We start from the raw sequence: 286,900 nt of genomic DNA on the forward strand, positions 1-286,900 counted from the left end.
AAAAAAAGTTCCCATTTACAGGCTCTGTTCCATGAGCTGCACTGGGTCATACATACTGCCAGTGTTGCAGTGTTTGCTTACAAAGCAGATGTTTGACAGGCACAGAGATAATTCCTTCAAGATCTCCAACAGCTGTGGCCAGCATTCAGATAAGAGGCCTTGTATTTTTACAGCCACCCAGCCAAGGCCTTATGCAACTTGGTTAAATTGCCCTTTGAGACGTTGCCTTGCCAGCTCGAGTAAGTGGCAGACACCTCTCTACGGGGGAAGAAAATCAGCCTTTTGTTAGACGTCAATTTGTATTTCCTTTGGGATAAAGTTTTGAAACACTCTATTTTTACTTTTATATATTTTTTTCGTAATGTGGAGTCTTCAAACATGGTCTGCTTCTCCCCCTGCCAGCCATCAGTGCTTTGGCATGGAGGCAGGTTAATTCCATCTCTGGAGGAATATAGAGCTTTCACAAGGTCCATAATATCAAGTGGCCATTTTCACCACCCTGCTCCTCATCCTCTCTGCCTGACGCTGTGATTTTTCTGTGCAGGGCACAGTCTGTTACTGATGTGTAGGACTTGGAATGGTCTCTTTCTGGGACAGAAATATTATTTAATGAACATTCATTAGGGAAGAGAGAAGACAAATCAGGCTGAACTCAGCAGAGCGATGGAGATAGCCCTAAAAAAGCAAAAGACCATCACAAGACATTCTTCCACCTAAAATGGGAAATATGAAAAAATGTAATTGCAGTACAGAGGTATTCAGGTCGTCTGGACACAGCCAAGCTACAGTAGCCTAACATAAGTTTGGTATTATATCCACTTGACAATCATCAAGCTTAGTGCCAGGCATTAGTGTCTTGGTCCAAATTCCACACTAATATGACCATTTTGCTTCCAGACTACCTGGTCTGGGGATCCTAGAAGTAATTGATCATGTGCAGAGGACATGGAATAGCTGTCATCCAAGCAAGTAGAACTGATTTGCTGGTCTTAATGTTAGGAAGGCCTTGGAAAAAACGTAGGTGGAAAGAAAGATTTCATGCTCTAGGAAGGATATGAAACCAAAACAGAGCTCCGTAAGTCCAGACATGAATTTCCTCAGGGTTGATTACTTTGGGAGTGGCCATCACAAAGGTAGATCTAGGAAAAAGAAAAGAACACATTCAAAACAACAGCACGTGACCACTCTTTGTAGAACACGAGTCATAAAGAGACAAAGAAACTAATAACACGTTGCCCTTGTACTGTGCCTCCCTTTGGAGGACTTCAGTGCACTTCACCAAAGAGGCATCACGCTCAGATGCCTGTACTCATGCTGAGTAGCACCTTGCCATATGAGTAACCCCATTTGATTTTACAGTGCGAATCAGTATACTGAGCACAAAGGGATCAGGCTCTAGCTCTAGCAAATAAAGTGTCAGTCACTTCAGGACTCTTTTTTTATGGAATTGTGAAAAAGCCACAGTTTTTTCATGTGGATGTCAAGTCAGAAATTGCTACCACTTTCTCTTGGCATAAGTCTTCATATACTGAAATCAGTATGTCATTGCTTACAAATACAGAAATCTCATGACTAAAAAAAATTATCAAGGAAAAATGGAAAACTATCTGAAATATTAAAATCTCTGTGCTTTCTCCCTTGCATATACAATATTATTTAATAATATAAAAGATATGAAGGGCTTTGGCCTATTCTTCCTCATCTGCTCGTAGAGATTAGGTTGCAGGATTCTCTTGGCTCTTCCTTGCATGCATGTGGGAAGTCACTGCAACCAGGCCCATTAAACTAGAGGTAAGCTGAGGCCGGAGACTGTGCAACGTTTTGCTTTTGTTGAAAAAAACGTCCCCTAGAATGGTGATTTCACAAGGGGTGAGGCTTAACAATTGTCATAGCATGACATTTTCCTGCTGTTGGTTTGGTGATCCTAGTAAAAGTATTCACAAGGCTTCTCTTAGTTGTAACAATCATTAAGAAGGATTTTCTCTTGCAGCGTACTTCCATTCACTGAAATGATAATTTGAGTAAGGAATGTTGTCCGTGCAGAAACAAGTGTCTTTCTCTGCAGGAAGTGAACAGTGACTCTGCAGGGAGTCAACATTTATTTTAGGTCAAAATGTCTTAGATGCCAACCTTGAACACAAAACATGGTGTTTTTATGGCTATTTCATAGTAACTAGAACTAGGTTAGATTTGATTGGATTAATTTTGTTCTGGGCTATATTCTGGGGAAGAACGCTTTGAAGAACCAATGATTTCCTGGGAGCTGTTTCACAGCACATATCTTCATTATAACATTGCTTCCTTAATCAACCATTTCCATTCCTGGTAGATTTTACTACCTGTTTTTTAGTTTACAGATGCTCATCAGAGTTGTTCGGTTCTTCTCTTCCCTTGTACAATTGCTCAATGTGGTCACAATTTTGAGACAAACTGTATTGGCTAAGGGCAGAATTTGGAGACTGTGGTGCCAGAATTTTACATTTGCAACATTTCTGCAAGCAGATTTCTCTGTTCCAATCCTCAGGTTGGACATCTAGATGATATATTTAGAAATGACTTTCCATGGATCCAGCTAAAAGGAATCTTAGTGTCCAGTGAGAGAATTATTGTTTGCGACTGATTGCACTCAGAGTTGCAACACAGGGGAGAATGGGGTTTCTACTTTTTCCCCCCTTGTTGCCTTTGGAAATTTCACAACCTTCAGTTAGCTAAACTCCAAGTTTGAGATGAGGATCTCGCAACCCTGGTTTATCAATGCCACTGAAAAACAAATCCCTAGAGCGTCATAGTTTCCATTGATCCACCAACTTGGATTCAAGCTGATAGCAGCTCAGACAAGATCTCTGGAAAAATCAGATTTGTTGATTCAAACTGACCTGGAACCACATTCTGGCAGCAGAAACATCTCCTGTTTAGCAATCAGACTGCACTGTCCATTTTTTTTCACTCAAGACCTGGCATAGGATCCATCAGGCATCTTCTGCGGTAGGGTTCTTCTGGTCCAAGACTTTCTCTTCAAAATCCAACTCGAGTCAGAGTAACCAAGACTCTAGGGACCAGACAAGGACATTCTGGGAGGAAACCAAGCACATCTCCACACTGCCTGATTGACACCAGGGCCTTGAACCTTAGCATATATTCATATGGTGTATTTGGGAGCATAGCACTTCACGTCTACCACTGATTTTCCCCCTGCAGCTCCACTGATGACCCTTACAATACTGACAGCCAGAGCAATGGGACTTTGTGTGGGTGGCCTGTGTAGTTGTGCGAGATGGTTACAGAAGCAGAGGATGCCTGGGGAATGCTTTAAGCCCTTGGCCTGCTGCACCTCTCCAGGCAGATGTATTTTACAGCAGATATGTGCACTAACAGAGTAGCATCAGAGTATGGTTCCAGCCTAGGGCTGAGAGTTTGAGCTTGGATCTGGGAAGGACTTTAAGCACGTGAGTCTCTTTGCAGTATTCTTGCAATTTAAAACTTAACCATGCATGCACATACTCTTACTGGAGTCAGACCAGGAAACTCAACATCTCAAAGCAGCAAAACCTGCAGCTCCAGGGCAAAAATCTAGACAGTGGGAATTTCTGCTGTTGACCACAGCGGCATTAGGACAAGATTCAGTATCTCTCATCACCTAGGGGTTCATGTAAGAATTTTAACCCAAAGCACATGTGGGTCTAGTCTGCTGTGATATCATTTGAGGAGAGACTGGTATCTGACATTACAAAATGATTTCCAGGCCAGACTAGACCTCAAGAATGGGGTGGATAAAGGAAAACATGCTTTTAGCCAGCAGAACCAGGGGAGGGCAATGGTCAGTAGAATGGGCAAAGGCATCGCATTTGGCCCCTTAGTACAGAGAAATTAAGTTGGAGAAGGACTAGAACACAGAGCAGAGATGAGGAGCCTAAGGAATCTCAACTCATTTCTCCTGCTGCTGCTAGAAAAGTCATGGCTGGAAACAGTGACTGCAGCCTCTAGGAGACACCAGAAGCAGTCAGGGTCCCTCACACGCATCCTTCGTGCAGAGCAGCGGCAGTGAGGGCACTCACCCATCATCAGACTGCCACCGTTGGCAGCTGCCCACTTTCCTGTACCAAGAGCCAACCCCATGAACACTGTTCTCCAGTCTTCCACTGGCCAGGAAATTAGGGGTTTCTGTTATGTTTTCCATCACATCCTCACACAATCTCTTCCATCCCCTCCTTCCTTGTTGAACATGACATATCAACACCAGGCTTCAGCCCTGCTCATCCTTCATATCATCCTTGGATCCCACCCGCAACTGGGAACACCTTGAGAGTGCCAGGAAGGGTGATCACAGCACCTGAAAAGGCAGAGTGCTGGAGAAGGCCAAAACGGCTCCATCACAAGGGGAAGGAGGCCAGGTGCATGAGGCATCCCATCCCATCCATCCAGATAATCCCAGGCAATCAAGATCCATTCTGCACTTGCACGACCAGAAGGAGCTGTAGGGTTATCTCTATGAATGGAGTGGACAGCCAAGGGGTGGCTGGTTTGTGTTTTCCTCTCTATTTATTTTCTATTACTATATTAATGTCCAATCCCCTACATGGCCCATAGCCTGGATATGTCCCACAGCATTGTTAGTGGCGTCACAGAGGGTTATGACCACTTGTGACTGTGCACACAAAAATAACTACTCAGAAGATAAGGAAAATATGATATCCCGGGAGGCATGAATCCCATTTATATGTGAAGCGTCCCACCTGAATAAAGAATTAAAGAGGAAAAAAAAAATGCGGACTGCAAAAAGATTGCATCAGTTCCTGGATTTTTCCTTTAGAGCTCAGCCTCAGCTTCATCAGGGAGACAAAAGATCAGAGACTTCACACCAGCTTTATCTCCTCCATCCTCTCTCCTCTTGACCGCAGCAAGTGCGCACGTGAGGACTGACCTTTCCTCAAACCTCTTCCGCTTTTCCTAGAAATAAGTCCTCAGTCACATGAGAGTGTTTTGCTGCTCTTTAGGAATTCCAGATTTGAATGAGGCAGATCGTAAACAAGGAAACCTGATACCTCAAGGGCAGAAGGAGAGAAAGAACAAGATGTCCACAGACACCCTGGAGTGTGTTCAAGCATTGCAATGTGCTTTGTGGTTTGTTTATATCTGTGCATGCCTCTGGGTGTACAAGCACACATATATATGCACTTGCAGACATACTATCATTTTTTATCCTGCATCGCTAAATGCTGCTCAGAGAAAGTTGTCAGCAGCAAATCAAGGTTCTCCAGGACAAGCCCTGCACTTTCACTCCTGCTTTGACCACAGTCCTTTCTTTATGTCTGCAGCTCTGTGGCTTCAAGCCCAGCTATTTTATGGCAGAAGGCAGTGACTACAGGACTTTGTGAGTGCAAAAGGCACATGAGCACCCACAAGTTGCCACACAAAACCAGCCACTCTTGCCTGGCTGTTTATTAAAATTCTGTCTGGCTTTTCAGGAACAGAGCTAACTTTGTGGCCAGAGGGAATGAAGCATGAGAGAGATGCTGGAGAGCAAAGGGAGGATTTTTTTGGACAAATGAGTAGTATGGTTAAGAGAAAGATGGAACAGATTCCTCAAAAAACACTGGGAGAAAAAAAACAAACTTGGAAAATCAGAGGTAGCAGCTGAACTGGTCAGTCAAAGGGAGAAAAAAAAGATACTTCTAAAAGAGATATGAAATGAGAAAATTCTCCTGGATTTTCAAATGGAAATTTAGAGAAAAAAACATCCCAGAGTTTCAAGAACTGCAGGGACTCGGTCAGATTCCTATATGATCATGACGGAAAAAGGGTGGTTGGAAAGCAGGGGATGTTAGGGACCCAGGCACTCAAGCAGCACATTTTGGGCTAATAGATCTAATGTTTCTGAGCTCTCTCATCTGATACGTCTGAAGTTAGACAGGGAGTTTGGAATAACCATCCTGCATCAGAAGGAAGAGCTGAAATGCATCAGGACAACTACCGGTGAGATGCCACCGCACAGGGAGCTTTTAAATGCACTCTCCAAATATGTTAAGTAGACGTTACGTGAACATGCAATCTGCAATTTTATGTTGTTCTCACTCCCACCAAACACAGGATCCAGCATTGCTCCACAGCACTAAGACCCTTCCCAAAGAGAAAAAGGTGAACACAGAGGAGGCCTGAACCTTTACCCTGGGGCAGCCTCCTCCTCCTGAGTCAAACTCAGCCTGCAACTCTCTGCCAAACTCTCACATAACACCGAAGAGCCTCTTAATCCCAAAACATTTTTGGTCTTAATATTAAACGTTTACCTTTTATCAGAAAGTTAGCCTCAACCCTAATACAGCTGGAACCTGTCCATAGGCAGGGTTCAAATATGTTTTTTTTCCTCACTCTGCTAACAATAGAAAACTTTTAAACAATTGGAGACAAACATTTTCTATCATTTTTTTTCCCTCATGGGTAAATCTGTTGCAATTTGCAGACTGTTGATCAAGGAGCCCTGTTTGCTTAGCTTCTTTTCAAAGGCATGGCCCCCAGTGGTGGTGTCAAAGGAGCATGCACAGCTCTAGCAACTAAGCCATTAATAAAGCATATAAAAAGCCTCTTGAAGTTACTGGAAGGATTCCCATTGATCCATTAGATTTTGGATAATGCTTGGAATATAGCAATTGAACTGTAAAGTTCATAGGGATGTCTTCCCTCCCTTGCAGAAATTTTCTTAATGTTGATATTTTCCTGTGTCCAGGGCCACTGGAATCAACAATCAAAATATATATCAGAAAGAAAAGGCAGTTTGGGTGGTCCCTGCAGCACTGGGACACTTTGCTGTGTCCCTAATGCTATGGTGTCTCCAAGGTCCTGAGATACCAACATGACTATGATTTAACAGCACTGCACAAAGGGCTGTGAGCACAGTTTTATGGAGTATGGAAGGGACCTCGCTGCAAATTCTGCTTTATCCCACTGAACCAGGCTACATGCTTCTGGTTGAGCTGGAGAGCCACCTCATTATCCAGTTTTGGTCATGATATTTAGCTAAATAATGTCTCATAACAAAACAGTAGTAAAGGACCTTATACTACTCAAACCTTTTTTATGCACCACATAAGGAGCCTCTGTCCTGAGCTAATCACAGGATGATTCCTTGATCCTTTTGTTACAGATAGTTTAGCCAAGAAAGCACCAAGACCAACACAATGGAGTGGCTGAAATATTGAAACTTTTGGAAAGCAGAAACCTCACTCAGCAACTATTGTAGTATAATTTCTCAGTTAGAGAGGTGCTGGAGACTCATTTTGTTCTAGCCCTGAACCAAGCACATATTAAGTCATTTGCTTATTGATGTATTACTTTCTGCAAAGTAGGATGTATTGTTATTACAATATATTGCTAATACTGCCAGTACCCATAGCAAGAGACCAGATATTTGAACATTAATGAAGTACTAGAAAAATCCTAAGGAAATGCACCATGTTGCAACATGGTATTAATGCTCGTTGCTTAAATGAAAGCTTCAGCTTCCTCCCCACCAAATCAGCAGATCAATGGGACTGTGACATTCCTGCCATTCCCTCCTGCTTGAGTACAGCTACACCAACAACTCACCACACTTGTGCCATCTGCAAGGAACTGCCCAGTATGTTGCTCCCACCCTTAAATAAATGTCCATGTGCTTCCTTGGCCATGGAAGCCTGGGAGGCTGCATCCTGCCCTCCACAGTGTGGAAGCGACCAGCTGGGCAGCAGTTCCTGGGCAGTGACAAACAAGCTAGAAGCCAGCTCTGACTTATCTCAGGTCACTTGTTCATGCAGGCACAGCCTGGAGATGCTACAAGACACTTCTGAACCCATGTTTCCATCTCTGGATTGTCCAGAGAGAGTTTGAAGAGGCTAAATCATCTCACAGGAAGATTAATAAAAACAGCTAACACTGGTATCCTTTGCCAATCAACTTTTTTTCTCCTAACAGTCCACCAATTTGTGGATGCAAGATGGTTTGTATCTCTACTTCCTCTCCTATCGCAAACAACTGTGAAATCTCTCATTAGTCACACCATACCATTTTCAGAACATTGTTTAATCCTCCTTCATCAAAAAGTCATTTAAACAAAGATTAGCCTATTTAAAATGTGGCTGCTGTCGTCACTTCCCTCTGTGCCATATTTATTCTCTGCTCTCTTCTTTCTTTGGGGTAGTCGTGCCAGGTAGCTTTTGATGAGTAACATATCGTTCATATGTTGCTGTCACGTAGCCAACAAAGCTCTAAAGACACCACCAGATGTATAAAAAAAGCCATTGCATACTGATACTGAAATAAGCTCTTCTAAATGAGAATATATGTTGTTCTGCGTCAGACAGCTCTTTTCCATATCATTCTCTAAACCCCTCTTTGGAATATGCCCTGCTCACTGGGACAAAAAAAATCCCCTATATCTTACTTGAAGGAAGCAAAATAACTGTCACTGGGTCATTTTATGAACTATTAAAAAATAATCACAGATTTAAGATGGTAGGGAGGAGGCAGAGTACTTGTGCTGTAGCTGAGGCCACTGTACAGAGGCAAAATGTCCTTAATCAAGTTAATGCGAGTCCATGCCCATTTCTTGGCTAAACAATCATGCTCACACAGTGGATGGTTGCAACCAAAAGTTGGTTTATAACATTGTAAACATATGCCTGCACAACTGTAAGTACTGAGCTTTGGAAATCTGACCTGTTGCCTTTCTATGTAGGCCTGGCCAGCCGATTGGACTCTAGGTGCCACACAGATATCATTTGGATCATTGCTCAATGCCCACAGGGCCAGGGTTAATAAAGCAAAAGGAAACAGAGCACCAAGACACTGTGATAACTGTACGAGCACCACAGACCATTTCATTGGCTTCTGAGCAGCTTTCTATCATCTAATTGCTCAATATTCAAATTAGTATTTGATACTGCTTATCCAGAGATCTACTGTTCCATCAGAAAAATAGAGAGACTGACAAAAAGGGCAGTGTTGGGAAAGACCCAGCAGGAATTGCAATGAAAAAGCAGGTAGCCAAGGAAAAAAAACTCTGTGATCAAAGGCTACAAGATAAAGATTGGTCTAGTATCTGTAATAGAACTTCTGTATATTCACTTCTGAGTGTTCTCAGCTTCGAGACCCCTCTTGGAACAGGCCTGGGTTGTGCAGAAGTTACTACCAGCAGATAAGGAAGACACCATCCCCTTGGCTCAGGACAGTAGCTCGCACATCCTTTGTGAGGACACCAGAAGAGGAAGCATTTGTGATAAGGGGAGGATTTAAAACGATAAAGCAGGGAAAGAGAGACTGAACACCTGCCCCGTTTTGCTTGTAGAAGAAATGGAGGAAACAGTGTAAGAGAACGCTTGGAGCTGAGGCAGGGGATGAAGACAAGACTGAAAGGAACAGAGCTGCTGAGGTAACATCAACCAACTCTGTGAAGGAGGCCATGATTCCCATATCATTTCCTGTGTCACGAGGACACCATTTCAGAGTCTAAATGAGAGAGGCAGAGGAAAGAGACATTTACAAAGCCAGATGCAGACAGCATGTCCCCCAGGACAGGAGCCGGCTCCAGGCAGGAGGGAACCTGGCTGATTCAGGACCCAGCTGTGATTTTTAACAACCAGTTGTCAGGATCAGTGCTCAACCTCAAAGGTTCAAAGCCCATATCTTTTTCTCCAACAACTAGGTGCCCTGACCCTTTTCTTGCCCCACATGACAATCTCCAGCATCATTTGACATCTTGGAGGCATGGAAGAACCAAGTCCAAGAACTTTGGGGTGGGATTACAGTCACCCTGATGTTGACAGGGGAGCAGTCTGAGTCTTTTACAAAAAGACACAGAATAGTGACTGTTTTCTGAAGTTTCCCACTCTCCCCTTTGTAAAGGGTTAAAGGGGGGGGTCTCACTAGCCATCCTGGCAAACTTCTCTGAGGGGAAGGCAGCAAAGGGAGGGAGAGGGCAGGGCCTGACACTGTTTTTCCACATGTTTCAGTCAGCAGAGTGACACTTCAGAGTACTCTTGTCCATGCCAGGAACAATCCTCCTACACACAGTTGTCAATGACATTAAACAGAGTGAGAAGGCGAGAAGACTCAGCCTCATATGGGCCAAAGCTGCTATTTACAGGGTCAGCCCTAGAGCCAGATTCTGACTCTGGAGAGGAGCTTCCTCTCAACTCAGCCAGGTAGAGCAAAGAGGCTCTGAGCTGAATGGGAGAAGGGCAGAGGGCAGCAACTCCCTCACAGAAGATGTGCTTGTTGATAAGATGTTGCAGATTGCATTTTTGCATGATTCCTTAAATGCATGAGTGTGCATGCTTCCTCTGATGACTTCACATTTAGTCTTCTCAGCTATGCTAGCTGTTTGTTCCAGTGCATCCCTATGAATTATAACATTAAGATAATGCTGAGCTTGGCCAACTGGGAGTTTTTAAATTAGCTCCCTTCACAGTCTCCACTTGTGCATACACATATATAAATACAGACGTATAGCACCCATGTTTGGGTCCAGGATTTGAAATTTTTTTCATATATATATAATATCAGTTATTAGATCTTTGCTGAACTCGTCTAGAGACCATGATGGCATCACCATCTCTTATAGGCGATGATATTACCATCATCTTGACATTGGATAAAGAAACATGAACCATAGGGGTTTAATTTGACCCATGGTGCCGCCAACAACCCAAGTGCCATGGTCTTCAGTGGGCAGTACGTGTGTCTGGGCATTGGTACTGTGGTGATCAGTGGCTAAAACTGCCACTGAAAAATCCATATTTTAGTTGAGACTTTAAACTCTTGGACAAAGAATTGCCTTTTTCAATATCTCTGCAGTAATGTGAAACTCTTGAGCTCTGTAATAAACCTATTACCATTGATAACAATTAAAGTGTTGCTTGGTAGCAAATTCCTCAGGGAACATGAAGGAAATATCTACAATCACCTCCGAAACAGTGGTAGGAAATCGCCCAGTTACAGCTAGCCACAGAGGTCTCCCATCATTTATCCCACTGAAAGCAAGAAAAACACTACAATAAAGCCAAAGGACCACAGTTCAGTTGGTCATTTCCAAGGACCTATATCCACTACAAAATCCTACAGAGATGGGCCAGAGTTTTAATGGAAAATAATGCAATGGGAAAAGAATTACACCCAGCAGCTTCCTCAGATGGCTGTGGTGAGTGCAAGGTTTCTCACCTGCAAGTGTAATCCTGCCCAAAGCAAGCACTTAAGACTGGACTGCAAATGATGCCCTTGTCTCACATGGGCCCATGATCAAATTGTAATTGCTCTGCTATTGCATCTGCTTGCATAACTTAAACCAGCTGTCACTTTGCTAACTTCCATCCAAGAAAGAGCTGCACAAATACATTTTTTTTTTTTACAGTTAATGTAATGAAATGTAATGTAAAGAACGATTTTGTGGCCTCTGCCCTAGCTGGACCTTCAAAAGCATCATTTGCTTTTTTATTCCTTCAAAGTTCACACAAAAACATAACTTTCCAAAAAATAATCAGTTCATATCCTTTCCTATTATCCAGCACAAGAGCTGAGAGGGTTCCCACTTATATGGATTTATTGCCTCTTAATTATAGTTCACAAAACCCATTCACAGTAAAATGTGTCCTGGAACTCCAACTTTTCCTGACAAACCAAATGTTTAACATCATGAGGGGTATAAAAAGATAAGCAATAGTGTTTGAGTCACTTTTAACACAACAGATTAACTTGCAGGGTCTGGCAGTGCTTATAGCATAAATCAGACTTTCGAGATGGGAAAAGACTCCTAGATTATCTGGTTCTGAGGTTTTTTTTTTTTTTTTTTTTTTTTTTTTTTTTTTTTCTTTCTTTCTTTCTTTCTCTCTCTCTCTCTCTCTCTCCTTTTCTTTTTTTTTTTTCCAGGAATCTATTCTCTGCTACCTTCATCCAAACCTAATTTGAGAAATGTCTCTGCGTATGAGATTTTCACCACTTCCCTGTGGGATTATCCAACAACTTGACAGAAAACACTGTTAGGAAATAAATTCTGACATTTAAACATACAGTTTCCATCACTCAGTCTAAGCCTTTTACTTTTAACACTCTAACTTTTGTCACCCGAAGTGAGTGTCCTATTCCTTTTCCTTCCTTAATCTCCAACTCAAGTGTCCTGTTGTTGTCACCACCTCTCCCAGCAACCCTGTTGACTGGTACAGATGAGGACACCTTTCCAGCCCTGCTCCCCTCCATGTCAGGGACCATTCTGGAGCTCTCAAACACAGTTTTGTAAGCAGCAAAAAAATAAGAGAAGATTGGTGAGGATAGGTCAGTGGCCAAGGCAAACAGCCACTCTCATACAGGGGATCTGTTTCCAGTATTTCAATGTTCAGACTTTTAATAGGTGTTTTTTCCCCTTTGGTAACGGTTCAATCACCTTTCCCTTAGCTGAACTGCTCCCCAGACAAGAAAACAGGAGCAACCAACCAAGACATGTTTGGAGCTAAAGTCTGTCACTGTTTACTCGTGCGTTGTGCTGTCTCACAGAGGTGCTCAGCTCCTTGTGGCTCTATCACTACGAGGAGTGAGGAGAGACCGTGTTCATGGGACAGGTAACCCACTGTGGCCAGACTTCGCAGCATCACCTTAATGCAGACTTTGGTGCCCTGACTTCCTCCTCGCAGGCCCCTTGCTTATCTTGCACTGGACACACACGAGCGCTCTCCTCTTGGCTCACTCGATGTCCTTGTTGGGGACATGGAAGGTGGAGTGATGACTCCTCTGAGGCCAGAGCTTCACTTTAAATGAGTGTTCTTCAGAAATGGTGAAGGATTAAAAAAAATGTGCCACATGAACGCACTGGTTAAAGTGAAAGACTTGCTAAGCAGATACAGGGTCCAAAAAGAGTTACAGAGGGTCAAGTTTCCAGCTCAGTGAGCCTTGTCAGCAGACTGAGAGCTGTGTCTTTCTCAGGAGGAGAGGACTGCCATCAATGCACACCAATGACAACTAAAGGGAGAGTTTTCCAAAGCTCAGGGCAGCAGAGACACAAGCTTGCTTATTCTTATGTCAGTTCCTACCAGGCCTCAGCCTAGGAGGCCACACATTCACCTCCAAGTTCATAGAAGTGAAGCTATCCAGATTGACAATGTCTGGCCTTGTCACGGCACCCAGGACAAATCTACTCAATGCACAGGATCCTGGGGGATCCTATGGATCCTGGCGGAGGTGCAAGGTCTGCTGAGATCAGCACACTGCTCTCCAGAGGACATTCATGGCTGCAGGAGAGGACACTGCTTTTGGTGGCCCATTTCTACACAAAGGAAGGAGGCATTGCTCACTCCTTGAGCAAGGCTGCCTTGCTCCATCTGGAGCATTATTTAACGCAGACAAAGCTTCAGCAAGGACATCAGGAAGGGACTGATATTATTGGAAAGAGATAAAGGAGAAACCGCAAAGCAAAGTGAAAATCTTTCCTCCTTCAGGCTCTCCAGTCCTTAAGGAGCTGGGTGCTAACATATCTGTAGCACTTGAATGTAAAAAACACAACTTTGGGTGCTTACAGAGCAGTCACCTGTGTTGTTCTGAACATAGAGAGTTATACTGCAGCAAGCAATCAACTACTTCATTGCCCAACAGTTTAACCACATTTTAAATGAATCTAGAACAATATATCTTCAAAAATGTTTGGACCAAGCACCTGAGCCAAATTAGAAAACCATCATGCCTCTTTTACTGAGTACAAAACTCTTGCAAACTGATCTCACAACATGCTGTAACCTGCAGCTGGGGGAAGAACAAACCTCTCCTGAAGAAATGTTTACAAAATGGTGTCCAAGAACAGCACTGACAGCAGCTCATCAGATAATAAAGGTTTGACCATTCCTGTACCCACTTTTTCTGCATCCAAATAGATCATACTGGATCAATAGAGGAGCACCTCAGCCCTTCCTGCAAATGCTGCTTCCTGAGGCAGCTCCCTTGGAGACGCAGGGCTCATCTCTGCTCCTCAGGGTCGAGGCCCAGGTGATGGCAGGGCAGAGGAAGCAGCACAAGTGCAGAGCGCTGCCAAGCAAACATTCAGCTGAGCTCCCACACCTACCCCTGCTGCTGACACCAAACAGAGCCATTTCCACCAGCACAAAGCCAACACGAGCACCGAAACACCACGGGTTGTATTATTAGACCTGGGCATATGCAGATCTAAAGGGGCAGTAGAGAACTTTAGTGGTGCAAACAAGCCAAGTACCCTCACATTACCTCTACCCCTAATGCATGCTGGTTACACTGAATATATACTGCAAAATGCTTTGGCATTGCTGGGATCCCCAAATTATCAGATGAAAAGGTCTTAAGACAGCAAATTCTAGGGTGTGAGTGATCATCAGTTCTGAATCCAGATCAGAATTCAGTACAAGGTCAGAGGAGCTGTTTCTTTCTCAGAACACCAGATCATGGCATTGCCTTTAGCATTAATATAGTGATAAAGAAGTCTGAAGCTTTCTGGCAATCAGAGTCCATTGCAATGGGCAGCTTTTTGCTGTGAAACTGCAGTGTGAAAATCTACAGTGTGTCCTGTCATCTCTGCAAGATATTTCATCAGTCACCAGGCTGTTCTGCAACGTGCTTAACAGGAAAATTGTGTAAGCACAGAGAAAGCGAAGGCAAAGAGCAACTTTGGCAATCCCTGCCCAGGACAGGGAAGGTGATGAAGGCTGGAAAGAGTTCAGCCATTCAGGCACATTATGGTTAGCGATTAGATGTTTGCAGAGAGCTCTGCATGTGTTTGCGATCCCCAGAAATGGAAACAAAGACCCTTTAAGGAGATATATGTGAGCATTGTTATTGTGCTGACCTGGCTCACTGAACGCAGAAAAGATTGCAAAGGTTCACGTCTGTGTTTTCTCCCTTTGCTGGAGCTGATAACACGAGATAAAACTGTGGTTTATAGTACCTTTATCAAAAAAGTGCTAATCAGCATTTACAGCAATCAATGCTCTTTTGCAAAAACAACAACTGAGCCTAAGAGAACAGATGCAGTCATCAGCTTCATTGATATTTAGCCTGAGCAGTCTAAGTAGAGATGGTCTCCCATCTCCTTTAATACAGCAAGCTCTCACCAACTCTTCACCAGAAAATCCCCAGACCACCGGTAAAGTAAGGACTGGTTCTTTCTTTAGCTCAGGAAGAAATAAGCATTTTCTTGCACTTCCACACAGCTTTCTCCCGCTCTGGAAGACACTGCAAGAACTGACAGTGGCTTTCTCAGGCACACAAGAAATGGTTTATTTTTGGCATCCCGTCCACAATATTGCAGTAAAAAGATGTCTCATGTTTCCCACTGAGCTCTCTGAAACAGGATGTGTGAAGTTATTTCATGGCAGAATCTGAGATGGAACCATCACATCCCTGATCTTCCTTTCATTCCCTCAACCCTGTATTTTTTTTCATGCTTTTCTTTGAGGGATATACACCAAAAGCCACCAAAAGTTTCTGTGAGCAGAGGCAGTGCATCTAGACAGGAACCACTATGTGCAAATAACCGGGGCAAAACACTCCCTGCCCCCTTATCTCCAATTGTAATCTTGAGATGCTTTTTACTATAACTGCACATGAAATTGGTTCACACATTGAACGCAAGTGAGCATAGTTCTGATGAAAGGTGCTGAAATGGCAGAGACTGAAGTCCTCTATTGATCTCCCAAACAGGCAACGGCAACGCAATGTGCCCTGGCCCTGACCTGTGTGACCAGCTGCAGGAAAATCCACTCCTGAGCCCTGGGCCTCTCTGTTGAAAAAGCCAGCACAGAGGGCAGTGACATGGCTGGTCTGATGGCAAGGAAAGGATGCCTGTCTACCTGTTACTTGCACTCACTCCCATCAGGTCATAGGTGTGTGTAACACTTCTAAACATCTGATTTAATTCTTTTTTATGGCTCATAAGATGGAATTACATCCTCTAGAGTAAATACACAGGGGTCCTTTTAGAAAAGGGGTAGTACTAGCTCTGTTTCTGATGATTCAAGCAGCGACAGGGATGCTGGAGAACACACCACCAGGTTGCTAGTCACAGGCAATGGCTCAGCTGGTCTACAGAAACCAGACCTCCAGGAGAGGTTACTGGAATTAAAAACTAGCTCAAAGATTCGGTAATAAGATAAAGTCTTTTCATTCTAGATAACTGCTAATTATAGAAGCTAATTACTTTTTTTTTTTTTTTAAACAATGCCATTGAAGAGTTATGACAGCTCAGGTGGTTCTCGGATAAAACAAGTCCAAGCCTTTTCAAACAAGACACAAGATTTTAGACAAAGAAATCACAGCAGAAGATCCCCTCAGCCACAAAGTCAAGGCTCAGCAGCCCCAAGACAAACCTCGCTTTCCAAGGTGGCTCTTGCCTGATGAGAAGTGAACCATGTTTCTATTCTCCTCCCATCAGCAGCGGTGGAAAAGGTGTTTAACAAGCAGAGATGGAGTCTAGAGCCCTGTAGTGAGAGCTTGCAGTCAAAACAAAAAGCCAGAAAAATAATAAAACACAGGAGAAGGAGGGGAAAAAGAGGAAGGAACTTAAAAGAAACCCTAGCATACTGATTGGGGTCCTTTGGGATGCTCTGCTGGACACATCCTGAGGATTGACAGATGATCCCAAGGCTTTGACTCCTACAAATTTTGCCAAAACCATCCTTTGGCCCCTGTAACATAATAATCAAACACCTTAAATGGAGCTGCTGGAGACATTTGGATTCCCTTAGGGCTAATTACAGATTTTAAAGCTGTGGAGGGAGCGGGTGTTTCCTCCATTGAAGAAAAAAAAAAAAAAGGAAAGAAAGAAAAAAGAAAAAAACAGAAAGATAATTATATAACTCCACACTCCCTTACTTTCTAATGCGACACACACTGGGGAATCTTGTACATCGACTACAAAGTGCGTATTGTTCTATGTCAGCAGATAAATAATTCACCATCTGAAGACTTGGAAGTTGTTCCTCGTAGTTCAGGATTATTGTTCCACTTGATGCATGAAGTTGGCTGCTTTCCTTCCTCCTTCTTCACAAGAGAATTGGATCACTGCAGGACTTGAACAGCTTCCAGGCTCATAGCTCACCAGGACTCTGTGTGTGCGAGCGCGCGTGCCTGTGGAAGAAGTTAGGTGGAGAGGTGATTTCATTTGTCTTTTGTTGTCATTTGTTTTTAATTATATAGATACTTAAAAAAAGGAAAGAAAGAAACAATGATGTTGCAACTATTGCCTCTTGAATTTCTTCCAGCCATGTCTAAAATTATGATGTTTTTTCAGCCAAAAATTTCAAGGGGGAAGGAAGGGCTGTGTTGCTGGTTTAGGGTTTGTTTTTGTTTCCTTTTTTTTTTTTTCTTCCTCTTAAATCACAGAATGAATTTGTGTTAACACATGTGTGAGCAGGATGTCTCTGTGTGGTTATGCTTGTCCTTTGCAGCAGGTTGTCCTTGCTAGACTATTTTCCAGCAATCGAGAAAACCAAACCAGTGTTGCACCTTATTTCTCCAAGCCCCTGTGAAGCCAACATTTTTGTGTGGCCCCTTGCTCTTTTTCATTAATGTAGACAATGACAGATACAGACCTCCATTGAGAGAGCAAGTTCCTAATGTGATTGTGTGTTTAGTCCAGTATTCTTAAAAGAAATTAAAATTCTCATGAAGCAAAGAAGAGTTTTTCACTGATTTCAGAAGGCTTTGGATAAAAAATATTCTAGGGGGTTTTAACAAAAATATTATTTTGACAGAAAATGCAGACTCACTGATATTGAAACAGTTCCTAGAAATAACAGTATTTCTACTGAAGTTGCCACTGCAAAATTTATCTCAAGACTTCTCAAAAAACAGCGGGAAGTGAAAACATGAAGTAGCAATTCATTATTGGCCCAGCTGTCCACTCCTGGTGCAGGAGAAATTAGATTCAGATATCCTTGATTAAGACTAAATTTGAACACATCTCCCCTTCCTCCAAGAAAACCCGAATTACCAGGGCATTAGCTAGTTTCAGTGGGCTGCTTCAGCTCTCCAGTTTTTTGGGGCTATCAGTCCATCCCTGCATAAAGCAAGACTATTTTAGACAGTTGCAAACATTCTGCAGGATAGGAAAAACTATTTCCTGCCAGCTGTACTTTAGATCAGGCCATGAAACTTTATGTTTTAAAACAATTGGGAAACATGACACAAACATCATGCCCTCAGGGCTGCACCAAAAATAACAGCAGCTTTGATGAGCACTAAGGTACAAATCTGTGGCTCTAAATCCCATTAAAATGTTGATACCTCTGAGAGGCACCTCTTCCTAGGAAGAAAAAATGTGTACTGCCTACATCCCATCCTGAACCTGTATTCCTATCAGAGATGGAGGTCCAATGGTCCTGGCACAGCAGTACAACACAAGAGTTGCCCTTCAAAATTAGGGGGAAGATAACTCAAAGCACATGTTAGATCAACATTTGGAGGAGAGGACAGAACCAAAGAGGTTCTTCCTGCTGAGGAACTAGCCAGCTCCTCATCTGGCTTTGAAAGGTGCAGCTGCAGGGACTCCGACCAGACAATACTGATCTACCCCAGCTGAGGAGCCATCTCTGCTACTGTTTGAACAAGAGACCAGCAAGCAGGGGAGATCTTGAATGCTTTAAATCTGGGAGAGGTCCAAAAGAAAGGACTTTCTGGCCAGAAGTTGTATGTGAAAGAAGAAGCTGACGTCTGCTGCGAGGCTGTGTACAAACACATGCTGGAGGAGGGAACACAGATGAGGACTGTACTTCCAAAAATTAGCTTATATCACACCTCCGACGTTCCAGCGGCTCACGGCACATTGGAGAGGGCAAACACATTCGTGGGCCAAAATTACATCGTGTACAATGATAACTCAGCAAGAAGAACAAACGAGTATGTTTGCTTTCTTAAAACAACACCACTGAATGGCTTAGCGCATGTCATGAGGAGGGCACGGATTTTTTTTTTTTTTTTTTTTTTTTAAGTGCGCAAGAGCCGATGGATCAGGATAGGGTTTCGCAAGGATTGCATTAAACTCTATGGTACATTTCCAAGCCTTGTTTGTCTGAACAATTGACTCAGAGCACAGACACTTGTCAATAGAAGCCTAAACAAATTTCAGAACTAACTTCATTTTATTTTTTTGCTGACTTGAACATCAAGGTCTTCCAGGGCTGCAGTTGCTGTAGCAACGGGAAGGAGCTCATTAAATGATCAACCCGAAGGCCAAAGCTATCAGAGTTGAAATGACCAAAAGTTAATATTTAACCTAAATCCCCTTATTTGTTTAAAAGCATGCAGCTCACTTTGTGTTAGTAGCTGCCTCATGAAGCTCCTTCAGAAATAGCTGTAGAACCACCAGACTACTGAAATTTTCATACATGTCCCAAATAATGTCCAGCTGCTCAGTGGTGAGGCTCCAAGATCTGCCAAAGCTCTCCTACCAGAAATCATGCAACAACATACTTATGCAAAGAGATTTCCCTCATCTTTTATGTCTGGCATATGCACCTAATGTGCATATGTCTAACTAAGATGTTGCTTTTAACAGTTTCCACAAACTAATAGCATTATTCATTATTTTATTTTAAGAGTGAAAGAGAATGAGTGTGATCCACTTGTAGTCTCACCAGATTTTGTGCTTTGGCAAAGAACCCCACAGGTTAATTATACTTTGCCTTGGGCCCAGCAGACAGAACCAGATGGAAATAGATTGTTGCAGCAAAATTAGGTGACCCATCCCCTGCTATTGCTTAAACATGTCTAGCTTTCCTCACTGCTGTCTCAAATGTCTGGCAGCTTTCCACAGCTTTCAATATTCACTGCTATTTTTCATCAATGAAATATCATCTGGGAACAGCCAAGACAGGCCTAGTAGATGTCCAGATGCCCAGTAGATGCTTGCCCACCAGTACAGAGGACATTAAGGAAGGCTGCATCTGAGATACCTAGTTTGGTTAGTTCCTAAAACAGCAGATCTCTTTCAATACAGGGATGCCAAAATATTTCAGGAAAACATTATTTTCAGCAAATTACCATAATTTGCAGCAATTTGACAGCAATCTGTCCAAACTAGTTCCTACATGTCTCTGATCATACCTACCCTAAATGAACACGAGAACACCTCTCTACTTCCTATTTTCAATCCTGGCTCAAAAGGATCTATCCACCCCCCAAAAATTCTTCTGCCTGCTTTTTTTCCAAAGCTTCTCTTTGAGAGATCCCGTTACAGATAGTAGCTGCTGACATAAAACATTTGGACACTATTTATTCAGACTATCCAAGGGTTTCAATACAAGGAAGGAATGGCGGTTCACTGCATCTTGTGATTCCGACTAAATATAGCGGATCCCAGGCAGAAAATGCAGGTCACTCCATCTGTCAGCCATACATGCGACTAAATCACAGCCCATTCTAGCACTTCTGATCCTCTTTTCCTCAAATACCAAACACAGAAAAAAAAAAAAAAGACCATAACAGTAGTTTAAACACTCAGATTTTGCTTATTAGTGTTAAGCCATTAGTGCTTATTTTATATGCAACCATATTAAATAAGACTGTGAAACATGATTGTGATGCTCAGTGGTTTCATAAAAGCAATTCTTATGGTCATGACTGATGGAGCAGGGGAGCAGCAGGACCCAAAGTTTTATAAATATGTTAGAGAAGTCAGGCCTAGGTATGACTAGATGTCATAGCTCAGAGCACACTTTAGCATGAACTTGACATCTCCTTTTCACGTGAAAGAAATGGCAAAAGAAAATGAGTCATCAGGATGGATATATCTGCTCATCCTTGTGTATCCCTGTCTCACAGCACGTGAACAACACAACCAGTCATTCCTGACCTTCCCTCTCCCAGGGTCTGTACCCTGGCCCTCACACACCCTAAACACACTTTTCCCCTAGCTTCCTCCATGCCTCCTTTATCCCTTAACAGCTTTGTCCTTTACCCTGTACAGCTTTGCCAGTCAGCGACCATGAATCCACCCAGGAAAGGTTCACTGCAAAACACCTCTGCCCTCTGTGCTCATGCGGGGCTGCAAATCAGCAGAGCGAACACAGGGCAGAGAGATTTCCGCACGGGTGAGGAAGGAGAGTGCTCTGAACAACCCCGAGGATGCAATCAACCCCAGCAAAACAAAACACCAAGGCTCAACTTCGCACCGTCTACTGGCTCTTTGCTGAAGCCAAGCTCCAAGGAGGAAGCGTGTGGAAGAACGCATGGTCTGCACGAAGAGGGGCTGGGAAGGATGCCTACAGGAACCGTCTTTCGTCTCTGCCCTCTACCATCTAACCGTGATCCAAAGACCTGTAGCCATTGGAAGCTCCTTCCAAGCTCAGCAACCAGAAGCTCTGCCAGCAAGCGGGAGCCGCTCGCCTCGCCTGCCTTCCTAAGGCAACACTTGCTCAGCAAACACAAATATATTTGCTGTGGAAACTTAGTACTTGCCTTACTGCACTCACTCTTTGCCAGGTGTTTTTATTTTTATGCCCACAGGAGACAGAGAGCCATGGTCTAATATAGAAATATAGGTTCATGTGCATATGTTTATTAACAAACAGGGGGGCAAATCTATTAGCTTACTGCCTGATTTGAGTGATTTATTTAGTTATTTTTAGACCTGCTAGACAGACAAACTCATGAAACAGCAACATGAGGGAATGGCTATTGTAATATACTCAGGCTATATCCACAGCCTGATTTTTCCAGAAAGTAGAATAGGATATTTAGGGCAACTAGCACCAGTCAGCCTTTTTCCTTTCAATGGTTTTAAACTCCTGTCCTCAGTGTTGTTGCCCTAAATTGCTGCAGGTAAATCAGATGGGAATTCAATGGCCAGGTAGACTGCGACCCCTGTGAGGGCTGCAGCAGAAAATTATGCCTACATATCCTGGTAGCATTCCATAGAGCAGCATATTTTTGGACAGCCTTTGCAGGAAAAAAATATATATATATATATATATTCACACACACACACCAGAAGTCATATTTTTATCTTCTGATAGAAGAGAAATTGACATACTGTGTGCACAGACCAAACCTCTACAGGAGAGGTTGGAAATGGACTATGTTGCCCTTGACTGAGGTTGATGATGCAGGAAGGGATGAGCAAATGGTACTGCTGGAAAAGGAGCTACAGCTTCCTTTTTACCCCATGAAAAAATGCACTCATGTTCAAACCACCTCTGCTCCCATTGGCATCTGGCTGTGCAGAGGTTCTCCCAGCCAAAATCACCTTGATCTCCAGTAATATTGTTTGCAAGTGAAGATAAAATACAATTTTTTTCTTCTTAAGAGGCTGCTGTCACTTCTGAAGGGTGCAGTCCTATCTGAGCATAAAGGATGAATGAGGACACAAGGAGAGCATGTGGAGAAGCAGAAGCAAATATGAGGCGGCTCAGGAGATGGGACAGCAAGAGCTCCTCAACCTTTAGAGGTCATTTGGGGTCTCCCAAAAGGTTTCCCTCTAACAAGGCAATTTCTGCCTCCCTTTAACCATTGCACAGGGCCTCCCTGAGGTGGCTGCCATGAGTTTCCTGCCCCCTCGGGATGAAGACCCAGCAGAAGAGGCTCTTTTGCTGTTCTTAGCATCCTCTTGCTACCCTGTTGCAATAAACAGGGCTGATTGTCATCTTCAGCCAAATAAGCAAGTATAAATGCCAGCAAAACAAAACATTGCATACATCCCTCATCTGGAAGTTATTTTTGTTTGTATTTATGTTCCTGCATGTTGTCAGGGTGATGTCTGGGCTCAGGCCCACATGTGGAAAAATCTGGACTGTGCCCCATACTAGGAAATGCTCTAGCTCAGAGGCCAAACTGTTCGCTCCTCCTCACCTTCCTCCCTGCCCAACAGCCCAAAGGTTTGCCTTTATGGTTCAGAGCACAGCCTACTTTATTCAGCAAAGAGAAATATGAAGGTCTAACATGAGGTTTGCTTTTACAGCTTGACACTGGAGCAGAAGAAAAACCCTGCTCTGGTGTGTGAGAAAAGGAGCAAGGGCCCAGAAAGGAGCACAAACACAAGCTACACAATGTGCCCTCACCCTAGGCCCTGCCATCTGACTGAACCAAGGACAGGCCTTACATGTCCCCTAGAGAGATCCAAAGCTGAGAGGATCTGGGGCTCAGACAGCTCAGTAGGCAGCACCTCAGCTTCCTTGCAGCTCATTGCTGTGTGGGCACAAACACCAGCAAACCCCCTGCACTCATCAGCCTCAACCCTTTCCCCCACCTCCAGAGACCCTATTTCCTCTTCCCACATGAAACAAACGACAACAAAACAAGAACAGAAGCCTAACAGGTTCAACCAAACCAGTCATAGCCTCCCTCAACCCAGCATCTACTCCAGGGTTCGTCACATCTGCCCACCCCTCCTCTGTTGCCTTTTCATTCGTTGTTCACACCCCGAGGGGTTCTCACCCAAATTACCTCCCAACTACCTCCAACTGTAGATAGCCCATTGCCATTCTCTCCATCTGAGCTGTTTCTCTGGGTGATCCCCTCAGCTGAGGCCTCTGATTAGCCTCAGAACCCAGTCAGTATTGCATGTGCCCTAGCACCAGCCCTAGCAAGCAAAGCCTGAGCAGGAAAGTTACTCAAGTACAAACTGAGGGTGAAACCAGAGCTCTGACAAATTCAGAACCAAGGCTGCCCCCGAGCAAGAGCCCTTTTCTCATTTTGGTCTCTGCACTCGGAGCCTGAATGGGACAGTCTACAAATCCACGTGCCGTTTATCAAGCTGGCAGCCGCAGGCTTGCAGATTAAACATGAGGCAGGACGTCAACAGTTGCACATCACGTTTCTACCTGTGTCAAGGAGGTCACCTCTGTCACCAATGCCCTGTCCCCATGACCATCTGAAAAGCAAGGCGAACTAATACCTTAGTGTTGCCTAAGCAATACATCTGATTGGCAAAAACTGTTGTGAAGAGTACACTTAGAAGCAGATGAGAATATGATCTTGAAGATATAAACCTCTTTTCTGAGTTTTCTCTTTTCTCTCTAAAGTTCTTTCCCCCTCCACCATGAAGGTGGCTAGCTAATAGCAACACTAATCAGATATATAATTCTGTTATGGCTTCCTCCACAGGAAGACCCTCGCTGATTCTTTCAATCCTCTTTAGTATGCTCTAATTCCCCAGAGTATGAAAATAGCTCTCAGATGGTCTTCATGGGTGAAGTCTGGGGGCTGACACCAAGGACAAGGAACAGCAAATGGCTTTCAGCATATGGTTGCATTTAGAGGTGACAGACATGGGACATTGAGGTGGAATTTTCTGAAGGCAAGCAGGAAAATGGCTTTCTCCCATGAAAAATGTCTACTAGCATTGACCCATTGAGCTTTAGATGCTTTGGTCATTAAAAAAAAAAAAACAGATTTCTTAAAGAACTGCTGAAGTTTGAACAAAACTAGTTCTTTTTGAAGATCTAACTGAAGTAGAGAGCAGAGGCAAATGTGTTATGGAGACTGGAGAGCCCTCCACCACACACACTAACCTTCACCCCTTGCAGGCTGAGGCCTCCTGTGTTAATGTAGACACGTATTTCACCTGTTGAGTGGCCTTTGAGGAAAAAAACACTGAGAGAAAAGGTGCTTTTGTGACCCAGAACCCTGAATGGATGCTCATGAAATCCATCTCCAAGTCCTGACATAGCTATATGACCACAATAAGACCAAGTATACAGCTGGGCTATGTATACCTAGTCACTATGAATAAAAATCTCTCAATACTCATCACCCTAGCTAGTAGCTAGTTATTTACTGAGCCAATAAAGTGCCTTGAAAATAATAATCAGAAGTGTCACAATTAAGGTTGGAGTTTATTAATCCCAATACAAGTTACCTAGTTGCAGAAACTGAATAAAAGATCATAATAACCAGCAGAGATTGATTTGGACAGCTCTGCTGTACTAACTCTCAAATCAGGAACACTTACACAATGTAAAATGTTTGTGTTAATAGATAACAGCTAGATAGATAGATAGCTCACAAAGAAAATGACAGACCATTGATTCACTCTATAAAACAAGTGTGTTTAAGAAGAGTCTTAGTCAGCAAAAAGTATTCAATTTCAGGAAGAAAAGATTTCAGAAAGATGAATAGGAGGGGATAGCAAGTTGGATTTTAGCCCAGGAAAACCTCAAAGGGTACTGACCAGTCTCCTTTTGATTGTGCATGAGAGTAAAGTCTTAAGCAGCCTAGAGGTGCTATATGGCATGATAAAACCAGCAGTAAAAAGAAATCAAGCTGAAGTTCTTCTCACCACTCACTACAGGAGCAAATGCAGTCTCCATCAGAAAATGAAGAGCATGAGAAAGGCACCCAGGCTGTTCCCTCCTGCCCCAGAGCCACCCTGCTGTGTGATGGTCCCCAGGCTCCTGCAAGGACCACAACATACCTCCTCCAGCTTCTCCTGCACTAAGCCCACACATCAGCAAAGTGACCACACTTATCATCTCTTGCATTTGCCCTCATGGCTATCAACAGTGCAAACCTCAGCCTTATCCAGAGGCTAAAAGGCTCACTCGCTTCTCATCATCCTTGATTAATTGCATCTGTCTTAAAATCACACAAAAGTGATTCTGGCTGTGAATCACTTGGTTAGTGAAAGTGTTGCACTTGGGTTTGCTCTACAGTTCTGCCACAAGCTCCCCAATAAATCTTGGTCAAATCAATTAAATCTTTTTGCTAGCTTTGCATAATAAAGTTGGCAGTTACTCTTCAGGAGGATTGCAAAGCTTAATTCCCTACTGAGAAGCATGCTGTGGTCCTCAGCTGGAAGATGATAAAGAAGTGCCAAATATTATTATTAATTTAGCACAGCTAATTTGTTCCACTAAAACCAGAGTGAAATTGCAGGAGCAAAGTGCAGAGGGTGGCTCCATCTCTCTCTGGATTCATGGTCCTCCATCCACTAGGGATTGCTCAGAGGGTATCAGGTATCTACCATAAAGTCATCAGGATGCATTCTAATTTGCTAATCATTTCTTGAAGCATGACAGGGATTGATTTGCATTAAACTTTCATGAGTGTCACTGATCTTGTCTGCAAGCCTGGATTATCTGCAAGGCTCTGACTAATACTGAGTAGGGGGCAAGTGCTCTAACAACCAGGCAGCTCTTGAGAAGGCTTATTAGCAAAAGAAAACCCACAACCTCTTGCAGGGAAATGTGTTACTAGTGTGTGTTTATCAGCTGTTGGAATACATTGTGAGGAGACAAAAGGTACCAGGAGGCAGGTAAATGAACAGCCTTCAGTTGTGCCATTAATTCCTAGGAAGCAAGAGCAAAGAGTTTACCAGCAAGTTTGCCAGCTGTGAATCACTAACTGAGCTTTCTGAGAGGGAACAGATCGCTCCTCACTCAGCCAGGGCAGTGACACCAACTTAATCATCCCCAATATCCTTTGCCACTTCCTCTCTGAAAGTCAGCCCCTTCCAGAAGAGACCAGCACCCGCCTTTCCCGTATCAGAAGGTGTTTTCACATCGGCCGTTTAGAGCCGCTGGATTCCCCGGAGCAGCTGTGCCCCGGGACACTCGCACCCACTTCTCAGCTCCATGGTGCCACCGTCAGACCCCCAGATTGGCACAGCAGAGCCGGTGCCCGTGCAGGCTCCGGGCCAGGAACCCTCCTGCTCTTGCACTCACCGCTGCAAGCGCCGCCCGGGGACTTTTCCAGCTGCCCTGGCTGCAGGGCGGCCCTTCTGACATAATGAAATTTCCAAGCCCTTTGTCTTCCCAACGCATTATCTGCCACTAGGGACACCCGGCCTGAATTAATCTAATTCCAGCCAGCTCTCTAAGGTCCAGGACATGCTGTCCATGGAAAAACAACACACGCCAGAGAAACAAAAAGTGAGAGACTACCTGGCTGCCTTTTATAGACTTCTCAGAAAAAGTTAGCAGACCTTAGCCAAACCTGAACGTTCACATCTCTCCTTCGCTTATGGAAGGCAAGTTTATTAAACGCCTGGATTCTTTTCAGCCCAATAGCCCAATCTCTGTATTTGCAACCATATTGCTGGAATAACTAGCAGGGCCCAAGCCAATGCCCACTGGAGTAAATAGGGGAAGCAGGTGCCAGAGGCTTTTTTAGATACAGAACAGTAATTCTTTGTGCCTTCTTTCTGCGGGTTGCTGGACTCCTTTTGGGACACCACCCTCAGCCACATGCAAAACAATTCCTGGATAGACATTTCCACCAAGGATCTCAGCATGCTTTCTAAATATTGAGCTTCCCAGTATCTGGGTCATATGGATAAATAAGATTTCTGTTTAGGGAAACCAAGGTGGGGGATGTGCTAAGAGTATTCAAGGCCTTTCCAAGAACGAGCTGGAGAAATAGGAAGAGAAAAGCAGTATCCTCAAACAAGGAAGGACCTGGGAGACCAACGGGAAGCATGTCCAGTGCTTTCTCTTTATGCCTGCCAACTACCCAAGGCACAAGCCTGGTGACTACCCTCTCCTGCCATAATGCTGCTATTGCCTCCTGGCACTGGACATGGGTGCTTTGACACTGACTGCTGGTGGAGATGACCCTTCTTCTGCCATATAGCACACATGAAGGAGCCCTATCGCTCTGTTTGTCCTGGAGAAGACAAAATAGTATCTGTTAAGCTGTGTAGTGCTTCGGTTTGTGTCCTCCTCCCTCTGCTCCTTTCCAGATGGCCACGTTCACCTTGGTTTTCTCTCCCTCTCATCACGGTTATGCCCAAGATGACCAGGAGAAGAGATGCTCGACATGCATTGGTGCAAGCAAGACGAGTGCACAGCCCTCCCGGCAGTTACTTGTCATTCATGCATTTCACTCCCATTTTACATAACGCCTTGGCCGGCGGCGCTCGGCAGCGACGCACGCTCTGCCCTCTGCTCCTGCTGGCTGGAGCCTTCTCGGGTGTTGCTCTAAACCACAGGCTGCTCAGATAGCAGGCCATGGCTCAGCAAAACGCAGGCCAAAGCACACATGCTCCTTGGGGCAGTGATGAAAGCTCTCCAGAGCGGCCTCCTCGGGGGGCCAAGCAGCTCATCCAGCCCTAGCCGTGGACAAGAGCAAGCACTTACACAGGCTTTGAGCCATTCTGACCACAAAACCATCAGAAACGCTTGGGTAGGGACTGCAGCAAGGAATGAAGGATCTGTTCTAGCTGCAGTTGGAGGAAGACCTGCAATGAGTTGGCAGCGCAGACCTGAGTGTGCACTGGTAAGATGCTGACCACCAGCTGATTACAAACCCTATGATATAGGAGCATCTGATAGGAAGAGTCATTAAGTCCCATCCTGTATCTGCACGCAAACACACACCAGATGTAAAGGCCAGGAGATTCTTTACAACATCTGTTTTCCTCACACACATATCTTCAAACAAATCTCCTCCCCAGCAGAAATTAAAAGCCACTACATAAAAGCCACAAAAACACTAAGGTCCCAGAAGCAACAGCAAGAGAAGCCAAGGACTTGCCAAGATCAGGGGTCCCTGCATTAGCTGTGATTTTTTTCCATGGATAACCCATGCCAGTCACAGTCCTTGGTTTGTCCTGGAGTCAGTGGGAGCTTAGAACAACCCATTCTTTAAAAGCAACATCTTTGAATAACAAGAAAACGAAGCATGGCAATTACTGAAGTGAGTGAATAACAAGTTTCATAGGTGCTGTCAGAAGGGGAGAAGGAAAATCCCAGCCTGCTCCAAACTGCTTTCTATGTGCGTTGGCAGGTTCTTGGTGTTTCTCCACGACAGAAAGGGCAGGTTCAAGCCAAGCGCCTGTGTTACAGAACGTCCAGGCTTACATAAGTGCAAGAGGCCCAGGGTAATTATTAACACTAGCTTATTGCCACTGGCTTTGTGCTGGAGTCACCTGGTTGTTTAGATTAAATGTACAGTGGTCATTTAGACAAGGAGAAGGCTTCCAGCACTGCGATCCAGTGGAAACAACCCCCTGGAGAGGACAGGAGACCGATGCAAATATTGCAGGGTCTGAAATTAAATGCTCCTCCAAGGAGCCAGGTTTGACAGCTTCCTAGCACCCCCTGCTCCAAAGGCCAGTTCGCCTTCCATGCGCTTCAGTCCCCTGAGTTCCCTACGAGTTGCCAGTGGAAAAAGCCTGGTGTGACACAGGGGTAGGGGGAGCAGAATCAGCTCCAGGCAGCTTTCCTGGGCGAGTCCCAAGTCAAGCAGACTGGCAGAAAACTCTCATTTCTGTCTCCTTGGCATCCTTTCCAAAGCTAGACGTTATCAGCGCAACCTGACTTTATCTCACATCCCGTCTTTACCTTTCTTTCCTTATCTGATGTCTCACTTAAATGTCCTATCACTCTTTGCCTTCTATAATCTGCCATGTGTTATTGATGTGTGGTCGGTGCCACTGTCTGGGGTAAAGGAGATTTGGGACTTCTTGGTTCTGTTCCCATTTTCTCTCTGCTCTGCTTTGTCATTTCGGACACATCAGTCCACTGGTCTCCACGTAACCATGAAGCCATGGTCACAGAAGCCATGTTTCCATGAAGAAAAATCACATTCCTCTTTTTCTCAGTGCTTAGTCCTTACCTCAGCCAATATACTCTTCCCATATGACAGCTCCTTACTTCCTATAATACTGTTTTTCACTATTAACACTGATGAATAGAGGCTTAAACAGCCAGAAATTACCAATAAAATCTTTGCAAAACACAACAGGAACAAATGCTATAAAGCAGCTCACAATCATCATGCAAAGGATGTAACACTACATATGTGTTCATTCACACTTCCAAAACCCAGTTATAGATATCTTAAGTCAATGAGACTCAAGCACGTTCATAATGATGCCACACTGGGTTTTGCCACACGGACTTGCTGAACCAGGGACATAATAAAGGACTCACAAATTCAGTTGTGGCATCAAAGCATCAAAAATTCTTTTGTCTTCAAGTGCTTAATCAGGCTTAAGGTAAGGCCACATTCGTACCATGAGTCAGCAAGACCTATAGCAAGGCCCAGGCAGGCAAGTTATTTTACAAAAACAAATACCAAAAATTTCATTTGAAAGTTTCTGTGTTTTTTGTGACAAATCTCTGAAAAAATGTCAGTTTTCACACAGAACTAATTCTCCTTTCACAACAAATACATCCCTAATAAAATATAGTCTTTTGACCAAAATACTGCAATGTTTATATAAACTTAAATTTCCTTGAAAATAAGTACTACTTAGCCAAAAAATACTCCACATGAATCACGCTCAGAAAGTGTACTTAAAACAGAAAAAAAAAGAGAAAAAAAAAAAAAGAGAGAGAGAGAAAGAAATGAGTGTTTCATGGAAAACATTCCAGGCTAAAACTTAGCTTAGATCTTAGATTTCTCTGCTGATGTGCTCCAGCAACAAACATTTTGGGTTGTTCCACCTCAACTCTAAGCATTGCCTCTTGCAGAGAAATAGTAACTTCTGCCCTACGTTTTTGTAGGGTGAATTTCACAACATTACAGCAATATCAGAACTCCAAATGAGATGGGGAGGAGAGTGAGACACTGGTTAAAATAAAGCAACTGGTTTAACGCAAAATGTCGATAGGGTGAGAACAGAAGGGAATTGGAGATCCTCTTGGTGCAGGTTTGCTAAGGGAAGCATGTGCACACCTAGCAGTTTAGCACTCTTAACTGTCCTTGGGTTTCTGATCTTCATGCTACATCTCATGAGGTAACAAGAACATGGAGTGAACAGAGCTTTCTCTGACATCTTCAACCTTCTTGACAGACTCATAGAGACTTCTTTAGAAAAAATAATCAAGGATTTAGAGCTAGTGGGTTTTTTTTGGTGGCTATGCGTCAGGGAACGACTTTTTGAATGCCTACATGCCCATTAGACTCATTCTTGCTGGGAGAAGATCTGGACCCTCTGCACCATTTCTTCAGTGGAGCTTCAGGAGGGATTTTAATGCCACTAACACTGCTGGATTCTTCTTCCAGTGGAGGCCAAGCAACCAAGTGCACAATGCCAGACTTGGCCCAGTTTGTGGATCCCAAGAGCATCATGTTCATGCTTGCATTCTTAGGGATGGGTGTTTGCAGGATATGATGCCTTCTCCCCCAGCCTGAAGCATCCTTCATACCACAGATCCCACGTGTCACTCTTTCAAACACAGGATTTACAGAAGAGCCACATGAAGCACCTTGGCACCGAGAACTCTGCCATACCGAGGCTTTATTTCACCATCTAATCCTCTGACTGCTATTGTTATCGCTTCCTTCTTCCATCCAGGGATTGCATAAATAAAATATTAAGCCCAATGATGTCCATGGTTTATGAGAAGAGGAACTGAGGCGCTAAGTGAACGAGTTCTCTGCCCTGGGTCACAACACGAGTCACAATCACAGCCCCAGCTTCTCAAAGCTTCCTTCCTCGCACTAACCACCAAAGCTTGAATCTCCTCAAAATCTCTTTGCACTGATTTGTTAACCACCGTTTTACTGTGGCTGCAGACCTGTTCCACAGCAGGCAGAAACCACAGAAGGCATTTGAGTCCCACAGCAGCTGCTGGGCACGGCCTGAGGACTCCCCCGAGGGGCAGCTGGACCATCGCACCTTCAGCACATCGCCACTTTGAGCCCCCTTCATGGGGACCATAGCAACTCTTCCTTAATGCAGGATCTCTCAAATGGAAAAGGTCTTTGGAGTCACCATTAGAACTGTTCCATCGTCTCCCTGTCACACAGCACCTGAAAGCTATGTCTAGGTGAATCAAAATTTCAAGCACTAATGTCTTGCTTAAAGAACTGGCTACAAAGGAAATTAATGAATAATAATTTCAAAAAGGGATTTAAAATTTCCATTTTCATTTTATTGTCAAAGTAAATATATTTTTATGAAGAACAAAAGAAAATATACAGAATTGTAACTTATGTACACTGGTTTTATAGGTATTTTTGTTTCCAATTTACACAAATTTTGATACGTTATTAAAAGATATTTTATATAGATATGCATCTATGTACAGTTTTATTTACATACATTCATAGGATGTGATATAAACCAGTCAATAGATGATAGTTCATTTATATTAATTTCTAGAGGACAAAAGGAATGCATTTGCTTTAGCTAGACCTACTGCTCTTACATACAACACGGTCTCCTGCACTACCTAGAGCTAGAATTGCAGTGTTCTATTTCCCATTTTGTCAACAAAAAGACACACAGATGTCATCTGCGAATGGAAAGGAAATGCAACATCCATTATAAAATCGTTTCTAATTACTGAACCCTAATTTTTTTTTCTAAAGCTTACAATCGCCAGAGTTCAAGAGGAGAAACAAAACAAGAAAAAACACAAACATTATCACTTGCCTGCTACCATCCGATTATTTGTTTAAATTCCCTTCTTAGCCAGCTACGGTGTCAATTTGTTTCTTTTGGCTACTGTTCTCACCCCTTCGCCCACCCCAGCTGCGTGGAGCTCTGACATGGCTGTTGGTAGGAAAAGAGAAACACGTAGCGCTTATGATCACCCTTTGACAGAAGATCTCCCAGTGCTGTCACACCAAGTTACGATATCTACCAACCTCCCCTGGGATCTGATATGTCTGGGGAGACCCTGGCAGATGGATGGGGACGCAGAGCCTGGTCTGGATCTCTGTCCCCGTCAGCGAGGCGCAAGCACCTTCGGCTCACATGGGCTGTAGGCACCCAGGGTGCCCACTGCTCGCTGAAGACCACCAAGGACCTCCAGGACGGAGCAGAAGAGGAGTTGAGTGGAGGCAGGAGTTGGGCCTCACGGTTCTGACAAAGGGCCTCTTGCGGCTTGTAGCGCTGGACAACAACCCTTCTGCTAAAGCAAGTGGACACCTCAAGCCAGCATCAAAGGAAAGCAGAGTTTCCTTCAACACATGGGCCTCTCTATACCCTCACCAGCAGCGTAGGACATGAAAAGTGTGCACAAAGCATCCACGGAGCCTCCCCAAAAGGCCTCCACTCCAGGCCAGTTAGCGCAGCCCAAGCTTCTGTGTTTGCTTGGAATGTGCCTTTGCTTAAAAATATATATATATATGTATGTATGCATATGCACATACACACATATATATGTATAGCCCTCACCAAGGAAGAGGTGAGTGTGAGCCAGAGAAACCCAAGGGCTGAGAGATGCACTCCAGTGCTCTCCATTCCTTGCCTCCCCCTGACTCCCACTGTTCCTCCTCCTGTTGCCGGCCCCTACAAATCCTTGGCTCGGGCAACCCAAAAACAAAGGGGTTGTTTTCATTTCAAAAGGAATTTGCTGTTTCCAAACTGGACAAATAGAGCAGCTTAATAAAAACTCACAATGAATGGCCTGTACATGAGCAAAGCCCTCAGGAATGCCAGGGCTATAATTAACTAGCAGCAAGCAACTCTTACATTTTCCTGTGCAGCAGAAAACAGCTAAAAATAAAACACTGTAATTTCCAAAAGAAGCAGCAGCAAAGGAGGAAAAGATAGAAGGAAAAGAAATTAACATATTAAAAAAAAAAAAGACAAATGGGAAGAAACACCCCCCTCCCCTGACCCAAGAGAACTTCATTCTCAAATCATGTTAGAAGGACATGGGACACAGACGTGGTGGTATCAAGTAACAGCATTGACTGTTCTGTGAAGACAAATAAATTATCACTAGAAATATAGTGAGAAAAGTGCTGTCATCATGTTCTAGGACGGCTGGGCGGGAAGGGGAAAGCGGGACCAATCAGTTCACAGAGCGGACGGAGCGGTTGCTTCGTGGGAACCGATGCACCTTGACGTGTTTGGACAAGTGGTCGCTTCGAGCAAACTTCTTCTCACAGACAGGACACTGATACGGTTTCACGCCCGAGTGGGAGCGTCTGTGCCTGGACAGCTCATCTGACCTGGAGAACCTGCAGGAAAAGAGAAGCACTTTCAAATAACTGGTGTTTTCCATAGCTAATTCTCTCACAGTCACATAACATCCCCTCAGGCCACTGGGAGACTTTGCTTGTAGCAAGGCCCAAACTCAAATGGAAGAGCAGAGGACACACAGCAGAGATCATCTGGTCCCAATCAGCAGACATCAGCAGCGATGGAAACGCACAACTAACAACCCCATCTCATGTAAATTCCGCACCAAGAGCGATGCATAGAGGCAACATTTGTGCCTCTTGTTCCAGCCCCCAATAATATGGATACAGCTAGAGTTGTATCCCCAGCAACAATGCTGGGGATCCTAAGCCTGTCCTGCAATCTCTTTCCTGCAAATCCAGCATAGATCTTGTCAAACAGAGATAACAATATCCCGCAGGTGAGGTCTGCTCCAAGCTCACACTGACACAAGTACAACAGCATATCCAGTAATTGCAGCTAATTTGAGATGGACCCCAGATAAGAGTCAGATATATTTACTCAGAAGCTATTTGCCTTATCAGATCCAACTCAAAACTGGCCTTTGCATGTTCTCTTGCTGGCTAAATAGAGTGATTAACATCTCAGTGTCAGAGACGCTAAATGTTATAACAGCTGAAATCCAGGCAGGCCCCTGTGGCCATTAAAACAGTTACTTCATGGGCAAATTAAAATCAAGACTGAGTCTTTAATTAACCAAATTGTCTCCCAGGAGTCTTCCCACCTTCAGTCTTCACAGAAACATCCCCAAAATAGCCATCACGAATCCCACAAGCTTTACTGAACACAAATAAACTCACTAATCCATTGGTCTTAGCAGCAGAGCTGGCTCTTTTTCTAGCTTGGACTTGACTGGAAGTCACAGGGTTAACGATGCCCTGCTAAGAAGGCCCTGTCCGAATGGTGCAAAAAATGTGCTGCTTGACTAAGGAGAGTTAAGTGTTTTCTTGCCAGAACAGTAACAACGAGCAGCACAGAAAGAGAGCTTGCAAGAAATGGTATCAGCTGTATATTTACCATAAATAAATGAAGTCATGGGCACTAGCTGAATAAATGGAGGAAAGAACACATAGAAAAATGTGCCCTTCTGGAGCAAAATATCACATCATCAACAGGGTGAATATGCTGTTTTTATGAAAGGGGAAAAACAGGACCACTTGGCTCCCATGAATAAGTCCTTTATGCCAGAAAAATAAAGTTTCCATATAAAGGTTTTAATTAGCATTGATCTTCCACCACCAGTTGAGGAACAGGATGGAGTCACTGGGAAAGCTGAGAATGGCTTTTTTGGTTCCCATAGGTCTTCAGAGTCGCGCCTGCTACACAGAGAGATCTGCTGCCAGTGCAAAGAGGCAAAACTTTGGGGAAGGTACGTATGGATCCAGCTTTCCCAGGAATATGTCTGGAGAAGATTCCTTTGCCCATTTTTCCTTGCTTTTCTACCTGGTCCTTGCTTTGGTTTCAACGTGGTAAAGAGAGCCAAATGGGCAGCATTGTGAGCAGCTCTCTATAAAGAGGTTGGGTTGTTGCCTGTGCTGACCAGCTCACCAGGATTTCCACATCCGAAGTGAACAAGAGTAGATCTGCTGCTAGGGGGGGCAGACACTTCCACAGGAAGAAGAGCTGGAGTGAGGAAAAAGCTCCTTTGCAAAAAGCCATTCCTATATTACATACAGACTTGTCTCTCAGAGAAAGACTAAAACCAGGTGTGGCCAGGTTGCCTTGTCCCATGTCCTTGGTTGTTAAGGTCCCCATCTGCAAAAAAAGTGCAGTAGCGCAGGGCTAACCTGGCACAAGAGCGCTGCAAATGCATTTTGATGGGAATCGCAGGGATGGTGGGAGAGAGAGCAGCACATATCAGGAATGAGCAGCTCTGCTCATCCCTGGGAGCTCGGATGAGTTCATCCGATAAAAATACACTCTGCCTCATAACCATGTCCTTAGCAGAAGAGGCAGGAATGTTGCAATACTGTTCCCCAGCAGTCACGGAAAGATCAACTTACGGAGCCCACAGAAATAAACCTCGAGCTGTCACTGTGTTTACAAAAAAACAACGCAAAGGTTAGGACAAGGAAGCCGGGGAGGATCTGGTGGCCTGGCTCTGCAGGGGGTGGCTAAATGATATTTGCGGCACGTTCTGGCACTGAAACCAACCCGAGAACATAATATCCTGCTGACTGCCAAATTCAAATGAAAATGAGGTACCCCCAATGAACATCCAACCAGCCAAACGCACTCCCATTTCCAGAAGGATGGAGGAATTGGGAAGCCCTAGAGCAAGAGGAAGAGTCTACTTCACCTCTCTGTCTGGTGGGACCTCATATGTATGTCCCTTGGAGACAAACACCCCAATGTACCAGGTTCTCAGCTATATGAGGACAGAGCTGTGTGGCTCAAAGGAGGAGAAAGTTGGTCACCTCAACCTCCTCCAACACAGCTGCCTCCCCTGCCGGGGCTGATGACAAGTGAGGTGGTAGCCCTCCATCCGTCCTGCCCTTCCACAAGGCAAGGATATAGCAAACCCGCCCGACCCTGCAGCACCAGCAAAAGGGCTCCCCAAGATCCCAGCACCATGTGCCTCACCACACACCTCAGCTCGCACCATCACCACAGCGCTTCACCGGTCCCACACCCTGCTGGCTGCAAGCGTGATAAGGCTTAAATCCTCCCTATCAAAGCAGGCAGAGCTCCTATCGGCCTGCGATGAACAACCTCTGCAGGTGGTTAAAGGGGAGATAGCGCCGGCCCCATTCACTCTTGCCCAGCAGAGAAGGGGCCATTCTGCCCAAGCGCTGTGAGGCCAAAACCCATCGTTGCCCACAGAGCACCTCACAGTGACCATTTAAACGCCATGGCCTAACCCGGTGCTGATATCAACTTCCCTGGCACACAGCCCGCGGGTGCCACATGCGAGGGGCCCAGGGCCCAGCCTGGCTTTGGTCCTGGCTGCCTCTGGGGCCGTCACGTGCCAGCATCATAACCCGCTGGCCACGGATCAGCACGCCGACCGGGACAGCGGGACTCTGCCCGTGACAGGCCGCTGGCCGCTCCTGAGCTCCTCACAGGCACTCAACCGAGCACAGCTCCTACATTGGGACGAGGAGAGACGCTTGCGCCGCTGCCCGTGGCCTGCTGCTCCCAAAGGCCTCCCTAGCGCACACTTGTACGCTTAAAGGACGGACCGTGACGTAGCTATTACTCCCCAACCAGAGAGCCTGCAACGCGTTAATCCCCACAACTCCGCTGCTTTCTCCTAGGCAACATTTTGTTTCTTAAATTACCATATTCCAAGAGCTCAAGTCTTAAGTGTTTTTGGTGAAAAATAGATACACAAACAAGCGCAAGAATGCAGGGGGGGAGGGGAGGTGGGAGCAGAGCCCAGCAGTGCTCTTGCACTTAAATTCATTTGAGATAGTATAAAACTGGGAGCAAATAGAAATTCCAGACGTATTTGACTTAGTCATGTGAGGTGGCAGCTCCCTCCAAGCACCCGGAGAAGGTAAACATGCTTTACTGACGACAGAGCACTGAGGAGCTCCGTGCTCAGCTGGAGGGGGCCTGGCCCCTTGCTGTGGCTGTGCAAAGCCCTGGGAACACGTGAGGACCTCGGTGGGTGCACCAGTGAGCCAAGCTCCTGCAATGATTCCTTCTCCCTCCACAGTGTCTGGAGGCGTTGGGGATAGAGGTACCAGTTTGGGCTATACAAATACAGCAAGAGAAGAAAAACAAGCCAAAATAACACTTCTTGCAGCTGCTTGCAGGCAAGGGTTATGTTCTTAGTGGCCAAGTTGGTTACTCTCTCATCCTGTTTGAGTTTCTCATCTTCAGAGCAGCGGCTGGCCAGGAGCAAAAGCCCAGGGCGCCCCGAACTTCTGGCTCTGCATGTGTCTAACCCTGCCGCGCACCCGTCCCGCTTCCTCCATGCTCTTCCTCCTAGTGCCAGGAGAAGGCAGGCAACCCCGGCCTACAAGCTCCATCCCTTACATCTTCATCTCCTTTCCTAAACCTTCCCCTTGGTTTTGCAGCCTGGAAAACACTGTCTCAGAAAGAAGGCAGAGCTGTACACCATCAACCAGCGGCAACACTTCAGACTCCTCATCTCAAACTACAGAAGTTACTGGGACCTTTAGCATAAGCCTCGGGGTGCAGCAGACAACCCTCATGTGCCATGCACATTTTTCACAAATACAAGGGCTTTGCTTGCATCCCAGCTCAGGGAAAGCCGACATGGCCCAGGCACAGTGGCAGGCAGAAGGCAAAGTTGTGTTTGCTGCCTGTGCCTATGCCAAGAGCCAAGGGAAAAGGACTGCATGCTTCAGCTATAGGGCAGGGACAAAACAGCCTGTGCCTTATGGGCCCAGTCAGCTAAATAACCTGGCTTTAATTGTCAGTCATCCTGAGCAAGGTTCATAAAAACACCTCCCGTAGCAAAATAATGGAAAGACCATCATAACCGGCTTGTAGAAGCCACCATAAACCAAAATGGGCAATAAATAAACAAATGGAGAAAATCAGCATTGATCCACTCTGTCCCTTCGATGAGGCCCAAACTCTGCTTTGGGAGTGGAGGCGTCAGCCCCATTCTGACCTTTTCCCTCAAACCAATTCAGGCATCTCTAATTGCCGCATGTCTCACATACTTGCATTTTCACTCAACCCTCTCCTGTTACTTTTTACCTCGTCCGTTCCCCATGATCACCACCCATTTCCTCATTAGACATTGCTCGCAGAAGCCTTGCAGGGTATTCTTTGAAAGAAGTCTAGTTTAATACAAGGGAGTACAGATTGTTTTGCTTTCCTCATAATTTGTGGTGCTCTTTGTTAACACTTGCCAGCAGGCAGGCTATTAGAACGGCTAATTGCAATGAGAGAGGCAGGATTCCAAAGTTTCCCACCAAAAAAAAAAAAAAAATCAACTTTCTGTTTTAAAAACTTTTACTTTTTAAATTTGTATTAAAAAAAAAAGAAGAAAGACTTTTTATGATGCATTCTGCTTTCTGCTCAAACCTGCAAACTTCCATTCGAGCAATGTTTCTGAGGATTAATTGCACCTCATCCTTATGGTTACGTCGTTATATCTGACAGCACTTTTGAGAGGGACCCATGTACCTTTCTGAACCACCGCAGAGGACAGAGCCTGCAGCACCCTGGAACGTCACCAACAACATTTCCAGAAGCAGTGGGATGGAGTATGTTCTCTATGAAACTACCTGAAATCCTGGATGTCTTAGTCCCATGCATTGCTGATCATACGCAGCCCCGTGCAGCTAGACCTGTGCACAACCACGATGTGCTGAGATTTGGCCCTCAACCAACACATTCATCTACAGGCCTCAGCTGGTACCAGCCCAGCATCTGCTGCAGCTGGTGTGTTGCAACGAGACCGTGTGACTGCAAGGCACTGCCTGCAGTGACAAGCTTAATCTGACCATCTTGAGATACTAAAGGATTTTTTTTTAAGACACTCGTACAATTGCTGCCAACAGGTGATGCTCTGTTATTCAGTTGATCAAAGCCCCTGTATCATCTAACAGGAAGAAAAAGGTCTTAGCTCTCAAACTAATTGAGCAAATTTGAGGCCCCAGAAATCCTTTTTCACCCAAACCTGTTGGCTCGAGTGAGCAGGGAGTGACGAGGGTTGAGCACTGTTGCGCCCCAATACTAACCTCCATCCGCAACCTGGCCATGTACATGCAAAAGGCTTTTCTCCTGTATGCCTCCTCAGGTGGGCTTTCAAGTGGCTGCTTTTCGTGTACATCTTGGTACAGCCAGGGAAAGAACATTTGTGCATTTTAATGAGTTCTGCTGCAGGGTTCTTTTGAAATTTCTGACCCATGATGAGTCCCGTCTGACCCTGGATCATGCCTCCTGGCCCAATTGGCTTGGCGGCGATGGGGACGGGAGCAATGCGGACAAATTTAGAGGACAAGTTCAAATTGGATGACTGAACTATTTGGGGCACAAGGGCAAACGTCTGTCCTTGGATGTTGACCAGGAGCTGTGCAATTTTAATATTCTCTTGCGCTGGTCCTTGAGAACTGGGGCTCGTGTTGGACTCCTGCTTGATCTGTACAGGCTGGATTTGGAGCATAACTGGAATACCATTCTCCAGAGACATTCCTCCATTTGAAGCCTGGCTACCTTCCGTTGAGCCGCTCAATTGTTCATTTTTACTCTCTTTTAAACTAGCGTTGGGTACCATATGGTCTTTTTGTTGTATAGAAGCAACAGAACCTTGGCTGCAAGCTCTCAAGTCCTTGGGCTCACTTTTAGGTCTTTCTCTGAGCTCCAGCTCCATGTTTTCCTCCAGAAATTCCTCAATTTCCTCAAGTGTTGGCTGAAATGGTCCAGAGTCTTCCATATCCACTGCAAATTCAGGCAACCTAAAATATTCCTCTTTCACTATTGGCTGAAGTCTCCTTTTGTCCCACCAAGATGCAGCAGTGTTCCCCAAAGATGCCTGGGACAATAAGTAGTCTAAGATGCTGTCCTGGCTTTCGGCACTAGATGTGCTCCCATAGCTGGAGCTGAGAACCTGGGAATCAGGGCTGGAACAAGAACAGAAGCTGGAAGAGTCACTGTCATCTTCTGAGAGGGGTGAGGGCAGCATTTGGTAGGACCTCACCCCTGCTGTCATGTCCCCAAAGTATCCAAGAGAAGATCTTGTGGTTGAAAAAGATTCATCAGTAGGTAGCAAGTGATCCACCATTCCTGTACGATCTCCTAGGAGTATCTCAACAGCATATACCACACGGCGAAAATACAAGCAAGAGCCTGAAGAGAGGAAACAAAACAGCAACAGTCAGAAGTCAGGTTTAATCATTTATCTTCGCAAGCTGAACTTTACAAAGCTCACAGGAACGTCCTAAGCATCCAGGCTCTCGGAGTACACATGCTGCTGCATGCTTTGATATGCCTGTACCACCCCCTAAGGACTGCGAGTGCCTAAGCATTTTCCAGGATTGCACCACGTATTTGCAAAAGAATTCTTTCAGAAATCATTTCACAACTGTGTGTGCTCTAGATTTACAGCTCCCTTCCAGAGCATTACTGGCAAGGGAAAATAAATTATGGGCTTTCACCTAACAGTGAAACCTAGAGCCAAAGAAGGGAATGGGGAAGGGAAAAAAAAAAAAGTGTTGAAATTTTTACCACCTAAAAAAACAAATAAAAATGAAGTTTATTGCTTGTGGCCATAAAATGCAAATCCCTTCCTTATCTTGTAGCTTTCCACTGACTTTATTTTTAACTTCCTCAGTTCCACAAATATAGGCTAATCAGCATAATGCACGGATCAATCTGTCAGGAGCCAAAAATATTTGCTGTGCTTCAGCATTTACTAGGCGGATTTTCCCCTCCAGATGTAATGAATCAGTGTGCCAACGTCATCGGCACCTGCACTGCCCTTAATCAGGCTGGCACGGTGCTGAGCTAATTACCACGTCCCGACGAGGCAGCGGGGTGCTGGGTTCACCTCCTCGCTGCGTGCGCCCGTCTCGTCGGGCGCGGGGACGATCCGAACCGGGACGCCCCGCGTCGGAGCGGCCCTGATCCCACAAACGCGTGCCCCTGTGAGCAATAGTCCCAGGGCAGCCACAGCAGAACGGCAAAATCTGCAGCCGCAGAAGTGCAAAATGCACCCGCTACAGCGCGGTTTGCCCTGAAAGACGTGCAAGTCCCGCGCTTCCTCAGCTCAGCAAATTTCCTAGAAAGGTTTCTGCAGCAGGGAAGGCAGGAGGGGTGGCTGCCCATTTGTTTTCTTTCCTTTCCTTCCTCCCCCAGAGGCAAAAAAAAAAAAAAAAAGAAAAAAAGAAATGCTCACGGGCTGGAGAACACGTCCCTTAGAGAGCGAACGCAGAGACCTCCGGCCGGAGCGAACACTGGCGCTCAGTCATTCGCTCAAGGTGACTGATTGAGAACAGAGCTGTATATGTGCATAATAAAACAACCCTTTCTGTGGAAGGTATGCGGGCTGCAGAGATAGAAGTCATTTGATCGGCCTGTGAGGCTGCGTGTGTGTGTGAGTGTGCGCGAGTGTGAATTGGGCGGCATGTGACCGGCGCGAAGGAAATGCCAGTCAAGCCTGTTACACGCTGTCATTTTCCACAGGCTCCGCCGCCGCGCTCGGACGTTTTGCCATGAATAGTCAATAGCGCCCAGTTTTGCGGAGGGAAGGGGATGGTTATTAGGACTGTTCCAAAGCATCCTTGCTGCCCGGTCTCCAAAGTTTGCCCCTATTTCTGCCTTCTCTGGAGAAAAAAAAGGGAAAAAAAAAGCCACCTCCGTGCTCGGCGCTGCAGCTCACATGGAGCGAGATGTTTTACACGGCACCCTTAAACGGCTCCATCCCCTTGGCAGCATCTATTAATATTTCATAGGAAATAGAGGCAAAAAAATATTTCTTAGAGCTTCCTGCTTTACGGGCACAGAGGAAGTAGGGGCAGGTTGGAAGGAGACTTAAAAGTAAAATGTCACATTTTCCTGCTTTGCCCGCCCTGTCAGTCAGCTGAACCGATAATGAAATACTCACATGTGCTGAATACGAGGAAGTTCAAGCAAAGGTTAGTGGCTCCGTTCTGTGCCCTTAGCCTATAATCATTTCTTATAGTAAAAGTGAAGAGCCAAAGTACTTGCGAGACACGTGCTACCTATTTTTTTTTTTTTTTTTTTAAATCTCGGTGTAGATGGAAAGTTACTCCAGCAGAGGTCATAGAGCTGAACTATTCCCGGTTTCGAAGCGTTAATCAGAACATGCTTGGGAGAATTTTTCATTGGCCTCCAATAAGGATTCACCCCAGCATCTTTTTCTTGCTTGCCCCAAAGTCTGGTGACCGCAGGGCACACAGGAGCCCTCCTGCATCTCCAGTGATCCCGAATCTGCGCTATTCCCACCTGAACTTGCATCCAGGTGCTGCGACTGCGACATCTGGAATGCAACACTTTTTTTTCCCTATAAAGTCCTGTCTGCTTGTTTGTGTTGATGGTAAAAATGAGTGTGCGTGGAGAAGGGTGAACCAAAAACAGTGTTTTTTTTTTAATCTTAAGTTTTTGAAATATCCAGGAAAAGTCATTTATTCAGGAAGCTATATATCAAAATATCCATGGATTTTAGTGGGAAAGGGACTAAACCTTAATTTGAGTAAAGGCTAAAGGGGAAAAAAAAAAGAGAAGAAAAAAAAAAGAAAGAAAAAGAAAGAAAGAAAGAAAAACTATCAAGTGCTACACAACATCTCTCAGCGGAAAACAACCAGCGCTCTTATTTCCCCGTCTCTTTTGACAAGAATCAATGTCACTTGCTGTAACTGGAGTCATTTTAGGAAGGCAGGGGACTGTCAGAGGCAAATAGATCCAGGCACATTACAGCCAGATCTGCTTTCTGTGCACTCTCAAAACTTGCACAGCAGCCAGGAAGATCATGGGGAATGCAAGGAATGCAGGATCGAGCCCAAGCTATATTTTATCCTAAAGGCCAGACTAACAACTAAAAGGCTTTCATCCGTACTTTGCCTGAAGACACAGCCAAAACCCAGAAGCTTCAAAAACAAAAATGGGCCAGGGATACGCAAGCTATTAAAACCAACGATGCCATTTACAGAAAGCATTCCACCCCTCGGAGCCCTGAAAACACGTTATGAAAGTGACAGCCTAGACACGGAGGGCAGTTCCTGGGGCACTGAAAAACGGGCACTAACAGAGCGAAATTCAGCAGCGCTTTAACAACACGGCGGCCTCCAACTTTAAAGAGCTCCCTGGGTTGCTCCGAAATCCCTTCTGCCAGAAACATGTTGTTCTGCTTAAAAACTGCCCGTCTAATCACGAGTTTAAAAGGAGCAAGGGAAAGCGAGGAAAGGCATATTCTGCCTCAGCGTAACAAATCCAGAGCTTGCTGGACAACACGGGGGTGTTTCCCAGCCTGTCATTTCAGGTGGTTGCTTTGAAACCCCAAGTCCAGCTCAAGCGCTTACCCCAGCGACATATGTTCGCATTTGGTGCGTGGATGCGCTGCTCCGCGGTTCCCACACATATTTGCTACAGCTCCTTCCACCTTAGGACTAATCTCTTTAGTATTTTTTTTCCCCTCCCTGTTTCCTTGAAGATTTTTTTAATCCGTTCGGACTAGCGGCTGTGTCCCATCCATTTCACGGGCAGTGCCGTAGAGCAGCCCGTCAACCGCTCCGTGGGACAAAAACAGCCTTTCTAAGAAATTTACGTGGAAATGCATTAAAAACAACAACAAAACTTGAAAAGAAAAAAGAAAAAGCGGAAACCCCTTTGCCCCCACAGACCTGCCAGCGTTTTGGGGGCGCAGGGACCGTGCCCCACGCGTGGAGGGGGGCGCCCCCCAGCAGCCTTTTGCCAGTGCCCCCCGCTCTGCAAAGCTGCGGAGACCTTTCCAAAGCCCTGTTTTGTGCAAGCTCTCCCCCACACACGCTCTTTGGCTCCTTAAAGAGGAGACACTTTATTTACAGCAGCCGCAGGCCGATAGCAGGGCCCCCCTACCCAGCCCCATTAAGCGGCAGCTGCCCCGGCGCTTCCCGGCATTTCCAGGCCTTTTTCCCGTGGGTGAAAGAACCCCCAAAGCGGCCGGGGGCAGCGACACCCCCCGGGCACGATGTCCCCGCGGCTGCGGAGCTGCCGGCTCTGTGTTTTTGCCCCCCGTTTCCCCCTTTTCCTTCTGCTCCTCCATCCCAACATCCCGACCCGGGCGGCTTCAGCCCCTCCGCGCCGGGATGACCGCGAGTAACCCCGGCGCGGCCATCCCCATGTCCCCTCCCCGCGGGCCTCCCCAGGCTGCGGGGACCCCCCCGCCCTTGCTACGAGGACGGGGCCGCACAGACACCCCCGGTCCCCCCCCGCCTCGCAAACCGCAGGACCCCCCCGCGCTGCGGCCTCACCTGAGCTCCTCCGTGCGGGGCGGGGAGGACGCGGCCAAAAGCAGCCGAAACCCGCAGGAAAGCGGTAAAAACCAAACGCGGGCGCCGCCGAGGAGCGCGGGACGGCGGCCGCTGCCGTAGTACTATATCCCCCTCACATGACGGGCGCCCGGCGGCGCCGGGGGAGGCCCGGGAGAGGCTCGGCCGCTGCCGCCGCCCCCATTGGCCCCGCGGCGCCGGGGGCCGGGCCGCCGCCGGCCTCAATGGAGCCGCGCTCCGCCCGCCCGGGACCCGGCGGGGACCCGGGTTCGGGGCTGCCCCCGCGCACGGGGCCGGGGGCGTCCGAGACACTGCGAGGGGGCCCGAGACACTGCGGGGGTCCGAGCTCTTGGGGAGGATCCGAGCTCTTGTGGGTGTCCAAGCACCTGGAGCTTGGCAAGTTTCTGGAGGTGTGCAAGCTCCTGGGGGTATCCAAGCCCCTGGAGATACCCAGGCCCCTGGAGGTGTGCAAGCTCCTGGAGCTGTGCAAGTTTCTGGAGGGTAAGCAAGCTCCTGTGCAAGCTCCTGGGGGTATCCAAGCCCCTGGAGATACCCAGGCCCCTGGAAATGTGCAAGCCCTGGAGTTGTCCAAGCCCTGAAGGTGTGCAAGCCCCTGGAGATATCCAAGCCTCTGGAGTTGCCTAAGCCCTGGAGGTGTCCAAGCTCCTGGAGCTGTGCAAGTTTCTGGAGGTGTGCAAGCTCCTGGGGGTATCCAAGCCCCTGGAGATACCCAGGCCCCTGGAGGTGTGCAAGCCCTGGAGTTGTCCAAGCCCTGAAGGTGTGCAAGCTCCCAGAGGTGTGCATATCCCTGGGAGTATCCAAGCCTCTCGAGATATCCAGGCCCCTGGAGTTGCCTAAGCCCTGGAGGTGTCCAAGCTCCTGGAAGTGTCCAAGTCCAGGGGAGTATCCAAGCCCTGGAGGTGTGCAAGTCCCCAGAGATGTCCAAGCACCCTCCGAGGTGTGCAGGCTCCAGGAGGTGTGCTGGAAATGTCCACGTTCCTGGAGTTGTGCAGGCTCCTAGAATCATAGAATCATTATGGTTGGAAAAGACCTTCAAGATCAACAAACCCCACTGTGAACCCACCACCACCATGCCTGTTAAACGATGTCCCCAAGTGCCTCATCTACACCTTTCTTGAACAGTCCAAGGAACAGTGACTCCACCACTTCCCTAGGCAGCCTCTTCCAATGCTTCATCACTCTTTTCATGTAGAAATTCTTCCTAATATCTAACCTGAACCTCCCCTGGTGCAACTGGAGGCCATTTCCTCTTGCCCTGTCAGTAGTTATTTTGGAGTAGAGATCGACTGCTGCCTCACCACAACCTCCTGGAGTTGTGCACAAGTCCCTTAGGACGTGCAAACCAGTGGAGATACACAAATCCCTGGACATAAGCATGTCCCTAAAAATGTGCAAGCCCCGGGTGGTATGCAAGGTCCTAAGCACATGCACACCGCTGGAGGAGTGCAAATTCCAGGAGATGTGCTAGAGCATGGAGGTGTGCACGCCAGTGGAGCTAGGCAAGAGCCTGGACATGTCCCTAGAGATGTGCAAGCCCCAAAGGTTTGCAAGTCCATGCCTTAGGGTGCAAGCCGTGGAGGTCCACACTCCTGGAGGTGCCCCACTCCAGGTGACACTCCTGGAGATGTGCCAGCTCCTGGGGATGAGCACATCTCCAGCAGCACATGAGCTGGCTTTAAATATTTTATCCCCATTTTTTTTTTTTTTTAGCAAACCTTGCTTTACTGTTTTCTATAAATTAAAACCTTTTGTTCCCTGAGTAGGTGAAGTTTCGTTTTATGCAATGCACAGGGCATGAGACACATATAGCTAAAATCCCAAGCATTCAAAATTGGGCTTAAATGGAATTTGAAAGACCAGCTGTACAAATAATCATGTTCTAGGTTAATTTTAATACCTGGAAAACAATCAAAAGTTACTCTTAATTTTAACATCGCTTATGAGATATACATGCATACATAAAGATTTCTAAATTTTTGTTTTTCTAATTGTATTTTCCAAAGACAAATTCTTTATATTCTGGATATAGCCGTTTCTAGCTTCCTTGAAATTGCTGCAGAGGTTCATAGGCATTTTGGCCTGCCCAGAGATGAGCAACTTCATCTAGGCTGCAGAACCCAGCAGAGCATCAGACCCGTGAACACAGAGCCCTAGGGATCACTGCAAGGTCACAGCCAAGTGTCACTAGGGCTTCCGTATTTCTGCCTGGGATTTCCTAGGAAAAATAAATTGTGTGCAGGCAGGAAGTGACTGCAAAGTGAGTCCAGAGCATCTGGGATGAACTCATGACCAGGACTTGCTCATACCCAAAGCAAGTTGCATCTCAATCCCCCTTGAAACACATGTGATATGCAAGCTGCCACGCTGAAAAGTTCCAGGAAAGCCCTTCTGCACATATGCAGTGCCCACACATTCGGGATTCCTGCATTCCCAGGCATCTTGGAGAAATTACTGCCCTGGCCACACTATTGGACATTAGGACATGCTGGACAAATGTGCAAAGTCTTTTCTGCCCTCCAAAATTCCTAGACAGAAACAAAGGACATGCTATAAATAAACAAACAGCACACAGGAAGGCACAAGTTCTGGTATTTTACTTCTATGTGAAGAGTTTCACTTCTACACCAGGTACAACAGAGAATTATGAGAAAAAAAAAAGTCACAGTTACTTTGAACCCAGTGTGGGGTCATTCTGGCTGGAAAAGACCAACGGTTTTATCTTCCGCAGCATCTTTTCTGAACAGGGATTTTGTTCAGGGAATTTTCTTTTCCAGGATGCTGCTGTTGTGCCAATGAATCTGTTACGAGTGCCTAGAACCACTAGAACCACAAGATACACTTGTGAGTTTAAGCCCAAAACTGAGAATTGCAATTGTCAGCCCAAGCCACCTTCTCCAGCCATCCAGGACACTTGAATCCATCCTAAAGCTCTGAACCGATTTACTGATTAACTCTTTGGAGCCCCATGGCAAAAAAAAAAAAACACATGGATGCACACCTAAGTTTTGTTCAGGGCTTCTGAAAACACTACGAGCTTTTCACTAACAGTGAATGAACTCATCTAGACAAAAATAATGGATTCTGCTCATTTTTTGGCCTACTCTTCCTGAGCCCCAGGAGGACAGTTGGGCATTTCGGGATAATATTTTGCACAGTCATTTTGCCGTTTAACTCACAGACTAAACTCTGTTGTCACCTCCATCCCTGGCTCCTGCTTGGGAATTTTCCATTCGCTCTTTCTCCCCCTTGCAGGAGAGAAATTCAGTCAAACTGGTTTCCCAACTCAGACAACCTTTTTAGCTTTCCTATTGCCCAGTCAAACACAGGGGCCAAAGTAAAGATACTTTTCCCTGCCTTTTGTCAGAGGGCTGCCTGCTAAAGGTCCAGCCAGGAATGGCAAATATATCTCAACACTTGCACATTTTAAAGTTTTCCTGGAGATTAGAATGGTGCTGCATTATCAAGTCAACAAGAAACTGTGGATTCAAGTAGGTCCCAAGTTATTGTGCCACGTAGCACAGCTCCATTAAAGGTGGGAAATGGAATAAACACTATTAATACCTAAGAACTCCTTGGCTCTGCCCATGCTTTACCTTGCCACTTGTGGCTGTACAGAGCCTGATCTTCTACTTGCCTCAGATCTTCCCATCTCCTGTTAACTCTTTATGCAGTTTTGTGTTAAAAGGCACTTTGCATTTTTGAGGAGACTAGAATAGAGCTTCACGGGTGGAAAAAAAAAGGGATTGTGTTGCACAAGGTAAGTGCTTTGCTGTCTTTAGAGTCACCTGCACCAGCCCCTGCTATTCCCCACTTACTGGAGCAGCAAACCAGTAATAAACGACTGAGCCAGGTGGCCACTTGGCAAAACAAGGGTTAGTCAGGCTAGAGTGATTACTTGCACATTTTCATGGAATTTAAGAATCAAGGCCGCTCTTTTCCATGACAGAAGCAAAACATAATAAAGCAAAGAAAAATAAAGAATTTGAGTTCTATTCTAGGATCTTTTGAATTAGCCTTCTGCAAGCAGCTTCCTTCCAAGTGCCACAGAATCAAAGGCTGTGTCCAGCCAAGGGCTGCGATTTTCAGCACCAGAACAGTTACACGGGCACAGAGGCAGTGAACAAGCCTGTCAAACACTCCTGCAATGTTATGATCACTTTAACTTAGCAGTCCTTGACATTCGCAGATAAGGACTGCAAGTTCTCCCAGTACTACAGAAATATTGACACAAAGAATATGTTTATCCCTGACTGTGGTTCTGCGGGACAAGGTGGAAACAGAAACAGCAGTCTCAGGACTTAATTTCTTTGGCCTCGCAAGGGCATCTGTGCTGCAAAGCCAACACTGTATTGATTTTTTTTCCCCCCTTAACTAGTTTGGAAATTGTGTTGTCTTTTCAAGTCAAAGTTATAGGCCTAGGGGGAGATAAGGTGGAATAAGCTCCTTTTAGGAATGCTTATGTTAATGTCCTTTGAAAGATTAAAGCCAGCGCCGAGCTAGGGTGTTTCTGAATCTCCCTCAGATTTTCTGTTCATTTAGATAGTGAGTGTGAAAACATCACCTGCCTATCTCGCTGCTGGTTTTTTCCAGATTGTCTTTAATCAAGTCTAGTTGCAAGCCCAGCTTTGCACAATCCTCACATCTTTACCTGTGCAAAATGAGCAGAAGACCCCAAGAATGGGCTGTCAATACCCCAAAGGGCCCGGGGAGGCGGTGAGGGGTAGAGCTGTGCTGAGCTGCCCCTGCGGAGCCTCCGCAGCCGATGGTGGGATGAAGCAGAACAGCCGCAGGGTCTCAATGCGAAGCCTCCAACGTGACAGACGAGGCTTGTTCCTAGAGGTCCAGGAGCCAGGAAATCTGCCTGGTCCAAGCGCTCCGACTCAGGGAGCGGCAGATCTGCAGGAGCAACAGAACCCACTGACTCACTCCGAGGAGATTCTGCACCTACCTCTGCTCACTGAGCAAAGCGGACTGCAGGGCGGACAGGAGAATACGGGACGGGACAACGCTTGGCTGCTGTTCAGGAGTGGATCTGCAATAAACTGTGTTCCCCTGCCCTCTCCTGGAAGGAATACGCCAGAGCGGGGTGCGTTGGTGCAGGATCCTGCTGCCAAGCGCGGCTGGAATGGCCCAAGGTGGTGAGAAGAGAGGCAGGGGCTGAAGAGCATGGTTGTGAGGACAATATTTACAGGAATGAGCAACCATGAGTACGCAGGATCCAGTGCGTGCTGCCGACACCGAGTTTGCAGGAACTGGCACACCTCTCAAGGGAATCTGAATGTTTTCAAGGAAGAGCTGCCTGCCTGTCTGGCTGCTTGCATTGAATTGAGAAACAGGATGATCCAACAGATGGAATCCAGGGCCTCTCCCTCACCTTAAATAGTAAACACAGAGCTCAAGCAAAAACACTGGTAACCTTTGCTCAGGTCATGGAGCGTCACCAGGTCAGAGGCAGACACATGGCACTCATGGTGTTCCCAGGAGGAGATGAAGGAACAGATGAGTGGGATCACATCACCTGGCCAGGGATATCATAGAATCATAATGGTTGGAAAAGACCTTTAAGATCGTTGACTCCAACCATAAATCCTTCAACACCATACCCGCTCAACCGTGTGCCTAAGTGCCTCATCTACACATTTCTTCAACCCTGCCAGGGAGGATGACTCCACTTGGGCAGCCTGTTCCAATGCTTCACCACTCTTTCTGTGGAGAAATTCTTCTAAATGTCTAACCTGAACCTCCCCTGGTGCAATTGGAGGCCATTTCCTCTTGTCCTGTCAGTAGTTATTTTGGAGAAGAGATTGACCCCCCACCTCACTACATCCTCCTTGCAGGTAGTTGTAGAGCACGATAAGGTCTCCCCTGAGCCTCCTCTTCTCCAAACACGGCAAGAGCAGGGAGTTTGGCTGCACAATCCCCTATCTCTTTGGAACCTGCAAAGTAGAGACAGTGACAAAGCACAAAGTCCTCCACACTGGGAGGGCCCAGGTCTGGCAGTCTGGTTCAGAGCCTTCAGCTCTCCATTCAACGACTGTGACCCAGTGTAGCCTCAGGTTTGAATAGATGTTTTTGTCAAGTCTGATTTCCTTGCAGAGTCACCTGAATTATGTTCTTTTCAAAGCACCAAACATCCAAAGCAATATGAGCACTGTTCTAGGAAGAGGGCTGATCAGCAGATTGCAGCTGGTACGGTAATAGTGGGAGCAATGAACCACAAAAGCTGAGTGTAGAAATTCTACAAATAAGTCAATAGTTGCAGTGTAGGACTATGAATCAGTGGCTCTGGAAGGACAGGACCAATCACATGTGCAATGTATAACCTGAAAGAAGTCTCACATGCTTTGACTTTTCTTTGAAGTTGTATTTCACCAAGTTGTCGTAAACCCTGCAAAGTGGCAGGCCAAGATTCCCCAACATGTCCTATAAGTGAATCACCTCCCTGCAGCTGATACGTTGGTCAATACAGAGCAAAATAGGAGCATGATTTGTGGGTGGACCATGAACAAACACTCATGCTGGGGAAGGAGGGTTATCTTCAGAAACCATCGCCAACTTCTGTGTCTTCATGATGGGGGGAATCGCTGAAGATCACAACAGAGAATACATAACATCTGAGCCAGCTCCGTAAGTGTGATTTTTTTCACAGCTCCACTCAAGTGCAAGTCACTCTTGATAGACTTGCAGTGTCTTCTGAGCATTTCTTTACTCTTCCCTTTCCCCTCTTATCAGAGAGATGAATTTCAATAAAACAGTTCCAGCTGCTTTAAAAAGAGAGAAAGTTCCGATTTCCTGTTTCAGTATAGAGGTTAAAAACAATATTTCTGTTCATCACAGAAATAAACATTAAATGAATGTTGAGTTATATCCCTCCTGTGACTAATGTTCTAGCTTGTTTTTTAAAGTTAATCCTTCATACACATTTTTTCCCCTCTTGTTCTGTCTTATATTTGTCCAGACTCTTGTGTTCCTAAGGGACTAATTACCCACTTAGCAGTTACTCTGAAGTCCAACTGTAGGAGTTGGCAAAACTCTGTTCTTCCATGCAAGCTTTCAAAATAATACTTCAGCTTGTTTCAAGCAGCACCACTTTCTGGAGCTTCTTAGCAGCTTGCTTTGTCCTGGACTGAGTTTTACTGTGCTGCTGTTGAGACCTGATTGCTTGTCACAGAGCAGATGTTCTCAGCAGAACAAACAAGACAAAAAACAAAGACATTGTTCATTTAAAAATGATCCATTGCAACGTCATGTTCTATTTTCTCATCTAATAAATCCTTAGTAGCCATGTAAGTAATGAAGAGAACACGATTTCAGACCTGGATTATACCTCCCCAAAATACAGACATGATCATACCAAGCGCTTTCATTCACACTAACCTTGGACTTGTCAGAAAATTTGGGGAAAGTTTAGTCATATACCTTGTGATCTAAAGATGCACTTTTTCGTATTCAATAGGTGTTTAGAGGCAAAATAGTCATCCCTTCCAGAGTCTTGAGAAATAACCGACTTCTCAGTTCAGACCATTGGCATATATACTTTTTTTTCCCCATAAACACTGCTTGGAAGGAATCCATTTCCTTTCCCACTTAGCTACTCTTTAATTGTCTATATGCCCAGAAGCAACTTACCTCATCTCCTTGCTCTTCAGTTTCTCCATCTGCTCACCAAGGATAGTAATGTGATGCTGTACACTATTGCACACACGTATGATGTTCATAAGATGCATTTAGGCTGACTGGTGAAAAATACGTAGACGAGGAGGAGATGGCAAAGTACTTTCTTCCAGGGAGCCTGAATCATGTCATTGGCGGAGGGAATTTGGCAGTTCCTGCAGCAAAAACCTGTAGCCACTGAGTGGGAAAGAATAGCACATCTTAATTGCATCACTCTTCCATAACCTCCACTTAATGACCATGCTAATTCAGCTTTGCCTAGGGAACGGGTAGCTCTAAACCTCTGCTCTCCAAAAGAGTATCAACAGTTGCCCAGGGTTTGACCAAGTAGACTTGGGATCTGTTACAGAGATGCAACATAGCACCAGCCTGTGGCTCTGAAGCCAACTTACCCCAATACTTGGGCAGCACTTAGACCCAGACTGTTTTTTGAGTTGAGTTTGTATCTAATTGGGAGTCCTCCATGGAATTAATGAGCACTTGAAGGGCTTCTCAGGGTAACACTACTGCTCCTGTCAATCAACAAGCATCAGCTCTGTTATTACAGGTAAGCATCAATCAGGCTAATTTGTCAGGTTTTGCTGAAGTTCATTATTGCAATTCTCTTGCAATGGCATTGTTGCCCTAATATCACAGCCCCTATGGCAAATATAGGCTAATTTCTGTCCCCTAAACAGCACAGCATTGCAGTGCCAGCCTTTTTCACAGCCTCGCTAGGATGACCAACCAGTCAAGAAAGCTAAGCTCTCCTTTCACCCCCAAAATAAGAGAGAACAGTTATCACTGGTCAGAGAAAATGCAAGGCCAGTGGTTCCAGGATGTCAACTTCTCGCTTTTAGCGTGCAAAATCAATTATAATCGCATGTGCAAGTTACTTACTGATGGGCTAGTCTCCATGGGCCCAGAGCAACACCAGCACTAACCAGGAATTTCACTGGCAGGCTCAGCAGAGGAGAAGAAATCAACTGCAAAGTCTGGATCTTTATCAGCATTGATCCGGTAATTAACTATTTACTTTGAGGGCGTGGCAGATTCCTATATCCAGCTCAAAGTTATACTTTTTGTAAAGATATTTTCCTTACCTATATTGCTACGTGTTAAAAACCCAATTCCCTCTCCATTTTTTAAACTCGTCATTTTTTCTGCTGTTTTATACATCTCATAGTTTCTTCACTTTGTTTTTTTCTCTCCATTTTTTGTATTTTGGACATCAAGGCCTCATAAACGTTCCTGCTTGCATTTCGGGTCATCTCTTGTGTACGTCCCAGGAGACTGCAGCGCCCTAGCCCAGCGCTCCTCGTGCAGCTGGACAGTGCTGATGTGCCTGAAGGAAGGACATTTCACACAGTCACACTGGAACTCCTCCTGCTGGATTTACAACTCGGAAAAAACACGTATATGCAAAATCTAAGCTTGGGAGCTGTTCTTAATCTGTCAGCACCTTTCTAAGAAGAGTCTAGGAAGCGCTGGGCATTCATATACAAATTAAAGCTGTCAAGCACCTTTTCCTTCCTTGCTTCTGACCTATGCACTGAGCTGTTGGAGCGGACTGCAGGTTGGAGCCACACGCAGCTGACCAGCCAACATCTCACTCCACCTGCCCAGGGCAGGAACCAGCCTGCTGCAAGCAGATGGCAAATGCACATTATCAGGGGCTAGGTCGGGTGAAGAGACAGCAAGGTTCAAGAAGTGCTTGCAACGATGCCAGGAGGTCCCAGTGCATCACGTCCCGCTGAGCTGCACGGCTCCTTTCTCGCCCCTGCGGTGCTGCCATACCTTTGGGGAGCACAGTCCTTGCTTCGGGGAACCTGTTCCCACTACCCCAACACTGGGTTTCCCTCTTCCTTCCTTTCAGCATCACGAAACCTTCCCCATTGCAAACAGTCACGGGTAGAGATGTATCTGCCACCTTTATTTCACCATCACCAGCAGGCTGCAAGCTGAGGCTGCTGCTTTAATTGTCACTACATTCAGCAGACCTCAGCAGCAAGCGTTCAAAATAGCTACTGGCAAATAGTGGGCTTTTTTTCTCTTAGCCAGTCCCAAGGAGATGAGCACCGAGCCAAAGCAAGGGATTTATTGGCACCCTCTGTTGTGCTGGCTGCTGCAGTTGCAAGATAAAACACATTTACATGTGCCAGCCTGAGCCCCAAGATCAAAAGGCTGCAAGTTTGCTAGAGTTTTATCTCGGCCGCTATCCTGCTCTCAGGTTGAAATTGGAAGATGCTCCCTTTAAAAGCAATTTCCATCCTTTTTCAGTCGTAGGTTTCATCATGACTGGAGCAGCTGGAATTCAAGGGAATGGGCAGGCACGTAAGCAAATATCCATGGTGCAGAGCAACAGGGGCCACCTGGGCTGCCATTCAGTGAGCTGCTACTTGGGCTGCTCAGTTGGAGCTAGCGGTGGCCAAGCGACTCCAGCTGCTGGAGAAAATTGCCAGGCCTGGCTTTGCCACTGCTGGGAACACAAACTCAGCTTCTGACACAGTACCAAAGGGGTGGACATTGCCCCCTTAGTGACACTGGGGGTCCCAAGAGCCACCCGCGGGTCTGAGATGTCTCAAGCGCTGATGTCTGTCCAGATCAGAGATTGCACACGATTCCCCCGGCGAGGCGACGGGTTGTGCAACACTGAAACAAACCTTACTGCAGAATCAGGCTTAACTGTGCCTCATAGCACATTGGCTCGGTGCGTCCAGGATCAGGCCTTCAGAGCTTTAAAAAAATAAAAATTAAAAAAAAAAAAAAGTAGTTTTGGCAAGTAAATAAAATTAGCGGGCGTCAGTTCAAAAAGCCATTTAACAATGTGCTTTTGGAGTTTCTGAAATGGAGGGGCCACAAGCAGGCAGCAGCAAAGCGATGAATGAAAAGACCCATTTGTCCTCTCAAGCTGGGCTGTTGGTGCAAGGCAGAAAAAGAGGGTTTCTAAACCCCTTGGAACCTCAGGACAGTCCCTAGCCCAAATGGGCTTGGACAAAAGAAATAAAAGTTACAAAAACCCCAGGCATTCCTCAGTCAGGAAAAGTGCATGAAAATACTAAGGTCTTTTCAGGAGTACGAGAATTGAGGAAGGTTCATGGGGAAGCCAAAAGAAGGCTGGAGTTGAGTTCAGAGCACATGCAGACAGGCTGCAAGGCAGCCAGCTGAGCTGGACCCCGACAGGAGCAAGCAAAGTCCTCAAGGGCTCTCCAGCATGTGGTAATGCATGGGGCAACACGTCAGCTCTGGTATCTGAGAGCAGGATGTCACCTTTGAGGTGAATATTTTTGCCAAAGCGAGAGGAAACGAGCACAGGAGGGGCAACCGGACTTAAAGATGGACCAAAGAACTGGAAGACAGAGGTGGGAGCTTGGCAAAAGGCAATGAGAGTCTGCACATCTCCTACAAAGGACTCAGACAAGTTGTAAGCAGAGCCACAGTCCGCTGGGGCTGGAGCTGGACTGTATCCAGGCATTCCGGGTGAGGCCCAGCTGTGGCACCACTTTTCTGGAAGGAAATGGAGGATCGGAAGGTGTCCCAGTCCCCAGAACCCAATGGGTGAGACAAATCCTCATAAAAACACAAGCCAGAGGGAAAACTGCAGCAACCCAGAGCAAGAGGTGCAGGAAGGAGTGAAAATGCTGAAAAATCACCTTGAGAAGAGGCTCCCAAGCCACTCTGGAAGGCAGCCTTCACCTGGGACAAGGCCAGGCAGAGAACTTGGCGCTTCTCGACCTTCTTTGGAGCTCACTGAGGTTCAGACAAATGATGACAAATTTTGACAGCTCAATTATTGCGGCCTCCTCATTCCTCACCTTCAAGAGGAAAATGGGCCAAGCGGTTTTCTGGCTGGCTTCAGCATTACAGTCCCCGTGTCTGCTGAGACCCACGTGGGCCACCGTGTTATCCTGATAAATGTTACCATTTGTCGATGGAGCTGCAGATTTTACCCTCTGAGAAAGAAGAGAGGGGACAGCACGGCAAGCGTTTCAGCCTGGTTTCTCTACCTGGATGCACTGCTAGAATTTGAACGGGAGGTTGCCAATCTGAGCCCAAACCAAAGCTGTTCCCAAAGCCGGTGATTTGCCTTGGGCATGGTGTTGCCAAAAGGGGGAGAAGCCATGGGCAGACAGATCCTGCTGAGCCAGGCAGTGCCCCAGGGTCTCACAGACCCGCTGATACTGGGATGAGTGCTCCTAAGACACAGGGTTCGATGGGTTTGCACCAACATGGGAGATGGGGTGAGAGGGAAAACCCATTTGAGTGGAAACCTGATTGCAGCTGGGCCTGTTCAGCAGCAGAAATGGCTCTTGTCCCCACGCCTGGTTCATCCTCCCAGTGTTGCAACATCCCTCCTCGTATCATATACAGGTTTCCAACTAGGAAGCAGTGTTGGAACAAGAACAGAAAAGCCATTCAAGGGTGATGGCTTAACCTGTCGCAAATCCATGTCCAGCAGAGTGAGATTACTGCTCTTCCCAAAAGAAACTTCTGGCAGAAGCTCTGAGCATTCCTGACACCTTTTGTCCCAGGGAAAAGGCTAGGGTCAGGATACACCTTACAACACTTAGGGTGGAAACTTTGCAGCAGCAGCAGCAAAGAACAACTGGGTAGGGGATCACAGACCTCCAGTGACACAGCCTGCAGTTCAAAGGCAGCAATGTGTTTCTCCAGCGAGCTCAACTGCTAATTCTGCTCTCAGGGAGGCAGACCAGGAGATTGCTGTTCCCGGGGAACAACACACTGAAAGAGAGGTGACTGCCCCACCAGAGCGGGGAATGGGGCTGCAGGGATGGAAGCCAGAGAAGTTGTAGTAGGAGGTCAATTCACCTCCTGTTAGATGTAAATAGGCAGAGTCTAAGCCAGATGACCACCGAGACTTAGATGAGAGTGAAACCGGGATAGAGATTGACAAGGAGAGGTGATGGTAGAACATGGGATCCAAATGTAAGGAGACAAACGTGAACAAGCTTCATCTCCTTACCTGTCTAACGCTCATAGCTCAGCATATGAGTTTCACTGCTGCTGCTCAGTAGACTGCAGACACCTCCAGAAGGAAGATGGGCATGGAGAGCACAACACAGCAAGAACTGAAGCCGTAGGAATGACTTACCTAGACCACCAACCCCAGGAGAGGCAGTCAACAGCTGAACCATGGGCAAAGGAGGACTTAGAGACTGAAGGATCCTTGGGAAACGGGATATCGTTTAGTTAGAGCAGCATTCCAAACTAGGAAGAGAAAGCAGCCAAAAACCAAAGCTACAGTGAGACTATTGTTGGCAGTGTCGCTTTGAGGGAAAGCTCTTTAAAGGAATGCTCTTTGGGAAGGATACTGGCTGCAAAGAAGCTTGGGACCATGAGTGTTTTGAGCATGATCCACTCAGCGCTGCAGGAAACAGCCTTTTCTTCCCTTGCAAAGAGGGCTGCCCCTCAGAGACAGCCAACCCTTCACTGATGCCTCCAACCAGAAACAGCCCATGAGCCCCATGCAGACTGCTTGGCTCGGACGGGCACCTCCATCCCACGCTGGGGTGGAAAGCTCTGTGTCCTGCCATGGGATACAGGAGGAGGTTAAACCCGGGGAACCAAGAGAGCCAATTGGCAGGTCCTGGGAGGTCATCGTACCTGAGAGCATTTTGCAGTTACCGCATGAGCACGTCTGCAGCTAGTTTTAAGGCAAGAGGCCTCTGAGTTGATGGCAGATACAGCCCGTGTCCTGCTGCGCTAAGTGAACTTTATTCCATTTGCAAAACAGCAGGAGCGGCGCGCGCTGCGCTCGGCTGTCTGCCGCCGCGTCGGACGGATCTGACTCACTTCTTGCATCAGACCTACAAGAAAATGAGTCAGAGATAATCTTAAATACCCCAGTCAGTTTCTTAAGCCTCCCTAGGTCTCCTGCCCAAATTCATCTCTATTTGGTGATTTCTTCAGGACTTGAGGCTCACTCAAAGTGTGTGGGGGAGTGGAAAATGACAATAATTATCAAAGAAGTTAGCAAAATAAAAAGCATTTGAGGGATACGTACCAAAAAGAGTGGAGGGGTTTGCACTGGGGATTGGTTGTTACCTTTGCGGCTCTTGGTCCATGGAAGCCCAAGTGTTTAGATGGGGAGTGCTGGTGCACGGGAGTGTCGCAGCACAAACCTCAGCAAGGACTGCCAGAGCCTGATGGACTTGGTGAGGCATCAGGAAATCGGGATCTGCCCTTAACAGAGAGACAGGAAATGGAAGGTGTGGGAAAGAAAGGAATAAAAGGAGCCTGGGGTGACTTATGTGCAAGGCAGGAGGCAAGGAAGGGGACTTGCCCTGAAGGAGATCGTGCCTGGGCCAAGGGACTGGCTGGGGACAGACGCAGGGAGAACAGGAAACAACACGAGTTTCATTACTCAGATGGCGCCTTTGCCTCGTCTCCTAGGGAGGAATCGGAGAGGAGGATGAGACTGAGGAGCTGCCAATCTGGAACAGACCAGCGGTGCCTGCAGTCGTGTACCCGGCTTCCAGCAGAGGCCAAATTTGGATGGTTTAGAGGAAAATCTTCGATAGCATCCCAGTTCCAGGAAGAGTGCAACACACTGACTGTTTGCTCATGTTGGGACAGCTACAGAACTGTAGCAGGGCAGACGTGCTATTTATAAGTGTATCAGATGTCGGATAAGCTCTTTGCACTTTCTGTAGATCATACATCAAGTCTAATGAGAAGGAACACAGGCTTGAGAGAAACAAATGAGCACAGGTTAAAGAAGAGGTGTCTCCTCAATACAACACATAGAGCAAAGAACAGTGGCTGGCCCCGTGCCCAGAGCTTCTCACAGGGCCTCTGAAAGCCAAGGAAGATCACTTTACTAACAACCCCATGAGAAGGAAGGGTTGAGAACGCTGGGTTTGATGGTTCTGCACTATTAGAGGATTGTTTGCTCCCGAAAAATGAATCCAAACCTCTTCATGGATATTTCATTATGCTCTCCTCCAAGAACGTGCTGTGCACAATGAAATAAGCCAGTTAAAGGGTTAAATCTCTTTTTTATACTCTCTCTCTAAACCTATTACAAGAAAGCTAGAATACAGATTTTAAACACAAAAGATGATAGTTGTTCCAATCAATGCTCCAGCTAGCAGCTGTTCTTTCTAATTAGTTGAAGTCTGTTTTTGTCTACACACAGAATTGCTGAGCAGAAGTGTGCTGGATTTCCTTTCTGCTTAGCCGGCTATTCTGATCTCTCTTGCTCTTTGGAAAGCTTTTCTCTGTTTCACAGAGGCAAAAGTTTATAGTGCAGTAATATTTGGTATATGCCCATCAACTGTGTGTATGGTCACTGCAACCAACTGCAAATCTGTGTTTCCCACTGTGGGGAAAACTGATAGGGAAGAGTTTTTACAGATACCCACCACGCACACATTTGTGCACCACTTCACTTGCTGGTGACTCAGTTTCATTCTGCAAACAGGCCTTTTTGTGGAGCAGACGCTGGCAGATGCAGGAGGGTTCTCCAGGATCCGATACCCTTCCTGGTGTGGTCCTTCACCCCACCCTTCGTAGGAAGACCTTGGAGGACCCGCGTGTTTCTGTTACACGCAATGAATAATTTACAAGGCACGGCTGGTGGAATAAACAAGCCTGCCTGCCCTGCCCAAGCGCTCAACTGCTTGTCTTAAATTTCCCTCACTTTGCTAAATCTCCAGCTCTCCAGAGCTTCTTCGGCCACATTCAAAGGCCTTTAAAGGAGAGGCCTGTAAGGGAGAGCAGGGTGGCATAGCCCAGCAGCAAACAGCACTCACAGCAAGAATTCCCCTTATCTCCGAGCAGGGCATTGACTCGTACAAACTCTAGGTAGGAAAGCCACTGGCAAAGCAATCTCGGATGTAATATTTACCCAAGAGGAGACATTTCACTGGAAAACAAGCCACAGGATCTGTTGACATCCTGATGTGGAGGACAGCGCTCATTCATGCAGGTGCAGGCAAAGGAATAGCAACAGAATGTGGAAACTTTCCAGCATTTCCAAGCAACAAAGCTGTGACTGCGCAGGAACGTGCTTGTGCTGGCCGTCACCAAGCAGCTATGAGAAGTGGATTTCAGGCTTGTCCTGACAGAGTCCTGCTGCATGGCACCAGCAGTCACTTAGCTTCTCAGCTCCATACGTAAAATAGGGCTGCAAATATACGGATCCTGTAGGAAACAGCCAATCTGGCAACAAACATTCCTGAGACAGTGCAATAAGTAGCCAGTGATGCCTCATTCTCTGGCAAGGGAAGGTGGATACCATGAGCTATCCTGTGAATACAAACCACAGTTTTGGATCCCCGGTAACAATTCCTGTAAAAGCTTCTCCGCCTTTTCTCCAGGCAGGGCTGAAACCAGTCAGGTGCAAAGTGAACACCAGGGTCCTTTTTATCTTTAACCCTTTGCCCATGAGCAGAAAGAGTTTGGAGCCGTAAAACATGTGCTCCCTTTTGCAGCTCCTAGAAATCAGCATGGCCCATGATTTCATTTTATGAAACGTTTTTGGTCAGATCTGTAAACTGCTATTGAAGGCAACGTGTGCAGAGCTTGCAGGACGCCCCTGTTTATCAACCATGAGGCTGCGGGTCAGTATCTCACTAAGATGATCCAAGCACAGGTTGTTACTAGGGGGGCAATTCCACCTTCCCCCACCTGTGTGGTGGCTTCTTCCTTCCTCAGGCCATCACTGTGACCGTGCTAAAAAGGATCTTTACTTCAGGCAGGGTAATTTCAGCTGGATGATCTTCCATTCAGTGACAGCAGCTGTAGCGCTGCCACAAAGCAAGGGCCAGGAAAAAATCCTGGAACTGTGCCGTTAAGAACTTGCTGTAAAATCACGTAGTTGCAAACTCTGGGTCATTTGTCTCTAGAAATAGTGTGAATTTATAGTCACAGTTAGGAAAGTCTCCTGGGCTTCAGCATGGTGGCTCTCTTTATAATATGCCAAATGCAAACTCCTGCACCTCAAATGTACACAGCTCTGAGGGAAGTCTGGAACTGGTTATGGCTTTTCAGTTTGGATCACATCTAAATGGTTATTCATAGCTGGCTGTGAAATTGCATCCATATCATATATTTATACCCGTACGGAAACAAGTCAGTGGGGCTACCTGGGGGCCCAGCCTCAGGCTCCCAGAGCCCCCTCCCTTGCCTGTACAGTCTGTACAATCATCCTTCGAGGTTTCCAAAACACACAAGGCAGGGCCTTGAGCAACCTGATCTCCCTTTGAAATGAGCAGGAAGTTATAGCAGAGACCTCCCAACCCGTATTACTCCATGATCATCATCCTCAGCTGCATTTTCATCAGGCTATGCTACACCCCTAAAAGTCACAGATCACCCATCTGTCCCTACCCTGACTAATCCAGCACAGAAGTCAGGGAATCTGTGTCAACTGCCTCTTCATGGCGTTGGCTGTGCTAGTTCAGGAGCAGGAGCACAGCAGGGAGCTGATCTGCCTCGTTACAGTCTCAGAGAAGAGCAGAGCTCGTGGTCATTGCAGGGAAGGCTCCTCAGCACACGGGAATGAGCTTTACGTTATCAAAGCAACTGGCCCAGTCTGGCGAGCGTCCCACCACAAAGGAGACACAGAGCATCTCCTCGTCACCACCACTGGATGAGCCAGGGTTTTTTGTTGTTGTTGCTCTTCGTGTCTGGAAACGTCATCCTTAAGGTAAAAGTGACACTGAAAAGCAAGAGAAGGGAATGTGGGTCATGGAGCCACATCCCAGGCTCTGGGAATACAAGGTTGCTGCCATCTCGTGGCTGGCTCTGGCTGCGCAAAGGTCCCAGAGGACACTTTCCAAGCAGGAAAATACATCAAGATAAAGCTCCTCTGGAATACATCAAGATAAATCTCCACTGAAGGGAACAGGGAGTAGACAGCTATGGGTGAGCAGGCACCACAAGGTCCTCCTTCCTCTGGGCTCTGCAGCCACAGTGTTCACCAGGGAAGAGAAGAGCGAGAGGCCCGGGGAAGAAAGAAACCTGCCAGGCCATTTGGTATTTCCAGGCCATTTTCTGATTACAATTAGGCTTTCCTCTTTCTGTGGTAAATATTGTGGCTCATTTTGCAAAAGCTGAAGCAAAATACATAAATGAGACCCCTCGAGAATACTTCAGGCAATGGGGACACGACTGCTGAGTGACCTGTGCAGTATCCTGGGTACACAGTGAGTTTCCTGTAAAGATAAGATTACAAAGGAGTACTTATTTATCTAGATACTTATTCAGCTTTCATCTCTAGCTGCGTTTCTCAATCAGCCATTTCAAAATGTTTTGCCAAAACTAGTTAACTCTCACAGCTCTTCTGCAGCAGGTATCAGTGTTCCCACATCACCCAAGGAGGGACCAAGGAGTGGAGACATCAAATAATCCCACCAAGAAAGAAATGGAGAGCGCTAAGAAATAAGAAATCACCAAGAAATCCCAATCCCACGTCCTAACTCAACTACTCTCCACAGGCACCTGAAACCACAACCATCTTTCTGCTGGAAGCACATGCGGTAATCTGTAAATCTTATCATGCAAGCTGCCTGCCTCAAATATGTACCAAGAAAACTGTCCAGACATTCAATAACCTCCACAAATTTGGTGCCCTGGAGCTACATTATACAAGGAAATCGCTTCCAAGCTGCGGCACTAGTCAGCCCCACAGCCAGTGCCACCCAGCAGACTTTCCCATGATGTGCAGGTGACAGCTATTCCATTCATTAACCAAGCCCATGGTGGCTAGGAATAGATCCCAGGAGTCCTCCTGGCCTTAAAAATTTCTTTGTCCTCAAGGAAACACAAAGCCCAAATGGCTTACGGTATGTGTGGGGTACAAACAGGGAACCAACGCATTGAAGAGCAGGTACATTCCCAATAATTCACAGATGACACCTCTGCACCTAAAATAAGCTTTGTTCTGGTTTCAGGAAGTGTGCAGTCAGAGTAGTGTAGACAGCACGATGTATCTATAACTGTGATGCCAGAGATCATGCCTAACAGTGCTACAGCTGTACAACTCTCTAGGTTTGTTATATATTTCCATGAGTGCTTCATGTTATCACTGCTTCAGATCTGCCATTCTGTAGTAAACCTCTATTTCTGAACAAAGACCACCTGAAGCTATGCCTTTAGAAAAATGCATCTCAAGCACAATTTATTCCTGATTTTTTCTTTTTTTTTTTTTTTGCAATCATTCTGTTGCCTTATTTTTGATACATATTCCCCAGTACGCTTGGGAAATTTCCCAAAACATACTAAAGATAGCACCATGTTTTTCTGCATCACTGCTAAAAGTTAAAGCATTCATGTGCAAAATAAAGAGAAATTTCTTCATAAGCATTTTGCCTTCTGCTGCTGAATCCAGTCTCTTGAGAATGTGCAATTATGGAAAAGAACTGTAACAATCAAATGGGAGTTTGCACTTAGGAAAATCATGCTACTTATTGTGTGACTTATTCAGACGAGAAAGCTGCTTGGAAATATATCAGAAAATGAAAGAAACTGCTATATCAGACAGCTCAAAATGCATTAATACAAAATCTAAAGAGCCTAAAGAAGAATATCATCCATTGGAAACTGTTTTTCCTCTTTTCAGAAACAAGATGGAGAGAATATGTGACTTAGAGATCTTTCCTTCCCTGGAAAATGAACTATTTTTTTCAGCTCATATTTTACCGAACCATCTGTAGAAATATATGTTACTACAGAACATAATATTTAGGTTTCCATAGCACAGTTCACATGGAGAACCTCCAGTAAATGGCAATTCATTCACCCGTATCACAGGCAGCCTCTAAACTCTAACTGCTCAGGTGTTGCAGACAGCAAAAAACAAGGCAGATGCTAAAAACTGAGAGCTCAAAATCACAGAGCGACTAAAAATGACAGTCAGTTTTTCAGTCCTCAGCTCCAGGTCTCATTTCCTCAACCCACTGCTTTGCTTGCAGAGATGCAACTAAATGCCTGAGGCCCAGGCCATGGGGTACAGTGGGTTAAAATAATGAAAAAAAAAGATCCCAGAAAGCTATGGAAATCCTTTAGCCCTCAACCTATGTTTCTTTTCCACATGGAGGGCTGGCTGTGGTCAGGACGTGTCCGCCCAGGACCTCCAGCAGCCCCTCCAGGGCAGGCAGGTGGTTTGGGATCACCTCCCACCGCAGCCGGGAGGATCCACCTCAGCTCCAAGGGGCTGAGCCCGGTTCTCTCCGGAGCACGAAGCCCTTCTCTGCTGTATGACGTCGGATGCCACCCGGCAACAGGAGAGGAGGTTTCCATGACAGCACAAACACGAGAAGGACAAAAGCGCCAATGGAGCCGGACGCACAGAGCGGCCATGGCCCCTCACCGAGCGGGCCGTGTCCCACCAAGGCGGGCAGCGGAGAGGAGCACGGGGAGGTCTCCTTTGGGTGAGAAGCCAAAACAAAATATAAAGGGATAAGGGAATACTGCAGCAATTTCTTTTCTGTTTTCAACACTGAACAGGACTTTTGATTAAGACAAGCGAGGAACTGATGTGTTTCACTAGGAAATCACACGCACTAATGATTTACTTCTCCATGTGTGAGCGTGCGTGTCTGGAAATCGGACACATCTGTCCCTAGAATAATTGCACCATAGATCAAAACTTGGAACGATTTCCTCGTGAGCGTAATGAGACTTCTCTGCAGATTATGGTACTGCTTAAATTATTTCAGTGTATAAAACATATGCTTGTTCAGTGCTCTGGGAACATGGAGATGGATTTTACTATATTATGCTAAGAATTGTTTGCATGTTTAGCTTTTTTTTTTTTTTCTGCACAGCAGCTTGATGCTAGCAAAAACATTGGATAAATATATCAGTAATTAAAACCATGAATGCCTTATCTATTCATTCACATACTACTGGCCATCAGCATGTAGCTACTGAGACATAAAAATGTCAGAAGCAGTGAAATATATACCAAATGATTCTAGCAAGAAGGCTATTTTTTATCTGCATTATAGCTATATATGCTATGTATACTTTATAGCTATAGTTAGCACAACAGGTGCATCTGTAGCTTTCAGCATTATATTCAAAAAGTGCAAACAAGCTATTAAAAACAAAATCTCAAACCAAAAATACCTTAACAAAAGACTCCTTTTCTAAGCTAGAACTCAGATATTCCCCAGTTTTGAAGATTTTTGTTATTAACCGCTCAGTGGTTAAGTTTCAGAAAGGCCACAGGCTGACCACTTCTGTAAAACCTACTGCATCACCTATTGGCAAGGCCCTAATTTAAACTGATTTGTTTATGGTTTTCTTTAGGGCAGGGCCAAAGACGTCATCACCTACCAAGTCAAGCTCTGAAAGCCTCTCTCCGCCTCCTGGAACCGCCGGTGAAACACAGCCTGTGCTGCCAGGTAACGTCCCGATGCTCGTGCAGCTCTTTGCTCTCAGTTCAAAGGGGAGGCCTCTGTTCATACTCCTCTGCCCCCGATCAGATGAGACAGTCCCCAAGAGTTTCCATACAACTTCTGCCTGAGGAAAACAGTGAATGAAGGCTTCAGTAAGTGAAGCTAGGGAAGGGGAAGAGATACTGTAAGAGAACACAAGTCTTGGGCCTGCCTTCAATGGCTTCTCAGAGCAGATGCTCACCACTGACTGACCAAAACTCCTAGCACGGCCAAGACTCCTTACCAAGTTTTCCTTGTTTTCTTGGGTGCCTAAGGTACCTCAGGCTTTGACAACTGATTCAGATTACTTACATTATTAAGAATGGATTGTGCGTTATACTTTTGTTATTGCCTCTCCTGAGAGCTAGATACCTACCAAGAGCTAGAGGAGGTCCAGACAGTTGACACCTGGTATATTGGGGCTTCTGCTGTTGGAGACTGAGTTTGTTAAATGTTACGAAAAGTCAGCAGTTAGCTGTCATGAACCAGACACATATTCAGCTTGAGTTAGCAGCAGGCTGTCAGTTTTTAGAAGCAATGCCTGCATAGTTAGGGGGCTGGAAGGGTATAGAAGAATAACAGCCATACATACCTACATATACCAGTTTAAACAGCTGCTGCCATATGGAAGATGAACAAGAAAACATTAAAGGCAGACAGCACCCTAGACAGAAAAAAATATCTTTTTGTGACCGAGTAAGAGCTAGGGAGCAATGACTATAGCATGACACTTTTGGAGGTGCTACAGGTCACAGCAGGATCTCATTTCCTCAAGGCATGGAGCGGTGGTTCTTAGCATCTAAAAGACAGACAGTATTGCTGCTCCTGAGAGACCAGTAATTAACCATGGTGTCATATTTTGTGTTCAAACCCACTATTTCAGGAGAGCCAACTTCCCTCTCTCCTCTCAGCTGAGACTTGCATGAGCAATAAAAGACAAACTACCTTATTGAACTTAACATGCAGAAGTCTCGACCTCAGAGTCCTCTGTTGTGGCTGCCTGGTGAGAGCTCTCTTGCCAGCACTCCAGCTGGTCCTAGATCCTTTTATATCCTGGACCTGTCCCTGGTAAAACAGCTCCAGACTGGTAACATCCCAGGTTAAAATCCTGAACTGACCATGGTCACGTAACATAAGCAATACAGAGCTCTAGGTTATAGAGAACTCCTAGCATTTCTATAAGCCCTCTCCAGCTCCCCAGTCCTGATTTAGTGTTGCTGGACACCCTCCAGGCATGACACTGAATGCAGCAGAATGAGGCTCCTTTGTGCTGGGTGCTAACCGTCTGCTTTGCAGCTTCTACATTTTCATGGATTTCTTGCAGAAAGTTCAGAAGAGGATGAAGAAAATTCCAAGAAAAATCCATTTACGCTCCCTTCAGATATTGATATTTTCTCAATAAGGGACAAGGAAAGAGAAAAAGCTAAGAAGGTATGTATACAAACTTTAGACTAAAAGATATTTCACAGATTTTTACCCAGTAAAGCAGCCAATATAAATATTATCAAAAATTACTGCACAACAGTACCTAACACATTCAGCTGAGAATCCCCTAACTCAGCTACAAATCCACTGAGGTCCATCATGGGGGATTAACTTTACCAAGAGGAGATTGGAGCACAGGCTTGCAAAATCTGCATTTTCACTGTATTTTTTTCTTCTTACTGAAAGGTAGATTTACCACACTCTCTGCAGGAGATGCCTGCGAGTGCTATTGTTATTTATAACCACAGGTGCTTTGGTGCAAGACCTCTTGCTCTCCAGTTCAGCAGAGTTGCCTTTCTGCTTGGAAAGCTGCAGTCTAACGATTGATGCCACCTTCTCCTGAACTACCAGCTACACAAATGCTTAGGAAGAAGGACTAAATCTGTTTCATGCCTTAGATATCTATTCCCAAGATATAGCAACCCACCAGACCAGAGAGCTGGGTCTGTGGAATATCTTTTTCTTCTTTATCCCCATAGAGGACTTTTCTTTGGGTGTGTGATGCAAAGGGCAGAGCACAGTTCTCTGAGCACTGAGGGGTCTGAGTACTGCACACAGCTGCAGAAGGCAGGCAGGAGCATGGAAGAGGCCTCCATTTCCAAATCACAAAGGCAAGGACTCCAAACACGCTCAGGAAAGCCTCCTCGCCTCACATACTGATGACTGATAGTCTGCTTGGGGTCAAAGTCACCAAAAGAGCACGAGGAAGAGCTCAGAAAGAAAGTGTGCTAAACACGACTGCTGAGCGATTTCCTCAGCCTACCCCATGGCCAAACTGTGGTGACTGGATGCAGAATAGCAACAAATGTGAACAAACACTAAGAAAAGAGAGGAAGTGTTTTGGTTGCAATGAGAGAAGGCATCACCAGGATTAGTCAGATAAAACCAAGCAAATAAGCTTTAGTGAGATACCAGAAGCTTGCACATTTCTAGACTCTGAATAAACTATTTGTGACATTCAAAACCACAGGAGATGAAGCATACAACCTACTCACATTACTGACATCTCTTCATAGGAACGTGAAAGGAGGAAGACCATGAAAATATATGAGAAAATGACCTACTCCACTCAGATAAATGTAAGACAAAATGTGTTCAGGAAAATGCTGCAGAAAGAGGAAGAAGAAGAGGATAGAAAACAGGCAACAGAAACAGACAGACTGAAAGCTTTTCAGGATAGTGTTTCTTGGAAGACAGCCCTTACTAAAGGTAGGGAACACTAACTATCTTTGTAGTGCTGCTTGACTGGAAGCTAGATATTCACCATCCAGATAGTTCTGGCCAACTTCATGGGGCCTCCTAGGCCTCCAAAGTAGCTGGGCTTTCATGGAGTTGGGTGTCAGCTGGGAGGCAGAACAGAAGTTGCCCTAGAGTTTGCAGGACTGTGTCATAGAGGTATTTACAATAAGCTGACCTAAAGTTGGATTTTAGCACACACAGGGCTAAAACCTCTGCCTTTGAAATGAGGAGAAACTTTACCAAAGCCCACGCAAAATTGATCCAAACCAGTGTCACAATGGTATAGCCTGCTTAGGACCACTGGCCCCAGTGTCAACCACATCCAAATTCATGAAGGCCTCCATATTCAATGTGTTTTGCTTTGACCATGTTTCTCTGAGCAACTTTATATTCTCATTACAGATCAGCATTTAGAAAGAGAGAGCTATCGTGACTACGTAAACAACAGGAGACAGATATTTTTGCTTGAGGTACTTGGCTTTCTTTAAGAGTGCTGCTTTCTGTTTAATTCTGTATTGCTTTGCTTCTTCACAACAGCTGTTGCCTAGAGGTTACACCAGGGAGGTCTCATGAAATCAGACCTCATGAGCTGGTGGTCCGAGTCCTGCATCAAAGAGCCTCATAGCCCATGGCCCACCAAAAAGAGGTGAAACTAAGTCATTTGCTACACCCGTAGCAGCCCTCCAACTATTTCCACTTCATTTGTGGGACCCGGAGAAATATTGACATCTTGGCCCTTACTTTCCCATATATAGATTATACCTGGAGTCATTCTGAAGCCAAAATAAGGGATCCCTCTTGGCATATCCCCATTATTGACCTCTATTGTAGCACTTTTGTGCTATAGCACAACTGAATCAACCATTATCCTTCAGGATTTAAGGCAGTGCTGGAATTCCTGGATTTTGTCTTTAGTTTCACTGCTAATTTCCTATATTACTTCAAAAATATCTCCTGGCCTCTACCTACCTACCATGTACCAAGATCCTGGTTTGAAATCTTCATACGCTCTGACAAAAACTATAACCAAGAACAAAGTTAAACCAGAATAACATTAGAACAAGTCAACCAACCAATGTGTCTGTCTTGCTTTTTGGATTCATTTCAGTATACCATGGCAGTAAAGAGAGATGAGATTCAGAGGCTGGAGAACTTAGCAAAGACAGAGGAAAGAAAACTGGAAAAGGCTGAAGACCACCTGGAAAAGGATGCTGTCATGTTTGATGAGTTCCTGAAGGAGAACGACAAAATATCTGTTCAAGCTCTGAAAATGTAATGGAAACTGAGGGAACCACTCGCATGTTCTTTTGAATTAGATTCTTTTTGCTCTCTCTCCCTGGAGGTTTAGTATTCACTCAGGAAAGCTCTGTATCCTGGCTTTTCCCTAGGGAGGCTGTGACTTGCAAGTGTCACTGGGACCTCACACCCTCTTTGCTAGCAGGGCCTTCACATAGGAGCCGGGTAGCATCTGTGGTGCATCTTCATGCATAAGACAGATTTCTGGAGTTCTTCCCACATCTTTCCCTCTATTTTACATGCATACTCTATTTTACACACAGTTCACTACTCAGCAACTGCTGGCTTATTTTATAGCTTATGTTTATGCCTTCTTCCCTAGTGCTGAAAAAGAAACGGCAGCAAAGACAGAGAAAATAATGGAGATCCAAGCGATTACTTCCCAAATAATGAACCTTGAAAGGTAATGTTTGCACACTGAATACTTTTACTACCTAACGTTTAGCAGTCTGTATAGCATTATGCTTGCATTTCTCAGTGGGAAAAAGAAATCCTAAAACAGTGTTCCAAAAATATTCCATTTTAAAAGCATCAGGATGTTTCAGCTTCTGTTTTCCAGATACTGGTTTTGTTTCTAAAATAACCTAATTTGTTAATTGCATTTTTAAAAAGTGCAACTAAACCAAGACCAAAATTAAACGTTTAGTTTCAGAGTAGAAGGCAAACAAAAATTAATTGTGCATTTTAATGACGACCTGAAACGTACATCCCTACTCCCAAAAAGCAATTCTTGTTGAAAGTAAAGTTGGAAAGATTTCTCAGTTCATGGTTGGCACTAAAGTCATGAAACATAGCTTGAGGTTTGATTCACTGACAGAAAAATGAATTTTTTCTGATGATACCATGACCATTCAGTAATAAAGTAGCTGTTTATTTTGTTAAAAGCTGCCACGCTCTTCCCTGCATACAGTGTGTGGGGAACAGATAGTCTTTCCTGAAGAGATGAATATGCACCTGAAAGAGTGACCACCTATCAGCTGAGATACAATAACTGATCACGTGCACATTCCTACCCCCTCTGAAGTAAAATGCAGTTGTTTAGCAAAGGAACTTGACATCCTTGATGTCTGCTCAGGCTGAGATCAGACACAGCGAGAGTCTGGTCATAGTGATGTGATCAAGCTCCTTCCATATCAGGGAGCACAGAAAGCAGGTGTAGGGCAGGTTCACGGTTGTCTTTGCACATCCATGTGGACACGTCCCTTCTTCAGGAGTCAGAGAGAGTCAGAAAGAACTTGCTCACGTTTTCCACCCCGTTAACAAACTTTGCATGGCTTGTCCACTTCTCTCACCTCAGTGATATATCCAAATTTGAGGATACTTTGCAGGAGTACAAGAGGTACAGGGACTTCCTCTATCAGCTGTCTCCAAAAGAGTGGCAGGAAGAATATGCAAAAAGGCACACAAAGGAACAAGAATTGAGAAAAACTTCCAGAAGTAAGGAAGAAAGTGCCTCTCGTCGCGCCACTGTGGAGAAGGGTAAGTGCCAGGGAAGAGATTCCCACTCCCTGCTTGGGCATTCCTGCGCTCTAAGTGCACGTCCCTTCTGTCCAGGCCAGGATCTGACCTTCAGGACAAAAGCTGCTGATCTATCCAAAACCAGCTATTTAGATGTGCAAAGCTCTCTGTCTTCTGGAAGTTCGGATTTCAGGTTATTATGTGAGGTCGGGTCAGAGTTCAAAGACATTCTGAAGCCTCTATCAACAGATAAATTGTAAGTACAAGACAAGGAGAACACAGGTACTATAGAGAGCACGTGGTTGAACAGGGGCCAGTATAGAGGAAACCTCCTCCTCACCTTCCTGGCAAGCTGTCTGCTGGTTTGCTGTGAGTGAAGGCCCAGGGTCACTGTAGACCAGCATTGCATTGATTCTCTGCTTTCAGTAACAGAGGCTTCAGCCATAAGCAGAGCCAGGCAGAGAGGTGGATGGGCAGGTGGGCGTATGAAGCAAGTGTTGCCAGCTCCAGCATTTTGAGGCTTAGCCAGCAATTGCCTGGAACAACAAAGTGTGGGTAGCAGATGATCATACATCTCCTAAGACCAAAATTCCATGGTTAACATGAGATTTTGAATTAAGCCATTGCTTGCAGGACCATTCCCTCTGCTCCTCTTTGGAGCCTTGTGGGCACAAGTGAGGCTGGAGCTAGGGTGGTGCGAGCAGAGAGTTTTCACCCTTCGGGGGACAGGAGGGCAACATGATGAGCAGTGTCTGGCCAGGCAGGTGCCTCTTCCCTTGCACCGGCACCGACTTGTCCCAGGGCTGAGCAGGGAAGAGGCTGCACTGCTGGTTAACACTAGCAGACAAGGCAGAGGAAGGGGCCATCAATCTTTTTTTCCACTATGTGGGGAAAGGCTGCAGACTGCCATGGTGGCCATAGCATGCCACGTAGGAGCAGTAACATATCCCATAGGGAGAGCAAGACTTTGCTCCTTCCAAGGAGAACCCAGACTTGCAAATATTCAAAGGATCATTCAGGAGCAAATGGCCAATGCACAACAGAAAGGGAGGCTGCTGCCTACCTGGAACTGAGTCTAGATGTTGCTTGCAGATGTCAGCCTGGCTCTTTGCTGTGTTTTAAATGCTCTAACAAGCTCTGCTTTGAGCTATCGTTTCTCTAAGGACCTGACACACAGAATGCCTTTTCAGAAGTTTAGTGGAGTATCAAGAGAGTGAAACCTGCTCGGACGAGGAGGATGAGGTCAGACATCTCATACTGAAATACTTACACGTTGTTTGTCCTCTCTTAGGCATTTATTGATATTACTAATTTATTTCACCTTCTAAAAATTCATTATGAGATTGAGGAGTTACTGTAGCCATTAGTTACAAATGTATGTTTAATCATATGCAGCCATAAATGTTTATGTTTTTAGCAGTATTATAAATATCTTGAATTAACTTACTTTCTCCACTTTCCAAAAACCTACCATCACCTCAAAGCTTGCAACCTTCCAACAAGATATGACATGACATAACAAGAGGTTTTACGATTTGTAAAGTTATCATCTTATGCCCAAAACTGAAGTTTTCCAAGAGCAACAGCATTCTTTTTTCATTTATAATACAAAAATGTCTTTTCTTGAGCTCTAAAAACAACATAAAACAACAACAACAAAAATTATTATAGGTGGTCTCTGTCATACTTCATCGAGTGTCAGTCCAACATAAACATCACAGGTTCCAGCTCAAAGCAATCAAAATGAAAGTGGAGCTGAGGGCAAATACTTATCTTAAATGCAGCAAACTGGATCGCAAAAATCCTAGTCCCCATCAGTATTCTAAAATAATTATTTTTAAACATTTTTTTCACCCAAGAGAGCCCACTTACCTCTATCCTTATTCAAACAAACATGAATTTAAAAATAAAATTTAAAAAATAATAATTTGAGAGATATTTAAAGCCAACATTTTCACATGCATCTTTTTTGCAACTCATGGAAATAGTTGATCTTGCACAAACAACCATCCAGCTATCAAATTAGCTATTTATGCTACTTTCTTAGTAGCAGATTTTTTTCTTTTCCAGTCTGTTACTTTCTTGGTCTCATCACAGCTGCTAACAACATGGGAGCAAAAAGATGTTTCGGGAAAAAGGGATGGATTGACCAAAGCTTCCCCTGAGGGAGGCTGGGAGCAAGAAACATGGAGAGCAGGCAGGTATGACAGGGTCCTACCAGGTCTGGTAACACTGCACGGACTTGGAGCCATCTCAGCTAATGCTTCATTTTTCTTGAGATATTTGACTGCTTCTTGACATCAATGCAGCAAAGACCAAGCAAAATAACAAGGTGCTGACTCTGCCCTGCCCGCCCTCAGCTTCCTCTCTTAACTCTACCCACCTGTAAGGGTTTCCCCCTCATTCCTCACACCGGCACCTCAGGGATGTTCTCTGATGGAGGACACCTGAACCCCAGTGCCCACTTCCCAGCTGCCTCTAACAGCACCAGGGTCTGAGCTTTCATCTACCTCCTCACAGCACCTTGTTCCGAAGCTGCTGGGGCTTTTCTCGAGCCTCCCAGGGCTTTCTGCCCCAAAAGTCAGCATCCCATGAATGTGCCTACCCAAAGGCTCAGCTCCAAATCCCAGCATTTGCACCGGTTTTTACTCCCTGAAAGGCATTTTACTGGTGCAGATACATCAAGCTATGCACTCTGCATGAAGTAGGGAGAGGGTTTTTACAGGGACAAGGACCACCAGGTACCCAAGAATCTGGGAGAACATTTGAATAACCAGGACTGATCTTGCTTCAGTTTCACCCCCATTCCAAACTATCTTTACTGACTTAAGGCAAAAGTCTCTGCTGTTTTAGCATCAGCTGAGTTTAAGTGGAAATCACCCTCTCAATTAAGCCAAACAATAAAACACACAGACTTTTTATGGGCATTGCCTCTCTTTTAGGGTAAGTCTTACCTCCTGCTTCTCTTAGATTTACCATAATGGCTGCAGACCACATAAAAAGTTGAGACTCAGAGACAGGCCTGCCCCTAGGAGAAAAAAAAAAAAAAAAAAATCACCTTTCTGTACCCAAGGCCGCTCCTCCCCACACTGCTGTAAGACACCAGAAAGCCATTCTGAGGAAGGATGATTTTTTCCAAAGACAAATGAGGAAAATTTCTCAACTTCTCAGTTCCTTGGAGCGAACCAGCCATACACAAACAGCACGATATTTAGGCAAGTCTGTGAAAAAAAAAATAACTTTTTCAAGGGGGTTGGAAAAAAACAAACAGGTGAGTTTGGACATCTTCAGATCTCAAATCAAGACATTAAAATCTGCACAAACTCAGGGCAATTCCTCTGAGTTTGCCAAGATATGTGAAACTAGATGATCAGAGAAAGCATAGTAAGTATCAGGACTGGAAGGGCCTTCCCTCCCTCGCATCCTTAGGGCAACACAGCTGCTACACCATATCTGTACTCACACAAGGATACAATGATCTACACCATCCATGCATAACTGGGATGCATAATTCTCCCGTTAGCCCATATAGTCCTTAGCCTTCCTCTCTTCCCCTTCTTAACCATCCTTTTCTGCTGAACCAAACCACATCTTTTCTTTACAGTGCGAGCTCTTTGGAATACATACAAATTCTCACCCTCATGCTGTCATTGCTATCATGAAGGCTATAAATTTAGTTTTTTTTTTTTAAAAAAAGAAAGCTATATATATGTGTATATATATAATGCACCAGCAGAAGATACCGGTGTAGACCAACCTCCATGTAGCTCACTAGATAAGAGGCTAGAACAGACTCATCACATGTTTTTCACTCCAGGAGCTGGAATTGTATTTTACTGACCCCCAGCAACTGCTGTCTATTTTCACGGAGCTGGAGGAACAGAACTTATCCCTCATTCAGAATTCCCAAGATGTTGAGGAAACTCTGGATGAGCTCCGACACACTTTAATCAGCACATGTAACAGGATGTAAGTCTGATTCTGCAATTCGGTAAGTGATGGAAAGGGGACCCTTGTGACAAATCCTTAGAACACAAGTGATCCCTCCTCAAGCTGCACGTCGCCATGGGGCTACGCTGCAGACCACGCATGATGGTCTGCTCAGTGTGGACTCTTCCTAGTGGAAGCCAGCAGGAAATCCCAATGCAATTGCAATATAGTTTTTCATACAGTATTTCAATAAAGTGCAGTTAAACTACTTGTGATTTTTTCTTAAGTATAATCTACCTTTTGCATTAGTTGAAAAAAATGTGAATACTATTTAGCTACACTGCTTCTAGCTCAGAAAAGTCAGAAGCTCCTTCTGCTCCAAGGCATAGGTGCGCGTTCCCAAAAGGGGCACGAGGTGCTACCTCCATCTGCCGGCAGCCAGAGGGACGGTCCCCGGCCGTACGGTAGCGAGGAGCCCTGTGTTTCAGGGATGCCCTTTCCAAATCCATGCCTGCCTTCTTCCCTGGGCTAGGGACCAGGAGATAGAGCAGCTGAAACAGCTTGCAGCCACCGTCAAATGCTCCATTGCCAAAGAGGAGGAGACCGCAGCAGATCTGAAGCTCCGAGTTCGCCTCTTTTCCTTCGGAGAATACCAAGCCGATGTCCAGGTAGGCCCTGCACAGCAGGGAAAGGGGTTGGTGCGGGAATAAAATGCCCTGTTCTTGTCCACCGGCCAAATCCAGCCTGGGAAGGGAGTGCACAGCCGGGTGCAGCATGAGGGTTGAGTCCTCCTGAGCACCAGGGAGGCAGCAAGGGCTGGTTAGAGGCGTTGCTAAAGTAGCAGGTTGGGACGAGCACGTCCAGTCCTCGCTGCTGCTGGGAGTAGGGTCTGCAGAGGATTGCAGCAGCCTGTCCATTCCCCACAGCTGTCTATTCCCAGCATCAGGGCTAAGCAAACCAGAAAACAAGCCTATCATCTCGTTGGAGGCGATGGAAATATATTAATCCTGTTTTCTTTTAGACAGACTGATTTTGGGCAGAACCCGGCTGGTACCTCCTGGTTCTGTCTCACTCTGCCTTCTCTTACCGTTAGGACAAAATGCTTGCGAACCTGAACAAAAAGGTGCTGGAAGTCTATCGCTGCTGCGTTGGAGAAAACGAGGCAAACCTAGGGACGCTGCAGATGCTAGCAGTGATAGAGAAACAGCTGGACGAGTTACTGGAGTGCCTAGAGAGAATCCCGCCAGCAAAGATAGAGCAGGCTGAGAAAGCGAAAGAAAAAGAACGGCGGATAAGGTGAGACCTCCTCCAGAAATGAGCATCACTTTTTTAAGTGTTGACACCTAAAGGCAAAGCCACCGAAGGGGACCCATTTGCCAGATCAAACCGGGAAATAGCAACAGAAATATGACAGCTCACGTGTAACCAATACATCCCATTTCGCTCCTGTAAGGGGTTCATATTCAGAGTACTTGTGTGTCCTGATGAGGAAGCAGCAGCCCACAGTTGTACTAAAAAAGACTGGAAAGGTACCTGTGTCTTAAATTGAAGGGCAAAATCTGGAAGGGAGATAAAGAAAGAAAAACAAACCTCTTGAACAAATTCAATAATGACAATTGTATTTTTAAGATGACAACTTGTAGTGACAATATTTAGCCTGATTAAGTAGAAAATTGCACCTGTATAATTATTTAACACATGAGCATCTGACACAGCCAGCTCTTCTGTCAGAAAAGACACTTGAAGGTATTTGTCAACAATAGCAGTTACTAAATGCTTGTTGCTATAGAACTCTGAAGTTTAACTTCTGCAATTAAATTTAAAAAGTAGCAAATGAATTCAAAAAATGGGGTTCTGTGGTCATACATTCCAGTTGGCTCAGTACATGAGAGTTCCCCATGCAAACAGTAAAGCTGCAACTGGACATCCCTAGCTGAATCAGGTCCATGTTGTGGAAAAAAAAAAATAGTAGCATGAGGTTTTGAGTCAGATCTGTGATATTTCTTCTACTTGCTCTCTTTCTCTGTGTCCTTCTTCATCTTTTAGTAATAGGGGTGTGATACCTCCTCCTGATGTTCCATGGGTGGTTTTCCATTCTAACTTACAAAAGCAGACAGATATTTACCCTACACTGGGGATGGAGGGGAAGAATCGGGGAAGGAATGCAACATAACAAAGAAAGTACTGTGAAAACAACTTAATTTTTTTCTGGAGATCACAAGATCATATTTGTTCTTCCTAAAAGGCTCAGAGAGGAAAAGAAAAGACAACAGAAGCTGCTACAGGAGGAAAGATTGCAACGGGCCCTGGCCAGAGCACAGGCGGATATAAAGAAAAAGGTAAGTTCAGCAGTCTCTGGACTAAACACCCCATCTGACAGCCCCTTGGGAGAAAATGGGGGTACTTAAACATCAACCATCTAAGGAAAGAGTGTCAGAGGGGCCTCCATTGTCAGGTGACACCCGTACTCAGGTGTCATCTGATTTACAAGACTGACTAAACTTAAGCAACTCCCTTACGGTGTTAATGCCAGTTCCTTCCTCTCCCTCATGGGGGTGTCTTGACCACATGGTCCTGCCCATTCCTTGCCAATCTTCTCATTAAGCTGATTTCAACTCGCTCATCTATCAGTATTGGAAGAAAATGCATGAAAATCTTCCAAAGGGGAATCAGCAGGAGACACTCCCTACAACGGCACCAAGCCACTAAACCAGTTCAGCTGTAGGATCAAAACGTGCCCTTTCCTGCATGCCCCATGTTACCCCAAACTGAGATGTGACCCCTGAGAGGTGCAGAGGGCCTCAGGCCACGGCTCCTGCTGCTAACTGAGCGGCTGATGCTTCACAGACCAACCTGATCAGGAGGGCGTCCAGCTCTCAGTGCTGCACTGAGCTGGTGACAGCCCGGGAGAGTGAGAACAGGCACCCTGAACCCAATCTCAAATAAAAGCCTTGCAGCTCCCTCAGATATTTTTCTAGCCTTTTTTAACTACCCTCCTCCTTTAGTGCAAACAAGGCTTTAGGCAGGGAACAGTTGCACGTAGCAGTACCTTGTAGAAACTGCAGCAGTGGCACATTCCAGCCTTCAGCCACTTGACACCTATTTAAGAGAAAAAAACAAGCTTAGCAGACACATGCAAACCTGCCTGGGAATCGGGGAGCCCCGACGCAGCTCACGCTGGTGCCTCTCGTTCATCTCTGCAGACGGGCAGGAGGCTGGTGTTCCGCTCGCACCCTCCCGCCAAGAAGGAGAAGCAGCAGCAGACCCAGGAGCAGATGGATGAAGAGAAGCAAGAGCAGCTCTATTACTTCACTTGACCGGCACAACACGGAGGGCTGAAAAGGTTTTAGAAAACTGTACTGCGTGAATGCATGGTCTGTTAAAGGTCTGAGTCATCTGCTCTGTTTGACTACGAGCTTCACAGCCCCACAACATTCCCTCCTCCTGCTCCAAAACCCCCGGGTAATCTTTTTTATTCTATTTTTCACTTAAGAAAATAAATTAAATTTTCCCTTCATTTTGCTTCTCAGGTCCCTGCTAGCAAAAAGGCTTTTCTCATTCAGCTTTTGAAGCAAATAGCAGTATCCCTACAAACCTGACTAGTAAGATTTAATCATACTCCCGAGTAACCGTCTTTCTTACAGCAAGACTAAGCTAAGCACCTGCCAGACAGTTATTATAAATGCCAAGCCAGTGAGTGATTATGAAGAAGAAACAGTGCCTTAATCCTAAGGAGTGGGAGGGATGGATTTCATTATAGAGACTACCTCACAACTGCTGAGGAACACACAAGCAATGGAAAGAAGAAAGAAAATAAGAAAAAAGACCACAAGCCCTGCAAAAAGCAAGCTGTTATTAGCTTTATGACAGCTGCATCCACACCAAAAACATTACCAGTAAGAAAGTAACCATAAAAAAAAAAGCTTTATTAACCCTTTTGCACCAGCAGTTCTTCAGGTATCCATTGCCAGCAACGGACTTCAAAGCCAAGTGATCCAATTTTCGGCCCCAAGAGGTTAGCACTTTACATTCATTTACAAAGTAAAGTGAGGTACATTTTCAGAAGTAGAAAGATTCAGTTGCAAGTCCCATAAAAAGATGGAGTGTTCCTTGGCCATTTTACAAGGTTAAGAACTGGTATGGTCCTTGAGAACAGAGTATTGCAGGCATTGGGAGCTCAACAGTCTCTGGTGCTCAGGAGATCATGGTGACCACTCAAGCAAGACCCAGTCATCCCGTCAACAAGATTCCTCCTTGGCCTTTCTACCTCTCAGGAGTGGTCTCCAGCCATCAGATAGAAGATCTCCAGTATAAATTAGTTTGGTTTGGAAACCCCTCCTGAGAGGGTAAAGAAATTCCCTGGACTTAAGCTGTAAATTCAGGACAAAAAGGACAGAGACCCTAATGCTCAGTTATTGAAGTTAAAGATAGAAAAATAAACTGGCTCAACCAGAGAATAAAATACTGCCTACAAATCAGGATCTGCAGTTGACTGTAACCTGTATACTTTTTATCAAGTCTTCAACAAAAGAATTGATCCGGACACATACATAGTTCAAAAGGCACAGGAAGTAAAAGCATTTCTGAATGACCTCGGGTGAATTCAACATCAGTATAACTGTAAAATAAATAAATATGTGCAAGATTAGAAAGATCACAATGTTCTTCTGCATGACATACCCTATTTTGTAAAAAATATACACATACGTGCATACACACACACCTCATTGAGAATAAAAACAGTACATACAGCCTCTTATCAAACTCCTATACATAATTTTATAGGCATTCAGTACATCACCATAAGAAACATTTAAATTACTACCTTAAAATGTAACCAAAGAGTTCTTTTCTCCTATATAACCCTATGCTTATTTAGGTCTGCAATCCAGGTAAGTACAGTACATACAACCTCCCCCCGACCTCCCCACTAGAAACTGCAGTTTCTCAATGGGGCAAATCTTCCTAGATAACAATTCTTTGCCCCTCCCAAAATAGTCTAAGAGCTGCATATTCTGTAAACCAGCCGGAAGCTCCATGTTCACATGATATTCTGGGATATCAATAAAGAACAAGCATTAACAGTGTTCAATCAAAATAATAATAATAATAATAAAAAACAATGGCCCATTTACAGGTAACTTGGCAGCAGTTTATGTATGAGTTATAATCAAGGTGCTTAAATTGAAGTGACTGTCAACATCCCTCCCAAAAAGGGAACACAAAGATAACTAACTTCCCTCAGGTGCTGTTGGACTCTTAGGTAATCACTTACAGTGAGTACAGTTCTATTGCAGTTTCCTTTTTCAAGTGTTGCTGGAAGAATTCAGCAGATTATTTGGGGCATAGGAGCAAAGAAAGGGAGAAACTCAACATGAGCTACAAACTGATTCCCAGCTAAGATAACATTTAGAATCTAGTTTTCTAAAACAAAGATTTAGGAGCATCTCATTTTCATGGCATTGGATGTTAATTTTGTTACGTCTTGTCTTGTATTTTATTCCAGTTTTCTGCCAACAAATGGGCTGAAACAACTTTTTGTGTGGAAACTAATTGCAAAATTTGTTCGTAAATCCTCAATGCCACTGGCCCCAACAGGAGACCAACAGAAGGAAAGTTTAAACTGTCAGGATTATAAATTTGTGTGTTAGCTGTAGAATACTTGCTTTCCTGTGAAAACAGTAAATATTACCTCAGTTTGAAGTTTAATACAGTACTTCTCCCTGAAACAACACTGTACAGCAGCCTGCCTCAGTCTCTCTGACCACCAGGCAGACAGAGTATCTTACACAGGCACATCAAGTAGAATTTACATGTTTTAAGAAAAAAGATCAGGTATAACTGCCCTTAGCAAATTGAAAAGAGTGCAACCATAATCCAGTACTCCTAGTTTTCATAGTTTCCTTGGAGAAAGACCCACATGGTTATGTCACTCTGCCGAAACATGATTGCCCAGTTCATGTTCAAGTAACTGTTCTTAGTAATGGTCATTCCAGGTCCTGTAAGTTTATTGTGCTTCCAGTGAACTGGGAGTTATCAGAACCTGCATCATCTTCAGTGGAATTGTGTGGCTCCTGTTAAGACAAACAGACAGCATGAAGAGTTCAGCGCTTTCACCTCTAGATGCTCTTAATACTCATCAGTCAGTCTTAATGCTAAGCAGTCATTACTTCGAAATTTATCGAAAATCACAGAAACCTTCTGAATTGCTTAGAGGAAGCCCAAAGCTTTCCTCCTTTGGGGACCCACTCAAACAGTGCTGCTTCAGTTTTCCTTTGTGCACTCCAGATGAATAGGAGATAAATTAACATCACTGACTGTTTGCTTTTCATCTGATAACTCTGTACCATGGGCAACTATTCTAGTACTCTTGTACTTGTAGATTTATTATAGTAAGGTACTTCTCTATATACAAGAGCATTATTTCCCATGCAAAAGAAGCACTGTTAGTGAGAATACTGCACTGCGGAGTCTATAAAACACAAACCCCCAAATGGCCAGTAGAAAAAGTGGTCTGGGTACATGCTAATCTCTCCTTGCTGCTTGTTCTCGGCCATTCATCCTCCCTGACACACCGTTTGCTGGAACAGCAGATAAGAGGCATTTACACAAGCAGCAAGGACAATGACTACCTCCATATATGAGACCTGGTATCCAAACAACTGAATCTCCTCTGATACTTGGTAGTTCCCAAAGCAAAAAGTTGAAACCAAGTATTTTAGACTTTTTGATTTTACTTCTTTTTCTATTTAGATCCCCAGTTGAAAAATGTATGCTCAAGAATTTATAGCGCACTTCCAATACTTCCCGCAGCCTGTTACGTATCAATTCTGATCCTCCTTCTGGACTTATTTAATGTTACCATATGGGATCAGAAAAACAAGAATAGGGCACTGCAGTAATGAATGAGTAACATTTCTTGGTCAGCACTTGGTATCAGAGGAAGAAAAACTACCATCTATGATGTGTCAAAGGTGGGTAACATATACAAGATACATCTAATCTTGGACTGCACTTCTCAGAGCTTACTGTAAGTGAAATTAAATTTCTAACCACAAACAGCATATCTCAATTAAGCAGAGCTCCACAGTGTTCACAGTGCACTATCTTCACTCTCAAGCCGGGCAATAAAGAGCAACAGCTCTGAAATGCTGTACCTGAAGTATGTGAACAGGTAAATCCACTGTAAGCTGAGAATGTGATGAGGAGGACTGAGAGCTCAGCTGAAAGGGCAAATCTCCCTCTCCTGGGGGATCATCCTGTGAAGGCAGAAACACAGTGCAATTATGAGACCCCCAAGCATCACAGTAAATTTCACTCAACCTCAGTGTTAACAAAAAGTCTGGTAAAGCTCTTACAGCTTACTGGTAAGGCCTAGATTCACAGAGGCATGCAGAAAGCTAACCACCAGTTATACCTCAGCCTAGGCCAGTGCACAACTTAATACCTACTGTAATCAACTCTGAAACATGGCAAGACCTGGGAAGAGAGAAATAGTTCATCTTCCACCAAGAATAACATTCTAAAACATGCTGAAGACCACAAGCTCACCATGCCTTGTGAAGCTGGTACTTTAGTATTAGGCTACAAATTCTAACACAAAAGGTTTTGAAGTAGAAATTGAGAACATCTGGCTGCTTCAAGAACCAGCAATGAAGACAGAGGAAGAACTTCATCCACTCATAGCTTGCTCCCTACCATATCCTGCCATTACGAATAAAGTGGAATAAAATTACCTTCTCTCTGTAAACTACAAAGATACACACGTGGCCAAAAGCTGCCATGTCCCACTGCCCAACCTACAGGGGCTACAAGGTATTTTTTAGAGAAAAAAAAAAAATCTTAAACTTTATTTTGATAATACTGAAATAATAGCTTAGACCGAAACTTTATTTTCCAGGACTTTTTTGAAGACAGTCTTATTTACCTTTTAAATGGGAGAGAGGTGGAGTAATACCAAGAATTTTGGGATCAGAGTAGTGGAGGGAAAAAAAAAAAAAGAAAGAAAGAAGAAAAACACACACAGAGGAAAAAGCTTATACAACTTATATAACCCCTTAGTTAATGCATGCTCACAGCCCTTTCTCTCAAGAGCACCCTTATCTCACACTTCAGGGCAGAAGGCAAAACCTGCTCTGCCTCTCTCCTAACAGCCTCAGGGATAATTATAATACTTGGATGTAGCACAATTTTGCCATGCAAAATAAAAGGTTGTTAAAACTTTGTTTTGCCCCAGGTCGCTTCCTACCCTAAGCACGCTCCAGCCTAAGGTGGTGGATGGGATGTTCCCCGTACTTATGGTGGCTGTATGTTCCAGGCTGGACTGAATACTAACACCAAAGGCAAATAAGAACTACAGGCAAATAAACATGTATCTGTTCTGCACCCAGCAGATGCATGATTAAGCAAGCTCTGTTTTCAGGCATTTCTAGACATCTCTAAAGCCAGTTTGCATATCGACTTTCACAGGAGATGCTGCCAGTGGGCAAAAGCCTTAGAGGACATAGTAGGACTGCCCATCTCAGCATCTCATGGCGGCAGCAGTACCTGGGTTCACAGGTAGTTAGATTCTTCTATAAACGCCAGCTTCAGCAAGTGACAGAGAAGATGAGCAGGTCTTTCTTTCTCAGTCCTTACCTGAAGGAGCTGAATTTGCACATACTGTGCTCCAGTGGCAGGGTCCCTTATTGTCAGCCCTCCGTTTGGCAGAACAACGTTGCCACCCAGTCGGCTGCCAGGAATGGATGATGAAAAGCTGGTAGGACTTACTTTACCGCCCTTGCTTTTCCTCTGACCAGAGCCAGATGCCCCTAAAAAGAGTAATTTTAATACTTAAATTGTCGGATGTTTGCTATGGTTTCTTGCTAGAATTTTTCAGCTTCGTGTCCTTATTTATACTGTACCACTAATTAACACTACAGAGCAAACGCTTGGAACAGTGCAATATAATTATGTACCATCTGATAACTAAACAGTTCCCCAGACAGCACCCAGCTCATGAACTCCAAATGCTGACTGAGCAGTTGTCCTTTGCAGTAATGGCATTCAAACCACATCACAAATTGCTGGGCTTAGGGCTCTCCCTTCTGGTAGCATCAAAGTACCAGCTTATTTGTAGAGTTAAAAGAAAGGAATTGGAAAACGAGATTGCATTTCCTATTTCTGATTTTGCAACTCATTTCCCAAGTAGTCACATGAATCACTTTTGCAAACTGTAAAATGAGCACTATGAAGCTCATCTATTTCCAGAAATATTTCAAAAACTACTAGAGGCTGCAAAAGTACAAAACCACTGTCACTCATGACCCTGGTGGCTAAACACATACAAAGCTTTAGAAGCAACTGCTGTTCTTTCAGCCACTTGCTTTTACTCCACATCAGCATCTGTCTTACTGAACAAACTCGGGAAGATGAGGGGGGTAAATCCCCTAAAAAAAATCCCAAAACAAATCTGGCCCTGGACCAGCAACTGCTGGACCCAGGCAGTTCAAACCAACCTATCCCTGAACTGGCAGGATATCCCCCAAACAAGAAAGTTTCAAACCGAACAATATGAGCATGATGAACGGCCATTTGTCAATTAAGTTTTGTTCTGAAATCTACCAGCAACTATTTACCCCCTCCTTTTTACAGTTTAAATTTAAATATTCCTAGTTTTAAACAGTTCCTTTCACCAACCTCAATACTGAGGCTGGATTATCCAAGAAACCCATAAGCAAACCCATCTTTTTAGTCAAAAACAAGACAAACCAGTCTCACATACTGGAAATGAGAAATATAACCAGAAAAAATGCAAGGTTGCAACAGCTTCAGTTGTTTCAGTAACCCACGTATACCACATGCACAGTTCTATTAATTCACAATAAACCAAAGAGGGCGTTTAGAAAACATGCTCTCACTCCTGCTTCCATTCTACTGCCAGAAACGCTAAATAACTGTATTTATCAAATTTTTGCAGAAGGAATGCTTCTCACCTGTGCTGCTCCCATTCCCTTTTTGTTTTCGTTTCTTGGCCAGCTGAATAGCTCTGTAGTCTGTTCTCGCAGAACCACCGCTTTCCTAGCAAAAACAAAAACCCACAGAAGTTAGGACAGGAAGGTTTTCAACGCAAGAACAAACTAGGACAATGACACCAGCATAGTGGGCTACCAGCTGTGGTTACCTTTCATATTACAAACACTGAATTCAGTTTTCTAACTTCTTTTTTTTCTGATTAAAGTTTTAGCAAATTCCATGCACGCACTTACAAAATTAGCTCCGTATCTGTAAGCATCCAAATTTTAATAGGGCAAGCACTGTGACAGAGCAAATGTTTTGCACTGTAAACAGAGAGCTACACGTCAACAGCATTGTAAAGCAGGAGGAATAGTATTGTAAAGCCAGAGAGAAGAGTATTTAAAAGAGTTCTGTGGGGATAAGGACTGAGATGAAAATGTTTCAGTTACTCTCATTAATACATAGGAGACAAACCATATATTCTTGTACTTGGGTTTTCTTTCATCCTCAGAGGGCTACACTTTACACATGATTTTTTAAAATTCCCTTACTTTGAAATGTGCTCCCTTCACTCTCCCCACCAAAATTCAGTTTCTTAAGTGATAACATATTCCTGATGACATACTCTTCAACAAAATGTTTTACATCCTTCATCAGTAAAGGCAGAATATATTATCAGTGAAATAACACACAGGTCTGCCCATGAGGTATATGCAGCAATGGATATTATCAAAGTTAGGGTATCTGAGTCATCTCTGGGTAATGAACAGAGTTACTGCATACCAAAAATGAGCTGCCAGTCACTGTGCTGAGATCCATTTCTTTCTGAGCACTGTAGCTTCCTGGAGCGTTGGAGAAAACAAACTGAGTCACTACTTTGGTGCCCTCTTGTTGACCAACAACGTCCGAGCTGGGGAGCAAGTTTCGTTCAGCTTTAGTTGGCGTTAGCAACTCAGGCACATTGGCACCACCGAGGCTACTAGAAGGAGTCAAAGTGGCCGTGTCAATCGTTAAATTATTGCTGGACGTCAACCCGTGCACATCCTGGCTGGAATTCCTCACCGACAGGGATGCCAGCGAACCCAAGGCTTCCGCGTTGACGGTCTGTACATCATCCAAGTTTAAAGTGCTTTGCTGCAGAACCGTCGCGCCGGTTCCCAGCAGGAGGGAGCTGTCCAGGCTCTGCGGCATGTCGCTGCTGGCCACCAAGATCAAGGGGTCGACCGCCTGGCTTAGAGAATTGGTGCTGACGGGCAGGTTTCCTCCGAGCGTCGAGCCCACGGAAGCAACATCTATCGTGACGATGCCAGAGTTCACGAGCGCCATGTCCGAGGCAATTCCAGAATTGTTACTAGACACGTTGGAGAAGAGGGATACGAGGTCTATGTTGCTGAGATCGCTCTGTGCTGGACTGGTGAGTTCACTGCTTGGTGTGAGGGAGCTGGTTGCTTCAAGCTGAGTTAAGAGATCTGGAAGGGAATATGGAAGAGGATAGATTTTCAACATCTTTAATCGCTAGGTCAGAGAGAATGCTACCACTTTTCAGGAGCAGGAATTCAGCTGTGGGGCTATAGAAACAGCCGATGGAAAATGGAAAAGCACTTGTCAAAAGGTAACACTAAAGCAGTCCAGACTACGTTAGGCTTTAGAGGAGTGGGAAGGGAACTGCGTTTGGTCTTTCCTTCTGTTTTACACGTGGCAAGGAGAATGACAAGGTCCACTTCATCCAAAAAAATTGTAATTTCTGAATCAACTTAGGTCAAGCTCAAGTCTCACTTTCTGACAGTTTCAGACCCCACTGAACATTTTGGTGGAGAAAAATAACTCTAGTCTTGAAGATTTTGCCATTCATATCAGTGGTGCTAAGACTTCACCATCAGTAAATATACATTTTATTTAACAAAATATTTAGTTTTTTCACTGCCCCTTCCCATAGGCTTAGAAAATACTTACCTGGGCTGAAGTTGTGCTGTTTTACCATATGTGTTTTCATGCTGTGTTTGGAAGTGAACAATTTATTACAGCTGGACACAGGACAGCGAGTCTTTAATGAGTCCACATCTTGAAGATGCTTTTTGGAGTGAATATACAGACTACTTCGTGCTGAGAATTTTGCACAACAGCCTGCAAGAAGATAGAAAACTTTAAAAATTCATTTCACTCTACTGTTAATTTGACATTAATATTAGTGTCCTAACAAAACAAAGTAGCTCTGAAGATCTCTATTCGCTATTTTGCAGCACCTAAGCATGCATTCTACAGTAATTTAGAGGAATCAGACGAAAGTCAAATCTAAATTTCTTTGTTTCATATGGAGGACAACTCGGTGGATAAAATAGTTCAGCAACCCAATTCTGACAGCAAGAAATTTAAATCAGTAATTCAGTAAAATGGACAACATTCCCCTACTATGTCATCTACAGTGAAAAGATTTTTATGATGACTGCTTGCAAAATCCTAATAACAAAAAAAAAGGAAACCACAATCATCTCGTGGAGCTTGTTTACTTTAGAAAACAGAACATTCCACATGTGTGGAAGCTGTAGCATGTAAAGGCTCAACTCCACACAACCCAAGTTGTGATAACCCAATTTTAAGCTACAGGCAGGTACCCCATGAGCACATCTTACTTTCCCAAGGCCACAGCAAAGCTTGCACTCCAAATTTTTGTCTCTATAGAAACGTTCAGCTCTCAGTCAAGGTGCACTGCTGCAACAGTCTCCTCTTTCAGAAGAGGCTAAATGGCCCCTGCCCATGGGCTTGACCCAGCCACAGGCCCCAAACACTACAGTAACTCGCAAGTCACAACAAGAAGACATAGCCTTAAAATTGCTTGATGGGACCATTTTTTTCACTACTTTCCATGAATGAAGTGAAAAAGCTGAGCTACAGAAACCGAGCATCAGGACTCAAATATTCCAGAATAAAGCTGCTTTGTTCATTTTAATTAAAAAAAAAAAAACTAAAAAAACCCTCATTGTTTCCTTAGCATCCCACAACCTTGGGAGCGATCACTCGATTACACATCATTCATTTAGTTTTAAATCTTCAGATTCTATTAGAAGAGTCACTCTAAATTGTCCCAGTCCTCTAACAAGTGTGCATCTGGAAAAAAACCATGCAAAGTCTCTAGACATGACAGAGTGAATGAAAGGATATATAAATAAAAATGTAATACCTTCTACTGGACACTCGAATGGTTTTGTACCAAGGTGAGTTATACTATGGCCCTTCAAGTGTTCTGCTCTTGTGAAGGACTTCCCACAGCCTTCTACTGGACACGTAAACCTCCTGTCATCTTCATGTTTCCTACAACGGAGGGAAAGGACCATTGGCAAGTTTAAATCAACTGTTTAAATACTGGAAACAAAACAAAACAAAAACAGAACTAGCGGCAAGGGATGATCTAGAACAGAGCAATAAGAAAAGGCTACCTTTTATGTCTCAGCAGCTTGGACATACTGGTGAAAGACCAGCCACAACCTTCAAAGTCGCAGATAAAAGGCCTTTCACCTAAAATGGAGAAAGGTTATGTTAATAATTTAACATCAAAATCCACACTGCTGTCAAAAGACCTCAAAAGTTGATTAAACTGAATTATTTCAAGACAGCAAAATAACTCAACCACCTTCTCATTAATTGCAGAATCCTGCAACACCTCCTTCCCTGCCATCCAACCTGAGACTTCTTTAACTTAGGACTATTACTTCTTTTCCTGGGGACCACAGGACCTTGGTCTTTCTCCATTTTCTGCTCTTTACCTTCAGCATGCACAATCCATCCTACCTTTTCATATTTGCTTTCTACAACCCCATCCTTCCCAGTGTTCTCCCAAAGCCTCTTTCCCAATAACCCACGACTATATTGAAGGCGTTTCGCTAATCCATACTAGCATTACTTAAAACAGAAACTGGACCAAAATGTTTTTGCCTGTTTTCATGACCTGTAATGTGATTCCACTTACTAGACAGGAAGCTCCCCAATATAGTTAGTTTTCACCACTTCTTTGACTTTTAAGACTTTTCTAAAGGACAGCAGAACAGCACTGCCAGGCCATGAAACACAAGGAAAACCCCAGCCAGGCTAGAGTGCACATAGTTGTTTTAAAGCATCAAAAGATTGGTTTTCAGTCTAACAAGAGTCTTACAAACCAATAGGGCTCCCCTGAGCTGAAATGTACCTTCTCGCTGTTCCCAATCATGACATATTTCACAAGTTCTGTTAATTTTCTACCGTTTCTGAGAGGGCACAAGATTAGAATTTCATCCCAGTGAGACACCATTTCAAATTTCTAGAAAGCCTTGGGAAGGTGCTGATCCCCTGGGCCACCTTTCCTGCATGGAGCTCCCATGCCACAGGACAGAGCTTTGCACCCCTAAGTCTCTTTGTGGCTTCAGCGGGTCCCCGCTCCCAGGTCCTCGAGGAAACATTTCCAGGGCCCAAGAACAACGCGTGTCACCCCCTTCCACCAGGCCGCCCCGCACGATACCTGTGTGGCTCCTCATGTGGATCTTGAGGCGACAGGCCTTGTCGTACTGCTTGTTGCAGCCGGGGAAGGAGCAGGAGAACTGCTCCTGCTCCCTGAAGTGGGCTCGGTTGTGCGAGAAGAGGGCGCTCACGGTGATGAACGTCCTGTCACAGCCTGAGGAGGGGGGGGGAAAGAGAAGCGGGGGACGTGAGCGGCGCCGGCGGAGGAAGGCCGAGGGGCGCCTCCTCCTCCTCCTCCTCCTCCCCGCGCCGCTCACCGGGGTAGTCGCAGCGGAAGGGCCGCTCGGGCTCCAGGTGGCTGCGGCGGCGGTGGGCGGCGAGGCGGGCGGCGCTGGGGTAGCGCTGCCCGCACGCCTCGCACTTGTGCGCCGCCTCCTGCTCGTGCGCGCGGCTGTGGGCGCGCAGGTTGTAGACGGTGGTGAAGCGCTTGGCGCAGCCCGGCGCGGCGCACGCGAAGGGCCGCAGCTTGTCGTGCGAGTGCAGGTGGCGCCGCAGCTTGTAGGCCGTGGCGAAGGACCAGGCGCAGCCCGGCACCGGGCAGCCGAAGGGCCGCGCCGCCGCGCCGCGGGCGCCGCCGTCCTCCTCGCCGCCGTGCGCCGCGAGGCGGTGCAGCCGCAGCTGCTGCTTGCGCGGGAAGGCCTCGCCGCAGCGCGGCTCGGGGCACGGGAAGGCGGGCGGCGAGCGCGGCCGCGGCCCGCCCGGCGGCTCCGCGGGGCTGGCGGCGGGCGGAGGCGGCGGCGCGGCGGGCGGCGCGGGCTGCTCGGCGCCGGGCCCCAGCGTGAGCACGCCGCGCTCGATGCGCACCAGCACGCTCTGGTTGTTGATGGTGATGGTCCCCGAGAAGGAGGCGTCCTCCGCCGCGCCGCCATCGCCATCGCCGGCGGGGGGCGGCGGCGGGGGAGGAGGAGGAGGAGGCGGCGGCGGCGCCGGCGGCGCGGCCGGGCCGGCGGCCTCCTCGGGCGGCTCGGCGGGGCCGGGCTGCGCGCGCCCCGCTTCGCCGCCGGCCTCGCCCGCGCCGCGCACCACGTTGAGGACGAGCAGGAGCCCGTCGCTGTCGGGCGCGGGCGGCGGCGCGCAGGGGCTGGGCGCCGCGCTGGCGCCGGCCTCCGGCTTCTCCTCCAGCAGCAGCACCGGGAAGCTCACGTAGAGGCCCGGCGAGGAGGAGGAGGCGGCCGCGGCCGCGGCGGGCGGCTCGCGGGCGGGCGCGCGGCGCGGGGCGGCGGGCGGCGCGGCGGGGCCGCCATGTTGGGCGCCGGGCCGGGCCCGGGCCGCCTCCGCGGCGGGCAGCCCCTGCGTTTCCATCTTGGGGGTCCCTGTAGCAGCGGCTGAAACCGGAGCCGCGGGGCGGGGCCGGGCGGCGCCGCGCGGCGGGCGCGGAAACCCGGAGCGCGGAGTCCAGGCGGACGGGGAGGCCGAGGGGAAAGGCGGAGCGCGGACGCGCGGAGCGGAGCGCGGGCGGCGCCGGCCGCGCGGCCACCGCTGGCCCGGGGCGACCTCGGCCCTCAGGCCGCCCGAACGAGCCGCTCCGCGTCGCGTGTTCCCGCCCGCGGCTTCGAGGGGCTCGCACAAAGGGGCGCGCTCAGGGCTTTTCCCTATTGAGGGATTATGGCCACATTATCGTATCCTGAACATCGCCCCGCTCTTTAGAAAACGGGGGGGTGTTTATCCCTTCCTCTTCCCACTGGGAATGACCCCCGAGCCCCCCGCGGCTCCGGCAGGGGGAGCTGCGCCCCCGCCGCTCCGCTGCACTGAAGCGCGTCGGGTCTCAGCCAGCGGCGGGAGCTCAGCCGGCTCCCCGGGCTCCGGGAGCAGCTTCTCCCTGCCCCGGAACCGCAGCTGCCCCCCTGCACCAGCAGCCACATCCAAACCCAGCAAGCAGCAATTCAGACATGGGACAAGCCACAGTTCCCAGCACAGGGAGACCCTGCCCCTTCCTCATGGCAAAACTCTTGGATTAGGAAGACTGAAGTGGTTGTATAAGGATACAGCTACCAAGAGAGTAACTTTGGGCCCAGGCCAGGGTGGTTATTAATAAGAGGTAACATATAACATATGTTAAAGGAAAAGCTGTCAAATCTGGCTGACAGCTATTCACGTCTCAATCGTGTAACTTGGCAAATTTTTTTTTTTCATAATATGAAGCAATTCTGTTAAACTGCAGATTGCACTTCACAGAAGGCTCAGCTGCAAGCAGATGCCAACTCACACTGTTCAGCTGGAGACATACACAGTATGTGAACAGAGTAAAGAACTGATTTTCTTCAATCACAAAAAAAATGCCATTTTGCTCACTTGGCACAGGGACAGTGCTGGGGTGCGGGTGCAGAGGGCTTACCTGATAAGTACCACAGGGTCCAACAGTTGTTATCATCTGAAGACCACACTGTGTAAGATACGAAGAACCCATCCCCAGAGGCAACAAAGTGGCCTTGCACCATTTCACATCAGTTTTATTTCAGAAGGAAATAAAGGAGATGAATAGCCTATATTTTCTTGTGAGAAACTAGATGCCAGCTCTAAGCATCTAGATTTTCCCAGAGGTTTCCATATGTTTAGAAGATGCTCCAACTTGCTCAAGCAGAACAGGTCATCACTGTGAGCCAGCAAACTGGATGTAATATCAGATTCAGCTGAATAGGACTATCTCAGACTGAAGAGGAATTTCACTAGTACTACTTTACCATGAGTTGTTCCACATTTTTCTGGCCTTTGTATAAGGCATTTGGAAGTGGGTTAGCGCTTACCACCCTCAGGCTTTTCCACCCACCCTACCTGGCAGTGCAACCAGCTCCTGCTTGTGGTTAAAATCTCAGGTGATCATTTTCCAGGCAAACACACACACACATGATAGCTGCTAACCACTTGCTATTTATTTGTCCCTTTCTATTGCAAACAGCAATCACTGTCATGGCATACAGAAAAACTTGTACAAAAGCTTCTATCTAGCACATGTAACATCACTACATGCTCCATCATCTGAAGATGAATTCCATAAGTCTTTTCTCCCACGCCCTGTCTAGCTGGATTTCATGGCTATTTGCTGTTAGCAACAGACTCCAAATTAGGATGGAGAGTTCCAGTTTCCAGTTCTATAGATGATCTGCCAAACCTAAGTGGATATTTTTTATAAAGCTTAATTATCAGGAATGAACTTCGATTCTTTTCTTTACAGTACTTTCCTGTAAATATCATTCCAAATATGTTCCTGACATCAATGGACCTGTCTCAGTTCTGCTGCATAGACAGATTCACGTCTGCTCCACATATGATTTTAAGGAAGAAAAAAGAAACTTCCTTTGGAAGAGACGTGTGCAAGGGTTTTATCATTTAGCCAAAGACCAAGGAAGGATATCAAGGAAGCAACTGCAGTGTGCATCGGCATGGACGCTACTGCGTTTGGAATACCATTAGTGCTGCAAGGCTTGCTCCAAGATGCTTTCATCTGCCACCTTGTGAGGCAGCGTCACCTTCAGCGTGACATTCTCTTTCATTGCTTGGCAGATGGTTTCATAAGCGTAGTCGTTGCCTGACCAGCAGCGTCTGGCAACCTGTCAGACAGGAAAATGATGATTGATAGGTGTGAATATTCTGCATTTCTCTTGCCACATCCCATCTTACCCAATATTTGTGCAAATACAGGCACACAATTTAATTGCAGTAAGTCTTCCAAGTCCTTGCCAGTTCCAAGTTTCCTTATTGATATAGGAAGTAATTATTGTAATATCTACAAATATCTTCTCTCAAAGCATTTTTATGAGTAGCTGTTGGGTGGACTTGGTTACATGCTATAACATCCTGTTGGGTTGATAAGACTGGTAGAGCCAGGTACCTTATAAACAGACACATCACAAAATTCCCTCCCTCAAAATAATCCCGTTTTCCATCCCAGCTCCGTAAAACTAGCAGTTGTTTTAGGTAATAGTATGGTTTAAGCAATCAGTGCCTTTGTAGTAGGATATCAGGAAAAATGTAAAGATCACTCAAAGCATTTTGAACCATAAATCAAGGAGCCAAATTCTTTGCTAGTACATGCAGGTCAAACTCTGTGGATGCCAAGGGAACTGCCAGTGCCCTCTTTCAAAGACAAAGCTTTGAACTTTGGTTTATGAACAGGCAAAACTCCCCAAATGAATAAAAATGTCAAGATTTGGCATAAAGGAAATAAGTACTTCCCTGTATTCCACAGCCTTACAAATCTCATTTCATTAAGGATTACAAATCAGTGCCTGGAATATTTAGACAGACTCAAAAATGTTCAAGGAAGAAAATGCTTAGGTTCCAATTTAGCATAAGATTTAAGTACAAGATTAACCTAAGACTCATAATAAGTTGTCAAGATCACAGAAGAGTTGGAAATTACCTTTTAAGTCAAAAAGTCATTTTTCCTGCTACTCAACTTCGATTATTTCTAGCAATACATTTTCTAGGATACATTTCAGGCTCTTTCCAGTCTTGTATATAAAATGAGCAACATTCTTGGATTGTCGCTTTTAAACATGTGCATGAAGGAGTGAGGCTTTTGCTTGCAATGAATCAGAGCAACAAAAGATTTACTGAGTTCTTAATAGGCAGCCTGTGGTAAACAGGGCTTGTTAAGGGTTTGCCTTCATGACTCAAATCTACAAGTTAATTCAGTTGTCCTGCTTTTCCCTTGATAGTTTATTAATATGATATTTGAGACCTAAGACAGAGAATATATACAAACTGTTTTTCTCTTTCCCCCTACCCCTCCTGAGAGATGGGTCCTTCAAGGGAAAAAAAATACTCAGGTCTAAAGCAAGAAGGAATTGTCTCATGGTTCTGGGAAATAAAACAACAAATCATGTCAGCATCCGCAAGGAGTTCCTTTAAAACATCACGTCCTTGTGAGGTTAAGCCACTGTAAAACAAAAAAGGCTTTTTTAATTGGACTATGTTTCGTTACACCTTACTGGATGCATTCTTTGCAAGAATTGATTCAAGACATCTTGACACAAGAGCACTGCCTTCATCTGGCCGAGCTGAACAGCCCTTCCTGCTCATTCAGAGGTGGCATCACAGCCAAAGACAGACAGGGCATATCTGAACGCTAATAGAAGACAAAAACTCACTCTAGTGTTAGCAAGGGCTGCACAAGCTGGCACTTAATGACAAACATTTCCAGAAATCTAGATCAAAGTTTGGAACAGGCATGACTGGAGTCATTATAGTTGTCATTACTATGGAGACAAGGAAGGAACAAACATCTACTCTAAAATAACCTTGAGCTTGGTTCTGTTTTCTTTTTCTTTAAAAAAGAAACAAAAATAGAACAAATAAAAAGAAGCAACTCGCACTGTGATGTGCAGAAATGATTGCATGACTGGACTCCTGTTTGCTATAAAGTCAGACAGAGTGCTCTGGATATTTTACAGCAAATTCCTTACCCAAGAATTCTTCAGACTTTTTTATTGACTCAAAGCCCATTGATGTTGGTTAAAAAAATAAATAAAAATAAAAAACACTGATTTCAGTGGGATCAGGCTCATTCATAAGCAGCCTGTATTAGGAGTGGACAGAATGAGTCATTTGGCCCATCAGGACTATTCCTGGGATGCAAAGGGCAAGATCCCACACTCTCATGCTCAATTCCCATTCAGTTAAAATGAGTAGGAGGAGAGGAATTGGAGTACCTGAATGAAGCTAGCCCCAAATGAGTGCACATTTTGAGGCAGGAAGATGGTATTTATAATCTACATATATAATGAGTTTTGCTTACTCCATTGGAAACATCCCAGCTGAGCATCATTTTAGCTCGTTCTTCAGCCTTCGCGGACCCATCCAAAACAAGGCCAAAGCCCCCATTGATCACTTCACCCCTAAAAAGAAAAGTTGTTAATAATAATAACAATAATAAAACCAAAACAATCCAAACCAATCCCACAAAGTTTGCAGAATTTAATTTGTTCAGCTGCACTCGTGGAAGAAGGATGACAACACAGAAATGGTGCTGAATAAAAGACATTATCAATTGCCTTTTTATAACTTAAAAAATTAGCCAGGCAAAGTCCTAGTCTGGAATAGGGCAGGAAACCTGTGCTGTCTTTGCCCTAATGCCCAGCCAGCAGCAGCATCTGCTCCAAGTGCAAGGGCCAAAGCAAAGCTCTGCAGTGCTCTATATGGGCTTTAGAAACAAGTAAAGAAATCTTAGTGCTTCTGATGACCAGAGTTACCTGTCTTGGGGATTTTTAAGTTAAACTGTTCAGGTTTGCCATGCAGGCTCTTCTATATCAGCAGGACTGTGAGAACTACATACTTATTAAAACAGACAGATGGCCCTATTTATATTCTCGCGGGACAAATGAGAGAGTGTGTTTTATTAAAAAAGTGTTAACCATCCCTTAACAAACATCTGCCTCAATTGTTTCAAAATCAGCCGTTTGTTTTGTATGAGAAACATAGACGTTTAAAGACATCAGAGCCAACTTTTTGAGAAGCAGACTTGTTGGCAGGAGAGGAACAGAAATACAGTACAGACTAGCAGATATGCTTGGGAGAAATACCAGTCTGCTTTTAAAAGCACAGGGAAAACACGCAGAGCAAAACATCTTGTCTGATTCAGAATCTGGTCTGCTCTAGTTCCTGTTTTGTTGCATGTGGTGAATAGCGGTGAGGATGATTGGAAAATTATCTGTTGCTCTAAATCTGTAAGAGAGTTCTGGCATTATAAGCCAGCAGCTGCAATGTTTGGGAAAGGGGACCTATCCTGCCCACAAATACACATGGTACAAGAGGAGAACACTAATGAAGGTCCCTAGAAGCAGTTTTTTTCCTGTGTTTTATAGCTAATGAAAGTTCACAACATTTACACAGAACAACATCGAACACATCCATGAACCAGGTGCCTTCCAAACCAGTACAGAATCATTTCTTACTGTATATTTTTTCAGCAGCAACTGGGGCATCTCAAAAAACATGGTGTTTGCTCTCTTTTCTTAGAAGGCTACACTGGACCCTGGCAGACTTGAGCTCTGCTTCCTGAAACTACAACTCACATTTTCAGGGCTGTATCGTTGCTTACATAATGTTCACTCCCCTTCACTAGTTACAGGTACCAGCAATGTGGTAAGTAGGGGCTCATCAGCGGGTGACTAAGGAAGTTACTGAAAACTCCAGGACTCACATCAAGTTACCAAACTCTGAGCTCCCTCTGCATTACCACCATTAGAGCTGGCTGAAATACCTAAATATCTTTTCTGTTGAAATACAGAGTTTTCATGAAACTGGCATTTCTCCTAGTGGGATGTCAGCTGAGGAATCGAGTTAGCAGGGAGATGTTTGAACACTGGGATTGCTGGCATTTCAAAATGAGGTGCTTCTTTTTGATTGGCACCGTCGAAACTGAAAATTAACATTTTGTCCCTTGAGATTAACTGAGAGCTTATGCTGAAATTCCAGATTCTGTTTCCAGTCACATAAACCCGGAGCATCAACATCAACACGTAATACCACAGTATAATCACACCTCAAGTCAGACTGTTGACAATATTGGACAATAAGAAAATCAGACCTCTGGCCTGGTGCTTTCTAAAGCGATTCCACCTGATGACGTTCATTCAGCAGCAAAGATCCCCTCTGTGCACAACATCCCGAAGAGCATCCCTAGCTAAGGCATGAACACTGAGCATCTGATCTCACTTGCACTCCATAAATTTAACTTCTCTCCATCCGTTTCCATTGAGTTACTCCAGTGTAAATCAGAAGCCCTCAACAGAATCTGCCCTACTGTCTCAAAATCCTTCATAAATTAAACACCAAGGTTTGTCAGGATGGATTTTCTAGCAAAACCTCTCACTTTTAAAGGGGAGCTCTCTGCCTTCATTAGCATTGGGTAATATTTTAAGGTAATTAAAGAAACGTGTGGCATTTTGACCTAAGCGACCTCCTATAATTTCCAGATGGCTCCTTTTAAGGTGATCAAAGAAAACAAGGCCTCTCTCACAATCAAGATGTCACTGTCAGCACTGTAGTTCAATTCTTAAATTACTTCTGCCTTTTTGTTACTACAGGTTACTCGGGCTCTTTGCTGATATACATTTCTCCTGCAAAGTAAAAGACTAAGAAATGAATGACATTCATTTGCTGTATTTATAGTCAAGAACATGTTAACCTTAAGTCTCTCAAATAGCACATGTGATGCAAATTCCAGCTAAATAAATATTAATCCTGCGTTTTTCTGTTTGCCCCACAAGGCTATAGCTCTGAGAAATCAAAGCATGTCCAAGGTATTTCTGTAGTGTCTTTAGGAAGACAGGCCAGACCTGTCAGCAGTTCCCAACCTCTGCTGGGAAGTTGGGCAGCTGAGAACAGAGCACTTGCCATTTCCAAACTCTTGGAACAGAGATGTCCCGATGGCAATTTGATTTCTTCCTAATCACGTTCATATCCGTTTATAAATACAGGTCAGCTTCCATCTGCACTTTCACACCTCCATATCAGCTGCCTTATTTTATTAGGCACGAGGAGATTTTGTTATGGCAAAGTCAACTGAACTTTTACCTCTCTGGAGGCAAAGAAATACCTGAGAGCATCTTGCTTTTCCAGGAAAAAAAAAATAGTGTAGTAGGGGGTTGAGTTTGTTTCTTTTCCCACCTTTAAATCATTCCCCTCTCTCTCCTTAGAGGGAAAAGGCAAAGGGGGAAGCGCTTTAACTAGCCGGGGTGGTGCCACGATTAGTTAAACCGAGCAGGACCACGTGTGGTGCAGAGGCTTTCGGGGCTCTCCAGACTGCACCTAATGACACGACATTGTTACCACGTCTGAGTCTCAGCATGGAGGCTTATTAGGGCTTGTACCGAGACAGGCCTCATTTTAACGCTCCACATTCTTCGCTGAAGCACAGTAATTTAATCATAGAGAGCCAAGACTGCTCCCAAGAACAAGGTGAACAGACACTGTTCCCTAACGACAAGCCACAAAGCAGCCACAGGAACCGATAAGAGAGGAAAATCGATCCTTGCTTTTCCACAGATACTTTGATTTCAGTGAATAGTCACACGCTAATATTCCCATCCATCATATAAGCGACAGCACCTCTGCTCTGCCCTCAAGGATAACTTCTTTCCAGTGATGCAGCTCCACTAAGGAACCAACTACAAGAGTCTAACTGAAATGGCAGTCTGGCCACTGCCAGTTTTCCAGAGTAGGAATGGTCTCAGGCTCTTGGCCAGTCTCTCTTCAGACTGCCCAGAGGGCTAGAAATGTGCAGGAGGGTCTGGTCTTGAAAAACGCCAGGGTGAGACGAGGAATATGATGATTTGCATGATTTGAATTTTGAACAAATACCATCAACACACTGAACAAATAACTTCTGGCATAAGCAATTATTTTCGATTATAGTAATTAAACAATGATGAAAATACTCCTGGTACTTTAAAGAAGATAATGCATGGGATTGTGTTTGCTTGTATTTCATGACCAGATTTTTTAAAAGGTTAAATTTAACAAAATCTATTCAAACAGATCTAACCTGCTGCAATCTATAAAGACTGAGACAACCAGAGTAGGTGGGTATGCCAGCATGTATTTTCCATCTGTAATTCTGAAGTTAAAAATGAAGTCCTGGCCTTGATAGTTATCACTGAAATCAACAGCACCAGATTTTCAGGGACCTTTTTCTCCACCATCCAGTTTTGCTCTCACATGCCTTCTATTCACTAGCTACTTCACTGAAATCAAAATTAGGCAGACCGCACAGGGGGCAATTCTCCATCCGATTTGAAGGGATATTTTTCTAGCTCCAGCTTCCAGCTCCAGGACAAATAATAAACAAATAACCTCAAATATTTCTGAGGATAACATCTGCAATAAGTTCTTTATATGTGGCTTGCTCCTCTTAGCATATTCTGGAGAAGCTGGATGGAACAGCTGGGAGAGGGATCACTATAGTATTTAACAGGGGAGTGTCTCCCTTTTGACCAGCTACACCAGAAAACAAAGACATGACTTTAAATGGGAGATACATTGCTGGCCTGTGCTAGAATGAACAATCCAGACTATCGACCCTACAGCAGAGCTCATCTTCCCTAAACCTCTGCCAATCCAGGTTCCCTTTAGCAGCATATAAAGGAAATGAATTTTCTTCTACATATATGATATTTCTCTCATTCTGTTTCTCCCCTTTAGCAGCATATAAAGGAGATGAATTTTCTTCTACATATACGGTATTTCTCTAATTCTGTTTCTCAATCAAGGCATTTCTCCCAGTTCTATGTCCTAGGTGAAGGAGGAGCTGTTTAATCAAGTCTCTACTTGCTCCTGCTTAGTAGGATAAAAGACCAGGGCCAAGTGGAAAGAAAAGAGAGTGGGGGGTTTGCTGGCACTGGAGCTGTTTTGTATCAATAACCCCTCATTGCATTTTAGCACAGGGGTATTTATATTGGGGTCCTAAGGTCACAGATTTAAATGCAGCTTAAGGAAAAACCTAAGCATAATCCATCCACTAACACTCTGGTGGTGCACGTGTGAAGACAACTTTGGAAATGGGATCAGTTCAAAAAGACCATAGCAGACCATCCTTACTTAGGGAATTAAGTTCTCCAAATCATGCCATGGCTAATGTCCAAAACACTTTTTCTTGACGCATGGGCATTAATTTAAAAAAAGCCTCATACAACACCACATTTCACCTTAAAATGCATCCTTTCAGCCCTTGTCTCCAAGCTCATCCTTCCCATGATCACAGCACTCTTCTACTCCAGTAATACACCCCACACCTGCACAGTTCCCTCCCCATCTCTCGCAGCGATAACCGCATGGAGAGCCCATCGTTAGAGACGTGGGTTGATTCTCCTTACCAGCCAACACCACCACCGTTGTGCAAGGCGACCCAGGTAGCTCCTCTGAAGGCATCTCCTACAAAATTCTGTACTGCCATGTCTAGGAAAAGAGAAGGGATGTTACAGTAGCCCTGGCACACTGCATTAGGGTTTGGCTGGGCTGCTCTTTCCTTCCACTGACACTTTCATGGTGATGGTGTGAAGTCACTGTTGGAAGCAGGGTTTACTCACAGCTTCTCTCACAGATATGTAGTGAACACATGACGTTAGGAGAAACAGGGAAGAAATTATTTCTCCCCACCTCCAATAGGAGAAGCAAAAGCCAGTATCATTCTGTGGTTTGGGAGGACACTGCTGCCTTTTGTGTTTGTGACCAAGCTCAAGCAGATGAAGAACCTACCACCACTCCTCAGCTAGGAGAGACCTCCTGAGGGTGGCAAGAAATACAGTCTACGCATTGGGATCCTGGACACATTCCTGCAGAAGCTGAAAATGTGGGGGGCCATTTTGGCTTGCAGTTCTCAGGAAAGCCTGAACCGAAATGGCTGTTTCAGATCAAACCACAGTTAACTCAAAACTCTGTAAAAACAAAACAAAAAAACCCCATGACCTGCATTTTGGGAACAAGCCCCATGGTGGAAGTGATATGGCCCTGATTCTCTGGACATGAGAGTATTTTCTGTAACTACAGAAGTCACACAAGACACTGGTTTTATTTCAGAAAAACAAAAATAAAGGCGGTCGGGGGGTAGACTAATGTCAAATGCATGCTTTCCACTGAAACATTCACTAGAATTTCATAAAAGTCATGCAATTAAAGGCACCAACCTTTTCCACCTCTGTGTATGTGCAAAAAGACATATGCTCAGAGGTGGAAAGAAATGCACATAGCAGAGAATAATGGGGTGAAACCCAGGGAAAATGTGTCCAAATTTTTATTTCAGGAATTATAATTTTCTGTGGTTTTACCAGTAAAAAATAAGCCCCCCAGCCCCATTTGCAGACTCACAATTGTTACCTGTCTGATGGAAAAATGAATTTACTCAAGCATTAATATATGTTAAACCCTGTCAAAAGCCCCATTATGGCATCTTTTATGTGGCATTATGTCACTTTAATAACCCAATTATCATAATTACAGTGCTGTTAAGAAGCAAGGGGAACAAGAGAGATAAAAAGCTCATATTCTAAAAAAAAAAAAAAAAAAAAAAAATATATATATATATATATATATATATTTTCCTCAGCCTGTAAAGTCAAGGTCAGATGAGGATTATGGCAAGTGGGCTAAGTATGTAATAACGTCCTGTCCTTTGGCCTCAGTAAAGGTTACTAATGGAACAAATGTCTATGTTGAAATACACTTTGCAGAGCAGCAATGACCCATGCTTGGCCAGTGATCAGGCTGAGGTACGTACAGAGTAAAAAAGGGAGACAGGGAAACATTCTGAAACAATCCAGTGTGTCAGAGGAACCAATGTTAAGTGAATGAGTTGTGGTGGGAAAATGACTGGAAGGGAGGGAGAGAGGAAGACCTAAGGCAGCATTTTCCAAGACCATTGAAACCAGTGGTCAGGAGGCTTTGGAATAGAGCTAGCGGTTCATGTAATTCAGAAAATATAAGCAAGAACAGGTAGTGTGATAAGAAATAGGTTTTAGCAAGCCTTGTTTCTATTGCCCTCTTCTGTGGGCATCATCTAGGGTTACTTAAGTCTTTCAGCGGAGACATTGATTTGGATCAGCTCACTATACAGCTTCACTATTTCCATACATCTTGAGGGAACCAAAAACTGAAGTCTGTCCATCTGGACCACCAGAATGAGCCAATCTACTCAAAAACTGGAGCTAAAAAATGGAGTCTATCAGTGGAGCTGAAAGATACACAGCTATAAGCTTCATTTCATCAGGAAAGCAAAGCAGGAAACTTTCCTCCTAAAAACAGAACCATATTTTAGTCCTATTATGAACTGCCAGTCCTAATGGAAGTCATTCAGTATTCTCAGGGACCTCAGTCATAATTTCTCCTTCTACAGCAGCTTGAATTCTCATATCTCAAGCCACTTCCTGGCTGCCAGCTCATGACAGGTGGAAAGATCACTGGACTAAAGCTGTATTATATATATATATATATTTACTTTATGGACAGAAGATTGAGGAAGATTCAAGTTAAATTTTTAGCTCTTCACTCATTTTTCATGTGTCCAGTTTGATATTTCTTGAGTTTATTTTTCTAAAGTGCCATTTCACAATCTCAAAAGCAGATTCTGGTTAGCTCAGGTCAGGTATGCAGAACTAAACCTACGCAGTTTGCCCACAGTCACACTGTGAGCGAGCAGCAAGGCTTGGAATCTAATCCAGAACTCCTGACTTCCATTCTTGTGCTTTTACTATCAAAATATGTTCCCATATGACCGGAAAAGGTCCTTTCCAAAAACTCCAAACTGTTTTCTTGAGTCCTTGCATGGTGAACGAACAGAGCTGGGAATCTGAGTGCTTTAAATAAAGTACTTTTATAGACCTGATTTTGACCTTGCATATCCCAAGGAAGTGCTGCTATAATTCTACTCAGATCGTCTCTTTGAAGTCTCAGGGTGGAAAATTAAAATTAAATACAAGATACTGTCCAAGACAGATTGCTCTCCATTTGCATTCAGATAAATCTGGTGCATCCTCACCAAATTTTCAGAATTGCTTCAAATTTATTACACCATTGTTCTGAGCCTCCCATTTAACTAGGTCAGATTTCTGTATCATTTTTAAATCCCACAAAGCTTTTATGCCAATTTCAGAGGAAATCTGATTAATTGCGATTAAAGGTTAAACAAAAACATTTCTACAAATGTTGCACTAGAAATTTCTCCTTTAAAGCAATTTCCTTGCTCTCTGGACAGACAAGTCTCAGCTGTTCTGCTGACCTGCACAGAAGGCTGATCCATCATAAATGTTTGACGTTTCTCTGTAAGGACTGTCGGTCCCACTCACATCATGGTGATCTCGGCTGAGGACTACTGGAGCCTGTGAAACAGCAGTGACAAGAAAATGGAATCTTTCATGAACTGTCAATGCTGCCAATAAAATGCTGTTGCTGGTTAGACTTGTCTTACCTCAGCTGGTTAGACTTCTGTCTTACCTCATTTCAGATTTCAAATGAAAACAATGTTCTTCCCTTGGGGGTGCTCCCTAAATCCCCTGAATCTCCTCCTTCCTATTATTGTTTTTTTCACCAGAAATGTTGCCATGTGCGTGAGAGTCAGCACCATTTCATAACTGAGAGCAAGAGCTTTTTTTTTTTTTTTTTTTTTTTTTTTTTTTAAAAAAAAAAAAAAGGACAATGGTACCTTCAAAGCAAGGCAGGGAGAGGAGGGGACATGATGTGGCTGCTTTGCTGAAATTTCAAAGACACTTCAGCATGAAAAAAATTCATTCAAAAATAGCTCTGTTTTTGAACAGTAGGAAATGCCTTTTTTCTTTTCTCTTGGAATATTTTAAGATTGAGCATAAGGTGTCAATAAGAATTAGTAATCTCACACAGCTCAGACAAGTCTATTCTTGATTTGGAATTTAACTGCCAGGACAAATCTAAATCAGCTCACAGATCTTCATTATCCTTTGCCAGGCACAGGGTTTATACAAGAGCAATTCATTCTCTTGGTGTGATGGATCTGGAATTAGCTGGCATTTGATGCTGGCAGTGAATTAGCAAATCATTGAAAAGAGATGTAAGCACCCATCTTGCCAGAGAGGGAATGGAGATTTCGAAGTGAAAAAGTCCCAACAAAATCCTAAGGGCCTGGGAGTCTGACCCTGTCAGTCATCACTCCGAGGCAGTGCTCTGGCTCGTCAGGTTTATTTTCTAAGACCAGCTTGCAGTGACATTCATTTTTGAATTCTGAGAAGGTCAACAGTATTTGAAATATCTTAGCAAACATTTTCTGAGTAACAAAAAGAGCCTTGCTTAGCTGTAATCTGTTCTAAATTTTACTCAAGTTTGTCATTTTGAAAATTACTTTATTGTGCCTATACAAGAGAAATGAGCAAACATGCCTATGTCTGATGCTGCTGCAGGCACAGCCACAAGCCAGTATGGATGCTCATTATGCATCCTACTTGTGAGCAAAGATTAAACTCTTTCATAAGCTTTACTACCTGGAAAATGAAAGAAAGAGCAGTTTGAATCAAATTGTAACGTGAGGTTACAGATCAGTTTGAGTGTTGCAAATTCAGGTGGTGACTCAGCCCTTGCAAAAAATCATTTTTCACTAAAGGTTGGACAATTCGTTTTGCTTTCCCTGTGTTACAAAATCTCACAGATGTGTCTGCACAGATATTCATTCTGTCTATACTTGGAACTGCGTTGTAATAACTCCTGTCTTGCAACAGAGTTTACTCTCTTGGGATGGTGCCACAACAAAATTATGCCAAAGGCTTTTAAACTATCCTTATCATACACCTGGAAACTGAGCCCCACAGCAGCAGCAGATCTTCTACGGCAATAAATAATGGGTATAATTGTGTGATATCTTCAGAATTTTGGTCTGCCAGACCAAATGTCACACTGTACAGCCACATGAGATTAAAAAAAAAAAAAAAAAAAAAAAAAAAAAAAGCTTAGAAAAATCCACATGTCCTTTCCATAAAATGTATTTTTGTCACTGCCACATATGCTCAGTGGGATTTTTAACTAAGTAATTTAACACTATGCACCAGAGTAACAACATCAAATCTAATGATTTTCTTCATTCACACAATGCAGAGCTGGCTGTAGCCATAATATGACAAAGCAAAGGATGGAGGGGAAGAAATGGCAGGTGGTGGCATGGCCTTTCTTGTTATTTGGCCCGTCTGAGGCACTATTAAGGAGTTAGAGCCCCTGTCTTGTGTCTTCAGCAAACCTCCTCTTGCAGACAGTATGATAAACTGTGCTTGTAGATGCCCAAATGCAAAATAAAGCAGATTTCCAACATGAAATGAAAGACAGCATATTTCAGAGTTTCTACACTTGTCTCCCTTCTGTTACACAGGACAATACTGGGGACATTAGACAGAGAAAGGTTAAGCTATAATAGATGCTAGCCGAATACTAGTCCCACATAAATGACAGGAATTTCTGCTCTCTCTGATCCCTCTCATTCCCCTTCCCACCTGCCAACCCAGTCTTGGATATTAAACAAAATTGCCACGTGATATCAAATAGAAAAAAAACAAACCTTAATCTTTCCTTCAGATATCGCTCGATTAATAGCCATGGCTATAGACACACGACCTCTCTGATCAGAATACAAGATTCTAGCTTGAGAACCAACAACCTGGAAGATAAAAATGCCAGAGAGATAAGATTCCCTGTGCAACTGGCTTATCTTCAGGTCCTAGATAAATGGAGACATATGATTGCCTGACTCTGCAGGAGAAAACAGATTATTCATTCACCAACTCCCAGCTTCCAGAAAAAAATAAAATAAATTAAGCCCCTCTTTGAACCACGTTTTATCTCTACTCACACAATCAGTGAGATGTATTTCTGTATTCAGCTGCTATTGTCCAATAAACCCCACTCTTTAAATCAACCTGATTGCTCGGCTCTAATCCCCCTATCAACAAACACCTTATCAGCAGCTGAAAAGCAGAGGTTTGGGACCAGCAACGGTGGGCTGGAAAAGAAATACAATGACAAAGAATGGCAAAGAACATCTGTCCCACACAAGTCTGCTCCTCTCCAGCTCTTCCTCCACAAGTTAGTCTGGTTTCCAGATGAGGAGAGCATGCATAAACCTGACAATGTTACCAGTTAGTTTCACAGAGTGATTCTGCCCTAAAAGCAAAACAAAAGGATGTTGCCCTGTGCCCTGTTTCCCACTGTGCAATAGGATGATGCAGCCCTTTGGCCTTCTCACATATTTTGAAAGGAGCACTGGGAACTGCAGGACTGAGGAGGTAGGATCAAATAAATGCCAAGGAGGACATTTCACACGGTGCCAAAGGAAAGGTAGCAACAAATGAGGTGAAGGTTGAGTCACTGGCTTGTTTCTCTCCAGAAACAAGACCAAATGATGCTGGAATATCTGGGCATTTCCAAGACGAGGACAGGAAGGCTTCCTCTCACCCTAAAGCCCTGCTGTAGAGAAACATTTAAGTTGTCCACCTTTCCCCAGTACACAAAAAAGAGCTAGAGCAGCGTTTCCATTCACGGCCATTCCTGCTTTTCACTCCAGCCTTCAAAACTGTGGTCTGGACCTGGGAGGTCACCCGTGCTGGGGAGGCCGCCTTACCAAGCTGTGCCTGCCGGCTTCCCGAATCCAGCGGATGTTGTCGTGGTACTGCTGCTTCACAGATGCACTCACTGAAAGAGAAAGCAGGAATGAAAGCATTTTGAAGATAAATGCAATAAATGCAATATAGTCTGCATAAAATTAAATCCATCTGACAGCCCCTGGGAGTCAAATTGTCTCAGATGTAAACACATATATAGGAAGTAACATATAGAGTCATTTGCAGCTTATGTAGTGATTGTTACTGTATATTTAGAAGAAGGTATAAAAAGTCACACAGAATGCAGCTGGAAATGAAGTCTCTCATACAAATCTTTAGGAAACCAACTTAAAGCTTGAAATACTGATCATATGTGTGCAGCTCATACTATGTCATCTGTCTTTCTGCCCATTTACTAAATGCCCAATCTTTCTTTGAGCCTTTGCTAAATAAGTAGCTTTAGCAAACTCCATGATATTGAGTTCTAAAGTCCAGCCTTATATCAGGAAAAAATAATTCATCTGAGCATGCACCAATCTCAATGGTTGGTAATATGTACTTGAGGATAAGTTACACTAATAAACTATTATAGGGGTAAACTGGAGCATAGATTTATAACACAGCAGTAGCTCTGTACTAATTGCCCATGTGAACATTTTTATCTCAAGAGAAAACTAAAGGTCACTCATTCCACAATGAAACTGGGGTATATTACCTCATGTTATTATGGAGCAAATGATAGCAGAGAAGGATTTATCTGGGAGAAAGCTACTCCATGTGCAAATGCACTCTGCATCGCATTTACACATAGCTATATAGATACATTGTCTGAGAAATATATATAATGTTTTTAACCATGCTCTAGCTTTCTCTCTCATTTATACCTGTGCTATTCTATTTTATCAATACCACAAACTGAAGAGCAGGAAAAATAAAGACACTTGAAGTGAAAGACAGGGAAACATGACACATCACTCAGGTGAGTGATGACCCCAAGACTGTTTGGGGTACTTTCCAAACAGCGTGAATGTGAGCTCGGAAATTGAAGGTATAGTAGCAGCAGCCTGTAGGCTCTTTCTGTGCGGGCTAAGCTATGTTGTATTACTCCAAGAGACCTATGCAACTACCAGGGCTTAGCTGACATAATATGCTAAATCGCAGTGATTTGCTCCTGCACTGGAGTTTTGTATTACAATCATTTCAGCGTCCACTAGATGCCAAGATATCATATTCCACACCACTTGCCAGCTCTTGTCCATTTTCACATTGAATTATAACATACACGAGTCATTTCAAATTGTTCCAGGTAAATAAGCGTTTCGAGCACTGTTTTTCCACTAAGCAATATGTCAGCAAATATGCATTGTACCACTGGAAATGAGAAAAAGATACTCATATTTAATTTGTGTTAAATACATTGTTAAAGGGAAATGTAAAACACATTCGCTCCTGCAGAGGCAGATCTCCTGCAGTGAGTTTTAATGATGCTAAATGGACCTGTCAGTGCTTTATGGGTTGGCTCCAAGTAAGAACCTCTAAACTCTGCAAGGATTAACACGTCAGCTCTTAGATTTGCAAGGAGTGAAAGATGAAACAGCTGCTTGTGCTGTCCTAGTAGGTTCATGCTGCCACTCAGAAGCTTTAAGGAAATTCCTTGTGCGCACCCTCTCTAGCAGCTCCACGTCCCCCTTGTCCTGGGGACCCAGAACTGCCCCCAATGCCCCAGGTGCCTCCCCAGAGCTGAGCAGGGGGGCAGGATCCCCTCCCTGGCCCTGCTGGCAATGCTCCTCCTGATGCAGCCAGGAGCCCATTGGCCTTCTTGGCCACCAGGGCACGTTGCTACCTCATGGGCCACATTGTCAACCAGGACTCCCAGATCCCACTCCACAAAGCTGCTTTCCAGCAGGTCAGTCCCTCACAGGATTAACTGCTCCACTACAAATAAGAAAGCATTCCAAATCTTCACAGTTTTAGTTACATTTCTGAGTACTATGTCCCATAACCTTGGGATAATATTGGTCCACTTTAGGGGATATGGAAAGATTAAAGTTGGTGTAATTTCTAAAGTATAACATATATCTATGAAGGTATTCCAGATGGGTTCCATCGGCAGATAGGATAAGGTGCCACTTGATTGTCAAACGACATAGAAGACAAACATCAAAACTGTAATCCCAAATAAATGACACTGGATGGAGCACCACATCCAGGAAATCTAGGTTCCCTGTCTCTGATCTGCTTTCTAACCTCTTATGAACCTCTCTAGGTCCCCCTGCCTCTTTCCTCTTTCTGTGAGATAGGGACAAAACAATTTAAAAACAAGCAAAACAAAAAGAACAACTCTTTGAAAGCTGTTGAGAGACATGCCTTGCTTTAAAATTTCAGCGTGACAAACTGCAGGAAAATATATAAAAAACAGAAAGAAACAACCAAAATTGCAATAGCTTCAGGATCGATAACCCTCTACAGGGTGTTTTTACATCTTACCTCACCTTACTTTTTACGTCTTACAGTCCATGTAGGAATTGAACAACAAATGAAATTTCCCACCCATGTGGAATAAGCAAGAAACTGCTCGCCAAGATTTCAGACAAAAGCCACCAGAAGTCACACAACTCTTTACTTTTCTCTCCAAAAGCAGCCCCAGTTATGGGCACACGGGATGGTTTCCTACCTCCCCTACGTATGGAGTCCTCCAGCACAGACATGGCGATGGAGTCAGTGGTAGCAAGGTCCTGTGGGTCACCTGAGGTGCAAACCCAGCGAAATGGCCCAAATCCCAGGGAAAAAATATCCCTGAGAAGAGAATATGTTTCATTAGGAGATAGTTGAAATTCTTTCCTTATTTATCCTGGCTGCTAGCAGTGCTTTTCTTTCATTAGCTGGAGAAGGAAGAATTTGAAACATTTTGAATGAACTAACTAAACAGAAGCATCGGGGACCATTAATTCAGAAACTAAACAGTGCTGTTTCATGCAGCCATCAAATGGTGTACAGAAAATCACAGGCAGACCAGAATTTCTATATGAATGCTAGCAATGTAGTATGTAGTCAAACAAGTGCATTAAAAAAAAATCTGGTCTCTTCTTAGACCAGGTTAATGATGAGTGCATCTACACTATTAGACAAGTTTAGGTCTGAACAAATTCCCAAATCAGACTCACTTGTTGTTTATGCACAATAGTAAAACACACTTCACTTGAGCTCCAGAGGAAGAGATCTAATCCGAGTGGTGCTTCACCATGTCTAGTCTAGCACCATGTTTAAGCCTTTATTCACATGGTCTAGACACGCTAAGCATGAGTCAGGGAAAAAAGTTGTCACAACTCAGTCACCCAACAGATCATCCTGCCTGTAGGAAAAGCTGAGCTCAGGAGGAGAGCTTGGGGACAGTCAACAGCACAGATGAAAAAGAATGCTATTTCAGGCCTGCTTTAAAATTCAGTGTTGGAATTGAGCTATACTGCTCTGAGACAGCACACTCATTTTACAAACCTAGAGATGATGTTGCAGATAGTTTGAGTCTGTGAATTGCCCATTCTAACTCACAAACAGACACTAATCCAGAACAGAGGAAAAGGGAACCAATCCTGACATAACACCTGTGAGATGAAATTTCCTGCTGCTACAGTTCACTTCTGTATCATTCATATCACACAGCACGATTGGCACTAGGAAGTGGAATCTGCACTAATCCCCCTTCCCCTGCACAAGCAGTTTATGACTCCTTCTGGAGCGCTTTGTTCCAGGCTCTGCCCAACATACCCCATGATGTGCTGCACATAGGAAGGATATCGGAATTCTGTTTTATTGGCTCCTCTTTTCTCAACATCAGCACCTAGAAAAGGATTTAAAAGGTCCATGGTTAGATGAAGAAAACCTGTAAAATATAAAACCAGACTATCCTAGGGTTCCTAGGAAGGATTTACCACATCCAGAGAAACAAGTTGTCCTAAAATTCAGCATGAGAAGAGAGATTAAACAAATTAGTATAATTGTGGCCAGCCCTATCCTAGCAAGCATAGGACAGGGAAGATGTACTTTGAATTAATTTTTGTTTCTCTCTAAATACAGAATATCTGCCCAATATCTACTCACCAGCCCTTTGAGCTTCCAAAAGAAAAGCGTTGCCATAATCCCAGAAAAACATGCCTTTATCAGCTAGTCTGTTAATAGCAGCCACTTGTCTCCTCAAACTGAAAAAGGAAAACAGTTGTCCTTGAAATTAATAAAATTTCAAAAAGAATATAATGAAATCACTAACGCTATGAGGAGGAAGGGGTAGAAAACAAATGGATTTGAAAAATCCCGGAGAAATCCAGACATAATAACAACATACTTTCATTCTCTATAGAACATGTTATCTCCAAATCCTTAAGTGGTTTACAGTCATCAAGAGAACTTAATTGCTGAGATACGGGACAATTAATGGAAAGGGGCCACATATTCCAACAAAGAAATGTAGCCAGCTCTGGGGATGAAAGGTAATAACAATTAACAGCCTACAGAAAAGACAGAAAAAATAAAAACAGCTAAACCCCACTGCTTTGGCCTCTCCTCTGTTGGTGAAAATACAATAGTTTTATCCCAGATTTCTACTGAAATACCAAAAAATAGAGCCAAATACAATGATTCAGTGAAACTTCCTAAGGGAAAGAAAAATCTGGTCACTTGGAGACCAACTAAATATAAAGGTTAAAAATATTTCTCACTAAAACATTTACCTCTCTTGCACCAGGGCTCGGAACTTCCCCGGACTAGTGGACAGGAGCTGCTTTGCTTCCTCAAAGCTGAGTTGAACCGGGTAGTATCCACCGCTGAATGGGTTATGGCATGAAGTTTGGTCAGATCCTAGATCTACCAGCAGCTCTCCAGTTGTGTCCAGCTCATACACGAGCCTCTCCCTGGAGGAAGGCAAAACAACAGAGAGCTTGAACAGCAGTCACCATTCCACATTCCTGTTCCTGTTGCAGGTAAACACCAGTTGCTTCAAGGAGAAGTTTCTGCATCCCAAAACACTGTTTATAAAGGCATACTCGGGGCCAGCTAAGTCTATTTTAGGAGTTGAGAGATGGAAAATGATGATGATAAAGATTTAGAAAGAGTAGTAAATTTTATACTAAGCATTTCCTTGTACAAGAATGCAGATAGATAAGTTTGAAATGCTAGTATGACATACCACCAGATATATTGGTCCATCTCAACTGTTGGCATATTGGGTAACATCAAGATTAACTATCAACAAAGCCTCAAGAGTGCCAGAATTTCTATCCATCATCTGATTGTTATTATTCAACTGTTATCTCAATATTTCTATTCTTCACTGAAGCCAGAGACATTTTCTTATTATCCAGTCAGCCAAAGGTTAGGATAAGGGGGATACATTTCCTTTCCTTAAAATATTCATTGCTCCATGACAAAGGAGTAAGTGCATGGGAAACAACAAAGAATCAGGACACAAGGTCCCTCTTTTGACAATACTGTTTTCTGTGAGCATCTAGAGTCATAAACATAGAACTAGGTTAACATTCCTTCGATTCCAAATTTTGGGAACTAATTTCAAACTGACTAACAAGCCAGAGCACTTATATGTCAATTATCCACAACTTACCACAAATCTACCACATTCCCATGGTAACCCAAACTAAGGGCGATTTTATTTTTTCTTGCATCTCTAAAATAGAGTGGAAAAAAGAGACTGGTTGAAGATCATACATCACATGGATAATTGCAATGCACAAATAACATGCACAGTAAACAACAACAAAAAGTTTTATGTAGTTCCAAACATTCATCTAGGCAACTGATATTAGAACAAAAGACATCCTTTCATTTGAATATCTCTGAACAGAAGTTTAGGTATCCAAACAATATAGAATCAGGAACAGTAGTAAGAACCAGGGGGCTCTGATTATTTACACTTTCTGAGAAAACAGAGAAGTCTCCAAAAATTTTCATAGCAATCAGTTTGTTATCTTCACTTAATTTTCTGAGGCATCACCGTTAACTTGGGAGGGACACATAGCCCTAGGGTTTGTGGCAGTGGCTCCTGGTTCTATGCAAAAGTTTCATAGCACTAGCATAGAAGCTCTACCTGTTGATAAAAACAGCTCCAACTCCCAACACCACAGTTAATCCTCACTGAATTTAGGTGAGAACCTGACGATTCTCTGACGATTTAGGTGAGAACCTGACGATTCTCCCACCTTCCACATTTTGATACCCTCTTGCTCAAGACAGGAGCTCACTGGCCTGCTCCGTCCCCTTCACAGCACGCCTCTTTCCTCCTCCTCTGCACAGGAGTTGAAGAGTCATAGCCTACCCATTCACCTAACAAAAAATCAGCAATGTTTTTAATCCACAGGCTCAAAACGGGACCACAAGGCTCTTCTGAGCATCGCTTGCTGTCAGGTGCACATCCTGATGGAGCAGCCGTGCAGCATTGCTTCTATGGCTTCATCTGAGCCTGCTATACTGTTGCCTTGTGAAAATAAGAGTGATTTTAAAATAGATAAGGAGAAAAAACAATAGAGGGAATTAATGCACTGAATTTGTTATACTTGAACCTGATCCTCTTTTCATTTTCCAGGTATAAAGCAAAACCATTTCCTATTCTGAAAGGATATTACCATGCTAAAGATATATACAAAGACCTTGGATCCACAGATAAATAATCTTTTGACCTCTATGCAATTGTTAATCTTTGATTCCAGAATAGTTGAATAATTCTTCAAATGCAATGTTATTTGTAATTGCTGTATGTATATACATGAAACTGAAGACATTTAATATATCATAATACAAAGGATAAGCACTGGTCATGGTGTTGACTACTAATAATGACAAATGATCAAATTGATGGATTTGCATCAAAGAACAGAGCTAGGATAACAAGATGTGTCCCTTAGGCCCTCCTTCACGCTCATCAAAATTGCACAGTGCACAAAGATGTAAAATGAGAATTAAAGAGTAGAGAAACTCACTATATTATGTTACAAGTCATACCTGAGGCGAGCAATGCAGTGGTCCAGGTTATTAGAGATTTCCATCAGCCACCCTTGCTTATAACGTTTCAGAAGTGCTGCTTCATCAACCTAAGAAAAACGGCAGAAATCTTAAAACTCCTATTTCTCCCACCCAGTGACTTATTTTCACTTTTTCAAATAGCTTGGAAGAAAGAGTAGCAAATCTGGGAAGAGAATAGCCCTGCATTGGCCTTAAAAAGGTGGAATAGGTGTTATTTTACATCTGTTATTAATCAGTTTATTATTTCACGCTAAAAGTGAGACGAGAAACAAATTTTGATCTGCCACTTCCCAGACCCAGACACATTTTGCAAAGCTAGACTTCTTAAAATAGTACAGGATTTTTCTACCAATTATTTTTTTTTCCTTTTTTTTTTTCTTTTTCATGATTCTAGTGATAAAATTGAAAGCCAAAATATTTCTGATTCATCTTTTTCAAATAAACCCTGATATTTCCTGTGAAAATAAAATGTATACTTAATTAAGGAAATACTGTCTTTAATCATCTCGGATATACAAATTTCTGTCAGATTGCCCATAACTGTGCAGTAGTTTGCTGACTGAACATTACCCTCACTTTTGTCTTATTGAGAATTTCAACAAAATATGGAAAAGAGGAAGGAATTTTATCATCCCAAACAGTCGATGCCTCTGTGAAAATGAAATGGAAAAGAAAAAAACAACCTCCAGTACCCTCTTACTTTGAAGCTCCAAACAAGCAGATTCCAAAATCCATTTCTGTGCATGTCAATGTGTGTACACATATGAGACAAGCAGCTAAAAATCTAAATGGATAGGGAAGTTCTGGAACCTTTGGCACAACTTCCATGCTAATGATTCCATGTGCAAACTTGTACACTGAGACTTTTAGAATGAATTACCAGTGGCATAAAGCAAGCAGCAACATTAATCCAAGCCAATTTTCTGAGGTAGTAACGGATTTAAACACTCAAAGTGTGTGAGCACAAGTATGCACATGACCAACCTATTTTATGGTAGGTCATTAAAGCATTTTTACTTCTCTATGAGCATCTTTATCTTTTCAGTCCATTATTCCCTGCCACCAAAATATTTCTTTGTACGTTAATTAAAAATGTTCCATATTCAGGAGTTGCCCGAAGTTCAAGAAACCTCTTTCCCAATAATTCAAAACATGAGAAACCTTCCATTGATTCCTACATGATTAACAAAGGCCATCCTACCAACCCCCAGGCTATGATAATGTCACTGCCAGTGGAATTATTCAATGAGAACTCAGGTATAGAGGGAGACAGTTTCTTTGGGAGTCATTTAAATCAGCACAGGAAGAGAAGATTAAATGGTCTGCACGAATTATTGGGATTTGGTTTATTTAAAGCTCAGTATAACAAAGATAAGATTTGAATCTGTTACCATATCCTACATATTTCACTTCAGGCCACTCTAACAGGCTTGGACCTGCTTTCGCAGCCATGCTAGCTTCCACTGCATCACATTTTCAGAAAAAGGCCCTTTTTTTAAATCACTGTCTCAATAGTTTAAAAAGCCTGCACAAACCTAGTGAACTAATGTCACCTCCAGTGTGACCATGTAGAGCTTAGCACAGCTCACAGGAGCCTGCCTGCCCCTCTACACAGTTATTTCATAAAATTACACCCCGCTTCATGTCAAACAGAAGAGGTAAAAGACTCACACCATTAATCCTTCTGTCTGAGCTTTGGAAGCCCTGGCTGACAAAATGACATCTCTTGCACAATTCATCAGTGTCATTTGCATAAATAGTTCCTTTAAGTAAATAATATGTACATATATTTAGCTATCCACATGTGTTCCTGAGACTCATTTCCGACACAGATCATCTCACAGGAGATAAAAAACAGGCGATATTCAATCTCCTGAACAAAATCATCTGCAGCCGTAGAGATGAAAAGGACAAAAGGCTGCTGCAAATACCATTCACTGGAATCCCTCCTTTGTATTCTAGCATTTGAAAGATCATGAGGATAGAGTAGAAGTCTGGATAAGACCATTTATTCAATAATAATTTTTTCAATAAAAAATGGAGTAAATTTATTTCACCAGCAGGGAATACCTGATGAGATGTCAAATGCATGCAAACCTAATGGTGTGCTAACAAAAAAAGCTTTTGCACCACCATTGCAAACTAGATGAAATTCTAGCATTCCATGAATAAGACCTCAGCTAGTCACAGCAGGTCAGATTTACTGCATGCCACGTGGCAGTCTGACCCATAACGTTTTGAAGCTTAATTATAATTACAACGGGTCAGACTGCAATATTCTTACCCTTTTCATTACAGCAAATGACATGCCTACAGCAGAGCTCTGCCAGATAATTCTCTTTAAAAATTACTTCAGCTGAGAAGGCTGAACTCCCACTCCAGCCAGCTCTGATTGGAGTTTGGTTCTCAAAAATCTCTTGTTCTCTGGAGTAAGAAGAGCTCATCAACCAGGGATACTCCAAAGAGCACACCACGTTTGGGTCAGTCCTATATTTGCTCTACCACACATGCTTCCCCAGTGCATTGATTAAAAGGTTGCCATGAAAAAGGCATGAAGGAAAAAGGCAGGGAAGTCTTATTTCTGAATAGCCAGAGATCCAGTTCATTAAAACAAAAATATTTACTGTCACAATCATGTAATTGTACAGCAACATTTTAGAAAACAATGTTGAAATATCTTTTTGCCCCTTCTTCTGTCTGATTTGTTAGAATAAAACCTTGCAATAAACAACGTAGCTGAAAAATGCAGGTAGTAGGAGACCCTAAGGTTACTTAGGCAAGTTTAAGCACTTGAAACATATAGGCATATAGAGTTACCAGGGTCATGATACTGTTGTTCAAGATTATATATGATACTTATGGGTCTCTAAGGATCCAGTGGATCTACATTGTTCTAATGGCTTGGACATTACTGGTCTTTGCATCACAGATCATCATGAGATTCTCCTTGCTTAGGGCATCAAATAGCTGTGCTACTTTAACATAGTTGGAACAGACAAACATCATATGAAGATAAAACACTGCATAAGAATATATGGGTGAGCTTCAGGGAAGCACAAGAATGGCACTGCACAACATTATCAGCATTTGCCCAAAAAAGAACTTAAGTTTTCTGTTTAGAGCTTGCAATTTGCTTTATTTTTGCCTGCCAGGGTTAATTGAGTACATCAGAAGAGTTCGGATTCAGCATATAAAGGGAAGGGAGAAGGAAAGGAGCATTGCTCTCACCTCTGCGATGATCCCCACACACCCAGCAATGACTGCAGCCTTCGCTTGAGCCCCGCTCATTCCCCCAAGACCAGAAGTGACAAACACCTTTCCAGACAGGTCTTCCACTTTCAGGTAGCGACGGCCTGCGTTCAGCACTGTGAGCTACACACAACACAGCAGTTATTTTGAGCCTTTTGCCTAGAGTTTCTGGAATTTAAAGATAAACATTTAACACTGTATTCCCAGTGATTTTCCATACTGGATAGGTATTTTTAAACACACGACTCTTTGCAAGCAAAACTGCCTAAGGTGCTCAAAGGCATTGGTGTTTTTATATTTGAATAATCTTTCATTACCACTGGAAACAGAGCTTGAAGCAGCAAAATTTGCCTCAGGAGTCATTAAGACCAGGAATCCGTTTTACTTCTTTTAGAAAAAAAGAAGATAATTACTAAGTGATGCTTTAAAACCATCTGTCCTGATAATACATGATTCAGTGACTGAAACAGAATGAAGTGATCAGTGGTTCCCAAATGCTGGTCTTGAGGTATATAGACTTTATCAAGATTTCAGCAAAATATGAACAAAGAAGGCAAGTCTATTGTTAGGATATGTGTGCATGCTGTATAGTGTCTGTTCTGACACAGAAAACCTGCAAATGACCCACATACCCAAAAAAAAAAAAAAAAAGCTGAAATGCACTTAAGAGATTTCTGCAGATCTCTAGTTCTTCTACTCCTGTATTAGGACCTAAATACTCCTGTGAAATGCTTAGGCCTGCTACGATAAACAGAAAAGACAGAAACCTTGATTACATATCTTTTTGAGGTTTTGATTCTGGATAAGGACACTATTTATTTATTTTAAACAGAAAGTAAAAAGAATTGCTTTGCATCCTTCCCACAGCAATTAACTCCTCTCCAGGCACCAGGAGAAACTCTCCTCCACTGGCTCTGCACAAATGGATCTTTTCCCGATTTCTTACCACAGTTCCATGGACTATTCCCTGGGGCCCAATGTAGCAGTAGCTCCCTGCAGTCATCTGACCATACCTAGCAAAAGGAACAAACACATGGAATTAAGTCTGTATATATCTATATGGCTTAGGTATAGCAAAAATAATCATGTCCTGTGCCTCTATTTGTTATTAGAGATGTGGTATTATCAAATTCCCAGCTTAGCTGAGTTCCATCTCAGAGAGAAGGTGCATCACCACATTTTCAGAGGAACATTTAGCTTTCTAAATGTCTGAGTTCATCTGGCAAAACTGCATGGATGAAAGGAATAAATAGACATTAAGTGTCTGTATTTAGCACAGTGACTAGGGCAAAAGGAAACACTTTTTCACATTGTTAGCATCTTTATTCAATCAGTTTTCAGTGGAACTCCTAAGTCAAATAGTTGCTTTTGGAAATGTTACCCCAAAAGCCATTCTTCATGCTCCTATTAAATCCCTAGAAGGGTGGCAATCATCACTCTGTATTTGTGCCCTTTCACTTCTGGTTTCCTCACTTGTACACTTCTCCAGTAGTTTTTACCGACTCTCGCCATGATACACAACCCTCTGTTCATCAACTACATGCATAATAAAAATAGCAGGCAAATAATTATTCAAAATATATATATATAACTTCCTACTTCAAAGTCTTAGTATAATAGAAGAGAAGCTTTTACCAGCTTGTATTCTCTATATAGATTACAGCAAAACCTCTGCAAAGTGGACTTAGCCAGTCTTCCAAGTAGGTTTTGATTAAGGCTTTGGGTTGTAATTCAGCCAAACATACATATAAACCTAATCAAGTTTAGTGGGCCTCAACTACATCCTTACATATGTGGCTGAACACAGCTTGAAATACTCAGTAATTCCACTTAAGTGTTCATTAATGCTTTGCAGCATCAGGAGATCGGTTGAAACTCCTCTGCACTGGAAATTTTAATCAAGCAGTGGCTGATATTTAAATTATGTTTTAGTTCTCTGATATATTTCAATAGTGATGTATTATCTTACATTGTTACTCCCAAAGCAAACATCTTCTCATATTCATCTCTAGTGGAATAGTTGGGAATAACCTAAGAAAACAATCAGATAAGCACATTAGAGATTTAAGCAGATATTTTCCATGGGCCAGATTTTCTAACTAGGGTCACACACATAGAAAAACAGAGAAAAAGAGCAGGAATAAGGCATGTCTTTTGTTCCACACATTCCAGTATTACGAAAGAAATGTCTGGCATTCCTGGCAACATGATGGTCATGCAAGTTTTGAGGAAAGCTATGCTATATGACTATTATGCCTAAGACTAGCCCAGGAAGATGGGCAGTGAATGGCCCAGGAGACTGGAAAGGAACCAGTAGATCCAAGTGTCCAACTTGCCTTCAGAATAAAGCAGTCCAGATATCTCAGCATCTGATCAATAATCATCAGTTTGCCTATTGAGGGCTTTTATATCCTCCAAACTGAGCCTGTCTGAACTGTTCCAGCCAAGAGTGTGTGCAGCTTGGACTCAGCGGGAACAGAAGTTGTTCATTCCTTCCACCCCTGCAGTTCAATGCACTTGAGGCAAGGGGGACTGTACTGGCATAAACAGCACAGAATTTGGATCAGAGGTTCTCCTGAGTGCTTTCCTAAGTTCAGATTGTACCAATAATGCTTAATTCAGCGAACACTTGAAAACTAAATGGAAAAGAAGGAAAAAGAGAAAGCAAGATTCTAATACCTACCATGCCATTAGTAATGATTAATCGAGGAGCATACTGATGGCTGGGAAAGAGTCCCAGAGGATGCCCACTGTACATGACTAATGTTTGCTCTTCGGTCATCTCTGACAAATAGTGCATGACCAACCAGAACTGAAAGGGAAACCAAGGAGAATGAGTGAACACATTTCTATCTCATTGATGTGTCTTCAGCAATCTCACAAGCTTTGGGTACAAAAGGCAGCTACAGAGATAACAAGGTGTATTTGTATCTGGAATACAAGCAGCCAAAGCTCTTATCCCATTCCTGCTTTTAACAAAGTCTATTAAGAGACATCATTCAGCAGGAAACGTAAGTCACCAACTAGCAAAGGTCTGAATAAGTTCCAGAACACTTGCTCCAGTACAAACCCCAGAAATGCTTTGCTAGCATTTTAATGCATCATTTTTAGAGCTGTTCTAATTTTATCTTGATTTTAACCATTGGATATGGCACTCAAAACAGATACTACTCAAAATAGATAATTCGGCATCTTCTCGTGCTTGTCATCCTTTCGATAAATCAGTAAAATATGCACTTAAAAATGAAATTTTTTCATCTTTAAAGAAATCAGCTTTCATTAGGGACAAAGACAGCCCCTGATGCTCCCAGCAGTGGGTGAGAGACACAGAGAGAGTGCACAAAGCAAGCATGTGTGTGTGCATATAAATATACTTACAAATATATACATACCTGTACATAAAAAGATATTTAAAACGCCTCTCACCATCTCCATAATTCAATAGTTACTTTCAATCTATGCCAAAAACTAGAATTTGACATTCTAAACTGCCTGAAGAACCAGCTCACATGCATTACTGTCTATTACAAAGCCCAGCATTCCCTGTGATTTGAACATTCCTTGACAAATTTCCAAGCTGAGCTTAACAAGCTAATTCAGGCAGGAAAGAGTTACTTCTCTTTCTTGTTTTGGTTTTGTTTCACAAGAAGCGTTGAACAGTGCAATTCTTGTCCGAGCACAGAACAGGTAACAGACTGAATTTATCAAGCTGGGGAAAAAATGCAATAATAAAAAAAGCTGAAAGACAGTTAGATCTTGCTGCATTTTATGCACAATGAAGCAAGTTTTGGATGATTAAAGAAAGAGAAGAAGGAAGATCTAGTCTGCCTCTCCTAGATCAAAGAACCACAGAAGACAGTTCTGTTGCCTTGAGGCTGACAAAGCTGGTAAGGGGGAAATTTAGCTCTAGACACTGTTCTTTAGAAAACTATTCAGAAGGCCGCAGAGGGCTTTGAGGAAGAAACTCAACCTTTTCATCAGGAATTTTGCAATGACATAAACTGACGAAAAGCGTGTTGTTTTCAAGGCATAAACAAAGAACAAGAGGTTCTACCATAACGGAATCATTCATGTGATTGCTACTCTAAGTAACCAGCAACAAAAAGGTATTGTTTGCTCCACTGCAAAACTACTGCAGGTCACAGCTCCCTTTAACCTCAGTGAGAACAAGGGAAAAGACAGGATATTTCTGAACTTGGCAGTGCTTCCATTTCACTTTGGAGTGAAACATCTGCCTAAGGGATGTCAGCATATTAATGCTACTATTAGATGCTGGCATTGCTCACATGCAGGCTGCTGTAAATCCTTCACACATGGCATTAACTGATCAATGCACAGGGTAAAGCAATGTTGTGCATTGCCATGGTACCTTTCTTTCAAAGGAACAGAAGAGTTTTGCCTCAAAAGTCACCTGAGATTTCCATTTAACTCTCATTTCATAGATTAGGAAACTGCAGTTTAAGGGAGTCCTTGGCCACAAATGAAAAGCAGTCAAACTGGGAAGAAAATTCAGGCCTCGCAGTCCTGTGTTAAAGTCAGAAATTCATTACTTCTCCCTAACGGGGAATGTCATTCACAAGTTAGACTTCTTGCATTTTTTTTAATGGTCAAGAAGTCAAATTTTGGTAAAGACACAGTAAGGTCTATAGAACACCCCTCTGCACAGAAGCTAGTGCCATAGATCAGCTTTTGGTCATTTAATCTAAAGAACTGAGGATCTTTCCAGCCTTCAGGAGTGCCACTATCCTTCAGGCTGATGCACCTTTTCTTCTGCGCCATATCTGTCCCACACTGCAAAACCCATTGCCCCCGTCAGATTTTAGACAGGCCTTTACCCACCAGAGATCAGAGTTTATGTTGCTAGATCTGAAAGTAAAGATATGACCAGCTAGCACCTAAACACTCACAGTGAGTTTATGATAGAGTAGAAGATGACTCAGGATAAAAATCTTAAATTCCTTTTCCCTTTCTTAAATAAAATCTGTATTATTTATTCTACTATTTGTAAAATACTTTGCAAAAATACCAGAAACAAGTGAATAAAAGACATATTTTGTTTCCTGGTATTCAGTTTGCCTCTAAACATTTTTGTGTGAAATAGAGGCACATACAAAGGCAGCAGGAAAAACAAAACAAAACAAACTCCCTGTTCTTTATATCATCATACACAGCTTGATACTTTAAACTGCAATGTTTCTACTGGGCTGTCTGTGCTCTTCTTACTAAATAAAGCTCTCCCCATCTATGCAGTTCATAACCGAGCATTCATCTATCCAGACAGGATGTTTTGGAGTATTTTGAGACAATGACTGCCAAGAATTATCACAAACTCTGCCTAAGCAGAACGTGCTTGGGGGAGGGTGAAACGGGTTTTATGAAACAAGTTACAAAAGTAGCTGTGTCCTACCTGCGCCCAGTTGCTGAAGACCTGACCATTTCCTCCATAAGTGACAAGCTCCTGGGGAAACTGAGAAAAGGAATTTTACAATATTAAAGCGAAGAAATTTCTGGAAATGTTTCAGAACATATCCTTGTCATTTGAAAAATAAAAATCTCAGTTACAGATCTTCTCTACAGCTTATTGCATTAATACCCTGTAGATTCTTGAAATCAGAATATACCATCATAAAAGTAATAGTTTTATGTTATTGTTATAATGGTATTTTGGTGATGTAAAATGCTACAAAGTTATTCATGGGTGGCAGCTTCTGTAACAAACAGACATCCCAGAAAACTCTGTTAAAAAGGGTCCGAGTGATCTGAGTCAGATTGCAACTGGCATTTGCTGCTGAAAGGGCCCAGAACCAGTGGGGCAGGGTTTTATAGCCTCTCCCTTGCCCCTTATACAACTAAGGCTTTACACTGGGTAGTGTTGGTAAGGATGGACTTTGGTCCTGTAACCCTCCAGTAAAGCTGTCCTTGAGAAATGAGTTTGCAAAGCTGTAGAAAGTATCTTTTTTTTTTTTTCTCTCTCCAATATATGCTGCAAAAGCTACACACTAAGAACTGAATTTATTGCACAAGCAGTGATCAAGCTCTCATACATAATGAGAGCTGAAGACATTTCATTAGCATTAAAGAAGGTCTTCAAAGTCAGAGCCAGGACAAGGGTCCACTGCGCAGAATTAAATCCATGTACAGAATCTAAGAACTCAATACAAGGAATCGGCACAGCCACAACAGTGCAAGAGATGCATAATTGCACTTTAGTCCCCTTTAGGTCTCGCCTCAGAAGTGACCATTCTTGGTGACCATTCTTGGACACCACACTGAGTGTGACACTACTGAACTCCGCCGGCTTCGCTAACTCAGAGCGCCCTGCTCTCCACATAGGAGATGTGGCACAGAACTAACAAAAGGCTAATGAACAACTCAAAACCTGTTCAAGGTTTTGAGGGAGAATCATCTGCACAGATTAATTTCACCCCTATGCCTGAACTTTTGATTTTTATATAAACATATACAGGAAGTAACTTGCAGGCTTGCTGCTATTGTGTGAATGCTTTCCAGCTTCACAATTTTCACTGTGCCTTACCTGGGCCACCGAGGGATCCAGATTGTTCATGATCATCAGCATAATAGCAGCAGCTGATTTGGTCTTGCAAGGATATTCTTCTATGGGATACGCCCTGAAAGAGTACCCACCAACTTTAGAAAGACACTTCAGTTCACAGATAAAGACAGCAATAAAATATCCCACAGAAATCTCTCTCAATGTCAAATTGCCTCCAGTTTGTTCTTCAGAAGGGGAGGAAAGAAACTAAAAGGAGAAAGTGCAAATCTGAAATGATGTGTACAAGCAAATTGTGTTTCAACTCTCAGAGCTAACTAAAGAAAGCTAAGAAAGAAATTGGATTCTGCCTATCCTTTGCCAAGTCAGTTAATCACAAGTGCTCATAAATATGATGGCCGTGACTTCTCTCTGCCTCTTAGCCTGGATTATTTGGAGCTAGAACTGGTCTCTGTATCCCAACTGCCAGGATGAGCAGTTACGTCCTGCAACACCAAGGAAAACTTGAGCAGTGGAAGTTGCTTGTAGGCTCAGCAGCCTTGTTATTTAAGATCCTATCTAAGGAGAAAAATACCCAGTTGGAATTTCAGTGCCAAAGAAACTCTTAAAGATATAACTAGTCAGGAGAAACATAGGATGTTTATATTTTTTAGTATATCACATGCATTTCATGAGAGAGAGTTGAGACCTTCACAAAGCTGTTTGAGTCAGGTTTCCCAGCACTCATGTACTTTAAGGTCAAATGTGGCAATCATTCCAAATAAATCACATAAAACAGTGAATAACACTGATTGGAAATGAAATCACTGTCTAGTGTCACACAGGACATCTAATTTATTCAGCTGATATATTTTGTTAATGTCATGACTTCTGCAAGAGGTAGAATAAGATACAGTGGTGTCTCTATTCAAAGAGAACTCCTATAGATGAAAGCCGGTAAACAAATCCCAACCAAATGCAACAAATTCTGAATGCTCTAGTCCTTACCTCATCTCAATATCTGGATAGAATCTGTACATATATATATGTCCATACAGCCTGAGTTCCTCAGCAAATTCCAGCACTAGTATCTTTTGTATTTCAGGTGGAAAATAACGCAAGGCATTACGCAAAGCCAGCTGCCAAAAAAAAAAAAATAATAGCAAAAGACACAAACACACAAAACAAGGTAAGAGAGAAATGGAGGTAAGCAGATGGCCATGAACTTTCAGCAGAATCATCTGGAAGCCTGCCCAGGATAACACAGTGATGGCTTTTAAAGGCCAAGCTCATACTGAAGGAGCCACCATTCTTCTTTACTGTTGAAATATCTCCATCTGCATCTTTCCTTGTAAATTAAATTTACACCTGAGAATGGGGTGGCTGTAAGAGTTTTTGGAGGTTTATTAGGTAATACTCAATCCTATGGATCAGAAAGAGACAAATTCTCTCTCACAGTGCTAGGGGGCACTGAACTACCAAGAAAAATATTGTTCAGATATCAATCTGAGAGCCTGAACTCCTAGAGACACTGAAGAGCTTTCATTCAAGTAAGGGTTCTTGGCCATGAATTATATTGGTTGATCCCAGATTAAGATGTTTTGGGACAACATTTTATCAGATTAAGACAAACTACAACTAGCATCCTAATATATTGCAGAAGGTGGTAGTTGACACTATTTTACTGAGGCTATATGCATCAATTCTAAATTAGGTGAAATGATTAGTAAACACTGAACTAAATTCTGCCTATGATACCAAGAGGCCCATACTCTCTATTGCTTTCAAAGAGATTAGCCACAATTTGCAAAGTAAAGTGTGTCCTCTGGGATGAAAGAAACCATAAATAAATCACAATCCTTAGTAACAGTCATAGCTGCATATTTCATATTCCATTTGTTTAAAACCATAATAAGTATAAACGCTTTGTAATCTTTAAGAAACTCAACTGCATGCAAACATATTAAATGATTCTACAGATTCTCCTGCAAATGGCAGCTCTAATCAAACAACTTTTAGTTAAGGAGATTCACAAAGTATGCAAAATTTCACAGCCTCATTAAGCTATTTGGTAAGTACTGAGTGAGGGCAGAAAGAAAACAAGTTTGCTTCTAGATCTGGTAGGAGTCTAACCAGGAAAACTTAGATTTGAAGATTCCCAGGCTCAAAACACCTGCTGTTGGCAATTCAGAGAGTCATGGAAGCAAGTATTCCCTGGAGGAAATAAAGGGAGGTATTTCTTGTAATACCAAAAACGTAATAATGAGATTAGAAAAAAAGGCATCTAGAACCCTCCAGTTTTGGCATCTTTACTATCTTTATTGCTCTGAGAAAATAAAATGTCCTGGCAAAAAGTCCTAATAAACTCTACAGATCACTCCTTTTGGCTCAGCAATAAACCTTTGGTAGGTTTTACAAACAGTATGGTTTGAACCTCATAGTCAGAGTTCTCTGCTTACTTTATCATCAGAGATTGCTGGTCCCACATAAATTAGAGATGATATAACAGTACTTCTACTGTCTGAGTGTTCTTGTCAACATACTGTACACACAGAAGTCAAATAGTTTTGAATCAGCAAAACTATGTTGATTTACACCACATAAGAATCAGACTTGTAAACCCCTGCAATTTCATACAGGGAATGACATGGGAAAAACCTATTTACCAGACTAGAAAATGCAAATTCCATCTTCAAATACCACCTTATTGTTCTTCAGAAAGATACGCACTTATTTTAAAAGTATATCACCAAACCAACAAAAACAAACCAGATAAATTTACCCTGTGACAAAATGAGAGGGTTTTTTTCCAAGTTGGTATCTTGGAGCCAAGCAGCCATCATCTGAATTCTAGCTCTGCAAAATGTCTAAAGTGACAATGAAATGCTACATCCCTTGCAACAACAAAATTAAGTTCTACAAAAGGAACAAGAGTGACATCCTTTGAAATGAAAAAATGCTGCCCCATTTGGTATTTTAGACACCTATAAGAACTACAGAAAATAATCAGAATGAAAATATTTCCGTTTCCAAAACACAACAAGGATCACCTAGGCTCTGATCAGTGTTTTTTGTATTATAAAGAATTTTCATATTTACCTTAAAAATAAGAGCAAGCAAAATCTGTTTGCATTTTCAAACACATTCTCTTAAATAGAGCCTCTGCCCTGTTAGTGTTCTGTGTTAACAGAAGCCTGAATTTTGATGATGCAAGCATTAAAGAAACATGAATTCTGATGCTACGTGAAGGGCAGGAAGGGCTCGTGGGCTGGTAGACAATAAAGAGTTGATCTTATAAAAGGAGTCTAAGACTATGGCTTGTTTAGCCTAGAGAACAAAGGTGGCATTTGATTGCTGTCTCGCTGCAGGATAAATGTCAAAGCAGGAAAGCACTTCAGGGAAATGCTGGAAGAGGAATAAATAGCTATTAATTAGCCATGAAGAAACAGTCTTCAAATTAGAAGAATTTAAATATAAGGTTCTGAAAGAGCCTCTTAATAGGAGAGGTAGAACCCTTGAAAATGGTTAGATGGAGCCTATCTGGTTTAGGAAGAGGTAATTGCTACATGCATTCTGGAGTCATTTTGTGTATTCATTATTAAATCAAACTGTACAATAACCTCAGAAAAGCACTCAAGGACTGAATTCAAATAGACTGATCATCATGCTTTTGTAGAAAGGCAAAACAAGGCCACCTATTCCTTAAGTTTCATTAAAGAACAATACCAAAGGTTAACCAAACCTTTATATAGGATTAGTTTTACCCATTATGGGCAGATTTTAGACCTTGTGGGTTTGATACTCAGGTGTTATTCTTGTTCTGAACTTCCCCTCACAGCAGCTTACGCTGTATGTGCTTAGCATCTCTGAAAATCAGGTTCAGAGTTCAATGGAATTTCAAAAATCAATGGTGATTATACTCCTGAACCTGTTTGGTCATTTTGAGAGTCCCTGATTCAGCTCAGCACAATGAAAGTATTTGATGCAGAGTCTTCCTCTCAGATCTGCCAAGTGGATCTAATGCTTATCTATTATAGCTAAGCTCTCACTAGTAGACTGTCTTTTTGTACTTAATGGAATTCAAACAGCAAAACATGATCCTGTTGCCATTGAATCAAGAGTCAGAACTCATCAACAACAACTCATCAACATGAGGTAGTCAAAAGAGTCTATGAAAATCTGCTTCAGTCAATCAACTGTATCTTTGTCATGGAAGTCTCTTGAGAAATCAAATCGGCCTCTTGTTAATTGGTTCTTGTTGAAGAGCTGGTGCCTCTTCAAAGTAAATGACATTCATTTGCCTCCCAAACAACATAAGGACTTCCAATTTAAGGATCTTAAGACACTTTACAAACACCAAGATCTGTAGTCTACCCTTTTATTAAGGGGAAAGTAAAACACAAAGAGCAAGTGATCAGCTCAACAGTCTCCATATTAGCTCTCCTCTCTTTTCCCAGTGAAGATATTGTTTGCCTCTCATCTGTTTTACATCTGATGATAGCCAGCTCCAGAATCATTAGCAGAACTATTCCCTAACCAGTAATTGTAAAAGACTGATTTCATTTATTATTTTCCCTAGACAGGTCTCAGTTCAGTTCACAAGGAAGTATGGTCATTTCTGACCAGCCATTGCTATAAATGCACCATTGACTGTGAAAGTTCATTTCTTTATCACAACTTTAGAAAACAAGAGCTAGTGCCTGACCTTCACAATCCATGTATAAGCTTTTTGAAAGTGGCTTCATTTCCAGCTTTGTAAAGCAATCATCAAGGGCAAAAATCCTCCTCCTTTATCAGTAACATCAACAGGATCTTCAGGTGTTATACAACTCCACAACACTCCCAGCTATGATTTTTTGCTCTTTATACCAGGATGTCACAGAGCAGCCAGTGTAGCCTTCTTCCTAAGGAATGCAGAGCCAAGGCAAAACAGCCAGAAGGGCAGAGGTCTCACCAGGCAGGGTCCTGTCCCACAGCAAGGAGAGCAGAGCAGGGCAGGCCAGGCCAGGAGTCACAGCCAGATTCAACCAAGAATCCAGATCATCAGACGAGTTTGGGGTGATGAGGCAGGTCAAAGCTCAAGCCAGCAATGCAAGTCATGATCAGGTCTGGTGACAATAACCAGCTGGACACAGCCCAGAGATCACCAGGTCAGTTCACAGGGACAAGGAAGGTCTAAAGTTATGCTGGGAAGAAAGTCTGACATCCAGATCAACAAGGCCTATAGAAAAGAAGAGCCCCAGAAAGCTCAAGACCGAACTTAAATGGAGCCTGGGGGCCCACGGTATGGGTGGAAGCCCCAGGTGAGGCTGGTTGGCTATTAGTGGGCCTATTAGTGCCCTCAGGGCTCAGATACCATGGGAACACAAATTAAAATAAAGTGGTAAGAGATGATGATGTTGGGGTAAAGAGAAGGTTACAACATCATTGGACTTAAAAATGTATAAGGAAACTGGTATATGGTTTTTAAAAAATGACATTTTTTTCTGATTCTAAGCAATACTGACAAGTATGCAAGTTGTGACAGTTTTACTGGAAGGTCAACGAGTATGCAATGTCCTTGCTTTGCAAAGGACACACCAAGCATGAGATTTTCAGGGTAATTCATTTGCAGCATATTTATATTGAGACACAGATGCTGAGAAACAAAAAGCTAGCGTTTCCTGATTTGGGAAGGGAAAGAGAGAGGATGTGGCTGTTACAGGCCCCAGCTGAAGAATGAAGAAGGAAGAGCACTCAGGAAGTGTATAAACAAAATCAGTTCTGAGAAACAGTTTGATTTATCCAAAGAGATTAAAGCTGGTATGATAGGAAGAATTATATATCTCTTCAGCAGACCCGAAAACACACAGATCTTGATAAATCTCATTTATAGGAGGTCCCAAAAATAAAACATTGGCAGTGCTAAGGTTTACTACTGTAAAAATGAGTAAAATTCAAATGAAAGCAGATGAACAGAGGGACAGATCCTTACTGAAATGAACTAGTGAAGCACTATTGACTGCTGTCAAGGCTTCCCATGAGCAATTTAATTAAAAAATGAACGCAGTGTCATGCGGAAAGACAAGCCTTGCAATATAATCAGCACTGCACTGCCAACAGTATCTGGAAGCTTGTTTCAAGGCTTAAACAGTACCTTGCAAAAAGACATACTTTTCTAAGTGTGGAACACCTCGTTAAAAAAAAAAAAAGAGAGATTGGGCTTTTCGGATATAAAATAAATACCAGCTGAGCCTCTAAACCTGTTAGGAGTCTGAGGCGGAAGATTAAGAGTAAAATAAATCAGAAAGGAAGCTTTAACAGGCTACTAAAAAACAGCCAGCATGACCTTTCATCACACATGGCAGTTAAGAAGGGGAGATGAAGGTAGGATGCTAGACAGTAGCCTGGGCCTGGGACCAGAAGAGCAGCCCAGTAGCAGCTCTCTCCTTGCAGCAATTACAGGAAACTATTGCAATTTCTATACAGGGTCTGAGGGCTCCGTCACTGCATTCTCTTCCCAGGTACAGAACAGGATCTAGCATCAGAGCACAGCTCACTGCCTGCTCCTTTTTCTTCACAGCCATCTCCATGGTCCCCTCTGCACACTTAGCTGCACTTCCCCATGTCCCCGCGCAGACGGTCTCAGCCACGAGGGCTGCCTGGTGCTGCAGAGTATCTCACTGCTGTTCCCCTTTTCGCCCTTTGCCTGGGCTCTTCTTTGCTTGTGGAAATGGACTTCGAAAGAATTTGGCTGCTCATGCCCGTGGGGAACTCCCACAAAATGCAAGGAAGTTGTGAGCAAGTTGTTAGTGGAGAACGTACTTCCGTGTACTGACCAGAACGTCACGTTATAACTGATGTTATATATGATGAAGCACAGACTTTCGAACTAAGGAACTCACCTTTTCTTCTCCTACACAAAATTCTTGAGGATCTCCACCCATCAAATTATTTTCTGCTGCAAATTTCTTTTTAAATGCTAACATGAAGTCATGCAATGATTACTTTAGTGCTCACGCAGACAATTCAAACAAAAAGACATAGGAAAAGTTACACAACCGAAGACAAATAATTAACCCAACATCTTACAAACTTGTCTAAATTCCAGAAAAATTCAGATTAGAGTTTAAACTAAATTATCTTTGCATCTTTGAGGTAAATATACGCATGTGTGCCCGGTTTGTACAAAGATTTTGATTCTCTACATCTCTACGTGTATTCTCTGTATTTGAGGGGCAAGCTTTCACTCCCATAAATATGCAGTGTTCTTGTGACAGCATTCCTAATTACATCTCCAAGGAATGATGCTGGATTGACAGCACCGGACTCTAAGGCCTCTTGTTCAGCCAGTTAAAGGCATGGAATCTGTTGTGCAGCAAATCTCCCTCACATCAATCTGCTCATATATACGGAGAAAGAAAGCAAGCAAAAAGGCAGAGGAGTCCCCACTACTTAGTCCCAGTATGTAGTGAAGTTATAAAAAGAAGGAAATGCATTTGCCACAAAGTTAACTCCATCTCCAGAAAAGCATTGGAGGAAATCAGGTCTGCTGCTCTGAGCTGCATTTATCTGGAAGGAAGAGCAGCAAGGCCCTGTGAGACCCTGTATTACCTTTTTCTCCTGAGCAGTGAGATTAGGGGTTCGCACCGGTGCGTGGGGTACTCCTTTCCTCCGACCTCTGTTTTCGGGCAGAGGGTGGAGAGGAAGACCACGGCAGATTTCCTTCAGGCTGGTCATAGCTGCTAGGGAATTGCTGGGAGGAAAGGACAGGCGAACTGGAGAGGCACGAGGACTGGGGAACGAAGCGTGCGGGCCAGCTCCCGCCGAGCGGGGCCACCACTGCGACGGGCTCAGAGCACAGCCCGTCCTCCGGCTCTTGCAAACAGGCCGAGGGCAGGTGGCACGGGTGACACACCTCCCTGCTCCGAGCTGTGCCATTGGCTCGTCCTTCCTCTCCCAAAATGAATGATTCACAGTTTTGCTGTTTATTTTCTAGGTGCTTTCTCAGCTGCTGCTGAGCTAACACTGGAGAAAGTCACTCGCTTCCCCTATCAGCTAATTTCCCCAATGGGCTCGTGAGAGTGACGGGCTTGAGCGTGAGCCTTGCCTGAGACCACGAGGCCTCTGCATTTCTGTAGGTTAGGACTGACTAAGGTTACTCCTTATGAGTCATGGCACCATCCAGATACACTGTTCCATTAACACAGGCATTCATGTTTGACACCTCTGGGTACAGGCTGTCCCTTGGATCTGATCAGTTTGTTCCATAGAAAACCGCTGTTGTCAGCCCTCAGTTGTTAGCTCAGCCCACAGGAGTGCCTCGATTTTAGCAGAATTAAACCGGAGACCTAGCAGCCTCATCAGCTCTGGTAGCAGTTTCCTCCAGACAGGAAAAACAGTGAGGAGGAATTCAGGTTTTCAGTTCTAAATCACTTTATATCCTACTTCAAAACCTCCTGCTACCGTCGTCCAGAGGTTGCAACTAAATGAATAAGCTTAACATTGACTTTCCATTTCAAATGCAACGTGCACTTTGCTCTCTGCTTTGAGCTGCTGATTAAGTTATACCACAGCTCCTTGTTCTTCATTACATGCAATGAACTACAACTCACAAGCATGGATTTTTCTCAAGTGCCTCCGTTTAAGACTGGTGAAATTAACTGGGAGAAACGTTTCAGTTAGGAACGAGCGTAAAACCTTTGGAATAAAAGTAGAAAAATACCACCGCATTTTTCCACAAGGCATCAATCAACAAGCAGTGACAACAAAGCCTGGTTATTAAATGACAGCATCTCATTAATGTCGTGTTGGCTTTAGCTCTAGGACATACTGCACATCCCCAGCTCCCACTGGAGATGCTTGAGTTGAAAGACTCCCAACATCCCGGGAGAGCTGAGCATGCAGCAGACTCAAATCCTCTGAGGGATGCGGATTGTCATCTATGGCAGGAGAATTTTTTTTTTGCAATTATATAGTGTTTTAGCTGTTCTTAAACAAAAGACAGAGAAAGAGGGAGGAAAAATCTCCTTTATATTTTAAATGTTTCTATTGGGCTTTCCTATTAAAAACATACAGAAAAGGGAAGATAAATGTAAAGTGAGAAAATTCTATCCCATCCTTACCTCAACATCCTAACTCACAGAAAAACATTTTTTTCCTTGTAAGACCTGCATCCTCCGTACCCCGCCTAAGGTGGGCACAGGAATAACCTCTTTTTCATTTGGAAACCCATCAGACTTGCTTCCCTCTGCAACATCAGCCACATGTTATTGGCATTACGCTGCCTTAAAAGCTGAAGGAAGAGATGAAGCCAGGCAGGGAAATCACTCCCTGAATTAAATTATTCCTGGGACCCAGAACTTGCACAGGGTGATATCCACCCTGGACCCTTCTGGGTCACCAGGAGCTCTGTGCTGGAGAAGCCCCTGGGCAAATCTGTCTGCAGGGTCATGCTCAGTGCTGGGTAGGTCTTTGGGACAGGCAGGTGTTTCCATGGTACTGGGCACTCTCCAGGACATTCCCCAGCTTCCCTGGCAAGTTGGAAGTCTCTGGCACATCCCAGCTCCCCTCTGTGAGTGATTAGGGGAACAAACTCCTCGTGTGTGCCCGGGTGAGCACCCTGCAATCCGTGCAGACCCCGCAAAGCCCGTGGCGGGCAGGGGCTTTGCGGGGGGCCCGGCTGCCATGTGCCGGCCGCCTGGCAGAGGGTGCTGCAGGGCCCTGCTCGCGGACACGCGGACACGCAGCCCGGCTCCTGCAGGGGAAGATGCGGCTGGAAAACAACGTCTGCATCTGAGAGCAGCAGCGAGCAGCCCAGCTGACGAGGAGGTGCGGAACCGAGCCAGCCCCCTCCTCCTCCTCCCCACTAAAAAAAAAAAAAATGCACATATAAAGCAGCACAGGAAGAAGATCACATGTTATAATAATCCCCTTTGCAACCAGAGAGCACCAGGGAGGAGAGACGGCCCGGTTCGGGCTGCGAGATGTGATAGCGGCTGCGAGAGAGGGAGAGCAAAACTTGGAGCTAAGCGAGCAGCCCGGGCACGGGCGGCAGCGGCGGGAGGGACCTGCCCCCAGCGCCCTGGGAGCCGCCAGCGGAGCCCGAACCCGGCCTGGCCCCGCTCCCGGCCCCGCTCCCGGCCCCGCTCCCGGCCCCGCTCCCGGCGCTCCCGGTGCCGGCGCTCCCGGGGCGCTGGCGCTCGGTTTGTTTTTCACCGCTCTCCCCCGGCGCTCGCCGTGTGAAGCAAATCCCTGAGAGGGGACAGAAGTGGCTTCCGTGACAGCGGAGGGAGGAGGGAAATACGATAAAATAAACGCAAACAAAATAAAACGAGCGAGGAGCCAAGAAGTCACTTTTTCCCTCTGCGCATCCCGCGGCGAGCGCAGCCAGCTCGGCTGCCCCGCCGGCCCCGAGGGGAGCAGGGCCCGGGGCCACCGCTGGCGACACGGGGTTTGCGCTCCCCAACGCACAGAAACCCCGTGCAGCCACCCGGGCAAAGGCAAAACCGCGGCCCCGCCGAGAGCAACGAGCAGGAACCAAAGTTTGGGAATAGCATCCGAGCGGCCGCGAAGGACCGGGCCGGGCAGAGCTCTCCGCGTCGCAGCCGCCCTCCATGGTGCGTTCACGGGGCTACGCCGAGGATGTGAACGGCCCTCGCCTGCTGCTTGAAGAGGGGTAAAGACGCAGGAAAGCTCTGTTATTTATTTATTTATTGGAAGCGATGTACGGGTGACACCCAGAAGGCATCTTGAGCCCTGAAAAAAAAAAAAAAAAAAAAAGCCACCTCTGGACCCAAACAAAACCAAGGAGAATGAGACAGCAGCCCCGAGCCCTGCACTAAGAGGAAGGTGAGCGGAGAGAAAGAAAGAAAATATAGAAAAGCAATGCAAGCACCAAACCTGTAGATTTCTTCAGCTATTTTTTTGCTTCACTGAGGACAGATATCTCACTGACAGCCATGCAGCGTAAAGGCATCATGCTGATTGTATTCTTGGAATATTTTATTTCTGGCCATGGGGAAGCAGGTAAGCAAAATAAATCAATATTGCCATCCATAAAAAAAAACAGCCTGAACAGAGCACAGGGAGAGAGAATGAAAATCAAATCTACAAACTCTGTTAGATTTATGTCAATATATTTTATATATATATATATAAATATATAGTATATAAATACTTCTTATTCCCCTCAACACAGCTTTTCACAGATTTTCAGCTCAGTCTGCTCCCTGTGAATTATAACCAAGTGCACAGTTTCCTACATCCTTAAGAGAGAACAGTGTATTTTTATGAATGAAAGAAAATAAGACAGAGAGAAAGAGAGCGATGGATTGAGATATTCTGGATATTTGTTTTGAGGAAGAAACACTGTTTTGCTAGGCAGGGCATGAGTGAAATGACAACATTCTTGGATAGCATCACAGGAGGGATCTGACTCATTCTATATGATATTTTTTGCATCGTTATTAGTGAAAGATGCTGTTTAGGAAGTACTGCTTATCCAGGAGAGCCCTCTCACTCAGCCCTCTCACTTCCCTGAGAGGACAGTTAATGTGCATTGGACAAGACTAAATTAGCATTAGGGAATAAATAGACTGGGACAGAGAGAGAAGTTCATTAGTTGTGTGTGTGTGTCTGTGGGTGCACAAAGAAGCATGTTCGGAGATGACAGAGCTGCCCTGGTATTTACCTATGGTTCTAAAAATATCCTGATCGTGAGAGAAAAGAATTATCTGAGGGAAAGGAGGGAATTATTTTTTTTTCTTTCCTTCTGTGGTTTAATACACTTCTAAGGTTAAAAGAGATGAATTATGCAGATCAGGTCAAAAAAAATAAAAACAAACATTGATGAGACAATAACCCATCCTCGTTTACTAGCCCATCGGGATACCACCTTGTGGTCTCTTTTTATGTAGACAAAAGCCTGTCATTATTGTAAAATTCACCTGCATGCCCGGGGTATTAGGAGAGGAGTGAGTAGAGAACGAGCAGAGGGAGGACGTGGTTCCTTAGTCCTCTGAGTGTCTTGTCTTGGGTATTCACTCGATTCCTGGGCAAGGATCTTCTCTGTAGGATACATAAGCTGACACGTAGCACACAAAACTCACAGAGATGCCTCATAAAGTTGCTGATACTGCCGGGAAAAGCAGCCTGTTAGCCAAAATTTGCTCTGCATCCAATTCACAAAGTGAAAACACATCTTCAAGGAAAGGCAGCGCAAAGCTGATTTCTTGGGAATCTGAGGGGAGGGGATGTGCTCTGCATTAAGCTAGGCACTCTTGGAATAATGGGGTAGGGGCAGTGATTAATGGCAAAATAATTGGAAATTGAAGGTGATGACACTAAGGACTCAATGTCACTTTAAACAAATATACGGTGTCTGCCTGAAAGGCTGGGGAAACACCAACCTGTGAAAGCACAAGGGCTGCTTGATCATTTCTGATTTTTAATATTGCTTCTAAAAGAAACAATGTAAAAGTTTTGAATTAATCTTGAATCTTTACAGGTTCTTTGCAGGCTGGGTCAATATTATTTAAATCAAGGTTCTGACAGCATCTAGCTAATCTGCACAAAATCTCAGCTTTTTCCTGAACACAGGCATGCAGAGAAGCGTTTTTTCTTTCATGCCTTATTATCCTATACCGTAATCTTCCTTTTCAGCAGTACAGTGAGCCCCTCCTGGTCAAAGATGAGATGAATTGATTGGAACTTATAAGGAATGGGGGGAATATTTGTCTTTCACCCATGTCCATGCAGATGACACAGCCAGGGCTGTCAAGATTGGATCCTTAGATCTCTTAACACAATGCGAAGGGGGAAAAAAATATGAGTTTGTCTAGAAGGGTCAGGTAGGCTTTATAGCACGAGATGGGACCCGGGGCTGGGCTTCGCCCGCCTCGCTCAGGCGGAGGGCGCATCCCCCTCACAACAGCAGCTGGAATCTCCTGTGCAGCCGGGGCTCCTGCCCCGCTCCCTGCCAGACCTTGTCCCCCAGGTGCCCGGGCCAGCTCTCCTCCTGGTGGCAGGTCTCCAAAAGGGGGCGTGGTGTGGTCAAAAATGGCCATTTCCAGCGCCAGGCTGAAGGTGACTTGTGCTGCCCGGGCTTCCCGTGGCCCAGGGTTATTGAGCTCTTCTGCAAAGGAGGCTGCAGGTCCTGGAGCCAAGCGCTGCTCCAGGAGGGATGCAGATGGCAACCTGCCATGCTGGAAGACTGCCCACATCTGAGGTCTTATTCTCTGTCTGTGCCTCAGGCCATGGGGGCATTTGGGGTTCATCACTTATTCACAGTGTCACCTTTGGGATATTTAGGAAGTTCCATTTGGGAGGACTCTTCTGGTTATAAAATTCACCTGGCTACTCGTAAGTGGATGAAGACCCATCAAACCCATTGGCTGTTGGCACCTGACAAACCAAAGGGTTGTAGCACTTTTCTTGTCACCAGCATTACAGAAAAGCCTCTATGTCTGATTGATGGTGACTTGAGCAACTCATGTCCCCAAGCTGATTAGCTATGAAGAGCATTCAAAAGTTTTTGCTATTTAAAAAGAAAGTTCGTCAAGGTAGAACGAGTGCAATTCAGATGGGCACATGTACATGTGCATGCTGAAACTGCTCCTCCAAGACTTCAGCAGAAGATATCCAAAGTTTTCAGTGTTTAAGAGCTGCTCAGAGCTGCCGAAGTTGTTCTGGAGGAGCCTTGAGCACAAGTGATTTTGCATACAGAGAAGAAATAAAAAAATCCCATTGCAAAGTCCATAGAAAACACTAGGCATCTTTCTAGTCACATCAGCAGGCTTTGAACCCGGTGTTACAAGGCTCTGAAGTAAGACCCCTCTCCTGGAAACTGTGTCCGGGTAATACCAGAAGTGTGTCCTCTCTTGAACTGTATGGCACCCTAATCATCAGATAATATTATCACTATAACACGCGCCAGGCATGTGCCACTGCCCTGCCACTCTGTGGCACAGCCCAGAGGGAGCAGAAGATAAATAAATAAATTAGCAATACCATTTATGGAGCCAAGCCACCCATTGTGGAGTAAAAGCTAATCAACCTCAGTGACATGCAGTGCCCGCGCACAGTCAAACTGTTTATTTTGTTATGAATTATTCAACAAACCCTCCTGGCATTCAGGATAAGTTGTTTGGTTGCGTGGCTGCTGTATCTCTCTGCTGTGGTCCCTCCCCACTGCTCAGACGACACATTTTGTGTTGTTTCCGCAGAATCAGTGAGTGATGGACAGGCTGAGCTGTGCTCGTGGCCCAGCAATGTCCTGTCAATTGATCTCTTTAAATGCAAAGCTTTTAATCGACTGCAAAATTTGTTTTCCTGTCTCTCGCCTTCTCTCAACCTCCCTTCCACTAATTTGCATGCCGTTCTTCTCCCATTTTCCTAATGACGCAGCAGTCCGGACGGGAACTCTTTATTGATGCTGCTGCATTAGCAGGCAGAGCAGCTAAACCATCTTGTGACTGCTGATCAGAATGTCCACATTCTTCTTGCCTTCCCAGGTCCATATAAACACAGCAGAAAGACTCAGTATGAGACTGGCATTTATGGGAAATAAAAGAAAAAGCAAGTTTCCTTTTTTTCTCTTTTATGCCATTCTTGTCTGCAAAGCTTCCCCTATGTAATTCCTTCAGTTTAGAACACCAGCATCCATTTTCCTCTGTGAAAGCTTTCATGATGTGATATATCAATAAAGATGGACTTTCTTTTAGTTACGGGACATGCGTATCCATATTTCAGGGGGATTTGTAACATGAGCTCAGTCTTGATCAACACTAAGTGCCTTGGTTCCCGTCACAGCTAATGCTCGTTCAGGGCTCAGTTGGAAGATTGGGCCCACATAAATTCTCTGCAGACAGAGATGATACCTTTGTGCAGCACTGAGCAAAATCAGTTAATATCCAATTTACTATGAACATAGGAATTGCTATATTTTCTATTTTTACAACATTTTTTTACCAACCAGGAACAAGTCAACTATGACAAGGTAGACACTGAAATGCCACTCACAAGGACAATCTTGAGGCGCTGCAGCTTGTAAAATTTGTGTTCAGCCATATGGATGTATTTATCCTTTTCCAGGAACTCTTGTGCTACTCAGTGGAATTCACCCTCCAGACTCCATTGGTCAGTGGAATTCACTGGACATGCCATGGCTTGGGATGGTGTCTGAATTCTAGGAAGCAAAATGCATGAGGTGCTTTCCAGAACAACATCCACCCCTCATCCTTGTTTTCTGGCAGAAATTTCACTAAAAATTAAGGGCAGAAGCAACTCAAGGGCAAAGCCATGCAAGTTGGACACATTTTTTCACCTTTAACAATCTCCTGTGAAAGAAGGCCATCAGTTTCAGCCCAGTACACTTAAAATCGGAATATTTTTATAAGGCTGAACCAGAAAGTATTTTCTCTGGTCTAACTTGATTTTAAAGCAAGTTTTGCCTGAGGAAAGATTGAATATAAACCGAGAAAGGATTTTAAAATTTGACCTAGGATCTTGAATACCTGACCTTTGAATCGCTGCTAGATTACTACGGGTTTACAGTCATCCTACTTTTCATTGGAAGGGTCATTTCCTGTAGGACTTGCACTGAGCCATCTGACTTGTGACCTCTTGGATTAGATTTATAACCTTGCAAGGTCAGTCTTTAACTCCTTCTAGACTATTAAGAGATGGAAAGATGTAAAGAGTACAGTGCACGTCATTAGAAAAGCAGTTTTCTCCAGTTTAGTAATAAGGTTTTGGGAATAACCTGTGATCCAGTGCCACAAGGCATTACTGATTTCCAAACAGTATTATGACTTTATCATTATCCTTACCTTTTACTAATTTAGAAATGAACAGGTACCTATATTGAACGTACAAAAAAGGCTTGTCTACTAATTATTGTAAACTTGGCAAACAGAATACAGTCACCTGCTCCCATATTAAAGCATTTAAACAAGAGAGGCTTGATTTTCAGCTCTGCTAAGTATTAACAACTCCAGCTCATCCGAAAAGAAGTGTCAGAAACTCAATACCTCTTAAAATCGGGCTAGTAATGCATAGCTATAGAAATATATGCTTTATTTTAGATGTCTGTATGTGTAAACAGTCTGCAATCTGTAGGGCAGGAATAATTTCTTTTCTACTGTACCTACAGTGCATAGTACAGCTTGGCTTCACTCTCTGGTGACAATGAAAATAAGTGTACGAAAAAGTCCTTAGATCTGGAGCTTTGCTAAAGTAAGAAAACCAAGATTTCTATACTTAAGCACATAGTTTGATAGACCAGTGCAAGTGCATTTTTAACAGAAATCAAAGTTAGACCTTCAAATGCTCACAGGTAACAGCTGTGATTTTGGAAGACATCAGTTCATGACTTCAACACCTAGAGCAAAGACCGCATCTGCTGAGAAACGCCCTCCAGACTTTGTGTGAGAAGATGAAGTAGCTTTCCTTACACTAAGTCCTGTTGGGTGCAGAAGGAGAATCCCAACATTTGCATGGTCAGGGGTTTTAGAGCCTGAGAATCACCCGGGAAATTTTGCTTACTTTTGTTTCTTTTGGCTGTCTCTAGATCCCATGAGGCTACAAGGCTACCGCTGCAACGGCCGTTCGTGCAATCCTCCAGTGGGCAACCTCGCGACCGGGAGGACACCAGCCACTCTCACCACGTGTGGGCAGAACAGTACCGAACTGTACTGCTTCTACCCGGACCAGAACCTCCTCCAACAGGCGGCCCGGGGCTGCGGCCAGCCTCGCTGCACCAAATGCAACGCCAACCAGCCGGATAACTCCCATCTCCCTGCCGACATGACGGATGATTTCTTTGCAAACCCCATCTCCTGGTGGCAGTCGGCCCAAGGGGTACACAGGGAGGAAATCAGGCTGGACTTTGAAACTGAATTCTACCTGACCCATGTCATTGCCGTGTTCAAGTCACCTCGCCCAGCTGCGATGGTGTTGGAAAGGTCCCAGGACTATGGCCAGACTTGGAGGCCCTACAAATATTTCTCTGCCAACTGTACAGCCACTTTCGGGCTCCAGGATGATCTCGTTGAGGAGGGCTCCATGTGTACATCCAGGTACTCGGACGCAGTGCCCTGCACCAGAGGAGAGGTAAGCAAATAACTGAGGTTTGGACAATGTTTAGTGTTGAACACCTGAAGTCTAGATGAAAATCAGCATGTTCTCCAAGGGAGGTTGTCCATCAAAAACATGAAAGGCAGCCTCTCCCCAAAGGCTTTATGGTAAGAAAATAATGAGGAAAGATAAATATGTCAATGAAAGTGAATTGAGATGATTTAATGATCTCTTTTACGAGAATTGCATATGATAGGATTAACATTTCCTAATTTTACATTGCAGATGCTAATGGCTGAACTAAAATTCCATGAAAATGTAGAGAGAAATAGGCATTTGTAGAGTCTGGTTTATCTGAAATGGTTTTCTACTGTAGGATGACATGAATTGCATTCTGCAGTTATCTATTTTTGTCCACATAAAAGGTCCTAGATGTTTGGAAGACATTTAAATACATCTTCCCCCCTCCCCAACATTCAATGCACGCTGGCCCTGCTGGGAGGGTCAGCTCTGATAAAATATCAAGGCACAGGCCTGAAAGGAAACCTTAGAAACAAGAAATGGATGTGAGCAGCCACGTTTCACTATTCAAACACAGGGTACAGTTCCTTCAGTATGAGTATTTTGATGTGCCATTAGATGCAAAGGGTTTGATTTTAAATAAATGTATGATTACGCTGATAAATTCCTCTGAGAAGAACATTAGAAACTGCTTATTAATCAGGTATGTAGCTCAGCTATAAGCCTTCTTGTTCATCAGTCTCAAAAAGATAGGAAAGAAGATAAATATAATTGGTATCTTTTTATAGAGGAGGCATGGAGGTATATGGGGAGATTATAAAACACTCCCATAGGCACATCAGCAGCTGGAGTCCTTCCACTTCCTTCTCTCTTCTCTAGAGAAGTCACAAACCTCTTCTTCGTTTCCCTGTCTGGAAACAATCATGAAGATTTGGGCAGTAGTTATCTTGCTACAAATTAAGCTCAGGTGTGAGGTGAAAGGTCCAGATAGGCTTTAAAAAACAGGGATTTCAGCAGCATGTTTCAAAATGCACTCAAGAAGAAAGGAACTAGTGTACCAGAGACAGGGAGGCAGCAGTACAGAGACTGAGTTCATCTTTGTGCAACAGACTGGGAAACATCTCTACAGAGTGGAAATCTGCAGTAAAACATTTGCTGAACTGTCTTCTTGTTGGAGCAGCAATTCTGCTAGTCAGTAAGATACAAATACATCAAATACATCCAAATGTCTTTTGTACAGAGATTTCACTTGCCACGTCAATATAGAATCTAGGCATCTAATACCATTTTCCATTTCTGTGTGCCTTCCAATCAAAAAGCTGGAAGTACTTTACAAGGTCTGTTTAACAACCTTCAGTACACATGTAAGGGTCCTGTTGCCATTTCACAGATGGGGAAAGAGAAGCATAGAAAGGTAAAGTGATTTGTGGTAAAACATGACAATTCTGGTAGAGTAAGGAACAGAATCCAAGCTTTGAAGCAAAAGCCTTGGCCCTAAATGCAAAACAGCTCTTCGTGCTCTAGTACAGTATCCTCTGTTCCCCTGCCCTATGTTGGGTTTTGTGCTTATTTAACTTTGGAAAATATCATTTAAGACCATGTGTTGCTGCTAAAATAAATCTGAGAAGTGGATGGCAGAAAACCAAATAATAAAACATTCATCCAACACAAGCCTTTGTGATTACAAGTCAAAATGATTCTGTCAACTTGGGCAGCAAGTACACTGAAATGAATATGTGTATGCTTAACCAATGTACACTGTGGTAGTAGATGACAGAAAATGCTAATAACAATAATAACAGTCATATATTTACAGGTCATACCCTTTCAGTTCCCAAATAATTTCATGAACTGTTAAATTAATTGGATACTCACAGAGGTCACTTCCTCCATGAGAGGGAGAGCTGAAGCTATGAAGCAGCACACAGAGATCCACAGAGCAATGTGGCAGAGAACAGGACAAATGCTGCTTCCCTGCACACCAACCTGAGAGGATTCCGAAGTTCTGGACAGACCTCATGACCTCTTAACCAATGCATGAAGTAGCACCATGACACGGGCACAACTGCATCCCACTCTCCAGGACAGCAATATGACGCAGCAAATTCTCTTGGAAAGGAAAATCTAGGGAGGCAGAGTGTAGGCACTTAAAGTGATATCTGATCAGATTTGCACGAGTGACACTGTTACTCTCACTGCAAGTTTCGTGGGATTTTTGCCCACACATCTCCAAATTGCAGCTTTACACCATCTTTAAAGATGATACAACTGTCACCAGGGCAGCCGCTCAAGCAGCGCCTCACGAGTGACTGGGAAGGAAGCAGGTCAGGGCTGGACGCCCCCGCACCCACACGATACTTTCTGCAATTTTGTCTGTTTTCTTTTCCCCTCCTCTCTGACCTATCCAATTACTGGTACTGACCAAGCCCTGGAGAGCTGATGAGCTCACATCACAAGCGGGCAGCATTTCGGAAATGATTAAAACTATTTCCAGCTTACATGTTAATTAATTTTCTGAGACAAATGTCTTCTCTCTCTGCTGAAAGGTTGATGTCATTTCCAGTGCATGACAGTCCAGATTTTCTTAGGCACTGTCCTATTTCAGGAGAGATAAATTCCTTTTTAACAGGACACAACAGGAATCACAGAGGAGATGGCTTAGTAGGAACACCACGTTTAAAACCCGTGTCTGATGCATCAGGGAACAAGATTTCACCTTGGCTGCCTTCCACAATTGAGAACGTAGGTGAGAAAATGGAAGGTGGTAGAGCTGTAAAAACATATAGGCATCTATAAATTGAGATGCATCTCTCACAGGCAGCACACTGTGGTGCTCCTTCAAGAGCAGTGAGAAAGGTTTCTCCTGGCAGCACATCAGGAAAGTGAAAAGGACCTTTGAGGATACTAGAATGGAAGCAAAATATATTTTGGTGAGTGATGTAACAATGTCATAATCCAGTATATGATTAAGTGAAGGTGTGTCACTTATCAATTTTAAATTATCCCTTATCTTTCACTTCTCACTGGGTCACATATCTACATACCATCTGAGATGAGGCAGAATTAAGGCAGAAGATGCCATGCATTAGAGGGCATGGAGAAGGCTTCCTAGTGCCCCTTTTGCAGCTTTCTTTTACTCCAGCATTATTAAATCTTCTGCTCTGGGGTTCAGATCTACAGCACTTCTGGCATTTATTTCACCACTACTTGCCAGTGGAACCCACATGAACTATTAGCTCATTAATGTTGTCCGCTATCCAAACCTCCTCTTCCAACTCCAGTGCTCCAGTTTTCAAGCTCAGTGCTTGGCTGCTAGTCCTTCCTCTGCCATTTGAGACTAAGGATACTCCAGTTCTCTCACTTGTTTAACATGGTCTATTAGCTGCTATGTTTGAGCTTGTTTCTCACCAACCTCTTGAATTTCCCAGACCAGTTTTACACCAATAAGCCAAGCTCTGAAAGCTGTGCAATGCTGAAATCTAAATTGAAATAGGGAATCCAGACTTTGCAGCTCAACTTAGTGGCCCTGCTATTTACTAGGAAATATGCAACTTCAAGCAGAAAGCTTCTAGCATAGCAGGGATCCTTGCTTCTCTTTAAGAAGTAATTTTTCAGGTCTTCCTTTAGATTATTCTGAAACTCATAGCCATTACCAGGTTCCAAGTTTACCAGGCTCTTCCTGACTCTTTGTGGCAAGCCTACCAACTTGTATCCCTGAGGTTATTGGTTATTTCTGATCCATATTGCCATTCCAGGTGGAATGTTTCACAGATGAGCTCCCCAGTTTGTTCAACATTTCAAATTCCTTGCTGTAGTGAGCATTTCAGTCCAACCAAGACGTCATCACCCAACATTTTCTGGAAATCTCCAGATGCCTTTTTAAATTCGGTGAAATCATCTGTTCTTTTGAGAATGTGTTTTGATTTTTTTCAACCACTTTTGATGCCTGTGAACATCTCCACTCTCCATCCCTCTGTTTTTCTAACAAGCAAAGCATTGTACTGTATAGTCACAAACCCAAAAATGAACCTTTAGTGCATCTAATGTAAGTAAAAACTTTGGCCCAAGTAAAAGGAGAAATGTCCACAACATTGCATCAGATGTTTGTGTGACTTGCACTTCAGACACCATCTGGGGAAAAAAGGGTTCAGAATGCTTCGACCTGCATCCTGACAGCACGTGCTCTCAAGGATCTTAGGGATTAAGAGCACATTTTCAATAAATCAGAATATCGGGAAATGAAAACAAATGTTCTTCTTCAAGAAGACGATGATTGCATGAAAAGAAGACATTAGTGTGCAAAGCTGGATATAAAAGTGACCAGCTCACAACCACGAGACCCAAAAGGGGACCCATCTACTAGGTCTGCCTAGTATAAGGCAGCGTAAAATCAAAGGCTGGTTCATTTATGTGAGTGTCTGGGTGACAGATGACACCAATGAAGTGTGATATAATAAACCCATTACTGGAATTCACTGGGGGCAAGAGGAATTGTGTATGCCTGAATTAGGTAACCGGTTCCTATGGCAACGTGTTAAATGTGCCTTGCGCAGAAGACCCGTCCATTCTCCATTTTGAGCCTGTGGTGACCTCTTTAGGGACCAAAGTCTGCAGCAAAGCCTTTTTTCAAAGACGAGTGGACTCACTTTGTAGCTAAAAGTCTTTCATTCACTCTTCTAAAGACACTCCGAGAGTGTCAAAGCAACATGTGGAGTGATGGGATGCAGTTCTGTGTACTTCAAAAGGCACCAGGCTGTTGCAACAGAACATCATGGAAGGTCTTTGCCTCTGCACTGCCACTGGAGACCCTGATGTCCCTTTCCATCTACAAGGACTTCCTGAGCAGAGCAGTGTTTACTATAGAGCAGGACCATGTGCACACAGACACCAAACCAGGCCAAGGACAGGCCTCTGGGTGGAAGGTACCTGACTGTTCCAAGCACTCAATTTTTACTGTCTTTTCTCAGGGTTTTCTTTTACAGTCTTCATGCCTTTTGGTAAACAAAGGAGGATCCCCCATGAACATACATACCTCATTAAATGGTAAATCAATAATTCATGAGGTCACCATTAAGGTTGCATTTGCTTCTTAAAGGTCTGATCTCATATAGCAGTGGGGTCACTGAAAAGAAACAAGCCCAGCACATCACAAGGTTGAATTCCTGGTAGCTGAGATGCGAGGACACGATACTCTGCTGCACTGAATCGTCCAGCACTCACCAGGCCTCTCAAAGTCACACGATGCTTGGGTTATTCCGACTTCCAGCCGGAAAGAATTCCAGGAGGGATTAGTCACTCCTGAAGGGACATGCCTGAATGTTATGACTAGGGCTGTCTGTTCAGCATTTCGTTTAACTTGAACTGTAGAGGAGATAAAATGCAGAGGCAAGTTGAGAGGAAGCAGTTAACACCAGCAGTGTAAACAAGCAGATAGCACTGCCAGGCCCTGCTTCCCTGGAGGAAGAATTAAGGGGCTCAAGGGTTTGTGTCTGAGGAGAATTGGAACTGACATGAGACTGGTCCAGGATTACCATCCCTGGCAAGGGAACTTCAGGAGAGCACCAAGTGTCCTGCTCTGACCTGCTTTGTAATAAGCCAGTTCAGAAACATTTGATATCTAGCCAGAAAGACACGGTTATTTTCTTGAGCATTATTTCTGCATTTCCTGACCTACTAGGAAGCATATCAAATCTCAACCTATTTCATAAAAGCTTAGTGGAGTTGAAGTCATGACTTTTCTTAAAGTTGAATCTTAGGTATCCATTGCTGTATTTCCAGACTCCAGGCAGAAAATTTGCTGTTTTCTCTATGGTTGTTCACAATTGCTTTCATGGTGAGACTGCATACTTCTCTACATATGTTCATGTGTAATGTTTCAGCCAAGAGCTAGATATCTAAGTGGCCCCACTCATGAGAGAGGGATCCTGTCCCATGAGAATACAGAATAAGTGTTTTAATTTCCTGACAATTCTGTAGACAGTGTGAAATGAATTTCTTCATTTTCAGTCCAGTTTCCAGTAGAACTGTCTGAATCTGAGAAGTCCTCATGCTGCTCTGCACCATTTCAGAGCAAACATCATTTCTTATGATGAAAAACGATTCTGCACTGTGGAGACAGCATGGAAATGTTCTCTGGTCTTCATAAGCTCTTGCAAGATGGAATGGCATTCAGTGCCTGTACACAGGTTGCAACCCAAAGAACAGTTTTTGTGAGCAGTATTTTAGGTATTGCATTCTGTCTCCATTAGTTGACAAAATACTGCTTTTCCCTACAAACCTTGCCTTCCTGCACAGACATTGGAATTTATGCCCATGGACAACCTGAACCCACAGGAAACACCAAGTTCGGGAAGAGAGAAAGTCTGCATGGCTCTTCAGATCTGTGGGACTCTCAACTGTTCATTCTTTCTCCATCGTGATATTGGCAGCTATGCTTAAATATTAATATTAATGTCACTGGATTACTGGAATAACCTCAAAGCAAATGCAAATTGGAGGGACATTGACCCTTTCTGTTGAGGAAAGCACAGAAGGGATTCAAGATGCTACTGTATTGATATCAACTGGGCTTACCCAGATCAGAGACATTTAAAAATTAAACTCACAATTATTTAACAAACTGTCATATTATATATTTAACTGCTTTTTAAATTTTATTGTCTGGAAAGACAGAAAAGCAGAGGATCTGATTAAAAAGTGCTGTCCCATGAATCACCTAGACTAGCCCTTTAATACCTAAGAGTTCCTAAGAGGTCCCTCATACCTTCCTGCTCCTAAGAGTACTTCAGCAGAGAAAACAGACCACTTCTGTGATGACATTGCACCACAAGATGGAAGAACGAGTTTAGGACAAGAGACTTAATCAAAACGTTCAGAGGATATTTCTCAGGAGGTAGGCAAAAATCTAAGACACAATTGTTTACTATTCCTTTACAAACAAAATCAACTCACATAAAAATCTCTTAATGAAGAGGATTTAGGACTGATGAGAGTGTTTACTGCAGCTTCCTTCTGATGGGCCTAGTATAAGCACTCAGACATTTTTGACCTCATTAACCTGACTGATTGTGTGCAACACGATCAGCACAGCTTAAGGATGATTTGAAATATCAAATTCTTGTTCTGCAGAGGGATCTTCTTTTGTAGGAGGTCATGCATTACCACTGCCCTCCAATTATGACTCATATTCCTTGACCTAAGGCTATGAACTTGCTGTAAGGGGAATCTTTGTTGTGTCCACATCTTTTCTGACTCATAGAGGCTGGAAGATCAGGTTAAGAAAACAGAATTATCTGCATCAAGGACAGAGAAGCAAAATATGGACTCAGTGAATGGCAAGAAATCAAAAATCTGAGACAGCAACTCTGGAATGAAGATGATCCTCTTGACTGGTGATAAAACATCATCTCTGTGAAGCTGTGCCAATCTGTGTACAGTAAAACAGACCCTCCAACGGTGGCTGTCTCTTGCAGCTTTGCACACTTACAGCATTCTCCGAAGCTCCTTGCTCTTAAAAAGGTCAGGAGAGGACAGGACCATCTTTTTGAGGTGTAGCTGACTGACTTTCAAAAATGAGAATGACAAATATGCGCTTGATAGCAGATATGGAGATAAGCATGAATGTCCCACTCAGCATTCAGCTCCAGTGACAGTTTCTGATTATAAGGGAAACTCAGGAATTAGGATGTATTTCCACAAACAGGGTCACTTCTACAGAAGTGCTGAGTACCCTCATGTCCCACCCAGTTCTGTGGAAGCTGAAATCTTTCTAGCATGTCTTACTGCTTGACCATTAGCAGTCTTAATCAGCAACACATTTTCTTCTCTAGCTATGTATATACTGCTTTTAGGAAAGCTACCCAACGATGTTTAGAGAAAACACTGGGGCATTTCAGAGCAGACTGTTACAGCAAAAAGAGAACAGAGCTTTGTGGAGCTGGATACCAGGTAAAGACTTAACTAGATGAGACATAACCTTACAGAAAGCAACACTGGGAAGCTCTTTTCACAGCTTGCATCTTCATTAAAGGAATATATTACCTTTTCCATTACACTCTCTTGATCTTCTCTACATGCATATATTAAAAACCTGCAGATTTGTAAAATATCCCCAGGAAATTAGCAAGGCAATAGGCAGAATCCAATACTCATGAGTATAGGAGAATTTGCCTTACAGATTTTGAAAGACAATGCAAAAGACCTGATAACACAGTAAGAATTATCCCTTCCCACAGCTCATGACTCTGGGAATTCATTAAAACTCAGATCTTTCCAATATAAAGATCTTTCAAATCTTTGTGTAGAAATGGTTGAGATGGCTTAACCCTTATCTTTTATCTATTATTATTACTTCTAAAATTTTGCACATATGAAGCATCCATCTACAGGGAACCTCAGAGAGTTTTACAGATTCATCAGTCTTCCTCCCCTCTATGTCAAGTACTTGGGTACTTGTGTCCCATTAAAGAATAAAAACAGTTGCAAGCAGCCAATACAGCAGCCTTCTCAGATTCCTACAGAAATCACTAGCAGTCCTGACCAGAGTAATGTCAAAGTATTTCTTGAAAGTTATACTGAATAATCATACTGGGGCTTTGAACAAACAGTCAAATTCCCAAGCCTGTACTTTGGCAACAGATACATCTCCCTTTTTTACAGTAACGAAATCCTTCATTGGGCAATGCAAAATTAGAAGCCCGTATATCACCACTAACAACCTGTCTTCTAATAATTGACCCATTTCTTCTTAGGGAACCAAAAACCTAAATACATGCACTTAAAATACCATCATGTTCTTTTATTTTAGGAAAAAAATAGGAGGGGAGGGTTATTTTTAGGTAAACTACGCACTCAGATAAATAAGACAGAGGCATGTGAGGTGGAATATCAGATCTGTTTTAACAAATGATCCCACCTTACAGTCATTTGAATCAACGCACATAGGAGACTAAAAAATATAATTTACAAACTGCATCATATTGCTCTTGACAGTAAAGTAACCCATATGTTAAGGAAGACCTAACAACCACCACTGAAATGTAATCAGACATATCTAATCAGATACTAAAAAGGCACAGAGAAATAGCACTTACATTATACTCTTGTTTGTACTCACGGGTTTAAATCCCCAGACTTCCAAGGAGAATGCATCTCCCAGAAGGGGTAAGAGAAGAAAATTCCCTTCAAGTTTTATGCATATCTGAAGTAATGTTTTTTATATAGCTAGGACAGCTTAGTTCCTTAGTGGTTATTGAATCCAAGAAGATCTACATGCTGCTCCCAAAAGACTTCACTAGTGTTATGTCACTCGAATCAGATCTGTAACTTTTAACAAGTCTTGCTTTGGGAGAAACGAGGATGAACAAATCCAATCTCGCCACTGAGCTTATTCCGAGCAAAAATATGTCATGAATTAATCATACAAGCAAACTCTTGTATTTGAACTGGAATAGAATACTGGTGTTTCTTAAAAGGATGTTGCAATCCCTATGGGACATCCGAGCTATTAACGTCTCTACTGACAAATAGATGTTCGGAGTTCTGAGGGGATCTGGAAACACCAGAGCAACTCTCCTGAAGAGATGCAAGGCCTGAAGTGAAAATATTTGCAAAACAATAAACCCACAGGGAACCTAAGCTTTTTTTCCAAGCTGTCAAGCAAAAAAAAAAAACAAAACAAAACAAACAAACAAACAAAAAAACACAATAGCACTTCATGACAGCAAATAGCACTGTGCTGAAGGAAGAGCACCAAACAGCTGTTCCTTTGGCCTAAGGAACTCATTGCTATCCAGATACCAATTAACACACGGTGAGGATGGATAATTGGAGATCCCAAAACATGAATCCATATCTTTAATTGTATTATATACACAATAGATTTCTAGTGGCACCGCACACAACACTTCATGGTTAACATAGCACAAAGCAAGGACATTGTCATCAAACAGAAGGACAGTGCCGGAGATGTAGAGTACAAAGAAACACTTCGACCATTAACTAGTCATTTCTTTCTGAAAACCACAATGGAAAACCCTTAATATTCCACTTATTCACTTCCCTCTCTATCTCCTGTGGAGGTAGAGATCATATTATGATTCCTTGTCCATAACAGGGACTCTGGGGTACAGACAGCCTCCTGTCCAGGTGTGGGTAAGGAAGTCAGTGGCAGGACTGACACAGACCTTTCAGAGGCTAATGACATCCTGGTTAACTTCCTTAAGATGCCTTGTTCTGGAGCAAGACACCTCTAACACATATATCCTGTGATCTTTCAGGCATACCTAGGAGAACTCTTCAGAAAGGAGAGCACGTTTTTACCAAGTATGTTAGAGAAGGCATGGAAGAGAAAGCCAAGCGTAAAAATGGAGCTTATAAAAAAATAACTGAACACACTGCATTACCCCTTGGTTCCTGTGTTTTATGGCACATCCTAGAAGTTAGTTTTTATCCCTGCTTTGAGATCCTTTGGCCTAGGAGGCTCTGCAGAACAAATGCACCCAGTTCACTGCCTTGCCCTTAGGTGACCTGGCACACTCATGCGGGAGGAGGACGTGTGTCTGCGCACGACCAAGTGCTCAGAGCTCCGGGAAATCACCCCACTCCACGTGGGGCTAGAGGGAGGGAGAGGGGGCTCGGGAAACTCGCCTCCACCGGAAAGACTGGATTAAGGGAACTGGACAGAGAGATTTGGTCTTTATCCTGTGAATCCATCAGTAAGGGGAATGCTGGGCACCTGGACAAAACAGAATGGGTCATTTGCTTATGGTTCCTTTAATCAGGGGAATGTAGACATTGAGGTGGAAGGGACTGGGCTGTTTTCTCATGGCTCCGCTGGTCAGGGGAATGCGGGCACCTGCATCGTCCAGCCTGGGCAATCTGCCCATAGCTCCATCTAATAAGGAAGTACGGACACCTCGCACCTGGCCAAACAGGTCTATTTGCAGATTTGTAAATAGCTGACAGTAAAAGGAAGGGAATCAACAAAAAAGAAAGAAAAAAGAGTAGAACTGAAAATACTCTGCAGAGGTGGGGAATGTACTGCTACCTTTGCTGTAGTACTGTCAGGTATAGCTCTGCATCGAGCCTGGCAGCTGACACCATAATTTTAAGGGAGTTTATGTCCCCCATGTGCCATCAACACATAACAGAATCATCTTCCAAGCATGAACCACAAGCTCTTTCTGCCTCCTACAAGCAAAAGGGAACAAAAATATTTTACATCCTGCAAGTATTTAAACCAGTAGTTTCACTAGAAAGGAAAGAAAAAAAAAAAAAAGAGAGAAAGAGGGAATCCCTGTGGAAACAAAGCTTTCACTCCACTGGCAGAGTTAGCCAGACAGAGACTAGCACTGCTCATAAAGCAGGACCAAAGAACCCCGAGGGCAAGTCCCTCTGCTACGACGGCAAAACTCAACCGGAGGAGAAAATAGCTCTCAAATTGGAGTTAACACATCCATAAAGGGCATCTAAGCCTGGGAACAAATACAAGCAGCTCTCCAGCTCATGGGCACAGACTGCAATGCAGCCCTTCGCTGTCACCCACCCCACAACAAAACCAAAAGAAACAAATATATACCCGAGAGGTACCAAAGCACAGAGTGGTACAGGAGCTAAAATAAGACATGTCACTTTGGTCACTGTTAAGCACCGAATGAGATCTGTGATATCCAAAAAGAAGCTGCTGCTCCTCTGGAGAGCAATCAGAAGAGCACAAAAGTCCTGGTAAAAAAGTAACAAGAGTGCAGCTATTTCTCCTCTCATTATTAGCACAGCTTGTTGTGTTTGCAAACAGGATTATTTTGATGCCTAGTCACCCTAAGCCAGGTTGTATGTTCTAGCACATAGTTCAAGCCATCAATCCAAAAAATCAGAGTACTATTCTCACTTCTTTCATAGATCCCTTTAGTGCTTTAGTTTATAGAGTTCATACTAAAGCTGTGTTCTTAAAATGCTTTCATAAATTTGGATGGCATTAATATGCTGCATTGCTGTCAATATACCTGGCATTTCTGAGTGACACCCTGTTGTCACTTGGCTCAGAAACACAAGGAAGTGATCAGAGCTTGACAAGTCATCACACACTGCCTGAACTGAGGTAAGTGACTGGGTCCAGTGACTCCAGGGAAAGGCAGATAAACCAGGATGTTTCCCATCTCACACCTGAGACAAGATGAAAGCCTGTACAGTCACTTGCTGTGGCTTGGTAGTAACTCAGCTGTGATGTCCAGGGATGAGCTGCAGGCCCACAATTGCATGTGCAGTCTTCAGAATAGCAGCTCTTTCCCGAGCATCCCCTCGACACATTTGCTGTGCACAGAGCCGTGTATCTCTCCCTGGATGTGCATCCTCTGTCTTTCAGGTAATTTATCGTGCCTTAACTCCAGCTAACAAGATTGAAGATCCCTACAGTCCTGAGGCCCAAGATCTCCTGAAGCTCACCAACCTCCGTCTCCTGTTGTTAAAAAGACAGGAATGTCCATGCCATGGCTCAGCGTTGCTAGAGAAGCCTCAGAGGTTTGCCCATTATGCTATCTATGACCTGATCGTCCGGGGAAGTTGCTTTTGTAATGGGCACGCAGAAGAATGTCAGCTTGCCAACAGGACAGGAGACACAGAGAACGTGGTGAGTTCTAGACATTAATTTACTAGCTTTGTTACCTGCTTGTGCTTTCTGAATCTAACAGATTTTTGCTGAATATCCTGTCCAGTGTTCCCTAAGCCCCTTTAGAAAGGGCAGCAGCAGAGATCCACATCTATGAAACCTAAACCACTTCTGGGAAAAGATGCTATATACCTTGTCCTGCAGCTCCATGCATAGGAATTGCTAAAGATGAGGTCCTTCCAAAATCCCATGAGCTGAAAACTTATAAATTGTGATGGGGCTTTGAAATGAGAGTACAGATCCAAATCCAAATATAGTGAAGGAGAGGGGTACTAAGAAAGTCATAAGGAAACAATGCTAACCAAACACCCAGGCACATCTAGATGGATACATCACAGGCAGAATTCAAGCCATTTAAACAGCCAATGTCTTCACTGCTCCTAGAAGGCTGCCTGTCTGCAAAGGATTTTGAAAACCAAAATAATCTTCATTTCTTTATTCCCTGGTGCACTTGGACAAGATAGACTTAAATGCAACTTCATTCAATTACTGTCCCTTTAGATTTATGGTACACTTGACGTTTTGGATTATTGCCTTTTGAAATGTGAATTCCTTTTCTTTCTACTTTGAGGTTGAAAGGTACACAGATAATTAGGACTGTATGAGTTGCACGACATTTGCAAAATCATTTCTGAATCAGTTCCATCTGTATTATAAATCTAGGAGTCATCTACAGTATTCTAGAACTAGATGATGTTTGCAGATTCCATTATTTACAAATACAGACCCAATTAAGACATAACTGTGTAGCAGAAAGGCTGTTTAAAGAGTGCATTCTCCCCGCTGCAAACTGTTAAATGGACACATGGTAAAACCAGATAGATTAATAACACACTAAGTGAATACAGCTGGTAGAAGAATAAACACCCTGAGCATCAAAAGAAGAAAACACAATATTGTGTATGTTGCTGGCACAATCATTGTAAACTATGACTGGATTTTTTTTTCCACTAGTTACAGGGGAATCGAATCCTTTTGTGCCATCAATGACTTCACAGGGCAGAATGTGAAACAGTTTTGATGAAATGCACTACAAGAGTGACTCATGTCCCAGGAGAAAAGAGGGTGGATGCATCACAGCATCCATACAGACACAGATATGAGCATGTCTTTGCCTAGGCAGGGATTCGAATACAGCAGGGAGTGAGAAAGGACTTCCAGAGTCATGGGCAGAGAAAAATCTCAAGACACACAATTTTTATGTGGCTGATGATGATCTTACCACAGCATGAAGATCTGGGTAGCTTCATATTTCCTGATCTGTTATCAAACAATTAAATAAAAAGCTGGAAAAACACCAACCTCCACAGAAAGGTCCAAGTAAAAGGAGTTTCAATCTCTTAAGATTTCAGAGTCCTCATACAAGGTATTTCCTTTCTGTAGTTAACAAAAACAAAAGCAAGTCCATGTAGAAAACAACTGTAACTGTTTATTGTGGGACAGGCCCAAAAACTGAGATCATTCTGTGCTCAAGTCTTGGGAGGGACATAAATGTGCCAATTGGTAAGTCTGCTTTTCTTAAAGAAAATTTGTTCCATTTGTACTACTTGTAACACCGCTAGTGATATTGTACAGAAACAGGCTACAGAAATCTTCTTGACACCTCTGAACTACACTTTTTGCAGAGACTAAATACTAGATCTACTACTAGATGATCTGCCAATGATCAACTTAGTTGTGGATCTGTTAATTGAATCATTGCAATATTCAGCTTCTTGCTTCTCCACTAAGTCTGTCAGTGTGACAAGTAGCCATAATACAGCTGTCTATCACAAGGAAAGTCACACAAGTCACAGCATAGTGAAAACTAACAATGCAAGATGATTATGAACTGTTAAACTGCCCAAACGGCACATAAGTCCTCTTTGTGTGGAGACCCACATAGGACCAGATAGAATATGCATGAAACTAAGTCATTAGTGAAAATATCAAAGTGAGCAAGGGGCAAACTAGACATCTGTAGGACCTCATGGAAATGTCCTTCGACTTAGTTTGACAGCAAGACATTAATAGCTACTTTTTTCAATGTGGTCTCATGCAATTTAGCAAGATCAGAAGAAATAGGGGGCCAACATATCCTGAATTTGGGATTTGTTGCTAGAGATAGCGACATTTTTAGTTTTCTATTTCCTTTCCTCAGACCAACAGATACACAGAGATAAAATATGCAAATTTTATGGCCTCTTATAATAGCAAAGGACAAAATTCTCCTCTAGAAATTTCATGGACTATACCATCCATATGCAGTAGCTGCTTTCTGATCATTGGTGGGGGCATTTCCTATTAAGACTGCACTTTGTCACGGGAACTGCAGCATTTTCTTTTACATGGAGGGCATTAATGTGCCCTTGTAATAGGAAAGATGTCGGGACACAGCCAGATTAGTGCATCTTCCATCCCTGAATACAGCTGAAAGCAATCCCGCTGCAAGTATCACCACTGCAGGGTGAGCAAGGCAACATGTTGCTCTATAATAAAGTCAGGGAGAGCTTTGAGGCGCAGGGTCTGCTTTGCTGACTCATTTTAGCTGAGCCCAAGTGTGGTTCCACAACACAGTTTACAAACAGAACGAGCACATTGCCAGACACCAGAATCTAGATCAAATTCCTTACCAGTTGCCAAATATTTCACAATTCTCTTTCCAGTCCGCAGAAGTATGGATGGAGGAAAGCAAATGCGGATTAAACTGTTCTCATACAGAGCATTCGCGTTTTCTAGTTGTTAATGACTGATACCTTCATTGCCAGGAAATTCTTACAAGTTGCTTCAGATGTTTCTTCTGTTTCTTTATCCTGTTTACAGAGACAAACTGGACTCCTTGTGGGTCTGATCCTCCAGAGTGAAGCAAGTAGAAAAATTCCACTTACTTCAAAGACAGCAGGATCTGGTCCTAAGTAAGATTTCTTGTTTGGCACACAGGAGGTTATGTAAGGCAAACCTTGTTTTTCTGCAGCCATTTTCTTGGTGACCTGGCTGTTGTTTCTCTTGCAAATATTATCTCCTGTTCACATATCTTGTGCAGTTCTACTGATAATCCCCCAACTAAGGAAGGGGGAATCACACTATCTGATGCAAGCTGTGCCAGTTCGTACGATCTGCAGCACTCAGAGCTGCCAGGAAGTGCTCTCTGCTGTAGCTGGCAACTCACAGAGCACATTTTGTTTAGGAAAAAGTTAGTCTGCACATCGGCTAGGCAGGTAGCATCAGGAATGTTAAAAAAATAAAGATCACAACAGCTTTTACATCAAGTCAGAATAAATTCTAGAAACAGATGCCTTTGGTCTTTTTCCCCCCCCAAAAAGGGACTTCAAGCCTGCTGTTAATTATTTGAAAGCACAGAAGGAGATCGGTGTGTTTAACTTGATGTCCTGGATCCAGCGCTACCAACATCAAATGATCTCCATGAGCTTACTGAGAACCTGTGTTTTGCAGCTAGGATATCTTACTGCATAATTGATTTAATTAATGGTGTTTTGTTAGTTTAATCACTTAATTGATGCTCTCTGCTACTTCCTTCTCTGCAAAACAATCATCATAATGCTACCAGCAAAAACCTTTCATTGTAAACAGACTTAGGGCTGGTAAAATTTGATCTATATTTCTTCTAAGGATTGATTTTCACATTAAAGCTAAGGGAGTCAGTAAGTGAAGAGTGGCAGAAGAAATAATTGATTTCTCACAGCTATTTGCCACCAATGGGCTACCAACACTTTTCTGACATCCAGCAGTACAGCACATTTTTCTTCTTAACTCTTTGCAATATACACAGTCCTCTCTATATTAAATTTTACTCTGTCACCCACCCTAGGAAGTTGCTGTGATGTGACAACTGCAGAGGCTGGACCCTGATCATGCTGCTGTGTTTGGCCTTACATACTAAGTCCTTGCATTTTTAAGCTCCTCTGGCACTGAATAGGCTGCAAGGCTGTTTCTTTCCTCAGCTCACCTACAAGTTACCAAAACAAAAACTTTTCAATGTCTTGCAGCCTGTGCACTCACATCCCCCCAAAACCTCCCAGTAATTTAAGCAAATCTTTCTCCAAGTTCTACCTTGAGGGTGCTCTGAATTTGCAACTTTAAGCTTTGGAGGCAGGTACACACAACACAAATTTGCACTGGATTTTTTTTAAAAAAATCCATATTACTCAGCATGAAAACATGTAAAACCATTCATGTATTTCCTTTTCTTGGTTTACTCCATTGTGCTGAAAGGGTCTTGGGTCTAGCTTTGAGGGGTTTAGAACCCTCCTCTGCCAAGGCATTGGTTTTCTGCTAAATCAAGGACTGACTTTCCCCTTTTCTCCCCTTCTTCCAAAAGATTCCTTATAAATTTGGCTGGTCTTGTGCTATGGCAGCCCACCGTTCCCCCCTCTCAACTGCAGCCTTCTGCAAAAGCAAAAGTTTTATACCTTTTCCAGTCTATTTACGCTGCTGTTTCATTGTTGTTCAGAAAGGGGCTCAGCGATGCCAGCCTGAATATTCAGCTAAACACTACCACTGATTTATTCTTCAATATTATCTGTTCAGTGAATTTGGAAATAGTGGCAGCTCATTCACGCACTGCTGTGGGTAAGAAAACCCATATGGCATAGCTGAGCTTCCCACAAACTTCCCAGCTATAGTTATCCCTGCCAGCTTCCCTCTCTTTACCCGAGTGACTAAGAATGAGCCAGAAATTATCAGAAGTTCTCTCAGAAAACACCCATATGTGTATGAACTTATTAGATGATTTCCCAGAAATCAACAAATGACATAGGAAAACAATGTATTTATTCATTCCTAAGCAGAGCAAGAATTTGAACCACCAACCTATTCACAGCAGACTCTAATCTGGGACTTACTCCCCAGATACCCCCTCCCTTCGGTCTTTGTGAGTTTGAAAAAGCTGAGGTAAATTTTTATTTGGTCTCTTAAGTCATTTAAGGTCTTCCCAGAATCTGGTTTGGAAGCCTCTATAATAACCATACATGGATACATCTCTATTTGGAGTCCAGTTTGAGCTGCAAGGCAGAAAATGGCAAAATAGGAGTGACTCTTTTCTAGGTAACCTGTCAGAGTGACCCAAAGAGTCCGGTTACTGCAAACAGGTAAGGGACCAGCCTCTGATGTCATGGCAAACTGCTGCATCCAAAATTGCTCTGGCGACATTACAAAGTGAATACAGAGCCCAAAGACAAACATTTTCTCTGAATCAGCAACAGTTGTTCTGTTCTGGAAGGCTTCCAAATTTAACCTCCATTCAGTAGGGGAAAAAAAACCCCAAAATAGACTGAGAGCAACCCAGGAGGAGTAACAACAACAACATTTACTAAAAGGACAAAAGGTAAAACAAATGAAATGGGTAGATAAAGCAAGAGGCATGAGGTATCACGTGAAGCTGAAAAGAGTTTTTAAAAAAAATCAAAAATTGCAAGACATACAGATGAGAGATATCTACTTGATCTTTCAGCAGCTGGTCAGAATTCAGATATAACAATTTTGTGTAAAGATAAGTATTTTTTATGTAATTTCCTGGAAGTATGGTATAAAGCCATGATATGTATCTATTTGCTGAAAACCAAGCAGAAGTTATTGAGCTTCATGTAAAAATTAGTTGAAATTCACAATTTGGTGTAGAAGGTTGAGCTAAATGATTAGTACCAATCCTCCTGGCATTAAAATCCATGAAGCTACAACCTCTTCTGTGTCCTGCTTCAAAGCTGTTCAGGTGGGAGCTACAGAAATCAACAGCAGTACCAGATTGTTTCATTCCTTACTGTTTTATCCCTGCTGGACCAGCACAAATGTGCTGGGAGGCAAATCAGGGAATTGACCCAGACTAAAAATAACAATGCCAAGCAAAGAAAAAAAAAAGTCAGGATTTTTTTTTTTTTTTTTAAAAAAAAAAACACATAAATTTCACAGCCCAGCCTACACATGACTCAGGGCATGAGACAGAAGGTGGTAGCACATAAAAAAACTGTTAGGAAAGCAGAAATGTCTTAAATCAACTCTGCAGCATGAAATCTCAGTCTGATAGAATATCTGGCATACCAGGGCCCAAAAATTTGCTTTCAAGTGGCCATTAAATCCCCTCTTTGAGAATATAGCATAAAATATGTAACATATATTTGTATTCCTTTTCTGGACTAATAATACCCTCAGATTGCTAGTATATCAGCCTGTAAACTTTGAAACTTCACAGAAGATAACCAGAAGAAAGGAAAGTTTTACACAGACAAAATACTGGTGTTTTAAACAACTCTTTTCATCATGCACATAGCATATCTCAGTGATGCCAATAACTCTAGCTGAAAGCATTCTGAAAGCAGGATTGCAAGAATATGAACTGTTACAGATTACACATATAGAACATACTTAAGACTGGCTTTATGCAATTGGGATGTTTCTATGTTGACACAGTCTGCCTGCCAGTACATCTAGTTCTTTTAAAACATAGCCCCCCTGTATTAACTTTGGAAGCCATCACCTTGTTCCATACAACTTTTTCCAAGTAGCTGAGCTCTCAATGCAATCATATTCCAATGAACAGCAATGATCCTTTGAGACAACTAAAGCTAACACAGCAAAAAGGAGAAGCAGGGGAAGGGAGGTGACATAAAAATAAATTATTTAATATTTCTGAAGTGTTCCAACTATTGCAGCAGTAAGCACTACAGAAAAAGCTTATAAGCTTATACAGGCCAATATGCTTTTACATCTATGGAATACTGAAAGATGCAGTGTATCATAATATTGAATAGGGAGAATAAAGTAGAATATTAGATAGATGGAACTAGAAACTCCTACTCAATCTTTTCCCAGCTGTCTCAGGAACCACTTCATGCAAACTCCTATCAGATCAGGCTTCACCCAAGAAGAGGTCAGGTTTAAGGGATGACATGAGTATGACAGAAGCCCCTTTTTCCCTCACATTTGTTTTACAGCTTCCTCTCTACCTAGCATACTAGTTTCAAGTCCAACAAACAGAAATACTTCTTCAAACCAGTACTTGCCTTACTCAGATACCTCCCTACAGCCAGGCAGCCCAAACCTTCTGATAAACTCAATCCCAGCTGTTCAGAAGACCTTTAATAGGGCCCTGAGGGCACTAATAAGCATTTAACAGTCCTGACCAGTCTCACCTGGGATTTAATGGTCCTGACCAGTCTCACCTGGGACACCCCCACACCCCCTCTGCCCATAGGCCTGGGAACTCTATTTAAGCCCTGCCTTGGGCCTTCAGCTTCTTCTTGGCAGTGGAGTAGGTGCCTGTCTGCAGTTCTGTCCTTGCCTCCTGGATAGACAAGTGGTGCCACAGGTAGTTTCTCTTCCAAGTGATCCCTTCAGCTTTATGTTGTGTCTTGTCTGTAGTTCTGACCAGGTTGACTTCTCTTCTCTGTTCCTTAGGGAACAACTGCCTCTTGCTATTCCCTGACAGCAATCTCCTGAGTAATTATTATCTGCTTATACTTTTACCTTGCTTTCTAGGGTGTAGAAAAAAGTCAGTGTAGTTTAGCTGAATCTGCTCTGTTTCAGTGTGATCCAGGGTGTCCTGCAGTCATGTATTTGGCATAGAGCACGAACTTCTGGGACCTACTTTTAAGGAATGTGCTCACTTATTTTAGCAGGGAATAATGAGCTAGATATGCCTGTTTTCCTGGTCTTTGTGTTGTGCCTTTCTTTAACTCTCACCTTCTTCCCTACCCTAAGTAGCTATCTTATTTCCCATTTTATCTTATAACTTCCTATATAACATTCTTGTTCCTTCCTGCACTCTAATCATTGACTGCCTCCTCTATCTCTTCCTTTTTAACAGAACAAATTGTTCTTCTCTGGTTACTTGCTGCCTACTCTTATGTTCTTGTTTTGCCTCTTGCTTCACTGCAACAGGCCTCTTCTGCAGCTCAATTTCTCTGCCACTAACTGATCTTGCTGCTGTGTTGACTTATGTCCATGAATTGTCTTCCTTATGTGCACACACCTTTTGAGGTGTCCATCTGCCTTGTTCTCTTTTCCTGCTCTTGAAACCTCTTTGAACCTCACTGTAACCTCACATTATGTTGTTCTTATTTGTTTTCTCCTATGAATGATGTGAATGAATTAATATGAATTAACAGCTTCCATGAATTAACCTACCCACAGGTAAAATATATGGTGGATTGACTTTCTCTCCCATTATCTTCCACTACTGCTCCTCAAATCCACTGTATATTATTTTCCTTGGCATTACCTATACTCCTGAGGTTTCTCCTCAGACTTTCTAACATTCCCTATAAAAATTTCATCCCATCTCCTGTAGTTTCTCCTACCTGCTCACTAGCTCTCCTGTTTGCAAGGTGTTTGGCTTTTCAAGGCTTTTGTCCAAGCCTGCTATCCTTGTATGTATAGGTTTTGTGGTCCTTTGTTCAATAGCAGGAGTCATTGGCAGGAAATTTTCTTTATTCCTCTGCCTTACTTGCAACATGTGATCCCTTCATAGTCTTTGCAAGCTGCAGCATGTAATAAAGTGCATCAGTGGGCAATGGCCAAATTAATGGATTTACTTACCTCCAAAGAACAATCTGATTCCTCCTTCACTGAACTTTCCAGTCTACTCTGAATAATTGTTCATGAGTGTTCACACCATCTGTGCTGTGCACTGTGTAAGCACAGGATCCTGTGAAATAATGAATATTTGATCAGTCACTCAAGGCTAAAATAAGATTGCATGGCTAAATTCTGCCATTTCCCAACTTTAGAAGGCTTTCACAGCATGACTTCAACATTCATTTCATGTTTTTTTTGTATACAGTAAATGTGCAGTTTGAATGTGTTTTACAAGACAGGCTATTTTACACTGGCATTTTGATTAAAAGACTGGCTTCCATGGTTTTTATTTTTGCCCATTTTGGGATGAACTGTAAAGCACAGATACCATCTCAAGTCTAGGGGCAGTAAGATCTGCAGTTCTGGATTTTTTTACCTCATTTTACTCTTTCCATACTCCTGAGGCCTTTTCTCTGTCCTATGGCTTCTGTGAAGCACTTGCTGCTTTTAAGTCATTTTGTGACACCCTGTAGGGGGGAAACTTATAAATCTGAAAAGCCAAAGCCCAATGAGGAGGCGCTCAACACCCTCAACTTAATATTTTTCTTCTTTGTCTCTAACTTGTCATCCAATTCAGCACTTTGGATGTGGAAATGTGACTTGTCCGTGGGCCTGGAGAGGCATCATGCTGTGTGCTGTGTTCTCCTGGGGGTTGCTGGGGCTGGGCCTGGCAGGGACGCACACCCTGGAGCCTGTGCTCAGCCTGCTGTGAGGAGGCACCAACTGCTCTGCGCCCAGCAAAGCTGCCAGCTGGCCAGAGAGGGGCGATGGCATCAGCTGCAGCCTGGCCCCTTTGCTGGCTGTGTGAAATAGCTGCTCTGGGGGGATTAGAAACCAGGAGACCGGAGAGCAAATTGCTGCAGGGAAATGGTTTGGGGGGCAGGGGATGACATTCAGGCAATTGCTCTTTTTAACATTTCTCTCTGGACCCCAACTTACCTGCAGTGCAAGAGGGGGTAGGGGACAACTGCAAAGGGAAGCCTGACTTTCAGGAAAGGCTATAGAAAAACATAGCTCACATTAGTGGTGAGATTAAAGGATTAGATTCACACTCCAGGCGAAATGAAACCTCAGCCTCTGCTTTTTGTACAGCACGCAGCAGGCCAGAGCTGCGGAAGGCAGTGGGTACAGAGCATCCTCAACGGGGCACAGAGGGAGGGGAGTCTTTGCTCCCCGATCTCCTTGGATTGCCTGCTCTAGTACACGTGTGTCTCTGCATGAAATACATGCCACTAACTGGCAGCTTCTCCTGTAACGAGTGTAGAACAAGATTGTCAGCTATGGCTCTGCCTTTCCCCTTCTCCCACTCCCTATGCTGGATGTTTCCTCAAAGTCCCTCATGGGAATCTTCCTTTCTCTGCAAGGCACTGCAGACAGATGAGAATCCCTTAACTGAGAACAACCCTTCTATATAATTACTCTTTGAGTCAAGTACAGTCTTGTGTGTCAAATTGGACTATATCATAGACATGGCTGTTATTTTTCTGATGTGTTAAATGATGTGAGAAGAGAACAAATTTCAAAAGCACCTTTCCTTTTCAAGGCTGGGCCAGGTCTGCTTCAAAGGTATCCAAGATTCCTGGTGTGAATACCATTTTCCAAAACTGACATATATTAGAATGTTTCCATGGTAAAATTTATTTTTATAGTCTCAGTAGGGGCAGGTAAGCATGGAGGAAGCAAGCTCTTTTTTTTTCTTTTTTTTTTTCCCCCAAAGTGAAATTTCAGGATCTTCAAGCAAACAGTCACAGGGAAAAATCACATTATTCAGATAACTTTCATTGGACTTTTTGCAACTTCTCCTTTGTTTTCTTCAGATATTTTGTGAACTGCTATTTCCTAGTTTCTCTCGGTATATATACTCAGATTTTGTAGTTGAGCCCTATCTGCTGTGCCAACTTTTTACTGCTTTTTACCGTTGAACATCTTCCATTTTCTCATTGTTATGAAACAAGATGTTCAGAACTGAACACAGCATTGCAACTACAATTTCGTCTTGCAAGCAAGAAACAACTAATTATCTCTTTCAGGATGCATCACAGTGCTCTTGCACAGCATACAGATTTCACCAGCCCTCTTCTGCCTACTTCTAAATATTCCTTGCATATTCATCTGCCAGGCAATAGGTGCCTGTTGTACTTAGGTCTCTTCAAACATCTCTTTCTGAGGTCCTTCCTATCACAGAACAGGGGTGGTTCAGTTTGTTAATCTGCAAGTATATCAGCTGGTATTTTTCCAGTATTAATAGGTATTTTTGACATTACTAACTATGCTAGGAGACCTTGCATTACTTACCTCGTCAATGTCAAATATAGTCCCACACTTTCTTGTAGTGGCTGTGGGAGATGGAAGCTCCAAGCTCTGTGTGTTTCTAAGAGCCAAGCAGCTCCGGGAGTTGTGCAGGAGACCCACATCCCCGCGAGGCTGGCGGGCCCTCCACCTCCTTGATGCTTTTAGCTATTTGAAGGTGTTTTCTTTCCCCTGGCAGGTCCATGGGAAGTGCATGTGCAGACACAACACAGCGGGGGACCACTGTGAGAAGTGTGCACCGCTATACAACGACCAGCCTTGGAAGCCAGGAGATGGAAAAACAGGGGCACCAAATGAGTGCAGAAGTAAGTCGGAGGGAGTTTGCTAACCCAGGATTTCAGGGTGGGCAATTGCCACTCAATGAGGCGAAGCTCCACAACAGACTTCCATCAATTTATGTTAAAGGTGCCCTTACAGCAGATTGCAAACTGCAAGTTGTTTTCTCATGCACTTTGTTTCCCTGCAGCTGATCCCTCTGGGCTCTTTGGAAGCAGAATTCACAGGCACAAATCTGGTCTTCACACAGTTCTATCTCCTTGGGCATTTTAGTATTCTAGAGTTTTGCACAGGACCTAGGATACCATCAAGCTGGCTGGTCTCAGTATCAGAACACCCTACAGTTCACAACCATCCAAGCTCCCCAGGCCTTGCTAGAATAAACTCTGTAGTGAAAAACTTACTGTTTTAACAAAAAAATCAAGGATTGCAGGTAGAGGAAATACATTACATTCAGGTACATTTCCATGAATCTTAGTAGGAATATAACATCATTTAAATAGTATTGCTGTTTTCCTGGTTCTCGCAGAGTGTCGCTGCCACAACCATGCTGATAGCTGCCACTTCGACCTGAGCGTGTGGCTGGCATCGGGAAAGCGCAGCGGGGGAGTCTGTGACAACTGCAAGCACAACACAGAGGGACACCGGTGCCAGCGGTGCAAACCGGGGTACTACCGAGATAGAAGTAAACCCATGTCTTCTGCAGAGGTCTGCAAACGTAAGTGATTGCTGTCATGTGCAAAGGAAAGGTGAATGAATGCGTGGTGGAAGCCTATGAAAAGTCGACTGCTGTGGAAGTAAAACATGAGTATTGTTGTTTCTTCCTATTTTGCTTCGACACTACAATATTCTGCTCAAGGGTCTTTCTCCTGATTTTGTGTTTATTCCCTCTGGAATCATGGAATTAACTGTTTTAATTTTAATTGCTACAGTTCTCCAAAACCAATATATTCTGTGAAAAGAAGGTCTTGTCAGGCTTTATCTCCTGTTTCACTCAACACACATCATACTTAGCTTGTTTATTTGCATCTCCTAAGGCTAGCTGTGCTTATATGTAAGTTATTGTTAAATTCCATTTGATATGGCAAGATCTGTGCAGATAAATCTGATAATGGCTTCAGGAACTGTAGGAAGCTTGGGACCATGTCTGTCCAGGAGCAGGTAGATCAGAACTCACCCAGCCTCATCTCTGAACTCTACAGATGTGTTTTGGGGTGTTCTGCTCAAATTAACTGCCTCATTTACACTTCAGTGGAATGTTTTAGGCAGTAACTGAGGCACTAACATGGCTGTATGACCTCTGGATCAAGGCAGTCTGCGCCCAGTCTGGAGCACAGCCAGAACAAGTCCAAATTTCCCTTAGTGTTGATGTTTCCTTAACAGGCTTCACACCTCTGATTCCATCTGATGCCTATTTGGGAGGTTGCTATTTCCATCAATGTAGTATTTAATTTCTCCCTTGGCCAGTTTTTCTTATCCCCAACTCAATTGCAATCAATTGCCAGCACAGGTGCCTTTGTCCTGTCATCTATATTCATTCCTGCCCCTGACAGCCTGTGCTTTTGAAGCTCTCCTGCCCTTCTGACAGTCTACATCAAGGTTACACTTGGACAAATGCTCAGGTTACAAACACTCCTCTCCCTGGGACCATATGGGATGTGATATTGCTTAAAATTTCTGGGCATAGCACACCCTAGACTTCTTATCTTTTGTATTCTTTCTAGTGGATGTTGGTGGACAGCAGTCTGCCTCCACACAAGCCTTTCTCTTTGATTTGTAACTTTTCATTAAAGAGGTTCAGCAGACAGGTTTGGGGGTCACCTTACCTAACATGCCCTGTGCTCCATAGCGTTTCATGCTGGCCCATTTCCAGGCCTACTCTGAGCAGATTTGCTGCAAGAAAAGGTTTGTAATGAGAATAAACCCCTGTACCAGAGGCTTAGTTTTTAGTCTCATAGTGCCTGAAAGATTCTGTCTATGAACCCTTGTATTTGACAGCAGGATGATGGTGTAGTAACCAAAATCATTTGTAATGTTAGATGCACACAAAATCAAGGAGCACTACAGAAGGGGAGGAGAAAAGGTTTAAAAATACAGCCTATCTGTGTGGAAACCCTAGACCATCTGCCAGGTGAAATAAGACCTTGATTCTACCTCTGCCTTTTTTGTAGAGTCTGGTTACCAGCTTCTCAGTGCATCTTGCCAAAACTCTGCATAGCAAAAGAAAAACAGTTAAAAGGGGTAGAGAGGGATAAGCAGAGATTTACCCTGTTCCAAGAGTTTTATTCCTATCGTGCCAATGTTAGACACAATAATGTATTTTTTGCCTGAGAACACAGTGCTGCCAGCAGAAGGCTCCCAAGTGCAATCGTTCCTATTCCGACTTGCACATGTGGATCTGGATTGCAGCACCTCACTTCAGCCTCCCTGTACAGTCAGTGGAGAGAGTGAGACCTATAGGGAATTCATCACAGCCTAACATGGATGCCTGAGAACTGAGCTTCCTTGTCCTCTAGAGGTAGCTGCTTAAGAGCTACTTTGGATTGACAGCCTAGACTGGAGAGCTTGCAATGGTTGAGATGAATACAGACCCAACAGGCTGGTTTCTGCATTATTGCCAACATGTAAGTGTGAGCCTAGGTGTGCATAACCCTTGCATCACTATTAAACTTGATCTGGTCTGAGTAAATTGCCCAGGTTGTGTAACTCTAAAGGCAATTCTGCTAATTCAGTTGAAAACCTAATTTTAAGATCAGAAAAAATATATAAAATATAACGGTCAGACCAACCAGGCATACTTTGCTTGTACCTTAGCCTACTGATCTCAAATTGAAGGGTTGCCAATTCTGCATCAATGTTTGTGAGAATCTAAAGGTACCAATTCCATGGCATCATCTCACTTTGAGAAAACCATGTAAATAGTACCAGTCTAGCAACACAAAATAACAAAAAAAAATCTGAGCAAGCTCTCAAAAGAATAGCTGGAAATAGCAGGCTGAAGTGTTTTTTGGTGAGAGGACCCTGGCCCTTAGCTTCTCATTTTAAAGGTGGAGAGGAAAAAACAAATGGCATGGGAGATCAAATTTGACCTGTGTGTACAGTAGATACTGAGCTGGGAAAGGAAATCTGATGAAAAAGCTGAATGAAGCGCTGTGCTAATCCCTTTGAGAAAGCACGCTTGAGGAGTGCTCTGCCATCCAGAGCAAAGCCGGGGGTCAGCTGTGACATCGCCCCCGGGCTCCCAGCAAGTTAACTGGGCTCTGCTCGGGCCCAGGAGGAGTCTTGGAGCATTAATCATCATGAGCACATTGTCTCTTAATCACTGCAAGGAGAAGAGTTGTATAACGGTTGGATATCCTGGCAGCAGGAAAACCACCTGTTGCTGACCCTCTGATGTGAGACTGCAAAGACATTCTCCCGGAGAGAAAAAAAAAAAAAAGGCTAATTTGATGTGTAAGAGTGAATCTGATATTCTTTTTCATCTGTAAAGATAGCCTGCCCCTGATCCTGTTGATTTTCCTGTTCCTGGCAGCTGGCGATGAATGAGAGCCAGGTCATGTGCAGAGTCTTGTTTTGACACTGCTTAGATTGAAAAAAGGCATGAAAAGAGCCCCAGAGCAAGACATACACCTGCTTGTTACTGGGGATGACAACACAGGATTAAATAGTTTGGATATAGAGTTGTATGGGAGCTTTGACTCTGCCTAATCGTTTCCTAACCAATGGTTAGAAAAGCTGCTGTATCCTTAGCTCTTTCCTGTGGCTTATTTGGAGGCTTAAAGGATCCTTCTGAGCTGGCACCATCTTTTGTACTCTGCCTTTGCTTAGCTTAAAAAATATTCAGGCATGTAGAACGATTAAAAAGGGTCTCCAGGAAAAAAAGCTTTTTTATTCTTAAGCACAAGAGTTGAAAATTAAAATGTGCCCAGATGCATGTGTGCACATGCTGAAAAGCTCCACTTCTCTCCTTTCCCTTCTGAGTGCAGGGAGTGAACTTGTAATTGTAATATCACAAAGGCTGGATCGCCTCCTGGTTCAGAGACTATGTCTTAGTTGGCTCTGACCACCCACATGGCTGTCTATCTTATTTCCTTCACTAAGAGCCATCACTGGCTGGGTCTACCCCTGCACCTGACAGGCTTCAAAAATTGCCCTGATTGTCACATACTCCTTAGATGCATGCATGTATATATGCATATACATTTCAAATTCAAAAGTCTTTTATTTTTCCTGTTTTTCACTCAAATACCCAGAATCTTCTCATAGCTATATCTTACACAGCATTATTAGACAGAATTTTGAAGGCAGATGCTGCAAAGTCCATCCAATTACTTGGAATACTTGCTATTTTCCTGTATGTTGGGACCATATTGTTGCAAGCAACATTATATTTTACAGCTGTAATTACATGGAGAAAACAGCTGTGCTGAGGGCAGACAGAATTACAGATTTGGAGACTGCTATATGAATAATTCATTTTTTTTAATTCTTATTCTTCCTTTTTCAAAGTAGCTTCCACCAAAATACTTAGTTGTCAGCCAAGAGGATGCTTTGTGATAACTCCATGACCAATAGCCCCTTCTAATGCACAGTGATAAAATTCTTGGTTCTGCTGCTTTCAAGGGGAGAGCCCAAATAAACCAGCCATCTCTGAGCCAGAACTGTCTGCACACCGTCCCTAACATAATTGATGATGCCTTTGACAAACAAGGCCATTGTCACGTTGGCTGGTGTTTTGTTAGACATGGAGGCGGATGGGTAGAAAACTAGGGTTTGCCAAGAGGGAGGAAGGAAAAATCAGCAGGGGGGGATGCTGTGTTGTCAAACATTCAGCAATGGAGGAGGCTGTTTTGGGAAACCTGCTTTTCTGTTCCTTTAATTGGGAGATTTATCAGCAAACTTCTGATGCTGTTAAACAGGTAAAACCCAGTCATCAACAGCTGCCCCTTCAACATGTAACATCTGAGTTGTTATTTGGAAGTGAACATAGACACACAACTAGGATTTTGGCCTTACCACCCTGGAAGCCAGACAATATACACACCCGAGCTGAAATGCTAAATAAGCACAGACTAAGGCATTCGCAAGCACTTGTATAACTCATCTGAAAGTTGTATATTTATTAATTCAGCTTTGATTTCTGACCCACTGGAAGCTGCTCCGTTTTAATGGGGGAATATACCTCAATTCCTTTAGTAATGGGAGGTTTTCTGAAATGCCCTGTTTTACCTCCTTATCAGTATCTGCCAGTTCTGTAAATCATTGTCCTGTTCCTCCAACCCTTAGAGTAGGCTTGGAGAAGGACCAAGGGGCCTGTCCTCAGTTGGTGATGGGTAGGCTAGCCATGTTCCTGCTGTTATCTGACCCTAACTCCCTGGAAAGCGGAAATAACATGGGAATAAAGACACTTCCAGAGGTTCAGAACTAGGAGAAACTTCAGCTGAAATTGCCACAGGTACATCCTAATCACAGAGATATTAGAGGGAAAGGGAAATCCAACCTGGATGTTGGCAACTTCTGACTTCTTTTCAGACCTTCCTGAGGTAAAGGAAGTGTTTTCTCATCCTGAAATCCATGACAGCCATTTCTTCAATGGCACACACAACTAAGTATTTTTCTTTTGGGATAATGTAGGCAGCCCTTTGAAAAACTGGGCAAATTCAAGCTGAGCAGCAGCAAATCAGAAGTGACCTTAGGAAAATGTCAGCACTAACTCCATCACGCCACCTCTCCAGAAGCGACAGCAAAATCCCTGGGTTTACTCCCAAAGTCAAGACTACTTTGTAGCAAGCAGGCAAGCCTGCTGCCATGCACCAAGCAGCTCATTGTGTTGAGTACATCGCCCATGACAGCACGTGTATTTTCTGTCCTTGGGCTGTTGTGCTAGTGTCCCTTGGAAAGAACTTACTGAGATCTGTCTATAGTGGAGTGTAATAATATTATGAAAAATATTGGCATGAAGAACACAGGGCATGGTGGAAAAAAAACCCACTATGTAGTAGCAGATCATAAGATAAATACCTATGAAGCAAAACTGTTATTTCCAAAATATATTTTCCTTTCTTTAGGGCCAAATGTAAGAATGCCAAAGAAAGTGAACCTGTCCTCACTGCACATTACTGTTCATTGAAGTCTATAGCCTTTCCCTGTGGAAAATGTGTTCATTTGGGCTCTTATTTGTGAGCTCATGAAGAAAAGTAGTTTGATTAGATGCAGTGATGGGCAAACTTCAAAAGCTCTGGAGGTTTGTTCAGATAAGCATCCAAAAGGCTGGCCCCTGATCCAAGTTATCCAAACGCCTTGGGTGTCCAACATTTGACTGTAAATCTCTGTTAAAGCAGGTCTTAGCCAACAGATTTTTTTTTCTCCTAACAGATTTTTCTCCCCCTCTCTCCCAAATGCATAAAGTAGGACTTTTCTAGTCACAAGGAAAGCAGAAAATGTATGTCGTGTTCACAGAAAAGTTAACAGAGGTAATGGTTATTATTTGGGACCCCAGTTCATGCAAATGAACCTTTTTTTCACCTGTAAGCTGTTTGAAAAGTGACCCGCAACACAGGCTTTCTACCACTGCAGCACAACCCTCTATATTCTGGATATGTGTAGTTGGGAAAAATGTTTGCTCTTTGTTTCTTCACTTTATGTCCAAAAGATATTTTCTGGAAGCTGAAATGTGAGGATGCAGAAGGTGGTTTTCATATGTAAACGAGTCCCAGCTGGATTTGTTTTGCTGTGCCAAATGAGTTAGAAACACAAGAACATTGCAAACGTAGCTGACAATATAACGTTTAGCAGTTCTGCTGTACAACTGCTGAGCACAAGGAAGGGCCCAGGACTTTATCAGCCTTGCCCAAAATGTTGCTTGAGATGATCCGTGATCTGGGCGCGTAATCTTAGTGACCTCTTGCCGTATCTCCCCAGCTTGCTCCTGCCAGCCCATGGGTTCAGCCAACGCCACGTTCAGCAGGAGCTGGCGCTGCCACCCCAAGACAGGATTCTGCTACTGCAAGCCTGGCGTGGCGGGTCCCCGTTGCGACAGATGCCTCATGGGCTACTGGGGCTTTGGAGAAAACGGCTGTCGTCCTTGTGACTGTGCCAGAGACTGCGACCAGCACACTGGAAACTGTTTCAATGGGTAAAGAAGCCCTCGTCTGGGTGAACTTTGAGATGGGATTCTGGAAAATGAAGTGAAGATTAACTGAGATGGCAGCAATAAGTCACTGTAGGGTCTGGTGGGAGCCAGGGGACCCACAAACATTTGAAAAGGATGCTCTAAGTCACATAAAATGTCTCTTAGTTGCTATTTGGTGGCTGGCACATTTATAAATCCCTTATATGGTCCAAGGCAATGTTGAAATGTCTTTCGCAGTAAGAACAGGCAACTCCACAGCCCCCCAGAAGTCTATGCAGTATCTTTAAATACATCTCTTTGCCTTGGCAATAGATGGAGGAGTCTGGAAAGCTTCTCCTCTGTGTCTGAGCTGAAATGAGTTGCAGGGTCTCCCTCTTGTTTCTAGATGGCAGGCAACTGTACCCCAAACTTGAAATCCTGAGATTTGCTGAGTGGCTACTAGTTTTGCTGGTCCTGCAGATGTCATCAGTTCCTACTGACTTCTACAGGTGATCACTGAGTTACTTGATAAATCAAACAAACAAAAAGCACAGAAATTACATAGCAATTCAACACAATGTGAAGTGTGCATGATTTCTTGTAGGGCATGACATTTTGCCAAGTCAAAGAGGAAAGGCTCACTTGTCTGGATATTGAACACCACAAACGCCTCCTTCCTACCGCGCTCACATCCTGAGCCTTCTCTTCTTTGTCTGCCCTCCAGCTACGACAATGAACCATTCTTTAACATCCCCATTGGAGGACGAATCCCTGACCTTGTGCAAATGCCAACTAATGAGAGTGAAGATGAGTGGAAATGGAATGACCATGAGCAGGGATTTTCTGCACTGAGACACCCAGGTACATCTTGGAGTCTGGAAATATTTGGTAGCTTCCCTCAATGCCAGCTCTTCCTTCTTTTCATCATGACTTAAATTCCTTCACTCTTCTCTAGCTCCAGTCCATCCCCAAACCCAATAACAATATGGTTATCATTACACCAACAGTGTTACATACCAAATCAGGTTGTACTTGTACTGGATATCAGTGATCATAAATAAGATCGGTGTGAACAATTTTTCATATTCCAAAACTGTATGATCATAATACTTGTGTGTTTACACAGCTCTTTTCTAACCATTCACTTGCTGTTCAGAGCTTTAAATGCTCTTTGTAGAAAGATCATATCAGCCATCACTGAAATACAGCCACCTCTCGGGTGGAAGGCAAGTGGTTTTAAGAATAAGGTATTCATAATGGCACAACAGCTCGGGCTTTTAGTATTTATCATATTCTCAGTTTTGCTTGCCATGGGCAGGATGGTGCTTACTGGTGTCACTGACTTTGTAACACCCTGGGGAGCTGTGCCACCTATTGCATACCTTGACTTTAAGAAAGTCTAGAGAAATAATACCTTAATCCTGGCAAGGAGCAGCACGTCGGAGTTGATGGAATGGCACAAGGATTTTGCTTATGATTGACATCTGGATCTGATTCTGGCAAATCTCTGTATTAGCATCAGTTTATTAACTATATAATAGACCCCATGAGCTCTACATTTTACCAGATAATATTGATCAGATTTCAGAACCATTATTGTATCATCTAACAAGAAACAGATTATCAAATAACTGAGCTCACTCTCAAACCTACTCTTTCTGTCTATCCAGATTATCGGAGTTACATAAATACAACTTTATAACTGAATATAATTTGCTTTCCTTTCCTCTTTCATGTCCTGGCCATTCTCCAACCCTTTGTGTTCTGCGGTTCCCCTGCTAGAAAAGTGTGTATGCAAAGAGAGGGTGCTTGGAAGCGTCACTGATTTCTGCCAAATGAAATATGCCTACGGTAAGTGGGTGACATGCCCTCAAGGTATGACAATTTTACAGTGTATCTATGCAAGATACTAGCTGATAGCTGTGAAAAAGGCCAGGACAGGCTAAATCATGAAATAAGAGGTAGGATTTCTTACGGCTTTTCAGTTTAGTAATATGTCCTACTTATGTACAGTGAATAACCTTTTTCATACCAGACTCCTTGGTGCCTGGTTAACCTCCCCACAGCTGCAGTGCTAGAATCATAGCCCAGTGGAATGGTTGGCCTCCAGGTTGGGAATACGTGATAAAAGCCTTGTGGCTTTGCAGTCGGTATGCAGGTACCAATGGCCAGACTTGTTTATCAAGAATGCCTTTCGTATTGTGTAGTGTAAACAAGGAGTTTGAGCCACGCAAAACAAAGGAAAACTAGGGGCTTCGCAGGTTTGATGGGCTTGTGTTGTGACACCATTAACCCTGCTTGCGGGGCCAATCTGCGGGTGAGACAATCCTGCCAGAAAATTACGGATTCCTATTAAATTGAAGAACAGAAATTCATTGTGGCAACCAGATGTTAGGCCCCAAGGTGGATCTGGTTTGCTGTGCAGCCACGGGACCTGAGCCATGTGATGTGCTGCAGTCTGAGAGGAACCTTCCCGACTTCCTTCCTGACAGTCCCTTCCCACAGGATAGCTTTGAAAGACGAGTGCTAAAGCTACCTAAGTTCAATGGAAGTTTTCAAACCATCACATAAAAGGGCTACAATCAGTGCACTGAAAATCAGATTGTTTGCTGCCACCAGCTCTTTACAATCTTCCTAGTTAAACACAAGTGCTTTACCATGATTTCCAAGTGTTTGACCAAAGTTGATTAATAAATTGCCATGGTGAAAGGATCAGTTAACCACTTTGTCAGAAAAAAAAAAAAAAAAAATTGTCCCCAATTTGGTTGAAGTGAACCACGACTGAAGTGGGCAAGCATTGCAACTGCCTTCCTGTACAACCGCGGTGATTTTCCATGTTTTCTCCCAAGGCTGTAAATTCCTGAGGTTCTCATAATCTAACTTTTAGCAGCACAAAGAGAGAAAGAAAAGAAATCATCTCACTTAGAAATTCACTACTGTTCTGTATCTTTACATGTGTTTTCTGGCAGTGATAAAAGCAAGAATCCTATCAGCTCATGACAAAGGAACCCATGCAGAAGTTGTCGTGAAAGTGAAGAAGGTCCTGAAATCAGGCAAAGTAAAAATTGCTCGGAGCAACAGAAGCATTTACCCGGAATCCTGGACCAACAGGGGATGTACCTGTCCCATTCTCAATCCTGGTAAGGATGAAATTACAGCACGAAGTGTCTGAGGTTAGGTTCAGGCTGCTGCTGCTCATCAGTCTCATCCTCCAAGTTGTTTAATTATGAGAATCTACCTCTTGCACTGGAGTGGAGGGAGGCTTTGCTGAAAGTCTGCTCCCCTGGCTCTGCTGCAGGCAAAACAGCAGGTCTGAGAACAGGCTGGGAGCCCCACTCTGCTGCTAAGTAACATTATCAGTAGCTGAGCAGACGCAGCCCCTGGTTCAGCCTTTCCCGCCATGCGAGTTAGGGGATTGCAGCGAGAATTACTTTTACTGTAAGGATGGAATCTCTTGGTAAGTCTCTAAATCCTGAAATTGTGAGCCTGGACTTCACTCTTTCCAGTAATAATGGTCTAAGGGTCTAATTCTAATGGTCTTGGATTACTCACAGCTTCCCTTTGTGTCACCAGAAGTTCTAAGTCTTTGGGAATGTGTCTTGGGATCAAATCCCCATGAGATGTATTCCTGGGGATGGGTTTCATTATTAGACCCTGTACCAAGGAGAAGTGTGACTTGCTATCATCTGGATAGCAATTCTTGATAGAAAAGTCCCCCTGTGTTTTTACCTCTGAAAAGATTAAAACATATCCATGCTGAGTGAAAGGAATTCCCTCTACTTAAATGTAAGGTTTAACCTCTAAGACAAGTTCTCACCTGAAATCAGTCACACACATGAGAGAGCTGTTCTATGAAACCTGGGCCAAATCAAAACTTAATGGGAATTCTTCCTGTTATGATGAAGTGAACGGTACTGGCCCAGAAGTTGATTTGGTCTTCAGTTATCTACACCAAGTGAGAAACTGCATTTGAATTTGTATGGAAATAGCACATAGCCCTTAAGCTCTGTTTTAGAGGTGTTTCTCAAATTCGCACGTGAAGTTTTCTGCTTAAAGCAGTCCAATGAGCAAGGTGCTTGCTTTCACTGAGACTGCACATAGGCAAATAAAGCTTCACTGGCACAGCTGTGCATAAAAAAGTATTTTCCAGTGTTCCCTGTGAAACTGGCATGAATCAGGCATGAAGAAAAGGTGCTTAAACAGGGTGAGAGCACATCTGATGCCACATAGCTATTTCAAGAGGGAAAAAGTCACAGGAGATTTTTCTCTGCTGTAGTTTCTGTCTCTGCTTTCCACCTCTTTTGCAGCGTAGGTCTGAAGACACATGGCTGAGAAATTCCAATGCTGGAGATGCAGGAGTTAGGACACAGCTGCCTTTTAATAGGAAATTAAACGTAAGGACAGGTCCCAGCCACTGTAGTTCTGGGGACTGGCATGTACTGGCTGCCTGAACCGCTGCCACCCGGCGGGATCACTGACTTGTTCTGGGATCCTCACTTTTTGTCTCCTGGATTTTACCCTTGCCCTTTCCCTCCCTGTATATATGCATTAGCTGTTGCCTCTCGGCATGTTTCTTGCATGAAGGAGGGCAGCAGCAGGGGAGGAAAGGATAAGCAGGAGCCATAAATGTCAGTGCAAACTGCCCCTGAGGTCAGCAGGGCTCTGCTGCGCAGGGTGACCTGGCACATTGCACAACTCTGCCCTGCACTGGGCTGGACTTTCTTCCCTGGCTCGGGACACAAAACCCAGTTTAATCTCACAGCCTTTAAAGTTAATCAAAAGGCCTTACTAATGGAGCTGTGACTGAATTTGCTGTATAGTTGAAGAAAAAAAGAAAAAAATCTCCCTGTCTCCCTGCTTTTCATGTTGTTATCAGCCAGAATAAACTACCAAGCTGCTTCCCAGGCTCCTCAAATGGAGGAGCATTCAAAGAAAAAAAAATAGAGAAGAAAGAAACCTTTTGGTCTTGCAGCCTAGTGCGCTTTCATTCCCTACCCCTGCTGCATGCGTGGAGGGCGCTGCCCGGTTGCACATCTGGTTGCTTCTGCTGGAGAAAACAGACACTGAACGGGCAGGGAAGAGAGGCTGGGCTGCTGATCCTGCATCCACCAGCCTTGGCCCTCAGAAAGCGGCGGCTGCAGCTCAGCATCTCTATGAACGTATGAGCCCTGGGCTGGCATTTCAGTATCATCCATCCTTGGGGAGGGAAAGCACTCTGGGGTGATTCGGCCTCATGATTTCAACATAGCTGTATAAGGATTAAGGCCCCTCTGAGTGACAGTGTACTCAGCAAAATGCTAAATAATGAGGCACCCCTTCCCTGAAGGCTGTTCCCTCTGATCCTGCAGGGATGGTTGGTGGTTCCATTTCCTGGACATGTCTGAACTGTTGTGAGAGGAGAGCGTGGATTGCTGTACCAGAAGGGCACACGTTAATCTGGCCCTTTAGGCTGCTCACCAGCCTCTGCTCAGGCACTTCAGTAATTGTGTTTATTTTGTTCCTCCCCAGAACACAGTGACTGACAATGTGGTCTTTCTGTTGCTGTAAGGTTCAGCGCTGAGGGGGCAGGATCTGTAACACATTTCCCCCCTTGTCTCTACTCCAAAAGTCTCGTTCCACAGATTGAACCCAAAGAATTGCTCTTTAGAAGTCAACTGGGTGGATATAAAAAGGCTGCCTGCCTTTCATCAGGATGGACGTGCAGGCTTCAGTGAAGGTCAAACGAACAGGAATGCACACAAGAGAAACCTACGTGCAAGAGTAAAAACAAAACAACCAGAATTTTACCACAACAAGCAAAATTAAACAGAAAGCAGTGAAAGAGAAGACATCCAAGAAGAGAGATATAAATTCACCTATTCTGTATATACAACTTTAAAATATTCTTCCTCTCAAAACACAAAAGATCATAAACTGCCAGTCAAAAATGTAGCAGCACATACTGCATTTGTTCAATCTCATGTTTCCAAAATCAGAAAATATACATGTGGAATCTGCCTTCCACATATCTATTAAGATAACCCTAAGAAACCAAAATGCATACACGTAACTTGTCAACACCTCTATATTCTGATCAGTAATGGCATTTTACTTCCTGCAGTTGATGCACCACAGTCATTATTTATCTGCAGAGTCACTGTTTGCAGTGACGGCTGTCGCTTGCCTCCAGGTGTAGCTGTGCACGTCTTGGTTTGCAGCCCTCTCTTTGAGGTCCCTGTGCCTAAAGGTTATAATCTGGGCAGTCTGGCTGAGCAGTTTCAAATGCAATACCAGGTTCCACATGTGCTCACATCAAATTCTGCTATTCATCATATCTGTTCAAGTGAGCAGGAATGCTGTTGATGCCCACAGAGCTGCACTAAGTATAAAAAAAAAAGCAGGGAGGAGGGCAGAGAGATCAGAATGAAATCCAGTCACCTGCCCAGGGAGACACTGAATTTGCAATCAGTAACGCCCAGAACTAAAGCAATTTGGGCACTTGTGATTTCTGCACACCCCCCTGTGAAAACACCTAACCCAGGAGTCAGCACTGAGAACACACATGTGAAGGCAAATGCACATAAACCCTGTGTGCATAAACAGGACTATGAAAAACTTGACAAAACCAGTTGAAATATGACTTGCAATGGATAAACTGTTTCATGCAATTTTCCATTGCTTTATGCAATGGATAAATTTAGCATTTATTCTTATTTTCTTCTTTGACTTTTCCTTTTCTTTTCTTTTTCTTTAAACTAGGTACTGATTATCTCATAGCAGGCCAGGAGGACTCTAGGACCAACAAACTCCTTGTGAATATGAACAGTTTGGTGAAACCCTGGAAAGCATATTTGGGAAAACAAGTCGCAGACATTCTTCGAACGGGATGCAAGTAATTTCTGCTTCAGAAGTTAAAGTGATGAACTTCCCCTTTTAATAACGCTGCAGTGAAAGGTCTAGTTAGTTCCTTCGTTCCTATTCAATGAGCTCCTAGCCGAAGCAATGCAAGCAGATTTACCATCCTTTCTCCTTTCATGTGCCTAGACTGGAAACCTGAGACACAACTACTTATTTCAGAAAAAAACCACACACATACACACATAATCTTATGCAAAATTGCCTGTTGCATCATGCATAGCTTATAAGTCAGTTCTTAATTTGAGCCTGATTCCATCACACCCAGAGAATCATTTTACAGGGCAAAACTGAAGATACGGACTAGCGTTTCAACACTTCAGGAAAAAGCCGGATATTAACACATAGAAGCTGCTTACCTAGCGTATTCATTACTCGGGTGTAATTTTCTTTATTTAAGTCACCACTAACCAGCAGCAATTTCTGTGAGCTTTACAGATGCCATAATACTAAACAAGCATGACATTATTTAAAAGAGCTCAGATATTTTTATTTACCATCAAACTGCAATTAGTCCAATAACTCCTTGCATTCTAGAGGGCAAAACTAGCACTTTGCTGCACAGAGACTAACATGGGACTTAGCTCTGATGAGCCCTCTGTAGATGTACAGGGCTATCATAATTCTCAGTGCTGAGATCTGCTGGCTTAATGGCTCAATTTTGGTTTCAAACCCAACTCTTGCTCTCCAAGCTGGTTTTACTCTTTGCTGCAGTACTTTGGTCTGTAAAACCATGCAAAGGTTTCATAGCAATTACCACCAAAAAGCCTTGTGCTAGGAAAGACTCACCAAGACACAACGCATGAGGAACTAGAGCTGCTCTAATGTTGAGGTTATGATACTACAAAGGCAAGAGAAAGAGGTGGCAAATGGATTGGTTGGACTGTGTATCAAAAGAGGTAACTACAATGACCTGGGAGCCACTTGGCTACCCAAACCATGCTCAAGACCACTGGCATTTGATTGCCCTTGGCACTTCAGCTTTACTGCTCTTGGCCACACTTCTGAGTTAGAATACCGCAGCTAGGCTGCCGCCTTCCTCTGCTCAAGGGTTTTTTTCCCCAGACAGGTCTCAGGGTGGTAACATGTGCTGCCCAGGTCCTGTTCTGCAAAACATTCTTCCCAAGCTCATTTTAGCCTAGTCTACAGTAATTAAGAGGTAGCTAGGGAAACGAAAACTTCCTCCAAACACTTTCTTAGGGAATGATTTAAGAGCTCTGGTCCTCTAACAGGGAATCATGATCAAATGAAGCTGGGTATGTTCCTTCATTAAGTAAAGCATAAATTATAAAGGGTTGGCCTATTGTTTTGCAGATTACAGAGAAAAACCACACTCACATGCGACTTCTGTTCTGTGCCTGCATTCTTTTTTAATGCTCCCAAGGACGAAGGGAAGGAAGATCTTCCTCTAGCACTATATGACTGGCATATAGGGTCTGCAGAAAAACCTAAGCCTAATGCAAAAGCATAGAAGTCCCGGGTTACGAGGTAAACTGATGATTTTACCAAGTTTCATTTTCTTTATCACTAGGGACCTGAAAAAAGAGCTTCTTTCAGTCTATCGGTTACTGTTTTCCATTTAACTTAGCGTTGATTGAACAACAGAAAACTCCTAAGGTCATTTGGAAGTGGAAGACAGGCAGATATTTACAAAATAAAAGTTTCACTTTTCTCCCAAGAGTGCATAAACAGTGTTTCTTCCCCCTCTTTGTCAGGAACTCTCCCCTCCTCCATTGCCATTACATTCCTTATTTCTTTCCATTTGTCTTGCACACACTTTATTATTTATTTGTTGTTACCTAAAGCAGTCTCCAACAATGTGGCATCTCCAGCAAGCCATTTAATTAATGTAATAAAACACTTCTTAACCAGGGAATTTGGCTTAATTTGAAATGTCAGCTTATAGAAATTAACAGCATAGCAACTGCTTGCTTTATTGGCTCCAGAAAGTGTTTCACAGCAAAGTGTCAAAGACCACAAAAAATAAAGATGTTGACAGGACTTCTCTGTGTGTGCTCAAAGGGTGCTTCAGAAGAAGCAAAAATCAAGACCAAGTTTAGAACTAAAGAGCACTTTTCAACACAGCATTTTGTCTGCTGAAGATTTTACTTACGATCACACTCCGTTTTGGTTAAATAGTACCTACATTAAGGCAAACTTGTGTATTGTCCATTATTTTCATGTGCCAGATGTTATTTTGTGGTGAGCATAAGCACCCATACCGGTCCTTTCTGCAGATGGTCACTGTTTGCTAGCAGGGTCATTCACAAGTATTTTCAGCTACCACTTGTAAAAATAGTACCTGTAACAAGAATTTTAATCCTCCAGTGAGTTCTCCTGGGGCCTGTTGCAATACAACTGGTTAATGACTACCCCGCTGCAAACACCACTGTGTGAACACAAGATACCATCCCTGCACCACACACTTCAGCTGTCTCCACAGGAGGTGACACACACGATAGTTTGAAAGACAAATGTAAAGCAAGCAGGGAAACGGAGGGCCAGGGAAAACACAGCCGATTTCTTCCCCGTCTTGCATCTCTCTGAATTTGATTTATTTGCTGGCATCTGGAAAGATATTTCTACTTCACGCCCTCCATTAGTTAGAAATGTTGCACATTTATGTTCCACCTGCTGGCTGTTTAGTGGCTTTGCTTTATAGAGCAGCAGGTATTCCATAAGCATGCAGGTTCATCAGAAAGCACAAAACAAAAGACACTTAGGGTGAGCTAGTGCTGCAAAAGCTGACTTTTAAATTTCTATTACTACCTTCTGCTTAATCAGGTATCTCTAAGTTCACTAGACAAAAAGAAGAGAAAAAAAAAACAAAACAAAGATTGGAGAAAAAAAAAAAGGTCCAACTCGCACAGACCACCACACGCAATTAATTTGTTCTGCAGTGCTTTAACCCAGGTAGCCTACCCGAAAAGAAGTTTTCAAACAGAAATTAACTGCAGAGTTTGATTTAGAACAGGTATCAATCCAAGTAAGTTTAACATGATCACCGCCATGAGACTCGGGAAAGAAAATTAAAAGGTATTTGCTTGTTTACTGGGGCTTCAAGAGAAGATGAGCAAGAAACAGTGCACGACAACATCCGTCTTCCTAGCAATAGCTGTTACATATTCTTCAGAAGAACAAACAAGCTGATAAATAATGAATTCAAACAGCTACCATAAAAGTCATTTCTATCAAAAATGAATTGTTTTTACGTCTATTTACAATACCATGTATCTTGTGAACCCCTCTGTGAATGTGTCTCCTAGGTGACGTAGTATTACAAAAAACATAAATTGGGGGGAAAAAAAGGTGCATTCACTCACTACTGAAATGGATGCACAGCTTTTTTTTTTTTTTCATACTTCTAAAGTAGTACCTGTCCCTAAAGCATGCATGTGAGCTACCCTACAAGCCCCAGATAGACAAGGCACGTCAGGGGCAGTAGCAACCACCTGCAAACAGTAGCACTGAACCCCCTGCATGAGGATGAATTAAAAGTATATTCATAAGAAGTCTGGAAAGTTGCAGAAAATTTATCAGAGAGCAGGTAATAGGCTGAAGCAGAAGCATGTGTAGTTTTCCACAGAGAGCAGCACATACAGGGGTGCTGGGGGCTTGAGTGGCTCTGGAAGAGCTGTGCAGCTGGCAACAGGGCACCAAGGTAGCTCATTACGCAGTTGTTGCAAGCGCAGAGCCCCCACTCCTGCCTAGTGACACGTTGCTACTAATCCTCCTCCATCCTCTCTTCTCGGCAAGCAGCTACGAGGATAGAACATGTGTCTATGCCCAATCTCGTGCACTGCTCTTCTGGGCACGACTCACTAATATATAGAGCAAGTTCTCTGTAGCGTTACCATCTGTCCCCAAATTTTTCTATGCTGCTTGATGTAAACATTCTTCGAATCGATATGATTCAGACCATGTGCTCCCCAAAGCCCCTCACACCTGGCAAAGTTAGTGTGTTATTTGTTATGTGTTGTAGCACATTTTCCTTTTTGTACTTAAAACTTCCATTAAAAATACTTAAGAGATTTATACTGATGTGAGGTTTGGGATTTATTTTAAAAATTTCACACCATGTGATCCTCAAACCATATGCATATTAGCTCTTTTTAAGTTAATAAACCACAAATATTCCAGCTGTCAGGCTCTTGCTTCGATAGCCTTCGTGCAGAGCCAGGTAAATGGAGAAAAAGGTTTAGCTAATAAGGCAATCATGATACAGGTTAGATTGAGCAACTTCTACAAATTATTCACTACCTTTTTGATAAAAATATGCATACATTGTATGAGACAATGCACATACTAGAAACACAAACCAGGTGCAGTTGATTTATATAAGCAGCATGTTAATTTAATAACTGATCAAGACTCAAACATGCAAAACCTTACGTAGGTATTGCAGATATGTCATTCCCATACAAAATACATAAGGTTCCAGTGGTTTGAGGTTTAATGAGGTCTAAAATTGCTCCTTGGCATATAGCTGTCTTGTGGGATGCAAAGCATGAAAGTAGAAACATACGACAGGTAGGTGAGAGATGTCTGAACTGCAAATGCTCAGAGTTTGAATAGGTCAGAGTCTGTTCACATTGGTCCCCGTGGTTTAAACAAAACAAAAACAATGTATTATAGAGACTTACCTTTGCTGCTCTGCATTATGGTTACATTATGCAACAGCTGTACCCCTATGCCCTGGTCTTCCTCTGCACACATTATTAGCATGACAGATAGTGAAGACTTCAACCTGTAGTTTAGTGATGCCAAATATTTTGATCAATCACTTTAAATGCATAGGTCCACATCGTGGATCAAAAATCACTTCCAGAGATTGTGCCAGCAAGTTCAGCTGGATCCAACCTAGTTCTTTAAATTCTTCATGCTGCAAGCAGAAAGAAACTTGGGCCAGAGAAGGAAACAAGGGCAGTACCTATAAGGAGAAAAGTGAGTGTCTGCAGGAAACTGGGATGACAACTGTGAGAATACTGTTTGGGAGCATATGGGAAGGGGAAAGCACAGAAAGCCAAAAGGGTAAGAGGCAACAACACTCTAGTAATAGCAGGAAAAAGAAAAGTTAGAAATGACTGATGTGAAAAATCAGGTATCTCACTGGTACAAAACTCCCTGTGAAGGGAATATGGGCATTCCTTGTGGATGCTTTCATCATCTTAGAAAGCACAAGGAACTTGGCGCTTTCAGAAACAAACACATCAACAGGACTGGTCATCAGATCTGGTACAGCAAATCCTATGTCCACTTACCCATCAAATCATTGTTGCAGGATCCGGGTTAATCTGCAATGTGCAATCGCTACAAATCTTCCTGTGCTCTTTGTTTGGGCTACGACAGGGCCTTCATGAGCTGTCTGCTCACTGATATATCAAAACTGATCTGTAATGTGTTTTTTTTTTTTTGTACATTTCCTCTTGTTTTAGAGGCTGCCTCTGCATTCAAGCTCTTGCTGCTGACTATAGTTTACACTGAAAACATGGAATTCATAGATGGGGCTAGGGAGAGGGTAAGAGCAAAAAGGGGAGGGAGAATAAAAAGGCAAAGGCCAAGGACTCCTGAGCAAAGATAAGTTAACAGCAGAAAGGAGAACCTGAGGGTTTGCCATTAGGTAGCCACGTGTCCACCCTTGATACCACTGGGAGAAACTTGTCACCTTGAGTTTATTTCCTGTGAATTGCAGAACATACAGAAGCAACAAACACTGCACTCCCCACCATGAGCAGGACAAAAGGTCCATCATTTAATGATTCCATTTAAATTAACAAACGGTAGAAAATACAGCAGCATTCCAGGCATTTCAGTGCCGTGTACAGGCTACTTTCAGTGGATCTACATTCATGAAAAGGCTGTTCTAACTTGAACCACTGGATGAATGCACAGGGTACTCTAATCATAAGCCCTTCTGCTTCTGGCAGCGACGGGTGCAAAATCCAGGCAAGCTTTTACTAATGCTATTAACATTTTAATAGCAGTAGTCAGAACTTCTCAGAGTGTCTTAGTCAAAACAGCTCTGCATTATATTTACTGATACATCACCATTAACATTTGCCTCTACTGAAGGGTCTTTGAATCATTTATTGATCTTGACAGTATCAAGATACATTAACATTTGAGAGAAAGATGAGTTTTTCTCCTTCCATGCTCAGCTACATATGCACAAACCTGAATTCAAGCTAACTTACCCTACAGTTAGAATTGCTAATGACTCCATCTAAACTTTAATAAATGAATACAAATAATCAGCACTTTAGATTTTATAAGACAGACATAAACTAAAAGGCCCAAGCTTAAAGATCAATTATTTCAGACATTTTCTTCTTCCTATGTATGATTGCTTTTGCCCTGATGCATATAAAAGCACGTGATGGAAAACATGCATAAAATCATTAAAAAATAAGACCATGCAGGCAGCTCCTCAAAAGCATTTGAGCCTGCCACTTCCCCCAAAGATTCAGTAGCTCACTGCTGGCAGACAGAGAACCAGGAGAGTATTTATGAAGCAAATAAGAAACACATTAGAAAAACACAGCAATATGCTGCTGTAAGTTTTGTATCCAGATGCTAAAAAAGCAACTTCTTATTATCTGCTATTTCACAGGCTTGCCACATACAGTCAGGGAGTATTTTATCATCTTTATTACCTACTAAAATAACCACTGATTGACTGTAAGTTTAAAATGGGAGCGTACAAGAACAAAAGCAAAAAACATGTCAACAAAGCAAGGCTGGGAAACAAAACAAACACATTATCTATACACAGACAACTGCATGAGTTTACAAAGCAAAAGAAATGTATTTTTTCTTCTTTCACGTGGCCTTCAAAAAGTCTACTACTAGAGATGGAAATTTCTACATAAATACTTCTAAGGGATGCATAACAGCCAAGAGAGACAACTTGACTCTAAAATTGCATAATCAGATTCAGCTGCAGAGTCCAGAGCCCACACTGAATAGTCTTTCTAGTAGAGTTGGCAAAGTAGAAATACAAATTTATAATTGATCTGCCTTCTAACGTGTGATATTTCATGCAAGTGGCAGGAAGTGTTCCCTGAAAACCAAAACTAGAAGACATGTGGGAATAGATTCTGTATCTAAAGATGCAACTCCACATCATAGTCCTTATTACTATTTAAAATTTTTAACAGTAAAACTCAGATAAACTGACACTGAAAAGCTTTAGTCCAATATACATGACTTCCACTTCTAAGGACTCTTCCAGAATATAAATGCATGCAAGTGCTGATACAATTATTTTCCTTTCTTGAAAATCAGAAAGAAACTTACAAAGGATCCACCATGCACAAGGGGAAATAAATAACAAATGACATCTTTCATAAACATCTCTTTAGTGCTATGACTTCCTTTCTCAAAACTTCTCAAATGCATCAAGAAGGGATTTTCATGGTGGCATTTCCAGTGTAAGGTCCCTTGCATCCAATTTTTGTACAAGATCTGGCTTCTGACAGAAGCAACCCTTCCCTAAACAACATGTTAGATACACACTGTAGGTTCCCTCCATAAGGAGAGGTTCGAGTTCCTTGCTACGCTATGACTAGAACTTTTGCACTTTACATTCAGTGCACAGGTGCTTCAAAATGCTACCGAGGATGAATCCAAAACCTGCAAAGCATCAAGGCAGCGTGGGAAAGCAAAGTGCAGCAGAGAAGAATAGGAGGCAAACAGTTCTCAGAACAGAGCACTCCTTCACTGACTGTTCTTGCTTTCTTACGAATAACGCATTGGATTTCCATTTGAAAAACCAAAAGCTCAGGTGCATGTGATTTTTTTTGTATTTGGTGCTCAGTGTTTATCTGATTGCCTAAGATTTCATTTTCATGGTCCAATTGCCTAAGTGCCAAGATTTATCACTGCTGCTTTTGTGCCCATTTACTCAGGTTAACTTGGCATTTGTCGTCTTGTGCGTGAAAGTGTCACCCTGAGAAGCTGTCACGCTTCATTTCTTTAAAATGCAAAGATCTGCTGAGAGTACCTGCTATCTCTCCCCTGAGGACCGAGTTATTGTCAGCCACTTAATTCCCTCTTCTCTTCCAATTTCCTTGAGGATCCAGCAGCTGTCCTGAAAGATGAAGAACTCAATAGACCTGAAATTTTAACAGAAATTTCTCCAAGATGTTCAGAAGCACTTCCACTAACATTGAAATAACTTAGTGGAACAAGACACCAAAGTGTTGTCCAGAAGTGATGTTGCTGAGTGCTCAAGACTCCTGCCCACAGAGAGAGGCAAGCATCCAAACACATTTACCAAGTTATACTGCTGCCACTGCAAACTCTCCTTACTCTGTTTTGCCGAGTTAAGCGACACATATGGTGGAAATCTCCAATGGTCACTTGCTGAAGCCACTGGTTCAACTGCTTTTGTAATGTAAGTCACATATCCCAGCAAAGTACAGGTTAGAAATACAACATCGCATTCCCTTATCCACAGGACTAACATACAGTGAACTGTTTTAAACTGTTTGTGTAATTCTAAAGTAATTCTCATAAACAGCTTTTTGGGACCTCCAAGTCTTTATACTGTTGGTTTATGATATAACCCACTGTAGTTACTGACAGCACATTTCTTGTGCCTCTAGGGTAGGGGCAGGGAAAGAGAGAGAACAGGACAGGAATAAAAAGGGACTTGCTGAAGCAACTGATCTTCACAACATAAATTAATTCACAGCCCAGTTACAGTGCAGAAGAATGTCATGGTCTTTCCAATCCAAGCAATGTTAGTGAAAACCCCCCAAAGAAAGAAGAGCTTTTAATGAAGGTAAAAAGTATATATATATATATATATATTTTAATATGCACTTAAGTCACAGTATCTGTTTTGAGATCACTACACCAGGTAACATTTTCATTTTAATCACAAAGCATTTTATAAGAGCCTGTCTATACATCGAAGAAGCAGGCACCAACTAAGAAAACTCAAAAACAGTGCTTTCAGAACGAAAAAACAAACAAGTGATCAGCATTCTTTCCATTCATATCAAAGTTGCACAACAGACTATTTTTTAAAATGTAAAGGTCCTCACAATCAGTTAATGAAATCAAAGAAGCCACACATTCCAACATTTTTGGCAGTCCTTACCTGGTGTCAGCAGTAAAACACAACCATAAATCTAAATAATGCCATGTTCAACATTCTGAATCATTCTAGCAAAAGGAAAAAGAATCTTTTAACTCTTTTTTTTTTTCTCTCCTAGGATGAAATACATTAAGAGAGCAGCTACTGAACAGAACACATTGAAATGAAGACAGACCTGGCGCTCTAGTGGAAATTTTAGCTGAAAGTTGTGTATTTTATATATTTAAAGGTCTTTTTTCAAGTCTAAACACTAGCTGAGAACTTGAAAAAAAATGACAGTTGTTAAAAGCTTGGGCTGTGACCACATACAGGTTACACAGTACATACACATACTCCTTTTTGCAGTATTTATTTGCAAGGCTGTAGCACTGAGATTTCTCCTCCTGCAATAAATTATTTGTTATGATTCAGTGTATAGAACGATGATGAAACATTTCTTGAGGACTCAAAAGATAGACACCTTGCAAAAGTCCACACCTGAAAATAAAAATAAGAACTGGAGACAACAGCCTCCTTGTGTCTTCATTAGCTAGATCCCTTCTCCTCTTTGGCTACGGAAGCTTCCACAGGATTAGCTTCTAAATCTTTGCTTGACTTCTCTTTCTCTTCTTCTTCATCCTCTTGAGGGTAAAGATCTGGGTATTTTTGCATGCACTCCTGCATCGCACGGAATTGGTCCACACAGTCTGATCCCTTTATTTCTTCCGTGCTATAGTGGAAACAAGAAAACGCGGACTTGAACTGTTCCCCACAGGGACCACTAGCCATTCCACCAAGACACGGGCAATTCCAATTGATATCTCCATTGGGCAATATCAATCCTGAACAAAGAAGAGAGAAGAAACGTTAAGTGCTCCTTTCAAAAACCAATTTCATCCCATGAAAGCTGCTACACTGCAGGTATAATCTGAAGTACCAGCATCACCTCTAGCTTCAAGTGTGCAAATTGCCTTCCATTTTCCAACTAAATTTCAAAGTGGAAATAACCATCAGCTGGCATCAAGTCAATCTGCTTGACAGACCTGTCAGAAGAGCATGAAAGCCTTAAAATGTTTTCAAGCAAGTCATGAGAAATTACCACCAGTATTAAGAACAGAACTTGTTCAAATCAAGCTGGATGGATGCTTTCTTCTTTTGTTTTCAAATGAATTTGCAAACACTAAATCACAGCTTTCCCTGCAAATTTGAACAGGAAAATCAGAATCACAAAACCAAAGCCATGGACCAGCTTACTTGCAAGACATGCACGGATCAACTCACATGCCACAGAACAGAAGGAAGAGTAAGCACACGCCAGCATGCTGGGTTCCACCACCAACACAAACAAAACCCCTCAGCTTTAGGTTATAAATGAAAATGAATTACAGTTTCTGCTCTGGAACAGCGAAATTAAATACTTGAATGGTGGAGGACAAGGTGGAGATTTAAGTTAGCAATATTCTTTGAGATATCAATTGATAGGCATGACAGATTTCAAGCAAGACAATTTCCTTGTAAGTTCTGGGAAACCTTTAAAACTGTCATGCATAGAAGTGCACTACAACAGAGTTGTTCACGTTGGCTTCCGGAGTCTTTGCTATGTTGCTTTAAGGAATCAACATACCTTCATTCTCCTTCTCTACTTCACACGAGCATACATGCTGTTATGTTTGTCGATAAAAAAAAAAACAACTGTGCCATGATCCAAGTTAATTTCTTCCCTACTTTGACAATTTTCTCCTCTCTTCTTTCTCTAGAGGTTAGCTTCCTAACTTCAAATCCAGGTTGAGCTCCTGAAGGAGCTGACGTGTGTGAAATTGATGTTTAAGTGCTTTTCTTTTAGAAGTGTGTATGCAATCTTTCTGGAAGCAGGTATGCAACTACCATTATCAGAGAAGAGTTGCATCAATTCTGATGTGAAGAGGAAATTATATTGACCAAGTGCAATTTTAAGTCACCTAAAATGCTTCCGCAGACTTCAGGAAGCTGAGCTATTGCCTTGTCCCATGGAATCATGAAGTTCTAGAGAGCCACTTCATTCTTGCTAGTACCTCACTGACCATAGGGCCACAAAACTATGAATTTTATGTATTTATTGAGCAACAGCAAACCAACCATTATATATTAAGAAGAACGAATGGAAAATTTCAATTTGTCTATCATTTGCTCTTAGTCAACCCAAATCAGTATGAAGTTACACTGCTGGTCCTTTCTCAGTGCTGATCAGTGCCTTTTACATTACCGCAACAGTCTCATGCGCATGACTGTCTAAGTGCTATAACATTGTCATTTTTCATAGACTGAGCTTTATCCAACAGGATAACTTTGTAAAGTATCTGTGATAATCACTGCACTGAGCTAATACACCTACTACAATGTATCATGGCATCTCTGGCTGCCTGGAAGAGAAGCAAGAAAACGGATGCCTAGCACCAGGTTCTATTTTTTGCCAACAATGACATAAAGCAGAAAGAAGAAGAGATATTGGCCATGCAGTGTAGAAGAAATATGGTTTGCTTTGTAAACTAGATTTTGAAGTTCTATATTCCTCCCTACTGACATCAACCACTCATTTTAAACAATCATTTTTCTAATACTTCAAAAACAACAGAAGAGCAGCTTTGGATTATTCCTGGAGACACCACAGCAATAAAACCACTTGTCAAATAACCCTCTTAAAATAAAAATAGAAACTGTTCATTTTAAAACCAGAACTGCCTTTGGAGTATGCAAATTTAACAAAGTAGAAATTATCCTTTAAACAATAGATTCCTGAATACCATACAAACATTGATTTGTATTTATTTCATGACTTAAGTGGCATCAGTTTCTGATGCTATCAGCATAGAAACTACCTTTTAAAAAGCAAACAAATGAAGCAAACATTTCCTCACTGATAATTATAGCAGAATGCAGACTTAAACAATTAGGTAAACAATTAAAATCAAAACACATCTCATTCATCATTCTCCATGAAGCACAGGAATGTAATACATGGGGTGCTTATTTTAAATTCTTTGAATTAAAACTTCTTTCAAATGCAGCCTGAACCTCACTGATTCAGTGAGTCACAATCTACTTGAATCTGCTCTCACGATAGAAATGCCAACGTGTTTACATCGTAATACATCAAGGTTTGGTTCAGCCATTAACTGCTGACCTCACACATCCTAATCTCTTGCAGCTCAGGGAATCTGTTAATATCATGGATGAAGACAGAACATCTGCTTTCACGTCAACACTTGTCTTTGTACTTGCTATAAATGAAGTCCCACTCTTATTCTGAAAAAAACTTTTTTCCATGTTACAAGCCAAACATTCAAATAACAAGCTAAACTGCTTGTGAGATGACAGAAACATAGGAAACAGGATTAAAATGGACTGCATAAGGTGTATGTATGTATGTATCTATGTATATATATATATATACACACATATAAACACACACACACACATATATATATATATATATAAAGGCCTGCACACCTGACCATTAATTTTACCAACTTATTCCTTAAGAGGAGGAGAGAGTTTTTGCTTCACCAGTCCCCTCTAGAGGGCATTACAAAACTTTAACTCTAAAATAAGACAAACAGAACAATTCTGGAGAAACAGAAAAGAGACAGGACAGCAACAGTCTGTTCAGAAGCTTCATAAGCACTTTCAGTCAAACTTCTTACCACACCTGTCATGATAATAAACATTAGTTTTCAGCATAAAACTCACCAGCATCCTTTTCATAGAGGTAAACTAAAATAAGAAATCATTCTATACCACTAGAGCAAAGATCTCAATGTGAACTAGAGATCTTCCATGTTGAAGTTTCTTGTTTACAATAAATAAGACTGAAAAAGATCAATAGAATTAGGGTGAATTATGCCACAGAAGTTGAACACTGGAAACCAAATCTTCCATTCAAAGCAGAAGTTAAATTAGAAAAGCCTGCATGTTAACTTATGTAAAGCAAAGTCTTTTCCAATTTTCTTTTAAACAAAAACCATACACAAGGCAGAGCTTCTGCACTACAACATATCCCAAAATGCTGTGCCCATATGTCTTTTCTGCCCACAAACTTCTCTCCCATTAGATGCAGTTACACTCTGTGCGGTATGTGAAATGTTTCTCTGTTGCATTGTAGCCTGAGACAGCTCAAGTGAGAAGTTTTTAGAGAGCCCTTAAAACGTGGCAATAACTTACCACATGCTAAGAATAAACTAAAGAATAAATATTTAGGCACACACAAAAAGTCTCTGAATCATGTAGATACACATTTTCATCATAAGATTTCCCTGACATGACTAGTTTCTGGCTTTTTCCTCCTTTCTATCCTGAAGTATAGGAAACAGGTGAGCCTATTCTTCTCAATAACCTCTCCATACCTAATAAAATACACAGAGGTAACACTGGATATATCATTTAAACAAGGAGTAAGTGGCTTCTTTAATTTTGGCTAGTTTGTTAGAGGATAAATACTCGTTACATATGCACAATCTGAAAGAGAATAACTAACAGCACGGAGGAAGAGAGAAGAAAAATAAACCTCTCTTTAGACATCCAAGGAGAATTGTATCCTGCATTGTCCAGCAACACATTCTGCCCCAAAAATATGATAATGAAATTCCTGACAGATACTAAACTTCAGAATCTAAACATATTTCTGGAATATGGGGAAGATGGGGAAGAATATCTGGGGAAGAACTGAGAAAAAGAGCTGCTTCTCATGTCAAGAAGGGTATCAGGTTAATCTCAATCACACCAACCCTGCTGTGTGTGTATATATAATTTGTCAGTAAAAAAACAAAACAAAAGGCTTTAATTGTGTGTTTCACTGAGGCCAATTTAAAGCTGAATTAATCAATCTTCTTTTTTTCTGCAATTGGTTTTCACAAAAATATCCATAAACTGCTTTGTGAACCTCTTCCCCAAAGTGATTCTGCCTTGGATAGGTGAAGAATGATTCCACATTTACAAGGAACTTGGGTTGGACAGTTTCACACATTTTAAACTAAGCTAAGTGTTCTTTCTAGGAAATGAGTATTGCATCTTAATCAGGCAATGCTTCACAAAACACTTATCAGGCTGTGATCAAATCAGAGAAGGAATTTTGGATTCGGAGCATTTCTGACAATAATGTCTAATTCTTGAAAAGGCAGGTTTGATATTGACTTGAGCATGCCACAGCAAATGTGTTGTTATACTTGCAATAAGCTTATTCATTCAGGTAATGATCTAAAACAACTAAGTTTCTACATTCTCTCCTCATTATTTTCATCTGTGTCTATAAAACGCGAACAGACTCATTACTGTCTAGAGAGTAAAATGTTCAAATGTAACTGCTGACTGTGCATACAGTTTTAATGGAGCACTGAAGCCGAGGCAAGCAGATAAATGCAAAATCATTTTAACACAAATCTATGTACGAAACCAAAAAGTTATTTTAATGACAAAGAGATATGATTCAAATGCTACACTTTAGCCAACAAAACACGCGTGTGCTCCAGCTGCAATACTGTGCATAAACACTGCCCTCTAACGGTCACAGAGCCACTTGCAAAGCTTTTCCTTTTTTAAATAAATAAATAAACAGTAAAGTTTTTTTAAAAAAAGATTTTAAAAAAAGATTCCAAAACAGTAAAGGGTTTATTTCTACCTTAGCTGAGTTGAAAGCAACAAGATCACAGAAAGACAGCAGAAACTAAAGTCAAGTTAGGCAGCTGCATGGAGTGACCCAGTTCTTCTGAACTGCTCATTATTCATAGCTACATTTGATCCTAAGTTACAACACAACATGATTTTGAAGTGAGATTCTTCAATGAAAGCTACTTACTTAACTTAAATGAATATTCTCTTTAGTTTGCTCTTTAAAATAAGAGGCCATGAAGCATAAAAGCAATTCTGTACTTTTTAACCCAAATTCACAGACGTTCCTGACAATTTATTAACCTAGGGGAAAATTTACTTAATCCCCAAGACAGGAAGATATTTAATTTACTCATAAAAAAAACTTAAAATATGATCTCAAAAAATCATCTTGTAAACAGAATTTTACAAGTCTTGATCTCAGAAATATTCTGATTGCTTAAACCTCCTTAATTAGGTGATTTTCACATTAGATATACTTAGGATCAGAACTGTAATCTTCACTGAAAACTTGAACTCTCCTCTTTTTTAACACAAGATAGTTGTAGATGACAAATGAGTATTATAAAGCTGTCTGTAATGTGACATTAAAAGATTTTTGTACTAGTTATTAATTATATTACTACTGGCATACTAAAAGATTAGTCATATACATATAATTTTTATTAAAAGGATATTTGCAGAGGAGTTTCTTTCTGCACATACAAAGGTGAGCAACATCGCAATGACTGGTGTGCATCTTCACTGTTTCTATGAAAATTGTACTTCTTTATCCAAAGCCATCAGAAGCTAACTGGAATTTTTGCTGGTTAAACTCTGATTACAATAATGCAAGAACAGAAAGAAAAGCTTTTTCTGACTGTCTTTCACTGCTAACTGAAACTATACAGCAATTGATGCATTTGAGTAGACCACACTGAAAGATGAATAAAAACTTAGAGGAAAAAAAAAATACTATGGGAAATATGATATCTGTGAGGTCCCATTTTGGAAATTAAAACTGGTAAGATCTTTGGTGTTTATTTAGTGAATAACCAGCAGCCCTATTATCTTACTTTTTAAAAAGAATGAAGAATTTCTTCCTGCTTCCTACAAGGTTTGGCTTTTGTTGCTGTAGAAGACTACTGGAATATCATATATTGTGATGCAACACTCCCTATTCCACTTTTCTGCTTGCTACTGACCTTGTTCTTCGTAAGGGTCATCTGGGTCATCTGCAACCAGCTCAGCACTGCTTGGTGTCTCATGGTCCTCTTTGGTCGCAAATATAATTCTGTCTTTTCCTGTCATTAAAAAAAACAAGCAAAAATTCAGAGAAAGACAAGTCATTTGCAGAAAAAAAAGCCTTTTACAAAGCTGCTGAACACCACGTGTTAATAGTTAATGAACTCTATTTAACTTATCAGTCACCTTTAACTAGACCAGTTGCTGGTTCAGAAGATCCCATACAGGATGGGAATTTGGTTAAGTATTGAAAGGAATGTTACTAAGATTTGCAAGAGATTTGAAAATCAGACCTATGAAAAATAAATAAATAAATAAAATATCAGGTGCTAATTAATCTACAAGGAAAGTTACAACAGGAAGAGAAATGGATCCTGTCCTCTTTGCACTGCTCACGTGCCTGTAGGAAGTTATTCTCATTAGCCAATGGAAGCAGAAAAAAAGTCATAACTCAGTAAAGTGATTTATGATCAGTGGTTCAGTTAGGCAGTAAAACTAGATGTCTAGGGAGATAGGGACAAGCTTTCACTAAAAGGATGCAAGATAAAACAAGTACTCATTTCACTGGGAGGCCAGAAGTGGCTACCAGCACTCACAGTGGTAGGCAGCAGGAGTGGGACTGCACACTACTTTTGAGTTGTGGTGGCATTTGAGACACTTCATAGAAATTTAAAACCCTCCTGACCTAATGAAGACAGCACAGTGGAGCCAGCTCAGTGCAGGGCTGGGAGATGGGAACAAGCTGCCCAAAATAAGATTTCTCAGGCAATGGTAACCAAACAATCACTAAAGGCACAGAAGAAACATGAAAGTAGCAGCCTCACTCTTGTTACACAGAAAAAGGTAAAAGAAGATAAAATAGTTTGGAAAACGTTATTTTAAAGCACTCATTTAAATAGTCTTAGAATAGTCTTAGAATCCTGCCCCTCTACTCAGCCCTGGTGAGGCCGCATCTGGAGTATTGTGTCCAGTTCTGGGCTCCACAGGACAAGAGGGATGTGGAGCTGCTGGAGAGAGTCCAGCGCAGGGCTACAAGGATGATGAGGGGCCTGGAACATCTGCCCTATGAGGAGAGGCTGAGGGAGCTGGGCCTGTTCAGCCTGGAGAAGAGAAGGCTGAGAGGGGATCTAATCAGTGTATATAAATACCTCAAGGGAGGGAGTGCAGAGGACGGGGATGGTCTCTTTTCAGTGGTGGCCACTGATAGGACTAGAGGAAATGGCCAGAAACTGAAACATCAAAAATTCCATAGGAACTTAAGGAAAAATTTCTTAACAGTGAGGGTGACAGAGCACTGGAACAGGCTGCCCAGAGAGGTTGTGGAGTCTCCTTCTCTGGAGATCTTCAAAACCCGCTTGGATGCAGTCCTGTGCCACGTGCTTTAGGTGTCCCTGCGTATGCAGGGGGGTTGGACTAGATGATCTCTAGAGGTCCCTTCCAACCCTAAGCATTCTATGATTCTATGATTCTATGATTCTATGATTCTATATTAGAATAGGTCAACCATTCATTTGGTAAAAATATATCTGCTAACTGAAATTCTATTGCTCTAAAGTTTCAGTTTTCACAGCAATACCCTATAATAGCTGTACATCATAGAAGAGACCAATGAACAGCAAAACTAAGAAGTTGTTTCGAAACAAGCTTGAACAACAGTTCTCTTACATGGGCTAATCCAGATCAAGAGGTTAGGCAAAAAAAGGAGTAGCAAAAGTAAAACTTAGGAATTATAGGAAAGTGTTTGGTATGATATTAATAAAGAGTAATAGTCTGCTTTAAGAACAGTGCAATATTTTATAACAGTGATCCAGATTAAAGACCACAGTGCCTAACAGCACAGCATAAACTGTTTGTAAAGGTATTGTGAATGTCATCAAGGACAGAAAAATAGCCGTTTCCTGCTCTTGCACTATCCTTTATTTAACCAAAGTAACCAAGAACTTCTGCAGAAGAAAAAAAAAATAGCTGGAAGCCAAGGTAGAGTTTTCCAACAACCCCATAAGTCCACCGAAAAAATCTAACGACAGGCACAGGGAAAAAAAAAAAAAAAAAAGACACACAACCAGAAAAGACCGCCTAGTCCAAACTCCTCTAAAATGCACAATAATTAATCATTGAGTAGAATGAAAATAGCAAGTTCCCCAAGAGGAGGACCTTATTTTCCAAATTCTGAAAGGCTACTGCAGTAACTCGGCATATGAGAAGGGAGGATCTTCTTGCCTGGATTTCTGCCGGCTTTACGTTTTACAGTGAGTCATTTTACATGGGTCAAAGGTGGGAAAGGAAAAGGCTTCCCCGGGGCGCGCAGCGGCCGCGGCTCCCGAGCGGCGCGGCCGGCGCCACGCGAGCGCCTCAGGGCGCGCAGAGGCGCCTCAGGCCACGCAGAGGCGCCTCAGGCGCCGCCGAGGCCACCGCGGGCGCTTCCCGCCTCCTTCCAGCACGGAGAGCGGCGCCCGTCGCGCTGTCCCGTCCCCTCCCGTCCCGGGCCGCCCTTCCCCGCCGCCTCCACCGACCCGACCCCATGGGTGACATTGAGAGCGCCGCGCGGCCCTCACCTTCCTGCCGGCAGTACGACATGGCTGCGCGCTCCGTGCCTCTCCCTCGCGGCGCGCGTGGACCGTTTAACGCGCGGACCGTTTAACGGACGATCCGTTCCCGCCGCCCCCTTCCCGCTCTGCCGCTCCCGGCAACGACGCGCGCCTCCACGCCGTGACCTCCCGCCCCCGGAAGTGCCTTCCCGGCCCCCGGTAACTCCTCCCCGGCCGCCGAGGCGGGAAGGGAGCGGCGGCTCCTGACTACAGATCCCGGCGTGCACCGCGCGCGCCCCGGCGGGCTCCCGCGGGCAGATGGTTGGGAACTACATTTCCCGGCGTGCCCCGCGGCCGCGCTGAGGCGGGCGGGGAGCGGCGCTGAGGCGGGCGGGCGCGCAGGGGGTGGCGGCGCTGGGGCTCGCGCTGTGCGGAGCTTGTGGCGGCTCCCGACGAGGGGAAGAGGCTGAAGATGTCGAGGAACGTGAGTGAGCGCTGCTTGCGTGGCGGTTTCTCTGCGGCGGGGGAACCGGGTTTCCCCTTTGCCGCGCAGGGTGCGGCTATTGTTCCCGGTGAAGGAAAATGTAATGTGTTATTTTTAGCTGTGCTGCAGCTGGGCGGGAATTCGCAAGTCTTAGTCAATTTGTCACGGCCTGAGTGTAGGGTGTGGGCGACCTCGGAACGGGCTGAGGAGGCTTTAAAAACGTTGAACCAGTATGTTCGCAGATTTTTTTTTTTCTATAAAATATGCTTCCATGAAGTTTATTTATTGACTGTGTTTCTAGTATCTAAAGTGTGGCAAAATAAAATACAAGTGAGGAAAAGCTTATGTTCGAGGCAAGAAGTGCTACTCTGTAGAGCAGTGGTTTTAACAAAGCTTAAAGACTTATTTTGAAACAATGTTCTGCCCTTTCACAGCAATACTGTGTTTCTGATTTGCCTCCAGCAGTTCTCTGACACAGGCAAAAAAGAACATGTTAAAATCACGAGCCAGGCCAAGCCAGGGTTCCTGGAGCGGCTCAGCGAGACGTCTGGGGGCATGTTGGTGGGACTTGTGACATTTCTCCTGTCTTTCTACCTTCTTTTTACCAATGAGGTAAGTGGCACACTGCTAATGCCTGCACTGCTTTATAATGTCACAGCTGACATAGTATTCAACTTGTTTCGTGTTTATAGGCTCACCATAATGGTCAAGGTCAAACCTAATTATTTCGCCCATGAGAAAAAGTTAGTGTGTCTGGAGAGTGTGTTGCTTGTGCTGGGGATAACAGAAGAATGGGAATATTGGAGCCGTAGATAGAATAGAACAGAATAGCTGTGGTTGTCTATACAACAGAGAGTGGTGGTGATAATGGCCATCAGCAGGAAGAGTGATAAGATCTAACAGCTTGCAGCTGGTGTGGAAATAGGTTATATAGAGAGGTTTGTATGAGCAGCAGCTCATACAGAATATCCTTCTGAGTGATGGTGGTTCAATATTATGTCCCTGTCTGTGTCATGTCGCTGAGAAGAATGGAACTTATCATATAAGTACAGATTCAGTTGAGCGCACACAAGATGGTAGAATGTCCAACTCAGTATCAAAAACAAAATTAGAAAAAAAAAAAAAAAAAAAAGCTAAATTACATGCACTAAGCAAGTAACCAGTCTGTTTCTTGAGGTAATGTAGGTTCTTCATTTCTGGTATTGTTACAGGAATTAATATTCTGCCTTGTAAATCTGAGCCTGCTAATTATGTTCAGTGTCATTTTGTGTCTTAGTTTTAGGTTGAAAAAATAATTAAATAATTAAAATAAACAGGTAAGACATAGCCCCTGCAGACCCATGCTTACCAAGACACACAGATCTCCCATCATGACAATGTCAGTTGCAATCAATGGCAGTCTTGGTGGTGGCAAGGTTAAGCTGGATGTAAGTATTCGAGGATTGCAGCCATGGAGAGTGTCAGAGTTTGTATATTTGGCAGTATTGAAGAGGGGGAGCAGAATTCTGAATTTTCACCCATTACTTTCTTTCACACATTTATAAAATAAAAAAGGACTACTCCCAATCTCACTGTTTTTGCAGGAAAAAAACACACTGTAACATGGTGGTAAGGACAGGAGAACTTCTGCCCAGTAGTTAAATAGGACTGAGAAAAAGAATCTTAACTGGTGCGGTTAATGCACTTACTCTTTTCACTTTGCTTCTTATTCTTCAGTAATACTTTTAGAGCCTTGTGAAAGTAATCTGTGTTTGTGTTAGTAGCTTAGATAGCATTAATGAGTCTGCTGCATGGATAAGTCCTTCCTCAGACTACTTCAGACACAGAGACAGCTGAAAATTACAAAGGCATTTGGGGAAGATGCTTCGAGGCTAAATGCAGAAGTGTTCTGTAGGATCTGCTGCTTGCCTGTCATTTCACAAAATGATGCTGTACAATTGATCTTCCACAACTCCATTTTGCTTTTCTTGACTGCAGGGACGAGCTCTGAGGACAGCCAAATCTCTTGATGAGGGGCTTTCTCTGGTGGTCCCTCTTCATAGTATCCAAGCTGTATCTCAAGAGAATGAGGGAAGGCTAGTGCACATAGCTGGCCCTCTGAGCACATCAAAGGTAAGTAAGCTAGCATATTGGACACAGGAGAGCTTGAAGGGCAGGCAAAATTTTTATTTCAGATTAAAACTGTGTATTTTTGATATTCAGAGAGCAGATATGTAACTTTTCTCTTTCCCTTCAGACATGTTACCATTTAAGTTTGTTAGCTGAAAATAAGGGAGACAGCGCTGTCCTCCCCAGACCCAGGAAACATTTTGCTTCTATATATGTTTACCCTCCTATTGCCTTTTATATAATTTCATTTCCTGTGTTGCATAGGGAACCTGTTGGGCTTTCATGATGTTCTTTGAGAACCTGTGGTACAGTGATACAGAGGCTCTGCAAATTCTGTTTTTTTTTTTTTTTTTTTTTTTCTCCTTTCAGCGATAGTGATATTGTCCCTAGTCAGCCTCTGTTGCAAGACGTAACATGGCGTGGTAGCATCCACCAAAATAAAATCTCCTCTGACTTAAACAGTTAAGCCTGCTTAAGTCTGCATTTCTGTTTTTTTTTTTTTTTTTTCCCACTATGAAAATGATTTGTTAATGATGTATCCTTTTAGGACAAACCAACAAATATTGGCTATAATAAAAATCAAATGCTTGAGTTTATCTGAAGTACAACATAAGTACTGATTTGCATTTTCTTTACTTTTAAATAGCCTTTATTTGATCCCAGCTATGGACTCTCCATCCATGCAGTCAAGCTTAAGCGTAATGTGGAAATGTACCAGTGGGTAGAATATGAAGATTCCAAGTAAGTGAAAGAAAAGTTATTAACTTTTTAATAATCAACTTTTGAAAAAGTTATTTAGAGAGATATTGCGTTAATGGAATCTCATAACAACAAAAAAAAGAAAACTCTAGAGCTCCTGGGGCTTTTTTACAGAGTTGCTTTTGCTTCATTACAGGTGTCAGGTCTAGTAAATGGTTTATATTGTAGAATTTGCATCTGATAAAATCTGGATGGCTTTCAAGGCCTTCTATAAAATGTTTTAATTCCTGACTCTATATAGCTTCTTATGGGGCTTTTAGGCCTTCATGCTATTGCTGTGGCTTTCCTGAGATCTCTTCCTTTCCTTCACAACAGTAATGATTTTTTTGTTTGGGCTTTTTTTCTTTTAATCTCCCAAATCGAGTTTATTTTTTTTTAGAGATTTACTGGGTCTTATGATTGACGAAGAGTGGGCGAGGTTAGCAGACAGTGAGGTGTGTTGAAAACTGGCTAAACAGCAGAACTCAGAAAGTTGTGATCAGTGGTGCAGTTTAGTTGGAGGCTGGTGACTAGCAGTGTCTTGCCAGAGAACTATCTGTATGTTTTATTGGTGAATTGTGTTCTGGCATGACCGGCTGTGTGCGAGCTCAGTTCTGGTTCTCACCACACCCTTTTTCTCTGCAGGGAATATGAAGAGAATGGTGAAACTAAGAAAGAGACTAAGTACACATACAGTAAGTTGATCAACAGAAGGTATTCTTGTGTGACTCTGACTTTTATGTGGCTGCGTGTTGATTGCTGTTTTAAACTCTGTAAATTTACAGAGGGGAATTGTTGAGGAAAGAAAAGAAAGGAGTTTGAAGAAACAAGAAAACATTTGTTTTCCTGAACAAATGTCAGGACCTCTCTTTGTGGAGGTAACCGAAGTGAAAGGATGACTCTGTACTGTTTTTACAGAAAATTTAAGTCTTGTACTAGAAATCCTAGTTCAGAGCACTGTTCAGGGATAGATGTTCCAGGGGTCGGTCCTCGGTGGCAGGGCTGGGAGCACAACGTGTCTGCTTAGATTCCTCTTTTAAAGTAGGATACCTGGGCATGTGAGGCATAAGCTGAAGAGAACAGACAGGAAAGAACAGGATAGCCCCAGCCTGTAAAGCAATATATTGAGACTCCATTTAAGTGTTGATACCAGCTTATGAAAACCTCCAGCACCTCCTGATGTGCACTGCAGCTTTTGCCAAATGGCTTTTTGGCAGGAGCAGAAGAGAGAGGATTATTTTGATCTGCCCAGTGGCATAAAAATGCTCTGAGTCATTGTATCTCTGGAATCGGTGTCTGCCTCATTTATCCCCAGTTAAAGCACGTGGACATGTAACGTGGGTGTGCAGCAGTTCTGGGCCTGCTCAGTGAAAAGTGAGACTGTAGAGCATGGAAACATACAGGATCAGATCTAGTGGGTGTAAGGTATGGAAAAAGATGGCTTTACAGTGATAGGAGACAAAAAGAAAAGCCATAAAAAACAAACAAACAAACAAAACTTCTCTCTCAAGACTGATAGATTCTATCCAATAGTAGGATGTATGTTGCCACAATATCCCTTATAATAATTCCTCCACTGTTTAACCAGATTCCCTTTCCTCTTCCTCTGTTCATTCATAAAAGCATACAGAGCTAAAGGTAATATGGGAACTGCTCAAAAAAGGAATCCTAGTTTTGCAGGTGTAAGAAATCTACTGGAGCCTGGCTCGAGAGTGTTGGGAGACAGCCTTGGCCTGAATGAAAGCAGTGCTGTAAATCTTTGCCCGTGAAATGTTCAGGTAGCGTCTCTATCTGCTGCTTTACTGTACTGAGTCTGCCAGTTCCAGCAGAGCTCACATCTCTTTGTGGCAGAACCAGATCACTCCCACAGAGAGGAGCTAGAAATCAAAGCTTGATCAAGAAAAATGCCATTGAGCATAGTTGGGCCACCATTTTATCCCCAAAAATCCTTTTTTCTATAAATCCCTCCCATTCCTGATAATATGTTAAGAGGCTAGATTTAAGTATTTTGTTACAGACTATCACACATATGCTTTGATGTAAAAAGCATTACTGTAAGTGCAACTTAGAACCAATTCATTGATTGAGAAAGGCCTTTCTTAAGTAACTGAGATCTTATTGGCAACTTTTTCTGTCTGAGTCTTGGTTTCGTTTCCTTTAGATACTGAATGGAAATCAGAAGTTGTGAACAGCAGAAACTTCGATAGAGAAATTGGACATAAAAACCCTAGGTAACGTACACGTAGACAGTCCCTCTAGATTATCACACTATATCTGGTCAAAGATAAGATCTGCATCACTAAGCCTCATGGTACAGCAAGATAGATGACAGCTGCTGGAATTCTTATTTGGGAAACTTAGACGTGGAGGGATTAGATAACAGTTCAAAGCTGCCTGGTGCATCCGGAATCAACTTACCCATTAGTTATGGTGGGATGTCAGGCTATTATGTTACCTCTGGACCATGTGGTCTCCATATAGGAAAATTTAAGTGGGCTGTTTTTTTGACTTTTATTATCTATTAGTGCAACACATTTTTTTTTGTAATTTCTATTTATAATTGTCTATTTTGTAATAGAAAGAATAAAAAAGTTGGAATCACAGGCATTCCATGTGTTTGTCCATCTACTTGAAATCTGCTCTTCTGAGCTGGTATGTGTGAGTTCACAGGCTGGTTTGTGGCAGTCAATCATATATATTTTTTCTTATTTCTCTCATCTGCAGCACTTTGCTTGTGCTGCAGTGTGTCAGTCCTTTAGCTCTTGGAGTTTGCCTGACATTTGTGCTGTATGTTATACTGCAAATCAAGGGTTTGCCCATAACTCTAGAACTGATCAGGGACTGTTTCTGCTCCACAGTGCCATGGCTGTGGAGTCTTTCACTGCTGTTTCTCCTAACGTCCAGGTTGGCAGCTTTGTTCTTTCTAAAGGTAAGTATTGCTCTCTGCTGCTGCTGTGTCTCCTTTTGCATCACCAGTAGACTCTGGCTCTTTCCACAGGGAAAGTTGTTTTGAGTGGTAACCAGGGAGCCAGCAAGCTGGTCTTTCCAAGTTAGATGCCAGATCTGAGCTTCCTTCTCTATTCTGCTTAGGTCTGGTGGATAAGATTGATGACTTCAAGCAGCTGAGCTTGTCACACCTTGAGGATCCACATGCTGATGTTACCAGGACAGGAGACTACTTTTACCATAGTGAGAACCCCAGGCGCCCAGAAGTAAGAGGAGATGTATAGACCAAAGCAACAATTGCTATTGTGTGAGAAGGAAAGTTGGGGATGGTCCCACTTCCATTGTAATATGTAGGGCACCATGTAGACCAGAGCTTCTGATGCTGCTTGTATCTTTTGTCTTCTTGAGTCTCTTCCTCTGCCATACTTCTAAATGGAAAGAGGCATGGCATGGTGCCAGCTCTGCCTTGCTGTGCTGAGTTGAACGCAGTGAAATAGTTTGTTGTCAGCTGGTGCTGCCTGCCCTCCTCTGCTAGAAGATGAAAAGGCAAGGGACGAACGAAGGAGCTCTTCAGCATTAATGAGCTGCTGCAGCTGAATCGGAGGGAATTTTGCAAAGCAGCATTTGAGCCTATACTGTTTCTTTTATTAATCTGGCCTGGAAAAAGTGCAATTTGGAAATCCTACCGGTTTGACATAAATGTTCAGAAAAAAATGTGATCCAATAAATTGTGTTCCAATTCAGTTATCTTTCCTGGGATTCTCTTTTGGAAATAACTTTGTTGATTTCCAATATTTTCTTGTTTTTAGGTGGGAGACCTTCGTGTCTCATTTTTCTATGCAGGTCTGAGTGGATATAACCCCCATCTGGGCTCAGCTGATAAGGTCAGTCTTTAGTTTTTCCTGTGTCTTGCAAACTCTGGTGGCAGCTCGGTAACCAGTAAAATTCCCTCTCTTCCAAGGTGACTGTGGTCGCTCGCCAGCGTGGGGATCAGCTGATTCCATACCACACCAAGTCTGGAGATGTCCTGCAGATTCTGTACCCTGGAGACCTCTCTGTGGAGGTGAGATAGCAATCCACACAGGGAAGCTTAAACTTGGAGGTGGCAGCCCAGAAGCAGCAAGGAAATGCAAATATACTCTTGCTCTCCTTCAGACCTGTTTTAGAGGAGCGGGGAATCTGGTCTAAATGTTCCCTTTTCTCTTTCCTGTGTCTAGGAGAAGGCAGCATAGCCTGCACTTGCCTTTTGGGATTCTGCATTTGCAGCAAAAAATATGCACCTTCTGCCTGGCTATAAGAAAAAAAACTTTTTTTGGTCATTTTTTTTTCAGCATGTTCAGAAAGATGCACATTTCCTTGTGTTGCATCTGTCGCAATTTACTGAGGTGTTGCTGCTAAAATTCAGACCCTACAGTCTGAGCTGCCCTGTATTTTCTACAGGAGAATTTGTAAACACAGTTCCCTCTGACTTGCTCATAATGTACTGGACACAGGTCTTGAAAGAAAACGCGCGAGGCTGCGTGTAACAGTGTTGCCTTTCAGGAGGTGTTTCAAAAAGAGCATGAGAGCAACACCATGAAGACCTGGGCCCTCCGTGCAGCCGGCTGGCTGGCAATGTTTGTGGGCATCAACCTCATGACCCGAATCATTTACACTTTGGGTAAGTTTGTTATAGAAAGGTATCGCAGTTTAGAAATAAAATTTAATTATAAATGTGAGTAGAAGAGGTTAATTTGGAGGGCAGAAAAAATAAGGTAAAAACTAAAACTCAGCTCACACTGAGCCCTGGATTTGAAAGTCACTGTTGACAATTGCAGACAATAAATGGGATCCCAGAGCCAGGTGGCTGAACATCAGAAAAATGTGTAAATAGCTCTTTGCCACTTAGAGGTTCATAGTGCTTACCAAAATCAAAAGCCCCAAAGCAAAAGCTGTTTTGGTTCTTTCAAGTCTAACTCCAGGTGCTGCAACGTGGTCTTAGACCCATATACAAAAGGTTCCCCCAAAGGAGGTCTTAATTAGCATTATTTCTATTACACCACCATGTCTATAGTATCTTAATCATACAGCAAATAAGGTTTTGGCTTATTTTAACTCACAAAAATGTTGGAATAAAAACTTAAAGAAGAGCTGTACGGTGCCTCAAACTTGCATAAATTCCAAGCATCAAAGCTATCATGTGCTTTGAAATCAGTTCTTAATTGCTAGAAATGTATTTTGTAGCTGTGCACTTACATGCAACTGCAAAATTTACTGTTGTCAAAAATTACATTTCCATGTTTGCTTATTGTAGGTTAGCCTTATAGCTGTGGAACAAGCCTAGGCATCTGCTGCACCTCTTAAGCTTTTTACTTTTTCACTTGCTTTTGGGAGACTTCCTCTGTGAAGCGATGAGTTGCTTGCTTACCAAATGTCTCGAGATGCCCTAGTAAAATACGCTCTCCAGGACCCCTTGATAGTAATTTGAGTTTTCTGACCACAGCAGTTAGTGTGCAGATCCTAGGAATGAATTATTAGCAACATAGGACGTTTTGGTAGACAGTCATGTTGTCAACAGCCTTTTCCTGTAACTCTCTCTGCAGTGGACTGGTTTCCTGTAGTGAGAGACCTGGTTAACGTCGGGTTAAAAGCTTTTGCTTTCTGCGCCGCCAGCTCGTTGTCGCTGCTGACCATCTCCGTTGGCTGGTTCTTCTACCGCCCGCTCTGGGCCTTGCTCATCGGGCTGCTCTCGGTGGTCCCCATCGTGGTCGCAAGGTCTCGCGTTCCGCCCAAGAAGCACCAGTGAGACCGGGTGCTTGGGTTTTGCCCTCGGTCCTGGTTAGAACCTCTTCAAGGGTTTTTCTGGTCCAGTTACAGCTGCAGCCCAGTGCGGTTCGGCCAGCGACGGGGCTGGCATGTGACCCTTGACTTGCTTATCCATGAAAAGTAAAACTATTATAGGATGTTCCTTTGTAGGAAGGAAATATTGACTCTGGGAACAAAGTATTTTGGAGTGTCTGCGTTCATTACAGATCAGTGCAGGAGCAGATCTGCTCTTACTACTCTTGATTTCGCTTGATTATTGAGAACTTGTAAAGTCCTTCACTGAGCATCATGGGCACCTTGTCTATAGGGAAAAAGGGCCAAAGGGCCAGACGTGGCACAGGGTCTGTCTTTTGAAGTCCTTAGCAAATATGTGTATGATTATGATCCTTCCTTTGATACTCTCTCCCTCTGCCTTATTCTTATACATGCACTCGTGTACACTTTCACTGATGCATTTTGAAATGTACGTGTTCAAAAAACCACCATTTGTCTGAGATACGTTATGCCTAAGTACTGTGTCTCTGCTTTTGGACTAAAGATTAAATTAAAATGTAAATTGCAGCTACGAGTGGCCAGGATAGTGTTCTAAGGCAGCGCAGACTTGTCAGAAAGGTTTTTTGCCTTCCCCCACCGCCCCCCAGCTTCTTAAAAGCCTCTGAAGTTGGTGGTTAGACATTCAAAGCAGTAGTGTGGATTATTGCTAAGTATTTCAAGTATTGCACCTGCTTAAAGGGATTTTAGAGGTTATCTGCCTTTAAAAATAAAACTTGCTGCCTTGAAACAAAACTGATTAACTTTTAAGATCCAATGCATCATGTTCCTCAAAATATTTGGTGTTTTCTTCCTGTGTATACTGTTTTTTTTTGTTGTTGTTTGCTTTTTATTTTTAATTTCACTTGGCAAAGACAATGAAAAGCTCCATTAAATTCCATCATGAAAACATTCTTGCTTAATTTCATTAACTTTAGGAACCTAACTTTTGATCTTTATACCACATTAATACAATGACTTCATGCAGTATTGTGATTATTCTGTTTATATATTTCTGCTGTCACCGGTATGTGCAATAGGAAACGATCAAGAACTGTTTTTAGGTCTGTCTCCTCCTCGCTACAGTCTCACTTCTAGTTGTGCCCTGCCTACACTTCAGTATTGTTTCTCTGCATATATATAATTCAGTACCTAAGTAGTCTTCAGTGAATATATTTATGAATTCCAGTTATGAGTGTCAGGAGAAATACGTTCTCCCTAGCAAAAGAATTTACCTGAACATACCTAGAAGCAAGTATTTGCTAAAAAAAGTACTAAAAGGGAAAATTCATTTATGAAACGCAAGGGTCTTGTTTCTTTTTTAAGCCTTAATTCTTCTTATTTGATATTTTAATGGTGTCAATTCAGCTTCAAATTCTCCCCGCCCTGTTGTGCTGGTGAAAGCAGTGGTACTGAGGGCAGGGTTATTTGAAGTGCAAGAACTGGTTTAATGCAAGGAATGTGTCGGGGAGACTGAGCAATCTATTTCTGTCACTCTAACGCATCTTTTGCACCATCAAATTATTAAGAATCAAAGAATTATACTTTGCTGGGGAGAAAAGCAGAAGGGCTGGACTGCTCTTATACAAATGTTGCAGGAAACTACAACCAGCATTACCATATTAGAGATGGAGAAAAAGAAATCTACGAAGTGCTGAACTTTTGTACATTTAATAAAAATGATTTTCAAAAAGTTGGTCTTAAGTTTCTTTTTTCATTACCTTAATTGTGCATGTCATGTCCATGCAGTGTCCAATAGAGAAATACGATGTGTAGCTTCCAAACCAAATGGTTTACAGAGCCTGCAGCTATTTTTCCATCTTGGGAAGCTCCCTGGAACCTCGGCGCTGCTCTGCAGCCCACGTACTTGATGGCAGGCTGGTCCCGGGCTCCTGCGCTCTCACTCCTCCTTCCTTAGCAAATAACAGGCACTTCCTTACCTCCACAGGGATCAGCTGATCACTGTGTGATAGTTCAGCTTGACTTGATTCAATGTATTTACTTTTAAGGAGAGTGAAGATTAACTGATGTAGTCAGCAGCTCAAAATATTTTTTTAGATGCCAGTTTGTGCACAGTAACCATGCAAATAAAACAGACGCATTCCCCAGAAAGAATGTAATGTTTTGTGGGACAGGCACGGTGGAGAGGCTGGGACTTGCTTTCGTTGCATGTACACAAACACTGAAATCCTTCTCTTGCCTCCCTACAGGAATTTGACAGGACAGGCACTGGCTATGTCAATAATTTTCCATTTTAGCTTTGCTTCCCTTAAGGTATATTTATCTTTTTGTATCTTAAGTTACGGTTTGTTCCTTTTAGAGCTAAGGAGGGGTAAGTTCCTGTCTTTGGAAGTTACTCTAACTTCGGGTATCCATGTTAAGTGTCCCAATTTAGGAAGTGCAGAGTGCTTTGCAGGAGCTGGTACCCAATCCTCTTTGAAGAAGGTTTAAAAACCACTGGTGTTAACAGGAGCTGGACTTGAATCCTTCCAGCCCAAGTATTCATCGGAGGGTGTGTCCTGTGTATCTGCACCGTGAGTAACAGGACAAGCCGTGTCCGCAGCCTCCTGCAGTTCTACCTGCCTGTGGAAAGGTCAGATCTTTTTCTTTAAGTCCTAACTTGAGTACAAAAACTCAAAAAATATTTTAAACATTAAAGAATTCACTGTCAGCCAATACTAGAAGATTCTGCAACTTGATCTGCAGCTTTTGGCAGTAGTGTGGTGGAAAAATAAAACAAGCAACCAAACGCAGCTCAGCTGCCGTGTGCTTATCCTTGGGTTAGAATCCTTCCTAGTAAACAAAGCTGCCGATGGAAGAAGGAGCTGGCCAGGAGGTAGGGCTAACAGACAAGATTAATGCTTTTCAATACTTTATTTTGCCCTGTGTACGCAGTATAAAAATAGATTTTTTTTCTGAACATACTTAAATTAAAACCATTTTCTTGTATTTCAATCTCTCTGTATCCCCCTCTTTTTAAAGGGAGAGTGTTCGTGACATTTTGTCCTAAAAACCAACTAAAACCAAACCATACAAATGAACCAACCAAAACACACGCAGAGTTGTTACAATGACCTACGATGCCATGTTTAACCTGATGCTTGAACGGGGGAAAGGGCTTCCTCTTTTCTACAAGATTTCTGATCCTGGGCTGAAAATAAATCTGAGTTTTCACAAAAAGCAGATACTCTTCAACAAGTAATTTTTCAGATTGCTCTCAGTACTGATCTCGTTTCTTCACACCTTAGCAAAAGTGCTTCCCTCCCTGTGATAAAGAAGCACTGTGTGCGATGAACCCTACCTGACCACTGCTTTTGATACAATATGAAGGGAAGCATCTAAGAGTACTTAGCCCATTGGACATCTCACCTAGGATAGTTAACTAGTTTTAGTTAGGACAAGCAGGGAAAAAAACAAAAGGAAAAAATGGGACGAGACAGTTAAAATGAAAGGAATGCCAAAGAAAACAGGTTTATTAGCATGCTGAGTGATACTTCCAAAAGGTAGTAAAAAAGCCCAGCTATGCATAGATAGTGATCTTCTCAGAAGATACAACTGCATATCTGCCCTTGGGACTCCAAGCAAAAAGGATGAAAGTGGTTTTCTGTGACAGCAAAAGAAACTGATGCTGAACTAGGTTGCTCCCTGATGACTCAGAAACACAAGAAAGGCTAAAAGTCCTTAACTGGCAGAGCCTGCTCCTATTGTAACACCAGCCTCCTGGCAGCTGGAAACAGCAGAGAAAAGCTTGTGCTGCTCACAGCTTCTCAAAGGGAAACAAGTGGGCTGCTTCTCCTTTCTTTTCCCGCTTGCTCTTCCTGGTTGTCTTCTCTTCCTTCTGCTTCTCTGCTTGGCGATTTTGGGGCCAAGAAACAGCCAAGTCCCCTGCTGCAGTCTCTGAACTTGGACCTCCTTCTTCATCAGAGGAGAACCCGGCTCTTTTCTCTGCCTCAGGTGCTGACAGCTCAGTCTGGAAAAAACAGGTGTGAAAATGGAGAGTTGTGGAAGCTGCTTCTACAAAGGCTCATCTTCAGTCACAGCGACACTCACAGACATTACACAAGTTCCCTGCTCTGCTCTGGGCTTCACCCAACGCAGCGTGAGCAGCGTGCTTCTATTCCTGGATATCAAGCACTCTTTCAACACAAACAAAATATTTTTGGTGGCAAAAGAATAAGCCAGCTTTAAAAAGATCATGTGTTTCAGCTGGCATAACGTGGTAAAAATTATGAACTAAAACACATAACAGAGTACACCATTCTGATCCTGTTAGCTACATGCTTGGCTTGGAGGAAGAAATCAAGGAAGTGGGTATGTAGAAACAGCAGAGTCACATAAAACAACAATGCTTTGGAAAACACTAGTCTCTTGTTAAACAATAACAAGCCATCCATGGACATAACCAAGAGGAATCTCTGACCTTTTTTTTTTTTTTTTTTAAACTCTCTGTTATTCACAAGTTAACAACAGGAAAGAGAGATTATTGAGTAAACACATTCCAGAAGTTTTGCACTCTTCCAGAGGAAATGTAACACACCGAAGAGCTCGCTAATAGCCAATGCCCAGAATACCTTGATGCAGTAGCGTTGCTTCAGTCTCTCTCGGATGAGAAGCCCCTTTGTCAGCAACTTCCAGTTCCCCAAAGCTCTTTTCTCACGTTTCTGTATGGGATTGTCATGGAAAAAAAGAAAATGTTGCTATCATAAATCCCAATGTATTTAGATAATATATCTCTGGATTTAAAACTGTCATTTGAAAAAGTCACACATGACTCCCACTTACACAGGCCACCTGTGTTTAATTGTGCCTGGCTTACATCAAACTGACCTAATAAAAGTAACAGTAAGGAAACTGCAGAAGAATTTCTCACCTCCTTCTCCTTCTTCTCTATTTCTGCTTGTTCGTTCTCCCAGGCAGCAATAAGCACTTCTTTATATTCCTCACAAACAACGTAGCCATCAGTGCTAGGAAGGAGAACACAACCCTCTGTCAGCTACTAGAAGAAAAAAGAGAGGGAGCAAATGCCTGCTGACCCAGACTAACCAAAGGATGCTGAATATTAACAGAACAGCTTTTCTGTCTCACAGGTTCTAAGGGCATAAATCACCACCTCCCACTCCAGTGCAGATTCTTAGAGAATATAAAATCACTGCTGAATACCAGGGCCACTGACTCCCTTGCCACTGCTAGTACAAAAGAGCAGGACGTCTCCTACTCAGTGCAACCCCCTCGGGACATCAAAACACTTCAGCTGCAGCAGAGCAGCTTCACGTACACGGGGTGTGAGTAGCCTCCGTGAAAATCGAATCCAGTGATGGCTTGAGCACAGTCGATGTCCAGCTTCCGCGCCACTCTGTTGAGGTTGGGGAGCCTGAGCTGCACGCAGCCCACCGGTAACATGGACGGCAAGAAGAGATAGACGTTTCCGTACTCGTTCCGGGGAACCTGGTGTTGAATAATTAAAAAGAAGTGGTGATACCTCCTGCCCTCCAGAGAGAGGTGAAAAAACGTGCTGCAAATGAGACACCACTTTGTTTCTGATCTATTACACCACACAGCAGTATTCTACTAACACTCGCAGGGCAGTACACAAGCCCAGTTTTTAGCTCCACGGATATCCTGCTTCATGTTCTCTGTCCAGGCTTTGCAACTAAGACTGCAATGTAGAGAATTAGCAGAACAAACATGAAGCAGGCAAATTAACTGAACCAAATTGGACAGTCAGCAGCCTGTACTGCTGGCACCCATCTTTATGGGTACTTGGGATAGGAAGGCCTGACTGAAGTTTTGAGCATCCCTTCCCTGGGCACAGTCACTCCAGAATCCTAGGTCTGGATCCAGATGCTATTGCCTGGTCTTGAAACGTGCACATTCTTCTGGAAAAGTAAAGCCCGCAGTTCCATAGAGAACACTCCCTCCAAGCCCAGCCCGCTGCCCTCCGGGCTACCTTCCCATCCACCGCCACGGGTGGCTGGAACTCCTCAGTCTGCCAGAGGCCGAAGAGGGCCAGGTCCTCCTTGTCGCGGTTGGCAGGCTCTGCCAGGCGCGCCTTCCTCGCCTGGTTGGAAAAGCCCTTCACCATCTGTGGGAATGCAATGGCCAAAGGCAGAAAATGAACTGCATGATTCCAGACTTTGTGGGGACATCAAAGGAGAAGGCTCCGGGAGAGAAGAATTGCCCATTTGCTGAGCTCAGTCTCTGCTGCTTACACATGATAACCCACGGCACCTGAATGCAAGAGGCAGCCACATTCTCCAGTTCATATAAAAGTCCCAGAATGTCTTTGAACAGGATCAGAAGGGTAAAGTCCTGCTGGAAGCAATCAGGGCAGGAGGAGCAGATAGCTGGACATCACGTAGACCACAGGCACAGATGTACAGACCCCCAGGGCAGCCAGGGGCTACCCCCAGCCAGGCTGCAGTGAAATATGTACATCCACCAAGGGAAGGGAGACAAAACCCACAACAGAGCCAAGCTCACGCCCGAGGGGACACACACATTGCACAGGAGGGACCCAAACCCTCTTACCTTGTAGGGCACTTCTCCAATCCTCACCACCCGAGCCTGCTTCAGCCAAGTGTCCTTGGAGTGCAGCGTGTGCACACAGTCTCTAAAGAGGCCAGAGAAAGAACCATTTCCATTAGGGACGCCCAAACTGCTATCCACATCCCAGTATGGTAAGAAAGCTACATCTAAAGGGTATGCAGATGCAAATACCACTGCCACCATGGTAATCTTCAAGCAAACTAGCTCTTAAAATCCCTCACCTATTCTGCCCCAACTACAAAGAAACATCCACGTTACAAAGGCTTGTTCATGTTCACAGTGCCCTTAACTGCTTGCTATGAAGGTCACAGGCACACCTGGCAAAATGTGCAGCACACACCTGGAGTAGACAGCCTCTCCCCTGCAGTATCCCAGGATAACCGCGGACTCGGGATAGATGGCCTCATATTTCAGGAGGTGCCTCTTGAGTGCATAAAGGGGGTGATTTTTGTACTCTCCAATTGCTGTTGGCAGAGGCTGGTCTTGAAGCTTAACTTGAAACTGTAGGAATTATGCAAAAAAAAATGTGATTTACAACTCTTTTGTGCTAGTCTTTTAAGAAAGTAAGAAAGATTATAGTCTGGATCAAAGGAAAAGAATCAGAAACTTAATGAGCTGAGTCGAGGAACTGAAGCCTTCTTGTTGTAATTAGGTACTTCAATCTGTTCGGGCTAGATATTGGGCACAGCAGTGGATTGAAAACTGTCTGACTTGACTGGCAGAGCTCAGAGGGTTGTGATCAGCTGCACAGATACAAATGTCTTAAGCGAGGGTGCCAAGAGGATGGGGCCAGACTATTTTCAGTGGTTCCCAGTGACAGGACAAGAGGCAACAGGTACAAACTGAAATACAGAAAGTTCCATCTCGATATAAAGAAAAACTTCTTTACCATAAGGATGACAGAGCACTGGAACAGCTTGCCCAAAGAGGTTGTGGAGTCTCCTTTTGGATACTGGTATTATTAGAATCTATCACTGCACAATTCCCTTAAAGCATACACACACTCAGTAACTCAAGCTCAAAACCAAACTTCCTCACTCACAAAATGTTTCCTAATGATTTTTTTTTGCCTGAATGAGGACTCAAGGTTTGGACTCTTCAGAATAAACAAGGTTATTTAAACTTATTTGTGTCTCGGTCTAAACAGCCAAGTATCCCTTACCTCCCTTTCCTCCTTCTTGTCTCTTTCCACAAAGGGGCTTTCATACGGCTTCAGGGTGTCTTTCCACCACCCCGAGTCCACACGGCTCTTCCTCGTCACGGTCATCCACACTGGGTCGTATCTTTGTGTCACATCCTTGACGCTCCCATCATTGTCAATCCCCACAATGTAGGAAAGTGGCTTTGTGGCATTCTTGAAGCACAGCTGGGGCTGGCCAACACTACCATGAACACAGTCTACACACACCCACTTGTCCTCACGTTCAAGGAAAACCTCCAGCCACTGGTCTGTGCCCATCGTTTTCCTCAGCTCCTGCTCTCCTTCATCCTCGTCACTAGAAATTATTTTGCTTCTCTTTTTCTGTGCATTAGGCAAGGCCGCAGCTGTGTTTTTTGCTGGTCTAGGCTCAGCTTCTTGTGAATTTTTGGATAGCCTCAATTCTGAAGTCTTAGGTTTTGGGTTTTTATCAGCTTTTACCTTTGACTTCTGGGAGCCCAATGACCTCCTCTGCTTTTTAGGTAGAGTTTCAAAATCCTCATCGGAAAGACTGCTCTCCTCTGAAGCCTCAAAGTCAGAAACACTGTCCTCATCACTTCCACTCTCTTCTTTGTAGCACACTTTGGAGGCCACTCGTCTCCGGCGATCATTTTTGGGTCTGACTGGCCTATCTTTTTCCCCTGGACTGGAGTCCTCATTACTAGGTTCCTGCTGCTCCTGGCTTCCTGTAGTCAGCTTTGACCTGCATGGCCTTTTGGTCCGAGCAGTGCTCGGTTTCTTCAGCTCCGGGTTGTCGTCTTCACTTCCAGAGGATTTCTCATTCCGCTTGGCTTTTCTGCAGAAGCCTTTTTGTGCCGCAGCTTTGGGTGTTGTGGCCGAGCTCTCCTGCCCCTCAGAGGTGCTGCTGAGAGACTGCCTCTTGGATGAGCCTTTCCCCTGCAAAGAGAAAGGCGGGATCACATTGATCACATAAGTGTATGTCAGGAAAACTGGCTTCAATTAACTGTACAAGGTGCATGCAGACCATGGGGACCGATCTCAGGGCATCTAAAGCTTCAGGCAAATGGAAGGAGAGAGACTTCTGACCACTTCCAACACCTGAGCTCGGGTTTCCCACTTGCACTAAAGCCACTGAAGAGAGCAACAGCTACTAGCAAACTAGCAAACTTGGAGTTTAGGCAGCTTGTTATTTAGAGTCCAGGCAGAAGGAAGATGAAATGGATAAAATGGATTCTTGAAAAATAAATTAAGGGCACATCTACATTTTCTTGTTAAAAAAGTAAGACTTTTCAAAATCAACTCATATAAGCATTTAAGTATTTTTAATTAAAATCAATATTGTAACAACACAGGGCAAAGCTTAGACTTAGTTTAACTCATTAAAATGGCATAAAATAAATGCAGAAGTATTATGCAAGCTGTGAGTGTTTTGCTGTCAAAGATTTAAAGAAATTTATAACTACGCAAGCATGAGAAATGTTTACCCATCCACAAATGACCTTTTTTAAAGAAAAAAAAACTAAAGCAACCTAATAAATAAGGGTCTTCTGCATTATAGACAAAATACTGTCATCACCCTGGTTTCATGTAACAAGTGATTCCCTTTGAGATTTAACAGCCAGAAGTTTTTTTCACTCTTTTTCTCTGACCCACAGTGCCATATTCCTTATTTCATCCACTAAACGCAAACTAACCTTTGCTTTTGTCTCCTTGAGAGGAATGGGCTGAAGAGACAGCACAAGACGGCACAGCAGCTGTAATGCTCGGAGAATAATTAAAAATATCTGCAAAAGAAAAAAAGTAAAGGACTTTTTCCTTCTTTCTTCTATGGCATATATATAAAAAAGAGTTCTTAAAACTATTTTACAATCTGGGTTCTGTCACAAATCATTTTCATTCCAACCTCCAAAAGGTGGCCAAGGCCAGTCACGTATAATCAGCTGAAGCAGCAAAAACACCAGCTGTTCAGAGAGCACCAGCAGTCACAGCTCAGTGACAAACAGCCTTTCTGCATGGGAGCCAACAGAAGCTGCTGTTAATAAATGCCTAAGCAGAGCTTGTTGGGGCTTTTCCTCCCATCCCAGCAAGTGGTGTCTCTGCACTTCCACAATGAGGTCGCAAACCCACCAGAGCCAGGACTTCCCACATGGTGACAGAAACCTGCAACACTCCACTTAGTCAGCAATGGGAACAGATCTGCAAGCCAAGCAGCTGTGAAGGAACAGCTCATTCCTGCTCTTTCAAATGCTCCCTATCAATGTAGTCTCCTGCGAGACTTCTTCTCCATGTTCTAACTCAAAAGATCTGCAAAGAGATTCTCTGCCCACCTAAGCACAAGAATTTCCTCACTCAATTTGTATTTCAGGAGACACTTAGTAAACTGGTTTTGTTCAATCTACAGTGCTAAACCAATAAAGACACCAAACAATACTCAGAAATAAGCTACTTGATACACGACAGGTAAGGTCACCCACGTAGAGCACACAGGGACACTACTAGAACTAGGAGCTCCAGTTAGACATAGCTTAATCAAATTGAAGAATTTAATCACGGAAGAACTTCCAGTAAAAACACGAGAGAAATAAAAAGCCAGGCAATCACCTAAATTACTGATACGTTTTCTCCAAACCCGTTCTTCAAACACCACCTGGTGTATAACCTGGCAGCTAATGATCTGGCATCCAAATTCACTTACATGAACCAGTTCTTCATTATCTCTTGCAGCATAGATGGCAAAGCGCCTCTCCAAGGTAGCCTGAAGGGGCTCTCCTTTTTCAAATGAAAGCTCATCATTGACAGTGAAAGTTCCCACAAACCTGAAAAATGAGACAGCTGCTTATTTTCTAGTATCCTAAGTGTATTCTGTAACTTAGCCCCTTTCCTTCACTAAATAGTTTCCTTCAAAAACAGTTTCTCATCCTTGTTTTTAAAATCAGAGAAATCACTGAAAACTGTTAATTATGATCATCCCCCTGCCCTGCCCCTTAATTGTGGCTTTAGATTCCATGGGATAGCATTATTAGGAGACAGAGCTTTACCATTTCACCAAGTTGGAGAGACAGAGAAGGTCCACTTGGCCTGCAGGCATTTTTGTGAAGTGTGTGGGGATGATGGACAGACCGATAGCAAGAAGATCTGGCTGGTTACAGGTTCTGTTCCTATAGAAACCGTTTGCTAATAAACACAGCAGATGAACCTGAGAGAAACAAAAGTTTCCACAGTGAGTCAACACGAGACTTGCTTTGCTTGAACTATTGTCCATGGTAAACACGTGGAAGGCTGTACTACTCTTTTAATGCAGATATGCAACAATGAAGCCTCCCAAGAATATTCACGGTGGACCCATGGCTGTCTTCGGATCACGAGAGGACAGTAAAAACTTTAAGTCCCTGTCAGGATCTCTTGATCTAGGACTGACAGTTTAACCTCAACAGAAATGAGCAAATACAGGCTCAGTGGAGAAACACACGCTTGCTCACATTTACTTCCCTTTAGAAGTCTGCTAACACAGTCATTGATGTTTCCCACTTACAATTCAAGAAAAATCCTAAGACTATTTGTCTTAACCACAGCGTTTTTATATTTTCACTTCTAACTATGGCCCACAATTATTTTGATCAGATTAGCTTCTTCTTCACCACACATCAGTTCAGAGATCTTTATGCTCAGTCTTCTCTCTACCTGTTGTTTCTGTGACCAATACCTTATGCGTGTCCTCACGAACCTCCTTGTTGAAACGTTTCATCATTCTCCGAAGATACACCTCAAACTCGGCTTTTCTTTTTTCTCTGCACAAGTTTACAAAAGAAATGGATATTGTGGTTTTCTGTGGACCTGCCTTTTTAGATTCCTGAACTGTATCAGCTCACAAACAGAATCCATCCCTGAGAATATTCTGTGCCCCCTTAGCAAAAGTTTAGTTAATGGCTATGTGAATAGGCATACACGATGCATACGACTAATAAAATATAAACTATATGTAACTGACTACTGAGAACTCAGATGCATTCTAATTGCCTAAATCTCACATAATTTTATGTACCTAGAGTTTCCTACCAGATGGTTTAGGCAGCTCCATATTAAACTTCTTCCTCGCTTTCTGAATCGTCTGTTTTAAATTACTGCTACTCTTACAGCTAGTCTCTTGGATAAACTTTCATTTCAATGGTGAAATCTTTTGACTTGGAGGGACTAGGTATATTCTAGATGTTTTGCAATAAAAAGTGGGTCTGGGACAGTGCCCTCCTTGTAACTTCAAGAGACACTGCCAGGTCTCCAGCTGCCATGGGAAGAATGTTACCAGATGTTGAGGCCATTCATGTCACTCCATCTAGTCACCTCTCAGTTGTGGGCAAACAGAGGCCTCCCCCTTAGCTGTTAGATATTTACAGTAAAACAACACCATTTACCCACAGCTTTCCATTTAGAACCTGTTAGTATTCCGGGTTTGGAGAAGGGGGTCACTAAAGCACAATGAAATTATGGGACTGATTTCCAAAGAAGCTGAAAAGCCTCCATCGACACCAAACCTCAGAGAAAAAGTCCTCTGTGGATGTAAACAGTCCACCAGCTCGATATCTCACATCAGACCAAGCCAATAGTCTGCACAGTTTGAGGATTTTCACCCAGAGCAAATAAGTGTCAGTTAACACTATGCATATCTTCAACTTTTAAACAACCTTTCGCTGCCCATCGTCACCTGCCCCAGCCTTACCGTCTCTCTCTTTTCTTTGCCTGCTCTGGAGTTTCAATCTCTATCTCAACTGGTTTGTTTGGCAGCACCACTGCTGGAACAACAGCATCTTCTGACTTATCCATGGCAGGTTCCTGGAGTTCTGGAAAAACAAAATATTAAAATCAATCCACATGGAACGGATAGTATTGGGAGGGCTGCCAATGGGATAAGAACCTACACACCCCTCTGAATCTCCAAACCATTTCTTTCTTAGCTTCTCCCAGTACTAGAAAACCCAAAAGGCTAAAAAAGTGCTGTGAATAGTGGCAGCATATTAACAGAAGCCAACAGGTTATCAAATGCAAGGCACTGCAACAGGTCAATAGTTGTTCTTTGTTTTTTGTTTGTTTTTCTACTTTGGAACAATTCTTAATACTATTGTGAAACACTGGCTTTAAAAGATAAGATATGCACATGGAATGTGCTCTAAGTAAACAGAACTCACCTACCTGAATCCAAACACAAAATGGCTCACTAACCAAATTCCAAAAAAAAAAAATCCTTAAAATGAACACGCAATAAAATGTTACCTTCCACATCCTCCCATTCCTCTTCACTTTCATCATCATCATCAGCATTGTCTTCATCAATCTCCTTTTTAATAGGAGATTCTCTCTTCAAATTTTTCTGTCTCTGAGGGGCCTTCGGTGAGTCACTATTGAAATTATCAAAATGACTTTAGCATTATGAAGTGTAGGTGCTTGTTTATTTTTAAAAAAAGATGAAACAGAGAAGGGAGAACATTAAAAATACATCAATAAATGAAGCATGACCTCTGTATCAACAACAACAAACTCAAATTTTTTCAATATTTGGCAATTAAGCCACAGATGCATCCTCTATAAGGCAAAGCATCTGTGTCACAAACATCCACGGGCTCACTGGGGGGACATTTTTTCCAGTACAAACTTAAGTCCTAGTTCAGTGAGATTTTCCAAGGAAGATGCCTGAAGGTACAAAAGGTCTCATCCTTTACAACCACTTGTGCAAATGAGTTCTTGGAGAATTAGTTTGAAGAATCATTTTTTCTTACTGATCGAAGTGTATGGAAATTAGAAGTTTTTCTAATACCCACGGCTCCAATTGGCCAGTGAAATGAGACCAGCCAATCACTTTGGCATTCTTGCTACAGCAGCATCTATGGGAAGACCATTCCCTAACCCCACGAAAAACTAGAACAGAAGGAAAACAAACCAAACCAAAACAGCAACAACAAAAATTGAATTTGGAAAGACCCAGATATCTGCTTCCCCACAGATTGTTTCCCCCAAGACCAATTCTGCCTAAATTAAGCTACACATGCATATTTGCAGCACTGGGCCCAAAACAAAACATATAATCATGAGTAAAGATAACAATGAGCAGTAAAGGAACTTACCTGCAGACTGTGTCTTTGCTATGACTCCCTTTACTTTTAGCAGTGTTCTTGCTTTCTTCTTTTACTGACAATTTTACTTCTTTCTGTTTTGACGGCTTACTCGCTGAGCTGCAGACTCCAGTGTCACAGTCATCCTCCTCCCTTCCAGCTGAAACTTTTGACTTGTTCCCTCTCAGATTAGGCTTCTTTTCTTCAAAATCAGCTGCACTGGCTGGAAGGAAGGAAGATATGCCATAGGATGAAATCTCACCAATGTGCAGCCAGCAGCAGTACCTTCGTACTGTTCATTAAAGGAGAATTTTGCCCACCAGCTACAGATAAAAAAAAGTGAATACTTAAAAAATATATAATTTGAGCATTGCATAATAAATAGAGAATAACTGAACAAGAATAGTTAAAAGAGAATAATCACAGTGATGTAGTAGGCAAAATTCTGTAAAGATTTCTGAAGTCTTATCAATGACAGCAGTTGAAAAACAAGCATCATATTTACCTCCCTCACAAGGAATTATTTTCTTTGGACAACTATTATTTCGTAAAACTCCTCAGCAGAACTCAAGGCGTCTCCTGGGACACTGACCACCAGGTGTGACCTTCTGGGCCACACACCGGTGACACTATGGAGTTGACCCTACAGCCTGGTGCGTTTCCACAGAAAGTCGCTGCTAAGGTCAGCCCAGGCCACTTGCTTCTTGCCTTTAGTATCAGCGTGTGAAGCTCTGAATGTCCCTCGGGTGCCACATGTGGGCTCTGCAGGGCAGCTGATTTCAGTCCCTAACTGACGGATTTCGGAGATGCCCTTTGGGACTGTGAAGAGCGGCCCATTCCGTTCGGGAAAGCCCCCAGATGCTCGTTTCACCCCTGGAAAACCTAGCGGGAAGCGTCCCCAGAGGAGCGGGACAAGCCGGGATGAGGCGGCGTCACGAGCGCGCGCCAGGGCCGGCCCCCCGCAGGGCCCCGGGAGCGCGCAGCTCTCCGAGGGCGGCTGCATCCCCCGGGCGCTGCCTCCAAACCTCCTCCCGGCTTCACTGACACGAGCCCCGCGGAGTGGCCGGCGGGACGGGGCGCTCGCTCGGAGCTCGAGGCCGCGGCGGGATCTCAGCGCTGCCGGGTGGGGGGACACCACGGCCGCCCGCACTCGCACTCACCCTCCGCCTCGGCCCGCGGCGCCGCCGAGCCCGCGCGGCGCCTCTTGCTGGCGGCCGCGGGCCGCGAGGAGGCCAAGCGCTTCCTGGCCATGGCGCCCCGGGCTCCCGGGCCGTGTCCCCCCGACCCCAACCCAGCCCCGGGCCGCCCCGCTCGGTGCCGCCGCCGGCGGAGGGGAAGGGGCCGGGCCATAAAGTCTCGCGAGAGGGCGCGGGAGGCGGTTTGAAAGATGGCGGATGAGGTGGACCAGGTGAGCGGCTCCTTCCCTCCGCGCGGGAGGCGGCGGCGGCGCGGGCCTCCCTTCCCCGCCGCGGCGCGGCCCCGTCCCCGTCCCCGTCCCCCTCCGCCCCCGGGCGCCGCAGCGTGGCGGAGCCCTTCCTGCCGCCGCTGCCCGGGCGCCCTCCTTCCCTCCCGTGCTTACCGTGGCCGCCGGCCCCGCTGGGGACGGACCCCTGGTCTGGGGGCGCCGCCGTAAGATGGCGGCGGGGGCCGGGGCCGGGGCCGCTGGCGGCGCTGGGGCCGCGCTGGCCTCCCCGGCTGGGGCGCGTTGGGGGCAGGAGGGCTCCGTGTTACACTTGTTCAGACTTCTCCGGGTTAAATGTGCTTTTATGATTGTTATTACTGTTCTACTTTTCAGCAACAAACCACAAATACTGTGGAGGAGCCCCTTGATCTCATCAGGCTCAGTCTAGATGAGCGAATCTATGTTAAAATGAGGAATGACAGAGAACTCAGAGGCAGGCTGCATGTAAGTAAAATAGCTTCCTAATTGCAGCGCTTGTGCAGCTAAGCAGTGTTTCATTTATAGGAGCCTTTACAGTGCAGTCTAGGGAATATTTAGGAAATATATATAGATTACTGTGTAATAGTTCCAAAGAACACCAAATTTTGTCTCATGGTTAAAGAAATGCAGAAGTGCTTAGAGGAGATGAGTTAAAGATATCTTTGTAGCTGGGGATGAACTCTTTATTTTCCTGGAAGCTTTTTCTGTACTAGCAGTAGCAAAAATCCATTTTGTTCGCTACTCTATCAGCTAAAAAAAATGCTGCTCTAAAAACTCAAGAGGTGTATTTTCTTTTTCTTTTCCTTCATATTCTGGGTGACACCAAGTGATTCTTTCCACTGCTTTTGGCCTCTGTTTTTATGGTTCTGAAAAGAGCATAATGATGCAGGTTTCCCCTTGTAAAGCACTTTGAGCTCTGTTTCCACTGAGCCAGTCGTCCTTTCTGAGTATTGTGCTGTGTTGGGCGAGGTAGCCAGTTGTCCCATATGTTAACTGGGCTTTTACTCATTTGGGACCTCAGTGGTGAGGACATATCCGTGAAGATCCGAGTGTGGTATAGTTTGTAGTACACTTTTGGAAGGTGCTTGGAACACTTGCTTATTTAAAACTTCTGACAGCTTTTATGTCTATTAAGGTAGTCCCAGACAATCAGTTCCAGGAGGGTTGGAGTGGTAGCAAAGAATATATAGCTTGTTTAGTGTTAACAAATGACAAGGGTAAGTGTGCCTGTCAGGCCTTTTATATAGCTTCTGATTGAAAGCCTCAGAGCTGTTTCCTGGAAGAGTGTTTTTGCAAATATGTATGCAATTCTTTCTTATTTTTTTGTGTATGTGTGCACTGCTGAGTAGTAATTTGTTGGCATTTATATTTTTAATTTTATCTACAGCTAATACTACTTGTGTTAACGTAGTGGCACATCTTAGTCAAAAATTAGGCTGAACTAATTTTGCCCACAGGTTTTGCTAAAGTTCTCATTTTAATGAGCTTGTATTTGAACTTTGCAAAAGATAATAAACTAGCTTCATTCTTACAGGCATATGATCAACATCTAAATATGATTTTGGGGGATGTGGAAGAAACTGTAACAACAATAGAGATTGATGAAGAAACATATGAAGAAATTTATAAAGTAAGGACTTCAGTGTCTTCATCCCTGTAGAAAGATTCCGTGTTTGGTGGTGGTTGTTTGTTTTTAACTAAATGATGTTATCTATTTGAAATACTGCTAGCTATTTGTTGGGAGAAGGCCTGACAAAAATTTCAGGCAGATTCTTATAAAAATACAAAGTGTTCACAGATTTAGTATGCTCTTCGGTATGCCAATGTGTTGTAAAATCAAGCATGCTTTTGTTGGAGCTGTTGCGGGTGTTTTTTATTATTGAACTTGGTGACATGCTTATCAGGTGTCTTCTGTCAACTATATTTTTGTAAATGTAAACTTTTCTTTCCTTCTTCATAGTCTACCAAAAGGAATATTCCGATGCTCTTTGTCAGAGGTGACGGCGTTGTGCTTGTAGCTCCCCCGTTGAGGGTTGGCTGAAACTACAAAGGATTTAACCTTGTTGGAAGGTTTCAGGCTTTTGGACAGTGGTTCCTGTTTCGATCACGCATCTCAAAATTCTATGTACATTTTTATAGAAAGTTTTTGTCATTTTGGGCAGGGGAGGGAAGGGCAGGGGAGTCAACTTGCTTTACTGGAAGTACATGTAATCAGTTGAAGTGGCATAAAACAACCTGGTTTTCCCAGAATTAATGTAACTGCTGTAAGTCAGCTGTATGTCACATCAGTAAAAGAATCTTTCGATTTTGCAATCTTGGCAATTAGCAGTGTCTTTTTTGGTGTTTTTTTTTTGTTTGCTTTTTTTTTTTTTTTTAAATAAAGTGGGTTTATCTTTCAGCTTTGATTTGTCCTGTTTTTATGTTGAAGAGATTACATTTATAAACTTTCATAGAACTCCTGCATTACGTTGTAGTACTCAGCCTCACTTTGAGAAAGTAGTAATTTTTTTGTGTGTAGTGTTAATCTTTGCCCTTACTAATGCTTGAGTCTTGCAGATTATGGCCTTTTTGGGAGCAATACTGTATTGATCTACAGTGCTATCATTTTTGGTTGTTATGTATCTAAATTCTGTATGAATATTCTTGTAGTATTTATGTAGTTGTATCTATATGTATCTTCCACTTAAGGTACTTAAAGATCTTTTTTTAAAATAAATTTAGATGGTTTTATTGTGGCTCTGTTAGCAGATCAATGATATGAAGTGCTGTAAACAGAGAATGCAGATGTTTGTGTTGCTTGTTGCATTTGACACTAGCTGGTTTCAGTTCTTGAATACATCGAATTTTTGAGAGCACTTAAGATTTCTCATTAGTGAAGGTGCTCTAGAAGCCTGAACAAAACCAATCTTAATGTACAGTTTCTCAGGCTTGTGCTGCTTGCAGTTTTTCTGCTATTTGAGAAGAAGATTTCAATAAACTTACTGTGTGAAATACTTTAAACACAGATTTGCAAGATAGACTAAAGATGTAGGTTAATTTACATCTCTATATGATCTTAACTCAAAACTTAAATTTTATTTAGCTTTTTTAGGCATGCTCTGTCTGGTTACCAAAAGCACCTCTTGTGGCCCCTTCTCCTGTGGTAAAAATCTTCCTAACTTGGAATATCCATTGCTTGTGACAAGGGTGAAGAATACAAGTTATACCAGAGCAAGCCCCAAGCCAAGCTCTTCTACTGGTGCGGGGGTGGAGGGAGGGAAAGATACACGCTTGAAATATGAGGGTTTATGCTTGGTTCCCTCTGCAATAAGGAGAGCAAGGACCACTACATAATCTACCCTGTGTTCTAGGGGCACCTGTACTCTGTTATTCTCATGTCATGTCCTCTAGTTCTGGGTACACTTTTAAAAATAGAAGTAATAGCTGCAGCTGAAATGGTGATGTGTTAGCTGAGACCTAATGTATTAATTATTTTTAGTAGGGTGAGGGGGAAGGAGGAAAGGGGAGTGTCATGAAGACCAAATAGCATTCCTTGCACCCGATTGTAGAAAAAGCAACAAGTCACTCCATTCCTCTACATGTGCCAGATTTATTTTTATTAAAAAGACAAACAAAACTCTCTATGATGCTGTTGTATCATCATTTTTATTCAAAGAAGAGGGTCTCAATGAAGAGCACATGTCCAGTGATGTGGTAGGCTCCTCTCCAGCCTGCCCTCCCTGCTTGAAGGAGATCAGGGCTAGGGTGAAAGCATTTGCAGACTCTGATCGTATCTCATCGTGGCCTGCATCATCTTATCCTTGCCATATTGGCAAGGAGCCTTTCTGGCTCAAAAAGGTTTAATTCCCGTACAAGGTGTTCATAACCCTGCATGCTGGGAGAAATGTCCTGGTGCTGAAATGTATTCTCTCCTGGAGTGGGTATCATCATGTCTTCTGTTATCCTGCCTCCTGTCACCCACAGTAGGGAAAGCCAGAGTAAACATGTAGGGAAGAGGAAGAACTGGCTTATTAAGCAGTGCTAGTCCCTCAGCTTCTAGGGATCTGCAGATCTGGGGAAGGAGGGAATGGGTTTCTCTTCAATGTATTTGCCTGCTTGCTTCTAGTAAGTTGCAGAATAGTAGGTTAACAATAAAGTGTCACCTCACTGTCTGCTCCCTCTTTTCAGGAGACCTATGAATTTTAAACAAGATAGGTTGTAGTACAAATCACACCAAGTGCTAGGAGAATTTGACGTGGAGACCGACCGTGTATGACCATGACTCACTGCTTGTTCTCTCTTAAGCATTTTTTTATCTGAAGATTCTTTCCTTTTATGCTGCTACAGCTTTGTCAGATCATTGATAAAGTTTCTTGTCAGCTGCCTTTCAGCAATTCAAGAGTGGGTCTGTTAATGATTTCCTTTATATTATTTGAAGGTGCTATTAGAGATAGATGTGAGATAAATTCCCTTTATTTGTGCCACGTTTGCCAATGTAACACATTTACCTATGCACCCAGGGATTCTATTCTGTACTGTAGGCTATAGGCACATCTGAAACAGAAGTCAGACTTTCTAGTCCACAGTTCACCTGTATCTCGCTCCCTCTCCCTCTGTATATATATATATATATATAAATATATATATATTTATTTTTAAGCAGTCATTATGTCATCTTCAATTTTGTGAATATTTTAAGCAAGAGGTTATTGCATAGTGGTAATTAGTTGTTGTTTGTTTGTTTGTTTCTAACAGGGTTCTTGGATATTTACTGTCCATAAAGAAATTGTTTGTCATGCTAAATTGTCCAGTAACATGTCTTACTTTCCTATTTGAATGAGTTCTCAGATGGGTAATCCAGCCTACACTTCTCCCACATAAATGTGTATGAAAAAAACCCCAGCTTTTCTGCTGTAGCCATATTTTTCCTGACCTTTCTATTCTTTGATCATCTCTTGGCCTTACTCTGTCAAACTTTCTGCTCCTAGTGTGTGAGAAGAAATTTATCATTAATTTATTACGCTTCTTGAGAGATTCCTCAAACACCTTTCAACCTATTTTGTTTCTAGCCTGCCAGAATTTCTTCTAGACTCATCTTTTTAAAGGGTGCCCTTTATTTCTGGTAGCTGTACACTTGCATCTCTTCAGGCATGCATTTGGACTGATTTTTTTGAGGGGGAGCGGAATAGATGGCAGATGGCGACAATAAAGCTTTATAGTCTATTGTCTTTAAAGAATTTCTGCTCTGCTGCAACCACTTGACTCTCAGCAGCTCTTTTCTTAACAATTTTTTAGAAATAAGCGCTGGTAGTTGGCCTTTTTTGAGTGTCAACTGCCTGCCAAATTTCCATGGAGACTCATTTTTTGCACCTCGGGTGCATGCACAGCGCTAGATGGTGCTGTGTTTCCTCTGATCCAAGCTTGGCTTGCCTTGCCTGACTTTGATGTATGTAGCCTGTGTCAACAGGCCCTGTAGTTGTACAATTAGTCATTTGTTTCTAATTAGGATGGCACTTGCTGACAGTTCTAAATTAACTCTGCTGCTCACCCGTAAGTAAAGAGCAAAATATGTTTTGATGTTTATGTGGGCACAGACCAAGTCCGAGGAAGAGTTAAAGTAAAACAATATGTGTGTTTTGTATTGTCAGATTCAAAATACACGAAATTCAGATCAGCATTTTTGCTAATGGCATTAGCTGAAGAATTATAGCATTTAAGGAGGCATTAACCACTTTGCTGCTGAGTACTGCTTGCAGATGAGCAGCTGCTTGCATGTCCATCGATCCAGGCGCTCGCTATACGTGTGACTGTCCAGTAACTTCGCTGGAGAACTTCACCCCAGAAGTTAAAATTCACCAGGGAAACAAGCTGCATATATGAATTTATGTCTGTTTAGTTCTTGAAGTGACAAGTATCTCAGTTTATTGTCACTAAATCTGCTTTTCTTCTGATTCTCTGGAAATTGTTTTTTGATGCAATCTACCTACTTGAGCAAAATAGGAAGATCCAACCTTAAGTGTTCAGTTTACATGTTTGTAATAGTTTGTATTTAGCTGAGAGGAAATGATGCTCTGCATTTCATACCTATCCTCTAATCAGACAAGGGGAGAGTTTGGGTATCACTGAAGTTACATAAAGGCTGGAGCAATGTGAGCTTGAGTGTAGACTTGTGCAGAGACTCAGGGTTCAAAAAGCAGAATAGGGAGGTTCGTGCTGGGAATTCCTTAACAGGACACGTTGTCTTCTCCTGGTGTTTCTGTTCTCATTTTGTAGGCTTTAGAAATCTATGATGTGAAATATTTAAGAGAAAGAAGCTAGTAAGCCCTTCAATTTCTTATTAGGGAGCATGATTCACTGCAGGATGACAAATTCTGTGCATTGTTTTTTTGGGTTGCTGATGACATGTACAGAAAGTCCCATCAGGCTTATTAAGGTTTAAGGCATTCATGCCAAGATCATCGATGGGTTGAATACATCATTACTGAGGGTGTAGAGCCCCAGTGTTTCTAAACAGGAAGCTGCTTTCATATACCAAACAAAAAGAATGGGAAAGAAGAATAGAAAGTTCATACAGAAAATTGAAGCGCGGTGTCTAAGCCAGTCTTTGCATGGGGAGGGGGAAGAATGGGTGGAAGGAAGAGAATAGATGATGTGGGTTGGAGCGGAAAACAAGAACCACTGACGGAAAAGGCTGTAGTCAGAAACGCTCTTTATGAGCGAATTTTTTCATTGTTACCCAAATTAGTTTGAATGGAAGAGAGGCCCACTCCCAAATTTTGGAAACTTAGGCCAAAAAGCCTATTCATTTTTACAATGGCATTTGATGGGTTTATGATGTGACTGCCTGCAACAGTGGAGGATTAGACGTGCTGAGTGTCTGTGTGGGTGGACAAGCTATTACAGAAATCACTGCATAAGCCTTTGAAAGAGTTGGGTAACGACTGATCATGAAGGTGCTTGGGTTTTTAGTTTGTTTTGGGGTTTTTTTTGGAATGTTTTTCTGTCTGTAATACTTGGTAAATGTGGAGATTTGCTTACTGAATGAGTGTACAGACATGTTTGAAAGATCAGAATATTCAAATATAAATGCTTTGTAAGCATTAGAACGATGTTATTTGGTCCAGAATCTGTACACTATTCCTTAGTCATGTGGTACTTATTCGTATTAATTATAAAGGTAAGGGATGGCATAAAATTTAAATGGAGGAGAAAAAATTCCTTATTTGTGAAGCAAAAGCAAATATTCCTGTGGCAGCACAAAATAATTTCTGAAAACTGGTATAGTTCCAAAAACTTTGGTAAGCCAAATCTACATTAAACATTTAGATCATAAAATACCTTTTTTTGATACTGCAGGTAAGTGATGCCTTTCTCTAAAGTTTCTCTTTAGTTTTAATGGCAATTTTTTTTCAAGGTTTTAAAGCTACTTTTGAATAAGAGACTTATGTCTTTCCTCATCTGTGCTGGATAGACATGACTTGGATCAGTCTGGTCCATGTCACTGAAAACCTTCTCTTAGGACGTGGTTGCTCTCTGCAGTAAATGGTCTAGTGTTTTGTCCAGTCTGTTTCTAAAAGATTTGAGCAAGGAGCTTTTACCAGTGTCTTCAAATGTGTGGTAGAGAGCTCCCTGTTTGACCCATGGCAGCCTCATTTCAGTAAACTCTGCTGTGATACTGCATCATTTTTAGCCTCTAAAGGAGGCCGTTTTTTCAGTTCATTCTTGCTCCTTTCTCACAACACTCGACTACTGCACGGAGGCATCACTGTGTTTTTGGCAAGGAGGCTGCAGAAACCTTTGCAAGCAATGGTACAGTCTATTAAATGATTCATAAGCTCCTCCATTACCTAACAGAACTCACAGTTGTGGCACTTCTGCTATAGTAAATCTTCATTTGTTGTTGCCTGATCTGCTGAGATGTTAGGCAGGAAAACCTCTATTTCTGTGCAAATAGTTGCATCAAACGTGTGTGTTATTGAAGCCTTGTCATTTGCACTAATCAGTGTGAAACGCTGTCTAAATGTTGACTGAGGAAGTCATAAAATCACTTCCCCAAACTGCTTTATGGAAACCATACACACAAAAATATCATGAAAGAAATCTTTGCCCTTTGCAGTGGAAAAAAGTACTTTAAACTTTTAACTTCAAATGTGTAGAATATTATAATTGTAAAAAAAAAGATATTAAATTGTAATATTAATTGTTGCCATCATTGAATGTATTGCTGAATTCTTCTGGGGCCTTCACGTTTCAATGGCATGGAAAAAAAAATGAAACAAGCAAATGGTGCTCTAATTCTTGATTTTTTTTCCTTTTAAATTATTCTACAACAGATGATTTTCACTTTGTTGCACTCATCCTTAACAATTAATAGCTTTAAGTAGTCTGCTGTGCTATGAAGGTGACAGAGGTCAGGCAGGCAAACTTACCTTGTTCTTGCTGAAGGTAGCTGCTGTTAAGGGGCTGCAGTAAAGCTGTGTGTCATAGTGTGTCCTGTTGCACCTGTTTTTAGAACATTTTAGAACATTTTTACCTCTCCAACGGGCCAGATGTTGCATTGCGGTAGGTAACAAAAGTCTGAGGGAGAAATGAGATATGAACAAATAACACCTAAGAGCTGATTTGATTTGTTCTGCACTTATAATGCATTCTGCCAAGCTACATTTGTGTTGAGCAAGGTGCTGCTTATATGTAAAGCAAGAGATCCAAAGTTCCCCTGCAGCCCAGGAGAATAAACTGTAGTTCAATCAAACATAATTCTTATAAAATTTATTAAACTTGCCAATCATTATTGCTACCTCTTGGTATAATTCAAGCAATCAGAAGTAGTTTCTGTATAAGGGCTGCCCACTCTGTAAAACAGAAGCTGTAATCTCAGTAGCAGCTAATGGAGATTTTCCTCATGATTAAATTTTAAGCCTTTAGAACTTATTTGTCCTGCATTCCTTCATTCTCTGAAAATATCTTGTCAACCAACCTAAACCCAGCCTTGCTGTTCACATGCACTTCCAGGTTCACAACATCCTATGGATATCGTAGATGTTTGTCCCCTGTTCTCAATCCTGGAGCCAGCTGTCATAGCTATTTTTTTCTTCCCTGAGGCAATCTGGTGCTTATACAATGATTTTTCCCTCTCACGTGTGCAGTCTCCTGACTGCAACATTCCAAAACATGTGATCTTTCAGATACTGAATATACAGTTTTTGCCTATTTTTCCCATACTTGTGTTTTTTCTCTAGATTTTAGCGCTGTTTTCCTGGAGAAGGATCACAAAGCTTCTTGTGAAGCACTCCCATCTCTGGGGGGAGTCTTCCTGAGCAGGTATTTCTGCATCTTGCTCTTACCTTGCAGGGCTTTGGCGCACAGCCCTCAATAGAGGGTGAGCACTGCTTTGTGCGTTGTTTTTTATACCCTCCCACCCCCAAAAAACGACTGTGATTCTACTGTTCAGAGCAGAGCACGTTATCCATCCCATGCCAAAAGTGCTGGAATTGCTCTAGCAAGGAGATTTGCTGAGTCTTGGGCCGGTAACTTCTCCAACTTCCCGATTCCTTCAGTGTGCCTATGTCTCAAAGTCTTGATTCCATCGAAAAGGATGCAATTCCCATACCTGATTCAGTAAAGTTACTGTCCAGTTTGATTACAACAAACCATTTTAACAAACTAAACAAAAAACACTGACCTCATCTTCCTGCCTTTTCCCTTATTTTGTAGCCTACAGCTAGTAAGTTGTTTCTCCACCATAGAATGTTCTTTTTTTGTAGCTGATGGAGTTGGCTTTCTCTTCTCCTTTCTCCTCTATTCATAAATAATGAGAAAAGGCAGAGCAATCACAAGCATCAATGAGTGCTTGACGAGCATCTGCACGCTGAAGTTTCTATAGACATTGCATTGATCTCATAGAAGAAACGTCCAATAATTTGTGATCAATGGACATCCTAATTCTGCCACATGAAGCAAATCTCTGGAGCTGTGTTAAAACCACCCACGCAGACTGCAGCTGCATTTCTGATCTGATGATAATCTCAGCAAGCTGGTAGGACAAATGACAGGCACGTGACTTTTCTCATGTTCAGATGCCCTAATGAAAAGCAGGGCACTGCTCTGCCTTAGTGATTGGAGAATTTAACAGGTTATCTTCTCTGATCCTAATACTAAAAGGGAGCTCACGTATGAGATTTATTATGTGAAAGATTCTAGTGCAAGCAATGAGAAGCAGCAGCAAGTTTGTCTTTCACATTTTGCAGTACACTGTGAAAATACAAGAAATGGTGGATTCAACCAGCAGCAGTGTAAGCTGGTGAGCTGTGGGATGGATTTTGTTCACAATGTGCTGGCTACCATCATGGTTCAAATATTCAGGAATATGTTAGGCATCAGAGGGAAAGCATCATGGAAAGGTTGAAAAATAGCATTACAGTCTCACAGTTTATAAAAAGAAGGGGGGCTCCTCCAGTGTAACTGGGTTAGATCACGTTGTTTCTTCATCTTGCATGTACTAGGTTTAGATTTAAGTTTCAATGTTCACTGTAAATTTATGAGCCATGGGAGACCTTAATGAGGTAGTACATGGTCAGGGGAAGTCACATAAATCTGGTGCTGACATATGATCAAAGGAAGATGGAATGCGTAGCTGCTGACGTTGTGGAGCAAATGCTATTACAATGATATGTCGTTTTTAATTTGTGACAAGCTGCACTCAAAGTTTGAGGTCTTAAACCACTAGTACAGATGAAAAGGAACGCTCATATTTGCCTTTGCAAATCAGTAAAGAAGTATTCAGATTTCCTTTAAATCAAAGAAAAATGTGAACGAAAAAAATGCCTCGTGGAAAGCAGCAACAAAGAAAAAAGCAAGAAACTCCCCTTTCTCTGCACCCTTCAGGGTGTTAAGCTCCAGAATGCTTGGTAGGAGAAGAAATGTCTGGAATTAGATATCCTGTAAATATATGCAATATTATCTTAAATCTATTTTGCCTAGAAACGTTAGGCTTGCCTGGTTTTAGAGCTCCCAGGGAAAACCCCAGACACGCGCAGAGCTGCGAACCCTTGCGAGTGAGAATGTTACAGGTGAAAAGATGTGCTGGAAGGAAGGTGCTGCAGAGCATCCTTTGGACTAATTGTCCACCCACTTATTTGACCTTCAAATAAAGGTAGTCTTGTCTATTGCATTAGCAGTTGCACTGTGTTAATATGCTTTAGGATTCTTGTTTCTCATGAGTGTTAAATGACTGCTGATTTTCTAAAACCATGGACCTTTGGGTGCAAAGAATATCCAAATATTTGAAAACTTCCTTCTCGTGTCTGTCTCCAAAATTGTGGAAATCTGGAGATAAAGCATGTGTGGTGTTAATGCTATTTTCTGCTTCAATGTAGAGAGGAACCCTCCTCTTCTTGTATTTCACTGCTCAGAAATATTCTGCTATTGGAGGAAATTTGACTTTGTTTTTCCAGTCTTGGAACCAGTTATTACAGCACATTTTGATTTCCCATTTCCTGCAAGCTTTGCTGATAGGTCCAAGATTGCATGATGAATTACCGTGCCTAAGGTTTTTGGATTTTTTTATTGTATTTTTCTGTAGTGAGGTCTAGCTACTGTCAGTATCACTTTCCGAAGACAGGATACCCTTTCTTAGAAGTGAGACTCTGCAACCTAGCTGCTAAGGCCATGATCTGCAGAGCTCCTTCTTGATTAACTCTTCAGGGATTTGTGATAAACAATTTGATGGGGAGCTTTGCAGAAGCTTTTCTTAAACTATCTTTTCTTTATTCTAGACCATAAAAGAAAAAGGCCACGGTGTGGGATTTTTGTTTGTTTTTATAATCGATTTTTGTATAAGCCATTCCCTGCTTCAGTTTTTATCTCCCGCTTGTGTTTTCTTGGAGCTCTTTCAGAGCTCCTTATTTCTGTCTGGGCTCTGTCTATTATCTTTAAAACTGGTGGCTCTCTTCAACTGCCCTATGCAATATCCCTGAGTTCTGCATGATTCCTCTCTGCCTCTTTTTTCAAGTCCTTCTTGAATGTTTTGGGTATTGTGTTTTTAAGTGTGTCTGCTTTGCAACCTGTCTTTACTTTGTGGGCATTTTGCTCCTTCAAGCAGTATCTGTGTTCAGACAAGCTGCAAAAATTCATTTTCCCCTAGGCTGGAGATATCCCTCCTTTCTAATCAGGCAAAATCTAGTGAGATGATGACATCCCTTAGAACTGGCTTTGTTCCAAGGTGGATCCCTGGGTTTGCAGTTCCATGATACTGGGGCTTTTAGGGCAGTTCTCAGGCTTTTCCTACTCATGCATCTCCTTCCCTGCTGCCTGATCTCCCTTTCATGTACAGCAGGGCCTTCCCATTTCTGCTCACACTTTTTTTTATGGGGACCTTACTGTGAATCAGTCTATGGATTGTGCAGGTTAAGGGGTGGGCAAGGTGGATGAGGGAGAATTTTCAGCAATTTCTAATTTCATTGTTGCTAAGCGGTGCAGGGCCAGTTATAGGGAATGTTTATGGGGAAAAGGAACTTTTACCTGAATTAGTTCCTCATCTAATTCACTGCGGGGAGGAGGAAGTGGAAGCAGCTGCTTCAGCCAGCACTGCAACAGCAAAAAGTGGTCCTTAAGTTACTGCTTAAAATAGCATCAGAGCCCGCTTAGTGAAGCAGAGAGGTCTGAGACTTACCTCTAACACTGTACAGATATGAAGCAAAACTATATTAGAGAGAATTCAGAAGCAGAAATGGAAGAAAATGCAGTCTCAAAGCACAGATCATAAGCAGCATATAGAAGATATCCCCACTCCTTATATGTAGCTTATTAGGAGTTAGATATTAAAAAATCTGCTATATGTGTGGCATTAAGTAAAAAAGGCTTGTGTTGGAATATAAGGAATTTAATTCAAAGAGATTTTTTGTGTTTTTTTTTTTTTTATTATTTCCTCAGAAGCTATTCACCCACTTCTTATGCAGTAGAACTGTGAGATTCCTACAGAGAGAGATGGTAAACAGAGCGTGGAAATATATGATGTAAGCGGCCAACTTGCCTTGAGCGTTTTTTTCTCTTCCACGGGGCCCTGTTGCATAACTGCCCCTTCAGTGTGGCTCGTGTATTTATGAGCTACATGGTTATGTGAGAAACGAATGGGAATGCTTTCTCCTTCCAGAAACTGCTGATTTCTGGAGCAATCTGGAGGTCTCTGCATTTAGTGATGGCATCCAGAGAAGCAAGAGTTAATCTTGGTGGGGTTCTTTGCCAGAGATTTCTCCAAATAAGTGTTCGTTATACGTAGGAATGAACCTAGTGTTTTGTGCTCTTTGAGCACTAAGGTTAGGGCAAGAGGCTTTGTCTTATCGCATTTTTTACTGTTCAGTCATACTAGGGAGTTGTGTTGGGTGGCTGTTGATACTTGGTGTGTGTGGAAGAGCAGCAGAGGCAGTTACTACAGGTCATGCTGACCTTGGACTAGGGCTTTTTTGCTTGTTTTTAGGCTGCTGATTAGTTGCTCCTCTAACCCAGCATCTTTGTTTCAGACAGCCTTTGCAGGAAGGCAATGGCAAGGGAAGCAGGAATGCTTCATTCAGATATCTGAGAGCATTTACAAAGAAGGTTATGAGCTGTTTTCTGGTTTATCTCTCATCTGAAGAAAAGAGAACAGAATATTGCAGTTAGACATTTTGTTCGAGATGAGATGCTGAGCAGAGTTCCAAATAGGGTACGGTGTTCTCCTCCAAAAAAATTATTTTAAATCATAGAACCTGGTAGTGCAGCCCTCGCCACAAGTCTGTGGGTCACTGCTTCCACTGGTAGCATTGAAGAAGCTGGAGCACAAAAGTCAAGGAAACAAAACCATGTTTCAATTTTGAGACACATTGGAAGGTTTCATTTTGAAAAGGTAGAAGGCTAAGATATATAGAGATATTTAAGTGGCTTTTTTAAATCTGTCCTGAATAACGCAATCTCTTTCTTTACAGAGAGCTGATAGTGGTTGATCCTACTGCTGTAAAGTTCAAGTCAACAAAAGGTAACTCAGGAGGCAGAGTAGAATGCTAGACTAAGAGAAAAGAGGTGATCCAAGGTCTGGTCCAAGCTTTGGGAACCTGGAATTACAGGTGCATTACAATCCTTTCCTACTTGATTGCCACAGCTGAATCTCTCAGGTCTCATTTGCACACCCTATGCTTGCATAAGGGCTTCTGTACTGGTAGCTGAATCTCCACTAGACAGCAAATGTGCTTGATTGATGCTCTTGGCATCTAAACTCTACGTGTGTCTGCATTTCAGCCTGTTCTTAGCTATTTCACAGGGGGATTGGGAAGAACTTGTTTGTAAAGTATTTCGTATAGGAAGTTACTGCATTTTTAGTAACTACGAACATTTTCCACTGACAAGCTGGAAAAGTAGAATATGTTACAGGGTCCCTTCATTAGGCTTTTACCGTGAAGCCATCCAAGGGTATTACAGAGATACAGCTACAACTTTATTTATTCAACATTTGTTTTTTTCTATAACTGCCTGTTATTTGATATGGGGTCAAATGATATAAATTGTCTACCGTGAGAATTCTCTTGTTTATTTGAAGCTTTATATGACCTTGTTGCTTGCTGTGTGTTCTGTGTGTTCAGATATCTTAATAACCAAACGTGTACTCCATTTCATGTATGATTTTGGTTGTGTGTCATTGGATTTCGGAGAGGTGGGAGGAAATGCACTTGTTTTGATTTTCTAGTAACTCCAAGACATTAGCATGGATCATATGTTGTATGAGAACGCGGTTCATCAAAGAATCAGGGGGCTGATGGCTGCCATCAGTTACTAATGGATACGAATGCCATCAATTCCTGCCTTCTGAACAGGAAGCCACGCGGACACCTTGCCTATTACTTAAAGCGTTACATTTAACTCTCGCTGCTGAAATCAAACCTAGGCCCCGCACTGAGTTTGGGAGATGCAGCGAGGTGGGAGCGTCGGCAGCCGCGGCGTGACGGTGCGGCTCCCGGGAAGCACAGGCCCGAGCATGTGCTACGTGCCCGCTTGGAGCGAGACGGAGCCCTGCTTGTTGGGATCCCGGAGCCTCTGTGGGCTGCACCTCGGGATGTGGGAGATGAAAGCGGCAGCAGCATGAAGCTCTGCGTGGGCTGTGTTTGGCCCACAGGCTACATTCGCCATCCCTCATGTTCACTGGAATGTAGCTGAAACTTCCCAGCCTCGTACAGATTGTGTTTGTTTTTTAACTGTTTAACAAAATGGAACTTGTAATTATTTGACCCTAAGTGGGAGTCACTTAAAATGCATTAGTCAAGGCGAAAAGAATTTCCATTTCACCCAGGGCTCACTCTAGCCCATATAAGTTTTCTGTGTTGAGACACGGCCAACTCGACTGCTGATGAGTTGTTTCTGCTGGCATGATGCTGCTCAGACTGATGCCAGGCATTCTCACTTCAGACCCTGCCTTTTACACAAGTGACCCCCAGTATCCCCTGGGTACACTTTTACATAAGTGTGAACTCCCTTTGCTCTGTGCTGCCTTTGAGTCTTGAGGCTGAATTTATGAACCACAGCAGCCCTGCTTCTCCTCTGTGGCTTCACCAAGGAGACTTAAATTCTGAATGAGTTTTACTTTTTAGAAAAATGAGGCAAGCAAGCAGCTGAGAAGTGCCTTGCAGCTAGACAAGATAACTCTCTAAAATAAACCAGACTTTACTGGCCATCTGGATTACAGAAAGCAATGTCAGATAATTTCCAGTGGGGGGTCAGCCCATGAAGCCTGTCCATGGCCAGCTCTGGCTTCTCCAGCACGCTGATAAAGGTCCTGTCCTTCTGCTTTCCCTAAAGAGACTCTACGTCTGTTAAGAAGTTCCTCTTAAAGGTGGGTGGAGACTCACTGTTAAGAGTTAGTGTTTGATACTTGAAATTACCACTTTTTTCTTTTTTTTTTTTGATCCTGTCTCTGATATAATGTCACATTTGAATCTATTGGGCATAAGTTTCAACTTGGGTTTAGACAAATGCAAGAGTTTATGTGTCTCATCATCTTCCCAATGAAAAAAAGATGAGTAGACTTTGTCTTTTCTTAATCCTTACAGAGGGCATTGAGAAAGGTGGTGAGGCACGGAGAGTGATGGTAGTGTACAAAATATTCCTAATGTGTGTCTGTGAGGATAACCAGATGGAATGGAGGAGGGAAAACGATACGGTTGGCGCGGTTCTACCTTAGCCTGCCCAGTGACATAAATGGCTGGATGATTTTTTATTATTTCTTGGGGAGAAGGGTCTCCTGGAACTTCTCTGATCAATCAACTTTCCAATAGCTACATGATAGAATGACAAAAATGGTCCAGTTTCCTAAGAAATGTCTCTGGTGGCAAAGTTTTTAAAGGTCTGGGAGTTTTCCTGTTGAATTTAATGGGGCCTTTGGCTCATAAACACATTAAACAAAGAAACAATGGATCCCTAGGGGAATTGTAAAAGCTCAAGTGTAGGAACTTTAATAATATTATGAGGACCTAATATGTCTGATGTGGGAACTTAAATCTGAGGCAAGAATTATGAAAAGAATGTTCGAAGTGAAGATTTAATTACATGATTTATTGTTAATCGTTTATTATTATATATACAGTGCCAGGGGCACTCCTGGTGCTTTACAGATGATTACAGAATAGCAATTCCCAGATCAAAGGTCCTGATCATGCAATCTTTATTCATGTAAATATTCCCCATGGTGCCTGATCTCGTTTCATGTTAAAACTCAATAATCTCCCCCAAAACACCCCATCATAGACAATTAAAAGAACTTCAGCAAGAGCACACTGATTAATTACGCTCCCCAGACCACTGCATATTTTGGTGCCCATATATTGTATGGATAAAAGATATCTATTGTGTTTTAGCAAACCTCACATTTTTCTGCAGCTTTAATTTTTAATTACAGTGTCAGCAAACATTAAGATTATTCCCATGATAAAAGCAGCTTATTTGTGGAAGAAGAAAAGTCCGCTGGCTTGTCCGCATATGTTTTACACTGTTGATTTACTGGAGCTGATTTACACCCGTAACTGTTCCCTCAGTGATCAGTATAGAAAATTTCCCCATCAGAGAAAGCCACGGAATGTGAAATGCCCTTGCGAGGTGGGCAGGTGCTGAGATCTGTGTTTGCAGAAGGGTCTGGTTCTCTTTGTTTCTTCCCGTGACACTTCACATCCTACTGGAAATGCACTGAGGAGCAAAGATGGTTTTCTTATTCCTCAGCAGAAATGACCTTTCTTTATCACCTGGGCTGGTGTAGACAGCCACAGCACAGGCTGTGCACCCAGCTTTTGGCTTATGATTTTGAGACATAGGAGTTTGAGTGAGGAGGGACTGAGGTGCTTGCACATAAGGCAGAGGAAGCTCTGTTTTCCTCCATGTGTTACAGGCATTTTAATATAACTTTTTGTAGCATGCTGCCCCATTCCTCTAAAACCAGTGGCATGCAGCACACAGAAAGGCATTTTCGCTAGTGCTGGGTAATGATTTCCATGCCTGAGCCTCCCATGCAGAGATCAACATTCAAATTCTTATCTGACTATCATCGGTCTAGACAGTGGGTAGGGAATATTGCAAGAGGAGGTAGTTTGGATGATAGCCAATATTGCCTGCTCTTGCAAACACTTTTTTTTTGTTCAAGGTTGTGTATAGTTGTTACAATTTAAACAGTCTAAGGTGTCATATAATTACCCAGGATATTACTGCAGTCTAGTACTTATTGCTGGAAGGAGCCTTGCCCTGGCAGGGGCTGCCCGGCGCTGGCCACTCTTTTGTTTCCAGCTCGGAACAGGGAGGTGCTTTTCACACAACTCCTAATTACACTTGGAAACTTGTCACTTGTCAGGAGATGCTGTGAAGGTCAAAAGTCTGTGTAGGTTAAAAACAGGACGAGGGGAATTTAGGAGGGAAGGATGATCTGTGATTTTCAAAACCAACAGTTCTGGTGCGATCGCTCGGTCCTAAACTGTTGAGTGCTGGGAAGGAGGAGGATTTCCCAGGGGAAGCTGTACATACACACCCTGCTTCTTCTACTCTTTGTTTTACTGGTGAAAACAATGCAGTGGGCTAAAGGGATCTGTCAACTGGCTCAGCATGATTGTTCTTATGGTCTTACTTTTCCTGGATCTTGGAAACTTCTGATTTCAGACCCTAATAGTGCAGCTTATAGCATCATTAATCCTTCTTGTATTGTATTCATAGCCACGCAGCCCTTCCTAAGCTCCCAGCTCCTGTCTCGGCATGCTTTGCTTTCAATTCTCAGGAAGGGCTGGTCTGTAACTGCCACTAATTCTGCAGATGAAATTCTGGCTCCCCTGAATCAATAAGAAAGCTCTGGAGGGACTGGGGATTCGCTGCAGTCATGAATTCCCTGGAGATTGCTCAGATTCAGCAGCAAACAAGCGTTGACAACCCTCACAGCTCTCTTCTAGAGCCTCTTTTAAATGTCTTAAATTCAATTATGGCCATGTAGTGATTGGCTGCCTTAAAGTAGAACTGAAGGAATTATGATCAAGAATTAGGATTTTCCAGACACAAAATGTCCAATTTCTGGCCAAATAACACAACACCATTTTATGGAAGGTTTCTAAACTGTTTATTAAAGGCTCAGATTCACAGTCACAGAGAGGTGTTTTGCTGTGTTTGGTGGAAGCAATATCAGACTTCTTCCTACCTCTCCCTTTTCCTCTCGTTGAGGTATCACAGATCTCAGTCTAACACAGCAGCAAAGGCTGCAGCTAGTTCTGGGTTGCCTGGTGTCTGAACAGGACTAGCCGTGCCATCGAGGCCTCCCTGCTGCCGACCCAGGAAAATCTGGCACAGAAATGGGCTAAACAGATGGGAACGGTAAGTGCTAGAGCTCCAACCACCTCCGATCATCATCCAGGGACCTTACGGTTGGAAATCATCTGAGAGTGGGACAGACTCATGGCATGGGCTGGATACCCTCCGCAGGCTGACACTTTCTCTGATCCAGGCATCCCTGGTGTTCAGCTCTAGCTGGAAGGCTCCTAAACAGGCTAATTCTCTTAATTATTCTTGTTCATATTCTAGTAGTGCTTGGAAGCCCTAGCTGACAGTGGGACTTCATTGCATTGGGTGCTGTGCTAACGCACACACGATGTTTCCTTTTCCAGCCTGTCTTGAGTTCGCCGAGGAGAATCCAGCACAAATGGAAGTTACAGGTACGGGATTACTGATATGAATTGTCATAGCTCCACTGAAATCAATGGCCTTCTCAGATCTGGGTCTTTGTCAAAGATGTGTTTTCTTGGACACTTAAGAAATTTTCTTCACTTTTTGGACTATGCTTGGACATGTTTTTTTTTTAATCTGTAATGCCATGTATCAATGTAAAGCCTTACAGTGGAGCCTGAAACTAGGCAAGTGATCATGACATAATTTCAAACTATCTTCAGCAGAAGGAGAATTTATTTTCACTTTATTCAAAACCATGGGTTTTCCAAATTTCCTGTAAATGGAGAGTCAAGAAACAAGTGACCTCCTGGAGGCCTCTGGATTCACTCAGAAGTGTCTGCACAGGCCAGTTTGTGACCTGCAAAATATTCATTACTGCTTCCTCTTTAACTCTGAAACAGCAGGGCCTTTGTCTCTCCTTTGTCTTTAACTAGAAGGCAGTAACAGGACCTATGGCTTTGCTCTGTACATGTCGCTGCCTGCCAAGAACAGCAGGCAAGCGGGTAATACTATTCCTCCCTTGAAATTCTTTCCTTGAAGTGAAATTAATGAAAATCTTTACCATGAAAGAGAAGTATCCTGTCTTGTGTAGAGGCAAAGGAAGAAGTTAGACTAGTTTGCCCCATTTTTAATTTTTTTGCAATATTAGTGATAGAAATAGCAAGAATAACAATGGAAGAAGCAACAAAATAATTTAAATATCCATAAAAATGCTTATCTTTTGGCAAGTAAGTGATAAGAAATTGGTAAAGCTAAGTTAGACCGGTCAGTGTTGTGAGCAAAATGGCAAATCCACTCATCATCGAAACGCCTCTCAGTTTCTGGTGCTGGAAGAACCATTGTTACCTATTTTTGCACTAAGAACTAGGTGGTTTGGGAAGGGATTTTGTGAAGGCCACCAGCTGAAAGAACAAAATCCATTCACCACTGAGTAAGTTGCTATTCTTATTCTTCACAGCTAGGAGGTAAACATATAAATATCTTTCCAGAGCAGCAGAAGAGATAAGTAGTAAAATGACTGATTTTTTTTACCTGGGTGTTAGACAGTGTTCACCATATTTTAGTGCTGTTATCATCAGACAAGTATTTTCTTGTAAAATTGATATGTCCCAGTCTACTTCTGCTTAGTAATGTAATAGCTGTGCTGAAGTCATGGTGGTCTAAGGATAGAATGGAAGCCAGGCATACAGCGAGAGATGATCTCTTTTATTAGATATTTGTAAGCATATTCCCTCTACCCTCAGAGGTCTTAAAGGAGTCCAGCAGGCAACTTTCCAGCATAGTGATGAACAAAAGGGATGTTTTCTCACCCTTAAACTTGTTCGCTATGGGTATGGTGCAAAAATGGTCATGGGGTGATGTAAAGTAGCTTGCAATATTGTTGTCTCTGCTGTATTTGCTGTGTGAAGCAACAAAGCACTTCAGTGCATCGCAGTGCTCCCGCTAGGATGAATGCTGTGGAAATGCTCAGGCATGGATCGGCGAGGATAGGAAGATAAAAGACACATCTTGCCAGCACTGAATTCATGTATGGATTGCAAGTGAAATGTAATTACCGCCCAGATCAAATTCTTTCAAGAGTCAGAGCTGTCTGGACCAACAGCAGTTATTTATTTTTAGGGTTGATCTTTGTGGGTTTTATTAGCCATGCTGCCTTCCCTGGGGTAAAAGCAGAGGAGGGAAGAACACCAAATCCTCTTGAGTTTCCACTATTAAAACAGGCTATGTAGAGTCTATAGGAGAAACTTTAATTCTTAGAACAGGCTGCATTTTTGTGATGTTCCTTCTGAAATGTATTGTCTGCTTTAAATTGACTTGGGGAAGTTTAATCAAACTGCTGTTTGGAAACAGTGATGTATTTAGAGGAAAGGAACTTTATAATTTGGGCAAAAGGTTTGATAGCTAAATGTCTTTTCCTTAAGTTGAGATAGTCCTAGGCAGTTAAATTTACCTGTGGTCACTATGTAGCTATTGAATTTTGCAGTTTAGCTGCAGTCTAGATACAGATCTGTCACCTATAGCTCCATACAAGTCAAGGGTTAGGCCTGTTCTAGTAATAGTGCCCCTTCTTTAACACGTTGGTCAGCCATTGCTAGGCTCTGATTTGCAACACTTCTGTATTTGAAACACCTGCAGACAAATCTTTCAAACACTGACTTCTTCATTATCTTCCACTGCGTCCTGGGATCTCAGCAGTTGGACGTTGTGTCATGAAGGTGCTCCAAGGGGCCGCTCTGTATCGGAAAGGAGAGAAGAACTTGGGTGCTTCAATAAACAACAAATCTTCCAGGGAGCCGGGAATGGGGTGCAGGCAACATAAATTCATATCATCTCTAAGTGGGTGCTAATGTTCCTCTTCGGTATGTGGGGACAAGTGGGGCTTGCTTAAGACTTCCAAAACGCTATAAAGGTCCTGCATGAAGCATCTCTTTAAAACTGTTTAATTTTTGTAGCATTTTGTCTGAATACCAGCGTTCTGTCCAGCGCAGCTTGGTGACTTGCCTCTGTGTAACACATTAACCTGTGCTGCTGGAAATGCTTTGCCCATGAACGTGCTGAATCAGTGGTCACCAGCAGTCGCTCCGAGGAGCCTTGCAGAAGGGAGGCAGGAGGACACACTTATTTCTACCACCCTTTTCAAAGTGCGTTGATGAGGGGAGTGAGAAGCGAAAAGGAGGAGCCACCCTCAAACAGGAATTCCTGCCTGATGCTCCAGGGAGCTGATAAGCGAGAAGCACGTTCAGATTTAGGTGCAGGGGACGGCTGCCCGTATCAGGTACCCGGGGGTGCAGCCGTGTGTGCTGCACAGCTGGAGTCCTGCTCTCCAGGCTGCTTTCCACTAGATGACGGTGTTGCACAAAGTTGGGCAGGGAAAGCCCGTGCCAGCAATCCCGCAGCCCTGGGAGTTTTGCTGGGAACTTGGGGAGCAGAAGCAGGGCTCCTGTATTGAATCTATGTCTGCTGGATTTGCTGTCTAACTGCACTAGGGCAGTGCTGGGAGTGGAAGGACACTGTGAGAAGAGCTGAGGAGAGACATGTTCTGCAGAGGCAGAGGCCTGGGGGTTCCCGCACACACACACAGCACAAAGACTAGGGTGATCGGGCTGTAGTTTTGAAACACCTTCACCCCATGGGAGCAGGAAACCGGTTTCAGCAGATGCCACTTCCCAGGTACTGCAAGAGAGTATTCCCACACGTGGAAGGTGGGTTTCAGTGGTCAGGACTGGAATACCGGTAATCAGTCCAGTGGGGAGAGAATGGGTTTGGATTGACTTTTGCACTTTTTTTTTTTCTTTTTCCCCAGTTGTGTTAACGTGCTTTTCCTCTGACTTGCTGTTTCTATCTTTTCTGGACAGATGGTGAAGGAGTTTGTTTGTTTGTTTGTTTGTTTGTTTCTAAAGTAATGAGCAATACAAGAAAAGCTGATCAGGATCTTCTAACCTCTATCCCAGGATGTAAGAACAAACATACATATAGTTGGCTAAAAGCTGACAAATTCAAAATGGAAAAAAGGAAATACTTTCAGCTATCAAAAAACAAAGATTTTGATTATATTGCATAGATGATGTGGTACCAGATCTTTCTTGTTGCCAGGTGCTTTTCAAGACTCTTGGGATAAATTATTTTATAAAAGAAATTTTTATGGTCACTTTACCTTATATTTAAAATTTTAAGGCTTTGTAAAAGCACTACCTTCAGGAGCATGCATGCACTGATCAGTGTGATATCATCTAGATCCTGGGATTTTATCACCACTGGGGTAACTCCCAGGTCAGTGAGACAGTCACCTGCAAGTCTATTTCAATGTTTGATTATCCGGAAGTTTAAGAGCAGACAGCCTAAAGGACAACCCAAATGTCAATGTTCTGGCTACCTTATGTAGAATAGTGCTACCTTATACTAAAATAGTAAAAATGGTACCTTTGAGGGGCAGTCGGGGTGATGCTGCAGGCCGCAACAGCAGGTGCAGCACTTTGGTTTATCTGCCTGGGAAAACAGGGCCTTCCACTTCTTCCCACCTGACTGAGCCTCTGCTTCTCCTGCAGGTCCCATCACTCAGTTTCCTTCTGTCCCAACCATCCCGTGTGACTGGAGGGCTGTAGGTGAGGCGACATGTGGATGCCTGCCTGGCTTCAAAGATTTTCTTGTTCCAAGGGGGTTGCATCCATTCCTGCTCCATCCAGACCCTTCTTGGCTGCCCGCTCCAGATGCCAAACTGTTGTTTTAGGTCTTCTATCCTCCGATTAAAGTTTCACGATGAAGAATAACTGTTTTGTGATACCCAAATTGCCTAGAAAGACCCCTGCCTCTTTCACACATTTTTTATGATGTTGCTAAACAAAACCTTAAATACTTAACAAGAGTAAGTAGTCCTTAGAGGCGAGATTAGTGTTGCAGTGTTTTATAAAGGTCAAACCAATATAAAGAAGTCCACAGACCTCTCCTGACAAGTGAGGGAGAACAAATCACTGTAAGGATGGTCCCAGAGCAGAAACAGGGCTTGATTAGCTCTGAAATTTGAGGCTGTGTGGATCCAGATGACTAGGTGTGGTCAGCTTTCTTCTTCTCTAATATGAACTGGCTCCAGACACCCTTGGACTTTGTACTGAGCCAGTTCTGGAATCCATCCCTCTCTGTAATCCTTATTGATCTATGTCATTTTTTTTTGTGTGTAGCCAAACTAAGAGAATTTGGCACTCTCACAAAGTGGCTGGGCCAAACACTCAGAACTTGGGAAATTCGAAAATTGAAGTTCCTGCAGATTCACTATCGCCTTTGTGCGCGTGCATTATGGTAGTGTCTTTAATCACAGGATCACGTACTATTAAATCCCCGCCTTGTTTAGCATGCAGGATGGACATTACTCACTTAATGAGCAGCTATATAATATTTTCCTTTATCTCCATTGTTCAGTGTGTACCCCGTGGTTTATTTACTGCACACTGCTCTGAATACAGAGTTCTTAATTTCCTTGGGAGCCTTCCTTCAGCAGTTGTTATTGTATCTGGGTGCTTCACAGATATGAAATAATGTATTTTCATAACACCTCAATGGAGTGAGAGGATGCTGCACCCCTACTTGGACAGATGGCAAACAGAGATATGAAGATGAAGTGAAAACATTGCCAGATATATGTCTGATTTTTTTTCTTTTTTCCTGAGTTCAGAGCACGATAAAATATTTTATATATTCAAAGCATAATTCCTACTGACTTCAGCTGTAGGTGTGAATGCTCAGCAGTTTTGCAGATCAGACTCTAGGGTCTCGTGTTGGTCCCTGAGAGGATGACTGACAAGCTGTAAAAATGTGGATTAACTGCTTTGCCTGGCAACACTGTGGCCAACGGAGTGCAGAGTCCCCGTGGGCAGGGGCTGCCTTCTCCTTTAGCAGACCTGGTGTGATAAGCATAGGGAGAAGAGACTGTTCCCCTGCTCTTACATGAATTCCCAAAGCCCTTTCTCCTGCTGAACCCTGGAAATGAATCATCCTTCTCCCTTTCACAGCTTCTCTTTCACAGAGCCTAATTTCACCCTCTGGAGGCTCCCTTCCCCAGGGGAAGCAGTTTGTCTGGAATGTGATTCAAATCAGAGTTTCGATACAGACCCCACTCACTGCACTTCAGGACTTCCAGCCTCAGTAACTGTTTATTCCTCTTCCTTCTATCCCAATTTCTAAACCCCAACAACCCTGCACTGATTTTTTACCACCCGTCCAGTCCTCGCATCACCGCACTTTGTCTCAGCTTGTTTCTTTCCTTTTTGACTAATTCCTAATTACCTTTCTTATTAATTTCTTTCTACTAATCTAGCTCCTTCTGCATCAAGACAATTTCGCCATCAGCACTCTGTGGTTGGCAACGAGGTGGTCATGAAGAGCATAGGGAAATCGTGGTTTTATCCCTATTTCTTCATGTTCGGGTCTACCTCAGACAGGAATGGCTGAGGAATGTGCAGAAAAATCCATCCAGCAACGTGGTCCTGAACGCTGCACACAGCAGCTCAGCTTAGACATCTAGCTGGGTTGGTGGGCACACACACACGTAACCATCCTTTCCCAGGTGGGTGCTCTCAGGGAATGCAGATCTGTAGTGAAAAGGGATTTTTGGCAAGCTAATATTGCAGCTATTTCCCCTTCAAGAAATAATTATTGCAGTTTTTGAGCCCCCGTTTCTGATTTTCACAGCGGGATAGCACAAGAGATTTGCATGATAATCTTTTTTAGGATCTTTTCTGAAGTATAGCATTTTGCAAATTTGTTTTTTTAAACATGGCCAAAACAATGTGTTTTTCTCTAGTTTCATTCTTGGAAAAGGCAGGCTGTTTTGGCTAAAATTTCCTTTAAAAAAATATAAATCAGCCTAAGATAGACACTCAGCATGGAAAATTTCAGCCTGGGTAGTTAAAGGTTGGCAAAGTTTTCAGCAATTGAAAAGAGGATTTTATAATGAATGGGAAGTGTCAAGCAACCTTTGTAATAATTGATGCTACCAGCCCTTGCTTATAATAAGTACAATTATCAAATGTTTCAGTAAAATCATCTCTGCCCCAGAAAGAAGCTCCATTTTATGCCAAATCCTCCAGGCTTAATACCTTTGTTACTAAATGAAGCCTCCATTGCCAAGTTCTAAGCACTTAGAAAAGAATGTTCTACTTAATTCCCATTCATAGTTGTAATTCATGACTAGTCTGAACTTTGAGTGCACCTGTAAAGGCCCTGTTTGTGTGTATTGTGTTGCTGGCAACAGCGACTGTAGCGGAAGGCAGGGAATAGGTGCCACAATCAAACCCTTTTCCTAACATAATAGGAATATTAGTCAATTAGGGCAATCCAATCCAGATCAAAATCAGCAGAGACGGTAGGAAGATGAGGTAACTGGGATGGCAGTTACCTGTGTTTTCTAGAGAAACGGAAAATGTCACTCTCCAGTCTTAAGAAACACTAATCTGATGGTGAGAATATTAGCAGTGAAGAGGAACAGAGTGTATCTGTGCATGAAGGTAATTGACAGCCGAGCCTATATTAATTCTTGAGGGTGTGTGCCTATGTGTGTAGGTGGTGGTGATTTCTGAGATTGCTCTTCAGATATAATGAAGAGACCAACGGCGAGGAGGGCAGAACCGGAGGCAGGAGCTGTATCCAGTTAAAGTGCGGCCTGTCTTGTAAAGGGAGTGTCAGAATGGGGTCTTCATGCTCAACTGATTTCTGGGCATACTCAGAGTCATGGACTCTCTAAAAACACACATTTTTCTGACTTTTGCTCTATTCATTCTGTAAAAGCTGAAGTAATGGGGAGAGAATTGCAAGGAAATCCTCCTTTAGAGTGCTGCTTTTAATTTAATAAAATTCTGATTGGTTCCACCACGGTATCGACTTTACTTTCAAAGCACTGGAATTGCAAAACTGTCTATGGAAGCCTCATTTGGTCTGCAGAATCTTTACAGATGTTAAGAACAAAAGGATCTAGTTTGAGTCCAAAAATTGCACTATTTTCAGGGTGTATTAAAAGGTTGTTTATCCAGCATTTGATTTTTAATCTTACATGGAGGAAAAAGAAATGAAAATGGGTAAGAAACAACTTCATACTGCAATCCTTCATTCATAGGTGTGATGCAAACTGCATATCTTGACACCCCATCAGATCTTTAACTTTGTTTTGTTTCTCCAACTTGTGATAACATGTAGCTGGAGTGCTTGTATCACATCACCCTCCAGCACTGAGTACAGCAAATGTGTAGGGAAAGTCAGTTGATGAGGCAAAAGAAAGACAAAAACAAAGACAGTGCAGTAGAATGCAATGGTAAATTAGGACAAAAAGATGGCAACATCGTAAGAGGCAGGAAACTCCCATGCAGCAGGTCTGGTGCTGGACTGATGTCCCCTCAGGTCACCCTGTTTTGCCCCAGAATCCTTCTGCAGGCCCGTGGGACTTGCAGCTCGGTTGGTACCTAAGAGTCCCAGTCGTCCTCAACACCTTCACTCTTTGGTCTGGATTTGTCTAAGAAAATGGCTTATTTGGCATTTGTCAGCACTTTTCAAAAATAAATACTTCATATGAATGTTGGTTTAAACTGTTTACCTCTAGGAACTGTAGCTTGGCTGTCTCTACCTGCCTGTTTCATGTGATCTTAACAAAATATTGACTTTAAACAGAATCTTTGTCCCTGAGCTGCACTTTCCTGACATTTTGGCTGTGACTCCTGCATTGTAAGTCTGCAAGTCTGTAAGTATTTACATTTTCTTTGTAAGCAAATGCTTATTTAAAGGATTCAGCATCATTTGCAGCACTACTTAGCTTAAGTAGTTATCAAGAACGCCCCTGTGGAAAAGGTTTTAAAATGGACCACTTTTAAGCACATAGTTCTGATCCTGTTCAAAAGAAGCTTTCTCTTATCCCACAGAAATCATACCTGGAATAGCTGTTTCCATCCACTGATCTTCAACCACTTCATAATGGACCATAAGATGGAGCATCTCCTGATCCATTGTATAATGCCCTTTCCATTTGACTCTGCTGGCTGACACTTAGTTTTTCAATAATAAAAGTTCAAACGCTCCATTTGGTGCTAGAGCATCTCTTTTTTTCGTGGTGTAAAGCATTTGCGGTCAGTTCTGTTCTCATGGAGCACAATGGTAATCCTCACTGAGGGGCAATCAGTCCTGGGAATCATTTGCTTCACTAAGTATCTGGTCAAATTGCTCCACAGTGTCTCCAGTACATCCCTCCGTTTCATCACATTGTTTCATCTATTGCCTTAGCACACAGGCTCCTGCAGGGACAGTATCAGATTCCTTAAGATACTTGTAATCCTATTACAGCACTGAGTAAACTGTGCTAATCATTTTTTCCTCTTCAGGGAGAAGAAACAGTGTATGCATTTACTGAATAGATTCTGTAGCTGTATCAGTCTATTTCTTTTTAGGAGATTTCTTCCCTCCTCTCTTCGGTGCCCTCATCTTCTTGACTCGGCTGTTTTTGAAGCATCCCAGGGTTTTTAAATGCTGGTCTCCCACATTGCTCCATTTGACTGGCATAAGATACAGCAGCGCAGCTGTCAGTGGACTCCTGGTGGGCAGGACCCCATCTGCAATGCAGTTTTCACATGGGTTTGTTATTAGAAAAAAATATTTAGTATCTAAACAAAGCCATTCAGGCAGGAGCAAGGGTGGACTTGGCAACTGACACAAAAATGAATGAGGGAAGAGCTCTGTCAGTTCACTAAAAAGTATCATTCCTTTTGCTGTTTAAAGAAGATCAGAAAATTGTTTACAAGCTCTTAATAAGCAGAGAGAGAAAGTACTTAATTTTCTTCCCTGTGGCTGACAAACTGAGCTTATTTGGTAGGTATTACTGATGCTGCAGTGAAGTACATTCAGAGTCAATCCAGGGCTTACATGCTCCTATTTTAAAGGCAGACAAACATAATCTTTTCTTTTTTCTAAGTTAATTCTCCAGTGCAACCTGCATGGCACTTCTAATGCTTCACTTCTTCTGTGGCTATAAGCAGCTCTAAGTGGTGGTTCCTTCCCAACGTATTGCTTGTCACGACGATATTTTCCAAAACCCTCCGAGAGCCATTGACTGCAGAAATTGGAGTGGGATGTACAATACACTGTCCTGTATTGTGTCCTGCTCTGCACACGTCTGGTTTTTCTCTTAAGCTAATGTAGTGTCATATGTCATCTGGAAACATGCTGCCAGAAACACTCAGAGCCCGATATTTAACTTCTTTAACTCTTTTAAAAAAATCTGTTCCAAAAGCAGAAGCTTTCATGAATGGGTTTGGGGATTTTTTTGGCCGGATTTCAAGGACAAAAAAAAGTGCACATCTTTTTAAGGGAAAAGTGAAGAGTCACGTATGGCCGACTGGAGCTCAGTCTAGGAAACGAGGAACATGAAATCAAACTGAAAGAGTTTTGCAGAAAATACAAGTGTGAGAGCTCAGTCATGTAGCTACCTAAGGATACACGTACACCATTTGCAGCTGACACTTGTACACTCAGCCTGTCCACATTGGAGCTGTCTCCCCTCTGAACTAGTAATCCTGATGACTTTCTGACACTTAGGGCTTTGAGAAACTTTCTGTAAACAAAAGAAAAGCTTCGCCAGCCTAGAATGGTCTAAGCCGGATGAAATAAAACAAAGACATCATCAACAGAACAGTGCTTTAAAAATCATTTTGAATAGATAGAGTGTTACCCCAGATTTATGGTGCTTGTGCCTTGTGAAGCACTTGCCAAGTTTATATGCAGTTTTTGTGTGTGGTTTTTGAATGCTTGGCACAAAGTGACATGGGGGGACATTTTTTCACATGCTCTGCTTCTCCTGATAATTCTAATTTCCTAGGGTTCATCATAGAATAATTTCAGATACTGTTAGGTAATATGTTCATGTACATAATTTCATCTTTAAGATATTCTCCCTATGAAGTCTGTGTGATCAGTTTGAATTCCTGAGGAGGTCATTATCTGAATTATCATCCTAATGAAGAGAACTCGATACTGATGTATGTCTGGAAGAGCTTGACTGCAGTTTTGTGTTATTTAAGAACTGCTTACGGTGCTCTTTGTGCTAAGAAGCAAGTTAAACGACTGCAGAAAGAGGAGGAAAATGCAAGGGTCCAGCTGATGCATACAGGGAATGGATCAGGATGGCCTAAAGCACGTTTATTGGATTCAGGACATCTTAACCCAGTGGCTTTGAATGATTGCAAGAATGTTACCTTCCCCCTCCCCCACTCCCCGAATTATTGTCCTAATTACTTTGGTTTTAAAAATAAGATCTGTCTTTATTTGGCAAAAATAGAACAAGCTTAAGCTGCGCTTCTACTGTCATGCCTGGGAAAACTCACCTTACTAACGATGCTAAGTTGAGCACATTTGGAGATAAGATCAGAGTCCTTGGATCCGTGAGGCTGTGCAGCAGCTAACCCGTCCTGCTGCACGATCCTGCTGCTATTAAGGAGGGAGTCAGGAGCTTTCTGACAAGACGTTTTCATCCCCAAGTTCTGGTTTATCAAGAAGTGCCTGGATGGATGGATGTGGGAGTGAACTGCACCCCAGCTTAGCTGATAGCCCAAGTGCTGCAGAACCCCCCCGTAACAGCACAGAGACAGGATTCAGATCTAAGTAATGAGCGCAAGGGTCTTCAGCTCAGCTTTCCTCTGCTGTGGATCAGTGACCTTAGTTTTAACCCAATTTGCACTGAATTATGAGTGCAAAGCAGAGATCCCCAAAGGGAAAGGACTGAATCAGAAACAAAATGAAAAAAAAAATAATACTGTTGGGACATTTTAACTGGGATGACCCAGGAGAAAGTCCTAGGCCCGGAGCCAGGCAGAGTAAGGGCTTCAGTGTGTGTTTGTCCCATTGCTAGTGAGCACACGGAGTGCTCAGCAGGTGGGACGCCCCGGGCACTTGTGTTTTCTTTCTCCTGGTGGGCCATAGCCCTGACTTTTGTGGCTTGTTTTTGAACTTGTACAAAGACAAGGCCCTTTCAGCCAAAGACTTTGCTTTCCTATCCCTTTGCGTAGTGCCAAGTCTGGTTAGACCCTGACCCTGGCCAGGCCCTCGGGCTGCAAACGTTGACAAAGTGCCTCCCTGCCCCCTGGAACTGCTGGTTTGCCAGCAACCGGTAACCTGCTGCTGCTGTCGCTTGAGGGACTCACACCTATAGGTCTAGTCCAAGTGCTGTAGGTTTGCGGGCTCCTTGCTTAATAAAATAGAAATAATAATTCAGTCCTAAGCAAACAAACAGCCCAACACAGTGTCAGATAGTCGTATCTCTGCTTTGATGCTCTTAGGATGTATGCTTGATGCAGAACAACTTGTAGGCACTAATACAGCTGCTTCCACAATTGTTTTTGCTTGTTTGCTTTTCTACATACATCACACAGGCCATTAGAGACCACAGTAACCTGTTGAAATGTGTCCTGCATGACACGTCCATGTCTTGTGTTCACCTTGGCAGAAACTTGTTGGTCGTGGGGAAGAAGAGCAGCTTTTACCAGACTTCTTGCCCCTTTGACAGATTCTTCAGGTTTCGAGCCCCAGACAAACCCAGTCTGCTGCTTCCTGCTCCCCAGGAATTCGGGGCTCTCTTACGTGGGTCGGATCACTAAGTTCAAGGCTTTATAGGAGAGCAGATGAGAGCCAGCCCGATGCCTCGTGGGCTGCCTGTGCAGGAAGACAGAGAAACTGGCCAACCATGACCGTTACGGTTTCTGCAGTGTCCGTTTTCTTATTTTTCTCATGCTGCACTTTTCAGGATATTTGGTATTGGTCTTAAAGCCCTAGTCTCTTGAATCATGTGGTTTTCTGTGACTCTTGAATTTCATAAAAATAAAACACTTTCTAGGCTCTAGTTTGTAGAGAAAAATCCAGAAATTGAATCTCCTCAGTGGTTCAGATAACAAAAGATTCAAAGGGGGAAAAAACAAACAACGAAAAAGACAAGCAAACCTAAGGGGTCCTGGTTTTAAACCCACACCATTACTTTTGGCAGGCTGGAATTGATTGTATCGCAGGATAGCCTGTTAATTTGAAATTCCCTTTTGAAAGGCAAGGTGTCACAGAGGGAGGGGAGGCCACCAGCAAGTGTCTTTGAAATTATCTTCCAGCAAAGGAGCAGAGAACAGGAGTGAGAGAAAGGGAGAAGCCTGTGCTGGTTGTGCACAGCTTAGGAGGGAGAAAAGGAGAGTAATCCAAGACTGCAAAGTGAGGGAAAAGATTTAGGAAAAGCTGAAAGATCAACAACATAAGAAAAAGGACCCGTTGTAGCATGATACAAATGGGATCTTTTGGAGCTGTGGCCTGACAGTTCTGTGGCATCAGTGAAGCTGCTGCAGCCCTACGGTGTTAGCGAAGTCTCACGTCATTCTGAGCGTTGCCTGGTAAGGGTCAGTATTTGTCCATTTGGGCTGGCACTCTCAAATGACACGAGATTCTAAGTGGGAATTTATAGTGAGAGAAGTGTAAATTGCCTGCAACACTTACATACACCGGCAACTCAAACATCTCTTTCACAATGTTGTTAGCATGGCAAAGCTGCTGTAATGCAAGTCTGCAGGGAACTGCAGTGATGCGGTTTGAGTATGAAGCTTCAGGGAGAACAGTTTTGTGGCAGGCGAAGGTTATCGATTATGGCTTTTAAAGTGTGCGACTGCATAGAAAAATGCTCCAAAAAGTATTTTTCTGTGGGGACCACAGCATTATAATATGTGAGATATAACAGGAAAATGCTTTCAATACAAGTCTGCGGGGAGAAGCGACAATGTCACTTTACATGGAAAAATTATTTCAGTGCAAGTCCACAGAGACCTGTAACAATATGGTTTGGGTGTGAGATTCTGTGGGAAATGAATTTCAGTACCACTGTGTTAGGCTGAATAAGACCATTAGATTATGATGGGGAAATTATTTGGTAGAAAGAAAGCTGAAAAAATAGCCTCAGAACAGATCATCAACATGAGTGAGCTTTCATTTGAGGCAGCCAAGATACCCAACCTTTCCTGTCCCTTAAGCAGTGGAGGGTCAGCTTGGCCTCCCCGCACTCCGTGATCTCTTTCTGATATTTTAAGATCTCTCTCTGATATTTTAAGATCTCTCTCTGATATCTTAAGCACTCCGTGATCTCTCCCAGCTCCTGGGATGGCTGAGGGGCAGGCAGGAGCTGCTCTCGCTTCTCCTCTCTCGCTGGGATGGGGCTCGCGTGGCTCCGCTCAGGGCTCTCGCACTTTCTGCTCCGAGGCAGCTAGCTTCACTCTGCAATGCTCAGCACAAAACAGCCAAGCTGGGGCCGTGGGAGCAAGCGGATTGTTACACTGATTGATTTCTCTTATTCAGTCTCTCTAGGTACAGCTGTAGCAGGTCCAACAGGGAATGTTTGATCCAGCTGTGTTTCAGCAGCCCATGCTGCATTACACAAGTCCATTACTCTCCCCATGTTCTAATATATTAAGAGCTTAGAGAAATTTGAATCAAGTCATCCTGGCTACAAACGTTGAGATTTCAACAGCTTATAAGGTAGTTGAAGTTTGGATTCAGATCTGCTTTTCACAGTTCAGGCCAAGCTGTCCCAGCATGTGAGTGTACCAAAACAAGATTCCCTTTTTAAAAGGAGGTCAATTTTCACGGAAATGATTCACCTTGAATCTTGTAAACACAAATTCCTGGCAGATACCATTTAGTAACAGCTTTAGGAGATGTGGCAACTCTGGTGGTCCGTGCTGTATTAGCATGAAGGCAGTAGTTAGCAGCAGGACAGTAGCTTTGACTCATTAGTCAAGGTAACCTGTTCTGAAATGACAGCTCTGTGCAGTCCAGCCAAGCTCAGCAGATCGTCCTGGCTTCTCTGACAAAGCTTGCTAACCAGGCTTGTTCACAGCGCTCCCTGTGTTCCCCGGTTTTTTTCCCTGCCATTCCAGAGGGAGACCTGAACTACTTCTCTCCTGTCATGAACTGCTGTATAAAATTAGCTATCCTAATAGTGCAGCTATTCTAATAGTCCAGGCAAATGTGATGTTTGTCCTCCAAGAGTTTACAGCAAAAAGGAAGAATCGCATTTCGGAGAGTCCAGAAGAGCTGTTTGCCTGAAATGAAGAAATCAGTGTCTCTGGGACAAGCAGTTCTCCTACGTCCCTCATTTTGGGTCAGCCTCACAAGCTGCGTCTCACACTCTTCTTGTGGCTCTGGCAGATGCGTGCTGCACAGTACAAAGGCAGCTCCAACTTTGGAAGGATATTCAGAAACAAATATAATTTGTGTCCGTATCCATTTGTTCCCAGTAAATGCTGATGTGAAGGGAAGGTACTAAGCATTAGTTTGTGGTTTTCTGTGACCATCAGCAGAGGCAGTAAATCATACCAAGAAGCATGGAGTCGTGGCAGATGATTCAGTTCTTTCTACTAATAAAAACACAGGTTCAGTACAGGATAAATGACTAATTTACAATATTATCTGGATCTCTTTTAGGCTTCCCAGTATTTGTATGCAAATAGATTTGGAATGAGAACTGATGAAACCTGAAGATAGGGACCAGATTCTGATCTTAATTGCTTCCGAGGATGGATTATTATTTTCTAGATCCTAAGGGAGAAAAAGTCAATGTGTAAAATCCTGTCACAAGTCAGTGGGATTCTGCATCATTTTTTGAATTAATCATCTGCCTATCGTTAGTCTTGATCCTTTGGAACAGCCTGTGTCCCACGATCTTCCAGCAGAGCTTCCTGGGCCTTCAGACTTTCTCTTAAAAGGGCAGAGGAAATCTTATCTGCTACATTTTTTCACAGCCATGTTGACACAGAATCCTGGGCATGTTCACAGCATGGTTGGAAGCAGCATAAAAGCAAAGCTTCTCATTACTTGAGACGCCTTGGTTTTAGGTGTATCCTCCCAAGATCTTGGAGCAGCAGCAGCTTACTCTTGCTTTGATCAGCCTTGAGCTGATTCCTGCTTCTCGTGTATGGGAAAAAAGCAGCAAGGCTGCTTTCTCAGGGGAAGCATTTGGAGGATCCTGCATGTGAGAACCCTGGGAGATTTTCCTCCCCTCAGCCACTGGGCCTCACTTACACAAAGGGTCATTCTGCAGAGAGAAACTACATGGATTTAACTAAATAATTTTCTAAATCCCCACTGTATATCACTGCCTCTCTGTTACATGGATGTACTTACACTCCATTTAGCTTAACTGAGTAGCAAACAGACTACAGTCAGTAAAATCTCACTGAGGAAACAATGCTTCATGAAAAAAACCTCTATATTTTTATACAGCAATTGGGGATATAATTCAGATTCTCAGTCTGGCACATCTTCATCACAAATTTCTTTGTAATTGATGGAGTCGGTCTCAATTTGCATCCAAACACAGATAGACTTTATTTCCTTTAGAATTCCTGAATCCCAGTTGCCTGATTTTCCAGTCTTTGCGTTAATATTAATGTTTTATCTTAAATTGTGTATTGTTCTGTTTTTTAATACCTACTTAGCCGATCATTTTTCAAAGCAGTTTATGCAACTTTCTGTTACTACTGAGAAAAGCAAATGACGCATGGGATCAATTATACTTGTTAGTCAATGAAGAGGAAACAGAAGTAAATCGTCTTAGGCCGTGTCAGGGTAATTTAAGCTAAACATTAGGTAAACCTTTCTAAAGTACTTTGTCAGTGGTTCGAGATGCTTAGGGAAGTTGTAGAGTCAGCATAATTGGAGATCAAAGATTGACTAAACACCTGCATCTCAGGGAATGTTAGGAGTTTGAGAAATCAGTCCCGCTGGGTGCGATGCAGAGCTTTGGACTAGATGACAAACTAATCTTTCTTTTCAGCTTAAATGACCTTATGCCCATTCTTCTGTAAAATAAAATATCCATGGGTGCAAGAAGGGAGTGTGAGCAAATTAAAAGTGAATGAGAGCAAAGGAAATCAAGTAAACCATGGAAATTATCAGATCTTCGCAGTGCTAGAGATGTCTCATTTCCCCTTTCCTCCAAAATACACACATCAGAGCAATGAGTGATCTACACTTTGATCTTAATTCATGTCTATACAGTCTAGAGCACACACACAAGTTCAGTAATCCTTTGTACTTTTGAAGCACAGGCTCCTGATTTCCCAGCAGTAGAACAAAGGATCTTGATGGATGTCGGAGACTCATCAGAAGGGACCCTACAGATCTGACTTCTGCTATGAACTGAATACCACACACAAGCCATCACACTGACAGCGCATGCAACCATTTCTTTTTTTTTTTTTTTTTTTTTTACTTAAAGACAACTTTATTTTCATATTTCAAAATCTTCTATAACTGCATGATGGGTTAAGAAAGTCCAGCCCCAGAGGTCTGTGCTGCCTTGTGCAGATGTGGCCATCCATGCTGTGTCTCCTTGCTACTCCTTTGTGTCCATAGTTCTCCTTCCTCTTAATCACAGTTTTCCCTTCTCTCTGTGTCCAGAACTATTTTTTTTATTCTCTTGTTGCCTCTTTCACCCTTTTCCTTGTGTATTCCTGTCTGCTTCTTCCCATCCCTCTGCTCACGGAAAGGCGCCGTGCCGTGGCCTTGGCTTGCCTCACAGAACCCACCACACGGTTATTCAGTATGGAAAAGGCAAGTGCCTGCAGATAAGCCCGGCTAACACATGGGGGTCCCTTTCATTCCTCACCTCCAAGAGCTACTGACAACCAGAAGGAGCAGGAGCTGAGTCCTGGAGCCACGTGGGTTCTGAGGTGGCCTTCAGAGAGCATGAGGCAGCTACTTCCCAGGAAAATATTTCCTATGGGATGCTGGAAAGCATTAAAAGTCAGCCTTTATCCTAATTAAGGACCCCATGTTTTTGATTGGGGTGATAGACCCAGACCTACGCCTCTTCGTACTCTTTCAGTGACAGTAAGAGGACAGTGGCAGGGTTGGGAAGCAGTAGGAGAGCGGCATGCCTTGAGCTTGGATCTGAGAGTATCCATTTCCTCACAGCCAGGGGAGTAATGTGTCATGGTTAGAGCCAGCCTGGCAGTGAGTCCTGCTGCTCGCTGGTCTCTAGCAGTGCCTTTTGCAAAAACATTTTACCTAGGCACACTTCCCTTTCCCCCAGCTTCGTAAAACTGAAGATAATAAATTTGCCCCCTGGGAAGCACTGTCATAGCATTGCATGGTAGACACAATATTAGCATAAAGTATTATGGTCATTATTATTCATCCAGTGAGCACATTCAAGGGAAGTTTGTTTAAACCGGTGCTGCTTTGCCTGATTAAACAGCCATGAATGAAGCCACTCAGAGATGGATCTTTGGCCTGGTGCCGCAGTCACCAAAGATCAGAACAAGGGCAAACAGGACTCCCCACGCTAAAGTTTAGCATGACAAAAAAAAAAGTATATCAAAAATTAGCACTCTACGCTGATGGTCAGGTGGCAAATGTGTGTAAGAAACCCAGCTTCCAAAAGATGTTACAGACATTAGCACTTGGAGTTGGTGTTGTAGGTAAAACTGGAGGCACAAAGTTTGCTTGTGTTTTCGTATAGAAAACAAGCCATAAGCGAAGGAGAGAGGATTGGCCCGGTGGCTGCCTTCTGCACTGTGTCGGCCTGAGGAAGCCAGGACAGGAGGGACACTTGTGCCCAGACCCCTGGCTCCGTCGGTGATGGTGTGGATAGCACCATCACAGTGCAATTGGCTGAGTGCTTTAGGGGAATGAAGCAGTTCATATCTCTCTCCAGCAGCTAGAACCTGTGGTAGGAACTTTGAGAGAGACGTGTAGGCAAAGCCTGGTCCTTTTTGTGTGCTGGGTGCCTTTCCCTTTGACCATTACTCTTCAGAGACTGGAGGCTGACCGTGCCTCACCACACACAAGTTCTGCTTTGTCAGCTCTAGCTGTCATTCCATCCTCCTCCTGCTCCAAACCTCTGGAGACTTAAATATAGTTACTCTGGCAGTGCATTAGCAAGGAAGGGTGTCTCTATATCTTTTCTTCCCACCCATTCTAGCCTGCTGACACAGGACAGGACACCCTTTCATCCTATAGCCCCAAAAGTTGATTTGTGGTGTGAAGAGGCTCTACTTAGATTTCTTCCTTGGACAGATTCCCTGGCCTGCCTTAGGCGCCCAGAATGCCTGTCAGGCTCGGCGGCTCCTGCCCAGGCAGTGATTTAGTTCTCCAAATCAAGCCTGGCACCATGAGATCGTTGCTCCCTGCTAGTGACCAGCCTGGCCTATGGTTGTTTTTTGTGTGTTTGTGTGTGTGATTCAGCAGTGTAGTCCTTGCTTCCTTTCTGATTTCTTCAAGGACCTGTGCTACGTGTCCTTTTGAGCCAGGCCTGGCCTTTGTTCCTTGATAAGTGTTCCTGAGCTCGGAGATACCCTGGCTCTTGGTCCTTCCTCAGTCTGGGACATGCCGACTCCCTTCTCCTGGCGTTCGTAATGAAGACTCGTGAGGCAGCCAGCGCACAACTCCTGAACTGGCAGGTACTGGGGCCCATCACGGCCGTGTCCGCAGACTCACCAGCTCAGGGCTGGAAGCAGGAGTTATGATGACAAGTGCAGCATCACGTGGAAGAAACTGGATTGTGGCTGGACCTAATCAAAGGCAACTCAGTTCACTGTATTCTTTTATCATCTCATTTTCCGGGTTATGGGCAAAAACATATTGTCGAGTGAAGTGTCCTCATGGTGAAGCTGTGCTCAGCCACCCTGCATTATTTCCTTCAGAGTTCTACCCAAAACTGTCTGAATTATTCTGTTCAAGTACTTTCAAGGGGGTTATTTGTTCCCAGTGCATTTTGAAGATGTCTATCTACTTGTGCTAGCAAATCACACCTATGCTGCAGGTTTGTCATGTGTTGCTACATGTGCTGCTGCTTTGATACCTTAAGTATCCATGTGAGCATTCCTGCTTGTCCGTGTGAAACCTGTGCCTATGGACTTGGCTGGGGATCTAGAGTAAAGGACACTTTGCCCTTTCAGCTCTGCTCCTAATTGCCAATTTGGAATAGGGAGGAATGTGTGAAGCCACCAGCTGTCCAGGCAGTAACACGTATTCTTCTATTTGTTACAAGAACAGGCTCATTAGGCCAAGCTAGAGTCCATGCAGCTCAGTATTCTGCTTTTAGTGATGGCAGTGCTGGATATGTCACCTGGGATATTCCACCAGTCACCTGGGAAATGCTTGCTCTTCTTAGCACAGGATTTCGAGGAAGACAAACACCTCTTACCACAGTATGTTTTTATTCTATATAGGTAGCAAAAGCTTCCAAATAGGCCCATGTATATGTAGGGAGGAAGTGTATACCAAAGCTATGAAAACATCGAACTGGAGCCATGGCAGAGCACTGCAAGTAAGCGGCAGAGCAGGTTTTGTTTGTCCCAGCAGAAGATCCTGGCTGACATCTGTCTCTGAGGCTCCATACGTGGTTGTGAGGGATGGAGCGCTCAGGCATCGCGTTCCTCACTTGCTGTGGTCGCCCGTGGCACATAGCCCAGCTTGCCGGCAAGCAGTGCCTTGAGCCCACTCTAGGTAAGAGCCATCACTGTTGTTGTCGTAGCCCTGGTCCATCCCAGAGTGGCTCTGGACTTAACCAGAAGCCAGTCCCTTGTGTATACATGGCTGCCCATACAGACTACCCCCTCTCAACTATTGGGGCAAGCTAGAGAGGGTCAGAACCTGCAGTCCCAAAGTACATTTTGCATAGCAAATGTCCCTCCAAAATCAAAGGGAATTTGTCTGTAAGAAATGCAGGATATCCTGGGAGGGACAGCCGGGAGCTCTGGATCTGGCCCTCAGCTCTCACCCATAGGTTCAGAGGTTAAAACAGAGAACGCCAAAGCACATCTCCAAATATAGCCCTGTGCGTCACGGCCCTTCTGCCCCAGCTGCCAAGCGCACAGCTGCCCTCGCGCCAGCTGGTCCAGAGGAGTTAAGGCAGAGCGGCTGCGGGCGACACACACATTTAGTGCCTTTAAGAGCTTCAGCTTATCCGTCGACACTCAGCGTAGCCGCGTGGGCTGCCGAGCAGCGCTGTCCCTTCCCCCTGCCGTGCTCTGCCGGGGAAGCGTGAGCCGCGAGCCCCGGCATCCGACCTGGCGCCATGAGGGAGCAGCGCTGAGGCGCAGTTACTGCGGCAACGCGGGCTGGCGCGAGGCGTGTGGCGAGCAGGCAGCGCTGGGGCCGCAGCTCCCTCTGCGTGCCGGCAACGCGGAGCGCGGGGCGGGCAGCTGGGCCCGCAGACGTGCTGCATGCCTGTCCCGCACGTAGCACCCCGTCTGCAGGAATCCTTGGGAAGGTCAAGTGGGAATGGTTGGCTGTCTCTGAGAGCATTTGGGGTCTTAGGTCGCCTGGAGGCAGCAGGTCACTCTGAGCAGCAGGGTGAAGCGGGGAAGAACCCCCTTGGTAAGGCAGGACGTGGGAAGTTGTCCGGGTAGTTCTGTCATGCCTGCCAGGGACACGTTTGTCAGCGCAGGGCCGCTGGACCTCCGCGCAGAGCCGCCGGCAGCGCTCCTTGGCATGCGCGGTGCTCAGAGGTCGCACCACGTCTCCTCAGTTTCGCTGCAAGCAGGAGGGCTCTTGGGTTTGTTCCTCACCTCTTGGCAGCTGCTGCCTGCTCGCAGGGGCTTCTGTCTAAAGACACAGTAGATCCGGGAGGATCTAAATGTTCATGTGGGGCCTTGGGATTCAGGGGATCAGCATTTTATACACTGCTTTACTGCAGGCTAGATGTTGGTAACTAATGAACCAAATCTCTTCAACTCCTGGGTGAAATGCAGTATGTTCCCTTGATACTGTGTTAGTGCAGCTCAGCTGGAGGCACATCCTGAAGTCCATCCACCACACTTCCAGAGCTGTTCTTTAGACCAAAAAATGATTAGTTCCATCTGGAGCTTTGGTGATATTGATGGTAAAGGTTATAGGACTGGGCCTGCTATTTAATCTGTCTCAGAGGCAAGTAGTCTCCCATCAAAGCACTATCTAGGCAATAGCCCAAAATTCAGGAGAGGCTTTTGCATTTCAGGTCAGATGATTTAAAGTTGTGCAAGATCAGCTGCTGCAGAAAGAGTTAATAGAATGGGGTCTGAAGGGGGAGGGTCTGGGAAAAGTTGAAGTATCAGGTTTTCCTCTAAGGGAATCTCAAATGATTCTCAAGCTCTGCCTGGAGTCAAACATCTCCTCCCCAGTGAAGGTGGGATGTCTGTCTTTCTGACTCAGCTGCCAGAGTCATGTTGCAGAATTTGATCCTTTTGCCAGTGTCCCCTCTCCCCTGCTCTGCCTCTGCCCACTACTCTTGTGAAGCCTGAAAGATTTCAAGACATGAAAGTGCAAGTGATCTCATCTGGCCCTGTGGGTAGCGCAGCAGGTTCTGTCTTCACGTATGATACAGTTTCAGCCTTCACGCTGTCCTCTGCTGTAATGCTAGATGGGCTGAACAGATGGGGAGATACGATGGCAGGGCTCAAGGCTGACAGCTGCTTTGCAATTATAAATCTGGAATGCGATTTGAGGGGTCTAAGATACTTAGTGCTGGGGCCTTAGCGCAGGAACATGGATCAAGTAGGTCAGGCTCGTCACCAGAGGAAGAGTGCAGGGAATTGCTGTTGTGTGATGGGCAGCTCTGTTCCTTCCTCAGGGGGTTCATGTTTTGATGATTTTGGTCACTGAGATTTTAACTCACCCCTTTTTGGCCATTTATTTCTATGTTTTATTCCCTAGCTTAATTTAGTAAGACTAAATACCCACGAACAGCATTGTGAATTTCTTGTGGACTTTGTCACCTCCGGCAATTGGTCTGTACTGCTACTGTAGTGTAAATGGATTTACCCATATGGCCTGCCTCCATATGGCCCATATGGAGAAAAAAACTCATATATATCCTGGTTTCTTATGTGGGGAAACAGAAGTGTGTGGACATCCAAGCATTGCTGTCACTGGAAATGCATGTGGAAGTCAACAGAACATCCCAGTTACACGGCATCCTCCTCCTTCCTGGAAGCACATGAATTATAGACTGGCTTTACTTCACCTAAACCTGGTTTTTCACTGCAGAGGACTTTTTTTCAAAGACAACTAATGTTGTGCCTACATGGCACCAGAGTTAGGGGCACCCCTGCTAAACCACACTGTGCTCTTGGCATGCCGGGTCTCAGCTAGCTCAGGGATCTCTGCATGGATCTCCCCCGCATGGCGCGGATGCAGGGCACAGTCCTTCTGCAGGTGGGTGCAGTTTGCATGCTGCAACCATAGGAGCAGCACAGGCAGTTTTTGGCCTATGAGGAAATACAAAATTTGAGTCTTTAAAGCCAAAAAAGTATGCAAAACCATCAGATGACCAGCTTCAGCAAGTTGCCATGCTACAGAACATGACAGTCAAACAATTTTTATGTAGTAACTTTTATTTTTATGTAGTAACTGAGATAATTTACTGTTTCTTCCTTTTTTATGGCTCTCTGACTTTGGCAGAATAATGCAATTAGCTCCTGGTTTATCTGTGGGTGTTTTTACCTTGTCTATCTGTCCTGTTACCTAGGAGAGGTGATCAGGGACTTGCACATCACAATATGGCATGCACTTTTGACTTTTCAGGTAGAGTTTGTTTATGCAAACCCTCCTCTATGTATGTTTTAGCTGACACAGAGCTTTCAGCTCCAGAGCATTACTGTAACTACCCCTGGAAAAGATTTGCATAGTCTGAAAAATGTCAGTGTACAGTAATAGAAAAAAAAAAAAAAACACAGGACAAAGTCCACAAAAGTAAATCATGTTAAATACATCCGTAAAGTGACTGGGATAAGAACTTTTCACAGAGGGATCAAGCTGTGTCTTCTGATACTTTCAGCCTTTGCAAAGCTCCTTCTGGAATTTGAGCCCAACGGACTGGCATTACTGCGTTAGTTTCCAACTTCCATTTCCCGTCATGAGAGGGGAACGATGCCCAGTGAGATACTCTGGTGTAAGTACATGCTCAGAGGTGTCTGGGAAGCCAAAATTAGAAGACTGTATGGTTTATATATTGCCTTCTCACCCTCTCCCTTGTACTGTGATACACTTCTACATCCAAGAGGTACTGGTAAAAGAGACACAAAGGATTTTCATTGCCAATCTTGGATACAAAGAACTGCAACATCACATCATCCCACTAATCTGGGTTATTTCTGTTAAACACTCTACAACCGCTGTCTATAGTGTACAGCATAATATAGCTCTATAAATGTACAGCATAATATAGCTCTATAAAACACAGCATGTGGAGCAGGAGTTCATTCTGGAAACTTCTGTGACTGTCATCTGCAAATCTTTCTCTTCTGAGATCTCTGAAACAATGGGCATTTTTGCATCATCTGTGAATTGCTATATTCATATTTTCTGATATTTCCATCTCAATTTTTACTGGAGCAATGTTCTTTTTCAAGCAGTGATTTACAAAGTATGGTTCCAATTTTGATACAATTGTCTGTTTTGTGAAATTTTAATGCAAGCAGTAAACTCTAATGATGAAAAATTTTGCCTTTCACTGTAACTATTTTATCCCTTCAAATTACTGTAACCAAATAGAGTAGCTAGATTCCTAAGTCAATGGAGAAGGAGAGATTGTTCTCCAGGAGGCTGTTTGGCAGACTAACATGGTATAACTTAAGGGCAGGATTTGGCTTACTAACTTTATCTTACATGAATAGGTATTGCTGTCTCACAGTAATGGCATCTCTAGTATTACTGACCACAAGTATTTAAATCTTACTTGTTAGACCTCACAAAAATGTGAGATGTAACGTGTGTAAAAATCACCAGGCTGATTTTAAAAGCACACTTTGGATTAGGTTTAGGACATCTCGGTCTGAATTTGCTTTTTCAAGCTTTTCTCCACAGTTGTGTGGACTGGAAAATTACTTAAGAAAAAAAGGAAATTGGGATTCACATCTTCCAGAAAGAACTGGAGCTAAGAAATCCAAAATGCTAGCAACATGGAAACTGTTTCTGTGTTGTCCCTGATCACCTTTTGTTTGCTGGCTGGTTGCAGCAGAGTGACCAGAGAGCGCTCTCCTTCGAGCCTCAACCCGCACCAGCGTCACCTGTAAAAGTTCTTTATAAAGCCAGGGATCTCAAGCCGGGTTTCTGAAGAAAGGTCGGACAAGGCTGAATTTTAGCATGTGAGGAAATACTGATTTGAGCATCGGCTTTATATTTCAAGGTGGGCAAAGGAAGTTTTGGAAGAAATCTGGAAAGTTTTGAAATCTCATGCGTAAGAACTTAGCCTGGCTCTGTGCATGACCTAGATGCTGCTTTGGGGCGTTTGGCACTGCTGCCAGAGCCACAACGTCATTAGGGTCAGCTGAGACTGATCAGCTCTGGTTTTCACACTGAATCTTTGCTGCATCACCTGAAGTGATGCTGAAGTGTGTGAGGGTTGAGCTTGCAGGGTCCCTTTGAGATGGCAGCTGTAGTCCTCCAAAGTGCTGCTCAGTCTTAGCACCATCCAGAGTCATTTTCAGGTGTGTTTGCCCCCAGATCAGAACAACCTTTGCAGTGCAAGCATCCAAACCGATCTGCAAGCTCTGCAGCATTTTTGCCATAAGGAACAGCAGATGGTGCCAAACCTTGCTGTTCATCAGCTTCCCATCTCTTTCTTTCGTTTTCAGGAGTCTGCATCAGTTTTGCCAGGGTACTAACACCTTCTCTGAATCCTGAATCCACCTGATCGAAGCATTTCCTTTCCAATTCATGAAAAAAAGTATCTAAGTAATTGAGGATTACAGGTTTGAGGTCCAGTGTTTGGCACCAATATTAACAGCATGTCCCATGGCAGTGTAGAAGACTGAGTTTCACAGCAAAATATTTCCAGTATCTCTACAAACTGTATGAAACAGGAGGTGCTCAGTCAGCCTTGGACACAGGGTGGTTTGCTTGCCAGTGTCACAGGAGTTGGTCTCAAATTAGATTTTGTGCACCAGCACAAAGCTGTGAGGGTGGCTAGACTGGACCAGCCTGCTGCTTATGGTCTGGGCTGCAATGCTGAGGGCCTGCAAGGCCACAAGGAAGCCACGGGGTAGAGGTTACTCTTGAGGGTTACTCTAGCCCTCCCCATTTCTTCCATCTCCCCAAGGAGCAGCGATGTGGGGCCTTGCAGTGTTGTGGCAGTCTCAGAAGAAACATTTGTCTGGTCGGGGGCTGCCCTGTCACTCGAGGACTCCCTTCTCCTGCAGGAAAAGGCCGTGGGGCCACGTCCCATGCCCACGGCATCTCCCGCAGCGCCGCGCGGCCACGCGGGAGCACGTCCGCCAGGCTGGGGCTCCCGCGTCCGCCTTGGCTTTGCCTCTGGCTCCGTCTTTCACCAGCAAACAGGCGAGTGGCGTTAGCTCAGGGCAAGCCGAAGCACTAGATATGTTTGGGACCTGTAAGAGCTTCTGCTGATCATGAGCAGAAGTAGCTCCAAGAATGTCCTGTCACCCCAGCTACAGTCCAGTTCTCCGATTTACCTTTTGTACCTTTGTTGCAACTTCTTTCATCCTTTCCCTCCACCTGCGGCCACAAAGATAGATCTTTTCCCCCCACACTCAGAACTCGCCATCTTCTCCATCCCCTGTGAAATGCAGAGGGGCAGGCCCTGCCTGCACCGCCCTCCCCCGTGGAAATCTGGAGTAGCTCCATTAACTTAAATGAATTTGCCGGCGATTTGCATTGATGTAACTGAAGCAAATCTGGTCCAGAGATCTGAAGTGCCGTTCCCATGGCAACCGCCGGGTCCGGAGCAGAAAGCGCCAGGCGGGAGGGACGTTCCACATTCCAAGGGGGGCTCCTGCGCTCGCTGTTCGGCCGTGGGGCGAGGGTGGAGGCTCTGTCTGTGGCACGAGCCCAGGCCGCTATTTCTGACTCTCCCAGTGAACCCTTGGGAAAATCGCCTCCCGCCGCCTTCATTCTCCTCCCAGTAAAATGGGGCTAATATTACACAGGGGTGTTTTGAAAATTGATTCAGCCGCCTAAAATATGCTGAGAGACGTCCTCGGATGAAAGGCGCAGTAGATCACAGACTATTAATAATATCGCTTTATGCCAGCCCCAAATGAAAGAGGCTGCATTGTCGGTGGAGCAGCTCCTAGGCGAGCGCGGGCAGCTCCGCGCCGCACGGGGAATGCAAAGCAGCACATGGAAAATAGAGAGGGGCTTTTGTTCAGGTGTCCTGACGCATCTGGGGTTATTTCTGTCTGACCCAATGGAAGGTTTGGACGTGGTTTAGTGTCAGACTCGGGTTCAGGGGCAGCCAATAAGCGGCCCAACTGAGCCTCCAAATCCCCTGCTTAAATTGGATAGAGATGTGAGTATTAACTGGGTCCTCTGAATCCTTGTCTAACACCAGGAAGGAAGCAGGAAGGTTGCAGAAGTATTAGCAGCTGATGACTTAAATTCATTAGGAGAACAGTATAAAAAGCAGTTCAGAGGGAGGCTGGTCAAGTTCAGGTCGTGCCCAGGTGTGACCTTTGGGTGCAATCAGAATAGCAGCGACCAACATCCTTATTTCTATATTCACAAAAGAAGCAAATGGACCTCATGGCAGATCACAGGAAAGAAACATTCCCACCTTGCCTTGCCCCAGGCATGCAGAACCCGGCTCCCAAGGCTGGAGCCTTTCGGATTTTGGAGCATGGACTTCTGCTGTGCTTTGGTTACAGCAAAGGCTTGTGCTAACAGAGGAGATCAAGGTAATGGCAAATGGGAAAACAGGCAGTTGTTTCCAAAGAGCTGAAGCAGCTTTCACAAGTTCCTAGGTTTTAATATTAGAGTGGACCATTCTGGCTTCCTGCAGAGCCTCAGCCAGAGAATTATGTAACCGATGTTACATTTGTTCCACCAGTGCTAGAAACATTTTCTAAACATTTCCTAGGGCTGCTGAATGTAGCTGAGCTCTTTCTACTTGCAGTACTAAGAGCTTCCTGGAGACTTGCAAACCCACCTGCAAACTCTTGTCCTGACAGGGTATATTATACCAACCATGGTTGCAGTTATAAAGAAAAAAAATATGCCCCCCTAAGTATTTTTTTAAAAGATCAGAAGGTCTTATGCTTTTTTTTTTTTTTTTATTTTGTTAGAAATTTTGCATTTTTTTTAAAAAAAGATTACTTTTATTCTAAAAAGGGAAATCATATTCTTCTGGTCTTTTCCTGTGAAATTCCTTCTTCCCAGCCAAGGAAAAGGTAAGGGAGTGGACAACCTACTTTCCTTCACTCACTTTTCCTAAAACAAGAAAAACATTATTTTTCCTATTAAAAATGTAACTAAAAATTTGATTTTTCATTTAAAAAATCATTTGGAAATGTTTACTCTAAACAAGCACATTTAAAAAACGCAAAGCCACTTTTCAAACACATTTTTGACCAGCCATAGTTGGCTGACAAGTGCTGGTGCCAGACCATTTGCTCTAGGGTTCCCATTGTTAACACTGCTGGATCTGTACTGGTAACAATGGGGGAAAATATGTAGTAAATTTTGCTAATGAGAAGGCGACATTCTCACACAGCCATTTTTTAACATTTAAAAGAACATTCAAGAGCACAATATATAAAGCAAATTCCAAAAAGATTTATCCTGGGAGAGAAGGCTGAAGCAGAGAAGAAAGCCTTTTCATTCTACCAATATTAATTCAGAGAAATGCGTTTGGCGTCAGGATTAAGAAATTCTAGAAGCTGAAGAAATGTAATAGAATTTCCCCAAGAGAAAATGCTGTCAGAGCAGCCAGGCCAATTAGGTTTCCTGATCAGGAGGATGAATATAATGTTTTTAGGAATAAAAACAATTCTTTCGGTTTGTCTGTCTGTATTTCCAAGCTGTAAAGCAGGGTGAAATACTATCTTCCTGCACCCTGGCCCACGCTGGCCTGTGAAGCGCTTCCCGGGCTGCAGAGAAGAGGCTGCAGAAGTGCCTTGTCCTTCGGATTGAGAGTAATTCGGTGTTCAGACAGGCTGGAGAAGATGAGGGGTTATTTGGTGGAAGCATCTTGCCTTGTGGTGCAGAAGCTAAATAAAGTAAGGTTAATGGAGCTAAGTATACACGGCCTAACTCTGCAAGATGATTAAAAGGTGACTGGAAAACAATCTACAAGTGTTAGAAGGGCATCGCCGCCAGGAGAGGAAAGAACTGCTTGTAGATGGGAAAGCAAAACTCAGAGCCTGATGCTCAAAGGGAGACACAGGCTGGGCACTGGGCACGAACAGGCACTAACACCATTATTTTCTAGTCATAAAGTCACTGTAACTAGAGAAAACCATAAATACTTGTACAGAAAGTTGGATGAGGGAGTCAGGTCAGTTTGTTCTTCCTCTCTCACAGAAGGAATAGCCTGCAGCTGATAAAAGCAGGACCATGGATGACCTTGAAGGTCTTTTTCCTCTGTCACTCCAACAGTCTTTTCAGATCCAAATATAAACGCATGCCTCAACCCTAAGGATACATCTCTGTGAATGCAGCGAGGTTCGCAGGGAGGCTCAACAGACCAAGAGTCTTTCTGGTTCAGTTGCAGGAGGCCTGGCACACGGCAGGAGGTGTCCTGGGATCGGGTTCAAGCAACCAGGATCCCAGGATCTCGCAGGATCTCCTACCATGTGGGCTCCAAGAGGTGAATCGTGCATGGAGGCACCCAAGCATCCACCCAGACTGATCAGACACTGCGTGGCCAAGCTTCTGGGAGCGCTTGGACACTTGTACAGAACCATCTTAAGTTTCTTCATATTATTTGTTTGGTGCCAAAAATGTCCTTGGGGGTGTTTCACTCCAACAAAAAGTCATGGAGAATTGACAATGTTATGGGCTGCTTCCAACCCTCACCTTGGTTGTATTATCCTCCAAGCAGGATTAAACAGAGCCAGCGTAGTTCTCCCTAGCTGTCAATTCCAGTCATTGAATTGCATTTTCCTGTGGATTTGCAGGTGAAGAGCTGCTCTGGAAAGTCTTCCAGTGCTTCCCGCTGGATTTCCCTGCACATCAGCTTCACTCACAGAGCCCAGCGTCTTGGGCACAGGTCCTGGCCGTCCGCTTGGGAACGTTCCTGGCATCAGTGGAATGCTCAGCAAGGGCACCGCCAGCAACAACAAAAAGCCCTTTCAGCACCATGTGCTCTGACAGGACACGGACATTCAAGCGTGGCTGCCTGGGCTAGTCACTTATAATGACAGGTGGCGTTTATTTTTGCTTTCTGAAAAAAGTGCCAGTGCATTTGCTTTCAAATCCTGCCCCTCAATCCACAGGGAAAAAAACCCTGGAGCCGGGAGGGCACCAGTGTGTGATGGTAGGGAGCAAGGGCAAGGCAAGAGCACCTGCAGAGACAGCGCCGCCTCGAGAGCCCCGTGCTCCTGGCACCAGAAAATCAGTCACGGCCTCCTTCAGCACGGTGACACTGGAAACGTAACAGGATCCAATTATAATTAGGAAACAGCCCCAGCAACATCCCAGCATCACAACAACCACCCTGACTTTGCCATAACAAATGTAAAAATATACCCACATATTTATAGCTTGGCATCTCTGTCCACTCACAGCCTGGTGACGTGCCCCCTCGTGCCCTATTCTTTGTACCCTGCTGTACTTCACCCATGGTAATTAACAGTGACTGAGGTTTATACGGTGTCACCCAAAAATCCTTTTATTTTTCAAATCAGTCATTCTACTGATCTACTCGACCTGCCACCTACCCGGGCAATCTTTAAATTGAAGAATAGTTTTAGTAATCCCAACATCTCGTCCAAAACAAAGCAGCCTGAGAGGGATGGCAGAAATTTTAGAACTGCTTTGAATTAAAGCTCAAGCTTAAGCTTCCCAGCTTTTTAGGACTTTTTTCTTTTTTAAGATTCCTTTATCACTGCTCACTCTTTTCGTGAAGTGATTCCTCCTTCTTCATTCACCTCTACTTTCTGCAGCCTCCCCTTTTCCACATCCTCCATCCACTGCCCAGTTTTGTAAAAGTGTTTTTTAGGAGTAGCCCCTCGGAGCTTGGTTTGTGCAAGGCGTGTTTTTGATGCGGTGACTGAAGCACTTTGTGGTGTAAAGGGGATGTGAATTTAGGAGGTGAAAGTTTTGCCTGCGGGGCAGGAGTGGGGAGATGTTTTGCTGGAGTTTACCTGAATGTGTTGCTACAGGACCAGATATTCCATCCTAGATAATTTTGCTTTACATTTTGCCTTTGCCTGCCTTAGCATGTTGTCAAATGCATTCAAAGAGTTACCATGATCGCTTTTGAAGGTGGCTACATTTTGCAGAGGAGGGAAAACAGTGATTTATAGGGATCCAAGGCAGCATAGCAAGGCATTGCTGCGCACTGGTGTGTTTAGGCCCCTGAAAATCACAGCTGTTGCTATCTTAGCTTCAGTTTGGGCTCTTTGGGTGTGTTTTAATACTTGCTTAAGCTGGCTGTTCAGGCCAGCCTGCACAAGGCTGTCTCTGCGTTTTCAAGCTCCTGACTGGTGCATTTCTATGGTTTCCATCAGCATCCAAAAAAGTTCATAAAACATTTCATTGGCTGTTAGAACAGAGCAAATGCAAATTCCAAATAAAAAAGTTACAACCAACTGAAGACCTTCGATGCTTTTCCTGCCCTGAGTCCTTCCTTTCACATCACAAATCACTGTCTAGTTACCTGGAACTAAAAGGTCAGTCCTGTCCCCTTTTCCTTTGTGAATGACTCTCCCCAACTCAGTTGCCAAAGACTATACATACATTTTTTGAATTCTTGGAAAAACTTCCTCTAAAGTCAGTGGTCAGATTGTTTTCTTGGTTGCACTGGATTAGATCAACAGTTGACCTGTGGAAGAAAACAGAATTAACCTGAACTTTTTAATGGTATAATTAATACCTGAATCTGATCTAGTAAATATACCACTATTTATGTGTTATCTCTGGATTAGCAAAGGTTAAGCGTTTTCTGCATGTTTTTGGTGTTTCTAAGTGTTTTCTGGCTATTCCCCACTAACTGTCTCTGTTAACCCTGTTAGCTGGAAGAGACTGACTTAATAAACTTAACTCGGGTTGGGGATAGATTGCATTTTTATTCTAGAATGAATTCATCAGGAATAACTGTTCTTCTTTTAATCCATACCTCTTTAATCCAAGTTAACCTCTTCATTTACACAAACCCAAAGGAGTTAGCTAAAATTGCTGAAGACCCTCCAGATTTTTGTGATAATTTCAAAGGAACTATTCCTCTGAGTGAATCCCCTTGGAGGAACCCAAGTTTCTCCTCCTTCTCCACATACCTCTTCCTCCTCTTGCACTTAAAAGTTTTATATTCTCTTTTGATGTTAAAGGCAGATCAAGTGTGTCCCTACGATTTATTTTCTGCGCAGACGGTTTACAGGACAGGCTCATAATTAGGATCAAAGTCTGCAGTGATGAAGCAGCACTAACAGCCACTGCAGCATGAGGCTGCACAGAGATCTGCGGCAGATGGGCATGGAGGGACCTTCCCCCCTGCCTTCCCCTTGGGACAAGCTGGTGAGTGGATATTTGGTGCTCAGATTTAGACTGACATTCCCAAATCCCTCTGTGGAGCTGGTGAGCAATAATATCTCATTTCCTGTCTCTTCATACAGCACTGTGGAGCCATGGCTTTGTGTTGTAGAACCATCTAGACCGTCACCTAGTGAATATTGACAGCAAATAGCCTTCAAGCACTAGGTAGGGGGATCCGAAACATCAGTCAATATGGGAAAAACCTGAATCCCTTAAGCACACAATTTACCCTCCTGTGCAAGTAGAAACAAATACAGATCGCATTAAGAGCAGTTTGCTTTGCTCTACTTGGGCTCCAGCTTTCAGAATCAGTCCTGCTAGCCAACAGGCAGCTTGGAAGCAGCCTTCACTGCTGCTTGCCTGGCCCCAGGGTGAGTTGGGAGGAGGGAATATTGGTGTCAGGGAATGCAGAAGCTTGGAATGCCCGCAATTTTAGTGCATTCTGTATTTTCCATGTAAGACATTCCCCAGATTTTGAGGGTAGAGGTTATGAAAAGCTAAATAATAAAAGTTCTTAATCTAAGCAATCAGGAGCTGTGCCAAACAGGAACAATTCTGGGAAATAACCATTTTATCTTTGGTACCTAACTGCATTTTTTTAAAAAAAGGCCTTTTATTATGATTAATTTCTTGTGCTCAGGAAGTTTATGCAGCTGTCCTTGATGTGGGGTGCTTGTCCCTTGGTTTTTCAGGTCCTGTGATGTCCAGCACTCAAAGAAAAATGTTTTTCAAGCAGAGCCTTTTTTATTTCTCCTCTGGGTACCTTAACTCAGTGGCAGAATTAACCAAAGGAACTTACTGTGGGAAGTACAGAATCCTGTAAAGGGATTTAGAGGGATTTCAGAGGTTTAAAGATTTTTCATCATCATGATTTGGAATGATCAATTTATTTTTGTACATATTTTCCCATGTTAAGCTCATGAGGAATATGAAAATCCTATTAGGAGGCTGAAGGAGATATTCCTGTTCTTACAGGATGTAACAAGGCACCTCCTGTGAGAGGTGGGCTGTGAAGGGCATCTCATTCCCCCTTCCACTGGAGTCACCAGGCTCCAGCTACCCCAACCATCACATCCGCATCCATGTCCCACTAGGAGCACAAAATGTTGCTTATGCCACCTTAGAAACCTGCGATGAAGCTTGTAGTAGACCCAAGTCTGGTCTACAAGGAGAGAGTTTTTCTTGCCTAACTTAAGACATCTAAAATTCAGCTGTTCTCTTTCCAAGCCTAAACTGGTTATGGTCCTGCTATCAGGGCTGTGAAATGTGCATTCTGAAAGGGCCTTTTTTCCCATATCCAACCACAGGTGTCTAACTCTCTCCAGAGCTGGTATTTTCTGACCTGGCCGTAGAGGAAATATTGGTAATGATATCTCATAGATATCTGCAGTTAGGTGAGATGACTCCTGCCTTGAGAGGATTAGTGTCAAGGTGATCTGCCCACAGTCAATTTTCTTCTCCTTTAGAGATCTGCACTGAAAATCTTTCTGAAGGAACAGGCAGAACTTGGGCTGTGGTGAACAGGAATTATCTGTGCTCGAGGTGCAGATTCTGTAACTTTCTCTAGCTTCCAGGTCTCCTTTTTAACGGAACACAGCCAGTGACGCCTTGTTTCACTGTTCAGGGTCTCCAACAGCCCTGGCCGGGAGTCAGCAGTAACTGATGCAGCTGCTTACCAGATTAGAGACCTTCCTGTTGCTCTGCTATAAAGAAGGTAATTCTGCAGTGCCTGTTCTGAGGGAGATTATCAGCCTCTCATGTGCATGTGCTGGGGACGTTCCCTGCTCTCCTTTTCCATGGGCAAGGTCCAGCAGTGCCTGGTGCTGACTTGGTGCAGAGCAATGGTCTTGCAGAGTAAGTGGCAACAAGCTGGAAGGTGGCAACGAGCAACTTCCATGGGGCCAGCAGCCAGACTGCAGGGTCCAGGGAAGATGCATGAGACAAAGACCAAGTCACGGATGATCAATGCATGATAAACCCTACTTCTGTCCAAAAGAGACCTTGACAAACAGCACATACCTGGTGGTGAGGAACAGAAGCAATCAAGCAACCATCTTTTTATAGGATGGGTCTTCACTCAGCAGCAGTTAGTCCCCCTTCACCTTCCAGCCATGAGAGGCTGCAAAGGCCTGCACAGGATTTGCAGCTCTGTCACCCACAATCGCTGCAGAGTTGTCTCTGTAGCTCGAGGTCGCACAGATCCTGTGCTGACACACAGGAGGGTTTGGTGGGAGCATCCCGCGCAGTGAGTGCAGGGCTTTGGATTCCGCGCGTGAAAGGTGTGACACAAGTGCCAGCAAGTGGCTGAATGCTCTTTCACATCATGGCAAAAGCCCCTTTAAGAGAGGAATGGGTGTATTGGGGTGACACGAAGGCAAAAATTGTTTGAGGGAACCTGTTTATTTGAAAAACGTGCCTTGCTGCTCCAATCTGAATTGTTTTTCTTCCTTGGAATGAAAGAATGTAGGACATGGAGGGGAGGTTTGCCAGAAAAGGCTTTTGGAATTGCAATGAAATGGCTATGTTTGTGTTCAGAAGGGTCTCAGGCTTGTTGTGCTCACATCTGCTTTAAGTTATCCTGATGTTTTTTTTTTTTTATTTTTTTCTAATTGACTTTAACATACTGAGAAAGGCACAAAGCTCTCTGCCCGCAGGCACAAGAGAAGAAACCTCAGCAACATCCCCTGACCCTGCCACCATGTGCTTCCCAACAAACGTTCCCAAACAAAACGCCGCCGATGACAAACGGGCCTCGGAGCGGCTCGATGCGGGCGCTTCCTCGCGCTCCGCAGCGCTCGGCGCCTCGGGAAGCCCCGGCTGGGCAGCAGATGCCGAGGTGGGGTTTGCTGGGAGCGGGCACCGGCCAAGCTGGCAGGTTGGGGAGCCCGGATCAAGGCAATTCTGCGTTTCCCTGTGCCGTGGGTGCTCAGATGAGTGAGCAGCTGCTAGCCAGTCCCTGAGGGATCAGCTCGCAGCCGTTTGGTCCCGCTCCTGGGCAAAGGTGGCTCTGACTGGTCTCTGGACTCCTCCTGTGTGCAGGTCTGGATACGTCTGCAGTGAAGTGCCCCCCGGCCGCTGAGGACGGCTGCGGAACAGCGTGCGCCGACCCTGCCTCTTCCTCCCTGCCTTCCTCATGCTCCGTTCATTCCCAAGGGGAAAGAAGGGAACTAGCCATGAGCCATTCGGGCAGCTCTGCTCTGGCCTAAAAATACCAGAGGTTTTCACTGAGATGATTTCCACCCAGCTCAAAGAGGGAGAGCACAAAAGGGCTTGGGCCCTGTGGCTGTTGGTTAGCCAAGACAGCAGTTTAGCTGGCATGGTCCTGGCGTGCAGACAGCAGCTTTGTCATGTGAGCCGAGGGTGACAAGGGCAACCCAGTGCCTCGCTGTGCTGCGGACTCAGCGGGTCTCCAGCCTTTCCCTTTTGCACATGGATGCTGTGAAGAGGGACCCTGCCAGGGCTGTCGCCCGAGCACTGGTGCATGTGGGTGCCCTTGCCCTGGAAGAAGGGAGGGGTTGAGAGACGGGTGTTTTTATGTGCACATATAATATGCAGGCACGCAAGTGAGTGTGTACGTACACGGGTGCATCGCGGAGCCTGGGGCTGTGCTGGGAGAGGAACCACAGTCCTCACTGCAAGGCAGTTACGATGCCTTCCCCTTCCAGCTTGGTAAAACTGCTTCTCACCGCTCTGTTTTAAGGTAAACCAGCATTTATTTGTCCTAAAGCAGCGGGCTGCGAAGTGCAGGGGCGACCCAGCTCGCTAGGCGGGAGGCCGGTGGTGGCCGCGGTGTCACTGCCGAGGCAGCGCCGGGGTGCGGGGAGCTGCCCTGCTCTCACCAAGGGTTCCGAGGGGTCCGGGCACCCCGGGAGCCTCCTTGTCCCTGTTGCTGCAGGTCGGCTGCCCTTGCACACGTCCTCGCAAAAACGGGCCCTGCTTTAATTGTTTAATTATGTTAAAACAGCTGTGCAAAGCTGGCGCGTGGACAGGAGAGGGCACCTATGTGAGGTGTGTGCACTTATATAAAACAGCTTTTTGTGGTGCGCACATGTGTGAGCATCTCATTTAACCCCTGCTTAAGGCAGTGTAACTGGTTGCCCCTCAGAGTTTCCTCCTGCCCCTTTTTGCACATTTCTGGGCTCGTCAGTGCGTTCTCAGGTGCACTGAGCATTTGCCAACCAAAGAAACTGTCCAGACGTGATGTCAGGCTGACCAGCTTCCAACCCCGCACCACCCGCAGGGGGCAATCAGAAGCCTAGGAGAGGCCTTATCAATAAAACATTTTCCCTGCAGGAGGGCAGAGAAAATACTGAGCAGGTGATTCAAGCACAGGCTGTCCCTGCACATATTCACTGAGGGAAAGGGGGAGTCTCTCCCCACATCCATGAGAGCCCTATTTTTGTGTCAACAAGGTGCCTATTGCTGGCCGTACCTTCTATACTGGATTATTTCTTGTTCTGTTTCCTTCCAGAGGGCGAATCTCAGACTGTAGTAGTGTTTTATTTTAGCTTGCAGGTGAGGTTTGCTTTCCGTTTGGGGAAGGTTACAATTTACCACTAAGCCCTTTTGGCATCGGAGAGACAGGTTCATTTATAAATAAATAAATAAATAACACTCAATCAGCAAATAAAGCAGAATGTTATATAAGAGGAATAATATGGACAGCAGGGGCTCCCCAGCCTTGGAGCTTCTCCCCCCTCCTTGAGTGATTAAAGGTTTCAGCATTCCCAGGGAGGGCACTGAGGTTGCATAAGAGCCTGTTTGCTTTGAGCCAGTATTGCCCCCTCTCCTAAAGCTGAGAGAACCCGTGGATTTCCGAGCAGCCCGCGCTCCGTTAGCAGATGGCTGGGGTTGTTGTCATTTTATATGAATGGCAATGATAACTCTGCAGCCTGAGAGGATTAATGCAAGAAATGAAAAGCACCAGCACGTTTTATCCTGTAGTATTTTCTCACAAAGAGCAAAACACACTTTTTTTTTTGCCTTGTCTAAAGCAATGGATCTGTGCTGAGTAGTACCATGGGGCTGGCTGTGTATTTCCATCGGTTGATGTTAAAGAAAAAAAATAGTTCCAGACTTTTTCTTTCTCTCCTTTATAGAGTGAAAGGAAGCACAAACTTTACAGGTTTTGATTTTTAAAGGATTTTTAAGTATCTTTCGTTAACCTTTGTTAAATATCTTATAAATACTTTTAATAAGCTTTGCTTATTAAAGAATCCAAGGATCTGCCATTGTAAAGAGAGCCCTCACCTTCTTTGCACCGGTGGTTTAAAAAATTGAGACTCTGCCTTCCTTGATGTGGGAGAACTGAGTTCAAAATAGTGAAATGTAAAAGCCAAAGAGCTAATGGAGCCCAGAGCAGTTACATGTGTGGGTGAGGGCCTGTGTGACCTCTCTGATGTCTAATACCATTTGAAACCTGCCACAGCCTTCCTCTCAGAGCGACCTCGCGGGGTCTCTCTCCATCCCCATCTGCTTATTTGCACAAAGTGTGCAAGAAGTTGCTATTTTTGAGAGCTTTTGAAAACCTCTCTTCTTTACAATAGGAGAATAAACGTGGAATCTTTTGTGTGCTGTTCTCTCCATCTTGCTGTTAAATTATTCTGTCTCTTTCTGCTACCATGATGGAATAAATGTAAGAGAAAGTGAAAATTTATGTTTATCAAATGGGTCTGGGTGCTGGAGCTGTATGACAAAGAGTAAATATTAGGATTTTGTGACAAAGTACTGGCAGCTGCCAACACGTGTGAGCTTTGGAGCTTTCTAAGCTCTAACTCAAGAGTAGAACGGTGTATTTCTAGGATTGAAAAACAAACTGGGAGGAGAGGGAAGAGAAAATAGTGTGTTGGGGTTTTGTGGGAATGTGGAGATATATGATGAAGGAGCAAAAGAGGGGGAATGAGACAGAGAGAAGCAAAACCACAGCCGTATTTTCAAGAGCAAGTCTCCTCCGCGGGGCTCTGCAGTCCCACTGAACTGCAGCAAAGGGCAGTGTGCCCCGAGGGTGCCAAAGGCAGAGACAATGTTATTGAAGAGCTTTGTGTGCAGAGGTGCGAGGGGGATCCGAGCTGATTTTGTGTTTCAATGCTGAGATCCAGAAAGTGAATCATGGGCAGAGTTTGCTGGGAATTTTCTGACTAAATGTTCTCTTCATCAGAAAGTGATGATTAATTGAAAACAAACAAACACTGTTTCATCTAAATGAATAAGTTCCCATTGAAATACAGGCAAAATTCCCCTGGATCCGTGCCTGGCTTCTAGCATGATTGGCAGGAGGTCAGGAAGGCACCAGGGGTCTGCAGCTCCCAGGCAGTTCTGCCATGCGGAACCGGGGCTCACGCTTGTTCCTTCCTGCAGCTCCTGGGCAGCAAACACCAAGTTGATGGGTTCACTGTAGATTAAGTAAAACCTAGCAGGATGACAGCAAAACTGCTATACGTGGAGCGAAAGCAGATTCTTCCTCTTGCTTTGGTGAAGATATGATTTCAATCATTGCTGTTACCTGCCTGCTATCATCTGTTATCTGGGAGCCCCCCTTTCTGGCTAAAGGAGGTCTCAGTAGCGTTATTCACTTCAAAATAAAATTAAAGATTGGATTTCTCACATTAGATGTTGCAGATTGTCACTTGTTGAAAAGACAAAGCCAACCTGTTGTATTTATACTTTTCCAAAGGTTAATTTTTACCTGCTCTTGCAAGGTTGAAACAAATTTAGTCTTTCCTTCTGTTAAAACGTTCAACGTATCTAAAAATTTGGAATTCCCATGCTGAAAGGTATTGTGAAAGCAGTGGTCATATTTATTATTAGAATGAGGTTAACAAGCAGTCTTGCCTGTAGATACATCTGGCAACAAACCCATCGGAACTGAGCGGAGGCCGCTTACTAATAAGGTTTCTAAGTCAGGAAAAGGACAGGGTGTTCTCAAAGATCATGTAGCTGGAATTAAAACAAGGAGATTGAACTAATCTGTATGATTTACGTGTCTCACTTCAGGACGCTTTATGGACAACTTTAGACCTGAAACCCAACAGTCATCTATCATAACATTGCTCTCAACTTATAGAGCTAAAATGAGCTGCCTATAGACAGTCCAGAAGTGTCTGGGCCAGGATCTTTCTTCACTTTCGGATATCTGAGCAGATAGTAGAATTCGGGTTCCCCTCTTTGCTGCAGGAATTACTCCACTCGCTCTCTGATATAAGTTGTTTTGGGTGACATAAGCATATATGAGCCAGCAAACAGCAAAGGCGGTTTGTTAGAGACATAGAATATTTTTTCCCACGTCTTATTTTAATGGTAGGGAGAAGAAGAAAATAATGAGGAGGGCAGATGAGGTGTCAGAGTTGAAGGCCTAATGACAATGATTCGATGCAGCAAATTGACACAATCTACTTATGCATGATGTCAATAGAATGGAAAATCCAGAGGTGACACAAAAATAAAATAGATTCCTTCTGAAGATACTGCATGTGGCAAAAAATGCAGCATGGCTGATGGGAATGGCCACAGTTGAGGTGGAAGGAAAACTTAAGCCAAATAATCCCTACTATCCAGTTCTGAAAGACCTGGCACTTGAAATTGCCAGGGTGTTTGAAAGTAGCTTTAATTAAACCATCAAGTCAAAGGCGGTAGTATGTGATTAAAGAACATAAAATATGTAGTGCCTATGTTTAAGATGGAGACCAGAAGCAATGTGGAAAACTGTAAAATTGTGTGTAAACTTCAATAGGTTGCAGGACTTTTGGAGCAATTTTTGAAGGAAACCATACTGAAAGACAAGGAAATAATGGCAAATGAGGTAAAATACAGCAAGTGTTTATGAAGGGTAAACCATGCCTGACGGATCGCCCAGTTTTCTTTGAAAAGATAATTGATACAGACCATGGAGATGTGGCATGTCTGATCTACGTGAACGTCAGTAAAACTAAAGGGCTACAACGCTGAGGGGGGTAATTATTAGCTGAACTGGAGAAGTTGGAGGTTACTACAGAAATAAAAAACTGGCAAAGGAGCAGGCTAAAGGGGAGCGGATGGAAGATAGCGTTGAAAACGGCTGTAGCGATGTTGCCAGCACAATTCTTCAAAGAAAGGCTTGATACCTGTCTTAATAGTTCTGTGAATGGGAGGAATTGTCAATGAGAAATGGGAAACGGGAAATCAAATGGGAATGAAATGGTTGATCCCAATAGAAGAGTCATAATTAAAGAAAAATTTGAAGGAACCTTTTCTTAGTATGCCTGAGAAGATGAGGCCAAGAGGGGATACAATTATTTTGGAAATGCAGATGCAGAGTGTTAAAAACTATTGAAGCTGAAGAATAACTTTGGCACAGAAAAAAAAAAAGAAGATATGATTTGGCCAAGAATATAGTTTTATTTTACTGAGATGTGTTTAGGCTGGAAATGAGAAAAGCTTTTTAGCTCTCAGAGAGTTCAGTTCTGGAGGGAGTGTGTAGTAGAAGCACACGAACTAGTTCTGAGATGATATTCGATCATTGCATGAAAAGGTTTTCTCTGACGGCTGCCTGTGTAGCAAGAGATGGATTCGGTGATGTCTGAGGACTCTGTCTGGCCTGTCCTTGCCTGCCCTCCTGGGGAGATAGAAATTCTGAGTAACTCTAGGTCGCAGAGGGACCTAACATTCTTCCATTTACTCGGGTATGTTGGTTCACTTCTAATGTAGATATGAGTCACATGCAACGTGTTTGAGAGAAATGACAATTTGGAAATTAGAGCCCTGGGACACTGGGAATGTGGGTTTCATTCCTATCCCATTCCAACTTGTGCTCTCCAATAACCCACTAAGGAAGCAGTTAAAACTCATTAAGTGCTTTCCCATTTGCCCTCGTGCTATTTCTAAGCATGCTCCCATCCCAACATCTCAGTGCCCATTTCCCAGCTCTGCCCATCACGCATTAACTGTTTGTTAGCATCCCTCCACCAACGCTCTCGCAGGAGTTTCAGCCAACGTTTCTTTGGGAAAGGTTCTCATTCACAGGCTGGAGAGGAGGGGAGAAAAGAAGAGCCCCCAGCCTCAGATCCTGCAGCTGGTGGGTGCTCCCTGCTCTGAACCGCCGCGTCGCCTTCCTTGCAGGAAACTGAAGGATAAGTCTGAGGCCGAATTTGGAAGGGCTCCAAGAGCTCGGGTCTCCCTGCCCGCCAGGGATGGCTCTCAGCTGGGCTAGGGTCTCTTCTCAGTGAAGGATAAATTCATTTTCCAGGGAGGATTTTCACATCTCAGTTTCGTTCTTGTGCAGAATGAAAACAGCTGCTGAAACCTCACTTAAAAACCTGGCTTTCCACCAGCTTTACCTGAGGTCCTCCTTCCCAGTAAGAATTAATAGCATGTGTGAGGGCTGCCCTTCAAGCTGGTGAACACGACGGGAAGCAACTTGCTTTGGTCTCCACCCGAGGGGTCAGGGAGGATGAAGGAAGCAGCTGTTCTGGCTGTGGCTCTTTATTTCACCCCCCCATGCTGGAAATATAGTCTGTGATTTCCTTTGAGTCCGGCCAAATCCAGGAGTTTGAATGTCAAACCCTGCAAAGAACAGCGAGTTCATGGAATGTTTTTTGCAGCCGTCAGCTTTAACCTAAGCAAACGATGGCAAAGCAGCTGGAACCACTGAGTCCTGGGGCTGCCCAGACCCCATCAACGCTTCCTTTTCCAAACTGTTTCCAAACTTTTTTCCTTTTCCCCATGACCAGAGTCCTGCCATGCTGCTTTTGCAGCAGCTGAAATTCCCTCCTTCTGGAGTTTCATTCTGCTCACATAGTATCTGCAGAGAAAGGATGGAGCTACTGAAGAGTCTAGAAGGGTTTAAAGACATTGGTGAAGCCCATTTCAGATATGATCATAGAGAAACTAATAAAAGACCTTGCGAAGCTACGCAGTATTCTCAGAAATCGAATTTCTTTTTCAGGGACTTGAGACATGGCAACGAAGACTAGAACGTGGTTTTGAAAAGTTTTGCTCAGGGAGATTTGCAATGAATCATTTATCTGCTTTTTACAGCTGAGACCACAACCTATAAGCTTTTACCAGGTATCTATGAGAGAGTTTAAAAGAAATACCTTTCCCCAGCTCATGAACAACCCCATAAATCTGTGTCAGAGCGTATTTAGCTTTGCCTAACAACTTGATTTGCCAGGAACATGCAAGCAGGATGTCACCTCAGCGTGTTCTCCCAACCCCATGCAGATGCAAGTGTGAGACCAGAATGGTGGGAGGCTGCCTCGAGGTCCATGTGTAGCATTTCTGGATTGCAGTCTTGGTTCTGCTGAAACACCTTCTGAAACTCCACTGCATCTCTCTGCTTCTCTACCGCAAGAGTCTGACTATAACTGCAGAGTCCTACATCGTGTCAATGGCTGCGACGCTTCAGAAATGATGGTTTGCAAAGAGCTCAGAGGGCCCAAGTGCTGGAGGCGTTGAGCACACTGTCATGCGGTACGTATTAAGAAAGGCAGAAAAAGAGATTGCTGTATTTAATGTTCATTGGTACAAGCTGAGATGAAGACAGGCAAAGTGACTGGAGCTGTGCACTGACCCACGAAAGTGCTGGGGCCTGTGAGGAAACGCTGGGAGCCCTGGGCTGGTTCGTACCGCGGAGGAGACAGGCTGGCTGTGCTCAAATACATCCAGGGATGTTCTGAGGGAGAGCACACATCAAATATTCTCATTAGTAAAATGACAGAAAATGCTGTTATGGCTTGAGGCTGCAGCAGGGAACATTTAGTATAAATATTAGGAAAAAACTTTATAATTCCAAGAAGAGTTACAGCAATTGGAATGAACTGTCAGGGGACATTGTGGAATCACTTTTAAGCTTCTAGCTGTCGCTTTGGGAAGATTAAATAAATCCCACTCCATGGCAGTAGCTGGGGTGGTCTGCATGATCCCCGGCACTCCCTTCAGCCTCAAACAATTCTCTGAATGGAAGGAATGGCTTGTCCATAGAGGCTGCTGCTTGGATAATGCGCTGACTACTCTTTCAATTATACACGGCACTCCAGGGCAGGCCCTGCGCTTCTCTCCCTCTTTGGAAAGGGTCCAGCACATATTAGGCAGCACCACAATATAAATAATAACAACCCACAGTCCCCATCTCAGCAGTGGAAGAGCCGTTTTCTTCAGATTCCCTCCTGCGCTGTGAGCTGCAAGGCCAGACAGTAGCCCACTCCAGCTGAGCACTCATTTAAGAACCTAAGGGCAAAATCCCATGGCTACAACACATGACGTGGGAGTTGGTGTCAGTACAGCTCCAGTGACTCTTCATCCTCTTCATTTCCATCTTCTCAGGCAGGCAGCAGCTCTAAGGATCGGACTGCGGTACCCGGCAGACTGCTAATTCCTGAGCTGGAGGAGGGACACTGTCCTGCCCAGCCGATGGTGGGACGGAGAAGGCAGAGCAGCCCCTGGTTAGGACCATTGCAGACTTGCTCACCTGGTAGCACTGCTGGCACTGGCCGGCAGCAGGTCGTAGGATGGCTGCAGTTGCTGGTTGGCAGAGGGGTCTTGCCTTTGAGGTGTCGGATTAAGATTTCTGGCATCTTGCTAATTAGCACTGCAGAGCTATTGTAGGTATCCTACCCTCGCAGTGCTCCCACCTGCTCTGCAAGAGCTCTCCTCCCCAGCACGCTGAATTGCACTGAATAAATTTGAATTCCTCTTGTTAAAACACCTCGCTTCTTGCCAGACTGTGGGGTTTTGCAAAGAGTCAGGATAGCATCTGAAGCCAGAGTTTCTCTCATTCACACCAAGTGGGAATGGAGCAGCCAGCAGAAAACATGGGAAGATGCCAAGAAAGAGCATCCCTGGAGTTCCCAGGTTTCTGCTGCAGTAGTTGCAAAGGTGGAATGGTGACTCTTGCAGCACTGCTAAACCCTCTCTGACCTCATCAGCTTGGATTGACTCCTATTCCTTTCTTTATAGGGGCTGCTTTTTCTGCAGTAAGCAATCTTCCAGCACGCTGCTGCCCAATTCATATAAAGGAAAGTAAGACTGGTAGCTGATCCTGGCAGGAAAGGAGAGAAAGACGGAGGACATACACACAGCGCCGTGACTGCCAGCTACACCTCCTGGGGGTGTAGGCCCCAACCATACCAATGTGCTGTGTCTCCTGGTTGTTTTTCGGTCATTTAGAGTATCACTTGAGCAGAAAAAATCATTTAGGTTCTGGGAGAGGCAGAAGTCCCTCTCTGGTCACCACGTGGCTTTGTCAGGTGTTCAGGGTGCCACATCTGTCTAGCTGGATTGCTCCAACATGTGTTGCTGAACTGGAAACAGAGCCGGGAACTCTGCATTTTTTTGGCTACTGCAGAGTGTCTACAGATTTATAGAGCTATAGCAATAGTATTGGCCACAAGACAATGCTGGCTACAAGACACACTTACGGTGATACGTAAATAAAAACAGCGTCAAGCCAGACAGAACATTCCCAGGGATGTCAATAGAATCTAATTTTCTAGTTGTAGGGTGTTGGATGACTTACAGCTTCTTACTTTGGAGCCAGCACATAGTTCTTAAGAACATAAGTTTACAAAACTCTGTGCACAAGTGATTCCTCCTCCACCCCCTGCAGGGATGGGCAATTGAATGCAGCGACGTTATCGTCAGCATGGAGGAGATGGAGACTGTCAGGAGAAGAAAGTGCAGAGACATTAACTGAACTTCCCAGTGACATCAAAATGAAGCCCCACCAAAATACGGAGGAGAACATAGCAATCAGGAGTTTCCTTCTGATTTTTCACTAGCTAATACAGCAGGTCCTCTTGATTTCTCTGCTCAGACTACAAACAAATAGCTACTTTCAGTGGCAGAACACATCTCCTCATTGACATGCCTGGCAAAGAGAATACTAATCAGAAAAAAGGCCAAAAACCCAAACAACAAATTTGAATTAAGGCTCACAGGTAATGCTGGTTGTTTGTTGTGATGCTCACAAATCCTTACTTCAAAAGTTAGAAATACACAATGCTTTTCCATTAGAAGATTCCCAGTCAAACTGGAAATAGCATACAAGTTCCTTCTGGTCTCGGCTCTAACTTTAAACCACAAAGCCCCACAAAATGGTTAATTTGGGGCTGAGGAGATTCATTGACCTTCAGTTCTGTGGAGCCCCCTAGCACCTCTGGGGAAGGGGCTGAGCACAGCTAATCAGCCCAGGAGAGAGGCAGCCTCGTTAGCCTAACGAGGTGCAGGTGTGAAGGGCCATGCCCAGAGACGCCCCAGTTCCTCCAGTCAAGGCTGTGAAGTTTTCATCTGTGGCTTTGGCTTGAAGATGGAACTATCAGTAGTGTGAGGTGGCTGCATTGTGAAGGGTGAGTGATATTGGGAGCTTATGGGGTATTCCCTTTTGTTTGGTTGTTTTTAAAGCAAAGAGGCAACTACAAGCGTTCTTATAAGGGAAAAGTACCTCAGAGATTAACTAGGGTTAATGAGAACTGACTGTGTGGCCTGGGAAGCAGGTACCTGCCCTTGGTCAGGCCTCTTAAGAGCTGTCCCTTGCTATTGCAGCTGCTCCTAGAGAGTCAATGGTGATGTGGTGCTAAGGACGGGTTCAAGTTCATCCCTGTCTGTATGTGCTTCCCTTCTGGAGCAGTTTAGTGTGAGACTGCAGCATTCCTAGAGTTAAGCATGAGAGTGACAAGTGATAACAGCCTTTGCAGCCATCAAATCGTAAAAGGTTCCTTGCAAAAAGAAGGGGGACAAAGTTTTCTATATTTGTGGTAGACTGGGCAAGAAGGAATGGGATTAATCAGATTGTTGGAAGAGAGATTTTGATGGGACTTTAAGGCAGTGAAGAGCAGTGATGGATCACATGGAAGCACACAAGGCCTCCAGCATGGCAAAGCTCCAAGGACAAGCAGAGAAGTGTTGGTAAAGTGCGACTACGGTGGAGCTAATCCTGTGGCGTGGAAATGGGGTGAGGGTTTGGAGGAGCTTTGTTTGGAGGTTGCTTCTGGCCGGGCAGATGAAGGTGACTGTTTGAAAAGCACCGTGTTGGTTTGATTCCTCTTGCCACGGGAATCCCTCTGTATCTCGGGGTTGATGTCAGGGGGAGCAGAGTTCATCCTGAGCGCTCACTTCAAACAAACGCTCTGACGTTGAAGCTTTCGGCATGGGGCGACTTTGTTCCCTCCAGAGTGAGGGGGTACAGCCCGGAACAGCGGATTACTTTATTTTCCTGATAGCCTTTTTCTGTTAGTTTTGTGGTTCTGCAGGATTCTCTGTGACAGATGTTCTTGCTCATATCTTGCTTATTAATATTCCTATGCAACTCGGTAACACGTTTCTGCTGCTACAGTGCTGCCTGACAGCTTACATTTGCAGCATGTCGAGCCAAGATGTGTAGAAGTCCCGTCTGGCTCCATTCCTCCCTTATGGCCTGATTCAGAGGGAGGCAGAGAGAGGAATAATGATGCCAAGACAATATGTTTGGCAAGCGACTTCTGTCTCCCATGACAACCACATAAAATGTTTTTAAGTGAGCAGGAGC

General features: G+C 43.6%; 9 protein-coding genes and 1 long non-coding RNA gene across 13 annotated transcripts; 4 read left to right on the plus strand and 6 right to left on the minus strand.

The window, feature by feature from the left end:
- Positions 1–721: 721 nt before the first annotated feature.
- Positions 722–17,192, minus strand: LOC148594022 (uncharacterized). Its single transcript, XR_015913579.1, has 2 exons — positions 16,846–17,192; positions 722–1,139 (listed from the first exon to the last, which is right to left on the minus strand). It is a non-coding gene; the product is annotated as an uncharacterized LOC148594022 (long non-coding RNA).
- Positions 11,813–178,520, plus strand: LOC104577994 (netrin-4). The gene is made up of 11 exons (XM_088528226.1): positions 11,813–11,837; positions 134,436–134,534; positions 140,077–140,618; positions 152,965–153,228; positions 164,324–164,450; positions 164,951–165,139; positions 171,343–171,556; positions 172,257–172,393; positions 173,315–173,383; positions 174,502–174,672; positions 178,271–178,520. Exons 2-11 carry the CDS (start codon positions 134,468–134,470, stop codon positions 178,405–178,407), a joined length of 1,917 nt encoding a protein of 638 aa, XP_088384352.1. The 5' UTR covers positions 11,813–11,837; positions 134,436–134,467; the 3' UTR covers positions 178,408–178,520.
- On the minus strand, positions 33,010–44,753 carry KLF15 (KLF transcription factor 15). Its single transcript, XM_088528187.1, has 3 exons — positions 44,728–44,753; positions 39,499–40,606; positions 33,010–33,831 (listed from the first exon to the last, which is right to left on the minus strand). The coding sequence occupies exons 2-3, from the start codon at positions 40,539–40,541 to the stop codon at positions 33,663–33,665; spliced, it is 1,212 nt and encodes a 403-aa protein (XP_088384313.1). The 5' UTR covers positions 40,542–40,606; positions 44,728–44,753; the 3' UTR covers positions 33,010–33,662.
- On the plus strand, positions 65,687–78,553 carry CFAP100 (cilia and flagella associated protein 100). 2 transcript variants are annotated; one of them, XM_088528326.1, is made up of 13 exons: positions 65,687–65,795; positions 67,153–67,259; positions 68,330–68,522; positions 68,955–69,022; positions 69,661–69,824; positions 70,171–70,251; positions 71,146–71,562; positions 72,497–72,548; positions 75,124–75,275; positions 75,769–75,904; positions 76,330–76,532; positions 77,482–77,575; positions 78,440–78,553. In XM_088528326.1, exons 1-13 carry the CDS (start codon positions 65,687–65,689, stop codon positions 78,551–78,553), a joined length of 1,890 nt encoding a protein of 629 aa, XP_088384452.1. The 2 variants fall into 2 exon arrangements, with proteins under 2 accessions (XP_088384452.1, XP_088384451.1); XM_088528325.1 differs by having other exon boundaries at positions 75,127–75,275.
- Positions 79,142–91,022, minus strand: ZXDC (ZXD family zinc finger C). Its single transcript, XM_088528213.1, has 10 exons — positions 89,978–91,022; positions 89,722–89,874; positions 88,667–88,745; positions 88,411–88,541; positions 87,186–87,356; positions 86,016–86,701; positions 85,211–85,295; positions 83,874–84,046; positions 82,394–82,495; positions 79,142–81,310 (listed from the first exon to the last, which is right to left on the minus strand). The coding sequence occupies exons 1-10, from the start codon at positions 91,020–91,022 to the stop codon at positions 81,224–81,226; spliced, it is 2,712 nt and encodes a 903-aa protein (XP_088384339.1). The 3' UTR covers positions 79,142–81,223.
- Positions 93,028–131,291, minus strand: UROC1 (urocanate hydratase 1). Its single transcript, XM_088528216.1, has 20 exons — positions 131,121–131,291; positions 124,536–124,666; positions 123,573–123,666; positions 122,445–122,504; positions 119,721–119,849; positions 119,007–119,068; positions 117,984–118,050; positions 117,017–117,160; positions 113,768–113,856; positions 112,374–112,436; positions 111,487–111,666; positions 110,861–110,958; positions 110,528–110,600; positions 109,437–109,558; positions 106,783–106,853; positions 105,724–105,822; positions 103,432–103,531; positions 100,535–100,616; positions 95,458–95,557; positions 93,028–93,268 (listed from the first exon to the last, which is right to left on the minus strand). Exons 1-20 carry the CDS (start codon positions 131,244–131,246, stop codon positions 93,128–93,130), a joined length of 2,031 nt encoding a protein of 676 aa, XP_088384342.1. The 5' UTR covers positions 131,247–131,291; the 3' UTR covers positions 93,028–93,127.
- Positions 178,521–187,288: 8,768 nt separating the features above from the next.
- On the minus strand, positions 187,289–197,032 carry CHCHD4 (coiled-coil-helix-coiled-coil-helix domain containing 4). Its single transcript, XM_088528230.1, has 3 exons — positions 196,928–197,032; positions 194,333–194,431; positions 187,289–188,350 (listed from the first exon to the last, which is right to left on the minus strand). Exons 1-3 carry the CDS (start codon positions 196,947–196,949, stop codon positions 188,055–188,057), a joined length of 417 nt encoding a protein of 138 aa, XP_088384356.1. The 5' UTR covers positions 196,950–197,032; the 3' UTR covers positions 187,289–188,054.
- Positions 197,033–197,307: 275 nt separating this feature from the next.
- On the plus strand, positions 197,308–206,200 carry TMEM43 (transmembrane protein 43). 2 transcript variants are annotated; one of them, XM_088528189.1, is made up of 12 exons: positions 197,308–197,398; positions 197,861–197,996; positions 199,362–199,496; positions 200,140–200,234; positions 200,877–200,926; positions 202,393–202,462; positions 203,090–203,160; positions 203,322–203,443; positions 203,987–204,061; positions 204,139–204,240; positions 204,720–204,837; positions 205,760–206,200. In XM_088528189.1, exons 2-12 carry the CDS (start codon positions 197,940–197,942, stop codon positions 205,960–205,962), a joined length of 1,098 nt encoding a protein of 365 aa, XP_088384315.1. In that variant the 5' UTR covers positions 197,308–197,398; positions 197,861–197,939; the 3' UTR covers positions 205,963–206,200. The 2 variants fall into 2 exon arrangements, with proteins under 2 accessions (XP_088384315.1, XP_088384314.1); XM_088528188.1 differs by having other exon boundaries at positions 197,308–197,384; positions 197,850–197,996.
- Positions 206,201–209,658: 3,458 nt separating this feature from the next.
- XPC (XPC complex subunit, DNA damage recognition and repair factor) lies at positions 209,659–221,091 on the minus strand. 2 transcript variants are annotated; one of them, XM_088528212.1, is made up of 16 exons: positions 220,979–221,091; positions 219,831–220,041; positions 218,983–219,107; positions 218,432–218,552; positions 217,421–217,505; positions 216,756–216,913; positions 216,413–216,533; positions 215,412–215,501; positions 213,721–214,653; positions 212,899–213,059; positions 212,541–212,622; positions 211,960–212,094; positions 211,288–211,457; positions 210,883–210,976; positions 210,584–210,673; positions 209,659–209,982 (listed from the first exon to the last, which is right to left on the minus strand). In XM_088528212.1, exons 1-16 carry the CDS (start codon positions 221,067–221,069, stop codon positions 209,770–209,772), a joined length of 2,880 nt encoding a protein of 959 aa, XP_088384338.1. In that variant the 5' UTR covers positions 221,070–221,091; the 3' UTR covers positions 209,659–209,769. The 2 variants fall into 2 exon arrangements, with proteins under 2 accessions (XP_088384338.1, XP_088384337.1); XM_088528211.1 differs by having other exon boundaries at positions 219,831–220,037; positions 220,969–221,091.
- An 85-nt stretch (positions 221,092–221,176) lies between these two features.
- Positions 221,177–223,572, plus strand: LSM3 (LSM3 homolog, U6 small nuclear RNA and mRNA degradation associated). The gene is made up of 4 exons (XM_088528327.1): positions 221,177–221,226; positions 221,614–221,724; positions 222,794–222,889; positions 223,220–223,572. Exons 1-4 carry the CDS (start codon positions 221,206–221,208, stop codon positions 223,298–223,300), a joined length of 309 nt encoding a protein of 102 aa, XP_088384453.1. The 5' UTR covers positions 221,177–221,205; the 3' UTR covers positions 223,301–223,572.
- The last annotated feature ends 63,328 nt before the right edge of the window (positions 223,573–286,900 follow it).

The sequence above is a fragment of the Tinamus guttatus genome, unplaced genomic scaffold (assembly GCF_059628265.1).
Source record: "Tinamus guttatus ecotype Peru unplaced genomic scaffold, ASM5962826v1 Tinamus_guttatus_pri_ptg000307l, whole genome shotgun sequence".
Classification (NCBI taxonomy): Eukaryota; Metazoa; Chordata; class Aves; order Tinamiformes; family Tinamidae; genus Tinamus; species Tinamus guttatus.

Bases quoted from the DNA above. Each gene is read 5' to 3' on its own strand.
- LSM3 (XM_088528327.1), top strand. From the start codon at position 221,206: ATGGCGGATGAGGTGGACCAG. The intron at 221,227-221,613 runs GTGAGCGGCTCC...TCTACTTTTCAG, and splicing joins TGGCGGATGAGGTGGACCAG to CAACAAACCACAAATACTGT. The intron at 221,725-222,793 runs GTAAGTAAAATA...TCATTCTTACAG, and splicing joins AACTCAGAGGCAGGCTGCAT to GCATATGATCAACATCTAAA.
- TMEM43 (XM_088528188.1), top strand. The intron at 197,997-199,361 runs GTAAGTGGCACA...TCTTGACTGCAG, and splicing joins ACCTTCTTTTTACCAATGAG to GGACGAGCTCTGAGGACAGC. The intron at 204,838-205,759 runs GTAAGTTTGTTA...CTCTCTCTGCAG, and splicing joins CCGAATCATTTACACTTTGG to TGGACTGGTTTCCTGTAGTG.
- XPC (XM_088528211.1), bottom strand. From the start codon at position 221,069: ATGGCCAGGAAGCGCTTGGCCTCCTCGCGGCCCGCGGCCGCCAGCAAG. The intron at 216,914-217,420 runs GTATTGGTCACA...TGTTTCTCTCAG, and splicing joins TTCGTGAGGACACGCATAAG to GTTCATCTGCTGTGTTTATT. The intron at 211,458-211,959 runs GTAGCCCGGAGG...ATTCAACACCAG, and splicing joins CCGTGGCGGTGGATGGGAAG to GTTCCCCGGAACGAGTACGG.
- CHCHD4 (XM_088528230.1), bottom strand. From the start codon at position 196,949: ATGTCGTACTGCCGGCAGGAAG. The intron at 194,432-196,927 runs GTGAGGGCCGCG...TTTTAATGACAG, and splicing joins GTCGTACTGCCGGCAGGAAG to GAAAAGACAGAATTATATTT. The intron at 188,351-194,332 runs GTCAGTAGCAAG...TTCTTTGTTCAG, and splicing joins TGACCCTTACGAAGAACAAG to GATTGATATTGCCCAATGGA.
- UROC1 (XM_088528216.1), bottom strand. From the start codon at position 131,246: ATGACCAGCCTGAAGGAAATCTGCCGTGGTCTTCCTCTCCACCCTCTG. The intron at 124,667-131,120 runs GTAATACAGGGT...TTTTTTTGGCAG, and splicing joins TCACTGCTCAGGAGAAAAAG to CTGGCTTTGCGTAATGCCTT. The intron at 119,069-119,720 runs GTAGGTATTAGA...TTGTTTTCTTAG, and splicing joins TAATCATTACTAATGGCATG to GTTATTCCCAACTATTCCAC.
- LOC104577994 (XM_088528226.1), top strand. From the start codon at position 134,468: ATGCAGCGTAAAGGCATCATGCTGATTGTATTCTTGGAATATTTTATT. The intron at 134,535-140,076 runs GTAAGCAAAATA...GGCTGTCTCTAG, and splicing joins TTCTGGCCATGGGGAAGCAG to ATCCCATGAGGCTACAAGGC. The intron at 153,229-164,323 runs GTGAGTTCTAGA...TTCCCCTGGCAG, and splicing joins CAGGAGACACAGAGAACGTG to GTCCATGGGAAGTGCATGTG.
- KLF15 (XM_088528187.1), bottom strand. From the start codon at position 40,541: ATGGTGGATCACTTGCTACCTACTGATGAATCTTTTTCAACCACAAGA. The intron at 33,832-39,498 runs GTTAGTATTGGG...CTTTTCCTGCAG, and splicing joins TGGCCAGGTTGCGGATGGAG to GTTCTCCAGGTCAGATGAGC.
- CFAP100 (XM_088528326.1), top strand. From the start codon at position 65,687: ATGGTTTTCTTTAGGGCAGGGCCAAAGACGTCATCACCTACCAAGTCA. The intron at 71,563-72,496 runs GTAAGTACAAGA...ATGCCTTTTCAG, and splicing joins CCTCTATCAACAGATAAATT to AAGTTTAGTGGAGTATCAAG. The intron at 76,533-77,481 runs GTGAGACCTCCT...TCTTCCTAAAAG, and splicing joins GAAAAAGAACGGCGGATAAG to GCTCAGAGAGGAAAAGAAAA.
- ZXDC (XM_088528213.1), bottom strand. From the start codon at position 91,022: ATGGAAACGCAGGGGCTGCCCGCCGCGGAGGCGGCCCGGGCCCGGCCC. The intron at 87,357-88,410 runs GTATTACATTTT...ATCTTCTTGCAG, and splicing joins ATTCGAGTGTCCAGTAGAAG to GCTGTTGTGCAAAATTCTCA. The intron at 84,047-85,210 runs GTGAGAAGCATT...TACTCTTTTTAG, and splicing joins AGGGAATGGGAGCAGCACAG to GGGCATCTGGCTCTGGTCAG.